The sequence below is a fragment of the Ornithodoros turicata genome, chromosome 1, assembly GCF_037126465.1.
Source record: "Ornithodoros turicata isolate Travis chromosome 1, ASM3712646v1, whole genome shotgun sequence".
NCBI lineage: Eukaryota > Metazoa > Arthropoda > Arachnida > Ixodida > Argasidae > Ornithodoros > Ornithodoros turicata.
In genome coordinates this window covers 39,830,246-40,111,789 of record NC_088201.1, presented here as the reverse complement: position 1 = coordinate 40,111,789, position 281,544 = coordinate 39,830,246, and the positions used below count along the sequence as shown (strand labels likewise).

General features: G+C 44.9%; 7 protein-coding genes and 2 long non-coding RNA genes across 15 annotated transcripts; 3 read left to right on the top strand and 6 right to left on the bottom strand.

Moving 5' to 3' along the window:
• Positions 1–13,146: 13,146 nt before the first annotated feature.
• Positions 13,147–34,690, bottom strand: LOC135378048 (coiled-coil domain-containing protein 102A-like). 4 transcript variants are annotated; one of them, XM_064610888.1, is made up of 12 exons: positions 34,334–34,689; positions 33,083–33,164; positions 32,864–33,025; positions 29,598–29,792; positions 26,979–27,209; positions 25,173–25,281; positions 21,411–21,527; positions 20,902–21,105; positions 20,667–20,837; positions 20,497–20,600; positions 18,400–18,445; positions 13,147–14,096 (listed from the first exon to the last, which is right to left on the bottom strand). In XM_064610888.1, the coding sequence occupies exons 3-12, from the start codon at positions 32,995–32,997 to the stop codon at positions 14,025–14,027; spliced, it is 1,383 nt and encodes a 460-aa protein (XP_064466958.1). In that variant the 5' UTR covers positions 32,998–33,025; positions 33,083–33,164; positions 34,334–34,689; the 3' UTR covers positions 13,147–14,024. The 4 variants fall into 4 exon arrangements, with proteins under 4 accessions (XP_064466958.1, XP_064466959.1, XP_064466960.1 ...); XM_064610889.1 differs by having other exon boundaries at positions 20,902–21,090; XM_064610891.1 differs by having other exon boundaries at positions 14,022–14,096; positions 18,360–18,445; positions 34,334–34,690.
• A 104-nt stretch (positions 34,691–34,794) lies between these two features.
• LOC135398426 (uncharacterized) lies at positions 34,795–36,602 on the top strand. The gene is made up of 3 exons (XR_010424103.1): positions 34,795–34,951; positions 35,513–35,573; positions 35,975–36,602. It is a non-coding gene; the product is annotated as an uncharacterized LOC135398426 (long non-coding RNA).
• Positions 36,603–44,989: 8,387 nt separating this feature from the next.
• Positions 44,990–69,124, bottom strand: LOC135378047 (C-Maf-inducing protein-like). 2 transcript variants are annotated; one of them, XM_064610886.1, is made up of 18 exons: positions 68,355–69,124; positions 67,026–67,205; positions 66,782–66,853; positions 65,233–65,322; positions 64,318–64,425; positions 64,129–64,209; positions 62,364–62,467; positions 61,746–61,847; positions 61,116–61,196; positions 60,961–61,026; positions 60,775–60,801; positions 60,270–60,290; positions 59,355–59,515; positions 58,600–58,892; positions 58,370–58,516; positions 56,691–56,796; positions 54,795–54,865; positions 44,990–50,983 (listed from the first exon to the last, which is right to left on the bottom strand). In XM_064610886.1, the coding sequence occupies exons 1-18, from the start codon at positions 68,751–68,753 to the stop codon at positions 50,930–50,932; spliced, it is 2,163 nt and encodes a 720-aa protein (XP_064466956.1). In that variant the 5' UTR covers positions 68,754–69,124; the 3' UTR covers positions 44,990–50,929. The 2 variants fall into 2 exon arrangements, with proteins under 2 accessions (XP_064466956.1, XP_064466957.1); XM_064610887.1 differs by lacking the exon at positions 60,270–60,290 and having other exon boundaries at positions 68,355–69,123.
• Positions 69,125–72,567: 3,443 nt separating this feature from the next.
• On the bottom strand, positions 72,568–81,831 carry LOC135378046 (programmed cell death protein 5-like). Its single transcript, XM_064610885.1, has 5 exons — positions 81,724–81,831; positions 80,373–80,484; positions 74,708–74,799; positions 73,304–73,375; positions 72,568–72,774 (listed from the first exon to the last, which is right to left on the bottom strand). Exons 1-5 carry the CDS (start codon positions 81,787–81,789, stop codon positions 72,727–72,729), a joined length of 390 nt encoding a protein of 129 aa, XP_064466955.1. The 5' UTR covers positions 81,790–81,831; the 3' UTR covers positions 72,568–72,726.
• A 17,271-nt stretch (positions 81,832–99,102) lies between these two features.
• On the bottom strand, positions 99,103–119,765 carry LOC135378043 (uncharacterized). 2 transcript variants are annotated; one of them, XM_064610882.1, is made up of 8 exons: positions 119,649–119,765; positions 117,798–118,103; positions 114,814–115,020; positions 114,668–114,737; positions 112,734–112,801; positions 111,647–111,741; positions 109,890–110,088; positions 99,103–104,672 (listed from the first exon to the last, which is right to left on the bottom strand). In XM_064610882.1, exons 1-7 carry the CDS (start codon positions 119,673–119,675, stop codon positions 109,908–109,910), a joined length of 954 nt encoding a protein of 317 aa, XP_064466952.1. In that variant the 5' UTR covers positions 119,676–119,765; the 3' UTR covers positions 99,103–104,672; positions 109,890–109,907. The 2 variants fall into 2 exon arrangements, with proteins under 2 accessions (XP_064466952.1, XP_064466953.1); XM_064610883.1 differs by having other exon boundaries at positions 109,890–110,076.
• Positions 119,766–125,278: 5,513 nt separating this feature from the next.
• LOC135386128 (uncharacterized) lies at positions 125,279–125,875 on the bottom strand. The gene has a single exon (XM_064615919.1). The coding sequence runs from the start codon at positions 125,873–125,875 to the stop codon at positions 125,279–125,281; it is 597 nt and encodes a 198-aa protein (XP_064471989.1).
• A 7,799-nt stretch (positions 125,876–133,674) lies between these two features.
• On the top strand, positions 133,675–142,290 carry LOC135378042 (uncharacterized). Of its 2 annotated transcripts, none has more exons than XM_064610880.1 (8): positions 133,675–133,991; positions 134,554–134,706; positions 137,222–137,360; positions 137,542–137,680; positions 137,787–137,902; positions 140,790–141,023; positions 141,739–141,858; positions 142,085–142,290. In XM_064610880.1, the coding sequence occupies exons 1-8, from the start codon at positions 133,779–133,781 to the stop codon at positions 142,189–142,191; spliced, it is 1,221 nt and encodes a 406-aa protein (XP_064466950.1). In that variant the 5' UTR covers positions 133,675–133,778; the 3' UTR covers positions 142,192–142,290. The 2 variants fall into 2 exon arrangements, with proteins under 2 accessions (XP_064466950.1, XP_064466949.1); XM_064610879.1 differs by having other exon boundaries at positions 141,739–141,876.
• On the bottom strand, positions 142,054–268,650 carry LOC135378044 (protein-L-histidine N-pros-methyltransferase-like). The gene is made up of 4 exons (XM_064610884.1): positions 268,587–268,650; positions 265,999–266,116; positions 236,483–236,676; positions 142,054–143,079 (listed from the first exon to the last, which is right to left on the bottom strand). The coding sequence occupies exons 2-4, from the start codon at positions 266,095–266,097 to the stop codon at positions 142,428–142,430; spliced, it is 945 nt and encodes a 314-aa protein (XP_064466954.1). The 5' UTR covers positions 266,098–266,116; positions 268,587–268,650; the 3' UTR covers positions 142,054–142,427.
• Positions 222,755–260,217, top strand: LOC135378045 (uncharacterized). The gene is made up of 3 exons (XR_010418243.1): positions 222,755–222,885; positions 223,607–223,725; positions 259,728–260,217. It is a non-coding gene; the product is annotated as an uncharacterized LOC135378045 (long non-coding RNA).
• Positions 268,651–281,544: the final 12,894 nt, after the last annotated feature.

Here is a 281,544-nt window from a genome sequence, read left to right as displayed (position 1 = left end):
TTCCACAGGATTCGACGCACTGAATAAGGATTGTAAGAGTTTCTGGCAAGATTCCAGGCGTAACCTTTCAGCTTGTTTGTCTTCATCACAATATTTTTCTCGTGTTGACTGAGATAGTGTGTCTCGTTGGTAATAGTTGCTCCCAAGTACTTGTAGAGGTTGCAAGATGCCAGCGTCCTTCCCTGTAGTTTTAACTCTGGTCGATCTGTGACGTTGAAGCCCATCCATTGTGATTTCTCGGGACTAAACTGGAAGCCATCCTCTCTGCAGATGTTCAGCAGCTCCTGCATGTTTCTTTGCGTGCAAGAGATGAGGACGACGTCATCGGCAAATGAGAGGCATGATATTTTTGTTGTTTCCAATTTTCTCTCTGTTGTTATTGTGGAGTAGAGAAGACCAGGACCTGACGTTTCCAGTGTTGTCAACAGGTCGTTCATGTATATATTAAATGAAGTTGGAGAGAGTTGGTTCAGTTTGCTAACAGGTGGCGCCACAATAGCGCCGTCATTGCATGCTTTCTGCTACTGTGAGTTTTGAGATTGCACAGAAGCCACGGATATATTACTTACATGATCGCAATCTTATTTTGTCAGACTGCATATATATGCTTTGTTTTTTAGAAAACGTGACATAAATAATATAAAGAATACAAGTCAACGAGAAACAGCTCGCAATATTTGCAGCAGACGGTTTTTCCTACCAACGAATGAGGGGGCTCTCTACCACAAACGTCACAGTAGAGTAGGTCTGGTCTGCAGTTCGAGCGCTCCGACCTGTCACCGCCGCAGCGACTTTGCAAATTAATTGCGCCGCGGCGAAACAACTTTGGACAGAAATATTTTGTGGGAATGCTTTTCACATACTGCTTTACAAGATGACAGCAGTTTTTGGCCATGTTAGATACCACTTTAATGCTCCTTTAAGAACGCGACTAAATCATCAATCTGGCCGTTGGCTATAGGATAGTAAACTCACACAAAGGTGTGGCGGATGCCATGTTCTAAAAGAATCTCTTCGAATTCCTTTGAAACGCTATGGTCCTTTATCCATCACAATTTCTTCCGGGATACTCTACACGGTTAAACACGGGGAGGGGGGGTGAAGTTTGGGGAAGGTGCGGTCAGCCTGCTCACTGCTCAGGGGTGGTGGATCGGTGTACCAAGGGGAGGGGAAGTGTGAAAGAAGAAGGGAGATGGTGGTACAGGAGAGCGAGTATTGTGCAGTCCCTCTTGCTCTGGCATTCGGGTAGTCCCGCAGAACTACACACCACAAAAAGAAAAGGAAAACATAGTGCAAAACGTTCATTTTATTGAAACAGATCACTGAACGACATTCTGGCTCATTTGCAACTGCCACACATCCGTGTATCACGCAGCTGCATCTATATATTGCTACACAGATACAACAATGAAGACGCGATGGCGGAGTACAAGAATAAGTGGGGTTCCGGTAGCTGGTTTTGCTCAGCGCTCCACTGATGGAAGTTGAATAAAGTACCACGATTTTGCACCTGGCAAGCCGGCGTGCCAAATTAAAGTGCGCATTAAACCCATGCCTGTTGACGTTTAGCATAATTCTGCAGGTTAGTGTCGCCAGGTCCAATTAGCCACAGCAGTTGGCCACGCACTGTAGATTCAAAAAGTGGGTACATGTAGCAAGAGCTTTACCCGCCGTCTTACACACACATTTGGTAAGACTCGCTTCTTTTCTTTGGAACAGTCCACTATATTTCTACAGGTGTTCGTATGTTGTTCGTTGGAAGACGAGTGATGTCGTGCTATGCTCCGTAGGAGCGTGGCCATCATTGAGTTGACACTGCAGCGCGGGATTACCATGCACCATTCCACTGTTCCAATCCTCCTCCTCCTCCAAAGCCCTCGAAGCTGCCTCCGTGACCACCAGTGCTGATCATCTCCACTTTCCATATCTCAGTTTGCCCACCACCATGTACACCGGTATTACTGCCACCGTACATGCCGCCCAGTAAACCTTTAAAGTTCCTGCAAAGAAACAGATTAAGAATGAATATAATACTGATGGTTCATTGAAATTTTGTTCAGTCCGGACAACAAGAAAAAATGTAAGTGCCATTTGTTAGTGAATTAGTCACTTTTCCCTGTGCCCAGACTCGGACTTTTTCAGAGAACATGCCATTCCCCTTATGTAACAACCTCCTGATGTTAGGCCTCTTAATGTCGATGAGTGCTAAGACGCTTTCAAGATGACAACCGCCCCCAGATACGCCAAAGGTTACGAACCCTGTCCCGAAGGCTACGCTCACATCTCGCTTTCAACGACCGTTGCACGCCGAAGTGGTACCCGTCTAGGTAAAACGTCTCACAGAAGAATTTCGAAAGTCATACACTACTTTCAACCCGATAAAGCGCAGACATACCGCTTGCGACACGGTTGTCCGAAATCAGCACCCCGTGGTTTAAACCATATCAAATCTCCAGGTGTTGCAAGGTCATTTATTTTGAGTAAGGAACACGTGCAACATATCGTCCACCTTTAAACAGAATATTGGAACAACATGCTCGAGGGAAATCAAGGAAATATAGGCAGCAGAACTACTGACAGACGATTTCAGACAACCGTGTCGCGAACAGTACATGTGTCAACAAGGAACGCCACTTCGTTTTAGTGAACCTTAGCAAGAGCTCGACGACATTCCGAACAGAGGTTACCGCTCTGGAAGAACCGCCCGGAATATCGTCTGCTTCTGAGTTCTGACCACCACCATCGAAAACGATTTTTTCCCCTTTACGTACCCGAAAAACGTTATTCTTTTTTGTACTCGACCATACACTGTCTACAAGAACGGAACGTCATGCTGTCCATGCGCAGTTCCCTTCTTGTCCAGACATTCCGAATGAATGAGCGAAGGTCATGGTACTTACTTTGAAATTGGTATAGGCAAGGGAATGATGATTTTTCCCTTCTTGATGAACTTCTTGAGAAGGATAAGCTTTTTGAGCTTATGCTTCTTGGCGTCCGCGTGGAGTAGAACGTATGCTAGGACCAGCAAGAGAAGTACTACACATGCCCTCATGTTGCTTTTGTATAGGAGCTGATGGAAGCTCGTGCTTGTCGAACAGTTATATACCGGTCGTGAGATTGTGACCCCTTTTACCTCTGTTTGGTGAGGGGGTAAGCACGAGAGGGAGAGCTCATGTGGGTCACTCTCACCGCGGTTTTCGTCTCCGGTGATGAAGACGTAGATGGCATCCGAACTACGTTTTCGGCGTACAAGGCCACACCCACCGCATGTCTTTGTGCAAATTCGGCATTTTCCGAAACAGTGCCGAATATGTCCCCTCTACTCCAAATATATCGGCAGCACTGGCGTATACAGAGGGGGGTTTGAGGGGTTCAACCCCCCCCCCCCCCGAAGCCGTACCTTTGGTAGTGCTTTTAGGAAAGGGAAATGAGGGTGAAATCCTCCCCTCCGAGGGTGAGTTCCCATAGGACCCGTCCGGAACTATTTTTCTGGGCTACGTTGCTGATGGGCAGCAATGGAAAGTGTTTGAGAGCGGTTCCTTTTCCTGATAGGCAGAAAAGGAAAATCCCGATTTTGCATGAGGAAATATTCGCAGTTGTCATGTGAGATGATTGCTTAATGTATGATATAAAAAAGAGTTTTCAGAATATGTCCTCTATCGGCTTGACCAGAGAGTGCTGTTACTCCATCTGTAAATTGAGCCTGCCATTCTCAAACGTTGCGGTCATAAGCATCAAGTTGTCAAAATGTGTCCTATTGTTGACTGATTAGATGTTTTTACTGAAGATTGGAGGGCGGGACAAATGCTTACGTTTCTTACATGCTTCAGGAGAAGAAATATTTCGAGGAGCAAGACCGTTACGCCGGATGCTTTAGATACATTGCTTCTTATATTCAACGTGATAATCCCTGATAATATTGCTCCGGAAATGGACTCGAAGTAACGTTTGATTACTAACAAATTCAACTGTGCTTTAAAAATAATAGTCTTTGTTTCCTTTGCGTTTATTTTTCAACATCTGTTGTTTGTCCACTTGCACGTTAAAGTCCTCGCTCGACATAGTCACAAGACAATCAGCACTTAAAGACAGGCCAAAAACCAGGAGACATGCTCTTGTATTGTATGACAGGACCCGGAGAGCGTTTTGTTCACGTGCTGCTGCTGCTGCTGATGCCCGCATCGGCATCGAAACGTTCAACTTTAAATTTTGTTCTCGTGCGTTATGTCAAGCCAGTGTATTTTATTAATACAATAACTCAGCAAAGAAACCCAGGGGCGGATCCAGACCCTAGTTTTTTGTTTCGTTTTCTTTGTTGTTTTGTTTGGGGGGGGGGGCGGTTTCTTTGTCGGCCCGCGTAGTGGGGGAGGGGAGAGAGGGAAATCTAAAGTACAAAGTGACATTACATCTCCCCGATCGCCAACCCCCAACTGGATCCGCCACTGCACAAACCAGAGGATAGCAGAGTGGCATCGTCTGCGTACATCCCTGCAAGAATCTACGAATTATTCGTTCCAGTTTAGTGCATCAGTTTGGAAAAACCGGAGAAATATTTCGTATCTGAACCTAAGGCACAATAATGTATGAAGACTGAAGAAACAAACAAGTAGACCTGTACTTTCACCATCGCTTTAGAATGCAGTGGCAATTAATGTGGTTGAGGTCAGGACTCCAAACAAGCAATCCCTCACTCTCGGTGGATGATTGACAACTGGAGAGGTTGAGAGCATCGACACTATTGTTTCGACAAAGGCGACAAGAATAAACGAGAAATGCAGCAGGCTTGATGGGAATCGGAGCTGTCTGCGTCATGGCCGGGATTCTAAGTGGCATTGTTCTCGGAATAGTAAGTTAGAAACCGAGTCTTTCTGATCTGGCACCTAATCCATATCTTTTGGAAGCGACAGAACGTCGTTCGTTCTGGGACGCTCGTCGTATACTCGGCACAGAGTGGAAGGTGAAATACGTGGAAGGGGGGCGACTGTCCCGTTCAGGGCGACACGAAAATGTGGAAAGGATTACTAACGGCACTTATTGAGCAGGAACAACTTCCAAGCATTCCAAGACGCGTCTTGGAGAGCGTAGCTCCCACTTTGCTGTGGTGACCCACGCACGTTTTCCGAAACATTTTGTCAAAATCTCTTCTATATTTCTATTTGTAAGCAGGGTGCAAGTACGGTCTGACTTTTTCGGACTAAATGACTTCCCTGGATACCGGGGGAGGGGAGGGGGGTGATCCGGTGCTATTGATATAATCAGCATGCATTCCTCGCGATTTATAGTCACAAACACCACATGATGTAACATTAAATTTGCTTCGCGTAGTTTGTTGTTGCACTCTGATAATATTTTAATCAGACGTGTGCATAGATTGCTACTAAATCGTGTACGTGATTGGAATTCCCTGAGAAATCGGGTTTAACCCGAAAACGTCAGACCCCAGGTGTAAGTGGTAGCGCAGGTGCTCTTCTTAGCCATTCGGCACATGGTACGGTATCTACCTCCGGACTTTTGACTAAGAATACGAGAGACAGTACAAACTACTGACTTGCACAGAGAGAGAGAGAGAGAGAGAGAAAGGTAGGGAAGAATAAATGAAGACATTGGCTGCTCCAGTACAGCCAGCTGTTACAGGACACCTGGAAGATGTGAAATCACGACGCTAATCACTCTCTTGAGATATCATGAGCCTCGAGTCTCAAAAGATGGCTGCAGCAACCATGTGTTTCAGAACAAAGACGTCAGGGCGCAAAGTGATTGGTAAAGTAGGGGCACGGAACGTGACAAACGCGTGGAATCTGAAGAAAGTAGAATACTGTTGAGGAATTGAAAATAATCAACAACAGTAGGGAGCTGTATAATTCACGCCTTTTCGAGCGATCTGCGCCGCACTTTATTTATTGGGGTATGAGATGCGGTGTTTAACACACCGGAAGGGTACATCACCGAAAGGGTAGAGCCAGGAAGGATTGTGTAACGCACCTTTTTAATTGAAGCTTTCTTTTCCTTTCCAAGCTCTATACTGGAGCTCAATGTTCCTCCTGTTTCGTGACGCACTTGACAATGTCACGTTCATATAAAGTCAAGCCCTGACAGACGAGCCCAAACGACGGACTTTCACAGTGCATTCGGGGGTTTAAAAAAATTTCCCGGGAGGGAAATTCGAGAAAGCGTCTCCTCGCAGGTGACTGACCCCGAACGAAGGTAAGTCAAGTGTAGGGCTGGAGACCTCGTTATGGCACCATGAACTCACAAATCAGTTGTTTGCCACCGACGGTGAGCAAATATTTGAACGCGTAAGTCCCAGGTGTTGGGTGGAGTCCATCTATACGAATAGACCGTCACTTTCGTTTGCAAACCCCGTGAAGCTTTCAAAGGTGACTTTCTAAAACCAAAGGCCCCGCATGGCCGACAGGTATCTACAAGAATGAAAAACGACCCCCAAAATTATTTTCGTGGGAAAGGTCTCTTATTTCCTTCTGTATAGGAAAGCTCACAGATTTGGCTAAGAAAGAGACGAGGGGCTTTGCTCTGTGCCCACATCTCCGAATGAGGACAACGATCCGTACTCTCATGCTAAAGATGAAAACAACTAGAGAGGTAACGAACGCACAATAAAGAATATCAGCTACTGAGTTGCAGCTATATTCAGCAACATATGTATCGGCAATCAACACGACCGACCAATCGGGAGAATGACCAGGAAATCTGTTTTCTTCGACACGCTTTCAGAGTACGCTATCCAAGAATTCGCCGTCTTAAGTATAAGGGCCTGACAGAAAGTTACATCGGTAAGCACAAGTGAGTAATGAGCAGCACAACAACTTCAAGCCCCCCCCCCCCCTCCCCCCAAGCCCTGTGGCTGGAGTACACTTTACCATAAGTATGAAGCTTTCAAAACATGTCAGAACTTGTCGGCGTATAGTCAAATCCAGCTAGCCTGTCCTTCAGTGTTCAGACTAAGAACGGCATCTCAGGTCCTGAAAGTAATTATACATCAAAACGTTTCATACACAATGTTGTCTTCTAGTGGTTACATATGCAAGAGAAAAAAAAATATCCACAATGCCGTTCTTAGGTTGAACACGGCCATAGAAGAACTGCTTACCTCTCTGGGCAATGTAGGAGTTCAGTATTTTGCTTGGGGTTCATCATTATATTTTCACCAAATTACCTATTGCAATGGGGAAGCGTATCGCCTGTCGCGATGCAACACCCAGCCATAGTCACCAGAATAAACTGTTCTCGTTGGTCCGCGTGGATTTTTATCGCATTTTCCGCAACTGCAGCTGTGTAGATATGTTGCAATTCTGTGATTTCAAGAGCAAAATTTGTGCTTTAAAGGAAACTGAAAGCAGGAAGGATTCACTCCTAATGACTGTATATTGAAATGTGCGTAAATTTAATCATAAGCTGTTCAAACCATCACACAAGAAGGCGTTGCCGTCGTAAAGTACGAGCATATAGTTTGATCACGCGGGCTAAGGTGACATTTATGCATGCACAGTGTCAAGACAGTCTGCATACCAAGTGCGCTCAAATTCCACAGGTGTGATACACCATTGGAGTGTGCAAGGGCGCTGCAGAAATTCTGCATACTTGGTACACAGAAAGGATGAAACTACTCAGAGGTGACAGAGTACGCAGAAAGTACGCTGAAACCCTGCAGAAAGGCCACATTCATTTTTGTAAGGGGACTATTCACAACAGAAGAGGGATGACTATCCTGGTCTGGGACGCTTTGCACTGTCCTGATGGCCCATCCTGCTCAAAGAGCCTCTACGGACTAAAAAAACATATTTTGTTTCTTTTTTGTGAATCAAAGACTCTGTACGCAGCATAGATTGAGAAGTTACCCGTCAAGAAGAACTCGTTACGAGTTAAGTTACCGTGTGCAAAATGTAACTAAGTTAATAACGAAGTTCTTCAGCCTGAAATGTAACTCGCAGTTACTGAGTTACTTTAAAAAAGAACGAGTTACTTCCAAGTTACTTCGGACACAAAATAGCATTACGCAGGTGCAACACGCTTAGATGGTTTTCGTTTATGTCCAACAATAGACCTCTCCCTGTTATTAAACAAATGACGTCATAGTGTTCGACAGCGCCACAAATTTGGTAGAATTGAACTACGCTCGAAGCTAGACGTGAACAAGGTCGCGCCCGAAAGCCACGGTCTTGAGGGGATTACGATATGGTCCCTTAAAGGGACGCGACCCTCGGTCCTGCTTTTCTTTCAGTGGGAGGCAGCGAACAAGTGCCCGTTCGTGGAACCCAGCCCCCTCCTTCCGATTTGTTTCAGTTTCAGTCTGTCTACCAATGTCATGATGACGTTTCTCTGGTAGAGGTCTATTTGAACGCTTGGCATCTTACTCCCTGTGGGCGCACAATGGTTGAGCTTCATTTCAATGGCAGCGGTTCTTACTTCCTGAATAAAATACTGTCATTGATTGAATATCACGTTTTATGGCAAAAAATGCCATGAAGGAACCGGAGAGAAAGCAAGAAAATATGTGGACGTGAGTGAAATGAAAGTTAAAAGTAACTTGGAACTTAAGTTACTTTGGCAAAGTTACATGAAAAAGGAACGAGTTCCTCTCAAAGTTACCCCGGCGCAAAAGTACCGAGTTAAGTTAGAAGTTACAAAAAAAAAAAAAAAAAAGAACTTAGTTACAGTAACGAGTTACCTCGAACTCTGGTACGCAGGATATACGAGGGGCGTTCAAGTCAAACCGGGACTTTTCATTTTTCGCAAAAGTGAAATGAACATACAGGCGAGAAATTAGTTTTATTTTTCAACGTAATCTCCAGCTGCACTAATGCACTTGTCCCAGCGTTTCACGAGGGCTTGGATGCCAGCAGCGTAGAAATCCTTACCGACGAGTAGCAGCCATGATCGGACCGCATTCTTGACCTCGTCGTCGTAGCTGAAGTGGCGGCCCCCAAAGAACGCCTTCAGTGGCCCGAAGAGATGGAAATCGCTGGGGGCGAGGTCTGGACTGTAAGGGGGATGTGGCAGCTTCTCCCAGCCAAGTTCCTGTAAGATGCGTGTCGTGAGATGCGCGGTATGCGGGCGTGCATTGTCCTGTAGGAGGAGGACTCCTTTGGTGATGACGCCCGGCTTTCCGAAACTGAAGGTGTTCATTAATGATAGTGTTCAACGTTCCCACAGAAAGGTCCGTCTTTCGAGCCAGTTCGAGACATGTTATCCGTCGGTCCTTGAGGATCAGGCGCTCCATAAGTTGGATGTTCTCAGGAACTCTGACACTGGGCTCTGTGCCGCCCCGGCCGGGATCGTCCTGCACTGATGTACGGCCGTCTCGGAACCGTTTGCACCACTCAAACGCTTTGCTGCGGCTAAGTGCATCGTAGCCATACTGAGCCTGAAGTCTTCTGTGAATTTCAGATGACTTTACGCCTTCATCCACGAGAAACTTCATGACAATTAGCTGTTCGATGTGCGCGCTCACCTCGTTGTCGGCCATCTTGTCTAGCACGTGTCTTCTGTTTTGCACAAACTTTGGACCACTACGTGGTGAACGCGGAGGCCTGTCGCGTGTGAAAATGATGAAAAAGAAATAGCGCAAGCCATTTGTACACTCAGGAGACAGAAAGTCCCGGTTTGACTTGAACGCCCCTCGTAAATGCCGTCCTGCAGTGAACATTACGCGATTTGTCGGAAGAACCTGCACAACATCGTAGTTTCGGGATTCCCCAAGAGTAGGTGACGTCATCGACGCTCTGTCTGTCTCCTCTCTGTCTGTCTCTCAGCGTCTGTCTCCTAGCAACAGCGCGCGTCACCGTTCTCCGCCCCACGATGCAAGACCGCCAGCAGCTGGGGTGAGGAGACGGAGGTCGACCTTTGAGGAGAAATGTTGCTTGGCGCGTGTCGAATTGGGCACCCCACTGACATCATAGGTCTCAAAACTGGAAATTCTATTATATTTCATCGTCACATAGAGGTATAGAGATATTACAGTGTGTGTGAGACACGCGCATTGTGATCGCATAAGTTCGGTAAAATTCTGGTGGTGGCTTGTTAGTACCTAGTGATCTGCATGCCGGTGTGCCGCCATGTTGCTTGGGGGCGGGGATCGTGCGGAGGAGTAGGGTTCTGAAGACACGAGATTGATCGACGTATTCTGCCTCCGCTCTTAGGGATCCATCGAAATAAGTGCGCTTCAAGGGCCCTCTCAAAAGCATTAGTAGCGCATTGGCCACGTGTTCACTCCGTGTGCAGGAAGTCCTACGAAGGCTATGACATTGATCGCCGTATTCAGCCTCCGCCCTTAGGGATCCCTCGACCTAAGTGCATTTCAAAGGACCCTCTCAAAAGCCTTGGCAGCATTGGGCACGCCTTCACTCCACTTGCAGGAAGCGCTACTAAGGCTATGAGCTTGACCGCATTATTCTGCCTCCGTTCTTAGGGATCCCTCGAACTAAGTGCGCTTCATAGGGCCCACTCAAAAGCCCTGGCAGTGCATTGGGCACGCGTTCACTCACCGTGCAGGAAGCGCTACCAAGGCTATGAAATTGACCGCCGTATTCTGCCTCCGCTCTTAGGAATCGCTCGAACTAAGTGTACTTCAAAGGGCCCTCTCAAAAGCTTTACAGTGCATTGGGCACGCGTTCACTCCGCGTGCATGAAGCGGTAGGCTATGAGATCGACCGCCGTATTCTGCCTGCGCTCTTAGGGATCCGTCGGAGTAAGTGCGCTTCAAAGGGCCCTCTCAAAAGCCTCGGCAGTGCATTGGACACACGTTCAGTCCGCGTGCTGGAAGCGCTACTTAGGCTATGAGATTGACCACCGTGTTCTGCCTCCGCACTTAGGGAACGCTCGGACTAAGTACGTTTCAAAGGGACCTCTCAAAAGCCTTGGCAGTGCATTGCGCACGCGTTCACTCCGCGCGTGCAGGAAGCACTACCAAGGCTATTGAGCATAACAACCATATTCAAGCTCCGCTCACAGGGATCCTTCGAGGCTGGAGCGCTTCGAGAGGCTCTCTCAAAAGTCTTGGTAGTGCATTGGGCACGCGTCCACTCCGCGTGCATGAAGCGTTACTAAGGCTATGAGATAGACCGCCGTATTCTGCGTCCGCTCTTAGGGATCCCTCGAACCTGGAGCGCCCCGAGAATCTCCCTCAAAAGCCTTGGCATTGACCGCCGTATTCTGCCTCCCGTCTTAGGGATCCCTCGAACTAAGTGCGCTTCAAAGGGCCCACTCAAAAGCCTTGGCAGTGCATTGGGCACGCGTTCACTGCGAGTGCAGGAAGCGCTACCAAGGCTATGAGATTGATCGCCGTATTCTGCCTCCGCTCTTAGAGATCCGTCGGAGTAAGTGCGCTTGAAATGGCCCTATCAAAAGCCTTGGCAGTGCATTGGGCACGCGTTCATTCGACGTGCAAGAAGCACTACCAAGGCTATGAGATTGACCGCCATATTCTGCTAACGCTCTTAGGGATCTTTCGAACTAAGTGCGCTTCATATAGGGCCCTCTCAAAAGCCTTGGCAGTGCATCAGACACGCGTTCACTCCGCGTGCAGGAAGCACTACGAAGGCTATTGAGAATAACAACCATATTCGGGCTACGCTCTCAGGGATCCTTGGAACTAAGTGCGCTTCAAAGGGCCCTCCCAAAAGCCTTGGCAGTGCATTAGGCACGCGTTCACTCCGCGTGCAGGAAGCACTACCAAGGCTATGAGATTGACCGCCGTATTCTGCCTTTGCTCTTATGGATCCCTCGAACTAAGTGCGCTTCAAGGGGATCTCTTAAAATCCTTAGCAGTGCATAGGGCATGTAGTTAACTCCGCGCGCAGGAAGCGGGCCAAGGTTATTAAGATTGACCGCTGTATCCTGCCTCCGCTATTACGGATCCCTCGAACTAAGTGTGCTTCAAAGGGCCCTTTCAAAAGCCTTGGGCACGCGTTCACTCCACCTACACGAAGCGCTACCAAGGCTATGAGATTGACCGTCGTATTCTGCCTCCACTCTTAGGGATCCCTCGAACTAAGTGTGATTCCAAGGGCTCTCTCAAAAGCTTGGCAGTGCATTGGGCACGCGTTCACTCCACGTGCAGGAAGCGCTACCAAGGCTATGAGATTGACCGTCGTATTCTGCCTCCACTCTTAGGGATCCCTCGAACTAAGTGTGATTCCAAGGGCTCTCTCAAAAGCTTGGCAGTGCATTGGGCACGCGTTCACTCCACGTGCAGGAAGCGCTACCAAGGCTATGAGATTGACCGCTGTATTCTGCCTGCGCTCTTAGGGATCCGTCGTAGTAAGTGCACTTCAAAGGGCACTCTCAAAAGCCTTGGCAGTGCATTGGGTACGCATTCACTCCACGTGCAGGAAGCGCTACAAATATTATGATCTTATACTATCTTATACTATGATCTAGGAACCGCTACGAAGGCTATTGAGAATGACCACCGTATCCTGGCTCCGCTCTGAGGGATCCCTCGAGCCTAGTGCGCTTCGAGGGGCCCTCTCAATGAGGTTGGGAGTGCACGTGCTCGATGAGTGTTCATGAAGCGTTACCAAGGCTATTGAGGATGATCGCCGTATTTTAGTTCCGCTCTCAGGGATCCCTCGAGCCTAGTGTGCATAGAAGGGTCCTCTCAATAACTTTGGCAGTGCATTGAGCATGCGGTCCCCAATGCGCCCCAGCTCCACTCTCAGGCATCCTTCGAGCCTGGTGCTCTCGGAGGGACCCTCTCAATAGACTTGGCAGCGCTTCCAGCACGCCTATAGGGACCGCATGCTCAATGCACTGCCAATGCGATGCATGGCCGTACCGAGAGGGGGACAAGGGGGACATGGCCCCCTGAATTTTCGAAGTTTTCAGCACCACAACACGTGTGGAACGGCGATTCCCCTCGTTGTGCAACGTGTTCACCGGATTTCACATAAAATCAGGAAGATGGCTTCAAACTTTTGTATTCAAGTGCTTCTCTCTTCCTCAAAGGTTCCCTGCCCAGGCATGTAAATCAGCCTATGGATGAGTGTACGAAGCAATACAGGAAGACATTGAGATTTTGCAGAGTTCCCAGGCCTTCTGGTACCAGTGATGAAACCAGTAAGTAGTGCTTTTCTAAAGGGTATCTGCACTCAATTCTCAGAACTCTGTGTTACCACAGCAACAAGCACAGCAGAACATTGTCAAATTTATCAGTACTCAGCAGTTTGGTACAAGTGGTACAAGTTTGGTACAACCCGTGAATGATGTTGAGCTAGTTGAGCTCTCTATATACAGAACATTACGGAGTTGTCTTGTGTATTTACACTGTGTAAAGTGCAGTGCCAGTTCCAGCCACCCTCTTAAAGGGGGGAGAACAAAAGTTTGCCCACTATAGGAAGAACATGTTGCAAATAATCCAATTACAACAACACCATGGTGGGGTACGGTAACAAAACTGCAACAAGTATGTTCATTAGTTCAAAAACATTTGTGATAGGGGAATTCAGAGTTACAATGTGGGCTGAAAAGTCGATTAGGATAGACATTTGGGTGTGACTCCCAAAACAACTTTTTACTTGGGCACAATTATAGTGGTTCCTGGAGTTGGACTAGTTTGTGGCAATTCTCTGCCTATATTTAGTATCGGCCTACACCAAATAAAAGCAACGAAATAATAGTTGGACAAGCTAATTTTTGTCAGGTCCCTGTATTCCATTTCTATGTGTGCGACATGCAAGAAGCAGGATCATTCTACATCACCTGTTCTGACTTCCAGCAAACGTGTCGCCTGTGACTTTCATGAAGTCAAGATGCTAACAGAGGGGATCGAAAATGAAAAACTATTTTACACTGGTTGTCCCAACGCTTCTGTGACAGCCCATGTTAAGACAATTTATAAATAAATCATAGCAATCTTCTGTTGGTAAAGAAGAGAAACTTCAGATGGATTGGTGCTCCCATAGTACTGTGCATCTAGGGAGCACAGGTGCCTCACACAATATTAGACTGGGCAGAGTCTCAAGAAAATGATGCCTGTTTACTCTCAGCTGTCGTCTTCACTGAGAAAGTCAGCAGCCTGCACTGCGTGGCTGTTGAGGTGGTGCAAGCTGTGTAGCTTCAGCGACGTGCTGTTCTTCAGCCTGTTGGAGAGGGTTGACACACTTTCAGTTACCTCATTCTCATCACATGTCTACTATTCAAAAGCATAATGCAATCAATCTCGGTTACAACAACCTACACACACAATCTGAGTTATAAACTGATATATTACATGCAGCCAAAAAGCTTCGGCTTCTTTTTCCTCATACACACACAATGTTACATCAGGCACCTGCTACGTGTGCATACGACACAAAAATTGTAACAAACGTAACAGGTTTACCTAACCTCCTTTAGCATCACGTCATTGAAAGCAATTTGTGATTTATGCTTGTTTCCACACACCATCACAAACTACAACATTCTTAAAGTAATTGATGATTATTTATTGCTATGTACATGAGTTAGAAGCAAAACCTCTGGTTTTAGGACACTGCTACTTATTAAATGGGCGTAAGGCATCTTCTAGCGGCTACTACAGCGTAATAATGTGTTTCGGGAAGGACAAATCCAAGTTATGCACAGTGGTCAGAGAGATTTGGAGCCACTCCTCTTGAAGAACAGTGGCAATCTCCCTACGTGATGCCAGTAAAGAAAGATGATTCCTCACTCACTCCCCTCGAGGGGAAACAAAATTGGCTCAGGAAACTATAAAAGCCACTGCAGATATTCAACCTTGCGGCGCTCAACAAACCATTTCATCACCAGGGCGATTTCATTTTGATTCAGGCAGGGCCTTACCTTTTGGGTCATCAATTTTCTTCACTATTTTCTGTGCGATAGCCCCACCTGTGGCCTGAACATTGGCATCGGTTCGACTTTCCGAAGCGGTGTGGTTCGCGAGATAAAAAATAAAGAGCATAGGTAGTAAGAACGCGAGTTTCCTTCAGATGCATTTTTTTTGCTACTTTGAAGAGCTCTGTTTTGGCCTTTCTACTACGTAATTACCGTGCTATAGGATATAATCTTGCATGGTAGTTCTTGTCTCTGATCAGCTGAACATTTTATTTAAAAAAAAAAAAAAACAGAAAACCGGTGCCCGTTCCACCTTGCGCAGCTTTTGTCGCCCTGTTTGTGCTAGTCATCTTTGCAACAGCGCAGTAAAATACACGCTAAACGAAAGTGTGCGCACAAAAAGGCCATTTTTTATTTTAACCAACAAATTGTGATCCATGATGAATGATTTGGATTTATTTTTATATAACATTTAGCTCTGGTAAGCACTCCCAGGCTGAGTTATGGCAGTTAGAATCTGCCCCACTCCGCCATGTTCGCCGAACTGATGTGCCACATTGTCGCTTACTATTTACACATATATATCAGTGCACCACGCCCGTATAAGCTACCGCTCGAACGACAACGCAAGTCTAACTTTCAAATAAGAATATATTGAATTCAGATATATTCCTTTTGCAAAAGAGAAAGACAAGTAGCAAAACATTCCAATGCTCAATGCAGTATGCTGGCATGTTTATTTTACACATTTAAAAAGTCACTCTGTTTCAGTATGCGCTTCTTGTGTCGTCCGTGCTGTGGAGACAACACAATACACGTGTTTCGTGCTATACATGCTAGCAGCCATGAATGATACACTGCACATTACACTCAACACAGATTCTCAAAGCACGATAACGAGCTCTGGTTCCCACGACCGGCTTTTATAGACTTTGTTCATATTCCAGGGCAAGGTCACTTTTGTTAGTGTACCTTCGTGTTTTTCGGAGACACAGCTGGACAGGCAAACTTATTTATGGTACTGGGACGGCACTAATGAAAGCGACCCTCTGTGGTGCCACCGGTCTACACCACAGTGCGTCCGTGGTGATGAACTATGTAATCGCAGAGTATACAACTTACATTTCACCATTTTGGTGACGAATTGGTGAAAGTAATAACGAAGAAAAGCGTGCCTTTACAGCTACGTCTCCTTGCCCGCAGAACACCGAAAGAAGTATTTACACATCACACACTATAGTATGCCATATTTCTGATAATGTGAAGTAGTGATGTGTCGTTCGTGGACGAACCCTTCAAACTGAACTAGTCATTTGGGTGAACTGAACGAACTAGTTCAACAACAACCAAAACATTAGTTCCGCAATTCAGTTCATTGGGCCTCGACACCCACAACGCATACGCCACATGCTCTGATACGCTTCCAAGTTTGACATATGCGCCATCTAACGAACATTTTGTAAAGCTAACAAAGCACATGCGCGCTGTGGCCTTGAGTGGCTGTGACGCTGCGCTGAAGTGGACTGAACTGGATGAACTAAAGAACTAAACGACGTCGCGAGTCGTTTTGAAGTACTCGCATAGCCTGCCGTTGCCTGTCAGAACTGCTGCTCGTCCACAGCGCATGCGCTTAAGGAAAAGCGTGGGTGGTGCGGCAAGGCAGAGCCTCAAGTGGACTATGTGAAGGAAGAGAACTGGATGAACTAAAGAACTAAACGATGCCGCGGGACGTTTTGAAGCACTCGCAGGGCCTACCGTTGCTCGTCAGAGAAGGTGCTAGTCCACAGCGCATGCGCTTAAGGAAAAGCGCGGGTGGCGCGGGGAGGGAGAGCTTCGAGTGGACTGTGTGAAGGTGTGAAGGAAGAGAACTGGATGAACTAAAGAACTAAACGATGCCGCGGGTCCTTTGGAAGTATTCGCAGCGCCTGTCAGAACTGTTACTCGTCCACAGCGCATGCGCTTAAGGAAAAGTGCGGGGAGGGAGAGCCAGCAGAGCGGCTTTGGACGCCGTATGGATTGAAGTACTGTGGGCAAGTGAACTATATGAACGACGAACGCTGAACAAGAGTAAATCATTTAGAACTGCTTGCGCTGAGATCGCTCTGAGCTCCTTCTCGCAGTTGTGGACTGCTAGTGGCGCCGTTATGTTCTGACTTCTGGCTGACTGCTTGTGACTGGCACGCCCTGGAGTGGGCACGCTATTTTTGCGGCAATACACTGCAAGCTTCCCAATTTTTTCCCCACAACGCTAGACATTGTACTTTTCTTCAAGCTCTCTCATGCATTTGAATGAAATGAGTTGAAACTGCAGTTACTCTATCACACTTCTGTGTTCTCAAGTTTGCAGCAAGCAGACGTAAGTGATCAGAAATACATGGTTGTAACAGTGAACGACGACGGCACCTTGCATATTGATCTGTGCATTACTTTTCTCGTTAAAAATATACGTAGAAAATTAAAGCAAAATAAAAAAGCGACCTAAAACATTACGTTTGCTATGTTGATGTTCTCGAACCTTTGGAAAACTGAATTGCAACATCATTTTGTTGTATCTCTCTTGGTCGAGCCACTTTAAAGTTTGGGACTATATTACTTGATTGTGTTTAATTGCGAACAGGTGAACGAATGAACTATTCTTTTAGACAGTTCAGTGGAGTGAACTGAACTAAATGAATTAGTTCACAAAAGTGAACTGACTTGCCCATCACTAATGTGAAGTGAGTGCTGAAGGGAGCACTCCGTATATGGTAAGGCAGACATAAAATTATGTCAGCCGGTTTTCCGGGTTTGTTATAAAATGTTCCGCTGATCAGAGACAAGAAGTATCATGCAGGATTATATGGAACTGTAATTACATATAGAAAGGTCGAAGCGAGGTCCATTACAGACCCAAAACAGAGCCCTTCAAAGTAGTGAAAAAATGCACCTGAATGGAACTCGCATTCTTACTACTTACTCTCGTTATTTTTTATCTCGTGAACCACACAGTTTTGGAAAGTCGGACCAATGCAATGTTCATGCCACAGCTGGGGTTATCACACAAAAAATAGCGAAGAAAGTCAGAGATCCAAAAGGTAAGGCCCTGTCTGAATCGAAACAAAATCGCCCACCGGGCATTCTGGATGTAGCAGCCCATTATCATTCTGATACACAACACCACCTACTGAGTACAATGTTTGAATCACTAGATGCACCTGCACCTGAAGCCCCCTAAGAATCCCCCTTGCTATGCCCCAACCTTTGTCTGTTGTTTGGGAGGCTTCATGCAAACTTTGACAGCAACTTGGAATACTTTCAGCATAGCCAAAAGTTTCTCTTAAGTAGGGTTCTTGTTGTAACCAGGATTATCTGCCCTGTAACCAGCCCCCCCCCCTTTATCCCCCCCTTTAATTCTCAATGGCCTTGGCAGCACTTCCTGCATGTGCAGTGAGCATGTACTGCATGTGTGCTGCCAAGGCTATTGAGAATAAAGGCACAGAGATAAAGGGCAGACTGAGAGTATAGTGGTAAATGTGCTATGCTCATACTACCTTGGTAGGCAAACGTAAAACATAAGAAAACCATATCACCAGAGTTGAAAGACTGAAGAGGAGATTTTGCCCCTAGTACCTGGATAGTTCCAAGGTTGTCAGAAGGAAGATGACCTTCCCTGGAGCTTGTTTATGATTGAGAAGGAAGAGAAAAAGAATAAGAAAGAAATATGGTTGTTAGTTTGAAGCTTAAGACCATGCCACCTACACAGATCACAACCACCACACACCGAATTAAAGTTTGAGTTTCAAATTGTAAGAAACTTTGCTATTAAGTGTGGTTGAGCCACCAGCAGTTAATTAATGACAAGGATTAGCACAAAATGAGAAAGGATGCAATTAGACATGCGCAAATAGAGCTCCTGACTGGCCTTTCAGAGTCTCGGGAGACGTAGAAAGGGTCCAAATTGTCGAGCAGTCCATATTTTTAGTCAATGGCAAGATCCTACTTTTTTTTTTTTGCTAGAGTCTTATTCAAAACTCTCAAAGTGGATTTAAAAAATGTCCATGTGTGTCCATGTCCATGGAAAAAATGTCCATGTCCTTGGGAATGGGACAATGCATCATGACAAATTTCTGGTAGCGTAGTGTTGTCACTGTAGACATTCACAAGCGTGTTGACGACTGCAAAGATTGTCGTGGAGGTTGGGGTAGCGTCACCAATATCCATATTCCTGTCACTGTCGCTGTCTGAGCCTTTCGCTGGTAAGTCAAGAACTTCACAAATTATGTCATCTGTTAGTTTGGTGCAAAATTCAATGTAGCTGTCAATGTTAGGGTACATATCAGTTACATCAGGGGGATTGTCATGCCAGAGTCGTGAAGGTTGTCACTAAAGGTGGGCCGTCAGTGTTACCATCACCATGCCAGGTAATGCATTGTCTACTGCATTGTCTTTCAAAAACTCAGCATGGCAAAAGCTGCTCGCCGCAGTAGTGTCCTTAACGGCATTGAAATACTGTTGATGTCATGATAATCATAAATAATAATAATATTCAAGTCATACTGATAATCTATTCCTCGAATTGAAACTATATACATATTTTGTGAATTGAAATATATATTACACAAAATAAACTAAGAACCCTCCTTCGCGTACTAAAATGGGATATGTTGTAAACTTGCAAGATTAACCAGGAGTTACAATGTCAATCAGGATCTCCCCTACTGACTAGTTTGGGCAGTTACATTGAACACCTTGTGCCCATTGAACATTTTGTCCAGCTTCTTGACAGATCCCTCGAATGCGGCATAGATAAGGTTAGATGCGTTCTGTACAGGGAGGGTCTTGACGTCCCTGAATGCCCAATCTCCATTTGGTTTTCCAACGACTAGGCAGTTCAGAGCGAGAGTTAGCCAATCATTCTGATGATATACAGACACCGTGGAACCATGGATAGAAACGTATAGAGGGTCCCCCAGTAATGATACAGTAGATCAGGGAATGGAAAACAGGTGTGCCAGGAGCAGACATCCCAGAGATTTTGGAAAAGGTGCCTATAATGGTCATGTATTGAGAGGGGTCGCAGGAAGGCAGAACTGATTATGGAGTGTGTGGTCCATATGCTTTGGACATGGAGACTGGAGGTGTCACCTACAAGACGTCATTTCATATCAACCAACAGACCTAAGAGTTGCATTTAGCTGCCAGAATCATGAGGTCAGTCAGCAGAGGAGTCAGCAGAGGTCAGTGCACAGAGGCAACCAGACGAGTGAGTGAACACAGAAGCAGCTCTTGAAGTACAGAGATATCGATAGTTGTGATCAACTGAGTGTACTTTTGGTCGCCCAGTTCTGCTGTGACCAGTTGCTACAAGCTGCACTGAGTGGTTACCTTCTGTTTAACACACGCACAGTTTACACACTATGCCACAGAAATACTAATACACTTTTACATAGTTGAAAAAACAAAGGTTTCTTTCCTCAACTTTTTGTTTATTGGACAGTAGAATATTTGACAGAAAACACAGCTATATATACACACTGATTGTTATCTATTGAAATGCATTCAAATTTTGCTTTATAAAATTCAAAAGCGGCATTTCTGCTATTTGTATTCACTGACAAAAACGTTAAGCAACTGCCGATGTCTACAAGAAATGCTTAGAGAGAAAATCATTTTCTGTGTCAGAAACAGAAGCAACCACAAACAGCACAAACAGAAGTGGAGGCCTACCTTGTCTGCAGGTGTTCAATTTGAACTTGGAGAGTTTCCACTTGTTCTTGCAGTTCATCGTTAGAGCGCTGCAGCTTGCGAATATTGTTGGTTGAGCTGTCTACCTGGTACGGACATTAAAAAGAAAATACAGCCAATATGCACAATAATCTCTTCAGAAGCAGCCTTACTTCATCTTCAGCAGCTGCTAACTCTCGTTTGAGCTCCTCAATACGACCTCGTAATTTCTTCACTTCAACTTCATACTGCTCAGAACGTCTCAGCTCATGTAGCAACTCTGTGCTTTTTTCTTGTAGCACCTTCTTGAGCTTGCAGTGTGCATGCTTCAAGTCGCACAATTCCTGAGGAAGCAAAATGATGTGTGATAGGGTGTACGCTAAGAAAATGAAGAGTTGCTGGAAGCACCTTGTTTTTTTGTTGAAGCTCAACTTGCAGTGCAGTATGGTCAACATCATTAAGAGACTGCTCTGAGCAATGCTGGAGTTGCTCCTCCAATTCTCTCAGCGAAGCTTTCAAGCTTTTGTTGTCTCGCTCCAAGGCTAGCTTCTCCGTTTCAAGCCGCTCTCGTCGTCCCCATTCTGCAGCATTTTCACCCTGCAACCTCTCCAGCTAGAGAACATTGACAAAACACTATTGCTCACGATGAAGAAATTTGTTTGGAATGTTAGTGTAACAATTCTTTGCAAAATTAGCTTTTAATGTGCCAGCCTGGAACAGAATTTTGCCTAAATCTCCATCAACACACCGTGAGACTGTGCTTTTTAAACTTTTCTACATGTATATCTTTTAATGAGTTTAGTTTAGTTATTTGAGTTTGAAGTTAATTGTACACTAGGCAACTGTGCACAGGACTAATTTACAAAAGTACGTTCCTCCACAGCGTTAGGTTAATTTTACACAATAAGGCAACCCACCTGGGACCGAAGCTCGGTAAGTCTCTGATCCAGGCAGGTGCGACCACTTGCCTCATCTTCGAGGTCCATTCGAATGCAATCCAGTTCATCTTGGTGCTCTGCCCTCACCTGGTTCAGCTAGAAACAGGAAATATTTCACATAACAAATGGAACATAGTACAAACACATAGCATAAAACATAACGGTGATACAGCAAACTATATTTAGTTTATGCCTTATAACTAGACCCCGGATTCCTAGTCAAATGCCTATTTTTTCGTGTGGTTCTAATAGTGCCTTTCCAATACAGGAGCACGAACTGGGTGCTGGGGAGCCTCCTGTATCGATTTGATAGTGCCTATAAATGCCTATTCAGGCGGTGGTGCTAATTTTGGTGTAGATGCCTAAAACTCTGATTAAACATTGAAAAATGCCTATAATGGCCCTAAAGCGGTAGTGAAACTCCGTTGTCCAGGCGAAATTGACATTGGTCACATCGCACGTCCTTTTGAAACCATGAATCACTCGAAAGAAGCAAGCATCTAAAAGGTGCTGGAATGTATGCCGAGAACCTAAAATCGGTTACTCGGTACAGTCGCTAGTCGTTCTTTCTCTCGCTTCCAGCATTGTGTTGTTTCGTGGGTCGTCATTATAAAATATTAGGCACATTTCGTAACGGTTTTGTCGCAATCTAGAACTCGCACCGCTATTGTCTGTTTACATCTAGAAGAGCCCCCGAAGCCTTTTTTTTTTATTTCGTCGTTGTCTCTTTCTTTACAATGAATCTGACACACTGTAAAATGGTGAGGAGGCGGTGTAACGTACGAAGGTAAGTACAGGTCCTGGCCAAGTCCTATAGTTTGGCAACCTGAGGAAGCTGCCTGCCTCGCGATTAGTCAGGGCCATAGGTACGCGAGCAAAAGTGACGCCGCGTCCAGTGTGAGCAGACTTGATCCCCCATATTTGCCTGCCATTGTGAGTCTTGTGGTAATGCCGAAAACAAAATCTAGAAAGCTAAGCTTAAAAAGTTCAAGGACTACGAAATTTGCGCATTAGACCAAAGTCTCTGATGCTCGAAACCCATCTCGCATATCGCCAGTAGGCTGCCCGTGACAAGTCCTTCTGAGTAGTGTCATGGAACCGGTGGCAATGGCTAGAAGCATTGTAACCATAGTAAGATGATAAGTTTTGCATTTCGTGCGGCAAAAAGATTAGAAAACCACTCACAACTCCCATTTACGGTATTGTTCTTGCGGATGGAACTGATTTATTCATATTGTTTTTGCCCTTTCAGAGCTACAGATGAAAAAAATCAACAATTTGTAGTGCCTATAATGCCATTTTTAGTCCCCAAATCAGGATTTTTAGCACCTTTTATAGGCGCCTAAAACAAGGTTTTTTTCGTGCCTAAAAATCTGGGCTCTACTTATAACTTACAGGTTAACTTGTACATATATATACAGGGTGTTGCACGAGAGAGTGACCCCTAATTATTAAAAAGAAATCTACGTGAGATAAAAATTGGAAACCTTCTGCACGACACTTGTGAGGGTTTTTTCTACCCAAACAGGTGGAGTATACCTCATTAATTAGCTTAATTGAACTAAAAAAATTTGCCAAGGGATGATAACGTTTTTTGCATTAATTAGAATGCTCATGGCCACAAGACAATATTTCAGTCACAAATACAGGATCTTTCACAATGTTTCCACAAAAATTTGACACCCGAAAAGTCTTTTTTTTTCACATGTAATGAGAACATGTGGATACTTCCTAGGTTGTTTTTTACTTGTACCCTGCGCGCATTATGATCTTTGTTGTCAATGCGCCATTAAACTCCAATCATCATCATCAACTTGTACCCTGCTGAGCAGTTCAGTTGGCAGATTTAAAAACAATACACTGCTTATGACAAAAATAAACCATTAATGCATGCAACAACAAAGAAAAAAAGAAATCTAGGTGCAGGCATTCTAGAAGCAACAAACTTGATTTTTGTGAATATCAGACTGCCTCGGTTGTAGTTGTGGAGAAGAATGGGCACGAGTGAAAAATCTCTGAGCTCAAGTCAGAGCTGAGTCTCAAGTGTCTGAAACCAAATTCTGCTGCTAGAACAGATTTCATAATTGGATTACCAAGAATAAAGCTTATCTGCTGTGAATGATTAAAACTGCTCATAAGTGTGTAATTGACAATCCTTACAGTGGCCATTTGACAGCAAATTAGAGCCTCGTCGCATCTTTGTGAGGTTCCACATATAGCTTAGAACTGTGAATGCAGAAATATCATGACAGTGATGGGTGTAGGGTTATAGCATTTCATTTCACAACAAGCGGGAACATTAAAAAGTTTTTCATTCCTCTGTTATTCACATTTTGGTGGTTGTTATGGCAAGGTTCTTGTAACAGCTGTAATGTGCTCCATGAAGGAGAAACCTGTTGCGGTATCCCAAAGACTTTTTGCACACTTAGCAGTCTTTATCAGTGATACTGTGTTCGAATGTTTTGCCTCCCTCTAGCAGGAAAGTAGGAAATTTCCCAACATATCAGTTCGGAAATTTCCTACTTTGCAGGAAGAACAAGAATATGTGCATATACTGATCTATGGCTTTCATAGCCCAATATCTGCGCACACCGGATGGAATATTTATTCTGTCCAGTTAGGACAGGTTGTCTTGCATATGCCTAGCAAATTTGAGTGCTTTTTCAGAAAATGATTTTACTTCGTAGCAGACAACATGTGAATGGACACCAATACATAATTGATATAATATATTATTTCCCAAAATTCGAAATAATCAGTGTCATCAAATATATCTGCTTTGAGAAGATGATGCATAATGCCAAAATACTAATCATCATCAATGCTAGTAGAGTCGACCCCCATTTATCCGGACGGTGCTGTTCCCGGCGAAATCGTCCGGATACCGGAGCATCCAGATAAATGAAACGACCGAATAGAAACGTCCTACAGAGCAAGGTTTAATTAAAACACAGAAATCTCGTCAATGACAGCTGTTACATAGTAGTGTAGGCACTCGATTCCTGCAAACCTTTGCTAAGTGCATAGAGTTGAGCCACGCTGTTGCGCTGCTCGAAGAATGTCAGTGCGGTCGCAAAGTGTCAATGTCGGAGCCTTGTTTCTCACTGGCGTCATTGGCACCGACTTGCTGCACATCATCAGAGGCAACAGCAGCAATGACACCGTCATCAGTCATAGCTGCACACGCGTCATCATCTTTATCAACAGAAACCGCAGCATCATCTACGGCAGTCGCAGTGAGCCTCTGCATCAGGGATTGCAGCTCAGCTAGGGGAATGTCTTCATCGGCCAACGGGCCGTAAGCAGCAGGCCCTCGGGTTAGAGTTCTCCCCTCTAGAACCGGAGAGTTGCTCGAGATATTTCCAAATGACTCAACTGGTCAACGTGACCCAACGCACACAAATAGAAAAGGGGGTCATCGTGCATGGTTGTCTCCCCTACGGAGGAATGTAGGTCCCTGACGTGTGACGGGAATAACCCCCAAACAGTGAAAAGGATGACGAAGCGGGGTCAGCGTCTCCTCTTACCCACGGTAGTCCGGATAGCTGAAGCTGGATTACAAGAATTTTCGACTTTCGTTCCCTGGAATTCTTGTCCGAGTCCGGAAGCTGAAGTCCGGATAAACGAGAACAAAATACGTGGAGGAAAATCCGTTCCCGTGCCTTTTGTCCGGATACCGCGGGATCCGGATAAATGAAGACCGGGTAAACGAGGGTCGACTGTATAAAGATCCTCTCTCACCTCCTTCAGTGTATTCTGTCTTGACTGGTGCAGCTCATCATGTTTGGCTTTAAGTTGAGCTAACTCAGCTGCCTGCTTTTCAAGGTTTTTCTGTAGCTGACTCCTTTCTCTGCATTAAAAAAAAAAAAAAAAATCAAGTAAACAATCCCTGATACCAGACACTGACAATGTGATTCAGCACAATATAACTAGGGCCTGACTTTTTAGGGTTATACCGAATTACACTCGATAGTATTTACCCCCCACCCCCACCCCACCCCGATCCAAATAAACAAAAACAGGGTTTAACCCGATATTTCCAGGAAAACTGCTGCGCCAAGGGGATCTGAGGTCATTACAACTAACACAGGACTATGGAAACTGTTGTAAATGCATAAATATGTCCATACAAACTGTCAAAACAGAGACCTTGCTACCTTTTAGATGCATGAACTAAATATTGATACTCTGTGTCTACTGGTGTGTCACGTGTATTATGCCACATAAACCAAATATTTACACCTGATTCAATCCGATTCAACCAGAATTGGGTTGAGTCAGGTTCACTTCAACCCGATTACACCCGATTACACCCGATTACACCCGAATTATTGAAGCGAAATGTAACCCGATATTTACACCCCCGATGTTGCTGAAAAATATAAACCAAAAAAGTCGGGCCCCAAATATAACACGTCTTCCTTAACACTGGATGTAAACACCAATTTGTTCTCCCTCACACAAGCAAATACATGTATGACTATACTGACATGTTCTGGAAAGTCGCATATGATAGAGTGCCTTCGCATACAAAAGGCTCTACATAACACATACAACACTTTACTAATTCGGGTCAAATCGGGTTTAAACCGAAAACGTCCGGCTCTATGTATGTACCATCTAATTTTTCCATTTCAAACATATTCCACAAATCTAGGTGGTACTTTTCAGTGTGCAAATTGAATCTGCACACAGAAAGGCCTTTCTGTGTGCAGATTCAAGCTTTTGCAATTGTATGGATTCAATTCTGGAACTACAGTTGTGTTCATGTTTGCTTTCATCTTTAATATCTGAGAGCGCATCTATTGCACAAAAAGAGGTAAATGACATCTGTTAGGCTTATGCTCTTCAAGTATTATTTTTATGAGGAGATGAAGAAATATCAGGAACTGTCCCTACTGCACTGCAGATGCAGCTCTGAAGTTGAACATGAATATAATAGTGCTGTACAATGATAGCTAGATTTGTTTCACAAGTATCAGGTCAAGGCTTTGATCTGGTAGAGCTGGTCGGACCCTAACCCTGCAGTACATGTTGAAATACATCAAGTTCACTAAAAACATAGCTGTGACAGCCTACATGTTTTCTTAATTTTAATTACTTCCCTTCAGTATTGATGGTTATTATTATTTCTTTGTTTGTTATCCCTTATAATAATTTCAAACTTACATTAAAAATTTGCCGCATCCGATATATGGTCTCTAGGAAACTATCACTAAAACAAAGTATCTTACTTATGCTTGCACAAGCCCCTTCTTTCTTAGCCAGCAGCGGAAGAAAGGTGTTGAGGATCAAGCTACAAAAAACAGCTATTCCTAACGAGAAACCTCCAGCACTAGGTTCAAGAAGAGCGTACATGCAACAGGCCCACTTTCACCCTTTCACTAGTATTCTTTTTAGCTACCCCTTGAAAGACTGTCACGGTACTGCAACTGCACGGTACATGCATTCGTGCAATGACGGATCAGTACAAGGAAAGGAACTCATCGTGCAAAGCAAAGACAAGTTTGGAGTGTTCAAAATATAGTATTCAAAGGATATACTCACAGCCTTTCTGAATGGAGCATTTTAACTGCTTCCTCAAGCCTTAGCTGAAGTAAGGATGCCTTCTGGTCAGTCACATCAGAGCCTTTTTGCCCGTTACTAGCTTCTTGGTCAAGCAACCTCTCAAAATACTCCAAGTCACAGGTTGATGCATTTGAAGGTGCCACTGGTGTAGATGACGGTGCGGACAGTGGTGGAACGTCTTGCTGCGGCAGGCGGTGCTCCTCTGTTATCCTGAATACGACCCACTACAGCTCAGAGGAATTTTAACAGAACCTACATCACAATTCACAGTAAGGTAATGTAAAAGTAATGTAAAGTAAATATAAAGAAGAAAGAACGAGAGCTCGAAGCTCTTATACCCTATTTATTTAAGCACGGCTCAAGAATGCAGAGGCTGTTTGCGTTGCTTTTAAAAATAAAAGCAGCTGCCCTACTATACAAACAGCCTGGGTGACGATCATTAACATTACACAAAATATTTCCATAACATACTCTCTGACAGGACACAAGAGCCAATTAAATCAACAGATATGCTCATGGGTATTGCCAACAAATTAAGTGTGGGAATGAGGCAAACAAGTCCGGAATTTCCCAAAGGGCAGGAGGCAGTTTATTGCTCGGCCATCAGACCCGAGAACTGAGATCAGAATGATCAAAGAATTTCACGCTCGCGCTCTGCGATGCTGGAGGCGCAACCACTTCATCCTCCGCCGAGAGGCGCTACATAAGGAACAAAACAGCAGCTACACAAAGCATGTAAGGTTTTGACCTAGCACTACAAATACTGAACACTTGTGTTTGTATGCAGGAGACATATTCCTTATATTATACCAGACCCAATCCCAAATACCCTCAGACTAACAGTGCCGGCACAAAAACATTCATCCCTGCCTTAACAATTCTTTTGCATGTTCCTCTTCATAAATATTTATTTGTACGCATGCACACCTTTCTCCTTACAACGCAAATCAACTTGCGGACCTAATGCATTCACTACGTAATTTAACTAAAACTAACTAGCCTAAAATGGTCATCATACCCCTTGTGCTGTTACCACAGATTATCAAGCACCCATTAGATTAGAGAGGTCATCTAAACACTGTCCTGGCTCATGACTCTATTTTGCATACACATTTCTTCCTCAGATATGTTTTGCAAAAACATTACTACTTCGTACGCTTTGCTCCTTTGCAGCTCGCATTCATTATGCATTTTGCTAGTAACTGCAGTTTGATTCAGCACTTTTGTACCATTTTATTTACGTTTGGATTGAACCATATGGTCCACTTAAAGGGGTTGCAACAGGTCATCCCAGGTTATCCCAGATAAATGTGAAAGACGGTTATTTGCATGATGTGAACCAGCATTGAAAGTTTCACAGTGAAGAGGGTAATAGAAGCGGGGGAAATGGGCACCGTGAATACCGAAACTTGTGTGGCTCGGACATCACAGCAGCCCTCGCCGCCGCTAGTGAGGCAGCGCACAAGAAGTAACGTGCTTACGGCTGCCAATAGGAATGGACGCAACTCTGAGCTCTGTGACGTCTGCGCTTTGCTCGGGAGTGTGTTCGAGGGCTTGCACAGTAGACTTCCGTTAATACGACTTACGATAATTCGTTTTTTTTTCTTAATTCGATCGAATTCGAAGGTCCTGTCAAATGCCCTTATGTTTCTATTGATAAAAAAGTTCATTATTTCAAACGTGAAAGCAGTCCACATTGTATAATTCGACCGATGCATCCGCGAACCAGGCACCCGTGTCGCACTGCATATAGAAACAGAAAAGTTCGCCCTAAAGCTCAGGTGGCACATGGCAACTGAATAGTACCGATCCGCACCGATAACCATGAGTTTTAGTGCATAGTCTACTAGCGTGCACTATCGTCTTTGCGTACGTAAGGTATAGCATTGGTGGTTCTGCACACGCGCAAAACGTAGAGAGGTTCGCGCATTGCACATAATCATCATGCTATCCCTTACATACGCAAAGGTGATAGCATATGATGCACTAAAACTCAATGCATCTGGTGGTGGTTCAGGCGAGTCGCGGGCGAGGAGGAAACGTCTCCTTTCTCGTTTTTTCTCACAGTTTTTTGTTTGACATTTCACCGGGCTTTCGTTCGGAGTCTGTTGGTGGAACAAGAATCCGATATACAACGTGCGCAAGATGGCGGAAGTGAAACTGAAGATGATTTCGCGTGAAACGTGAAGACTATTTGTTTTCAGATGCACGTTTCAAGCGCAAGGGACAGCAGACGATCGCACAAAAGTGACACTGACCTCGTTCATTTTCCCGCCTATTCTTTAATTCGACCTTCGGATAATTCGATCAAATTTCACGTTCCCGTCAGGGTCAAATTAATGGAAGTTTACTGTATCTCGCTAAGTATGACATGTAGAAGAGCAATTTTTTTTTCCTCAGTATTCTGGCATGCAGTACAATGCGTCCACGATGTAATGAACCACATCTATAAAAGTGTCTCAACCCCTTTAATAATCATCTTAAAAAGAACCATTAATTGACAAAAATCACTAGTGCTGCTGCACTTTATTTTGCATACGTTAAGCAATTACAACCCTGCAGCACAAAAACTTTATGTAGAGAAAGGTTTACACAAACCGTAAGTAGTCAATCTCCCTACGCAGTTTATCCATTTCTGACTCCATCTCTTGCTTGTCGCGACGTAAATTGGCTGCCTCTTTGGAACATGACTCCACCTTTCCTCTAAGCAACCTGGCTTCTTCTCTTGCCTTATTGCGTTCTATACGAACCTTACTCCATTTCTCACGCCAGTTGGCTGTACAGTCCGACCACCTGTATCAAGCAGACCGTCATTATCAAACGATACATGCACATGCAAAAGAATATATCATTCGTTTCTTGTGCTCGTAAGTCACCAACTTGAAAGATGCCATTCCAAATGGCTTTTTGCCCAATATGCACATTTAGACCTTATCCAGAAGAATGGATGCTTGAGAAGCATTACATTAGACACTCACTTTCATGTGGAATATGATATATTATTCACAGCCTTTCTCAATCTTCATCACTTCCTTTGAGTATTGATGGTTATTATAATTTCTTTGTTTGCTATCTCTTATAATGATTTCCAATTTACGTTACTGAACTACTTAATATCAAGACTCCAAACTGCCTGGTTGCAGGCTTAACAAATCTAATTTGGTTATGACAGTTGCGCTGATTGAAACCAAGCTGGAAGCCGTCTGAACCAATCTGAGGAAACGGGTTAGAATATATTCATTCGGTGATATGCTTGGATTATGCTGAACAATTTGTTCATCTTGCAATACCAAGTGCAATGCAAATGGAAGGAGGCTACCACTTCTGACCTATTTTTTTTGGTTGTGGATCCGTTTGAAGTCGAAAAGTAGGTGTGGAAGAAGGGGGACAAAGGAAGAAGGAAACTGGAAAAAGCCGTATGGCTGCCACGTGGGCCTTGGAAAAATCGGAGTTTATCGGATAAATCCGATTTTTTGCAAAAAAACATCGGAGGGAGCTTATCGGAGTTTGTCGGATAAATCCGAAAAGGCTGAGGCCTATTCATAGGTCATCATGATTTTTCTCAGATATAATATGAACCTCTGAAAACCTGCACAGTCCGCAGTGTCCGTCTCCAGAAAAAGAGGTGAGGGGTTGCACGCTTTGACCCCTCCCGCTGGAAACACTTTGCCCCTCCCTTCGGAAAATCATAGATTGAGAAGTTACCCATCAAAAAGAACTCGTTACAAGTTAAGTTACCGTGTGCAAAATGTAACTAAGTTAATAACGAAGTTCTTCTGCCTGAAATGTAACTCGCAGTTACTGAGTTACTTAACAAAAAGAACGAGTTACTTCCAAGTTACTTCGGACGCAAAATAGCATTACGCCGCGCTTGTGAGCAGTTGAGTTAGACCTTGAGTTGCCTGCGGAGGAGTGCAACACGCTTAGATCGTTTTCGTTTATGTCCAACAATAGACATCTCCCTGTTTGTAAACAAATGACGTCATAGTGTTCGACAGCGCCACAAATTTGGTAGAACTGAACTACGCTCGACGCTAGAGGTGAACTAGGTCGCACACGAGAGCCACGGTCTTGAGGGGATTGCGATATGGTCCCTTAAAGGAACGCGGCGCTCGGTCCTGCTTTTCTTTCAATGGGAGGCAGCGAACAAGTGCCCGTTCGTGAACCTAGCCCTCTCCTTCCAATTTGTTTCGGTTTCCGTCTGTCTGCCGATGTCATGATGACGTTTCTCTGGTAGAGGTCTACTCGAACGCTTTGCATCTTACTCCCTGTGGGCGCACAATAGTTCAGCTTCATTTCAATGGCAGCGGTTCTTACTTCCTCAATAAAATACTGTCATTGATTGAATATCACGTTTTATGGCAAAAAATGCCATAAAGGAACCGGAGAGAAAGCAAGAAACTATGTGGACGTGAGTGAAAAGCGAGTTAAAAGTAACTTGGAACTTAACTTAAGTTACTTTGGCAAAGTTACCTGAAAAAGGAACAAGTTCCTCTGAAAGTTACCACGGCGAAAAAGTACCGAGTTAAGTTACAAGTTACCAAAAAAAGGAACTTAGTTACAGTAACGAGTTACTTGTAACGAGTTACCTCGAACTCTGCGGAAAATATCCTGGGAACGCCCATGATCTACATGGAATGCCTAGCAGGACACCCTGCTCAGTGGCAAATGAGGGTCGTGTTTACAAGCAAGAAACATGAACAAAATTTGTCTGCATGATAAACGAGTGCAATGGAGAGTCTTCTGTGTAGTGTTGTCCTGTCTCCGTTGCACTCGTTTATCGTGCATTGTAACTACCAACAAGCCAAGTCTGTTGCTATTTTGAAAATTTGTCGATTTGGTGCACAGTTAACAAACAGACATGTGATGAAACTATGTTAGCAGTTGCACCGATGTCTGCTTATTTTAAAATTTACACGCAACATCTGGTTAAGAGGGCCACCCACCAGTCCTCAGTGGATGCCACACCAGACAGGGCATTGGTCTGTCCTACAGCAGCAAGATTAACTTAAAGGGACAGTGGCATCCTGAAACCCATCTATGAAACCGATACCACGGCATTGGCCGACAATCTACTTGGCTAATTTTTTCGTCAAAAAAGTGCTTAGATATTAAATAAACAAATTTTAAAGATCAGCACTGCTTCCGCAGCTGCAGAGGCTCCAGCGGCGTGACATCACTCCCTAACCGGAGGAGTGAGAGGCCGGCACTCAGAGGGGAAAGGCGCCATCGAGACGCCCGTACGGCCAAGGCATTCCTTTTCTCAAGGTCGTGCTTTGATTGGTGGTGTAGGGAATGACGTTTTTGCCTTTTTCCAGAGGCAATTCCGGCATGCTCTCAACATCCGGCGTTTGCTCTCGTCATGTATTCCATCGAATAACAGTCAAGCTATGCCACTATTTTGCGTGGGATTTTCAATACCGTGGTCAGTGGTACACGAGCAATAAAATGACACTATTCGCTCAGAGATCGAACGGTGTCAGCGTGCTGCGAAAAACTGAGAAGTATCATAGTGTGGACGCGTCGTCTGCTTTTACACGTTTATTCAGAGTTCAGTGCAATAGGTAGAGCATTGGGAAACCGAACAGTATCGTACCACCGCCGCACGTGTGATCTTCCGGTGAATATACATGAGAATTACGGAAAACCACCATCAACTCCGAACATTGGCCCGAGTGTTATCCACACTAGAAAGGTGACAGTGTCGCCCCCTGTAGGTCGATCTCGCAGCGAACAGTTTCGAAATAGACTGGGACGGATGCAACCATCCCTTTAATGAAAGCAACAACAATAACAGCTTTATTTTGAGATGATGAATGAGGAGTTTCAGGACTTTAATGTACAAAAACGGTTCCACTACTTACCAACGCATAGTTTTCTCCATCTGGGCAGCCCTTGCTCGTGCTTCTTCGAGCTCCCGGAGCTGCAGCTCCTCTTTGGCTTCCCATTCAGCATCGTACGGCCGATAACATGCACTGTCGCGCTTGGCGTGTGACATCTCCCTTTCAATTCTGAACTAGGAGGGCCTAAAGGATAAGTACGACATTATATTTCAATGTAGGAGCCTAATATACTATATCTACCTTCATAGGTTACTACCAATCCCTGTCATGGGATTCGGTGGAGTACACAGGGATGTCAACATCTGATATTTGGAACAAACACCTGCAAGGAAAACGTGTATATGACAACTTAAACGGAAATACCAAGATTGATTTTTGTTTGTCTGTCTCCCAGTGCACTCATGTCCTTTGTGCATTATTTCAGTGAAAGTACAGGGGGCTAAGACGTGTGCATAGCTGGAGCTGAGCATGATACACTAAAGGTTTACACTGAATATGTGCATAAGTGTGCAGGGGGAGGAGGGTGGTCAAATTGTCAAGATTTTTGCAAGCCCCATGGTATACACTGAAGCTGCTTTTACAGATATGTATCGTTTTTTTTTTAAATTCTGCTTTAGCATTGAAAACCAACTGTAGCTATCAGCGGTGCACAGACGCGGACAGATGGAGAAAGAACAGCAGGAAGAAGTAGGTGGGGGGGGTTAGTATATGTCCTGTGCCAACTTGAGGAGGAACTGTGCTGATATTAGTCTGCCAGAAAACCCAGAGAAAACCTCAGACAGCACAGCCGGTGCCGCGATTCGAACCCATGTCGCTTCCCAGTCTCGGCGTGGAAAGCGATCATCCTAACCATTGTGCCACAGGAGCTGGGATATGTATCTTTGGTGCTTCAGAAATAAAAATGAAATAGTTGAAGTATACAAGCTTCCTGGCTTTGCCCACCTTGGTCATGGGCTCTGTAATTTTTTGTACATTTCTACAACTGATGCCTATATCACTGCACTTCTTGAGACCCAGAGCCATGTAGTGTTATGGTCAACTAAGCTGGTACAGTGTTGTTTCACGATAGGTAGTGAAGTTTCAAATAGTCCTTAGGATTGCATCGGTAAGAGCACATTCTTTTGTCTATAACTGTGACCAGTTTACCAACTGGGAAAGGTCGAATGCTTTGTGTGTTGTACAAATATGGCAACATACTGAGAGTAGCTTAAATCATCTTGAATATCTGCATAAACTTCACAGGATATGTGCCAGCACTGACAAATAAAACTAAATAGATGTACGTATTGCACGATCAGTCAGTAACGACGTAGTAAACGTCCCTCATGTGAATCGCTGCTGCTAAACTGTGTGACAGCGACGCAAGTCTTAACGTTACATATTCGTTCCCTTTAAAAGTAAATAACGGGAGCGGCAGTACAAAGACAACATTGTAATGACATACAAAACACTTGCCACACCAAATGAGTGTCCAGAACTGCGGTGCAATACCTATGTATCATTGGGGTTACCACCAGTTACCACTGTCACCGGCAATGGTTCAATGAACTTCATGCTGTAACGTTGTTGGTATTGTGACATCTGGCGCTTGATGCAACATTTTGAAACGCTGTAACGCTACCAGGCGAAACCAATGATGATTTATGGCCTTCGACTGAGGATAATACCAACGCTACCCCAGCATTGCAGTGTTACCAGTGCGTCGCTGCAAGACCTTGCCAACCTTGCCTTGCCACTCAAACCTCAATCCAAGATCAAAACAAGGTGGGAGAGGGAAGAAGTGGAAGCAGTGGTAGGTGGGAAGGGTGGAAGCGGCGGAAGCGAAGCGAAACAAAGATGTGAAAGAGAGAGAGATGTGCTACACTCTCGACCACAGTCCTACAGCCAGGCCAGATGACCTATGCGCCGCGCCGCGTTTGGTGCCTTTGCGCGTTTTTTCCACTGATCTCGATTGTAAAAGGCTGGATCGCGGATAGGGAGCGCGAGCGTGAAGAAACCGGCCGCCATCTTACGGTGCTCACAACAGTCGCCGCAGCGATCATGGCAACTTCTTGCAATTACGGTCGTACCAACCGTACTGGCAAGGTTACAGGGCCTAAATTTATACAGGTGAGTCACTCTTTATCGAGGAATAAATAGGCGTTCATTCTGTATATTTAGTTGACCATTATGAAGTGTTTTTTTGCCCAAAACGAGCACTGGATGCAGGTTGCTTGATCGCTCTTCCGACGTTCAATGGAGCACACTTGCATTTTACCCGGCGGCAAATACAGTTTGAGTGCATAATATGCTTGAAAGAACACGTTACACTACACAGGTAGTGTTGTCATCAATATATGTGCGAGCACTCGAGCGCATTTTTGCATGCATTGCTAGCATGGTACATGGTGTTCTCTGCGGAAGCAAGTGCCACATTCATTTCTTTGAATTACCTTCGCGCACAAGTTCGGTATTACGTCATAATGAGACCACGATTGTCACCTTTTTTCATGTATTGGTATTGTTTTGTGCCTTGGTTTGATTTGTGACAAAGAATCCTACGTAACGGTGGTGTGGCGCGACTTGAATAACGCCTTTGTCTGAGCTGTATCGTCAGCTTGTTACGATAGTAATAATTTGTAGCGTGTCGTGCTATTTGAAGCAGTTTTTAAGGGTGGTCTCTCAATACAGGTTTCGTCATGAGGGCTACCCAGTGAATAATCTGTGTAGTGTGATACGGCTGGGTGTACAGGTAAGTATCACGTTCCTCATCCACTGGTTTCTACTTTACAGGAAGGAACAACCTCAGTGCACGCACTGTGGTTAGCCTCTCTCAGTTTTGCATATTTTCTTAGATGTTTACATCAGAAACACACCTTATACTTTAGGCTCCTTCACCCAGCAATATAATAATTATAATTCTTTTTAGAAGAGTTCCCCATATTCTTTTTAGAATAGTTTTTCATCTTTTTAATTTTTAGAAGATACAGGGATTGTAAACCATGTTTTAAACTGATGTTTTAACATTTGTCCAATGCATTTATTAAACAACATATTCATTTTTAACTGGTTGCACCCAAACCAATGTTCTGATGTATTATTTCCTTTGTTGTCGATGCACCATAAAAATTGGAATAATCATCATCAATGCAGGTTACTTCACAGCTGCCTCGACATACTCAAGAAATGGGTGCAGAACCTGCGTAATGCCCACAAACTTTGATTACCACAGCACCTCCAAAAAGTATGTGTCACATGGAATTTTTAACATGGGATTCACAGTATATAATGCCTTGTATTAACTGTTGTAGATCTAAGCCGTCTCTACAGTACACTCTCAGAAATTAAAACCGTGAGAACCGTGATAATTGTTTCAGTTAATAGGCATGCACATATATGCTATAAGAAGAAAATTATTTTGTTGAGAATGCACTTCTCTGGCTACTGGTGTTGTTTACATCTACTGTTGATCACATTCATTTATCACATATTATATTCTTATATATATTATTATATTAACACATATTTGATCACATTAAATTCAAAATTCATCATATATAAGAAAATACCAGGAGGGAAGTTGCTATTCATTGCTCATTCTAACCTAAAATTGAGTGCGGCGCACTATGGCCTTTGTAGCTGATGCACCAATAAAACCCGAATCAAATCAAAATAAAATTGAGTGCTACAAATTTAGAGAGAGTACCTGTCCATTGTCATTCCTAAAATATATATTGTCATTGTAGCAAGGTCATAAAACAATAAATGTAGTCTTTTGTGACCTCCCTGCACGTTCATTGTATCCTGAAACGCATAAGTGCAACAAATAACTTGAATAAACTTGATGTTGTATAAACTTGATATAAAATGTTGAATAATATAATGTATGATATAAAATGTTGAATAAACTTGAACTTGTATATTCTCTTTACTCACCATCAGTGACCTTCTTTACAAAAGCATATCGTGTTAGATTTTTTTTGTTTACGTTTCACAGACGGTGTACATGAGGGCCAAAATGACAAAATCACAACTGTTTCAAGCTCCAAATCGTCCTGCTGCAATTATCCTGTTGCAGACCATACGTGTGTAGTGCAAGAAGGCCCTTGCACATCAAAATGTAAGATGGGAGTCACAGTTAATGCAAAGTGGTTCCTATGAGAGACTTCGATGCTGAACAAAATTGTGCAAACTGCGGAAGGTGCCATAGAAGATATTCAGAAAGCGTGTCTGGTCTCACAACGGTGCTACGGCGCTCTCTTTTAGATGACGATGATACTCATTGGAGTTTCAGATGTGCAGCTGCATTTTTTCGAACGTGCTCCACATAACAAGCATGACAAAGTCAGCACTGGATAGCAGGCCCCGTTCCTAAGCAGCTTTGCTCACGCTGCAGTTGTATTCAGCAAAAGCATGTGAGTACTCGAGAAGGACATTCAGTTTGGCACAACCGCGCCTGCAAATAATCAGAACAAATGAAGGAAGAAACAAACAAACATAGAAGGGCTGTACTTCAAAAAGAGGTAAATCTTGTGTCTCAAGGAGGTGTTACTACTTTTAAGTAACTTAATTGATTAAGCTTACATCACTACCTCATTAACTGTCCTAACGAGCGTGTTCTAATTGCGTAAAGCAATTAAATCACGCTCACAACGTATTTGGGCTGCTTCGGTGTGTCCATATTTGCGAGGCAAAGCACCGCAGTCGTTCACTAAAAGACACTTTCTGCGGCGGTGCTTGATATAAATCATACGAAACCGATACACGGCTAAAACAACGGCTGTGATTCTACAGAACGATCTCTTTCTGCCATGCGAGTATATCCTTTCCCGGACCGTTCTTTATGGAACAATTTTTGTCCAGAACGCAGCACGGGATATTACATACATGGTGGTTGTTAATCTCGCATCGTTTCTTGTTGAAATATTGGCTGGGAAACGTACTGTAGTACAATCCCCAGCGCTGCACTGCTGTGACGGTCTAGTTTCGGAATGCAAAACATAACGTAATTAAGAATCGAACGGCAGGACACCTGTGAAACACTGTTAGGATACATCAGTATACTGGCACCTTACAAAATTGTGTGATGACAAGCAACGATCAACGCCTGCAGCGCTATAAATACTCACAATCTCCGTTGCCTCCCATTGTTTTCTATGGGCGCACACTGCGCTTTAGGGCCTCCCAACATGGCGGCCCGAATGCACGCCTCTCCCCCGCGAGCCCCTCTCCCATGCGCCATCCAGCCTTTATAGATAGAGATCAGTGGTTTTTTCACGTCCGGGTACGTGAGTAATTTCGGTTTTGAGCTCTCGCTCGGTCGCTCGGTCACCTTTGCGTTTGCTTATGTATGGCATCGGAAACGCGGTTTTCGTTTCTGAAAGGATGTCGCTCTACTTTATTGATAAAACAACAACAAACAAAACAAACAAGCAGTCTGGTGTTATTTTGGCAGTGGTTCCACAATATGATGACAGACGAAAGCGAAAGATTGGTTCTGATACGCTCTGTGACTATACAGGGTGTTTCACGAAAAATGAGCCAAAGTTTAAAAAAAAAATGGTTCATCGCACACAAAAAAAGACGGACTGTACCAGTGGTGTGAGGATACTCAAACTTTTTTTTTTGTAATTAATTAAGTGAAATTAATATTAGTCAGTTTTTATTTATAAGGATTAGAGCCAAAATGTCAATGAGAAAGTTGTAGCGGACGATACAACGACACTAAATCCGTTGATTCAACTTTGTACCTCTAACGGATCCTTTTTTTCCCGGCTCCAAAGACTAACTTTCGGGTTTGCAAAAAACCGATGCGGGACCTGTCGCGAGGTCGTGCGAGGATCGCCACTGGCGGAACCGTGCAGACGACGACATCTTGCCACGATCACCTGGCGACGTGAACACCTCGGAATCCTGGTATCCCTCTACATCATCGTTCGGCAGCTTTCGCTTTCGTCCGATCATGCTGTCAGTGTTACAACATCAATCTGCACTTTCATGGAGAGAATTTATATATCATCTGTTTTTCCTTGTCTATACTTTGAGGGGAAAGCACGAGTGACAGAAAAAGAAAATCCCTATACGGGCTGGACGTTTTCCAAGCAGACCTGGGAAATGGTTGAAATGATCTCCATGTCCTCATATGTCGAATAGGGTCACTAAATAGTGTAGTGCTTGCGACATACTTGTCTGGAATCAACAGCTTGCGGTTTATCCGGCCTGGAACCTCCAGGCGTTGGAAGATTGTTTGTTTCGAATAATAAACACGTACTGGGTAGCATGCGGTACATGTCTATTAGTCAGAAGAAACATTCTTGCAACACCTGTAGATTTCAGACAGGATAAACCGCAAGCTGTCGACTCCAGACAAGTATATACAGGGTGTTCCACGAGAGAGTGTCACGGATTTTTTAAAAAATAGCTGTGCATCCTAAAAATCTGGAATCAATTGGGAGAAGCTTATAATCGTTTTTGCCACCTACTCCATTGGTTTTCATTAATGTGCCTTCTTAATTAGGTTAATTTTGTTAATTGAACTCGAAAATTTGCCAGGGGAATGCCACTCTTTTCTTCCTGATTTCGAAAGTACGGGGTTAAAATACACTACTTCAGTCAAAAGTATGCTTCATAACTCAACATTACAAGGGATATTTGACTGCCGAAAAATCGACGGGTGCGGAAGCGCGCTCGCTGTACTTGCGGCCGCGGCAGTGCTGGCCCCGCCCAGTCGCACACACTCTGTACGAGAGGGAAAGCGAGATAGATGGAGATAAAAAAAAAAGAAGACTGCATTGAAACAAGTTCCTCAACCAAGTGCCTGTGTTGACAGCTACAGATAACGTCGGGCCTTGCGATAAGGGCTTCGATTTCAGTAGACCGTTGTATCAGCAAAAAAGATGGTTGTGTCAGGAGACATTTCATTTCCTTTTTCATTTTGAAGCGACAGGGTATTTATGCTAATAAGAACTGCTCGTTTCTTAATATGAGTGAAAGGGATGCAATGCAAAGAGTCGTTACGGACTCCTTCGTCAGCGGAAGATAGAAGCAGATCGCGTAATAAAGGCACAAAAAACGTAGCACAAAATGAAACGCATGCTCTGACAACAGGTATTTGTAAAACATGCTATAACATTTTATTTACACGGTGAGACAATTAGAGCAGATGTTCAAAATGTTTCCCGTCCTCGCCGATGCAGAGCTGACAGAGGTATAGCACACTCTTCGCGGCACTCTGAAGCTCCTTTCGCGAAAGGCATCGACAGAAGCTGGTGATCTTCTCTTGAAGTTCTTCTGGTGACCTCGATTCGCACTGATACACTGAGTCTTTGATCCTGCCCCATAGAAAAAAGTCCAGGGGAGTGATGTCAGGGGACCGCGGGGGCCAGGGCACGGGACCATGGCGACCGATCCATTTTTCGCCGAAGTGACTGCGCAGGAAGTCTGTGGCTTTGGAAGACGAATGCGGTGGAGCCCCGTCATGCTGAAACCACACTCTGGAGCGTTCATTCAGAGGCAGCTCATCCAGAAAGTCTGAAACTGTCTTCATGAGAATCTCCTGTACATATCGTTGTCCAGTCAGGTTCTTCTCCGTGTAGTACACAGGTCCAAGCATGCGGCCATTGAACATTCCTGCCCAAACGTTGAAGGACCACTTCACTTGGTATTTTCCTGCACGTATCCAGTGAGGGTTTTCGGTACTCCAATAGTGGGCATTATGCAGGTTTACCTGCGCGTCTCGTGAAAAATGCGCTTCATCTGTCCATAATACATTTTCAGAGAAAGTGCCCTGTGCATCCTGCATATCCAGGACCCAGTTGCAGAACTCGATGCGCTTCGCAAAATCATCGTCGTGCAGGGCCTGATGCAAACTCAGGTGGTACGGATGATATTTGGCGCGATTAAGTACTCTCCATACTGTTGTTGCAGCCACACCAGTTTCATTGGAAATACGTCGCACACTCTCATGCGGGTCTTGCGAAACAGCTGCAAGGATTGTGCCTTCATGCTGGCTAGGTCGGCGACGCTTTACGGGTGGCGTGAATGAACCACTTTCGCTGAGCGTTTTGTAGACCCGTCGGATTGTTCTAGCGCTTGGCGCATTCTCGCTCGAAAATCGTTCGCTGTAAAATGCAGCAGCAGCGTCGAAATTCATGTTGGTAGCACCAAGTGCCAATATCATGTTTGTCTTCTCGTCAATGGAGTAGCGAATCCCCGACATTACACTCTTTAAAGCGGCACCGAAGTGTGCCTGCACAAAGGAGGTTTTGGAGACAAAGCGAAACCTTCCTAGGAAGCCTAAGAATGAGGCACTAAGACGCACGAGAGTGCAAGGACATTGATACTGGCAATCCTTTCGCCCGAAGCTCACTGATAATTTCAGCTGGAGCAAAAAAAAAAAAAAAAAAACAGGACGAAAAGATAAAAACGTGCTTTTACCGCTTCCCGTTAAACTTGTTGCCCTTTCCTCACTCCCCCTCCCCAGGCGGGGCCAGCACTGCCGCGGCCGCAAGTACAGCGAGCGCGCTTCCGCACCCGTCGATTTTTCGGCAGTCAAATATCCCTTGTAATGTTGAGTTATGAAGCATACTTTTGACTGGAGTAGTGTATTTTAACCCCGTACTTTCGAAATCAGGAAGAAAAAAGTGGCATTCCCCTGGCAAATTTTCGAGTTCAATTAACAAAATTAACCTAATTAAGAAGGCACATTAATGAAAACCACTGGAGTAGGTGGCAAAAACGATTATAAGCTTCTCCCAATTGATTCCAGATTTTTAGGATGTACAGCTATTTTTTAAAAAATCCGTGACACTCTCTCGTGGAACACCCTGTATGTCGCAAGCAGTACCCTATTCAGTGTCTTCAATGGCGAATTACCTCTAGGCAAGGATGGAGTTCACCCTGGATGCTTCGCGAAAGCAGCTGCACTGTGGATTTGGTTTGACAGAGCCTCCCTTCCTGGTCGCAGGGGTGGCAACTCCATGTGAGGTAATCTCAACACCAAAGGAAACGATCCAACCATCAAGGCATGACTTTTCTTGCTCAGTTCTCGATTACTGGAACCCACAAATGCGGAGTTTTTCGGATAAATCGCAATTTCTTCGAATTTCACCAGCGTACGACCACGGCATGGCCGAGCGGGTTAAGGCGTCCCGCTCGTTGGTGGTAGCCAAGGTCGTGCTGAAGACTGGGAAGTGGTGGGTTCGAATCCTACCACTGGCTGTGCTGGAAAACCTCTCAGACCCTGGGTTTTCCGAAGGCTTTCCAGACGAATGTCGGCACAGTTCCCCCTGAAGTCGGCCCAGGACGCATACTATAACCCCCTGTCCCCCACTCCTTCCTGCTGTCCTCTGTCCACATCTGTATGCCGCTCACGCCACAGTTGCTTCGCGGCGCTAAGGCGGAACAAAAAAAAAAAAAAATCACCAGCGTATGTGTTTCGTATCTTTCAGATTTATCCGAAAACCCAGACCCTGAGGTCTGCTGCATTTGCCAAAAAACGTGTGTTCGAAGGAGACAGACAATGTTTGTGACAGAACTGCTATTTGGCAGGACTGGCAGGGCAGGGAGTCTTCTTGGAGCAGGACCCGGAGAGTTGTCGAGTCGGTTTGGATCGGGCTGTAGCAAGCGGAGAGGAGGCGATCTTTGATTCATCCTCGCGGCGCCAGAGTCATCGTTCCTCTGGCTAAGGCGAGGGTCGGGAACCTCTACAATCCCAAAAGGCCACATTTCAACCCCCCTCGTCGACTTTTGTCCAGGGGCACGCAGAAGATATTGGAACCCATTCTAAAATAAGACTAAATTTGCCCGGCGAAATTATTAATCTCTGCTGAACAACAAGCTGAAAATTCCTTTGTAATGAAAGCTTGCATTTTCGATGCCTTGTTCCATATTATTCACAAAGTTATGGTAAGAGAATATGACAAACAGCGTTTGTCAATTTTATAAAGAGCTGCAAAGGCAACACAGCGAGCACGCATTTCCCTGGGGTGCCGCGCACTCGACTGCCAGTCACCTCAGAACCCGGATTTTGCTCGAGCGCATGGTCTGCGCTGGGCCGCAACTGCAGCGCAGCGGGTTCCCGACCCCTGGGCTACGGTGATAAAACATGCGTCGGACATAGAAATCATAAGGAGCGGCGTCTGCAGGGGCGCCGGAACCGGGGGAGCTAAGGCCCCCCCTCATTTACAGATGAGGTAGCACGGCTAGTCAAAGCTGGCAGCTCACCTATACCTTACCTCACTTTATCTGACTTTGGGAATTAGCACGTTGTACATGTACATAATTACGCAGTATGCACCCTTCGCGCACGTAGTCAAAGGGCACTACCACAGGGCGACAAGTTCTTGCGCGAATTTTCGTTTAGTTGCGAGTTACGTTCGAGAAGAGTTGTTGCAGCAGGAACTGGTTCAGTTGGCCATGACAGCTTTGGGATCCCCAAACTTGTTGCTTCCAGATGTTTTGTCAGACGCGTTGGAGGGACAGTCCGGGTGTGCGTCCTCCGGGTAGTTCTCGACCCCCTATGGCGAGACCAGGCATGGGATTTTCGGGTCGTTCGGACAGTCTACGGTAAGCCGATGCCACGTGTTTTCGCCCAGAATCTTTTGGCCCCCAGGGGAATTGTCTTTGCACCCTGACATTTGGAAAGGAAGTAAATTATTGTTTTTTTTTTTGTTTAGCCATAGCCGTTGCGCCAAAATGGGCTCGTGGTTCTGTCGGGAAAATGTGCGCCGGAAAAAAAAAAAAAGGGGGGGGGGGTGCTAGATCCGCCCATGGGTTATGCAGTACTGTACCATGCAGCTTTCAGTTGTCGTTTAGACATCCTATTCTATTCCATTCCCTCAGTGTCCTCTTACTGCGAGTGTACTGCACTGTGGGGATCCCTGGAGCAGAGCCGGGATGCCGGCGTACGGAGTGCATTAATTCTTGGCTGCCTTGGCAGCGCTTCCTGAACGCGTGGTCAACGCACTGCCAAGGGATAGGGCCCCTTAAGCACACTAGGCTCGAGGGACCCCTGAGAGCGAAGCCAGAATATACGGCGGTCATTTTCAATAGGCTTGCCTAGCGCTTCCTGAGAGTGCAGTGAACACGTGCTCAACGCACTGTGAAGGCTATTGAGAGGGCCCCAATCGGCTAGAGGGACCCCTGAGAGCGAAGCCAGAATACGGCGGTCACAGCCTTGGCAGCGCTTCCTGAACGCGCAGTGAACGCGTGGTCACTGCAGTGCCAAGGCTACTGAGAGGTCCCCTTGAAGCGCTCCATGCTAGAGGGATCCCTAGCAGCGGAGCTAGAATACGCAGGTCATTGTTAATAGCCTTGGTAGCGCTTCCTGAACGCGCAACAAGCGCGTGCTCAATGCACTGCCAAGGCTATTGAGAGTGCCCCCTCGAAGTGCACTAGGCTCGAGGGATCCCTTAGAGCAGAACCAGAATACGACAGCAGCACTTCCTGAACGCGCAGCGAGCGCATGTTCAATGCACTGCTGTGCCAAGGCTATTGAAAGCGCCGCGCCCCGGTACTAGGCTAGAGAGATCTCATGAGAGCAGAGCCAGTATGCAGCGGTTTTAATACGCAGACAGAATAGGCTTTTTGTGCATTGTAAGAGACTAGAGAAATTGAGTGCTCTCTGTCCTAAGAGACATAATCTTGCGATAAAACTGTTATTCTGCTAGTCACAAAGTTACCCCAAGTGCAGCATCCTAAATTTGTCACATTCTCGAGGTTGAGACAGAAAAGTGCACCATCACGTGGATGTACCTCTTTTGACCTGAATGTGACTGACCATACACACTCTGAAAAGCCGTATTTTTAAGACACATCCTTCGCATACCCTCAATGGGGTATGATGCACGACAATCAAATTATGACAGCTTAATGCATTAACAATATGTTCACATTTCATTAGTATGGCTGTTTTTCCTCTCTGCTACTCCTACATTCAAATGCGTAGGTAGCAAGTACTAGGCAGCAGAGTCTACTATGGAGGCCTTGACAATATATACAATTTTATAGAGAAAATAATACAGATGAACATATTCCTATTGTCCGGAGTCCATTTTCTGGTGCGCCAATTTTTGGCTAGCGATGCAGGCAAGTGGTAGTATTAGTATCTGTAAAGGCTTCATGTTTTTGTTTCCATTCAATGTGCTAATCAAAGATAAAACTTCTCAATACAACCATGAAATAAGAACTTTAATCCATGTGTGCTTCTTTTGACAAGACATATCACAATATTGTGTAAGCAAACAGAACAATAGCACAATATTGTGTGGAATCATGGCATGCACAATGCCACTAGGGCAGTTTGGTGCATGCTGCACTTGCTTATTACACTATAAACAACAATTTCTGCTTTGCTTGTTGTGCAATCTCATTTGACTATAACCTAGTGACTGTTACGGTAGAACAGCTTCTTTTGGTCTGGCTATTCATGCAAAGTAAACAAGTAGTAAAATGAACAGGAATAAATTAGTATAGTACTTATATGACTAAACTTTGTCTATAAATGCTTTATTCTGATAACATCAGCTTCTGTGACCAACAAAACACAGTGAGTGTCTTGAAAAAAAAAAAAGAAAGAGAGCCTAATGCAAAACTGCAAGGGCAAATAAATGCAAAAAAAGTGCTATGTTCCACACGGCTTCAGTTCAAACAAAAATTTTTCACAACTTCACATCTACACTGCACAGTTTTTACAAACTCATTCAATTACATCATAAATTGCTCAAACAACAAAAATCCCCAAGCAGAACTTGAAAAGGCCATCGACAGATTTTCTATCTGCAGTACATGGTATACAAGCATGGTAAACAGGGCACGCAAGCAAGCTGTTATGAAAAGCGCAAAGAAAAATGGCAAAGACAGTGATATTCACAGCAGAGAATATCACACCAGTGGTTCATGCAGTGAAAGCTTTCCGGTGTACTCACGGCATATTTTGCAAAGAAATTATTTTTGTATCACTGCATGAGGCGTACATTTAGCTGACATTGGGTGTCACTCTTTCAAGAACACTCCCAAATGCAGTTCGTAACAGTGATGAACATGAGATGATATCGACTCTTTTCCTCCAAGAATACACTAGCTAGCTTCCAAGTTGCCGACAGAGCCATTTCACTTTTGAAAACATCAGAAAAAGCAATGCTATACTGAAGCGTGTAATATACAGTTCAAGAAAGTACCTTGCAATATTGGGACGGTGTCATTATATGAGGTTGCGTTTTGGTAGACGATAAAAGCTAGTGGTTAATAATATTGGAGTATAGCATAAGTGCCTTTGACTGATAATCAGTTGACAGCATAGGAAAAAAAAGAAAAGAAAAGAAAAACCTACAGCTTACAAACTACAGGATCTTCAGCTGATACACATTTTGAAATATTTTGCAAAAATTCAGAGACGCATTTGTACTGTGTTGGAAGTCCAACAGGAATTTCAATTCTCCACTTCATGTTTAGCTTGTACACTACAGGTGATGAATTGGGGCAAGGACACTTCACTTCACGGCTGCTGACACTACACTCTCGACAAAGTACTGTCTCATTATGTTTTGTGTCTCACTATTAGGCAGCATGAATCATATATCCACTTGACAACTCTACTGGGGGTGCACGTGTAAAAGCACAGAGGTAAGCCGAGATCATGCAAATATATTGTTCATTCTTATGCCTTTCCCTTAGAGAAATTATGAATACCTATCACAAGGATTCTGTTAAGCATTATCACCTCACCCCCAAAGAAAAAGAGAAAAAGGAACAAATTGAGAGCAGCCCACTTTGCTTTCTGAAATCGATGAAGTGGAGACTTTTGATGAGGGATCTGCATGTAGAGTAATATTTATACACTCACAAGCTATCCAACTCTATGCAACTTGCTTTGCTTTCCAACTATAGCATACCCAGCACTGATATTACCTTGCAAAACAATTTGAAAGAAAGATAAGCTTCAGGTGTGTACCTGCCAATATATTGAACGAAGACTGTGTGAAGTCTCTGAATGAAATATCGGAGGCCCCTAACTCATCCTGTCTTATTCAGATTGCTGGGTTTTTAAACTTGCTTATGTACAGAGTGACTGCTGTTGTCCCAGTTAGTAATACTGCTTTTGACATCACATGCTTTGCACAAAGGACACTGGGAAACCTTAAGAAAGCTACTACAAGTAGTACCAAGGTAGCTTATCGTTTTACACTTTATATGAGATTTGTGTAAGGTATATGACACTTCAGATCAAAATGCATTTCTATGCTGTGTAAAACTGCTTTTATGAAATTCCGTTGTACATTTAAATTACTACAGAAGCATTCATAACAAAGGAGGCGTGCGGGCAGAGTGACCGAGATTCCCTGGTACTGACAGACCACCTTCCTGCATATCCAGAACTGATTTGTACACCATGAGCATCCAATGGAAGGAGGTAAACTGCTTACATATACAGATGTAAGTTAACTAAACGAAAATATAAAAATAAGTCCACATGCTCATGGAGGCTCCTCCTTCCACATTTTCAAGGAACTCCTTGGCCCCATTATAGCTCTCATCATTCTTGAAACAACACCTGCTTTTACTTCATATTACAGTACAGTGTGATTTGTATGGGCCACTAACATTTTGACTGCTTCAGAAAATTGCAACATGACATATTACCAGACTTGGACACATGCAATTAAATGGCCTGTTCCAGTCAAAAGTTGTCAGTTTCATCTGTACATGCTTAACCTTCATTTCATGGCAAATGATGATGCAACACATGCATTTTGAGAGACAAAGTTTCAACACTCTTCATCAATTCACCATTAAACATGATATTGGAAAGCAGGTCCATACACCAATGGTGTGGCATTTTGTTATCTACAACCTGCAACTGACAATGATGCCAGTGTCCATGACACAAAAGTGATGCAGATGCAACAAACGGGGCATTGTTTGACTCCAATTGGCCATTTAAATGCATAATGGTGAGACTTTGATTGTCTTCTCATCCTGCTTCCGCATTAATATCGTGACTACAAAAAGTTGCGATGAAACTTCACGAAGGTAGTGACCAGTCTGCAAAGTTTAGGATGGGCAAGGTGCCATCATGCAGTTTTTACAACACTCAAAATGTGAGTGGCTTGAGTGAATTATGCTGCGCTTTGTGAAAGTGGAAGGTACTTTGACTATTTGTGTCAGATTTCATAACACATAATTTAAATGTAAAGTACGCCATTTACATAGTTTTGTGAAGACAAATGTGATGCTTGTTTCATAGACTAACAGGCACATTAAGTGAAATTTCTGTTAAGTAGAATCATAGTGCAGTTGATAAAACGGTATCCCAAAAATCATGGCTGATGCAATAATTTTGTTATCCTTAGATCCGATAGTGTAGCTTTCACACGTGCAGCAACAGCAGTCATAGATGCATGGTGTGACTTCCTGGAAATCACTGACCACACTCACCATACTGGTGATGCAGCTCAGAAGCACTACAGTGAAAACTGGTTACAACAATTACGAGAAGAGTTGGAATTCTGATAATTATTGTACTTTGGATTTTTCTTCCAGTACACACTTCAGGAAGTACTCAATACTACTAACAAAGTGACGGAATGCAATAAATTACACTCTGGGAAGCTACATTTCACACTTAAGAATGTTTGACTGAGATTCACCCACATTTTGTCCAGCTAGCAGCTTACTTTCCTAAGCAATGACACACGATGCCTATGTAATATCCTGTCAGATACTGCACTGACGGTGGCAGTGGCGCTTTTGTAGCTCATCAATTCTCACTTGAACTATAGAGAACATTAGTAGTATATTTATTTATAGTAGGATATTAATTTATTGTTAGGAAAAACTTTGGTCACTACAGCTTGCGCTTCCACTTTTGCACTCCCCGTCGTACAATGTGGTATGATGTATATAAATGCAATGCAATAATGGTAATGATTGCCTCAACACTTTTGCATTAACTTGTTCAAAAACACAGCCAAAATTGATCGCTGTATCACAACACGGGAGAAATACATGTGCACGTTACATAAAGGTGCGTGAAAGAAACAAGGTAATCATCATACAATTTGATTCACCTTTATAGTCGTGATTGCTCTAACCAGATTCCACTGCAACACAATATTAGTTGATTACCATCATACCTTGCTCTGTTGTATCAGTAAAAGCTATACTAACACACTGCCAACATACAGGGGTACTATAATGAATATCTGGTATGTTTATACCACACATATTCTTTGCAAGGCATCTGTCATCTCGACCTATTAGTGCATTATTTCTAATGAAATGAAACTCAAACTGAAAACAAATCATTTGCATCTAAAGTGATGGGAACATTACAGCCCTTTTTGCTACTAGTTATATCTATTCAATGGAAAACTATACAATACATATGAAAAAGAAGTTATGTTGTGCTGCATATTTACTATAAACTATGCCATTTTGGGAAATTTAGTCAAGCACTAGGTCCAAACACTGTTTTTTTGTAGTACTATTATGTATTACAGAGTTCATTACATGCAGACATCCACTCTTGTGGGTGTGCCTCCATTTTGCTATCGAGTTTTCTGCACTACACCTGATAATGAGGGGGGTCTTGTGCTGCAGCATAGTCCTTGAACAATAAAAGCCTGCATTATGTAAAACATGGTACAATACGCAACCATAGTTTTGTGATAAGAATGCAGGTGCAGTATAAGCATTGGAACTTATGAGAAAGAAATCATTAATTGCAGAAGAATGCACAGGATGTCTCAAGGGTTATAGCCTAATCACAACATAATATTTCTGCGTATATATGTGTGATGTCACCAGTGTCCTTTTTCCTTCCTGATAACAGAGCAGTGAGATGGAGTGATGATTTCTTGGGCATGTTCACAACTTTGATTCCCAGGGAACGGGTGGTCGACATTTAGGAAAACAGCTTAATGTTGCAAAAAATCCGGTTTCTGAGCTCCGGTGGTATCAAAGTAAAAAATGAACAGCCCTCAGAATACACCAAGAAAACTAGGCAACCATGAGTTTGAGTTTCAAGTGGTAGTGGTCATGAAGGAGGGGGAATATAGTCTCCCATGTTTTTCACCCTAGATATGCACCAGATAGATCTACATGCAGCATATACATACTTTGTGGTGCACAGAAGGCAAGTTAAATATGTTAGTACTAGTTAACCTGGTTTGTCAAATATACATGAGATTCCAAGTTGAGATACCTTTGCTTGTGCACCACACTGTTATATATCCAATCAAAATTTGAACTCACTACACTTGCTCATGTGTCTCTCTTTGTAATGTGTCCCAAAAGAGAAGTTACCCCTAGATTAGGTGACTAGCTGGGGCTTGGTATTTTGCACAAGTGTCTCTTGTTGTTAACTATGCCTATATTTGCTTTTCGTTCATACTATGGAATGCACAATAGATTACAGCAGGGGTCCTGCATTTGTACATTGTGGCACACATGTTACTGTTTTGAGATGTAACATCATGATCAAGTGTGACGTCTGTGTCTGACACGTCACTTAGACAGATCACAACAGTCTCAAGATAGGGATGCACATCCATAGTGCAATGGTAGTCAATTGCAGATACAATTTATTTAGCAACATCTTGGTTTTTCTGTTTCCCCAAGCGATAAACTCACAACCCTTTTTCTTTTTTTTTTTTTATAGTGGTGTGCAGGGAGGTGGGGTGTGTTCTCCACCAATGTTAATATGAACAGTTTGCCGTTCTGGAATAAGATAAACGCCTGCATGATACAGCTTGCGAGTGTACAAGACGGATGAACACATGTTCCCTTTACATGCTCCATTAAACACGACTGCTATAGTATCCTGCAACATACATGAGAAGTCCAAGCATCTGCTTGACAACTGTCATTCTCCAATGATCTCATCAAGAGGGGTAGGCGTACAACAATGCTGAAACTAAATGAAAAACAATTGTGCTCACAACATCCTCTGTGCTTTCTTGTTCTCAGCGTGGTGATTTGATGAAGTGCTTTTTCCTGTAGAGCTTCACCAAGTCAATAATAATGCAAGAAACAGCAGCAAATCAAAAGCAAAAAGAGAATGACTGAAAGATACTGTATGGCACCCTTATCCTGAAGTATCAGAACACTTCACCACGCATCTGTGTAGCAGACATCACATTCTTGCAGTGCAGGAAGCTTTTCCTAATGAGGAAAACAAATAAACAACAAAGAAAAGTCAATCAAAACTACATGTGCCTAAAGTAGAGTGTGCATAGAGCCTTGTGTTTTAGGGTTAAACATAGTAGCCCTTCAATTTTTATCGTCGTCAGTTAGAGTGAAACCCGAAAACTCCCGAAAATGAAGTTGCCACAGTGCAAATTCAGCCATGAATGCAGGCACTGCGGAATGCTAAGGACTACACATTCATCAAAGCTGCTTGGCAGTTTGCACCCTGTGTTCATTTGAAAAGCGACAAGTACTCTTTTCCTATTACCCACCTGAAAACCTGCTTTTATACCCGACATCACATGATTTTACGATTTTACCCTATTTTACAACTTCTGCAATAAAACCCAATTTTACCCCCCCCCCCCCCCCAATTTTCAAAAACACATAAAACCAGTAAACACATGTGTCTAAGTGTGCTTGATGGAGTGATGCTATGTTGCACCTCATCTTGCAAAAACTAGGCATGAATCAAAGGCTAAGGAACAAAGTGCGAGAGATCATATTAAGAATACCCCTCGTTCTTAATGATCATCCACAGGAAGTTTATGGCATTTATAAGCACTCAATGTATTTTTTCTCTGAAATAACAAATCTTACATTCTTTTTTCTGCCACACCATAGCAGCTACCGACATTTACTCGCAAACCTTGAACGGTTGACTAGTAAGGGTGCTATCCTTCGGCCACAGAGTTATGCATTATCTAGTGCATAAATTACTGCTACTGATCAAGCAGACTTCTCACAAAAGCGAATTGTGCAGTGTGTGGACAACTGTCACAACCCTGTTGTCCAACCAGAAATAGAAGTGCACTCTACGAACAATCATGCAAATGTGGAAAATCCTGCTAGAAGAATAAATGCTTTGGATTACTTGAAATTGATGATAACTCCAACTAAAGTTAACTCGTCAACTTGAAGTAATCTACACCAGCTCGCTGGCCTTCCACTCCTCTGTTCCACGCTTTGGATTATTTCGTGACATGCACAGCTGATTTGTACCACCTAGAGTAATTTTCCAAGCTCATTACCAGGAAGTGATTGAGACCGCATGACTAGGTAATTCCCCAAGTAGTACATTATTGTTTTCTGTACATTACATACACATCTCAACAGTGAAATATGCACACAACTGTGCCGTCCAGTCTGAACTGACAACTTTTTGCGAGTCAAAATCAATGTCGTCTAAAAGCACCAATGACATTGATTAGGTTTCGAAGGAATCTTGTGAGAGTGCAGAGATATCCTATTCAATACCTACTAGCACCACGTTTAATCAAAGAATGTGCTTTCAGTCAGATACATGTTTGGATGATAACTGTGTTCTGTTCAAGGTAAATTCACCTGCATTTCTACATTCATTCATTTATCATATGCCATGAATGGGAATGTAGGGCTGTGCAAAAGAGTTAGAACCTCTTTATAGTGAAGTTGGTTGGACCAGTAAAAAACTTCACTATATCAGTATCTTCACTACATCATCAGTTCATGGCTGGGGTTTCAACAGATTGGGACCGCAGGTTTACTTCACTATAACCATATCTTCACTATATTCAGGTTCACTATATAGAGGTTCTGCTGTATATACTTTTGGCAATGACCAAATATTCTAGATGAACATATTAGAAGAGTGCAAGTGAGCTGCATGGGTAGCATTACCTTGAGCCTGAGGAGAACACACAACAACCCAGAATGGACCAGACAACATGAGACTGGTCCGTTCTATGTTGTTCTGTGTTCTCTTCGGGCTCGAGGAAATGCTACCCTTTTCTAAATATTCTAGGCTGGGCTGGTAGTGCCAATGATGGAGGGAATGGATGCAAGAGGCTAACATACGAGCATTGCATTATAATAATTATATAACAAAAACAATGCACATTAAAAAAAAACTAAAGCGCCAGTGCCGGGGAGACGAAAAAGGACGGCCACAAGCAGCATTGACTGACAAGCTGTTGGTCAGGTTTGAACAGTTTGAAACAGTTTGTCAGTCAGTGGCTGTGTTCCAGAACTCACCCGGGTCGACCCGAGAGTAGGGAGTAGCTACTCTCCGCATTCCAAAACCTACCCGATGATGTTGCGACCCCCGTTCCAAAAGCGGGTTGCCTACTCGAGAGTAGCTACCCGAGGTCGACTCGCTCTACTCCCTATCAGACGGGCGTAGGTAAGAGTAGTGACGTCAGAGCTGTCGTCTGCATTGAAATCTACGGTCGTCTGCTTTTGCTGCTGCTCGTCTCGGCAGCATCATAGCGGACCCAGGAAAGTTCCAGTGCGAATTTTGCGACCTGATATTTTCTTCGGAGCAACATGAATGGAACCATACATAAAACATCAGATCGTTGTATGTGAAGGTCAAAACCTGTTTCTGTGCGTTTCAGAGCTAGCTGCGGACGATAACAGCACTACCCTTTCTCGGAACGTGCGGTAAATACCCCTAATTCGTGGCGTGAATGCTTTACGAACCCACGCAGATGTCCCCATACCGAAGTCAACAGCGTCACACTAAAGCGAAGCAGCGGACAGCGGTTCTTATGTCACGACGGCCAAATGTCAATGTCGTCTGCTGTCGCCATGTTGAGAATCGTACTCGCGCCCGTTCCACAACCTACCTGAGGGTTACCCTACTCCCATGGTCACGTGGTACAACTCTGTCACGTGACCAACTGCTACTCGAGGGTTAGTTGTGGAACGCACCCAGTGCTGCTTGTGTCCGTACTTCTTCGACTCAACGGCACTAGGATTTTAGTCTTTTTTTAATATGAGGTACCAAACTGCCCAGAACTTAACCCTTTTTAACAATGGTCATTTTGGCATTGCAGTTACAGGCTGCAATAATCGCAGACCGATTTCTGTTGAAGCAGCCTATGCTATTTATTTATTGATTGATTTGAATGTGCCCATCAACGGAAAAGTATTCTTATTGGATGGTGCATATAGGGCATATGTGCCTACGGATATAGACACTGATGTAAGTTTGTTATGATTGGTTGTCAAATTTGATTTTCTCACAAATGCACTGAGAACAGCAGCCAAACTAAACATATAGGCATTACAGGGAATTTAAAATTGTCAAATTCCAGATAAGCAGCTCGATTGTCAACCCTGTACAAGCAACCAAGATGATGAATGAAGAAACTAATGAGGTGAAAACAAGGGAGTCAGACAGGCATATTTTGAACATGGTATGAGGTAAATCAGTTATCTGTTACTACTTGAGAGGTGATTGGATCAGATAACGAACTCAATGACAACAGTAGGAAACAGCTGGGCACTGCTTCAAAGAGAAAAGGCTCTCTAAGGTCTACGTTGCATTGGGTACTCATTGTAACGGTGCAATCCGTATGTGGTAAGAGAGTACCCCAACATGCCCCGTCATAGCTTTCAATTATGTAATGCCCGTGGAAGAACATACCTTGCTGGAAACCTTATTTTATATCGATTACAACCACAATGTCTGTAATGTTCCCAATATAGTCACTGGTTTTCTGGCCTGGTGTTTTCTACAATGCTTATGCAAGTGCTTACACAATAATGCTTTGCAAGTGACTTTGCTGCTACGAATGATTTACTGTTAGAACAAAAAGGGTTACAACAATCGTGCTTAACAAATAGGCTCATATTCAGTATTTAAACTGAATATAAGAACTGTTCAAACAAAAAGATTCTCAACATTTGCATTCAATCTAGAAAGAAAAATTTCGTTTTTCTACACCTTTTAGAACAACTATTTCATACCAAGTAAAATTTGAAATACTGCTCAGTTAAAGTTTGTACAGCACTATATACTCACTTTCAGGCATTCAAATTTTTCCGCAGACAGACCAGTACTATTCAGGTTTAGTTTGCGTAAGCTCTTCATTGCTGAAAAGCAAAGCAAAAAATCAACACATAATGGCACGTGCCTATAAAAAGTGCAGGCTGGTTAAAAGGCCTATAACAATAAGTGAACATAATGAAAACCACTAAATCACTATCCACACACTAAAGTATCAAACAGAGTAGGTTTTTCGTTGAGAACAGCTGCACTTGTATTGAATTACAGTAGAATCTCGATGATACGAATCTCACGGGGTCGGAAAAAATTCGTATCAAACGAATTAAACCAAAATAAAAATTGAGGCAAGAAAATAGACAGTGACTGTTCATTTTCCGTTACTGTCAGTGAAAGAGGTCGGTCGCAACGCTTTTGTGTCTCCGTTTTTGGCCAATGCTGCCCAAACACGCGAGATGATTCAAAAGACGTAACACGTGCTTTCCACCCCCGAGTCGCGCGACAGTGGTCTAAAGCGAGCTTCTCCTAAAGCACGCAGGCGTTAGGTGAAGCCGACTTGCGGAATGGTGACGCGTAATGTTGCCACAAGTTGTCCCGATATGTTCCTTCCACGTGTTCTGGTCGCTGTTTTCCGCCAGAGCGATGTCACACAGCTTCGCGGTTTATTGTTGCGAAGGGGGGGGGGGGGGGGTAAAAAGGTCAAAACAGAGATAAGGTGATAAGGTTCCGGGCCGTGCAATCCTTTGATCTTATCTCCTCCACCACCACCAAAAGGAAAGTCATTGCTTGCATTGCGCTACATGATGTAAGGGAGTTCGTGGTGAGGATCGCCCTCCCTTTTCGAAAGAAGGAGCAGCATGACTCGCGTGCTCTCGCGTCACGGGGGAACGACCTCTGTCGCATCCTCGGCTCATTCGTATCACCCATAAAGGCAAGATAACGCGTTCGTATCATCCGAACTCGAATACATGGGAAGAAAGGCATTCCGGCCGGGACCGGAAAAGAATTCGTATCATCCGTGATCGTATCATCGAGATTCTACTGTACTATATATATTTTTATTTATTGCATATGCATTTCCATAGTGCATGCAATGAATGCTCGAACCAGGCTGGACCTGGTTTCCAGGAGGAGGGCTCTGTTGTTTCAACTCAAGACACATTTCGGCAATGATAGATTGAGTTATTACAACGCAACTGCAATAACGACCCCTCACTAATTTTTTTGCAACAACCCCCCGTGCTTGCGATTCTGGGCAAACCACTGAACTCAATGACTGTATGATGCTTGATGCTGCTATGGGGACTCATATTTCTGGCATGGAAGGATGATGGCATATGTACAACACTGCAATATTGTCACCATGCTGAATCATACCTAAGCTTAGAACTCGTTGAACAACAATGATGCATGTAACGGGGGTATCCCAATATCCCGTAGTCAACAATCCCCATGTTCAAAATCACACATCGGCACAGTCTAATGCTGGCACCGCATAGAACACGGGCGGGTAGTCAACCAACTTGAACTAACCTTAGTCTCACTACAGCACTATATAGGCCTCTCGTGACCATAAACTTACCAATGTCGCTTCGTTTTGTGTTGCTCCAGCGCTGCTAAGCCTACCCGTCGCTAAAATGTGCATTACCTACACTAAAACGACTTCGATGAACATCGAAAACATGCGAAGCTGGCATGTTGCTCATTGATATCCTACTCTGAAACACGGTCATTCTAAGACCTCGCAGATAAAAGTTTTGATTTTGCAATGTGATTTTGGTATTGTGGATTTTAAGATCCGGGATTTTGAACACTGGGATATCGTGGCATACCCGTGTGTCAAAAGGCTGACAAATAGAATGACAGCTGAGTTCAACAAACTGTGCACAGTGCCCCTACTGCCAGTGTACTCACATTCTAGTGATGTAAGGCCATTGTCTGTTACCGGTGTTTCACAAAGGTTGAGAACTTGAAGCATAGGCAGGTGCTCTGATATTAACTTCAGCCCAGAGTCTCCAAACTGTTAAGGTGCAAGGGAATCATAAACTAAAGAGTCCAGATCAAACTACGCTCAGGAACACTTCTGATGAAGTATCATGAATAGTTTCAGTCAACGTGAGTCAGGCGTAGGACATGTTTGCAATGCAGATTTTCACTAATAATAATTAGGGCCTTCCGTTTGAGGGCTAAACCTGGTAAAACCCGTAACGAACCACCATAACGGTGCAAACGCGAGTGGCACGGAACAACGTCGCATACTGGTGATCGGTAAAGCAAGAATGCCTCGCTATTTCAAAGGGATCAAGACCCTTTCTGTTGACTACACAGCCCACAAAAATGCATGGATGATGGCTGACATTTTAGCAAATTGTGTTGGTGGGAACTGCATTCGCGGTGTACGTGATTGGGTTGGGTTGCACACCACAAACAATGTTGACGGAGCAGCATCTGAAGAAATGAATGCAAGCGCGTATAACGTATTATTTTCTGCCCCAAGATGTTTTGATGCCTGCCTGTATATAAATATTTGAAATATTTATTTATTTATTTGAGTGTCTGTCAAAAGGGGACCATACCCCGTCTAGGCAGGATCACAATAAAACGCACACAACGCAACATCATTAAAAAGCCTAGAATAAATATGAATGCGCCTCACATATTTCCGGCATCGCGTGACCGCGAATGTGTGGCAAGGCCTAGCTGCAGCGGCAGCTAGTATACGCCGAACTCTGCTCAAACTCAGCTTTATTTGAACAAATCTTCGGTCCCCTTAAAGTTTGAATTGACGGAATTGTAGTACTGTAATTCGTGGCTTTACATAACAAGACAACTATGATCTCAGATTCAAATTACGGCAGAGCTAAACACAGCTTTGGATGAGAACTTGTTAAAAATGATGTAGAAGCTCCTAGATATAAGTTTTAAGGTTGAAGCAAAAGCAATGTTACACGATATGATGTGATAAACATGATGCATACATGACGTAGAACATGAACACAAAATGTTACAATAAGTGCTATATAGAAATATAAATATGAAACAAAACATAGTGCTTTAAAATACGTACAATGCACAATGCAGGTGAGACTGAGACAAAAGAAATGATCAGATGTTGCTTAAAAATTTTGCTTGTTATGTATTTTGAAACACTGGGTGCTTCACTATTTTTTGCTATTCTGCTTGTATATTTGAAAGCTATTTCTTGTATAAGTAGGACCCAATTTCGCTGAGAAAACTCCATTAAAATTCAATACTATTTAACTTCACCCCACATTTTGACCAGCAATATTGGATTCCTCTCTGCAGCAAAGAGCTCTTGAAACACAAGTTCTTAAGTGTCTTTGTGTGAAGACTGTATGTCGATGCTTTATATGTTGGCCACAGATTGTCTTAGCTTTGTCCTAGAATAGAATGCAAGATAAGGGATGAAATCAAGAGCACTTTGCAGATCATGCCATGGCCAATCACTATAAAGCACCATGCTTCCATATATCCATCCCATCTGGTCTTCAGTACGTATCCTCAAGGCACAATTATAATACCCTAACTGCTAGCATCACAAAATCACATGAGTCAATTTAGCTTGGATGTACCTGAGTAGACCACAGATTGAGATACCGAAGTGATGGCAACTTGATAATATGTTCAGCACAGGCACTGGTCACTTGAGTGAAAGCCAGAGAGAGGCACTCGAGGTTTCCAAATGACCCACCACTCAACAATTTTTCTAAATCAGCATCCTGAAAAAAGAAATACACATAAACATAAACAAACAAAACAAGAGAAAAACTAATGATTCCCAAGAAAAGGTTATTGTGCTCACAGTGGAACGTGAAGGCATGGCCAATGTGCGGGGGCCACCCTTCTGCTGTAGCTTTTGTACAAGGCCCTGACGGTGGCACAAAGCATGATATTCTGGGCATGACACTGCTTCCAGAGCAGCAGCTGCTTGCAGGTGTTTATCCCCTGGCTCTAGAGCCTCCAACTCCAACATAGCACATAACACATGCTGGCAGGAAATGTTCCCGCGAAGTGCTCCCACAGTTAAAGGACCAAGCCAGTCTGATAATGGTGCCAAAAATGCACGTCGCCGGCAGCAGCATCTTACCAAGGTCCCTACAACAAAACTTCAACAATCAATATCATATGCAAATTCTTGTGATATGCTTTACCATGACTGAAGTTTTCGGGAAATATTTTTTTTTAAATTCGGGGGGTAAAAATCGTGTAAATAAACATGTGCACTAAATTCATGCGAATTTGGGTGAAAAAAAACTTCAAGTACGCTAAATTCGGGGACAAATCGGGCTCAGTTACTCAAACTATCTGTAGTGGTTTGGTACAAACGGTAATGTAACTGCATTTGCTGCCAAACAAGTCAGTTAGTGCATTCCTACAGACATCCCAGTGAGGGCAATTTGCCAGGTAAAAATCGGGTTTCACCCTAAAGAGGCAACCTTCAATTCGGGGTGCAAATTCGGGGAAGAATCCGGTAAAACCCTTAAACTTCAGGCTCTACTTATATAGTTCATGTTCAAGTAGCAAAAAGTATTGATGGATGTATAAACCAGAGCTCACCAAGAATGCGGCTCCAAAGTATACCTTCGTCTCTGCATGCAACAGACCCAGGGCTGTACAATTGAAGCCAACCATCTTTACCTTCCCGTGCACCCAAGACCAAACTGTGAACTTCACATTTTGTGTCGGTTCCAATTTTCACCACAATTGGTTCCATTTGTCTGCAACACACAAATATGAACACAATACACAAAGATGTTGCAACAACAATCAGCACAATGATGCAAAATGGTCCGTATTGAGTTGTTCCATGGTTTAAGCAACCAGTGTTGGCATTGATGGTTGCAGGACGCATTGATTTGGTTTCTTTTTTGTGAAGATTCCACAGTGATTGCCGTACATCATGAAATTCTAGTTTTCGTTAGAACACAGAAAGCATGTGTGGCATCGTCTTCGAATCAATGACAATGTTTCAGTTTTGCCCTACAAATGATAACGTTGGAAATGGACTCTGAGAAATAATACCGTATGACGTTTTATAAATATTCATTTATTTATATATATTTATTATATCATTTAGAGAATGAATCTCTGATGAAATGATACCACCAGAATTATTATATTTCTTTTAGGGTACCACAAGGGTCCTAGCATTTACTATATGTATTTACTCTTGTATTAACACACTCATTTTCTGAAAAAAGTAGCACCATAGAGGGGACACATTTATTATGCAAGGAAAAAACTGGATCTCAACACTCAAGGTACATTCAACTACAGTTCTATTCTGAAGCTTTAAAGTTGGCATCCCAAGAACCATGTGTATTAAATGGGCAGGTGCGAAAAGTACCAACATCTTTGTGCCCAAATTTGAGGTTCATTAATTATGCGAGCAAATATAGTAATACATACTATCATAAGCTTTATGAAAGGGAACACGGGAGCGCGTGGCAGATCGCCTCGTCTGTTACTTACCGCGACATCTTGTGGCTCATTCTGTGTGGAAATGGAAAGGGCACTGCTGTACCTTCTGTTGCCATCACCCCCACCACACTACGTTGACAACTGATAATGGCGAGCGACGCTGTTACGGCTTAGTATCACTTGCTGATATGGCAGGGGTGTCGGCACCTGACAAAACTGCAAAACTCTCATCGTATGCTTTCATGTGTCGCCACAGAGCGCTGCCACAAGCGGCAGAGGTTATCTGCCACGCGCTCGCATGTTCCGTTTCATAAAGCTCATGATACTACACGCAATACAATGCCGTACTTGTCAATTTTTATGGTGAAACCTTGCTTAACTTAATTTTACAGCACCATGAATGGAAGGATTTCAAACAAGACACAGCAGCATATCCTGTTTGATATCTGAATTTTCGGTCCTATGCAAACATACCATATGGCCCTAACTGCCATGTTGAGGCCATAGGCTCTATGAGGTCACCTGTGATGGGTTTCACATCAAAGGGAATACTTACGCTGTGAAGTGGGCATATCCCAGAGCACTATGAAAAGAAGAAAGTAGTACATAATCAACATCAATAAGAGGAGAACAAAATCTTTAGCAAATGAGACTTGGGCAATATGCACTGAAGAAAGGAAAATTACTGTCACAAACCTCTGGCTAAAGATGACATTTCATAGCATTATTCGAAACGACTTACTCATCAGGAAATGGTACTGGCTGCAACAGTTGTGCCAACGTCAAAAGCCAGTCATCATAACTTGCGCTACACAGTTGCAAGAAAAGGCAGAGGAGACTGTTGTAGCATCAAGTGCTCTGCAAAACTGTGATTTGAAATGCAACATGAAGATTTACCATATGTCCAGAATCTTGACAAAACAGTCATGCCTTGCTTCCCAGTCTGACTCTGATTGCAGTGCATTTTCTTCTTTAGTACTGCGTGCAATGAAAAACAAGCAAATCTGGTCTGAGAGAAATAATTTCCAAACTACCCCAGACAAACACAATACATGAAGGTGTCAAGTACTCAGTAGCTAGGCAAATAAAAAAATTACTTCTTGTTAGGGGTAAACCAGAATGTTTCTTTTTCATATACCAGGACTTTTACTTGATGCGAGCATAACTGCATAGTTTTAACCCCATAACACGTAACTGTTTTATCTTATAGAACAAAACAATATTCGATGTGCATATATACGCACACATGAAGACAAGAATGCTTCCACAATTTCTTTTCCAGGACGACATCAGGGTAACATCTACAATAATATTGAGCAAAAGAGATGCTCTGTGCCCTCAACATCCTGCAAATGCTTTCAGATCATCTGCCAGATCAAAAGCTTCCTTGTCATAGGGCACTATCTCTGCCAAACCTGATTAATAATTTGCTGCACTATGAACATATCATTAAATAGAAAGGTAGAAGTTCACAAAAAGATTACACATAACATTATCATCATATATGAAAATAAAATAGCAGCACACCTTCTCTTCCCTTCAAATAAGGCAAACACTCCAGCAAGAACTGTAGCTACCAGGTTGGGAAGTACACGTGGATGAGGACATGTGCTGCCTTCTCCATGTACACTGCAACAGAAAGTACACAATTCATGAATGAACTCATTGCAATCTTATGACCTCTGGGGCTGCTTCCATTCGCTCTTTCTTTTTTTTTTTTTTTCATGAAGCTTCTGTACTTATGCCTTGCTAAAAAAAATGAACTTTAGAACTAATAATAATAAGAATTTGTGGCTTTACATCATGAGACAACTATGATCCAACTTTAGAATGCTGCTGAAGACCAAACCAGTTGATCCCATGCGTTTGACATGGCAGATATTTGGAGGAAGTAAAGAATCTTCACTTATTGCAGGAAAAATTTCTGATAACCTGATCATGCTCAAAAACCACTGCACAATCCAATGCTGATCATTCGCTAGCAAATGAATGGTTATTTGAGCAAAAGTACACATAAAAAATAATCAATAATAATTCAGTGCTCCTGAAAATTCATAATCAAAAAAGTGCACAGGCGTGATCAGCTTTTCTCACAGGCACAGAGCACTTAGGAATATAGAGTTCAATCCAACTGGAATACCTTACCTGCGAACAAAATCAGCAATGGCTTCATACCCACTTTTTTGGGTATTTAATGCTTGAACATATTCTTGTACTAAGAGTCTGGTCATAGGATTCTTGCCAAAATCCTGTCAAGAGTAAGACATTTGTTCAAATGTATTTTTTTATGTGATTACTATGTGATTCATGCAAAATACATATTTTTAAATGCACTCTAACTGATATCCTAATGTTTCTCCACACATTACCAATCACGATGACACAATTTTACAATGTTTCGTGTATCATATAATTGCATATTTTGGCCTATTTCTTCCCGATCATCATATAATATGACGGTTGCATAAACGTCATATTTCGGAGCCATCAATTCGAATCACTTTTTAACATTTGCCATTCCCTTTAATTTGCCACTGCTCACGTTATTTCAAAAGGAAGGTCATCAACCCAAAACCTGTGTTCCTGCTACACATCTACTAAGTTGCTTTTAGGCTGATTCGTGCTACGCAATCAGTGGATTCGGCAAGCAGCACTAGCATCCAGAACCAGCTTCTGAAAACAGAACACGCGACAGGTAGTCAGCGAGCACAAGTTGTGCTTGATAAGAATAAGGGAATCAAAGTACTATTGCAGTCTATGAGCGCTGTTCTTGAAGGCAACGAAGAGATGTCTGCACATGGCATAGATGAGCTAGGTAGCTAATTCTTTGGAATAACATCCAGTGACATAGCGCACGTTTTCGCGGTAAATGGCTTTCTGAACTGGAAAAACAGGAAGTTTCAATCGTCCCATGTAAAAATGCATGTAATGCATGGAAATGTAAAATGCAATGACCAACGAGGAATGCCCGGGTGTGCCACGCATTCCCACTGCCAATAAGTAACGTGCATTTTCATTTGTAGAACGTTTTTTTAGACAATCTGGGTATGGATATAGTTACAAGGTACGCAAAAGCTTCTGAAGCAACCTCCCTGGTGATGGTGACGTGATAAAGAAAAAAATGGGGTTGTGAAACCTTCCTGGCATCATTATATTCCTGCATATCTTGTGCATATTTAACATTTCGGGTCGCATACTTGCATGCATATTTTTGAAGATTTTTATGTATAAAGTCCCGGGCCCTAGTGATTACTATAAAATGTACATCCACCTGGACTAGACGGAAAAGGCTGCGAAATACAACTACAAAAACTGCAAATACAGTTTAAATATGGCATATAAGGGGTTAAAAAAGATGCAAATAAAATATTTCAGATCACTGGTTTACTGTCTCAGTACCACAACTGTATATGTAGCAAAAATTAGCTAGTCAAATAGGCAAAACCTGGCATGACAGAGGGGGCATACTAGACCAGACCAATACCAGAAAGGTCATGTGAAGAATCAAGATTGAATGGGAAAAAAAGCATCCTTGACTGCAGGCTCATTTTTTGGCGAGATATCAATAAATATATCACATTAAGAACCACAAAATCGAAGGAAATAGCACACACAAACACAATAATTAAAAGGTAAAACAGCTTTGTTTTCTTTACAAAATCTGCATGTGTCTTGTTGACAAACAGCACGCTCAATGATGGCGGCTTGTTTCTTTCTAATATGATAACAAATTTGCAGCTGAGACAGGTAAAAGATGGGGAAGTTGAAGGTAGGGAAACGAGTCTATGTGAGCACACAGATCTATCATGTTGTGGTCAATCTACATCAAATGTGATATGGAGCACCTGTTCTAGTGCTAGAGACAGATGCTCACTGGGTATGCAAGGAGGCACTTAAAAGGAGGACTTACCATGTTGTGTTTCAAAATTCTTTGCACCACTGGAGTGTACATTTCAAATACCACTCTTGATTGGGGGCATCTTTTACAATGCTAAAGGAGGGAACATAGAGGAGAAGAACAAAAGCGGAAGGTGAATGTAATTTGCCAATCATGTTCAAATAAACAGAAGGGATAGAATTTCTAGGAGGGATAGTATACCTTACAAAAATATTCACACAGTTCAGCCGTTGGCGTTGTTCTCTCCAAGAGGGGTAAAATTATCCTGATGACATCTTCTACAACATCAGGCTGCAACCAGTCTTTGCTCTAACAAAGACACCACATGAACCCATAAGGTTTCTATGTGCAAAATATCAACACAGTGCCACAAACTTTGTCATGAAATGAAAATGCTAAGAGCTGTGAAAAAACAACAACATTGCTGTACCAACCAATATGGGGGCACTTTGAAATATTCCCCCTTTCATTACCACACTATCTTCATTGCTCATAGAAATTTTATGAAGTTCACCAACTCAAAATTAAATTCCTCGTTTGTCAAACAACATATCACAACATCCGGTACATAGCTTGGGATGCGCAGTTTCGGCTTCAGTTGCCTCTAAATGTGAGCATCAAGCTACAACTTTCAGGTGAAAACTTTCAGGTTTGTTGACAGACACAGAGATTCTTTGGCGAGCCCAATAATTCGCCAATTCGCTGAATTGTACATTCACATCTGTGTTGTAAACTGATCTCAAGGAAAGAACGTAAAATATTTTTACATACCGCATCTGGTATGGCTGATATTAAATTAATACCATTAAATGACTTAACATAAATTATTGAAAACTCTTGGGCTATAATGACATATGTTCCTAATATTTGCACATTTGTATCAATGACCTCTGTGCTTCATGTGAAATATGTTTTTGTATGCTTTTGTCACAAGCACAAATTCAACAGAGAAAAATATAAGTGTGTAGCCTCATAGTATTTCAAAATACTATGAGATTCAAACAAGCTTGTCTGCATGCACTTCAGGCCTCCCTCATGCATGCATTAGGCATTTGCACATATCAGATCAAACAGAATTAGGGGTAGGTGTGATAAAAGCAAACATGAAATGCTTACCGTGACAAGGAACTTCGATATAATATCCATGGGCTGTTGGTAGATATTTCTGTCTTGTAGCGGTGTTGATAAAGTAAGGTTAATCAAGCCCTGAGAAAGGAATGAAAAACAAAGACACAGAAATTTGCCACATAAATAACTAACAAATGTAATACATGATGACCAAACCATGTTCGTCTTAGGATTCACCATTTGATGCAGTACCTATATATGCATGACAAATTAATATAATCCCTTTCTTCATCCTGTCATTCGTGTTCAATTATGTCTTATTTGCAGATACCTACTACTGTATGCACAGCGTCTCACCAAAAAAAGAAAAAACATTTGAAAAAGACAATTTGTCAAAAAATATGGAGAATTTATCTTCAGGAAGTCGTGCCACACGCAAGTTATTCAATTTCAAATTTTTTCATTTATCTCTGAAGTTAGCCAAGTACCGTTTTTCTTCAAGAATCACAAATTGTAGATTTTCTCCAGTTAAAAAATACACTCCCTAGTGCAATGGCAACAGCTAGAAAAGGCAGAAACTGTTGCTCAGAGAAATGCAATTGACAGGCCATGCTCAGCTGTTCATTAGGATACTGCAAGAAACTATGTGAAAATGACAAGAATCTTCAGATTTAGTTTCTTTTTCCATGTACTAATAAGGCCAGCAAGGATACAGCTGTACCATTATTGTAGTCTTCATCAGCTGTGTCCTACAGTAACTTGACAGAGAACTAAGCACAGCCCAGCATGTTGCACTTTGTCCAAGTAAAGTTACTACCACTTTTCTTCAGCTGTTACTACTAGAGTGTGTGTTTTGTAGTTGATTGTGATAAATCTGCCCCATATATTCAGACTTTTTCGTTTGACAGCATAGAAGAGACATCCTGCTTATTTATTCAGATCTGAACCTGGCTTGTACAGTTTTGCAGCATTGCATACAAATGGCTCAAAAATCCAAATTTGTACGCATTTTAATTTCTCTGGTTTGTAATAGGTACTTGCACTCTTGGGGCAATATGCACCATATCATGCCCTCAATCCAGAAACAATTTTAACTAAACAAAAGAAACCTGCTAATAGCCTAGATAGGTAATTAACCTACTTGCAGATGGCAAGGACTGGACTGTAAAAGAATATCCATGAGCACCATTATACTAAAAAAAAGTATCCTTATAGAACTCTGCACTTGATAGATTTTGGGTTGTTGTTTCTTCTTCTGCAGTTCTTTGGCTTATTTCACGAATTTTGTTACAGCAACTGCAACAGTGGCTTCATAAAGCTGCAAATTCTTTCAAACCATTTTAATTATTTGGGCATGACTATATAATTACAATAACTGGCATGGTCAATATTGATAATCATAAAAATCGATGAATAACAAATTTGAAAAACAAATGGCAGTGGAAAGTGCAGACAAATCTTGACACTACTTTTCAAAACAACAACTTGCAGCTAAACAGCACATTAGTAAGTAGTACAACTGTGTAACATGTCAATATAAGGGTTTACCTCCTTCTAGCCCCACCCATATAAAAGAATATCGATATTATGAACTCACCCGCAGTTCTTTAAGCACGACCTCTCTTTTCCGAGATGACAGCAGCACCCTTTTATATTTCATGAGCGCCTTCTGTATACAGCAAAATAGCTATGCATCACATTCTCTGACACAGGAATTGTCAGTGTTTAAACATTTACTTAACACAAGGTGTTCACATACAGGAACCACATGCAAAATAGGCTGATGCTAAGTGTGATTTTTATGAAGTTCATAGTGTGTAAGCACATGGAACCCAGCTTACCTTCCAGCAAATCGAGTGAAGCCACTGGTCTCGAACATAGCTATTGGCTGCTTGTAAAAGCAGGGAACCTTCAGGAATGACCACTCGCAGGCAATACTTGTGATTGGGGTCCCATCGTAACAGTGGGTACACATCCTCAACAGAGCCATAACTCACCGGCCTTTCCATAAAGCCCCCTGTCTGCAAAAGAAATAGGTGCAATCTTTTATTTCTAATATTATGCATTCTCTCTGCTTCAGCTCTTGGAGATAATTCATTGTACCAAAAGCTGGCTCCCAATTTTTTGGAATGGAAGCTTCCATTAAAAATTGGAAATTATCAACAACAGTAATAATAATAATAATTTAAAAAACCAATGCAATCCATCTTCTATATGCAAGGCCTTCCACAGCAGAACAAAGAGAACAGTATTAATTTGTTAACGTGCAAACCATGGGAACCGAGCTCTTGCAGCCTACATAAAGCCTGAATGTCACCTTTGGTCGCAAACACACATACACAAAGAAAACATAGTTGGGCAGGACACAAAGATAAGAGAACTGCACTAAAAGAATATATTTTGCTTTGCGACTTTGGCAGCAATATTTGCGCAGCTCTTGGCAAGCACCTTAACATAACTTATGACAAATACTACAATCTTAACACCAGAAAGTTACTAAATGGCTGCCATAATTGTTACTATTGGATGCCATATGCAGTCTGCTCGTGGAAGTGTATCACACAGTACTCAATTAGGACACAAAAGTTTGAGAAGCTCGGAATCAAATTCATCACTACAGCTGAACTGCTGCTGTACTTTGTGTCAAAACAAAACATCTGCCTGACAAGGCAACTCCCAGTACGCTTTCCTATTCAGTATGACTTGGGAGGAAGGAAAAGGTGCAGCTGTGGAAGTACGCCTACTGTTGCATACTGTCAGTTTGTTGTATTCTATGACACACTTGTTTCTAATGAATGCAGGGATATTACAGTGACCAGTAGTATTTGGAGTCAATCTAGTCCCAATCTTTTTTTTTTTTTTTTTTTTTTTGTAGTAGTAGTAGTAGTATTTGGAGTAGGCTATTCACATTCCATGCCACAACTGGTTGGACAGAGTCAAACCTCCTCCCCCGAAACATCGAGAAAGTTACACGGATGCCTATGTTAGTGACGTCAAATCGCCCAGCGTCACTGGAACACTCAGCGTGAAATAGACGTTGGCGATCAGTCATCAGGACGGCATTACGCAACACATCCACAAGCAAGCAGGATACGACATAGATAGGCTGTAAAAAATATGGAAACCAAGGAAGCACACTGGATTGCACTTATTATACGGTAATCACCTACCGTTGTTGACGACATTTCTGATGCCCCGAGTACTATCCTGTGGGTTTCCCAACGTCGCAGAAATTTTGAACTGAGGATTTTGCTAATAACCGTTCGGTTGTGATTGAGTCTACACAACTGGATGTCGCCTTCGTGAATCAGCTGAAACTTAGTCCCATTGTGACAGTTCACTGGCAAAGAAAGAGTGGACGAGGGTGTTTCCGGGCATTCACCGCTGGTACTCGCAACGGCGGTAGGAAGTTCGCTGGCATTCGATGTTGAACAACATCCAACTGTAGTCTGAGCACCACTAACACATACGTGATTGGACCCGTCAGTACTTTCATGATCATTAGTCAATAGATCACGTGCGGCATCACGATCTGTCGAAATGGAGCAGTTGCACGAGTGTTCTTCCATTGGAACTCTACCGAACGCCAGTAAACGCTACTAAACTACGGCGTATGGCAGCAACGTTTTCGTCCCACCTTCTGTATCAGGGCTGTATGCAATGTAATCTTCTTGGGTACCGGAAACTTGTCTCACACATACGAATCGACGACATTATAAAGAGCTGGAAGAGTCATCTTGGCACTCTCACATTCATACTTAAAAACTGACGGAATTCCAACACCAAACTTTCCTTAACACATTGAACCTTGTAGTCTAAACTCCGGGGTAGGAGAGTCATCCAGGTAGCATGCTTCCTTCGTCGTTTCCTGTCAATAAACATTTCTAATGACCGTGCTTACTGCGCGAAGGACGCCATTGCAAAACAGGAAATGCTCATGGTTGCTGATAGGTGGCTGACGCTGCCTAACGGAACTGACGCACTGACTGTTGCCAGTGGCAACGAGTAGAAAACATAAAAACAGCTTCAGAAAAAAAAAAAAGAAGAAAAACACAAAATGATGTGCGGAATGAGATCCGTTTTTGGAACACACAACAGAAAACAGTCCGACCATGCCACTGGCTCTTGCACGAGCAAAGCGTGGGCAAAATCACCCATTGATGAGCTACCTACCCCTCCCTATTTCCCTTAAAACGAATGAGAAGCGTGAAGAAGAATGGATGACTTTGCAACAGGACGTTTTTTCTATGTCATTCACAGCTCAAACGGCCTGTCTTTTACGCTATCGTGATACTGGTACGTGTCCACCTGATGCACGCAGAAAGTCCCGGGTCGGTGCAATTAGTTCAACAAGAACTAGAAGAAAAAGAAAACGTACAATTCAGCAACGCGAAATTCAGCGTCAGCTGTGCGTGTGGTAAAATGAGGCCGGATGAAAGTGTTTAGACATTTATTTAAGCGTGATGAGTATTGACATCCGTGGTCGCTGAATTGGTTGGCGAGGTGGTGTCCTGAACGAGGGGGCTGTTCTGGAACACCAAGTCTATGCATGAGCCATGTCTAGTTGTGGGTTGGCGGATGTCGGTGCACAGCGTAAGGTCCAGTTGTTCGGACATATCACTTAGGAAAGTGATGTTCTTCGCGGGAGGACCTTACATATTCCCAGTTGCGAAATCCCCGATCTCGAAATTCACGTTCTTGGAACAAGGAAAATAGAGGAGAATGCTCGATTGCTTCGTAAGGTGATAATGCCGTGTTTAAAAACACGACAGCACTATTTAACCACTCAAATTCACGAGTTTTCGATGTCTGTCCAAGTTGAGCTCGCGAAGTCTCCGACGACGATGAAGATTGTGCGTGCGATAATGCGCGAGTACATATACGCGATAAAGTAGCGGATGCTGACGCTGTGTGACATACTTTGTTTTTTTTTATCTCACTTTCCATGGAGAGCGGTTGTAAACTGGCGGGATTCTCCTCCTTGCTCCCAGCGCTGAGCGCACATGCGATAAGAGTTTTGTGCAGACATGCGAATGCCGACGCTGCCGACGGGATGTCGTGAAAGTCTCCATTATTAAAAAAAGAGAGAGAGAAAGAAAAAAGAGAGAGAGAAAGAAAAAAAGAAAGTCTCTATAAAAAAAAACGAAAAAAGAAAAAAACCGTCACCATGCTTAAATGTGACAGGCAGTCTTGCTGTACTATCAAAATTGGTTCTTGAAAACAAAAAGCGCCCGCGCTATCAGTAAGCTGATTAATCACTTTAGCGCCGAAATATCAGCGTTGCTCGGAGACCATGTGGCATGACTTTGGAGGCGCGGTCAGACCTGCTGTCGTGACGTGAGGAGCACTGTGTGACATAGCGAGCAGCCATGAGCAAGCCATTCACTCCCACAACGGATTCCTTCACGTGACGTCAACCTCGCTCATCCTTGTACAGGTCCCGACAAAAGTTTACGGAACATTGGAGTGGTGTATATAGTCATCTGAGCGACATGGTTGCTGCAAACAGGAGCGATAGACTTACAAACAGGTGACTGGGTACTCCATGCACCTCTCAGTAAGTGTGTCCACTCCCGTTCGCCGCTATGGTGTCGCTGACATCAAGAAATACGTCGCTCTGGTGTTCCGTAAACTTTTGTCGGGATCTGTACGGGCTCTCTGAAGCAGGGATCAGAACAGTATTATCGGTATATTTTTCGGTTCGGTTCGGGTTCAGCTACTCAGCAGGGCAAAATATTGATTCGAACCTATTTAAACCGGTTCAGGAAAGTGAATTTTGAGCAGATTGTCATGGGTTAAAAGCAAGCACATCCTTACGATTCTCAAACAACACAAATGTTCTTTTGTTGTTGTTGCCGACACAACAGTGGTTTGCAGCAACACTGTGTGTTACAGATGTGCACTTCAGGTGCAATGTTACGGTAGCATACTGTACTCCCCAGTTCACTCATTGTATACACCCTGTTACATCCTGCGCAGGGACTGGCCGTTATTTTCACAGCCCGGAATGAAAACAAAACTTGCGGTTGCTGGATGACAAAAATCACGTACGAGGAAGCCCGTAACTGCCGCAACAATTTTCTGCTATGAATATACCTTAATATACCCTAATACCTACGAATCAGCACCTTAAGAGTCACCCGTACGGGTGACACTTCAGGTGCTGATTCGTAGGATATAAAGGGTGAGGGGAGAAACTGACTGTTTTCCTTGAGTTTTTACTATTGGCTTAAGTTCATTTTGTTTGACAATGTGTGTGTATAAGTGTTAGAGTGTGTGAATAAATCTGCTAGTTGAGTGTAAGCAGAACTGTTGTGCTGTCTGTCATCCTGTCTTTGGCTGCTTGAACTTCTTATGTCAACACTGACTAGCTTTTATCTGTTATGGAAGCCTTTATGGTATCCATTATTATCTCACTAGATACAAAGATCCATACTATTTGCTTCACATCGACTTTCTGCTTAAAAAGTCTTTTCTTTCAGCATTTTCTGCATGGTAACATTATGGTTGTTGCACTGTTATGCATGATTCAGTCTACTGTTATTTCTATCAACTAGCAACTCAAAGGGGATAGTGTATAAATAGCTTCTAAGGTCTACCTACATTGTACCTAAGGCCTACCTAAATAACTTTGATTGCACTGTCACGCAATCTTATCAACACATTTTAGGTGATGTCTTTGTAATCAGCCAAAGTTTATCTTTTTCTTATCTTTGCACCCCAGAATGTTCACCACCTGAGCTAACCCTCTCCACTGAGTATGTCAACAACACATTGCATCAGTTCTCAAGTAGACTCTCTTATGGGCTATGTTGGTTCTACACCACTCTAAACTGTCTTCTTGCATACAAGCACCCATGCTAAAAGGGAGAGAGGAAAGAAAACTATGCCCCTATTGTAATTAAAATAAACATGTCTCTCAGTAGCATTTTACTCCAAATAATGCTCCTGCGATCCTTTTTAATCAAAATCGACATATTTCCAGCAAAAAGCTGGAAATGAGATTCCGTATTTCATCGTAACCGGCAGTGAGCACAGACCCCTAAGGAGGAGCAAGCAGCAACTTTCTGTCAGGGTGGTCAGATGTGGTCACCCTCTCCCAAGCCACCTGCACAAGTATTCTCGGCAGGAGCAATCAAATCAAATCATTCGCACAGTTGATGGCATGCGAAAATGGCAGCCAATCCTGAACAGGCATGTCAGTGTAGGCATGCCCGAATTTTGTCGCACTGACATTGTACACGTTTCTCTGCACGGGAATTTCAAACTGTGTGGATTCCAATGATTTATGATGCTGGTAATAAATTATTCCGCTCAAGGCGGCGAAAAATGAAGCACCGATTCAGCAAATGAGGAAATGCATTAACCGTGGCAACAAAGAAGTCCACAAATTTCGTGCTTCTGTTTGCTGTTTATCAAATGCTTAGCGAGTATGAAGTACAAAGTTGCAAGAGGATGGGCTAGCGGCTCCTTCAGTGGCGTGGATACGGCTGTGGCCTTTACAGAGGCAGTTCTTCCTGCATGTTCTTCCCAGTCTGCTCTTCAGTAGTCATCATCTGAATCGTCCAGGCCTGCTCTACGTCTGTCGAACTGCACAAAGGATAAAAGATGGGGAAAGAAAGAGGAAAAAGGAAAATGGGATATAAGATCTGAGATGTAAACATCTTGTCTAAGGCTAGAAAAAACATGCACATAGGTACTTATGCTCTACAAACAACAAAGCTGTAACTTCAAAATGATATCCAATAAGTAACTGCACTTCTGAAGTGGACTGTTGTTGTAAATTCTTAGCTCTTCAAATGCACATGTGCACACATGCACAGAAATGCTCATATTCTGTGCATCAGGTTGATCTTTTTTTTCCATGGTACTACTGCATTACCACACATTTCTCGGCATGCTGTAACAAAACGAGGAAGACCAGCATGCCGGCAAAAACCCTTACTTCCCGGCATGCCGAGATACGTAACCAGAGGTGCGACTGAAAATCTGGTCCAATCGCAAAGTCCGGCAGGTCGAGAAATGCGCGGTAAATACGGTATGTGCTTCTCCAAAGATGGCTTTGACTGGGAATCGCAAGTATCTGAGCAGAAGTTTAAGGCACAAACTGTTTACATACCTTCACAGTTGTCTTTTTTTGGGTTTGCTCACTCACTCTTTCCAGCATGTTGATCAAGTCTCCTTCTTGCAGCTATGAGTACAAATACATTGCAGTTACTCGTAGATGAAGTCTGGGATGAAAAGGTGCCTTTTCCCCATTTTGGTTCAGTCAGGAGTGTTGGTATACTTTCCCTTGCTCCCCCAAGTAATGAACAACGTCCCTGAAGCTATATAAGCTGTAGTAGGGACATGAAATTGATCACAACAAAAATCAAGGAACTTTAGGTGGACAATAGGTGTAGTGTAACAGAGATTTAAGATTTTTATTTTTTAGACATGCAGGATAGAAGAGTGCAGAACATTGCGAGCTGCTTGCTTTCAATACAAAAAGTTCCTTGATGCAGTGTTAGGAATATTTTTTGTGTCAGTGACGTGATACATGAGCAATATTAGTACTCATTCTGTTTTCTGTCCTGAACATCACCAAGTGTGACACAACCTTCGTAATCCCCCACATCTGATTGGACAACACTATTGGAGAAGTGGTGACAACATAGGCACTGTTACATTATAGTATAATGTTGCTTTGCCACTAGTCCATGGCAGAGTTTTCGTTACTGGAATTGTCAAGGCACCCCTTCAGAAGCAGCAGTTCCACCAACCACAAAAGTAACTCCGTATGTAAAATTAAAAAATTTATGGAGAGACTTCTGACGGCATCATTAAGAACATTTCAGTTTGTAAAGGTTCTTCACTCCTCATAAATTATTTACTTAACTGCCGCAAGGTTGACATACCACTCGGGGCATTTGTAAGCGAAATTGACTCTCCGTAGAGTACTTTTTCATACCGTGTTAGTGCCGCTAAGCAACTCTGGCTATGAGCGGAGTACAGACGACGGGAACAGATGGAGAGAGGACAGCAGGAAGGTGTGGGGGACAGAGGGGGGGGTTAGTATGCATCCTGGGCCGACTGCAGGGGGAACTGTGCCAACATTCGTCTGGAAAGTCCGCCAAAAAAACCCAGGGAACACCCCAGACAGCACAGGCGGTGCGGGGATTCGAACCCGCGTCACCTCCCAGTCTCGGCGTGGAAAGCGATAATCCTAACCACTATGCCACGGGAGCTGGTCTGTAGAGTACTCCCAGATTGTTTACAAAACCTCCTTCATGAGGCTTCCCAGCAGTTTGGCTGCAACGAACTGTGAATAGCTTTTATCCGTTATTGAAACCTTTCATGGTCTCCTTATAATCAGGGAGATTTTCTTTCTTTTCTTCTTTCTTTTCATGACAGCTGAACCAAAAAAAGTAAGTTAATGGAGTCCTAACGTTGGGTTGTTACTAAATTTCAATGCTTGAAATGGCCTTTAGACTTGTGCTTGCCATTGTCAGTCTTACGATAACTGAGGTTCTTTCATGCATACCTTGCCTTGGATCTGACCCATTTGCACCATCCGGAGAAGCATGTTTTCTACAAGTGCTGCCTTCTCAGGTTTAGCAACTGCTATTGTGTTCACTATAAAGAGAAAAAGTGTGCCCAACAATTACATCCATGAGAACTAAATGCTAAACAAAGGGAAAAGTGAACCTTCTTGCATTGCTCTCAAACAGGGCTGGGCACATATTACAATACTTTGTATTATAATAGTATAGTATAGTAGTATTTTCTATACATTTTGTATTTGTATTACGTATTATAATATGCAAAAACGCGTATTACAAATATTATAATACTCCAGTAATACTTCTCGGATTTTGACTTGTTCGTTCACCCCCTATGCGCTATCAGCACGGTGATAATCCGGTCAGGCGGGTCAGGACACCTCATGTTTTAGGTCATCCGCTTTTCGAACACCTACTCCTCTGGGGATTAGTCAGTGAACCCTTTCTGGTCATAAAATTCCCGGGAAAGAAAGGAACAATCAGAAGTGTTTCTAGCTCTGTGTACAAGGTTAATGTACGCACCTGGGCCGACTTCTACCACTGGTAGGGGGGTCAGTTGCCCTCAACTCTGGCTAGTCTTAAAAGGGACAGGTCTTAGACACCTTGTGGCATATTCAATATGCAAATATCTAGGGGGGTTCTTTTTTGGGGCGCATAGTTGGGGGAGGGGAGAGATGAAATTAAATGTATAAATTGATTTTTTGGGGGGGTGGCGATCGTCCAACCGCCCTCCCCTGGATCCACCACTGACTCAACGATTGAATTTTTGAGAAAGTGTTATTAAAGCCAAATAATCAGTAATGCATCTATTGTTTCATACAACAGGCACTGTAAATATGGCACGCAATATGGGCAGGCAATATACACGACTCCGTAAACGTACTGTGTTCCGTAAACTTTTGTTGGGAGCTGTACCACATGTTGAGATAACACCACTATTGCTTTAGCAGGGCATAGATAAAGTATTCTAGCAACAGTTCAACAGTGTTATCATTAACAAGAAACTGTCCAGGCAGACAATAAAATAGAAGGGTGCTACTGATACTACTACCAACACATGACAGTGTAAATGGCAGTCCTAATGCAGTCATTCCCGAATAATTACTACAGCTCTAGTGAACTATGTACATTCACACACAAGCTGGACCATTCTAGTTCCAGGTTCTAGTAAGAACAATGGGAAGAAGAATCTTATCTTATCTTAGAAGAATCTAATCTTTGGGAAGAAGAAACCGGCTTGACAGTGCCCGAATGACTGTATGAAGAGAAAACACTGGTGGCAAGATCACACTTCGGTTTTGTTGCTACTTTTATCTTAGCTGGTTCTGTCATGTCTAGTCTCATTGATGTTGCTTTGACTCTAGGTTGTGCTAAAGATGATGATGACGATTGGGAGTTTAATGGCGCATTGACAACACAGGTCATAATGCGCCAACACTGTGATTAAAATTAGACGGGTTGTGCTAAAGATCGTGCTTCATTTTGCTGAAGACATGCAGTCTGCCTCTTAGCACTGTAGGCACTTGGATGGTGGTCTATTTGCTTCTCTATGTTGGTGTGAGGGTGCTCCTGTTTGCATTTGACTAGTAAAGATAGAGAATCCTTAGGCATCTGGCTAGGGAGTACAGCTTTACACTGCATTATGGTGAGTATTTTTTGTACAATCCATGATAGCTGAAGTCACCTTAACAGCAGTCAAATCACTCCATGACATTGCGCAGTCAAGCTCTTACGCACTTGCAGACTCCCTGTTGGCACAGGGACCAACACAAATCTTGCACTGCACTTCTATTATTGGACAGGCGATGTTCTACTCATACGACAAGGAAATAAAGTGTCAGATGTTTTTGGAAGAGAAATTTGGCCAAGTAGACTGTGAAGCAGTGCCATACATTACAGTATCAGTCTCATACACATGTTCCCGGATGCGATAGTCCCTTTAAACAAGTCGTCGTCTTCATGAGAAAAGGTGGCTTCTTGCCACATCAAAGCGATTCTGTTACACAAATGTACACTCTGCTTGTCTTGCTAAATGCATCGATGGGGAACGAACCAGGAAACAACCCTACACAAGCCTTTGTATTTTTGCACACGAGTTTGTGTGTTTGTACATCATGCATCTGGCAACACTGGTGTGGAGGGTAAGCCTCAAACAGGGCTTTTCACTTGCAGTTTTTCTTCCCAAGTTCACTGCAATATTAGTCATGTGTACATTAGCTTCTGTATTATATCATAAGATGATGGCATAAGATGATACACAATAGGGGGCAAAGTAGATTCTATATATACTTTGATATGAGTAAGGCTTTTGAGAGGGTTGTCTATTCACTACTACTGCTCAAATTGTCATTGTATGGTGTGTCCCCTGCCTATATTGTAAGTGGTTTTCAAGTTATTTATCAAACTGTCGAAATTTAGTAAGAATTTCGAATACTCTTTCTTCACCGTTCTGGTCAAGTTCAGGCGTGCCCAGACTTGTGCGTAAGGTGTTACTTGTAATCACTTACTTTTTTGAGTAATTTTTCGAGTAATCAGTTACTTTTCTGAGTAATAGATTACTCAGTAATTGATTACTTTTCCAGCAGAGATTAGCTTATCTTTCAGATGTTCTGACCCAAGTCAAGCCCCTGGTGCTGTCAGCCTTGGTTGGGCTGTTCTACTGTAGCAAGCAGAGGTCATTGTAATAAGTTCTAGAATTTCAGGGTCTCTCTCCCTAATTTCTTCCTACACCAGTGTGATGGTACCAGAAGCTTTGGAGGTTTAGTGAGTCACGGGGAAATTCCACGCAATGCTCTTCCACAATCGGGTCAACGTCTTCCTGGGCGATAAATACAGGAGATGTACCGATCTCCTTGTCCTATGCGTTTTTGTTTTTCTTGTTATTTCAGCTGTACTGCTGGTGAACTTTTTTCTTTTTCTTTTTTTGAGGGACCAAAGGTTGTTATAATTTGCGTGAATGCAGAGTAATGACCGGAGTAACGCGTTACTTTTCTACTCATTACTCAATTACATTTGAAGTCGAGTAATTGGTAACAGTAATCAATTACTTTTTTCAAGTAACGGGCACAAATCTGGGCGTGCCTCAGGGGAGCGTCCTCGGACTGCTACTGTTTCTTACATTTGTCAATGATATCATCTCTTGCGTAACTCACTCTAACATACTTCTGCATGCTGATGACATAAAATTATATCTGCCCATCCGTACGCTGGAAGATTGCGAAGTACTGCAGGATGTCCTCAATCTTGAGGTTGTGTTATCTGAATGTTCTTGACTTGAACATTGAAAAAACTGAAGTGTTGGCATGTTATGGAAAACATGACATCCTTCAGTTTGATTACTTGCTAAATGGCGTGGCAATATCACGAGTAGTGATGTAACAAACTTTTTGCGAACCTCAGGTTTGCAGTCGAACGCGCTGGTCCACGAGGTTCGCAGACTTGACCTTTCTAATGAACACTGAGGGAAGGTAAAAGGGGTAGGAACACTTTATTACAATTAAAATGAACAAGGCTCAATGTGCAAGCTCTGCACGAAAGCCTTGTTCATCTTAACTGTGATGAAGTGTTCCTACCCGTTTTACCTTCCCTCAGTGTAATTACAGTTAATTGGACTTTGGCGTTGCCTTTTACTTTGTATTGTATTTCTAATGAACAGTTAAAAATGATGTGACTAATATAGCTCTTAAAATGGAAATGTCATTTCAATTGATGTAACTACATACTGCCAACTTGGGAACATCCGAATTAGGGAGATTTCAAAAGCACGCGGGCGTGCGCGGGGGGGGAGAAAGTTGATGTTGGGTGGCTTCTATTTGCATACGTAACACGAGCACACTTCACCCCAGTAGGCTCGTCGGGCACAAGTTTTGCAGCAACAGACTTTGCCCTCTCCAAGAAACTATCTGGGTGTCAAGCTGTGACAAGGCTATGACACTTTCTCAAAAGAACGCGAGGTCACAAAACTATGTCTCTGTTCTCTTTGCGAGGCACGCATGGTCGAAACAGCTAGTGCAAAGGCACCTTTGTTGCCCGAAAACATGGAGGAAATGCACAGAAACTAGAAGTGCTACAACTAGAACCTTGACCAGAACACCTGAACTCTGTAACACAGAGGCTCCGGGAAGCGGCAGCGATGCCGACAGCAATTGAGCTGGTATTGGATTGACGTTTTCGCCTGTGTGCCCAGAGAAAAAGCAGGCGTTTGAGATATAGAGAGGGAAATTGCATTTTCCGGGAGATTTGCTTCTCGGCCGTACAATCGTACAAACCGGTCCGAATCCGGGAGTCCCCCAGATGAATCGGGAGAGTTGGCAGGTATGTAACTAATATAGCTCTTAAAATTGAAATGTCATTTCAATTTTAAGAGCTATATAAGCCACAGCATTTTTAACTGTTCATGAGAAAGGTCAAGTCTGCGAACCTTCGCGAACCTGACTGGAAATTCCAAAGTTTGGCGAACCTCGCGAACCAGCGGTTTCGACTGCGAACCTGATGTTCGGGAAAAGTTCGTTAGATCCCTAATCGAGTAGATATAATAAAATACCTTGGTGTTTATATGGATAGTGGATTAACTTTTCAACGCCATGTTTTTGAAGTTTGCCACGTTGCTTTACGTTCCTTGGGTTTTGTGTGCCGCATTACTAAAAACTTCAGTAACCCATTGTGTTTGGTTAATCTTTACAAAACTTTCGTGAGAAGTAAGCTGGAGATTGCCTCAAGTGTTTGGAATTCTTCAACAGTGACTTCATCAGCATCCATCGAGAGGGTTCAACGGAAACTTGTCACAATTGTGTATGACAGGTATTACTATCGTAAATTTTACTACTTGTATGCTTCAATGATGTCTAGGTTGCGGTTACACCACCTTGACCGTAGAAGGGATATGTCCGATCTGATTTTCTTGTTCAAAGTTGTTCACGGTATTATTGACACACCAATACTATTGGACTGTGTGAATTTTCTTGTTCCCCTAAGGCACACTAGAAGTTCCCTACGCTCTATCCACAAGAAGAAAATATGTCAAATCTTTTGTCACGTATGCCAATCACCTACAATAGATATTCTGTGAGTGACGGTAACATGGACATCTTTTTCTCCTTGAGGGCATTAAAGTGTATTGTGTTTAAGTGACCCAGTGATTTAATTGACTTAGTGACTGTCAAATGACTCAGTGCTTAAGTGAATTCAGTTTTATAATGTCTTAACTTTCGTATGTATCTTGTCTAACCGCAATTTTTTGCCATTTTCCCTCCTTTTGGCGTTTTATATACTGTATTTTAAATTGATGTTGTATCGCCACCGCTTAAGGCCAATGGCTGTTGGTGGGCAGAATAAATAAAATAAATAAATAATTCTTGTTGTTACCAAAGGAAGCTGCTACATACTGCAAGTGCACATCTGCGCCCTACTTTGTACATTTCCAATAGAAAATGCATGTACACCTACTGGATATTTCTTTAAGAACTCCTTATCCATCTTGATGCCTGCTTTCACTGTAGCTAAACAGTGTTTCATTAGGATATTTTGAGTTAATTATCATACACAGCCAAGGGCACATTCAAACAATTCCAACCATCAAAGCAAGTAACGACAACACTCAAACAAAGTTTAAAACAAAGGCAGCCTTCAAGCAAATGAAACCCTCACATCGTGCTCTTGCTTCCTGGCTGAGAGCTTGACTGAGAATCTGATTCTTGAACTCCTCTTCTTTGGCCTTTCGTTCTTCCAAGTCACGGTCAGCATTTGGGGGACCTCGACCCTAATTGTAAAAGAGCAAATGCCCACTTATCACTTCAGCCTACTAAATATGCATCAAGTCACATGCATGCTGTGTTTACAATAAAATGTAGGAGTTAGCCATCGAATGTAATTATGAAGCAGCTCATAATTACCATCTGTCCAATGAGCCACTTGCCACCACTGACTCTCTCAATATATTTGGCATCACTTTTGAGAAGATACCTTAGGAACCTTAGGATACCTTAGGATATGGTGCCATGTTCCAAGCCTTAGGGATAAAGCTCGCCCAAGTCAACATGTGATTGGTGCATCCTAATTCAGTGCCACTCACACTACTGTGAACAATCCTTTATTTGTATACATGCACATGTCCTTCCTTTCCTCATCTATTTTTACGGACCTCTCTTTTCTTCTTGTTAGTACAGCTACGGTCAACCTCAATAATATTACTGGACAAAATTCTGCCTCATTTACGAGCACGATAACAGCCACCCTTGGGGCACTGGGGGAACGTTAAGCGAACAAAATTCTTGCGTTAAACTAACAGAATAATTTTGTTCAATTAAGATTTCCTCATGGCCCCAAGGGTAGCTGTAATTGCGCTCGGGAACGAGACCACATTGTTTTCCAGTGTTATTATTAAGGTTGACCGGAGCTGTACCTGTCATTCACACTCTGTGTACTTACGCTGCAGCCTTCTATGAGGGGGCAGTGGGCATAATTTGCATATGGGTTCAGACTTTCCTGACTGCATTGCAACTGTAGTTACTTCATTTTGTTGCTAATAAATATTATTATTATTATGAATAGGTCCCACGAATCATATTTGTGTTAACACCCATAATTTAAAAGGCGATGTATGTTTCACCAAAAATTCATGGGTATGTGGCCCACAGCTGTATTTTATCTAGACCACAGAAACTCATATATCACCTACAGTTTGAAAATGCCGCGAAATTTCTGGAGTACAAGTGTGCTACCTTATACGGGCAACCCAGTTGATAGTTACTTTCTGTAAAAAATAAACCTGACAATGACCTGCTAACAGATATACGGTTTACTTAACGACTTTGTGTTTGTAGTAGGATTCAGCAACAACAGTAAATTGTTATGTGGTGAACTAAATGCTGTGGGGAAGATGACTCACTGAACTGGAGCACGTTGTTCAGTTGCGAGGAAAGAGGGGGGGGGGGGGGTCTGGCTTTACATTTGTAATATCTCATAACCATGTGCCAGTAAGTTATGCCACTTTACCTACCGAAAATTCCTTTTGTAGTGCTCCCATGCGCCTCTCACGTATCGCAGCTAGCTCTTCGTCGCCCATTTTGTTCGAAAACTAAACACAATGTTACTTACACTGCCTTCATAATTCTACCAAAGGCGGCACCGAGATAGCCCGCCTGATCATGGAGCACCCTTCTCCCGACTTAGGACTCTAACAATTCGGGATTTTAAGATTTGGCAGTTTGCAGCTGAGGCGGAGGAGCCATTCATCTTAGCCAGTCTGGTTTTCCTGAAAATGGTGTTGTTTTAGAGGTAGCGGAACACCGACATCAACATGGCAGTATAGTTTCGGTGGCGTTCCCGCGAAAATAGTACTGATGGACTGAGTACCGGCGTCTACGTTTCGCCTCCGGTGTGACAAGTGGGAAATTTGCCCCCCCCCCTCTTATTCTTGCTCCCCGATAGTTGTCCATTTTGCGCCCTTTAGCCCCCCCCCCCCCCCCCCCCGCCGTAGACGCTGGCCCTGTATATATGCACTGATTTTTCCATATTTGTTCGTTACGAAGTTTTTGTCTTGCTTGCTCTATGTCTTATTTCTTTGATAGTTTTGTTGCCCGCGCGTATTTGAAAACAGCACACAAAGAAAAAGAAATAAACATCAATATGAAGAAGTCTGAGCGTGAGCTACACAAAATCACAACAACAAACACAAAACAAGCTCAAGTCAGTTCTTGTGATTTGTGCAGGGATTTCCCTACACCCCCTGCATTTTTGCAACCCCCCCCTGAAATTTCTCAGGTGACCCCCACCCAGCTCGGCCACCAACACGTTCTGGTAGAGAGTTTGGCACAGCGAATTACATCCTGTACTGTCAAACTTGGGCTGTAGGACCACAGTCATGCAGATGATCGTACCATGCATTTGTCCAAAATCATTTGAAAGTGACTGTTCAGTGCATATGTTGCGCGCATATACGAGCAAAAATGCGTGCGGGGAGGCAAACTCAATGTGGATTATCAATAACCATTTGCGATTTGATTATGCATCTTAATGTTGAAATGCCGTTCATAATGAATCTGTATTCTAATGTACTGTGTTCTAACGTAATAACATGTACAAATAAAACAGGGAAAGTTGTGCAGAGATGTCACAATTGTGTCACGATTCTTTCCGTGTCTAAGAAAAATTAAGTGGAACCTTCACCAAGCATACCCCCCCCCCCCCCCCTGGAAAGCTCGGCACCCCCTGTTTCGTGTCCTTATAGGACGTTTATTGAACTGTATAACTGGTTGACTACATTGCTGCGTACAGAGAGCGAGGTACAGTTGCGTGCACACTATATATATATTTGTGGAGCGTACAGAGGGCGTCTGAGCAGGGGTGTTATATAATGCACCCGTGAGGAGTGATGCCATCTGGCTTATACATCTCTAAACATCCTCCCCTTTGAAAGAAATCGCTTGTCTTCTTTAAATAAATGCAACATAACTGCAAGCTTAGTGAAACAGAAAGTCCTTGAAACGGCGGGGCGGTCTTCGATCTCTTGTAGGCCGGTGCTGATCCTCCTCTTGTATTGTTGGAGGGGTGTTGCAAGCGTTGTCTTCTGTGTCCAGCAGGTCATTGTGGTCCAACAGGGGTTGGTTCGGTCGACTGCATCTTTGAGAGGTGGATATTGGTTCATTGTGCTTCTTCTCGTGGTGAGGGACTTCACGTAGATGTACGCGATTGCGTCTGAGAAGTTGGCCCTCGCTGCGAACTTCGTATGAACGTGGTCCACATTTTCTCGTTATTGTCCCGAGCTTCCATTTGCTCGTGCTTGCCACTGGTTGTACTCTTACAGTCTGTCCTGGTTGTAGCTCACTGAGCTGCTTCGCACTTTTGTTGTAGTAAGTGGCACTTCGTCTTTGTTGTGCTTGCTTTGCTATTTGTGGTGTCCCATATCTCGGCTGCAAGAGGACCTCCGTTGTAGGTAGTGTGGTTCGCGTTCTGCGCCCTAGAAATGCTTGTGCGGGCGACATTTGTGTTCCTTGCTGGGGTGTGTTCCTGTAGTCAAGGAAAGCTAGCTGTGGTTCTCGCCCACTCTCGAGTGCTTTCGTTATTAGTTTCTTCGCCGTTTTCACTGCAGACTCCACCATGCCGTTTAATTGCGGGTAGTGTGGGCTGATCGTGTGATGCCTAAAGTCCCATTCATTCGCGAACTGGGCGAACTGCTGGCTGGCAAATTGGGGTCCATTATCCGTGAACACTTTTAGCGGAATGCCATATCTGCCGAAGTGAGCTTTCAGCTTTCTGATAACTGCGTCACTCGTTGTGGAACGGAGTTCGTCCACTTCCCAGAAGTTGCTGAGGTAGTCGACCGTGACGAGAAAATGACGTCCTGCGCATTCCATTAAGTCCACGCCTATTTTCTCCCAGGGATTTGCCGGAACAGGGTGGGACATCAGCGGTTCCTTTTGTTGTTTTGTCATGTGTGCCTGGCAAATGTCACAAGCTCGTACAAGTTCTTTCAGTTCAGCGCTGATTCCCGGCCAGTATACACATTCTCTTGCTCGCCGGAGACAACTTTCAATGCCCATGTGGGACGCGTGAAGCTTCTGTTTGATCTCTGTTCGTATTTCCTTTGGTACTACCAGCCTTTGTCCTCTGTATAGTAGCCCGTCTTCCACACTCAGCTCTTCGCGAAACGTAAAGTATGGTAACGCTTCCGGTGGGACCTTCGCTTTATCGTCTGGCCATCCCGTTGTTATCATTTCCGCAAGTACTTGGGATGTCGCGTCGCCTGCTGTGGCTTTGCGCACCTTTTCCAGCGTTGCCGGACGTACTGGTCTGTGTGTGATAACATTCACAATGGGCGCTTCCTCATTTTCAGTGTCTTGCTCGAGGTATGCTCGTGAGAGGGTATCTGCAATGACGACCATCTTTCCTGGTTGGTAGACAATGTCTACGTTGTACCTTTGTACCTGAAGCATCATTCCTTGTAGTCGTCGGGGCATTTGTGCGAGCGACTTTTGTTTGATTGCTTGTAGAGGCTTGTGGTCAGTAATGACCGTTGTCTTTCTTCCATAAGTGTATTGGTGAAACCTCTGCAGGGCGAATTTGATTGCGAGCATCTCCTTCTCAATCTGAGCATATCTGGTCTCTGGTTGGCTTAGAGCTCTGCTTGCAAATTCCAATGGATGTCCTTCCTGTAGCAGGACTGCGCCTAGTCCGTCTTTGCTGGCGTCGCATTGTATAGTCAACTCCTTTTTGTTGTCGTAGTATGCAAGCACTGGGGTTTGCGTAACCATGCTCTTGACCTTGTTGAAGGCTGCATCTTGCTCAGCTCCCCATATCCATGGCGTATCTTTCATGGTTAGTCTCCGCAACGGTTCTAGTTCGCTGGACAGACGTGGCATATAGCGCGAAAGATAGTTAGCCATGCCGCAGAATCGTTGCACTCCTTGCACATCTTGGGGTGGTAGCATCCCTGTAATTGCCTTCACCTTGTCTGTGTCTACTGCAAGACCTTCCTTTGTAAGTCTGTGTCCCAAAAAGAGAGTTTCTGCCTTGTTAAGCTCACATTTCCTTTTGTTGAGTTTGATGCCCTCTTGACGGCATCGATTTAGCAGCTTCTCAACCTTATTATTGTGGTCTTCTTGCGCTTGTCCTTGAGTGGAACCTACGCCGTAGACTAGAATGTCGTCGGCCACACAGACTACACCAGGCATGTCCTGTAGTGCCATTTGAAGATGCTTCTGAAATATTTCGCTGCTGACCTTCAACCCGAATGGCAGTCTGAGCCATCTCTTTCTTCCAAATGGCGTTTCGTCGAGTTCGCAGTGCCAGTATCCGTTTCTGAGATCAAACCTGGAGAACACTTTTGCCTCTGCAAGTTCTGGCAAGAGGTCATCAAGCACTGGCAGAGGATGAACCTCTCTTTGCAATGCTTTGTTTAAGGCTTGTGGATCTATGCAGATGCGCATTTCTCCCGACTTCTTTTCTGCAATGACCATTCTGTTCACCCACGAGGTCGGCTCATCTACAGAGGTGATTACACCGTTAGCTTCGAGTTTGTCAAGTAGCTTTTTGACTTCAGCCTTAATGTTCACCGGCACTCTGCTGGTGGTGCATAGTTGTGGTTGTACAGTTGGATCCACGGTCAGATGTACCTTTCCTGACAAATGTCCAAGTTCTTCATTAAACACATCGTTGTGCTTGTCAAAGATAGCTGTCTCCTCATATACTTGTGACACGAGGTCATAGTTAAAAGTGAGAAGACCCATTTTTTCGGACACATCCTTGCCGAGTAGAGGTGTGTAATCTTCTTTTACCACAACAAATTCAACGAGAGAACGAGTCTTTCGTTGCTTTACATTCCTTATCCAGAGTTGGCAGGTCCCGACTGGTGTAACCGTACTCCTATTCCAAGCTCTCAGAGCTGTTGTTGTTGGGCTCAGCTTCCTGCCTTCAACGAACTTCGCAGGAATCACGTTCAAGGTTGCTCCGCTGTCTACCTGGAATTTCACTGCGCTGCCATCTTCAAGTAGCATAGTTGCGAATATTCGTTTCTTGTCATTATTTGTGGATACGTGAAGCACTTCCTCTTCAGAACTAATGGGACTGTCTTCTTGCAAACCGTGAACTTTGCCCGCTTTGCATACTTTTGCAAAATGATTCTTTTTACCGCACTTTGCACAATTTTTAGTCCAAGCTGGGCATTCACTTCTCAGCCGCTTATGTCGTCCCCCACAATAGCGACAGTTCTGCACTTCCTTCTTGTTTTCGTTGCTACCTGTCTGAGTTGGCTTCGTTTTGGAACGCTGTTCTTTGCATCGTATGGCGTTAATGACACTCTCGGTTCGTTTCGCAGGTGAGTTGTCTTGGAATGCCTTCAGTTGCGTTGCCGCTGACTCATGTGCAAGACATATTTTAACTACGTTGTCAAGGGTTGGATCCACGTGCTTTAAAATGTCTGTTCGTAGAGCGTTACTTTCAACCCCGAAGACAACTTGGTCTCGTATCATTTTGTCAGTTTGTGCTTGAAAATTACATGCTTTGGCACGCAGCTTCAAGTCCGTTAAGAACGTATCAAAGGCCTCATCAGTGCCCTGAACTCGGCAGCGAAAGGAGTACCGTGCTTGGATTTCGTTTTCCTTAGGCGCAAAATACTTGTCAAGCTTCTCTATAACCGTGTTCCACACTAAATCTGGCTCTGGTGTTGCCTCGGTTGCCTCTCCGAAGTCAAGCGTGTTATAGACATCAATGAGAGCTGTGCCTCCAAGCGATAAGAATAAGGCAACCTTCTCTGCATCCGGTTTTTTACTGCCTCCTGTTGCTAGTAAGTATAGTTTGAAGCGTTGTTTGAAAGACTTCCATTCTGTGGCGATGTCACCTTTAAAACACATTCCTTGCGGCGTTTCAACTTTGGCCATCGCCATTCCGAAACTATATGACAGGCCTACCTTGCTGGGCGGGCGCGCGAGATCAAAGGCGTCTTCAAAACGTCGTGCTCACGATCGGCACTCAAACTTCTGTTCTGTCGGAAAGCCGCTGTTGGTACACCTTGCTAGATGAGGTGATGCAGATGACATCCCACTTCTGACACCATGTTTCGTGTCCTTATAGGACGTTTATTGAACTGTATAACTGGTTGACTACATTGCTGCGTACAGAGAGCGAGGTACAGTTGCGTGCACACTATATATATATTTGTGGAGCGTACAGAGGGCGTCTGAGCAGGGGTGTTATATGATGCGCCCGTGAGGAGTGATGCCATCTGGCTTATACATCTCTAAACACCCCCCAGCAGTGAATTTCTGGGGAAATCACTGGATTTGTGTAGCTCACGCCAGGGCTTCTTCAACATAGGTTTCATCCACCAGCTTGCCTGCGCTTACGCTACTTTACCAAACGTAACGTAATGGTACAGGTATGCCGAGAAAGGTGTACATGTGGTACAGGACATGGAACAAGGAAAGAACGACTGGCGCAAATAAAAGTACAGTCATTAGAAAAAGAAAATAATCCAGAGAGAGTGAAACCGTTATGGGCCGCCACAGCTATTTTTCGATTTTTGGTTTTTATGGTTTTCTGCATATAGTCATATGAGAATTAGTTTCAGCTCAGAATATCTGGATGCATGCATCTGTGGAATGATGAGATGTTCCCCAAAGTTCGTGTCCTTTGCCCTCTCCGAAAAGTCATGGAAGCAAATGTATGCGTCCCAATGTATTTCCTATGAAACCTGTTTTATGCTTGTTCTCGCTAACCACCGCGCAGATTTTAACGCGGGTGGTTTCACTATAAAGAGGAAGACGAGATGAATTAAATAACGCGTATACATTTCTGATACATGTCGTATGTATTTTACGGCAACGTCACGAATGTGAAAAAAAAAAAAAAACTTTTTCTCGTCGATTTGAACAGGTTTTTATTAAACTTCTATAGCCATTTCGAAAAAAACTTCTCATTTACTCCCTCTCGAAATATTGCAGGAATCGATAGACACCAAATTTATGTCTACCACTTTTCGTTTTTATAAAAAAGCATGAAATATGAGTACACATACACACCGACTGAAAGCCCAGTGAACCATATCACTCTGTGGCGCCATCTGGTGACGCACAGGAAAAACCGCGCGGACCGTATCCATCCGCCGAGCAAGCGGTGCGCATGCGCAGCATAGTGCTGGCTCGCATGGGTGGCGTGGGGGTGTGGATGGTTCCTGCATCCTCTTTCTCTCTTCTCATTACTTTCATGGCCCACTGACTTAGGGCATGGCCTTGGAGACCAGTACAAAAGGTTGCTTAGCTGCTCGTAAAGGGATTATCCTCCGAGCCTGCATAGTCGTGCCTGTGTAATGTAAAGAGAAAGCACACTCAAACCAACAACCCTCAGCTTTTTTCTCTCTCTCTGCGCATGGTGCGCGTATAGAAAAGTGAGACGAGTTTATTAACTTCACGTGAAACGTCAATTTGCCCGATTTTGCCGGTTTGAGTTTGTGCGGACTCAGTCAACTGTTTGAAGTGTCTCATAAGGCTAACGAGAATCTCTCGTATTTCCGGTTAGTGCAAGCCGGAATTTACAGTAACGTTTCTAAGTAACGTAATTCTTTACGGTAACGTTCAACAGGACTGTGCTGTAATGTTCGTAATGCTGAAAAAATGCTAGAAATTCTACCGTTGCCGCCCATAATAAAAATTCGGCGTTTGCTTTTCTTTTCGCTAAGAGTGCACGCCTCAGTCAGTTCCAAACTTCTGAAGTTTTCGGGAGGACCTCGATATTCCCGGTTGCGAAATTCACGATCTCTAGATTCGCGGGGTATAAGAAAAGAGGACGAGAGAACTGGACTTCCATCTTTCATCGTTAAGAAAAGAAAAAGGTCCCTGGTTGTGTGGACGGAAAAAATGGTCCCGCAAGCACCTGCGCTGCCAAAAATACATGGGCGTAGTTGCAGATAGCCGATGGAGCACATCACAGTCGACCAAGTGTTACCATTCGCTCTCCTGATTTGAAATTCCATTCAATGGGCAACATAAAATCGATATAATTCGCTGCTCTAGTTCGCTGGTGATATCGTCCTCTGGATGCTAGTATTTTTCTACAGTTGGCCAGACACGGGTTTTACAGTTGTCCTCCCGTTTTCAACAAATCACGGGCGAGAACGATGTCGTTCGGGATGATGGTTGGCTAGGAGCGTGCTATGAGGTGAAGTTCGTTTTTAAAAGACGTACGTACGTAGATCTGGGACCTACACAATGGCAGGCTCTTGAGCGGCTCCATCGGGCTGGAATAAGAACGGCGCTTGGAATACCTAGCTTCTCTGGAATTACCCAGATTTACCTGGAAGCCAAGGAAAAGCCCGTTAGTATCCATTCCCAGCTTAGGGGGCTCCGGTACTTAGACAAGTTAGCCACGTCCGGAAGTAAGCCTTTTCTCTGCCCTCGTAAGAAGGTCACACACGTCCCTCGGCCACTTGGCCAGCGAATACGGTATACTAGCGCCCTGGCCCACAGTGAGAGATCGCCTCAACATCCTGCTGGATTACCTTCGGCGCCATGGCGGGAGTTTGTACCTGGTATAACGCTCAACGTTCCGGGCATTCATAAAATGAGGAAGTGTAGCCCCTGGTCGCTAGAGTGGCGGCTGAGAACGTGATAAGCGACGTTTACCACTCACATACTCTAGTATTCACTGATGGCTCTATTGATGACCGTACCAAAAGTGCTACTTGTGCGTTCTACATCCCATCAGTGAAGTGGCCTGGCAAGGGAGAACACCGCATTACTCGATATCCTCTACGACTGCTGAACTCCTGGCTCTCCTGCACGCAGCTGCTGCGGTCCTGGTGCGAGGGTTCGCCAGGGCAGTCCTACTCACAGACTCGAGAAGCGTCCTATGGGACGTGATGAACCCCCATGTGTGACAACACCTTAGCGCGAAGCATAAGAAGATCGTGCGCTCAGCATAAACAAACTGGAGGCGATATCGTCTTCCAATGGATCCCGTCCCACGTCGGTATCGGCGGCAACGAAAGGGCGGATCAGCTGGCGTCCTCGGCACACCTGGATTGCAGCAATAGTTTACCAACTCCGGACGACACCGACAGGCAAATGGCCGTTCAGCAGCTTGTTGAACTGCGCCACCCTAGGATACGGGACATCATGCACCATCATCGCCCCCTTCTTCCCATGAAAAACCTTCCTCGAGGCATACAGACCATGCTCCATAGGCTCCGCACTGGATCTGCGTTCACCAACTCTGAACTATTCAAGATCGGCTCTAGGGGTGACGCCTGCTGTGGTCACTATCAACAACCTGAAACAATCGAGCACATCCTGCGAGAATGCCGAGCATACTATTCTGCGCGCGAAGCCCATCTCCCTCACTCCAGCTCTGGCACGCTCGCGGACATCCTCTACCCCGGTGGTTCTACTGCCGAACGTTCCGCTAAAGCAAGAAATTGTGTTCTCTTTCTGCAGAAGGCGGGTCTTGCCCAACGACCCCTCTAACACTTTGCTCTCCCCTACGAACTCATGCACCCTCTACGCATCTCCACCCGTCATCCTCTATCCTCCATCAGTTTTTTTTTGGCTATAGTCGTGACGACGCCCACTTCTGTGTGTCCAACAACAGCGAGCCGATCCTGCCATTACCCCCCCCCCCTCCCCCTCGTTTTTAAGAGTGTACCTATTACCTTACCGCTTTCCGGCCCCGATATGCCGAAACGATGTCGTTTCTGCGCTCGAGTAGTGCGTAGTTCTGTATTCGCCTCATTTGTATACCAAAGTTTGGCGATTTATACCGGGTGTTTCGCGAAGGTCCCACGGCTGAATAATTCGTAAACAGGTGGCGCTATCGAAAAGCTTCCTTTTCAGTGAGCATCCCTCATACACACCGGCCAAGAACTGAGCAGTGAGCGGCTCATTTGGATACGCTCATTAATTAAATAAAGCTCCTAACTTTTTAATTTTCCTGATGCTCTCGGAACCTTCGTTTTACTGACCGGAACCTTGAGCGAAAAATGTTCCGGAAAAAATCCCCGCGTCGACACGTTGTAATTTTGAGAGTAATGAAGTGGTTTTGGTTTACATATTCTTTTTTTTTTTTTTGTGCAGAGCAGCGTACAAATGCGCTCTTTCGCTCAGCTATCCGGCTGCCAATTACGTGTTCATCCGCCTCGTTCACCGCCTGGTGGAATTTCAGGTAATTAGTCGCCCAGTAGTTACATGCTCTTTCCAACAGGATGTCCGCCTGGCCGCGTAATCCGCCCACAAAAATGACATCAGTGCTGCCCACACAGAAATAAAATGAAATCTGTAAAGGATAAAAAAAAGCTGTATTTTGCTATGACGCACTTGTGTTGTACTCCTTAATAAGTATACCTGCAATCACCAAATTAGTGTCCTTTTGCGCAGAAACCTTTGGCATTGTCATTGCGCACAGGACCGAATTGCGAAGTTTTTTACGTTGTTGAAGACGCCACCCTTTTGCATGCAAGGATGCCATTTACCAGTGATGACCACTAACTACTTCTACAGTAGTTTAACTATAACTACTAACTACTTTGTGATTGAGTAGTTTAACTAGTAGTTCAACTACTTTTCAGGGGAGTAGTTAAAACTACTTTTTTAACTACTGCAATGTAGTTTAACTACATCTCTAACTACTTAACGTTGTCCACCAACACCAATCCCTTGTAGTGTTCTTGGACACCTAAATATCAATCACAAGCAATAATAAACTTTGGCTCAAGCCATTGCTACGATCGTCAAATACAAAGCTTGCGGCGGGATTCTTTCTATGCCTACGCGATAAACTAAGTTGCAGAATTATTTCACAGCATATGAGGCTTCACTAGACAAGCATTAAAACTAGAGGTATGCAAATATTCGAAATTTCGAATATTTGCGATATTCGATTCGTATTCGAAGTTTTCCAATATTCGTAAAAGTTCGAATATGTATTCGATTTTTTTTTTCGCATATCAGAGCAGCTTATTCCGAAGCTGTTTCGGGCTGCGCACTGGAATTTGTACGTTGTGGCGACGAACATGAATAGTAGAACAGCTGCAAAGCGACGCGCGGAGCTTCCCAGGTACGCTCGTTTGCGAATGCGTCGCTATACGTTCAGGTAACCGAAACCGAAACTAGTACGGAGTTGTGTGCGGTCGCCATTTTAGAGTCCGCCCCAGCGAAACCCGAGACCGCGGTACGTTTCATACATCGTCAGCACTGTCGCGGCTTTAGTGGATTGCTAGCGAACGCTGAACATTCGTATGAGGCCTACAGTTCGGTGAAATTACGGTTAAATATCGAAATTTTGTTGACGTTGAGCTGAACACCGCTGTTCAGCGTCCAATTGCATGCACAGCCAAAACCTGCGTTTCGAATGCGTCTTTTTCGGTTTCGTTTTGTGGTTGTCAGCGATATATGATAGACTCATGGTCGGGTGCGATGACGGCGATAATCGAGGAATGGGACGTGTTGATATTTCGACATAGTTTCTCCAACTCCGGCGCTCTGCGACCGTATGAAAGCGCCAACTAGGGCGACAGTAACGCTGCAGTCATTTGAAAGTGCGCTAGCTGTTGTTACAGATGATAGCAAGACGCATATATAGCCTTAAGTCCGACCTTCACGGAGCGATTTTGCTCGCGACTCACCCGCGTCGCCGTCGGCGCGACAAAGTTTGAGGCCCGCGCGCATATTTCCGCCGTGAAATGAAAGGAGCGCTGAACACGAACGATATTCGATTCGTATTCGAAAATTTCAATATTCGCAGACCTCTAATTAACAGTGAAGATTTAGTACACATGCACGACACAATTGCTCTGCACCCCCGTTCTCATCAAACAAGTAGCTCAAGGCAAAATTCGGAAGCACAATCGTGCCCTAGAGCTTGCGGCAAAATTGGAAGTAGTTGGCGCCTTCAGTAACCTAACTACTGTAGTTACCTACTTAAAATAGTAGTTTAACTAGTAGTTGCCACTACATTTCTGCAAGTAGTTGATAACTACTTTTAACTACAATGAGATAGTTTAACTAGTAGTTTAACTACATGTAGTTAACTACTGGCCATCACTGCCATTTACCTTACCTTTTGCCGAAGAATGCCCCTTACCTTTGCTCATCCCTTCTACGAGACAGGAAGTAACCTGGCAACGATAATGCGTGCTATGAAAGAAGCCTGCGATTAACGCTAGAGAGGTGCACCTCATGTCTCTGTACTTCGTAGGACACGAAACATAAAGAGTGGCACACATATTCGCCGCCTTTCCCTTTAAGGGTTCCTTCCACCATATTGCAGTTTATTTATTTATTTATAATACTTCTGGCACAAGTGCGAGGAAGGACGGGCAAGTACTTGTCTCGCAGTATCCAGACAAATTAGCTCAAAGCGTACAAGGAGAGCAAACGCTAAGACAACGGACGATTTGGAATGTGATTTATCTTGTCATGCGTTATAGGAATGCGGTATAGGCATTAGCGCCCAGGAACGCCCCTGTACTCTCCTGCTGAATTTTCCCCTAACGTTCCCTATGTTGGGCATCAGCGGCTGTGTGGAAAGTACACTGGGAAAAGGTGTGCAAACATGCGTACCACCTCTTTCGACGACATTTTCCCATGCACAGAAGAGTAAGATATCGAAAAATGTTCCCAAATGCCCCTATTTTCATATTATCCGCAAGTGCTAGAATATGACCATTCTGAAGCTTTGGAAGGCTGGTGATTGCCCATGCCAGGAGTTCATCAACCAAAGAAAATTTTTCCTTGAGTACACTGTCAACAATACTTAGGGTAAGCCAAATGCTTTTCGTTCTAAAGAACGAAGAAGAGCTGAACGCGTACAGAAGAAGAGCTGAACGCAAGTCCCGACGCACGGGTTTATATATACGCACCGATATCGTTGCAGCACGACGCTCGGCTAACCTCATGCAGATGCAACTTAAAGCGCTGGATCGTAAGCGCTAGCAACAGTTTGTGTAAAGGAGCATACCTCAATAGGTAGCTCTCTTGCTTGATGACAATACACTGTCACCCTTCAACAAACCCGCCAGGGTTTGGAGAGTGGCGCGTAGTCTAAGGGAGGGTCTTCCACCCACCAACCCGTTGGGATCGCTCGCTTTGACCCTTCGCAAGTCTGAGGAGGAGTGAAGCATGTAATTCTGTGGAACTGTGGCCGCAGCATCTGCAGCTGCGGGGTCCCCAACTTCACAGGATCTCTAAACGTAGAGAATACATTGGACCTGTGTCGAACGCAGAACTCAATGCGGACTTTTCCTTGGCGGAGCTTACAACTTCGCTTCGTTTCTCGCGTGCGAAGTCGTCCCCTGACGCACATGGTATCACGTATATAGCCCTTCGAAAGCTTAGTGACGAAAGTCTTTATACCTAGCTGCATAAACTATACAACAAGTCATGGGAAACTTTCTTCCTTTCGGCCGGTTAGCCTAACAAGGTGCCTAGGTAAAGTTTTGGAGAGGATGATGTTGCACAAACTGGGGTGGTGGCTCGAGAGACATCACGTCTTCCCTGAAGAAATGGCGGGTTTTCCTCGGTACCGTAGCTCCATAGACTCCATCATCGACCTTGTAACTGACGTTGAAGAAGCAAAGAGCTGCAAGCAGAAAACCGGAGGAGTGTTTCTTGATGTCAAACGAGCTTATGATACGTGTGTATAAGTCCCAAACGTCGCCACACCAGCATTGGACAGCTGTTTCGGCCTTATTGGGCCTTCATCAGCAATGCGTAGGTGGGCGACGTTTGAGCGAGTGGCGTCGGAAGGTCACGTGGAACGTGATGTCCTCCCGTCAGGGTGAGAAACTCACCTCTGAAAGCCCAGTGCGAGGCCCTTAAAGTATTCAGGGAAGAAAATTAGCAACGTCGCCCGCCTACGCATTGCTGATGAAGGCCCATTAAGGCCGAAACAGCTGTCCAATGCTGGTGTGGCGACGTTTGGGACTTATAAACATATGTTCAACGTGCAACCAAAGAGCCTATGCTAATTTTCTTCCCTGAGCTTATGATACGGTCAGTCATGTCTATGTGCTTCACACATTGCTTCGTGTGTCGGTACCCCGCACAGTCTTTACATGTTTGGCTGACTTCCTGCGCCATAGACAAATCTTTGTTCGCACTCGGGATGGCGACACACACAAAACGAAGCTTAACCAGGGCGTCCCCCAAGGAAGCGTTTTAAGCCCAATCCTATTTAACCTGGTTATGGCGGGCCTCCAGCGCTGTGTTCATCACAAGGTAGAGATCTGCATATGTGCTGACGATGTCTGCGTATGGACCACTGGGAAATCCAGGCCCGCGATTCAGCAGCGTCTTCAACATTCGTTGGATGAGATCAGCAGCTACTTCATGAATGCTGCGCATGGACATCTCGACTAAAAAGTCAGTTGTGCTCCCATTAACTCGGAAGTGTATGTGCACCTTTCCACTGTCAATTGGCAATATTACGTCAAGTCAAGTGTCATAAATTCCCGGGGGTCACCTTGGATTACAACTTGTCATGGACAGCCCATATAAGATATCTAGAGACAAAGGCGCAGCGCTGGCTGAACGTCCTTGGGCACTTTGCTGGCGCTACATGGGGGATTGACCAGAAGGGTCTCCTAACCATCCATTCTGCATTGGTCCGTGGAATCCTCCTGTACATTTTACCGGTTCTACACGGGATTTCACGAACATCTGAGCAGCGACTTTGTGGACTGTTGGCCAGAAGCCATGCGTATCTGCCTTGGAATCCCGCGCGCGGCGGAAACCCGAATGGTATTCGCGGTGGCCCAGAGACTCCAGTGGAGGTCTTACGTATCAAAGAAACTGTACGTCACTACTTACGCCTGGTCGCTCTCCATCGTCGTAACCCCTTGATTCCGAAGATTCGTCGACAGAAGCATTTCGACAGCAACATTTCTAAGCGCATCTCTATAGAGTGACGCCCTCGCTTCCTGCCTATGTTCCCAGCCCCATAGTGCGCGTGACGCCTCCGTGGACGTTCCCGACCCCTTCCTTCTCTCTTTCCATTCCATTGCTGGCTGAAAGGCCGGAAGGATCAGACAGCAACCCCAGTTTTGAAACAATTAACAATATACATACATGACTGATGCGGAGCAGATTATCATGAGCCGTCAGTGTTCACGGATGGATTTGCCAGTTCTCAATGCTCGACCGCTGCTTTTACCATTCCGGATCACTCGGTGACTCATGGCTACCGACTATGGCATCGCACATCCTCAACGTCTCCAGAGCTACATGACATCTTATTATTCCTCAGAAATATCCTATCCACTAATCGCCGTAGCTGGGTGATGTACTGCGATTCCAAAGCTGCCCTACAATGTATTGCACATATGGGTCTTCGTGGATCCCTGGCTCCAGTAGTTACAGCCATCCTCCACGAAATGAGCCGTCTACTTACGAGTAGTGGGCACGAAGTCCTGGACATTGCGGCATCCATGGGCATGAAGAAGGGGACAGGGCTGCGGCAGCTGCGAATGGATCCCGATCGACAATATCAAGTGTCCTCTCCAAAGGGGATAGAAGAAGCTACCTTGCCGATATGGTAAAGCCCCTGTCCAATCTACAGTGGTGCCAAGATGTCCCATCAAGGACCTTCATGAGAGAAGTGGATCCCGCTTTATCCCTCAACTTGCCCGATCGGCTGCCTCGCAACTTTTCGTCCATTGGTTCCGTCTCGGTATGGCCTTCACCCCACTCTTTAAACACAGGCTTGGTCGCTTTGACACCATGTTATGCTCCAGTTGTGGCCGTGCTAGCAGACATCAAGCTCGTGATAGTGGACTGTGTCCGCTTCTGGAGTCAACGAGAAAAGTTGCGAAACCGCATGAAGCAACTCACTGCCGCTCCGTTCACTTTGGCGACAGTCCTTGGACCCTGGACTGACATCCTCCAACACCGTCGCACCCTCCAGATTTTCCTGGATTTTCTGCAAGACACCGGTCTCCCTTATGTCCTCTAGTGTGCCTCTTCACATTCTGTGCCTTCCTTCATTTACGGGGGCCTTACTCCGCAGATGCTGATGTGCAGCCATACCGTCTCTCACCCATCGTCCCCTCATTGTCATTTTACATCTCATGCAGTCCCGTCGGCATTGGGGTAGTGCGCCACAACTCAGGTGGCGAATTTCCCCATTCATCGTCATCAGTGTATTTGTTGCTGCTGTTGTTCTGATACCGAGCAATTGAGGTACAGGAGAAACTTCTGTGTTAAATGTTATTATAAATGCTCATGTGCTACTGTATATTTTCAGAGCATCCAGTCTAGACGTAGCGAAATAACTCGAAATTAGATATTATAAATTAATCGAGGAAAATTATTAACTGATTCGAATTCGCTTCGAACACAACAAAAACGGCCATGTAGACAGCCATTTCATATGCTGTTTAGTGACTCATTACTTTAGGGCCCTCGAGTGCTTCAAATCATTTTAATGTTGTTGAATGTTATGTCAACAATATTTATATTAACAAAGAAGATGAGGTCAAGGTCGTTTACCACGCGACGGAATCACGTTCATTCGTAGATCAACCTTTGGAGAATAAACAGCTCATCTGCATCCTTCCTCTCTGTCCTGTCCTATCTTCTAAAAATGTCATATGGTATCCTTCTGATTGCACTACAAGATACGTCGTGGTGATTGTCTCGCCACCGTATACGCTAACATGCATTTGCCAACAGGATAGAAGATTATGTGCAGTAAAACATGCTTGACACAGCAGCAAATTCGAGAAGGACGAAGGACTAGACACCACAACAGCTTCCTCACAGACAGAAATTTACCGACTGGAGCTGTTAAAAAGGACCGAAACAGACTGACAGAAACGAAAAAGAACTTATATCCTTTGCAATAATTTCAACAGGTGCGTGGGCTCGGTCTGCAGGGGGAACATGTCAAGGGCGCGAGCATATATAGCAGATAGAAGCAGATATGGCGCAGGTGGTGGTGATGATGTCGGAGGCAGCAACATCACCACCACAGGCAGAAAGAGAGAACGGCTCGTCATATATTCACCCAATCTTGTCTGCTTCTGCAGATAACTGATTTCCAAGGTAGCAAATCTATCGATCGCGTGCTCACACACATATCTTGCCCCCATTCTTTTTTAGTCAAAGCGTGCTTCATAGATCTACACTGTGAACTGGGCCCGCTTGCACGGACGTCGAGTAAATTCTTCAGTGTCGTCCTCAGTAGCTTTACCAGTGTTTTACAAAATGGCAGCGTTGAGGACATAGCGTGTGCCAGGTACTGAGGACACCACTGAAGAATTTTCTCAAGCAGGCTTAGATCCCCCAATAAGGCGTTGATCTCAGTATTGTGGAAACGAGGGGAGCGGCCACTTTCCCGGCAATGAAGTGCATGGGAGATGCACTTGAGGGTGGTGCTGGAGGGTGGTGCTGTTATTGAAAGAGAGGATATATACTCCCTCAGTCTAGTACTCAAGCTATGATAATTCGTGGCTTTACGTCGCGAGACAACTGATATTTAAGCAACTCCCTGGCCGCCCTACACATACTCGACCACAGGCAGGTGGGATGCAGTACACCATACCTTGGCGGCGTAAACGTATTTGTTTCTATGGAGCCCTGCATCCTTCATTCTTTGCTTGCTCCATTAATCTTGGGGTAGAGCGAAACGAACTTCCTCAGCGGAGAAATAACCACGGGTACTGCATGTCTTTCACCTGCCTTTTAAGAATTATGGGCAATCCTGTGTACATACGGTATATCAAGTGGTCTGTTAGCTGGTCCAGGCCGAGGGTTCTTGACCTCTCCCTTGGCCTTAGTCAAGAGACATCCTGGCACTGCCAATAAGAAGCTCTCAGGGTAGCCTTCTCAAATTTTGCTGCTATGTCAGACATGTTCTACCAATACCGACTACTTCATATGACGACACTAGTCTTAAGTGCAGTAAGTTGATATCTTTCAAAGATGTATACAGTCAATTTTCGAGAATGACAGCATTCAGACACAGGTAACGATACATACGCATTCTCATCTACAAGAGAAGTTTGATGATACTCCAAAAGAGTTCAGCAAACTTTCAACAGTGCGACTTCATTTTCACTTTATAAAAAGGCAACGATTTGGTTAAACATTTAAAGTGCGCAATAGGAGAGTAGAAGAACACGCTAAGATTTATGCACAATGATGCAATATATGCAGAAGGCAAACAAAATTACAGCCATTGGATGACAGTATTTTTTGCATGGAACAACAAGTACATTACCATAGCACCATATAAATTTTGCGAATCATTAAGACAGTTCTTCACAAGTAGTAAAAATACAAACTACATAACAAGCATATAACAAGATCATCATATACAAGTATTAGTAATGCCGAGGTCAAATGTTAGAATGCAGAGCAATGCAGAACATCATACATCGAGATCGAAAGTATCGAGATCAATGCTACGCTGTGACGATACGGCAGGACAGAACAATATTCTGGCGACAATTAGGTGTATCCACACTGTGCAATAAGGGGCAAATGAAGAAAAACATAACAATACGAACAATTACCACAGCGCTCATCTTGCCTCAACACCCAGAGGCTGTCAACACCAGAGTGTAATATACCGTGAAGTTCGCTATAGCGAACTGCAGTCGCGATGCCCCGTACAATCGTGTAGCACAGACTACGCATTCCACCTCAGGTCAGAGGAAGCAATCACCATCTGAGCGGCAAAGAAGTACGCACAGCTGTATGCATTCTCAGTGTATCCTCTGAGAAGGTGAGGTCTGTAGTTGCGTTCAGTCCGATTGCCAGGCATTGCCAGACATATAGCCCTTTTTCTCGCTGCTCAAAGTCGCCAAAGGAAGGCGACATCCATTCATATTACGCTTACCGTTTGCGAACGTCATTTTTATGGGACGAATGCTTCGAACGGCTACAACGTGTTCCTAGACCTCCCGGGGTGCCTTTCTTCGGTTGGATGCGACTCTAGCGAACCAGTATGTATGCTTGCCCGGTCACCAAACACGCACACAGCCATGCAAAGTTCCGCGCAATCGTCTCACGCCCAGATTGCTCCTGTGGTCCTGAGGTGTCATTGAGCATTCCCTCTGGCATTTACGTGCTCCGGTCCGCATCATTCTTAAACGACCCAGTGGTCGTGCATGTGCCTATCACTGATGCCTGTCGCTGAAGCGGGCAATGCCTGCAGTAATTCAAGTACTCTCAATTTATTTCCGTAGTGTGTCTCATTGCTAGTGTGAGGTGCTGATCAGTGGTCTCTGTGCGGGTCACGTGGTAAAGGCAAAAGCCAATCCGTCAGCTTCAGTCATTTATTTCGTGAGTCCTCTTCCTGCTGACATACACTAACGGTATAACAAGCAAGGCAATATGTGACACGCGAAAAGGGTATTACGTTTGTACTATAGAGGTTTGTACTTTGGCCATTTGGTGAGTACATACAATTCCACGTGAAAAACGATTTGATGGGAAAAACGATTCAGTTGCTAATTTGAAAAGAATGTGTGCAAGGTCTAAATGAAAGCACCGCCACTCAGCCCACTATATAGGTGAGTTCAAGTGCAGTGAGTTTTCTCTGCTGAGCTTCATGACATTAATTTTGCCAACCCGAAAGGTATAGAACCGCAGGTGGGCAAAATTAATCCACAGACTGTGACGTCGCTCATGATAAGTTACCTTGCGACGTAAAATATCGAGCTACAGTAAACCATCGCTATAATGAAGTCAACGGGACCGCAAAAAATTTTGATATCAGCCGAAATACCACGAAAACAGTGACAGTAGCTTGGTGCAGGCATGCAGTATTCAAGCAAGCAAACAAACCTTGGCGTTGAACACCTTGGCAGCTTTTATATAGAAAGAGAACACAGTCAGCTTATGCCGTACGCGCTTCCGCCAGCTCGCCCTTCGCACTAGGCAGAGCCGGCTGGCAGGAAATTTCGAGTAATCGGGTTCGAAACGCATGCGTTTCCGCAGCGTGAGACTTCGAATAAACAGATAATTAAAAAAAAGCGAATTCGTTATAAAGAGGGTTTACTGTATTAGTATTATTAAACTTCATGGCTTTTACAATGAGGCATGGTGCCCAGATTGCGGTTTAGTCGCATCAAACTAAAAGTTGGACACATTCTTTCAGTGAACCTTGAAATGCCTCAGTAAAAAAGATATTGAAATTATCAAATACAGCACTGCAATAGAGGCATGTTACGTAGTCCAAATGATGACACATCATTTAAATTGCGTGACTGCCCTGCATAGGCGCGAACAAGAAAGACTGTTCTACGAAGAGTCAGAGTAGTGCAAGTGCCAGTGTCCATTTTGCTTTTGAGAATACCGATTGCCTAATCGCCTTCCGATCACATCCTCTGTATAGGTAATACACGAGACGGACACGGCGTCAGTCACCTGCTCGAAGCTCCACAGCGCGTTCAAACAGGCAGCTGAAAGGACTGCATGCACGAAGCCATCAACAATAGCGCACGTCGTGTGTTTCCCAGAAACCGTTCTAATTGGTTCGCCACGATTTCTATTTTGTATTCTTTATAAATTTTATACGAATTTTCGTGGCGTAACATCTACGCAATTCTTTGGACTTGGATCTGCACTTGGTGGCTTTATAATGTGCGTGCTCCGTTAGAGCACAAAAGCGCGCAAAATGTAGAGTTGGGAACAGATGACTGATGTTTGACAAACACAAGATAAACCAACAACATGAAGGAGTTACTGTTCACATAAGACGAAGAAGAAAACAAAAAGTTTGTGCTTGGGAAACAGTCGAAGGAAAGGTACAGACAGGCAGCTGTGTTATCGATGCGTTACCACCAAACACATTCCTTGAGCTTCGGGAAGTCAGCTAGAGGGTACACAATGTTATACAGCTGCACATTGTGCACTTAAAACGAGCTATCATTTACTGCAACGAATATATGTAATTCATTATTTATTTCCCTCAACAATTGAGAACTTCAACGTTCATAGCAAAGAAAAAGGAATTGCAAGGTTCCAGCTTGCAAGGTCTGCGTGATTCCTCTGGAAGCGCGCACACACCCAAGGAACTTACTAAGAAGACAAATGAGGTGTGCGCACGATGAACTAGTTATACAAAGGTCAGGTATACACTAGACACATAATTTTAGTTTGCTTTCACAAAATTTCGCCATACATCCTTCTAAATATACCATCACAGCGCCTGGAGCACTAGGCTCATACAAATATTTTTGCATCTCATTAACAGCGAACACGACGATAGGGTTGTACTACAGCCTCCATGTCATCATTTTGAACGTACATGATCACATTTCATATTTCCTTGGGCACTTGATGTTTCTAAACTGTTTTATATCAAAAATACTTTTGAATCTACAGCTTAATCTTTCTGTCTAACGCACACTCTAGTGCGCTAAGCACTTAGCAAATTCAACGATGCACCACCAATAAAATTTAGTATTGTGCATTAATACACACCTCGTGTTCTCTATTGCGTTGTTCTCTACCATGCCTATTCTAGTCACATATAACGTAGTACAGCGCGAAAGTGGTACTATTGCACACAAGCAATGAAAAACGCCATGCCCTCAAGTATAATTTTACATTTCGTAAATACAAAACACAGCACGTCACGAATGTGAAAATATGATAATCCTACACGTAGGCATAGTTCGTAATACTCAGCTATGCGCCTTACTTTATAGGATAATACAAACATGTGTCGTAAACTTTAGAAGCTTGCACGGTTGCATATTTGTGCAACCATTATCTCGAGCTACAGTTCGGAACAAAGCACTACTTCCCAAAACGGTAATAATTTTCAGTGCTGATGATTTACCAAGGTTCAATGATTGTTCCCTGTTCACCCGTCGAAGTGCCAAAAGGCCTCGGGATGAATTCACGCCGTACTTTAAAGCAAATGAAGTAAAGCAGGTCTAATTTACTTGTCGCCCGCATGATCAGGCTTTTTTTTTCGCCATGCGGTTATAGGCGGGAAGTTCCCTAGCGTTCCACAGTCTAAGAAACGCCAACAGACCGCAGCGCGGAGTTGAGATGCCGAAGTGCGGTTCACTGACATTCTCTAGTCGGCGAAACTCATGCACTGTTACTGTACTGGAAAGTGTTAAGAAATCCCACGAATAAATTTCACGGCTGTAAACATAATCGATTTTCTAGCAGTCTCCCTCAATTGGCCTGTTCTGATTCTAGTTTTAGCCTTACTTGAACGGAGTTTTTGTACACAAGAAGGAAGTAAACGCTATGAAGAAAGAGTAGCAATAGCCTAGTTGTGTATGAAACTTGTACTTTGATATTGCTGTCAAACGTGAGTAATGGGGTGAAAAACTAGAAATAATGTTTTAACAAGCAAACCTCTGATTTTGGAAATACATAGTATAGTATTGCAGAAATCTAACAATGCAGCAACCTAAGCAAACGCTGTAAAGCGCCGTTCATGCAAGGAAAAGTATCCTCTCTTCTCTTCGGTCTCCTGTCTTCCTATAGGTAGATTATATGGAAACAAACCATGGCTCGAGGAGCGTTAGACAAACTGCATGGGGTGGCCGCATATTCGAGGCCATTTTATACTCGGTACTTCTAGTTAAAAAAAAAAAATTAGTTGTGTAACCTATAAACTATCCACATAGTTAACTGCGTTTTGTAGGCAAAATTGGTTTTTACTATAATAGTTTCGATATCGCTTTTAAGATAGCTGTGGCACATGAAGACATCCACGTGCTTCTCACACTGTTATCGACGATCACTTCGTAACGTGATTTGCCATGCAAGCAACCTTAATATATCAGAATATATATATATAAATATATATACATGTAGGTTTCGAAAGTGAAAAACGAAATGATATGCTGTCCACATAAACTGAACTCCACTACCATGCTGTATCGTTCAGATGACAGGCTGCATCGCCGTATTCAGTTCCAATAATCACAAACGCTGCTGTTAATGAGTAGAAAAACAGCTCCATGGAAACGGTTTTCGGTTAAAATGGGACCATCAGTGTAAAGGTGTGAAAAGGGAAAGGGAAAGTGAAATTCGGCCGTCGGTCATTTGCCGTAGCCATACGGTACGTCAATGTTATCACGTGTAACTCACCACACAGAAATTTCCGAAATGATAGCTTGCTCCTAACCAAAAAGGCAGGGCAGTTCGGACAGCAACTTGCACTAACATTACGAGTGCCAGTCACTGTCAAGTACGAACGGGTTTCGCCAGGTGTACAGTAAAGAACTTCCTGTGCAACATAGTTATGTAACTCACGCATGCACATTACAGTGCACTGAACATGTTGCGATAATACCGTTGCGGTGCATATTACCTGCACTTTGCGGCAAGATGTGTGGAGCATGGTGCAGTATTGCATCTGGCATTTCTTCCACAGGGTGATATCCCGGACTACTAGTCTTGCATTGTGCTGTGCATTGTAAAGGAGGTGGAGGAAGTGCCCTTCTAGCTTCCGTCATTCGACAGGCGCTGTGCACAGCAACGAAGTGCGCTGAAATAAACAAAAGAAACGAACGAAAACTTGAAAGTGGGGACTGGTCAACTTGCAGTCAACGAGCCTCGTGTTTTAAAGTATAGACTCGATTCGACAGAAGAAGTATTCTCTGAGAGATATAAAGAGTGCCGCGATAAATGTGGCTAGGATTGTGGCACACGTAAGCAGAATTTGAAGGTTATCAGGTGCAGGTGAAGGTTATCAGGTATCAGGTGCAGAACTCTCTCCCCGCGGAATGAAAGGTGCGGTTACCTTGACATCAACACAAAAGGAACGGGATTCATCGTTTTTGTCCTTCGTGACTTATGAGCGAAAGGAACCAAAATTTACGCGTTATATCAACAAAGCAATCCCGAGCTGGTTTCACGCAGCAGCTCGATGACAGAAAGGCAATGTGTAACTCCGCTATGTTCTACCATTAGAAAACATATGTCTTTCCCCAAAATTACTTGGAAGGCACACATTTCCTACTTGCACATAATTTCATATTTTCTCCTTCTTCTTTTGTTTTTAATATCAGAAATAGGTTTCATACATGTAGCGTCCTCCCGACAGCAAGATCATCTGACTAAAACGAACGAAAGGGAAGATAACGTTGTGACAAACCAAGAACGAAGCAAGCGTTTCGTTTTGTGAAATAACAACATGCGTGCAGTACCACAGACGTTTATAATGGTTCTGACGGCGACTGACGAGTGCACGTAATTTACACCTTTCAGCGTCTAAAATGGGTGTTTTTGTACACAAAGCACCCATTTTGTTGGTCAGGATCAACTGAAAGGTGTAGAGGGGGGGGGGGGGGTGATGTAGGGGGAAAGTGCGGTCAGCCTGCTCTTAAGTGGCGGCTCGGTGCACCCAGGGGAGGGAAAATAGGGGAGGGTGAAAGAGGGTTAGGAGAGATGATGGTGGCACAAGAGAGGGAGAGGTGTGCTAACCCTCTTGCTCTGGGATTTTGGGTAACTGGAAGGTGTACTAGCAATGCTGGAAAAGGTGTTTGCAAAACACCCATCTGAAACAGTGTTTTAAATAGAATACATCCCCCTGAAATGGTGTTTTTTTTATAGAATCTGCCATTTGAAATGGCGCTTTTTGTAGAATACACCATTTAGAAGGGCGTTTTACAAAATACCTCTCACAAAAAAATTACATTGTGCGTATTAGGGGGCAGTCTATTACAAAATATGTTACAGATGTTGGCATGTTGTTATACGTATTCGGCAAAAGGAATGGATCGTCACGTTATAGGCTGGTGCACCGAAGAAACACAATTTAAGAAAGGCACATCTTTCCAAATTCTCTATAGATTAAGAGAACAGGTGCCCGCTCGTATATATGTGATGAGGACACAGGTCTGAGGAGAAATGAGCTGGCGTGTAAGCGCGAGCACCTCCCAGTCCACCTCAGGGAAATGAGGAAAACAAATGTTGCGCTGCTTGAGGGGGGAGGCTTGCTAAGTGTGTTCATTGTGCTAAGACCCCAACAAGGTGCCGTAGATGGATGCGCGATATCTGCATACGGATCCTCGAATGATGTTGATGTTGGCGAAAAAAAAAATCATAGGGAGAGATGATCCTGGAATGAAGCACTCAGTTGTGTACCTTCTGGTGTGGCGTTTCAGGACTTACATGTAAAGATTCCGAACTATTCGAATATATTCGGTTTGAAGATGCGATCCGAAAGTCGAGTATAGAATTTCATATTCGGTTCGAAATGCGAATCGAATACACAATTATTCGCTTCAGTATTCCAAAAATCCGAATATTCGCACAGCCCCAGAGGAAAAAAAACTACGAGTCTGGCAACAATGGATGACATCTTGTCCTTATGCTATGGTGGCTACCAATATGCTTCTCCAGTGTGAGTGTGCGCTTGGGCGATGTTGCTTTGCTGTCCTATTTTGCCTCATTCTCCGTCGAATTTATTATCGACGTAAACTCTAAAAATGGAGGACTTTTTGGACCTTTTTGGGACTAGATGCTTTGCCACAACAATTAGTTCCTTTCGGGACTACATACACGGAAGTTTTTGCGAAGTTTTGGGACTACCCGCAGTGCTGGGGAGTAAATGATATCCTACTCTCTGCGTCACGTCGGAGATCCGTTTCTGTCACTGTCGCTTCCTCATGGCCTTCCGCGACACTACGCATCCCTTCTTCACCGCATGCGGCTGAACGTTGCGTTTACCCCAGTCATGAGCCGTGGTTGCGTTTAGCCCAGCGCCTCGGCCGTGCGCTGTAGGGCCTTTGTGCCACATGCAGTATGCGCACTTACCTACACCACCTATACTTGTGGACTGTCCCGCCTACCAGGAGGGAAGCGAGCCCTTGTGCGCGGGATGCGTGCAGTGGACCGCCGTCCTTTTACACTCGACAAAATGCTGGACCCCTGATCCAGTCCCGCTCATATGCATCAAGGTGTCCATCACTTTTGGGAGTTGCTGTCATCAACCGGCCTCTCCACCATCTCATCATCGTCTCTTTATGTGTGTGTGTGGGGTGGGGGAGTAAATTTCAGTGTCAGGGGACTAAAATGGGAGTAATTGCGATCTAAGGGACTAGAAGCTGTAATTGCTCTCCAAATTACTCCACTTTTTCTTACTGCGTAAGGTTGTCCTTTTAGGGTATGAAATCTTACTTTTTCTTCATTGTTTGAACGGGGGGGGGGGGGGGGGGGTCGACCTCCACTCCATTCCCGTTTACACGGTACTGTAATGTACTCTAGGTGGCCGACGAAACCATAGAGCCGCAGTAATTTCTGTGCCATACCAACGATAGCTTCGGTAGCTTTTACTATAGGTCTACAGTAACATCTCTATTCAGGTTGCTATGTAGTATTCGTTGTTTTCCTCTTGTGCATTTAACGTGCAGAAATTGTACTATCCTTGCGTTCGTTTACTTCGCAAGCAGAAGAGTGTTGAAGAGTGCTGCCTCCCACATTTCGACAACGCGAAAAGCCGTGTAGTGCCAAGGGCCATGTCGGGCGGATCGTTCTGTGGCTCGTAATAGGAGGCCTTACGTGCGTGCCGCTTTATGTGGCATCTAATACCAATTATTGTAGGCGTTAGGAGATGCACGCAACCGTGTATTCACACGAGCGACATTTCCCAGAATACTCCAGCGGAAGATGCGAAAAGCGTCACAGCTATCTGCTGTCACGTGAGCGCGTGCGTTCAACGTCGTGTCTTCACGTACACTGCTAACCGTGTTGAATATCCTGCGACACAGCCACAAGATATCCCGTAGCAGACGACAAGAAAAGACGCTGACGGTGTCATCTGCTAAGTGTCGTCTGCTATACGTGCGCAGTAGGCCACTCCCGCTATTCCGGCACTGTGTGAATGCTCAATATAACACGGGACGGAACTTCGGCTCTGTGAGCAGTTTTTCCACTTTTTCTTCCACTATAATCTTCTGTGAGGATGTTGCTCGTGTCAATACACGGAAACAGTTGCGCCATTAAGAAGGTAGGTTCACTGCTAATTCAATTCCCATGGAAATCTTGGCTTTATCGTGAACTTAGTTCGGCTTAGCTCTAGGCAAAGTTAGCTATATTCGTAGCACATTCATAGGCCAAATAATTATTCAAATTGCTGTTGAGTTTTGGCAACAAAATCTCCGGAACCAGAAAAGAAAAAGAGCGAGAAATCTAAAGCAATAGTTGTCATGTGTAATGGCAGGAGCAAGGTCCAACGAAAATACGGTGTACCGGTCCGTCCAACTACTAACAGGTTCGCTTTTGAAAGAATACAGTGAAGAATCCCCAACTAAAAGTACAGTGTCTTCTTCCTCACTACACACTCTTAAAACGGTCACTTCTAATAGGCGTAACAAATGTATATGCGTTTTTACCTCTACCATCACCATCACCACCACCACCACCACCACCTCTAAAAGTAAAGGATATACGATAACCTCTAACTAGCGTAACCGAGCATTGACACGGCATTGCACAACGTCGCGTAATACCGGGATCTGGGTTGGCTGTCAAGATCGAAAGTATGCCGAAAATACACTGAAATTAATTCTCAAATCTGCTCTTACGCGGTAATGTTTGTGCACAGATATTCATGAAATAGGATGTGACTATACTTCGTCTCGCGGCAGAAATCTGAGAATACTCCGCTGACACAGTACACATAAAACCGTCATAAGCGTTTCCTGTTTATACCTATTTACGACTAACAGTTTGTTTACGGGTTACATCGAGAGCATTGTGATCGTGTAACTCTTGCGGATGATCATGACGCTGTCTGTACCCCAGTCTGGCCACCAGAAAGTTTCGTCTAGCTCGTTACCGATCCCTATGTAACCTCTACGGCAAGAGTCACGTTTTCAGAGGTAAAGTTAAGGAAAACATAACTCCTGCTGTAGAGGTTACATAGGAATCGGTAACGAGCTTAGAAGAAACTCTCTGGTGGCCAGAGGTTACAGGCAGAGTCATGATCATCCGCAAGAGTTACACGATCACAATGCGCTCGATGTAACCCGTAAACACACTGTTACTCGTATATACTAGGCATAAACAGGTAACGCTTATGACGGTTTTATGCGTACTGTGTCAGCGGTGTACTCTCATATCTCTGCCGCGAGACGAAGTACTCACACCCTATTTCATAAATATCTGTGTACAAACATTTCCGCGTACAGTGCAGAGAAATATCAGATTTGAGAATTCATTTCAGTGCATTTTCGGCATATATACTTTCGATCTTGAGAGCCAACCAGATCCCGGTATTACGCGACGTTGTGCAGTGCCGTGTAAATGCTCGGTTACGCTAGTTAGAGGTTATTCTATACCCTTTACTTTTAGAGTTAAAAACGCATATACTTTTTTTACCTCTATTAGAAGTGACCGTTTTAAGAGTGCACGAACACGTTGAGTCCGCGCCCCTTTCTGGTTATCAACCATGGTAAACAAACTAGTATATCTATAAGTGAAAAATCGGTCTCCTCAACTGATTTTCGACCTCAAACACATACATCATCCTACATACATCGTACATCCTACCTTACAAGGATACACATCCGGGTGCACACAAAAGCGTGCCTATTTTTCTTGTTCGCGTGTATTGGAACTGGAAGTTATTACCTGGAATCGTGAACTGATTATCTTCAACTAATATGACATCAAGTATACTTGAAACAGCACCAACAAAATATCTTGTAGTGTGTAGAATAAGCTCGAAGTCTTCCGGCGTGTCTACACGACAACATACCTCTGGCTGATGTAGGTGTCACCGTCGGCCCATGTAGTGTCTTCTGGGATAGTAATTGTTGTGAGCAGTTGTAACTGGTGAGCAGCAGGGACATTGATGTGTGCGCAGCGATTGACTGTGATGGATATTACCAAAGTTCGAGAAGTGCAAACCGCCATTGCAGTACACCTCTTCATATGGTGGGGGACTGCCAAAGAAACTAGTTCATGTAAGTTGGACTATTTGCTGTAGCGGACGAGTACACTGTTATGCGGTATGTACATTATGTGATATGCGTAGCGAGTTTTACATATCGTATTGCGACAGCTAACCAACGATATTGAGTGCGCATGAAATATTCGACAAACATCACGTGATTTAAAGTGCCACTACGGACAAAAAAGAAAAAGAAAAGAATGAAGATATTTATTTTATGTCGTATAATAAATCACCTCGTTCAGATACTCCGTACGCAAAATGTAAACGTCGTCGGTGCACATTACACGCTTCCACGGGTGGGTGACGGCAACGGGAGCCACGGCGTCTGCCTTCTACGCTCTTAAAAAAAAGTGTGTGTTGTAGCTCCTTTTTGGGGAGTACACTCTTGCCACATATATCACTCGCTTTGGAGTGTCCCTAATGAGTCTCCTCACTCCCTTCATAGCTATGAAAGGAGTGAGGAGACTCCTTAACGAGGGCAATGGAGAGTAATTGTACACTCTAAAGGGAGTGATATATGTGGCAAGGGTGTACTCCCCAAAAAGGAGTTACAACACACCCTTTTTTAAGAGTGTAGCAACAGCGCGCGCACCTTGCGGTCTCCGCCCCACGTTGGAAGACTGCCAGCAGCTGTGGTGAGGAAACCGACCTTCGATGTTGCCAGACGCGTGACATGTTGCGCACCTTATGACGTCATACCGCTCACAACTAGAAGCTAGTCTTATGAATTTAGGGTCCAGATCTTTAGGTATTTGCCTATAAATGCCTAAAAGTGCCTAAACGCGACACTTTCCAGTTTGCCTGCCTTTTGCTTAATCTCATTGGCTTCTTTCAATTGGCTTTTTCAACCTTGCCAGGCCATCTTTGTTCACCTCTTCGCGCTTACAATGTATATTGACACACAAAACCTAAGAATCAATGTGCCAACTAAGCTCCATTTTTCGTGCCTGCCCGTGCAGCAAGGCCCGATTTTGACCTCCGACGACACGGTAGAGCACGGTAGAAGCGTAATGCAAGTGTGCCATATTAGGTCTGTGCGCAATTATATACTTTTCTTTTTTTTTTATTCACGACAGTGGGTTGTTTTCATTCCGGTAGCTGGGGGCACTTTGGTTTTGTCCGGTACTTTGGTTAGCTAGAATATATTCAGATAGAAGAAGGGATCAACACACGCATGCCTTTCTTGGAATTTCCAAACCTCCAAGTCTGGCTGGGACACTGAAAACGTGATTCGTTATCGTGTACTTGCAGGACAATGATATGTTAAAAACGAGTGCTAGCGCTATATAGCCTCGCATATCGTGAAATGCTTTACAATAAATTCAATATATAGGTACTCGGGAGAACGTGCCTATTTCGGTGCTTTTTTGGGGCCTAAATGCCAGCCTATTTCGGGTCTTTTTAGTGCCTAAAAATCTGGGCCCTGCTTATGATACCTTCGCGTCACATAGACGAAAAATATTTTGGGAAAATACAGTTTGAGACACGCGCATAGTGGCACTTTAAGAGCTTGTCATGGAACGGTATGGAACGGAATGGAATATATTGCAATGGCCTACTTGAACAGGACCCAGACGACGTAATAGCACAGGAAGAATCCACCTACGAGGATGCTTCCAATTAAAATGCCGAGGAAAACTGGAACATGATGCACCTAGGAGTAAAAAAAAAACAAAACAAAAAAACAAAGAAAAACAAGAGTGAGCGGAGGAGAAGGTGCTTTTCTGCACAATGTGTACCCATTGCGTTCGACGCTGAAGGACGATACAAGGGAGACACACCACCTGTTCATGTGCTTCAGTTGCGTCGTCCTTCCGCAAGCCTGTTTGAAACATCAATGCGCGAGCATTCGCTGCTTTTATATTGCACCGATAAAATTGCATAAATGCGACCTAGCTCCCACACTGAAAAAACCTGAGCATTAAAAAAAAAAGATACAAAGAACGGACACGACAGTGACGACTCAAGCCGCCTGCGTTTCTTCGGGTAAACACGTTCAGGCTTTTTTCGATATGGACATTCGATGCACTTTCTGCCTCTACGCTCCCGGAGGAGGAGGTCATCTAGGAGGCGTCCTAGCTTCACGCGTTGGCGAGATAGACTGCCCGCAAGGTACTCGTACCCCTATATTTCCGTCTCTCTCGCACGCGCCCGCCACACCCAGAGACTGCGTCAGCCGTCGCAATGACCTTAATAGGTAGAATGTTGCACGTGTAAGCTATATGGATTTAGCCGGTTGGCTGCTATAGGTTTATTACTCACCGAGTTATCGCGTCATGAAATTCGGCATAATTTCGTTGCATCGTAAATTTTGACCTGACTATCAAACCGACTTACAGACTTTTTCGTGTAAAAAATAATAAAAAAGATAATAAAAGAGAGAGAGAGAGAGAAAGAGAAAAACCCGCACGTATATGTACAAGCCACTGGAATGTCGAGATGCAACCCGTTGTTTAGGTGATGATTTGATTTACATGCTTGTTAGTAACACAGGGGAATGCGGGAATGTGGCAGAACGCTGCTAATGCGGTTGTTTGATGAACGTCATTCTGCCAGGAAGCCATGATCTTTACAAAAGAGAGCGCTCGGTTGTCCAAATAGGGATTGAAATCTTCAGCGGAGTGCAAGCTGCAACGGTACACTTACCTCATCAACAGAGTCGTCCCAGTATTTATTGCAAGTAAGGTAGGAGCAAATCCCATTGTTCAGTTCTTCTGAAACAGGAGGAAAATAAGAAACGACAGAAGTGTATCACTGGCTGGTGCAGTGACACAGTGTAGCAACATGTTGCGTTATTACGTCATTATGACAGGTGGTATTACACTATGATGACAATGATACAATTTCGTGTTTCACAACGATGTGAAACACGTCATAGCATAATTCAGTTTGAAGTGTGACTTGGGAGCAGCTCTGCAGATGAATCGTAAACAAAAGCTAGCTGAAAAGTACTAACTATATTTGTCACTCAAGGTTGTGCGTTGGGATGTACGCAAGTCTTCACTGATTTTGAAAAGGAAAGCCTACGAAGGAGTCCCCCGTGTGAACACCTGCTGGACGGCACATTTTTGAAACTCTTCCGTTGTGGCCTAGTGCTGGCGCATGGGGTAAGCACAAAAGAAAATAGCGTGAAACGTCTACAATGTATCGGTGTCGTCTTCGCTCGCTATGTCCATCGGCTCCGGGACAGCGGTTGTAGAGGTGCTCGCGCGGTCGTTCACCGCGCGCCGCGTCAACTTTGCGACGCTCCCGAAACCGTCTCCCTCACTCGTCACCGTACATTGGGGCACCTCGGTGTGTGGCCCAGAGCCTCCTCTTTCCAACGATACGCACAATTTTGCATTTCGGCTGGACCTTGCGCGGACTGAAGCCGACATTTTGAATTCAAAATTTTGCACACTTATTCTAAGGTTTTCACAAAGAAATATTGCCAAAAGTTCACTTATTATTACTTAAGTCAATTTATCTCGACAAGCTCTACAGAAAGACACTCGAATCACCGCGCTACCGCGTCTGGGTCGCGCGAGTTACACTGACCGGAAAGTTCCGCGAGCTCTGGTTTTGAGTATTTAACGTTGCACGCCGCCTCCGCTCGGCCGCGACGCGAACTCGAGGTCGTGTTAGCGAGCAGACTATATACGCTATGAAACGACACCGCGCTTGCGTCTCCAGTCCAATGTTATTAGTTACGGAGTTATTAAGGTGAAACGATTTCGTTACGGCCCAAATTTCTGAAACCCATACGTTTCGGTTTGATTTCAAAGACGTTTCACGTCAAAAAGCGAGACGAAAACGGACGGAAACACCACAGTGATGTCGTAGCAACTCTTTAATGAATAAACATGTTTTTTTCAACAATAAGTGTTTTTTTTTTTTCAGTCTTTGATTCCCCTTTTGTGGTATAGCTTACACCAAGTGGCGCAGTGCCATAGGTGCTGAAAATGCGGCTCATGCTATTTCGAAATTGGCAAGAGGTCATTGCTCGGACTGACAGGGTGACATGCATGTTGGCAACGCATTTAATAGCATTGCGCCGTACGCATTATCTTCAGTACAAAGTCCTTTAATCAGCCGTCAGAAGAATCGCATTTTCTAGTAAATTTGGTATTAATTTAGATTAGGTATATGTAATTAAACAACAACAGAAAAATGGTGACTATGACTTGAGGTAATTCATCGCTGGAGAGCAGTACCCTACTCCATTACATGGGTAACGTTAGATGAGAGATAAGTAAAGCAGGCAATTTAAGGTGAAGAAAGGCAGAGGGAAGGATTTGTACTGGGTAGTGGAATTTTACGGGCTTCCCTGATGAAAGTGACAGAACTGCTGTCTGCACTGGAAAAGACTGGACAGGTGGGTTACCCAATTAATGAACGACTATAAGCGTAGTATGTTGAAGGTGCACAGCTAAACGGTAATTCCAGGGAAAGAATAGATTTCAATGTCCTTTCCGTATCTCACACCATTCTTCTTGGTAAGCACAAATTGTAAAAATATGGCTCGACGCACTCTCAAAGTAGTTCGTCGAAAAAAAAAGAAAAGAAAAAAAGCGCACGTCTAATACATCTAAGGGGCTTACCCTCAATGTCTTGAAAATCTTTTACAGAGAGAGCTGAAAGTAGGCCCATTACACACTGCTGGATAACGATCTGTGGGAAGTTAACATGACTCTCATTACAGAATGCAATATTTAATTTTTTCGTTCATTTTTCCGAGTGTTCTCACCCTGCACTTGTGCTGGAGCGCCTGCATGCGCTTCTCGTCACAGGAGCACCTGGGATCAATGGCAGCGGCGGCACCCTCACAGTTTCGTTTTGTCTTTGACGGTTGTATTTGCTCTTGATAATCTTGCTTCGTGATTACGAGCCTAGGACCAAGTACATCGCAGCGCAAGATGTCGCAGTAGTCTGCCAAACAAACTCCATCTTCAGGCTGGTTGCATGAAATAATGCGAGGCAAACAATCAAGCTTTCACATCTCAGGCTCCGGATGTAAATAACTACAGTGTAAATCACAACATAAGGAGGGTTCGTGGTTTGCGGAGTTTATTTTTCGGCGTATTCGGAGTTTATTTAATTTCCCAAGAATTCAAAGTTTTCTGTCGTTTATTGCTATTGAGTTATTATCAAAAATTCTGAGAAAAAGCGACGGGTGTGAAACGACATACACACAAAAATAATGAGAATCTGCGAAGAAGATAGCCTGAGCTTGAGGATCAAAAACAGACGAAAGACGACACGGACGAAGCTGAATCCGAAGCCTCGTCCGTGTCTTATTTTCTTCGTGTCTGCTGCCCAAGCTCAGGCTGTTTTCTTCGCTGATTCTCATCCATCAGCTTGCATGCGTCTATACCATCTTACCCAATGAGAACCTGCGGCAGAACTGGCAGTCAACAATCGACATCTGTGTCATGACCACTTGGCCACGGGAACATATAAAAATCCGGATATTCTTTGACGTAGTCGCAAGGCAGCTTTCGCTTGCGTCCCATCTTACTATCTGCATTGCAACAACTAGCTGTCCTTTCAAGAAGACAACTCGCATGTCATCTGTGCTTCCTTGTCCACTTTTGAGGACGAGGGGAAGCATGATTAACAGAAAAACGAAAAGGAGGAAAGGAGGAAAAGGAGGCGCTGGGACGTTTTCCAATTAGATCAGTGAAACGGCCCAAGTGACATCAAAATGCCCGCATGTCGAGTAGGGCCACTAAATGAAGTACCCTGTTCATTGACTCCAAAGTCGAGGTTCCCCTAGGCAAGGATGGAGATCACCCGTATTACACGGATGCCTCGCGCATCGTTAAGTGGAAGACTACTGCACAGTGGACTTGGGTCGAGATAGCCACCTTTCCTCGTTGCGGGGGCAAGTAACCCGCGACGCGAGGCAATCTTGACACAAAGGGAGACGTCAACCGATCACCTTTGACCTCAGTGGCATTTCCTGCTGAGCTCTCAGTTACAGGAAACCCCAAAAGCGGCGTTTTCAGGATAATTCCGAATAACGGCGTATGTTTTGCAAACTTTTGCGAATAAATCCGCCAGCCCGGGACCCTAGATATGTGCTAAGCGATGCGATCTCGATCAAATGGTTCTCGCTTCTGTTCTCCTGTTGCGCCGACAGGAACTACACACTAATAATATTTACGCCCATTTAGGTGTTGAAGGGGTGTATTTTGCAATTTACACCTTACAGTCAAAAGCAGAACACCTATCCAGGTGCAAAGATGGTGTACTGTACAGCTTACACCCCACAGTCAAAATAGCAACACCTATCTTGGTGAAAAAATGGTGTACCGGCTGAGACAAAAGTTTGGGAAACGCACGAGCGGCGTCAACCCTCTGCGCAGCGACATCCTGCGAAACAGGGACGTCCACTTGATCAGAGGGGGGCCAGTGGCTGTTATCACTTGCGATAAGGCTGCTTTCCATGCACATTCGAGGCCAATGTCAGCCATCCACCCCTGAGTGAAAGTGCCCATTTCCGGTTTCCATTTCCATTTGACATTGCTCGCACGTTTTTGACCGAACCTGTACACTACTACTCATTCATTTATGAAATTTGTTTGCCCTAGGTCCTTACAGAGTGTAATTAGGGTAACAAGAGCGAACTTCTCGCTTAAAATGGAAATAAATGAAGTATCATTATAACTGTAAAAGTTCATGCTAAGAACGGAAGAAAAGAAAGAAACAGGACTAAAAATAAGAAAAATGCATTCAGTTTTCAGCACTCCTGTAAGCTGTGCATTGCAGTTTCTCAAATTCATTACAATGTTACAAGACTCCATACAGGGCCGCTTGCGCACAGATGAAAGGAGTGAGTCATACAGCTTACTAATAATGTTACTGCGTGTGGAGCTGAAATAAAAAATGTGAAGCAATAGCATACCAGTAGTGACACATTTTGTTATGACAATGGATCGCCCTTTAACGTGCATATTAATACGTATCAATATGAACATATCCCAGCTGACTGCTGCGTTTAACTTTTACCTCATGCAAAGTGATTTTTGATGAGAAAATGACCCATGCTTCCTGTACAAGCTGTGTCTAGTCAGACACTCTCAGTGTGATGTCTATAGACAGAAAGTATCTGTTTAAACTTTGTGTCCATGCCTGAATAGTCAGGAATAAATTAATATATTCAAAATGCATGCCAGCATTTTACTTCTACCAGACGCATGGTTGTGGGTCCTCTGGTGGATGCACGCAGAATGGTAGCCTGCTATGCAACACAGCTTCCTCTGATGGCTCTTGACTGTACCCACCCTTGCAGTTGAAGCACAGATAACCATCGGTCCATGCATCTAAAGGGTGCAATTTCTTACACCCCATTGCTTTTACACCAGGACTGGTGTAAGTTATCAAACACCAACTTTACGCCACAAGGGGTGTAAGAAATATTTCAATTTACACCCTTCTAAAGGGTGTAGATTCTTACACCCCACTGACTTTACACCGAATTTGGCGTGAGTTATCAAATTCCAACTTTACACTCAAAAAGGTGTGATATGTTTTAGTGTGTATTGAGTCACTATTCCAATCACTATTGAGATAGAATAACGGTAAGTGGCTCTGTAGACAAATTATAGCTTACTCTGTCAAAGGGCCTCGCATTCCTATAGGCTCCCCAAGGCGATGACAACAAAATGCATCTGCGCACCCGCGTGCAAACCCTACCTCCTCAGCGATACACCGAAGGACGAGCCTCACCTTTGGTGCGTGGGGGGCATGCGCCTTGTCCCAGTGACTGGTAAGGCTTTCTTCGCAAAAGAAATCTTGGCCACAAACAGGACAGCTCCAGTCAGAGTCCTCAGCTTGTGGCCACCAGAAGACGTCTCTGGTCGGGTGGAAGGGGCACTCGGGGCTCAAGGGAACGCGGTACCGCTGCAATGTGTTGGTGAACCGTCGTCGTATCAGACCTCGTGCAATGCGAGATTGAGCCCGGGAACAGGGCTGCACACGAGGAGACGACGGCCCGTTCCAGCCCACGTGCGACAGCAGGAGCAGGATCACAACCTGGCGGGGATCATGGATGAGGTAAAGTTATTGAAGGCGACTAACCAATATAAAGAGCTGACAACAATTCTTTATTGCGGTGAGGTTAAAATGCTGTATACGAGTTACATCTGGTTAATGGTAAGTGATCTTTTGAGAGTGTGTTGTGCCCAGAAAATGTCTGTGTGTCTAACACAGAGAGCAAGTTGGTTGCGTAGATCCACGAAGGAAACCCAGAAATGAAAACACAAGAGCCGTTTCATCTTGTGTTGCCCTGATTCTTAGAGTTTCCTTCATAGACGTACACGAGTTAATCTAACAAGGTGTCTTGTGTGGAAGAGAATGCAATGTGTCACTTCATTTGCAGCGCATGCATATCTATCGATTGTTCACACACTGCAACCATCAAAAAAGGAGGGAGAGTGAATGTGAAATATTTATTGCAGCAGCGAGTCAATATTCTCAGGCTAAGCCGCGTTTTTCGTTTGTTCGCCAAAAATAAGATAAAACGAAGAGCGCAGACTACTCCAGCTCACTTCACTTATTTCTGAAAATAAAATGACAAATTAAATGGCATAAACTTCGTTTTCAATAACGCAGCGTTTCTTGCATTTACAACTCAAAAGTGACGAAGTTAATGAACTCAAGAAAACCATGAAAGAAAGATGACAGGGTAAACACTAAACTGTTCCGAAGTAATTTCGATATACCCCAATTTCTTCCATTCGCAGGGAAGCTTTGTTGTCTTCAGAGGCTGAATATGTTTTTACTCCAGTAATCAAAAAAAGAATTGCAGCATTCGCACACCATTGAATCCAAATACACGTGGCCATGGTATAAATGATTAGTGTAATACAATGCTTGGATCAATTTCCTTATTCATCATCATCAGTGTATTTGTTGTCGTTGGATGAAGTAGCTTGCGGAGGGGTCACGTAGTGGAAGAGTCGTGATATGATGATGCTGGTTGGAAATCTTCATCTTTAATGCTACACGCCAATCACTATCTCATGACAACATGGTGCAACATAAAATATGGTTTCACTACGAACCGTACTTTCCGTCATCGTTGAATGCGCACTGAGCTCTTCCGACGTATACATTAATGTTAAAAATACTGAGTTACTAACAGATTACTAATTTACTAAATTGCACATCATATGAAACGCACCAATATCGTCACTGCTACAGCACCCACTTAAAGATTGCGATACGCAATAGCAACTCAGAGAAAAATCAAATCTCCCGATATGAACTGAACCCAGACGAGAGTGCTTTAAACAAGCGCGAAATTTATTTCATTTGCGCATGGAATTACACTTCCGATTTCAAAAAGTCAGTGCGCAACTGTACGAAGATTGTTCCTTCATCAACCTAATCAATATTCCGTAAAATCATTCACTTTCAAGCATGCGTCTCAAAGCCTCGAGTGTCGTGACCGAGACATACGCGGGTCAATTAAACGAGTGATATTTGTTGATAAACATGGGCGGCACAACAACTAAGCCTAACGCAACATGACGTCACAATGCACTGTGTAACAGCACTTACTTACGGCGAGCTTACCTCGACACAGAGGTAATTTCGGAACATTTATTTGAACCTCTAAGTCCAGAGAGGTTCAGCTGTCTTGAAAGGAGTAACGTTCGGCGGTAGGCAGAAGCCAAACACGTCGCAACGAGAGCCGCGATCCGCCATCGCGGTTGAAGCAAAGCTACCGGCATGCTCCGCGTCAGAGCCCGCGGTCGATAGGCGGGCTACGACACCGGGCCACGGTTTGGCTAGCACAGCTAATTGCTCTGCTGCACAAGCGTGACTGGGACCGCTCGACTGCAGCATCACTCAAAAGTACCTTTGTCAAGCTGTCTCTTTACGGCTTTTTGTCCGTGCCCCCACACCTGATTGGTGGAAATAAAATGAAATGCAATGAAATGAAATGAAAAGGCTTTCACACCCGAGCCATCGCACGATAACAGTAAGGCACCGGCATGCGACCCCGGCACTGCGCACGAATTGCGAGGCATATTAGTTTGCCTGTCCTAAGGGTTAGTCTCGCAAACGTTACACATTTTGATCGCATCTTAAAAATAGAAGACAGGGTTTGTCCAACACCAAACTTTACAGACTGGTAGCCATTGGTCTGAAGTCCTGTTGGAACTTTTGGGGGGCATTATGGTCCCGTAGAAGAAAAATTAAAAAAACAAGCAAAATCTCACTCTATGCATTTTCTATAGCCTATATCACTCAAAAGCCGCCATTTTCTGCTGTGTGCGCTTCACTTTCATTTCACCACACACAGGTGGCACCAGCATACAGAACAAGAGGATTGGTTCATAACGTCAGAATCGGCATGTCACATCGTTGTAGGCAGCGCTACCTGTGTGAAGTGATGTGAACGTGAAGCAGACACAAGGAAAAATGGCGGTGTTCGTGTGGGATAGGCCATTGAAAATGCATGGGGCGAGATTTTGCTTTATTTTTAATTTTCTTTCTACAGTTTGGAATGGGCCAAATGTAGTCTTCTATTTTTACAGTGCGGTCAAACTGTGTAACGTTTGCTAGAATAACCCTGTACTAAATGGAAGAGACATTAAAAATTGCTTTGCGTTGTTATTCCTTACTCGCCTTACCGATATACCAGATGTATGTGCAAGGCGATTCAGAATATACACATACAATCAGGTGAGGACCAACAGAAGCACTCGTGCGGCCCAACTGCTATTTTTGGGGTGGTATCTGTGTCCCAACCAGCAGTCCATTCATTAGACTTTTTCTCGTTGTCATTGATATTTCTAATTCGAAATTACTTTGCTGTGGCTAGCATCGGATGACAGCTTCGCTGTGCCAGTCGTTACATTGCTGGTCACTTCGGAATCCGTGAAGCCCCGAAGAGAGCGTGACGAACGAGAGCGTGCTGAAAAAGTAATACTTCCTGTTTATTAAAATGAAAATGTGCATAGTTATTTGAGTAAAAGATGAGCACACAGATTTCTGCAGCTTTATTCTTGATATCTGCATAATTATTTTTCCACATAGCCGCCCTGGCAGTAAGAAAATTTCTCCCAACGGAAAAGTAGCTTCTTGATACCGTCACTGCAGAATTTTTCACTTTGTCGACGGACCTCACTTCTGCCTACAATACATCGTCAGGACCAAAGGGATGTCCTCTCGGGTGTTCTTTAAGTTTTAGGAACAGATGAAAATCTGACGGCGCCGGACTGTATGGAGGATGACCAATGACTGCCAAACAAAGACACTGAATCTCTCCACTTGCGTTTGCACTGGTGTGTGGACGGGCGTTGTCCTCCTGAAGGAGAGGCTGCTCCCAATGTGAATAAACTCTTCGAATCCGTGCTTGCGCGCAAGCACGGATTCGAAGGGTTTATTCACCAAGATAGGACCAAGATAGGACCAACATTGGGCCAGCATTGCAAATATTGGTCCAATATTGGGTCAAGATGTTGTGCTGCTTGGGCGGTTTTCTGACGGTCTCCAAGTACTTTTCAGGATTTGTGGTAGTGGCTTTAGGCATGAATTCCAAATGCACTACACGATGAGTATCCCAGAAGACTGTGAGCATGACTTTGCCTTCTAATAGGACAGTCGTTTTTGGGCGCAGGTGATGCTCTGTGACGGAACTCAGTGCTGATGTCTCCACGTTCACCCTCATAAACAGCGTTCATTTTTCGATGGATGAATGTCAGTCGGGGACACATTTTCTGCAGTTAGAAACTCTATATCACAGCACGCTGCTTCAGACTCACTGACAGCGTGTCAATAAGATGTAGAGCGTGTTGGTTTACTTGAAGCATGGTAAGGCAACGCGAAGGACACACGGAAGAAGTGTAACGCTGTCCGTGTCCGTCCATGTCTGCTTCGTGTTGCTTTACCTCGTTTAATGACAGTCCGTCGTTACATACCGTCCTATTTCTGGGTATAATTAGGAGCTCTCTACAGGCACAAGTGCGAAACTTGCGTCAGTGAAGCGGGAAAGTCTAACGAGTAGAATGCATAATGAATAACGAATAAAAAATTAGGAGGCAATACTTTTCAGCATGCCATGCAGTGTACAATATTTGTACACTGCACCAGCGACAAAAAAAGAAAAAAGAAAAGAAAAAGGTGACGGGATTTCAGCAGTATTTCGAAACAAACACTTCATTTAATTCTTCTTGCACTTCATTATAGTATTTCTTTGTCTCCTTTTTTGGTATCTAATACCTAAAGCACCAATCACAGCTTCCCCACTGACCCCAACGATACTGGAGGGCCAGGTGACGAGATTTCAACCAAACATTGCGAGGTCGAAGAAGAAAAGGTTGTGCATGTGTGTCGCAATTTGTTGTGCAAATAAAATAATATATGTGACATACGCAACGACGACGACACTGGCAATGGCCCAGGGCGTGAGTCGTGACGTTGCCCACATACGTGAGGCCGACAACGGCAAGCCCTATCACCACCACCACCAACACCACACTGGCAATAAAATAGTTGGTTATGCACGCGTTACATAAGTCTACAGGATCCTACCTTGTTCGATAGCTATGCCTCCTAAACTTGATCCGACGATGGCTATCATCAAATAAACTGGAACACCTGCCGATGTTCCAGTGGAGAAATGGTTGCGACTTTTCGAAACCAAGGCAGACAATCTGGTTTGGTCAGACACCGACAGGGTGAGACATTTCTGTGACTACGTCGAAGGTGAGGCTTTTCGGTGGCACCTCAGCGAAGTCTTCGAAGTCTGCACAACATGGGAAGAAGTAAAGTCATCCACGACTGTTCGTTTCGGCGCGTCGGCCTCAGATCCGTTCCGCATGTTCATTAGTTGCCGGCAAAGAAATGAACAGTCTGTCAGGGACTACTGCGAGCAAAAGAGGATACTGGGGGAACTAGCAGGCCTCAGCAAGTCCCACGTCATCTCTGGCCTTTCTGACGGCTTACTTCCAGAATTTGAATGCCCGCTCGCAGGATCAAAGTTCAAAGCACCATTGGAATGGCTCAGTGTCGTTCAGGAGCTTCAATCATCCTTGATAAGGAAAGTCATTGTGACCGACAAAGAGTGCACGCCCGCAGCGAAACCTAGCAGCTGGCGAAGAATCCATGTCCACGCACCGCTTTTCGCCGTCGAGAGCTCAGCAACCCGTCATTCCTAAATCCGAGCGAAAACATTATGTCAGAATCGACCTTGGTGGGCAGTTTCATTGGCAAAATGCATGCTCATATCGACCACAGGTTTCCGCTATCACTCAGCCTCAGGGAAACGAGGAAGGCGACCCAAGGTAACCACTTTCAAGGCATTCATCGATGATCCTCCTGTTCACGGATTCCTTGATACGGGAGCAACAATTGCCTGCATCAGCGCAGACGTCTACAGCGAACTGCAGCTTCAACTCATTGAAAATTCTAGTATCCACATTCATCAAGTCACATCGCCATGCCACACCTTGGGTCGCGTCAATATTCATCTTCGTATCGGCAATGTCATGCGAGAACTCGAAGTTCATGTGTTGCGAGGCATGCAAGCCGAGTTACTTCTTGGTCTTGACAACCCTTCTAAGACGCTTTCGTCTATCTGCTTCTTTTGGCTAAGCGTCACTACACAGTAGACTTTTTTACACTTTTTTGGTGTAAATGGCTATCCCATGGAGCACACCTTTTTGGTGTTGCCTTTACACTCCAATGATGGGTGTTTTCAAAAACACCCTTTAGTTAAGTGTATTCCTAATAAAACACTCTTATAATGGGCGTTTAGAAACAAAAACACCCTTAAAAGTGGTGTATTCTATTGAGAACACCTTTTAGGATGGAATTGTTTTCTGGCAAATATTCCCTCTCAAATAGCTAGTGTAATACGAGCTTCCGCGGCACCATGCCGAGACCAGTGGCCGAGACATATCGTTCGACGCTCTTGCTTCTATGGCAAGCACCACCCTGAACACGGCACACTTCCAGTCGTGGTTCCATCCGGAGCGCAATGCTTCACAGGCACGCCTCGTTAGTTTGGTAACACTGTGGGACCAACGAGAGTGCCGAGGTTTGAAGAGACCTGGGCACACTCAGTAGCCTATATTGGCGTATCGGATGGATCATATACTGAAATACAATTTGTTGGGGCACGTTCGTTAAATGTGGTCGTGCGGGAAACGTTTGTAACGGTGACGGGAGTGCGTTTTTGCGATTAAGACCCACGCTTGCAACGAGTCAAAGATATCAGCTAAACCCGACATCCTGACATCCTTCCCTGTCAAATACTGTGTTTTTAACTCGGGCTATCGTCTATAATGTGATTACTTGATGAGCTCTGAAACAAGCATAATTTTTCTCCCACGAATTAAAACACCATTATTAACACTATATTCCCAATTCAAATGGGGTGTAAAAAAAGGTGTATATTGGACATAAACACCTGTTTCCACGCCCCACTTTACACCATGAATGATCGACATTGGATAAAACGTGGTGTATGTCGATATTACACATTTAGTAATGCTTTTCTTGCACCCTTTGCGGAATAGAAAAATGTGAATACTCCATTAGAAGAATACTCCATTTTTGAGCGAATAAAGGTGTAAAATGATTTACTGTGTACATTTGTGGTCTTGTCGTGGTGGATTTCTATGCCGAGTACATAGCGTGGCATGCCCAAGTCTTTGAGTTCAACCCTTTTCGCTAAGGCGCCGGTGGCGTCACCAAGTCCCTGTTGAGTATTTGCGAAAATTATCATGTCGTCAACGTAAGACGCTGAGGATGACCTTTTCGTGTTGCTTGGTCAGACGATATACGCATCGGTCAGATTCGAGCCTTTTGTAACCCAACTCGGATAGGATGGCGTCCAACGTTTTGTACCAGGCTCTGCCTGAGTGCTTCAGTCCGTACAGAGATTTGATCAGTTTGCAGAACGTGCTGTTGTCAGTGGATCCAGCAGGTTGTTCCATGTAGACGAGTTCCTCGAGCTTGCCATGTAGATACGCCGTTTTGACGTCCAGTTGACGCATAAACATTCCTTCTGCGTTGGCTAAGGCAAGCAGAAGACGTAAGCTGGAGAGCTTCACAACCGGAGAAACAAATCTCGAAGTAGTCGATGCCGTGTACTTGAGATGTTCCAACTGCCACAAGTCGTGCTTTGTACTTTTCTATTTGGCCCGTGGGACCTCTTTTTATGTGACAGACCCATTTCGACTTGATGACTTTCACATCGGGTTCTTGGGGTACGAGAGCCCATGTACCCATTTGATGCAGCGAAGTAAGTTCGTGTTCAATGACACTTTCCTATTCTTTCCGTTGTGGGGAGGTGAGCGCTTCAGCTTAGCTTTGAGGCTCTTGGAGCTGCTCCTCGGCGATGTTGCAGTAGCTCTTCTTGAACGGGTCAACTTGAAGTCGTTCTTTGTTACACGTGTGGACCTGCGCAGTTCAACAACTGACAGATTGACTGTGAGCTCTGCTGATGATTCTGAGGTGGAGACGGAATCATCCTCCTCCAGCGTGTTATCACCAATCTGATGTTGATGGCTGCTAAGTGACTCGTTCCATCCAGCGGCAGTTGGTGGCACCCGTGTTCCGTTCACCGTTAGATATGGAATATGTGCGGGAGATGATTCACCACTTGTGAGGGGAAAAAACTGCGATCCATACCGATCCTCTTGAAACTTCACATCATTTCTGAAGAAGAAAAGGTGGTCCTTGGGATCATAGAACCTGAAAGCCTCGCGGTCTTCGCAGTAACCGATGAAGATGGCGGGTCGGCTCTGAGGTTCCAGCTTACCGCGCTTTGGTGCCGGCACCCCCATATGTAAGCGACATCCAAACACTCTGAACTATGATACGCATCGTTTCTGTCCGGTGAAAAGTTCCTCTGGAACCCGCTCGTTAATGGCTTTGCTGCTTGAACGGTTCCGTACGTAAGCGGCTGTGTTGATTGCTTCGGCAGAAAAACATTAGGGAGGGCTGCTTCGATGAGTAGAGTCCTCGCTGTTTCGACCAAAGTCCTGTTCATGCACTCAGTGACGCAGTTTTGAGCTGGAGAAAATGGTACAATCTTCTCGTGAACAATTCCATGTGTTTCGAAATAGTTGTCCAGGCGCTGATTAAGGAATTCCCGTTCGTTGTCCGTCCGAATTCTCTTGACGCGGAGTCCGGGCTGGGTTTCCGCCCTCCTGATAGAGGAGGTGATTGCATCGGTAGCTTCGGCTTTATACTTTACTTCAGAAAATATGGTGTGGTCCTGCGGCTGCAGTCGTCGACGACCATCATCAGATATCTGCTTCCTCCAAGAGAAGGCGTTGGGAACGGTCCGCATAAGTCTATGTGAAGTAGTTCCAGAAGACACTGTCGCGGTCCTTCGGTGCAACGCTTGAAAGGCTGCCTTGGTTGTATGCCTTGCAGGCAATGTGAGCATATACCTGAGTAAGCCGTGCCAAGGCGGGGAATTCCTTTGACAGCTTCACGGGTCAAAGAAAACTTTCGTCTGGTCGAGCGCTATTCACCTCTCAGTAGGAGGTAAGGCCCCTGCGCGCAGACTGTATATTCCGTCTTCCTTTAGCGCCGACATCACGAGGTGTTTCTTCAAGAAAACCCTGCAGCCATCTGCAGAAAATATCACTCATAACCGTTGTCGGTTAGTTTCGACACAGAGATTAGGTTGTCGTGCATATACCCGGGACCTGGAGAACTTCTTCTGCCCTTAACTTCTTGTGTGTTCCATCGGTGGTGTGGAACATCACCGTTCCAATTCCGCTTGACTGGATGCTTCGCCCATCCGCGAGCGTGACGATCCGTCGCTCTTCTTCCAAGTAGTTGTCGAGAATGCTACTGGACCCGGTCATGTGGCTACTCGCACTGGAATCAACAGACCAGGTTTTTCTTAATTCTTCTCGGTCTGTATATGTCGTCCCAAAAGCGAAATCGTGAGATGACCGGCTGCCAGAACAGTCTTCACCCTGTGCTGTCACGTTCTTGGCGAGTCCAGCCTGTGGTGTTCACAGTTTCCTTTCTTGGGGCAGGATCGGCCTTCACGCCTCGGGCGAGGGCAGGGCTGGGCAGGAATACTCAAAATTTGTATTATAATACAAATACATAATACTTGCTGAAAAATGGTATTATAATACTAATACATAATACTTGCTGAAAAATGGTATTATAATACTAATACATAATACTTGCTGAAAAATGGTATTATAATACTAATACATAATACATTTTATTTTCAAGTATTATAATACATAATACTATTACTTCCCTGTATTACTCAAGTAATACTAGTAATACTTTTGTGCCGTGGCAGACAGTTATTAGAAAAGGAATCCCAGACATATTTCTGAAGCCACCGGTCTGGTCAACGCATGTTTATTTCAGTTGATTGCACTTAAGAAGAAACATCTTTTCAAATACGCCATCTTCTAGCGATCGTCTGTTTGGTCTGAGTAGCAGGTTCGCAAACGAAAACAATCGTTCAACCGGCGCGGACGAACATAAATTAGTGTTGAACTTTAAGAAAACACTCTTAACTGATGGGTAGTCGTCCAACATGGACAAGTCTACGCGCTTGTCATCGAGGTACTTGAGGACTTCCAACTTCGCATGGCACAGTGCACAGCTCTCAGGGCATTCTCTCGCGGGACGCAGGTGTGTGTGTGTCTATAATCCCCTTTTTTCTGCCTTACTTTCTGACGCACCGACCCTGGCTCCATTCTGTGATATGACCCCCTAAGGGCTCCGGGTTGTTCACCCAGAGTGGAGAAGTTTCTCAGAAATTTGAGTCAGCCAGCTCCTGTAATCGTCCCTTTGTTGCACGTTGAAGTGTGATCCTCTGTTGGCAGAACTAGGTCGTGTTGAAAATTGATTTCGAGAAACGCTGAGTCGTTGCGTTTTTTTTTATTCCGTGTTAGCGCCGCGAAGCAACTGTGGCTATGAGCGGCGTACAGATGTGTACAGGTAGAGAGAGGACAGTAGGAAGGAGTGGGAGACAGGGGGTTAGTATGCGTCCTGGGCCGACTTCAGGGGGAACTGTGCCGACATTCGTCTGAAAAGTCTTCGGAAAACCCAAGGAAAACCTCAGACAGCACAGTCAGTGGTAGGATTCGAACCGCACGACCTTTCGCACGACCTTGGCTACCACCAACGAGCGGGACGCCTTAACCCACTCGGCCATGCCGCTGGTGCTGAGCCGTTGCGTTCTCACACCAGTGCTAACGCAGGTGATCAGCGATGGTTAGTTTCCCAATCGATCACTCATACTTAGTGCCATAGAAATCTTACGGAGAGAGGCTAGAAGGAAAGCTGGGGAGGAGGATAGGAGGAGAGCAAAGCACTTGAACGGGGCTCTTCCCTCTCTCAATGTGTGCGCTCGGAGGCAGCCATATTGAATCAGCCGAGTAAACGTCGTGTATTTCCAGCCCGTGAAAGCAGCCACGGTTCCAAAAACTGTTGCAACACTTGCTCGGTAGCTCCTCTGCTTCCGTCGGCTACATATTTTGTCAGTGTCCGCCCCTATGCAGGCTTGTAGTCAAGGCTGGTCGAGGCAGCGGCAGCGGCGGAGACGACGTCCCCATGTGGCGTCCGTGTCGTGTCTGTTTCTTCGTGTGTGTGTGTGTGTGTGTTTTCATATATCTTACGGTTTCATGGGTTCTGGCGGTGTGTTACTGTGCCAAAAACATTTTTGACGTTATGTTCGCTGTATGCTTACTGGATTCCTTTGTTTGCATGCGCCGCGACAACAGTAGCTGATTCAATATGGCGCTCCCCTCGCCCGTACGTCCCAGTTTCGGAGGTTTCCTTCTAGCATACTTCTTAAGATTTCTAGCTTAGCGCAGCCCAAAAGACACGAAGACAAGGATACAAGACAGCTTTAATGAGTGTTTACCAACTATCCCGCCTTTATCCTTTAGTGGATCGATCAACCTATAGATCAATTGATTCTTGATTGATTGTTGAGCACCTTTCGTCGTTGTAAATTCGTGCAGGTCAAACGAGGTATTGCCGTGCAGCGCAGGGCAGGCATCCATGCACCAAAACATGTCTGCTTGCTGGCGGAACCGGCGGAACTACGTCACTTCGCTTCCGTCCCCGTCTTTTTGGTTCCGTGACACCGCTTTTGAGAAGGTGTCAGAAATTTTGACTTGAGTTACGAGCACCGGAAGTGCGCTTGGCCGTTTAGTGGATGGAGTCATGACTCTTTTGACTCTGGGGCCGCTACTTAACGCGTCCAGTGACAACATTTGAGGGGTCCTCTTTCTCCTCTTTCCTCTGGTTTTCTCAGTCGGGTCCCTGCCTTGTATGCCGCTTCTTCCGAGGTTTAGTCGGAACCAATACAAGTCGGAACCTATGCGTTGTTCTTCCCGCAGGAGAGCGTATCTCACCTTGTCTAGTGTGATGGGCCATGGCTCAAATGTCGAGGCTCCGGGCGACTCCGTGGTATGCCTTTGGTAGTCCCTGAATTGCAAAGGCTGCGAGTTCCGCATCTTCAAAATTTTCTCCAAGGGACCGAATCTGCTGTCCAAGATATTCCACTCGCTGCATATATTCGGTGGCCGTCTCCCTTTTCTTCCATTTGACGGCGTTCAGTTCCCGTTTTAGGGCTATTTTCTTATCCAGGGACTTGCCTCTGTTAATTGCTCCAATTTTTGCAGGAATGATAGATGACATAGCTAGGCTGAGAACTGGAAAGAGTCTGAACTAGTACGTTGAGCGCCTCGCTGTCATGCTTGTCCCAGATTGCACGTTCACCTGCCGCGTCCGGAGGAGAACCTTCTATCACCGACCAGATTCCTTTTGTCTTGAGGTAGATCGTCATCTTGTACTTCCAGGTAGGATAATTGCCTCAATCCAGTCGCTTCAGGGTAGACAGCGATGAACCGTGGTGTACGTCATCCATCTTCATGGCTTCACCGAGAAACCAAACAAAAATCTCTCAAAGAGGAATCGACGCAACCTGTTCTTAGTCGTTCACTTAATTGACCGTCCAATTTGGCAGTGTATTGGAGCCCTCAGACTCTTCCCAGTATTCTCCTCTCACGTCCACAGAACACAAGGCTTTAGAAGATATCATCCGCAACCACATAGACATCTTCTCGAAGTCTCAAACCGACATAGGCGCAATCACGACCGAACGGCACTGCATCACATTAACAAACCATGACCCTATCCACAGAGCTCCATACCGGACATCGCAAGCGGACCGAATGAAGATCGATAAGCAGGTCGAATCACTGCTGCAGCACGGTTTCATAAGACGAAGAGACATGAGAAGAAAGGATGAGGGGCGAAAGCACATATGCATTGATTACAGGAAGCCCAATGCAGCGACGGTACCTGACTATCAACCCATTCCACGGATAGACTCTTTGATCCCTTTGGGGTACTGGGCTCTTTGGGCTCATCGCGGTACTTCAGCACCCTTGACATCACGTCTGGGCTACTGGCATGTCCCGATGAACCCCGATGATAAGACAGCATTCGTTACACCGACCGGTCATTACGAGTGGGCAGTTATGCCCTTTGGTCTCAAAAGTGCTTGAGCAACATTTCAACGAGCTATTAAGGCCGTCATTGACAAGCACCACCTGAAATGTCGTCAACTACTTCGATGACATCGGTGGTCCATACCACCATTTTTCAGGAACATCTTGAACGTTTGCACGCTTTGCTAACGGCCATGGAAAACGGGAACGTCAAACTGAAACTCAAAAAATGTCATTTTGCCTGTACTACCATCTATTACCTGGGACATACAATCTCAAATCGAACGATGACTCCCAAACGTAGTAACCATCGAAGCAATTTAGAATTTCCCTGCCCCTCAGTGCACCAAGTATCTGCAACGCTTTCTGGGAACCGTCAACGTCTACAGGAATCGTACATTCCCCACTTCAGTGACCTGTCCCCCGCTCACGTCGCTCCTCCAGAAGAACGTCAACTGGGAGTGGTCTACACCGTGTGGGGAAGCATTCGCAACATTGAAACGTCTATTAGCCACCGAACCCGTACTGCGTATATTCGACCCGGACCGTCCGTGTACGCTCTATTGTGATGCTTCCTCCACTGGGACCGGAGCAGTCCTGAAACAAACAGCAGACGACGGAGTAGATCACCCTGTGGCGTACCATTCCCGAAAACTTCTAAAACACGAAAAGAACTACGCAGTTACTGAGTTGGAACGCTGGGCGATCGTTGACGCCGTGGAGAAATGGCACTGCTATCTCCACGACCGGCCCTTCACAGTACTCACTGATCACTCAGCGCTCCAATGGCTGAAATCCATAAAGAATCCCACTGGATGCCTTTTCCGTTGGTCCTTGAAGTTATCCATGTACGACGTCACCCAGTGGCGGATCTAGGGGGTGGGGGGGGGGGGGGGAGACTGCCCCCCGAAAAAAAAAACCCGTCAGTTTATACCTTGGATTTCCCTCTCTCTCCTCCCCCACTACGCGCTCCGACAAAGAAACCGCCCCCCAAGACACCGAGGGTCTAGATCCGCCCCTGACGTCACCTTCAAGAGCCAAAAAGGTTCCAACAACGTCCCAGCAGACACGTTATCGAGATTGCATAAGGTACCTCTTGTTTGGCCTCCTTCCATACCGACTACCTCTCTCCGCACCCCTACCATCACTTGAAGATGGCCGACGGAAAGCGGTCACTAATTCCTTAGTCGATCACGCCAAGAACCAAGGCGATCTATACCACCAAATTGGTTTCAGAAGCCGCGCGCACCACAGAGCGCTCCCCATAATTCGACGCCCGCGCGCGACGATTGCAGTGCACTCTGATAGGTGTACCGTGAAACAGGTGAAATATCTTCCTCTTGTGTGACGTGGCCCAAGTACGGTCTCCAAGCGCTAATCTCAAGGTCAATGTACGCCGGAGGGCGCTGGAATCGTCGCGCGCGGGTGCCGGATTGTGGGCAGCGATCTGCGGTCCGCCCGGCATCTGAAACCAACTTTTAAACCCGGGAAAAAGCGAAACCACAAGCCATAGCAACCTCGAACCACTACAGTTGCGTCTTTTTCGACATGTACTACAACTTCCTCATTGACATCCGAGAGCTAAAACCGATAATTAAAAAGTTAGAAAATCAATCACCGCTAATTAATTAACAAGGGGCGATGAAAAATATCTTTTTGGATAGACCACACAACTGCCAAGCACGTACAGTTGGTTCCATTTGTGTAGGGCACTCCGTTTTTTCTTTAGCCTGGCCCTTTTTCGGTGGGACATCCTGTATAAGCAAGCTTCGCTATTATCATCCGCCCCTGCCCACCAACCTTGGAGAGGGGGGGGGGGGAGTGGTGACACACGCAACGACGACGCTGGCAATAGAGTAGATGGTTATGCACGCGTTACGTGTACTCATTATATAATATACAGGATTTCTTTTTCGTTACAGATTTTTAATAAAAAAGTATGAGAGCAGCACAGATGCCGGTGTTGCGGGATGGTCATACGGCCAGGCGGACATTCTGTTGACGAGAGTATGCAACTTCTTGTTGACTAATTGCCTGAAATTCGTTAACTAAGTTTTTATTTGGAGGTTTTCGGGGAAATGTAATATAGCAGAACTGAAGCCAGTCCTTTTTCAAAGCCACCCTGTTCTTTGAATAATCCTGAAACAAGCAAATACGTTGAAATGTCCATTGCCAAATTTTGCTATGCAAATGAGCCGAAACCGAAAGAAAAACCGAAAACCGAAAGTCTCGAGAGCTGGGAGAACAACGCACGTCGGAGGCTTGTGCTTTGGAGTGGGGCCACTTGCACGTGCTTTGCCACAGCCATGCCACGTGCTTTGGAGCTATTTGGGGTAGACGCGAATCCGCTGGCCAGATAAACCGCTTCGTGGGACCAGATAGGCCGGTGAAGGCGAAGGTTGTGTCCTTCTCGCGCTCCCAATGCGCTTGGTTTCGTTTTCGGCTCATTTGCAGAGCAAAATTTGGCGACGATAAAAAAAAAAAAGAAAAAGAAGAAAGCGTTAGATAATGACTGGCTCCAATTCTACTATCTCACATTTCCCGAAAACTTGCAATGAAAACACTAATCAATGAATTTTAGGTAATTAGTCCTGTAGCAGATACATACTTTCTCCGACAGAATGTCCACCTGGCTGTATAATCGGCCTACAGAACGGCGTCTGTACCGCTCTTATATGTTTTTATAAATCTGTAACGGATGAAAAAACACCCTGTATAATATTAGATAATATAAAATAACATATTAGGAGTACATTATTAGGAGTAGGATTATATGGTTATTTAATCGAAGGTTATATCTCACTTGTTGGATAGAAGTGTTGTATTTTATTGTCAAAAGAATAGTGAGGTTGGAGCCTACAATATGGGTGTCGTATCGGCGTGTTATATAAAGCATGGGACAGTGTATTTCATTCTGACAGCTTCAATAGTATCACTAAATTATTTTGTACTGTTCTCATATGTGTATAAAAAAGAATATAAGTGTGCTTATTCGGCCCTCATTAAAAGGGCCAAATTACCCAGAAGACTTCATATTTCATCAAGGAACGAAAACGGTGGACACGCACGTTAAACGCAAAACTAACGTGCAGCTTTGACGAACAATAAATTGCGTAGCGCCATGTCTGGACAAAGACGGGAGGGGACGGTACAACAGCACGCGCCACGCGCTCGGCACACCAGGCTACGTTCACGTTTTTTCGAGGCAAAACGCCGTGCAAAGCCATTTGGACTCATGAGTAAGAACGCTAAGCAAGTTACAGGGCAAGTTACAGGGCGGCGCAAAATGCGATCCAATTTTCGGGGAACTTTTCTGTCGCGGGCCTTGCACGACAGATTCGTGGAGTACCTCAAGGCTGGAAGGAGGAAAGTACCACCAGTTACAGCTCTCAACGATCTTCTGCCCACGTTCGCTGTTGGTGCTAAATGCGACCGCAGGGCTGTCCAGGTAAGTGAACTTCCGGAAATATTGCCCTAGGATAAAAAAAAAAAAAAAACGACAGCAACGACATTAAAAATAAGTGAACACAAGCAAATTCCGGAGATATTTAGAGGTAGAGTGAGAAGCTAGTGCTCGTGAAAAATGATTCCGGAGCGGGGTTGTTCACATGTAAAATTTTTTCTTTACCATATCAATCTGTTAAGTGACCACGTCACGTGGGCATGGGGTGTCACGTGGTGGTTGGCGCCATAAAGCCACGGACGAACCTACACGGTGGTTTTCGCCATAAAGTCATCGCTTTAAAACAAAAACTTTAACGGAATTAATATTTTTTTTTTCTTCTCTTAGATCTTCGCTCCTGCTATGTTAGTTGACCCAAAAATGATGTAGATCACATAGGACATAAGAGGCGTTACACAGATTTGTGAACTTTCAAACAGGCCAATCAAAACGATGGCTTTCGCCAGCTATCTATCGAGCGGTCGCCCTTCCGCATCTTCGCGATGTTACGGGGATAGCTCCAGTGCACTTCTCACAGAAAGTTGGTATGTGCTGCATATTTCCCCAGGGTAAATTCAAAAGTTGGGCAAGACGCATGTGGCTCTCAGGTGGCGACACACTGATGCTCGGCTCGAAGGTGATCGTGTCTCGAGAGAAGTTTGTGGCTATCGCCTGGTCTTTACATAGTGCCAATCCGGCGCAGCACCTCTGCGCCCACGAGGTGAGCTCCCTGTCATGTGTTTCGGCTGTATCAGTTTTGCCGTTGCTCCATTCCGTTCTTTTTTCTTTTTTTCTGATGCAGCATATTAACGGTACCCCTGCATGTTTATTTAGCAGCAGAAACAGTATTGTCGTCACCAATTTTGGCAGCGTAATCTTTGTGTTGCTATCGACATAATGAAATAGAGTAAAGCGAGAAAAACAAAATAAGAAACAAGAATGTTTCTGAGCTTAGGATAATGCCGCATTTATATAATAGTTATTGGGAAAAGTATACAAAAGAACCGATTCCTTCATGACGTCAGTGTAAACGTTGACCGTGGTCCTGGGCCACCATCAAGATTCATGCAATATTGAGGTTGCGTGTTACTGTAATTGGTGTTCATCAGAAAGCATTTGTAACAATTGAAGTAATGTTCCTACAAGAGGGGGTAAAAGTTCCCTGAGGGTCCTTTAACGTCCGCTGAGATATTGACTTAGGACACCCCGTATTTCACGTCCCTCGAGGGCGACGACATGTATGCGCAGCTTGTACCGTGCCAACGTAGCCCACTGGATAACTAGGTAAGCAATTGGATAACTATTCGGTACGATGACGGCATTTAACGTCCGATAGTTACCACGTGGACTCCAATCTCCCAGGTTTTTCTTGGGACTCGTACGTAAGTCTGAGTCACGAGGATTGCTGGAGGACGCGTCCCAAGGCAAGCGCACAACAAATGTAGTCGTATGATCAGAACATGATGGCCTGCCGGTATGATATATCGGAACACCAGAAGACTGGAAATGAGCAATGCCTGGGACAGAACTGAACTATCCAGGAACTGCGATGGTTAGCCTGAAATTAGAAAATGGGGCTGATAGCTTGATACGCCTGGACGTTGTTGATCAGGTGTTGTCGCACTGCATCAGCTGTCAGATGGAAGTGTCCACGGGGATCTGCTCCGATGATAACGTGGGACACTACTGCATCAAAGAGAACTCATTGGGATGGAATTCATGAAAGCTGCGCGCCAGCACCCCAACAGGGCGAAAAGCCTCGGGAGTATAGGGTGGAGGTGTCGCACCAGATCATGAGCGAAGTGTCGGGAAAGTCTTCGAATCTCAAGGAGATGGACTGTCACTGACGTAGTTGTTCTTTGTTGTCTTGCGCGGAAGCAAGTGCCTTATGCTACCCAGAGTTAGAAACAGCTGACAGTCTTGCAACGCGGGTGAGGAGCACTGAGGTGACCCCAAGAGATGTTTTTGTTTTTCGGTGCGGAGTGTTCTTCAACGACTAAAATGGAATCCTGCGAAAGAACGACGAGCGCAGGTGACCTACAGAGCGAGCGCGAAGGCTCTGTTCCGCACACCTTTGAAAAATTCTTCTCCTCGTGAAAAGATCGCATTGCAGAACGAGAGGGCGTCGTGACGTATGCTGCTCCCCTCACGTGACCAGTGACGTATATACAGCGGCACAGCTCAAGCATGTATAAGCGGCGCGTGAGCTGCGAAGAAAAAACAAGGAAACAAGGCACGGAGCCTCCAATACGTCACGCGAGAATCGTGTCGGCCGTCTGCTTCTGCTTTCTCCGACTGTTTTTTGTAAATTCGATTGCACAGCTATAACGTACCGCAGAGCGAAAATATTTGGCATTGTGACTCCTGGTGGACAGCTTGACAGATGAGGCAGGATTTCGAGCGACGTTAAATGTCACCTCATTGCTCCTTTAAGAGGTTAAGGTGTTAAGAAAGCCGTTTTGACTCCCCTTCACATATTGCGTGCCTATGGAGATTTCGGCGGAGAATGATAGCTGGCAAATCAAAATGCATGTGCAGGCGGCTTATAGTTGGTTAGAACGATCAGAAGACGAACTCCGACAAAATGCCGGAAGTGCCGCACGGCAAGCGATGGAGTAGGAGGACTTACTGACCTGCGGCTACACGAGCGCGACACCATCTAAACGGGAGGCGTCCATCATGTGGACGTCCGGGCGTCGTGCTTCGGGTGGTGCAACGAAGTCCAAGCCGCGAAATCTGCCTTTTTCTGAGTGAAGGAAGAATTTGCGCGCCACACTTTCAGAGCAAAGCTTGGAAGTAGTCCTTGACTGGCTGAGTACAGCTCGCGGAAGCAATAGAGTGCCGATGCAGTGCGGTATCAAGCACCAGTACCGAGGAATCGTCGGAGTTGTCGTAGTGAGTGACTGAGGTTGCGGAAACCCGGCGATGGCCCCAATTTGGCCGGCAGTGGGGTGATGCCAACTGGGATTGCTTTGTGGAATTCAGTTGGAAGCCATGTCAAATTTATGTTTCTGGATATTGACAGCGATGTCGTGAGCGATCTGCCGTAGGTGTTGTAACTGCTCTTCTGCTGTTCAGCCGGCCACAAGTAAGTTGTCAGGATATACCAAAAACGAAAGGTAGGTCCCGGCCGAAAAACCTGGGAAAAAAAGAGTAACGAATAAAAAAAATATCTAGAGAAATGCACGCAGAAATTTGCTCAAGATGGCTAACCAAGCGCACTTGCGATGTTGCAGGTAGCGCTGAAAGTACAGAGCTTATACACATGGGGCCAGAAAAACTTCGGTATGAGTTGGGAGATAGTTTGTCTTGCGTGTGAGCTCTGCACCAGACCAGAATGTCAGAACGTAACGCCAGCCTCTGCCGCCAGACACGGTGGGTATTTCTGCTAGCACACAAACGGTAGACCTCCAGAAAGTGTAGGTCTACATTGAAGAGCATAAACTGTTCATGAATTTCCCCAGTTCGCCGGTAGGGTGAAGGGAAGCTTCAAGCCAAGAACTGACTACATTGGTTTCCCCTCTATCTGTACATAACCATTCACTCCTGCTTCTAGGTGATGGCTCACGATGTAAAGGGGAAAACGAAGGATCGACCAGCGATCTGACCAAATGTCCTCCCCGCTGGCTGACAAAGTCAATGAAGGTCTTGAAGACATCCATATCATCTGTAGGTCATCCGGACTCAGAGGGAAGGTAACTTGTGGTAAAACTAGGGTGTGTCAAAAGACTAGGAAGTGTCTCATTGCTTCCCAAAGTCTACGTTGTATACTTCAGACAGGGTGATCTCTATCAATTTTAGATCTTCGACAAAGGACATTCACAAAAACGAAACCGATGAAAGCAGTGGCCAAGATTCTGGAATTTGCAGTTTAGCAGTTGTGACAAGCCCGTCTCAGAAGCAGGCCAAGACTGAGGGTAAGAACTTTCTCAATTGAATGCTGCATCTGTTTAGTGGAGAGGTACAGGGTTAGCTGCCAATCTGCATGTGCTTTTCTTGAGGCACGAGCTTCACTTTGTGCCGAGCTATATTGAATAGGCTGCAGCCACAGTATCGACATTTCGTTCAAGAGTATGTGAAGACCTTTCGCGAGCTCAAAACTGAGGTTCTACGCCCAGTAGCACCATTGTGCGGAAGCAAGGAAGCAAGTGGGTTAACAAGGATGGTCTGAGTATAGCACGGCGGACGCTACCCGTCCAGGCCATTCGCATCGTATCCCCACTCCAGAGGCAACTGCGCTTGCTGAGGGGCTTATTGGTGCGAAACGGCGCGATACCGTGACAGAAATTTGTATTTTTGATTAGTGCCCACCAACGGAGGAGGCCTACACGAAGGGAATGGCCTGTCTGCTTTCGATGAGCGTAGGCTCGACCTATACCGCATCATCCATTAGGAGCTCAAGCATCGGAAGGTGTCCGCATGATGGGTGCTCCATCATCTGACACCCGATGTCGAGTGGACGCTTTTCCAGAGATGCTACAGCGTTAAGAGACCGAAGGAGAGAAGTTTCTCACTCGTATCCTGACTGGGGATGAGAGTTATGTCCACCGTTACCAGCCCAGAGACAAACCGGTCAAGAGATGACGTCCCTCCACGTCACTGAAACCAAATAAATTTCGGAAAAGAGATGCTTGTTGTTCAGGGATCACCAGGGTCCCGTAACTTGAGCATTACATGGAGAAAGGCACAACAGCCACGAGCGAAACCTATTGTGCTCCTACGTACTCATCTGAAGCCCGTGCCCAAAACACCGAGGGTTGTTAATGACAGAACTTTGTATTTTGTTTCAGCACGACAACGCACGCCCGTAAGTTCTCTAACCATCTCTTGCGTAGCGGGTGCGTTTCGATTCGGCTTACTTCGTTGCCATGACAACCGTGCCTCGCCGTATCCGTAACGCACGAGAATACAACAGTCTGAACTAGGCAACTCCGCTCGTAAGACGGTCGCAAGCATCCACGATCTCTAAATTGGGTGACGCAGATTTTTCCGCTTGTTCGTATGACATATATTGACAAACAAACTGAGTGCAAGGAAAACGGGACACGGACGGAGTAGACGGGACAAAGCACTCACTACCAACTGAGACTTTATTAACAAGGAAACAAGGTTCTTATATGTTCTATTCTCTGAATTGACCTTGGAGTCTACAAGAGCAGCACCAACAACAGCTGCTCAGACAGCGCCAGCAGCAGCCCCTGTTGACTTAGTGGACGGTTACATTGTCAGCAGGCAGCAAAACAAGGTGGTGGGACGCTGTAGCCAAACGATGGCAGCGTAACGTCCTTCGATGTTTCTCGCGGGAAACGCCATCCGGCATATCTTGTGCTGTTGTATGCGGAATTGTGGATAGGAATTGAATGACTGTGTAAAACGTAGCCTATGAGCAGCCTGATAACGACTAGTCGCACAGCATACAACGTATTTTCGCCTCTTAGCGGTTTACACTACTTCATATGATGTCCTACACACAGCTAATATACATGGTGTTTTTTTAACGAATATTTTATAAAAAGCTGCGAGAGCAGCATAGATACAGTTTTCGCAGTTGTGCCATACTGCCAGGCGGACATCCTCTCGATGAGAGTATATAACTAGATGACTAATTACCTACAATTCATTAATTAACTTTTTAATTAGGGGATTTCGGACAAAAGCGAAATAGCAGAATGGGAAAGAATCTCAGTTGAAAGCCATTCTATCTTTTAAAAACCCTGAAATGAACACGAGCGTTGAAATATTCATCACAGAATATTGCCATGGAAATGAGCGGAAACCAAGACCGCGCATCTCAGAAGCGCATGACCTTCGCCGACGGAGGCTTATCTGGGCCGCAAAGCGGTTGACATGGCCAGCAGATCAGAACCTACTCCGATCATCTCCATCGCTCCAAAGCACGTGGCCCTTTGACGTGGAATGAGCGCTGTCCTCGCTGCGCCCCTGACCGACGCGGTTTTGGTGTCGGCTCCTTGCAAGATTTAGGCGATAGATATGCTCACAGTCACTATTATTCTTCATCAGGCGTAGTGGCGCACGAGCAGGTTAAGTTGCAGCTATGTGGCTGTCCTCTACAGGGCCATATACTGTACCCCTATGTCGTCTACTGCATGATCCGAAGTGTCGTGCACGCACTGATCTCGTACGCTTCTGGTCGCCATTGCGTGAGATGAGACGGCCAGGAAATTTGTCAGACTGCAATTACTCAATTATTTCGCGGGCAATGCAAATGTTACGTCACCTTGCTGGCAACACATGTTTTCCATATGCGCGTGTTGCGTGAAAATTCACTGTATGCTGTTTCCCGAAATGTCCAATTGCTGCGAATGAATGGCCATCCCTGGACTCTCGGCAACACCTTCAGCCACCGCGACAATGATTTCAATAAACCAGAGAGATGCAATAGACCGAGAATTGCAAGTAATTCAAATCTTGAGCTCTTGACCCACTAGCATGTTCTACTGCACATGCACTGTATGGAGCGCAGGGCTTTTTGTTTCGAAAGCTCAGCTCAGTTACGAACAACTGAACCTCTGTATGCAATAAGGGGATAAGTCGAAAAATCCCACACCATGAAGAAGGCCTGATCTGATTGTCCGTCCCATTGACACACATGCATTTCCCGTTTCTTACCCTCCTGTAGCGGGCCAATAAATTGCAATACGGTCCTAAATTTTCTTTGGCAGGTATGTACTGGTATGTAGATGTCATTGCAGCAAAAATAGTAAAAAGGAGATAAGTAGACTTATCCCCTTATTGCATACAGATGTTCAATTTAGAGCTCATATACACAAGTGTCACTTGCAGGCGATGCAGGAAGCTGTACAAACCCTTTTGCTGAAAGCGAATCATCGAGGAGCACTCTGTCACCTTTCCTAATTGCTCACATGGCCAATCCCGAAGCATCGCAGCAGCTGACTCAAATTTTGATAGAATTTGGCAAGTACACGGACGTCTACGATGAATTTACTGCGGAGCAGAGCTACACAGAAAACGCAGCGCCTTGTTTGGTTAACAATCAAATCCAACCAGGCCAGTCAGGTACGTTGCCCGCAAAGGTCATTCTTTTCAGCAGCGTTATTTTTCTACGTATGCACTACATTTCATGCTGTATATATGAAAAATAAATAACAATACAGAATGTCCGAGATCGAAGGGCAGCAGGTTCAGTGGATTGTGCCTTCTTACGCCATGAGGTACTTCTGATGCCATCTTTTAAGTCCGTTTTGAGAGGATGAAACTTTGCGAATGTAGAGCCTTTCGGTGACGAGCGAAGTGTCGGGCTTCGTATCATCCTACACTAGGAACCCAGCAGTCCACTGGCCTGGGAAGACCATCGGAGGCGTGTTGCAGCGGCCTATAGCATCGGACGGTACGAAGGTCAGCTTTGCTCGACACCAAGGAATGTTTACCTCCACTCATTTCAAGGCGGTAGAGATCTGCAAATTTCAAATGACGCAAACGCCCACTAAGAAAGAGCAGTTGGTGATAAGGTACCACCAGTGCGACTCTAGCCAATCCTCTCCGATTGCCTGTAAGAGACGTTAATTTAACACCATGCTAGCCAGGCTCGCGGCAACGCACTAGCGCGCACGGTGTGCAATCAGATGGTGTGGTGTCGAATCCCACGGCTGATGCCTTTTCACCACTGCATAATCGAAACGCAGTTTGAGGCTTAAGGGTTGCGTTATTTCTGCTGTGACGAACGTAACGTTCTAGTTCGCAAAGGTACGTTTGTGTATATCCTTCCCTTCAGATGATGCTTCCAGCCAAGAAATCTTCAGTGGAGGGAGCTCTGGTTTTCTAAAATTGCTGCAGGACATCGATGAGCTTCGGATGTTCTTCCCGCTGAGAGGAAATCCTTCGCACGGCAGATGCGAGTACCTGTGTTCACGTATATACAATGTTTCTATACTATTTTCACTCACATTTTACATGCTGAAATCCAATTTTAGGCGAAACTTAACTTGGTCATGGTGATACACTTGTAGGATACCATGTGTCAGAAGGGCATAACACAAGTTGTGCAGTCCATAACACAATTGAACACATCGAGAAACAAAAACGTACAAAAAATATATGCGTCTTTATTTCCACCGCAGGTATAGAGTGCCTGTTGAATGAAGTTTCCAGACTGCGAACACAAGTCAAGGGTTTCGAACAGGACGACAGAAACGGAAGCACCTCTTCTAAACAACCGCAACCATAGTAAAGATAATAAAAATAAAATTTGTAAAGGGTTGTGCGGACAGTAAAAAAAAAAAAAAAGAAAAAAAAAGAAAAAAATAAAGATTGTGGTTACGTTTCATCTCTGACCAACATTCTACTCCAACTCCCACTACAACCTGTGTGGTAAAAGTAAGAATTTATGTAGTACGAGATCATGTCAGGAAAAATTGTAACGCAAAGAAAAATATGCAAGAAAAGTAGTCAGCAAAGGTTCTCTCAGCTGGCTCTACGAAGCACCATAACCACATCATCCAGCCAGTAAAACGCCTGTTCGAGGTCACCTTCACACAAGTACGGTAGACGAGTCCACGCCTCTAGCACAAAACCTGAAGGCACCAGGACGTCGTAATAAAAAGATTGCACTTGTTCTTCGAAGGTCCCTCCACGCACGTGCAGTACTTCCGCGGGCTTGTTGTGCTGCCGACCTAACTCCACATACTGAGACACAGGAAACACAACAGCGAGCACCAGCCGACTACGCCCTGGCTCCATCCGGGAACGTATGTCTTCCAGTAGGGTCAGCGGCTTTTCACACCGGTCGAGAACGTTAAGGCAACTTATTACATCGTAGGGTTCAGGACAGCGACTCTCATCAGTCTTCCACGTGTCGACGTCTAAAACACAGAAGCCTCGTCGAGCGAGAAGCCTCCGCATAACAGGAGACATTTCGGTCACGTCCACTTTGGCGAAGAAAGGTGCAATGACGGCTGTTACGTTGCCGTCTCCAGCCCCAATGTCCAGAAGCGAAGAAAAAAGGGGTGACGGAGACTTTGCTTCAGTGAATGCCGCCATGTCGCTCTCACCTACTGTCAACAGCTGACCGAACTGAGCACGGGAAAATACGAACATGGATCCTCGTCCTAAAAGCCTGTAAAATAGTTTTTTTGTAGGTCAGTATATGCGGCGTTTTGAACAGTATGTGCTAGTACTAGTGCACAAGGAATAGCAAGCCTCCACACACACGCACACATTGCTTCAGAAGTGAGGAAACTCCCGTATAAAATGAAAACAATTTGGCGCGTGCTGATCTAATTTTATATACAAGCTGTGCCGAAGGGTGAAACCTGCTTGGTCATTTCACCAACATGGCGGCCATCTTAGATTTGTTGCGGGACGTTTACATAAGCTTATTGACGAAGCAGTTTACTTGATTGTGGTCAGATGATAGAACATTTTCCGCTTTCGTTCGAGAATATGGCAGCCCACCTCATTACAGAGGCGCTGTCAGAGGATACCTTGATGTGCAGTTTGCCCAAAAGTGGACTGGTCGTAAGGTGTCCAATCGGGTGGCCACCATGTTGTCCCGATTTAACTCCCTTTCCTTTCTATCTGTCGGGTCATGTCGAGGACCCTATTTACTCTGCGAGTATACAGAATGCTGTTAATAATAAAAACAAAATTGTTGATGCTTCTGCCAGATGTTTGGTTAATCAGGAATGGGGGAAAGGGACAAAATGCTGGACAGCATAACGCACACATTCTAGCAGATCTTACGCTCACTTTTCTTGTTTCACATAAAATCACCGTTTAATATGAGAACGAATAAGGTTAATAAAAGGATGGCCAGGAAGCAGCAGACTAGGGACACCAATGTTATCCTGAAGCGCATCACTATTTTTCTGATGAAATTCTCTACCAGTTTGACGTATCACACATCTACCGTGCCATTTAGAAAACTCAAGTTGAATCCCAGATGGCGGCATTCGAGATAGCCTCCATGCTGGTGACATGGCCCAACAGGTTGCCCCACAGCTTGTGTCTACAATTGGATCACCGCCTGCCAGGAGGTTTTCATTTTATACGAATGTTTCTCTACTTTTGAGACAGCTTGTAGTATACATGCTCAGTAGCTTGATGCGGTCAAGGTGATACCACAATCACGTTTCAACTAGTGCAGTAGCTTTTTCAACCGAAGCTCCCCGGTACCTGGGGGTTCCGCGAACACGATACCGTCGAGCTCCAGCCAGTGAAACTGGAGTGTATACTAAGGCATGCCATCGGCTAGGCTTGGCATCCGACCGTGCGCGACGTTGTTGAGGCGGAAAATGAATACCACGAGCTGTGCAGCGACATAACTTTCATGCACGCTGAAATTCGAAAACGAGGAACTTATAAGTTGTGGTAGCTTCCACACTTGTATCAACGAGCAGCCGGTGTGCGCTGGACCTTTTCAACAAACTACATGTGCGGACTGTCCAGTACGGTGTACCTGAAAACCAAGTACAAAAATAGGCTAGATGTGGGAGCTGATATGTGGCTCTGCCTGAGTAACTATACGAATCCATGGACAGACGAACGGCAAGCACGTACTTCGACTGTTGCACGTAAATAAATAATGTGCCATTTGTACATGTTGTTCGTCTGACCTACTGCCTATCAGTGGCAGCGGGTCCCTCGAAGTTGCGCTGGCACGAGCCCAAGTTCCCTCCAATAGCATAAGTTGAGGACCACAGCACTTGAGCAAGTGACCATCAGCACCCGTAACAAATAACAGCTCGTGGTATTTTTCTGTTGGTTGATGGCTTTTCATTGCCGAGCTAATTGCTTACAGATCTTTTTCTACCCTTTCTCAGGTGACATGTAGTTTCTCATCGCCTTTACACAGGAAGTCACAGTCGCGAAACCTTCACAGGGAAAGCGCATTTCCACATTTGCTCCAGTTTACTTCATAAAGCATAGGGAGAGCATCGTAAGAACAAAAATGGACTCGACTCGACTCAACTCAACGAAAATAGACTAGAATTTGTCCTGGCTGTGAAAATATATTGTGTTGGCAATTACATTTTCTTCTGAAAGAACCGCGTTTGCTGCTATCCAATGACATAAATTTAGCTAAATGTGACGCCAGCAACAAAACACCTGGCAGGCGTGTCCTTTGGAAGAGCGTTGAGAGGTAGTTGGTTGTGCCTAGAGTTGGTGGAAACGTGTCAGTATGGCGCCACCACTAGCGGTTCTCGAACGTATTGCCCATTGGAACAGCTTCAACTTAGAAATTACAAAGCAACGAAACATCCCCGAACCCTTAACAGGTGTACGAAAGATGAGAACACGTCTTTCTGTTGAGCCTGACTATACTGCAACGTACGTAGAGACCCCAGGAGATGCAACGACAGCTGTAACGTTTATTTCTGGGCGCCATGTACTTATAAGTACCTGACTCTACCCATAGTTGGAATGTTATTATTTCCAGCCCCGTCTTCGAGGAAGAACAGCGGCTGGATTATAGCGACTTCTGCCTGTTGTGTCCTCCCATATTCAACATCATTCCTTCTAGTGATTTTCGCAGTTCACCTGAAAATAAGAGTAGCCGGCATGCCGTTGACCAGTGGCTTTACTACGCCGACACCAGCACGATAACGACACAGCTAACGCTACCAGTTGGACAATGGAGCAAACTTCCCGATGTTGATCCGGACCTTTACCGCTTTAATTTACTAACGCCCAGTTTCACCAACCTCGATTAACATTTGAACCGAGATCAGCGGTCCCTCAACTTGAATTTAACCCTTAACCCTGCTTAACCAAGGGTAGTTATTGTCACTGAAACATTCATCATGCCACTAACTAACGTTGCTAAAAAAGAATTGAGTGTTTACTTCAAGTTTTAGCGACCCTTGATCTCGGTTCAAAGTTAACCAGCGTTGGTGAAACCGTACCAAAATGTCGTTGGATATGGATAATATCCAATGTCTTACGCAAGCTCAGTTGTCATGTGTGTCAAAAGCGATAAAACCCCAGTGCTAGGACTAAAGAAGGGGACAAAGGACGAGGTGCTGGGAGGTTTTATCGCTTTTAATATGTACCACCAACCAGCCCAAATCTTAACATTGTTTAACTTGATGTCATCTGTGCTCTCTAAAAATGCAGTCGACGTCAACCTTTTCTCTTTTGTTGCTCTTTTTTAGGACGTATGTGCTCCATGTATTTGATAATGTTAATACATATGATAAAGATACTGATGACTATGATCATGAGCGACCTATGTATTTCAGACTCTGCAACATTAACGTAAACAAAATAAGGGAAATGCAAATGGCTCTGATTCTATGCAAGGGCAGGCCGTCAACTGAAGCTATCATATATCATTGAAAACACTGCACGATTTCCCAACGTCGTTTCTATAAGTATTACAAAAGGTGGTTTTGAAACACAGAACTATTCATTTGTCTGATGCATATGGAGCATTTCATGACACATCATTCGCCAGTGCGTTTGAATGCACCGCGGAGCCCAACCGACGGAGAATCCTTATGGCGTTCACAGATGGCGCGACGTTCCCGGGAATCACAAGAAGCGTGGTGCAAGCACTTCAGCGACCTTTCGTGGAAGACGCCGCCTTAAAGAGAGACTCCGATACATTCGAAGTTAGATACATTCTTCCGAAATGAGAAATAAGGTTGGTTTGGCAGTCGGGGACTCGTTAGTTGACAAAATAGCTGGGAAGCTTACAACGAAACCGAAACTTATGAAGGTTCCCTCTCCTACCTCCTGTACCACGCGTGACGTCACCGGTAGTCTCGTGTGGGCCACTAGTTGTTTTTCGGGCACATGCTTTGTAACTTCTTCGTGCCACATGGATGACCAGTCATCCGCTTCCTCGATTTCGTTCTAAAATATTGAAGTTCTATGATGTTCTAGAAACTGAAGTCGGCCCAGGACGCATACTACCCCCCGTCCCCCACTCCTTCCTGCTGTCCTCTCTCCATCTGTCCACATCTGTACAATGCTCATAACCACAGTTGTTTCGCAGTGCTAACACGGAATAAAAAAATACAAGGATATATGCATTTAAACACTCATGTCCCCAAATGATATTAGTCTTTTTAATACCTTATTATTAGCTTAAGTCTTTTGTTTACGCCATGGGTCTTGCGTATTCTTTCCTTCTTGAAGTTCTAACCGGAGTCGGACCATACAGAAAATAAATGAACACGCGAATGAAGTGTAATATCGAGCGGTAAGCTAGAGCTGACCTTACCTTAGCCTGGATAAGTTGGAAGACCTCAAATGTCTTGAATGGCCGAAATCTACAAATTAGGCAGAATGAGAGTGTTTGAATCAATTCAGCCGCGGCCCCAAATGTGTAAGAGTAAGAGTGATTCGAAATCATGCTATCCAACACAGTCGCTCGCATTTGTCTTTCTGTTTGAGTGTGATTAGGCAAAAATTAGGTCTACGTATTTCCATTTTCTGTAATATCAAGCACCACAATGACTAGCTATTAATCCTACTTATATTTTTATTGCTTCTGCCCCGGGCGAGGGAAAATTAACATGGTTTCGACGATTTATGAAAGGGCGAGCTATCCTTTTACGGAAGACGATAAAACTGAGTGAAATAACTAACAAAGATAAGCTTTACCGTTGCAACGTCTGCATGAAGTAAAAATTATCACGCGACATAGCAGGAATTAATTGCAAAATGACTTCTTAATCGACGAGTTTACTTTCTCCGTCTGAAGCAGTCCGAAATTTTACGTTAATTTCTCGACATTCGACCCCTTTCTTACGGGATATGGTAGAGATGGCCATGGTAGTATGGTCATTAATTCTTTGCTAGACATTCTAAAGGAAATTTTTGCTATGTTATGATGCAGCAAGTAATAAAAAGTTATTTTGTCCTAATATTCGCTCGTCTATGCGAATGCGCCTGTGACATTTTTCTTACAATATTATGAAATATTATTATTATCAATTTTCACTTTGAACGCTCTCTTTGTCAACTATTTAAGGTCCGTACACTAGTTTTCAACTATGAGACATCTTCTTGTAAAACACAATTCCGTATTGTTATACATGTATGCACGAATAATCCCGAAATCCGAACGCCCTTTATAGTAATAAAGCAAACAAAAGCAAACCAAAACCGGTTTGTGTCCGAGGTCCTACCACTAGCACTAAATAATTTGTCCAACAAGCTAAAAAAATTACGTGCCAGGCTTCACGATTAGGTTACTCAACGTATGTAAATCAAAAGTAAATTTATATTCAGAGAAGATCAAATGTTTATTGGGTACAAGTTGCTTTGACACGCCGTCTTCCGCGAGGGACGTCAAACACGGTGTGCAGTGTGTTGAGATTTCTGCGCACGTTAAGGAACCATCAGGTGGGCAAAATTAATCCACATACCCGACCACTGTGGCGTTGTTCATGATTATAGTTGTCTCGCAACGTAAAGCCATTATTATATTTATTAACTGATATTATATTATTAATATTATATTATCAAATGTTTAGTGACAAGAGCAGAAAGGTTATTTTTAGCACGATATACCAAAACGGTCATCGAAGTAGCAATGTAGCATCCGTAGCAAAATCCTGCATAATACACAGGGTGCGAAGCGGTAAAAATATCTGCAGGGTGTATGCAGATAATGTAGACCCACATTTACGCACGTAACCAACGCCACCTATAGATACAGAAGGCCTGCTTACTGCCTCCTCTCCCTGTTTCGCTACGTGGACATATGAAGTCACGATTCGTCTGCTACTGCGAATCGCCGTTCTGCGAATTCAAGAACTCGCAAATGATTGCAGCTAACTTGGAACTTGGAGACCCGAATCTGTAGACAAAAGGTGCAACACGCTTTCAAGAAAATCAGTCTTGAGAAAGATATCGGACCGTTTTGCGCTTTATTTTTCCCATTTAGTACGCGGGGACGTTCAATCACTATACTCGCAGACGACGGTGGTTCGTCTCCATGGCTTAACCATGGCTTTCCTTGGCTTTCAGCGGTCGTATACGACCGCTGAAGGCTCGTTCGTGATTGGCTACCGCCATGGAAAACACGATCCTGATTGGCTGACTCTTAGTTGTTACGTCACGTCGACAAGTAAGCAGGCTTTCTCCATCTAGTTGCTGTTGACGTAACCCACTGCCTGCTTACTGTACGAACTTCCGGTGGCGCATGACGACGCATTTGTGCCATGAAAAAAAAAAAAAAAAAAAAAAAAAAAAAAAAACAGATCGTGGTAACCAAAATTTGCGTAACAAAACGTTAGGCACGCAAACTTTGCTCTCCGTGCAGTTCGAATGGGCTATACAGATACAAACATGGCGGTCTCCGCAGAGCTATTGCGCAGGTACCGCTAGGGCAGCTAACGGTGCAGAAATCGAGATAACAATGAAATGAACATCCATGTCGGGCTTTATGCGGTTTCTGCACCGGTGGCATCCTAAGCGGTAGCAGGACACAACTATGCGGAGACCGCCATGTCCCATTCGAAATGCACGGCGAGGAGAGTTTGCGTGGCTATATTTGTATGTTACGCACAGTTTGGCAACCACTATTTTTTTGTTGGCTTTCATCGCATAAATGCGCGTCGTCCGTCACCGGAAGTTCGTACGGTAAGCAGGCAACGAGTTACATGCGTAAATGTGGGGCTACTTTATCTGTACACACTCTGTATATTTTTAGTTTCATCATGTGTGAAAACTTGTATGTAAAAAATGTGCTGCTGAGAAGAATGCGATTTTTCTTCGTTTGTTTTCGGTCTAGTATAGATCTTCGGAACCTTTGCCTTCATAAAAAAATTTGTATGCGCGATTTCTTTCTTTGAATGGACAAACCGAGCTTTCTGGGGATATTCACGAGCGCTGAGGAACTAATCCTGCTGTGACGCGCTCGTCACTTCGAGACATTTGCGTGTAGAGACAGATGCCTCGACATGACAGTGTGCAGGTAAAAACGCCAGTTCCGCAGTTTTCTCCGTATCGCGTTTCCAAATTATTGGATTTTGAATGCTACTGGTGAGCGTTCATCTTTACAGATGCCCATCATTCGAATGTGGCTATCTTCTGTCAGTTACTGATTGACTGACTGATAGTTCAGAGTTTTACGACTTGAGATAGTTGACAGTCAGTCTGTGTATTACTTCGCCAACATGATGGTTCTTTGAGGTTCACGAAAATCTGAGCATTTGGCACATGCACTTGAAGGCGACACACGAGACCGACCCCGGGGACGCATTTCTGGGGCAATGTCCCCACGGTTACGCGAAGCGCCCCCCCCCCCTCCCACACACACACTAGACGCTCTGTAAACAATAAAAGGAAGAAAAAGCTCATATGCAGTTCAGAGATCAAAATTCTCTTCATTCTCTTTTTATTGTCGGAACGTCTCTGCGTGTACCTCTTACGAAATATGTCGTGAGAGCTCAAGTTATCTTTCCTTCGCCAGGCCGATCATGAGGGCATTCACTCATGAAGCCCTGTCCGTCACGAGGCCCATGGTGAGGGTACACAGTCATATGGCCTTGCCCTAACAACAGACTGATCGCGAGGGCACACACACATATGGCAGTGCCCTTCACTTAATCGATCATAAGGGCACTGACTCATGTGACCTTGCCCTTCACAAGATCGATCGTGAAGGCACGCACTCATGTTAACTTGCCCTTCACCAGAACAAACATGGTGGAGCTCACTTATGAGGTCTTGCTCTTCACCAGCTTGATAACGAGGGGACTCACTGATGAAGCCTTGTCCGTGACGAGGCCTATTTTGAGGGTACACAGTCATATCGCCTTGCCCTTCAACAGAGTGATCGCGAGGGCACACACTCATGCGGCATTGCCCTTCACGAAATCGATCATAAGGGCACTGACTCATGTGGCCTTGCACTTCACAAGACCGATCGTGAAGGCACGCACTCATGTTAACTTGCCCTTCACCAGATCGGTCATAGTGGTGCTCACCTATGATGGCTTGCTCTTCATCAGATTGATAACGAGGGAACTCACTTGTCCGTGACGAGGCCTATTCTGAGGGTACACAGTCACATCGCATTGCCCTTCGACAGTCTGATCGCGAGGGCACACACTCATGCGGCATTGCCCTTCACGAAATCGATCACAAGGGCACTGACTCATGTGGCCTTGTCCTTCATAAGACCGATCGTGAAAGCCGCACTCATGTCAATTTGCCCTTCACCAGATCGATCATGGTGGTGCTCACTTATGAGGTCCTGCTCTTCACCAGATTGATAACGAGGGAACTCACTGATGAGGCCTTGTCCGCCACAAGGCCGATTGTGAGGGTACACAGTCACATGGCCTTGCCCTTCAACAGACTGTTCGCGAGAGCGTACACTTATCTTACCTTGCCCTTCACCAGATCGATCATAATATGGTACACACTTATCAGGTCTCGCTCTTCATCAGATTGATAACGAGGGGACTCATTGATGAAGCCTTGTCCGCCACGAGGCCGATTTTTAGGGTACACAGTCATATGGCCTTGCCCTTCAACAAACTGATCGCGAAGGCACACACTCATGCGTCATTGCCCTTCACAAGACCGATCGTGAAGGCACGCACTCATGTTAACTTGCCCTTCAACAGATCGACCATCATGGTACTCACTTACGAGGTATTGCTCTTCACTAGATTGATAATGAGGGAACTCACTCATGAAGCCTTGTCCGTCACGAGGCCGATTGTGAGGGTACACAGTAAGATGGCCTTGCCCTTCAACAGACTGTTCGCGAGGGCACACACTCATCTTACCTTGCCCTTTATCAGATCGATCATGATGGCAGTCACTCACGAAGACATGGCCGCCATGAGGCCGATTGCCAGGGCAATGTGGCCTGTGGCGATGAACCTCCCTACTCTCCAAAGCCAAAAATAAAGTTGTTGTTGTTTGCCAGGGCACACACTCATGTAGCCTTGCTTTTCAGCAGATCGGTCGCGATGGCACACGCTGATGAGGCATTGCCCCACATCAGATCGATCGTGATGGCACATACTCATGAGGCCTTGTCTTTTACGAAATCGATTACGAGGGCACTCAATCATGCGACCTTGCCCTTCACCAGACCGATGGTGAGTGAACTCACTCACATGGCCTTGCCCCTCACCAGATCGGTCGCGAGGGCACATACTTATGAGGCCTTTCTCTTCACCAAATCGCCTGCGAGGGTAGGTTTAAAACTTTACTGATAAAAGGGACCCAGCAACGCTCCATTTAGGGTAGGATGCGTCGTCATGTTAACCATTGTGACGTCATGTCGGTTGGAGACGTGACGTTGGTTGATTTCCTTTCTGGATCAGCAGTTTCCGTAACACCGGGATTCGGTCAATTTGAAGAATCTGAGCCCTGAATATCTAGAAACGGTTTTGCTACGTTTCTTCGAGCCCTCTTGCAGGCAAAAATTGCGCTAATGTCACATATTCGGGATATCCTCGCAGTCGAGATTTAAAGCATTCAGAGAACTGTAAAGAGATTTCAGAAATAAACACGTCAAGGTAGTGATGGCTCGAAGTACCCACTCTGTAAATGCAAAAATGTAGAAAAAGGAAAGAGCCTCAGGACGAGAGCCGCCGATATTTTGAACAGAGACTGCTCTTCTTCGACAACAGTCTTTGTTCGAAATATCCGCGGGGCTCACCTTGAGGCTTATCCCACTCTGTAAATGGAACGCTTACAATATGCGCGGCAACCTATGTGACAACAGTAATGGTTAGTACGTGTATCGACGATGTTTACATTGAAAGATAATAGTAGTAGTATAAAAGTAGTATTAGAAGTATAGTAGTAGTATAGAAGTAGATAGATAATCTATCTGCAGCCATGACGTAAGGTGTACAGTGTGATGTAGGAGCAGCGTAGCTCGCAGCCTTGAACGAGCCACCCGACCGGCAGTCCCATCATGTCCCCCTGCGTCACGGAATGACGTCAACCTCTCTAATCTTTTACGGGCTCTCTGAAGGAGTTGAGGGGTTTCTAGAGCGCAGTCCGGACCAAAGACTGCTCGCGCGCTACAGGTCAACGAGGATGACTGTTTTTGTGTAAGAATGCCCGTCGCAGGAAAAAAACGAAACACATATGGAGGGATCTTTCGCTGTTCCTTTCAGAAGCCGCCTGTACGGCTCCTGTAGTTTCAGTGTCGGCGCACTACTTGTCGCGACGTAGAGTGATGCGGCTAGCTATTGCAGCCAATAGGAACAAGCGTAGAGCGGCGCTGAAACGTACCGTTCTTGCGTTGAACACGACCATAAGTGTTGGAGTTTTAACAAACAAGGGATAAGAGTGATAAAATAATGAGCTCAGCAGGATTTGGATTAACTGAGCGATAGTTGGTGTAACGAGATGAGACCTCGCTGATGTGTTCATGTGCTCGAATACCATCTGGTGGGTTATGTAGATATCCCCATACAGGAAAGACAAACAAGGCAGACAGGTCCCATGACACGATTAAATACCGAAGCTAAAAAATCGGTGGTATATTGCTAACAAGACACGTGTGAGGAGGGGAGATCTGCGCAGAAATTTCGAGAAAAGAAATGCTTCACGGAGTGCCTGCACGTATTTGTTCAGGTTATTTGCTGTATATATCTACTAAAATTTCACCGACGCTACGCTCTTGTCGAATTTGCGGGTACGGATTATCAATGAACTGGCGACTAATAATAATATTAACAAAGTGGACAACAGGCTTTATTCTAGTCCTGGTCTATGTGCACAGCTCTAATAATTTAATCGCACACGACCTTTCTTATCAAAAATAGAGCTCTACCTATGGTGACTGATTGATTCGTAATCCTGAGTTTACGGCGCGACACAACTCTGATTACAGGCAACGCCACAGAAGGTGATCGACGAATAAATTTTGCCCACCTAGGTTCTTTGACGTATAGTTTGAAATCTCAATATACGGCACGCACTGCTGGTGTGCTACACGGAAGAAAACACACCTCAGCAACTTGCAGTTGCTTACGGCCACGTTTGGATGAACGAGCGGACAAGCTCACAGTTTCCCTCCAGACGTGATACGCTTTTCTCGGGTGAACAGAAAAAGCGATAAAAAAAAAAAAAAGAGAGAGAGAGAGAGAAAACACTGTGAGGAGTCGGTGAGAACGCCATAAGGACGGGAGCTAGGGCCGACAGGCTTTTTTTTTTTTTTTGTGCATGTGCTTTCCCTTATGTTGCACGTGGTAGGTTTTGCAAAGGTTATTATTACCTCATTGTTATTACATGAGCTATAATCGGCCCTGATGATCGCCACAAAGCTCATTTTGCGGCAAATACTGACCACGGTAACTCTTAAGAGCGTGTCCAAACTATGGCGATGAATTTTCACCGCGTATTGCGGGAAATAATGATGCCACCTACCGCGCCCAGAAGTGAACAAAAATACAGAGAACACATTCTAAAGCACACGTCGTTTTTTGCGTGCCTCGATGATATGTCATCTGAAAGTGTGCCGCAAACGGTGGAGACAGAGAGCATGTCAGCAAAGAATGTAATTTTGCGGTGATTTGGCGCTGGCATTCAGCATGGTAAAAACGAACACATAGGAAAAAGATGTTTCTGAATATATGAGCATACGACAACTCTGACATGGCTCGTGGAAGACAGTGCCGCCTCCCGTCGCATTATTCATGAGGGAAAGAAAGAAAGGTCTGATGTCCACGTACGTACACCAGCACCAACGCAGAGTATGCGATGCCGTAGGTAGAGCGAAAGAATCCCGGAAAAGCCTGTGAAATTTCAATATAACCACAGAGAGCCTTTAGCTTTCAATATATCACCACCACTGTCGACATCCAGACCTACACTGTGACACGAATACAGGCGCGAGAGAACGATCGTCGTATGAGCATCCGGGGAATAAAATTCAAATTACAACGCGGAATATCACCATCGGGACGCCGAAGACGAAGTATGCGACAGGACGAGCTGTGGCCTATAGTTCTAGGAGCCAGCCAACACTGCCATACAGGCAACGACGTGTAAATGTTTTCAGAGAAGGGCCACTGTTTAAGGCTGCAACTGATGACTGCGCAAGTACTGAGCTACAATTTAGAAATCAGCCCGCGAAACACAGTTCCGTGAGTGGTAAACGTCGCTCATTGCAAGCTCTTCCGAGGTTTTGCAGTCGGTCTCAGTATAAAGCGGTCACACAGTTTTGCCGGACGTAGGAAATATTTTTGTACGCACACGCGATTTCAAGGTCCTTGTAAGAAGTGCCATGACTCGAGGCTGGCATCGAAAAGTGCATGGATAACAAGGCTACTAAAGCTACTTTCCAACCGGTCAAATATGCGGCTCTGACACACACAGCGGGTGTTGTGCACGCAAGTGGTAAAGATATCGAGGAACCGCTTTCTTGCCTTACGTTTTACGACTTTGATAGCACCCTTTGACAGCACAGTCGAGTGTGCACGTAAAAAGCACCAGATGGTATTCAGCAGTGGAGACCTTTACACATCATCACTAACCGCGTATGGTAGCAGCATGAAAGCTCACCCGGTTGTTCATGGGAAATATTTCACGAGAATGTGTCCTTGAATACGTCATTGCAAACTGTCAACCGTATTTTCAGTTCTCGCTCCCGTGCGATCGGACGAAGATTATGGCGATAACATTTTCTCGCGCCATCTCACGAGTTCATTCAACACTACGATGGGACGAGTTGCTCACCGTGTAAAGGGAGCCTACTCTCTGCAACTTCAATTGCGTGCAACCGTTACTAGAACGAAGTTTAAAAAAAAAATTCCATGTTAGCGCCACGAAGCAACTGTGGCTATGAACGGCGTACAGACGTGGACAGATGAAGAGAGGACAGGGGGAAGGAGTAAGGGGACAGGGGGTTTAGTATGCGTCCTGGGCCGACTTGAGGGGGAACTCTGCCCACATTCGTCTGGAAAGTTTGCCAGACAGCACAGCCGGTGCGGGGATCCGAACCCGCGTCATCTCTCAGTCTCAGCGTGAAAAGCGCCACCCTAACCACTATGCCACTGGAGCTGGTCTGGAACGAAGTTGCAGCAAAAGTTGCATCATGTGAATCGACACTAACTTGGCCCACATAGAAGTGTTGTTACAGCAGATCCTGTAAAGCGTGCTTTGCCTGCACGACACCAGCGCTGAAGGAGAAGCCCACACTACAAAATGTAGATCCTGCGCTTGTCCAAATTTCTCCGTAAAACGTCAAAAACTATGTTTTAAACCAGATGATCAGTCTCTAATTTATAATCTAGAATATACAGATTACGTGGCCACATCGTTCAGGTATCCGTGATTCCACAGCACACAGCATGCGAGCCGCGCTAAGGGCTCAGTAATTAACACACACGCTGTTTATATTAAATTTCAAAAGAAAAAAAAAACACTTTGACGCACAGGATTCAAAAGAGCCTATACTTTAAATGTATAATTTTCTAGTAACGTAACTAATGATTTTCTACAAATTTATTGAGACCATATTTGTACCTATGTAGTCATATAGTAGTCAGGGAAGAAACAAACTACGCAAACTTGGTGTTTTCCTACACGAAGGGTGTGTTTAAAGTGAAACGAAATGTAAGGCACTGCAACGAATACAATGAAACTATTTACTGTTTAAACTGATAGCAGAGCAGGTATAGTATGAGTCAAGTCCAAGACGGCTGTAGAACACTCAAAACAATGACACGAAGCTTTCTAAGTTTAATATGTACTTGTACATATTAAGTACATATAAAACTTAGAAAGCTTCAGTGTCATTGGTTTGAGTGCTCCATTGTTTAAAGTACCAGACCGTGATATTCTGTTGTTCTACTTGGTGATTACTAAACAAGGTTCGAGAAAGACGGCAGCTGACGAAAACTCCAGGAGTGCAGGTAGCGGGGCTCGAACCTACACCTCTCTCGAACACACACCGCGTTGGTGAGGCTTATGTGTTGCGTTCGTCTTAATCGTTCGTTCAACCTCTGCATTTGGTCGCTCGACGCGCTTGTGTTTTCTCCTTGTGGCTTCTCAGTTTTCCTCGACGTCGTTGTAGTTACCATCCCCCACATGAGGCGTCGCCGGCCTCGTTCTGCGTGTGGGCGCGCGTGGGAGCCAGAAAAGAGAATAAGAGAGAGTAAGCTATCTGTCCGTCCTTCGCACTGCGAGGCACACAGCTTCCTGAGCCCTGCCAAAAGCAAAACATATTATTTGATCCTCCAACAGCTGCTGTAGTGCTGTGCTTCTTGAGCTTACGATGCGTCGGGGATTGTCAGTTATCTTGTAACCATCTTTGGATCAGCTAACTACGTCATCTTACGCAGTGCACTAAGAAGCGCCTTCCGGCGCTAGCCAGATCATGGTTTAGTCCTACCTGACACATAAAGGTCGTCATTCGGGGCACAAAATGTCCTTCAGTGTCAACGTGGATTCTCGAATTAGCGCACACTAATATGTATTTGCGGAAATATAGTGATTATTCACGAGAAGATCACCGATCTCCACCACTCATTCGTCAGGAAGAAAATTAAGAGAAATGACGCACCTTTGGAAAACTGATTCAGAAGACTGATGGCTACAAATTAACCGAGTCGCGTAGCATCTTCATATTATACAGAATCTGAGATTATTCTGAGCCAGAAAGTGAGGGCATGGGAAGGTGAAAAAACGTGTCCTTAATGTTAGCGCTTACCAAAATTTCGATGCTCGTGGAAAAGAAGTTCTTCCGGAAAGTTAAACGCTGCACTATATCGGTTATGAAAATAATTCCCGCTGCATTCTTGTTTCTCTTCTTTCATGTGATGCCCATGTAATGCCCTTCAGGTAATGCCCTTATGGGGCCTTTAAGGTAAAATAAATCAAATGAAACGAAATAAATGAAATGCAGATTTACACAATGTTGCGCGTCTTCCTGCAGAAGAACAAGTATTACATACCATATCGGAGCCGGACACATTTTAACCCACATTCATACCCAAGGTGTAAGTGGGATTCTGAGGGCTGTGTATTCACCAACACAAAGTGCTTCGAAACAATGGGTGCGGACAATAATATACTACACGAAATGTCTTCTAGCATCCCGAAAAGAACGCAAAAGCATACACACGTGTGGTACAGAAAAAAAACAAAAAATGCACATTTCCAAACGTTTTTTTTTAAATACCAGGGTACATATTTACTGAAACAAAAGCTAAGCTGACGGCGCAGGTACAGTGACGAGCACGCGCGCGGGGATCGACCCCCGGAAACGCGGAGAGAGGGAGCGAAACTATAGAGAGCCAAGACAACGGTATTTCAATGGCGGCGAGCACCGTAGAGAAGCCGCATTCAAGGAGACGGCGAGCGGGAGAATAGTTAGAAAAAATACATAATATACATTTTAAACGGACCACCGCGGCAGCCATTTTGCGATCGATAAATGCAATCGGATAATTCCCTCTCCATCTAAACAGAAGGAAGGACTTCCGCGAAGGAATGTACGTGCTCAAAAGAGAGAGTGTAGCAAAAACTCATTGGCTGATGAATTAAGTACGGCGGGCCCCGCCGCCCAATTAGATGGCGCCTTCAATTGGGGTGGCGTCCAATCAATTCTAAAACAACGGAAAGAGCGAAAGAAGCGGAGGGAAATATTATATTTAGCATCAGTCGGATGCATCGAAGGAAAGGCTACTGTAAACTGCAAACGCGCATGCCGCTGTGAGTAGTCGCGCATGAAGATGGCGTACCCAGGGATGCGTCGATTTAAAAGGGAGGGTATGCGCGGTACGAGTGCGAGAGCGAGCGTTGTCAAAAACAAACAAAAAAAAAGTGGAAAGGGACGGGACCTTCTATTCGTTATAGGTAGGATCCGTAAGGCATAGTGGCTGTCAGATACCTATTAGGCCAATCGATATTGCGAAGACGGCCCAGTGGATTTTGTGTTAAGCAAATTGCGCTAGAGCTTTGTGATATTGCACGAGTTAGAAAAACATCGTATCGCTGGCTCTAGCCTGCTGTAGTCACGTTTTTTTTCCCTCTCTCCCCTTCTTTTCGTCACGTAAGCATGGAAGTGAGAGTAGGAAATTCACGCTTCCGAGGATACATATTTTACGAAAGTTAGAGCTGCGCCAGAAACAGTGTAGGCCAAATTCAGAGCGATTGACTTAAAGTATAGTATAGTGTTAAGCTGGAAGTGGAATCGTCCCCGAGGACATGTCATCCGCCCTTGCATTTTAATTTTGTCAGAAATTAAAATGCGTGGTGGGGACATTAATTGTCCGGCAGGGCCACCCAGCTCAACTTGGTCGTATAGTTTCCTCAGAGGATATTATGGACAAAGTGCCACCAAACAACGGATAATTGACGCTTTGAAAAATAACAACAGATTCTATCGAAACAGAAGCTTTGACTGGTAATGGTGGACACAGTTCTCATCCCAAGTGACGATACGAGTCAAAAAGCCATCTCTTTCGGTCTCGTAACGCTGTAGCGGTTCCTGACAACTCGCAGTTCTGGTGTCGATGGTAGGGGACCCGCCTTGCGGACACTTTCCGACATTTGAGCTCCTCATGGATGATGTATGTCGGGCCTACGCTCATGTGAAGCATGTCGGCTATTTCTGCCACGGTGATGGGTCGGTTGGCACCAAAGCGCCATTGGGTGCGTTAAGTAGACGCCCCGAAGCGCAAATGTTTCAGATTCCACTCACTTAACGCGACACAAGCGCCACTGGCGTCACTCGTGCACCGGAGAGTGTGAGACCCCGTGCCGCGTGTCGTCTGCATCTCAACAATTGTACGAATTGAGATTTTTGTTCTCTCCGTTGGAGAACAATTGCAATAATAATTGCAATTAGTTGTCTTCTTATTCCACGCCTCCTCCTTATACTAACCCTATGTCGTCTTCATGGTCGTCGATTGCGGCGTCGACAGAGCGCACGCATAGAGCACGGTCGTTCCACTGTCCTCTATAACAGGGCACTATAACAGAGGCATAACAGTCGTAGATACCAGCTTTGTATGTCAGTTAACTCAACCACTGCATTTCGTTCGCACGGAAAATATTTCCGTATAATGGTTGATGTATGGCACCAATAGGGAGTTTTAGCGAGTCGTTTGTGCCCGAACCAAAGGACCGAATCTGCCTATTCGAAAAGCGATTGGGAAGCGAACTACAGATACTTCTAGCAAATCGGAAGAATCGTTCATCTCCAAGTGTATTCCAGATGGATTTGAGTAACAACTGGATCATTCGCATCTTCTCTTGTAGTAAACATGACATATCGCAGTGCACTTTCAGGCTCTCCCTTTGCGGAAGGCTGCAGTGGAGGCAAACTACGTCGGTCACCGTGTTGTCAACGCGCTGTCAAGCAGACGCTGGCACAGTTGGGAGACTCCATCTCACGTTGATGAATCACGATGATCTTGGAGGCAGTATTGCTTTCAAAAGGGTTAATCATCCGTGTGCGAGCCTCTCTCGATAGTTAGACCAAACAGGGAACGACACGGGGACTAGCACTTTGCATAGCTTTAATGCGCCTTGCACACAAATTTTCTCACACGGACTTCATGTTCTGACGCAGCAACTGGTCGCTGATGCGTGCGAAACGCTCTTATGAATACGTCGTTACACCCAACAACCTCCCGCAGAGGATATACGCTCGTACATCGTCGGTCCCAGTAAACATCATACAGCCACCCTGCAGCTCCGCTTAGAGCTAGGAGTCAGGCAGATTTTTTTGGCGGCGGCGGCGGCGCCTGACTGAAATGGCCTGCGTCGGCGGTGCGCCACCCGTGCACGTGTGGCGGCGGCGGCGGCGACCGCCGTCACCTGGCGTGGCGGCGTTTGGCGGCGCCTGGATAAGTAAGATGAGCAATATACGCCATATGGAAAGGGGGGGGGGGACTTGAAACATTTTTGGAGAAAACTGTCCTAATTGGGAACGTACTTGGGGTTGTAGGCATTTCAGTGCACTAGCTGCACTGTTGATAGCTGTGCAAACTGTGGAATACAAATGACCCCAATAGATTTCATGACAATATGGCCAAAAGCTTTTAATATGTAACAGGAGGCAGAGTGTTTCAATATTCGGCGCTTTGGGTCAACAGCATAAATAAATAAATAAATAATATAAATAAATCAAATATGCCCCAACCTTGGGGCACGTAGCAACAGGCTATGTATGTTCAACCAATTGGGTATTGCACAAGGCAGGAACCAGGGATTTGCCGTGCAGTCATGGCAAACGTATAATATAGGTCTTTGTCACTACAACCCCAACGTGACCAGCCTTTACAAAGCTTGCACTCAACCCACTCCTGGTCGCTTCGTACTTCTAATGTCACACCAGACAGCAATATTGTTATCCACAACAGTATTTGGGCGCCGTTTATTCCTGGACGTCCTAGGCTTTGTTATGCTCAATGTTCGCTGTGTCTTGCTTTTCTCTGCGATGTACACTACATTTCCAAGATGAAGTGCTTGTTACAATTTGCCGCAAAGCGGCACTGCTAAACGCATTTTTTTCCGCCGAGGGAGACACCACAAGCTACCAGAGTTTGGGAAGTCACGACTACGAAAGAAGGACCTAGAAGTATGTCCCAACTTTAGTGCTTCTTGTGCACACAGACAACAAGTGTAGTCAGACAAAATTTGCTTTTGAGGTCGGGAACCACTTTTCGTTGTCTCGGGGACGATCCGCTCTACGCAGCACCGTGACGCTGTTCTGAATGAAGCAGAAGTGTAGAACGATGTGTGGAACATCGAAAGATGGAGCTGCTTAGGCCAGAAGGGGACCAGAAAAGTTGACTGTTTCAGTGTGCCCCCTTTTCCCTTACGCTTCTTATCCCATTCGAGGAGCATCCAGATGACCAGAATGTACGGCAGTACTGTGAGAGTCTGAGAGATCACCCTCCCTCCCTTACTCTTTAGAGCATTTAGAGCCCCTGGCCGCTGCACTGTCACGTCACTTTTTACATACATACATACATATATCTTTATTCCATCAAAAGATGGGAGGAGACAAGGCTAAAAGCTTCGCAGCTTGAGAGGTGCCTCGACTCCTCTACAGTAGCAGCAACTGCGAGGGCCATAGGGATCTCATATATACCCAAAAAAGAAAGATAACAGGAAAACAAAAAGAAAAAAAAATGAAAAAGTGGTAACACTGCATTGATCAATTAGGCACAGAACACTGGTTACTACAATGAGGCACACAACAACAGAACGACGGCGCTGTAGCATTAGAAAACGAAAAGAAGCGCACTTATCTTCAACTTTACAGCGTAGAGCCCCAGGAGACTCCTTCGCAGGCGCCGACTGAGCTACAATGAGGACTCTAGTTAATATACACTTTTTCGGGGGGGGGGGGGGCAACAGTGTAAGTCAGACAGCTCTTCGTAGAGGAAGATGAAGACCGAGTTTTTTTCTCATTTTTGCAGGACATTCATCGATTTCACAGAGTTTCGAAATCGATGTACCGCTATGTAAAGCCGCGCCAGGTTGCAGTGCCAGCACAGCTCCACAGCGCCACATAGACCTCCCTGGGAATACGCTGCTGCCGTAAGGGAATACGTAGGGAATACGCTGCTGTAAGGCGCGCGCATAGCTGTGACAGTCCCATCGCAAACCTACCGCTCACGGCATCAGCTTGCCTCCTTCAAATTCGTCGATGGTCTGCCTCTGAAACCCGCCACTTCATTGCAGACGCTATTCGATGCAACCCCTTTCTTCGAGCCATCGACCCCGCGATGCAACTTTACCCCACACAACACCTTACCAGGGCCGAGGAAACCCTCCTTCATCGCCTCCGCCTTAACGTCGCCTACACTCCGTCACTCCTGCACAAGATGGGCAGACGCGGCAACGCAAACTGCGATGCCTGCGCCGCCATCGCTGACGTAGCCCACCTCCTGCTAACGTGCCCGACGTTCTCGGCGCCCCGTGCCGCCCTCGCGCGACGCCTCCAAGCCTTGGGCCACCACCCCCTCTCGCTCGCTACACTCCTCGGGCCTGTCCCGCGCCCTGGGCAACGGGATGTTACCAAGGCAGTCTTCGAGTACCGCAAGGCCACCGAAATGATGACCACCCTCTGAAGCCTCACCGCCCGCAGCACATCGTTGCCATCGCGGCTTCTCCCGCACCTGTTTTTTTTTATGGAGTAGCAAGCCAGCACTTGCCTGGCTGACATCTCCTTTTGTGTGAATAAACATATATACCACCCCCTCCCCCCCAGCACAGCTGGCGGCAGCGGCGGCGCCGCAGAAGAGGGTGGCGCGCCAGGCGAAAACGGCGTGGCGCGTAGCTCTGGCTCTGCTACTGTAAACAACAGCCGCCATCTTGCTTCGCGACGTCAATCGGTCGTGCCCGCCGGATACAACTAAACGACTCAGCGCGTGTGGATCATTCGTACGAAAGCGCGCTTCCCACGACTCGTTCACCCATTCGTAATGCGCATGCGCGACACTCGAATCGGTCGTTTGGTTCATGCGAAAACGACCCGCTAAAACTCCCTAATGATTCACTGAATCTGGTTCCTTTACGCGTCTTTCAAATAGTAACACTAGTTTTTGCAGAGGCGGAAGGTTCAGGAGACGGCGATTCCGGGTAACCCCAAAGGTAGTCACCGCGTTAATAAAAACGGTACTAGTTTCCAGAAACTAGCGATTCTAGGAAACCTTTCCAGCAAACTTTAGCAATAACGATTTGGTTTATACTTATAATCCAAGCGTTAAAAATCGAAAGACACACTTTTAAAATCACGAGATACGTGTAACATTGCAATTTACATTTTCGCAATAGATGATGAATACCTTAATGTGAAGGAATCATTCGAGATGATGGAGCCACTTTAGAGAACGCTGCACCTGCATTCGTTGTTCACTTGCGTGCAGATTTGGTCTCCGCGGGACAAGATCCGTAATTTTCCTGCGCTTTTCTTCCCCCGCCGCGGCTTTCCGGACATATGGGACAGCGCAAAATGTCCGCGTGCGAATGAGACACAGGTACACACTGCCGTCACTGTATGGGCCTATCTGATGCGCAGACACTTCGCAACTAAAGGATCGGACGAATTTCCATGTGTGAGCTGTTACAAAGCTAAAAAATCCGAGCGACTGGTGCGGAGGAGACTAGCTTCTTAGCTATACCACGAGATCAAAATATACGACAGGAGCGTTGACAGCTTATCTCGACCCTGCCCATACATCCTGATAAAAGAACATCTATCGGTATTTGATGCTTGACACACTGGACGTTTTTTTGTTTCAGGCTGGGTCTCCTGAAATCGTGCACCGACTGTACACAAATGCACGGCAGCCAGCGAAAAGACGCGTGCAATCCAACAATGTACCACCTAGCCCTACTGCTCTCCATTATTTCTTATGTCCTTTACACGAGCGCGACGTACAGTATATATAACTGCACTGCCGGCCGGCATTCCACAGCATTATGCACTCTGGTGAAATACATTTCACAGAACACATTAAATTTCGCAAGACTGACCACGAAAAAAAAAAAAAAAAAAGAAGTCTACAGTTTAGGCCACGGAAAGAAGCAGAATCACGCGAATTTCACCTTCGACTGCGCAAAGAAACACGAGCCGTGTGTGCTACCTTTGTCTTTCCGTGCCTGCGATTGCAAGAAGACAGCGATTAGAAGGTCGTTTTATGGAGCTATAACACAAAGGCTTCGTCGTCGTCTGACAGAAATGTTTACACCCAAGATTTGCAGACGAATCTTACTCCGTCGCAGACCGCATTCGTGCACAGCGGGCACAAGTTTGCATCCCTCGCTTCGGTATTTTTCCTTTCCATTGTTCGAGTTAGCAGAGCCTTTTTTTAAGCATTTCGTCGCCGGGCGCTGCTCCCCTTTTACGACATTGCTGGCTTATGCCTCCGTGCGAGATCACAGAGAGTCAACTTTATGACGCGAGCACTTACATTTGTGTCAAAATCTGCGCGCTATTTTCCCCGCAGCCATCCCCACAATCCACCTTTATTCAACTGCGCTTTAGTACTTGGTTTTTGATGTCTCCTTCGCAGTGTCACTGCAGCCCTGTAGAGGGCGCGCTTAATGAGGACGCGGGGCGATAATGGCTGCCAAGGATCAAGAAAGACCATTAGGGCTATCCCCCTGCGTTGCACGATTTGCAAGTAGTTGCCGAACGTCGAATGTGTCCCATTATGTGGGCCCGAATTCGCGGCACCCGAAATAAATCATTGCGTCTTCCCCTTGTTCACGCGTGCATGCATACAGCGTTTGTTTGTACGCACAGCAGTAACACCACCTTTACTAGACGACTGTCGATGTTGCGACGGGTGACAGTGAAACGCTGAGCGTATAGTAATAATAATAATATATAAAAAAGAGGGAGAGAGAGAGAGACGAAGTTGGTTTAGGCGTTGAAGAAAGTGATGATGCTTCTCTCCTCTCTTTTTCTCCCCTGCTGCAGCAGTAGGTTTATGTATCCATTTTTGCGCTACAACAGTGGGTATGTTAAGAAAGCCATTTCGCGTAGTCGTCAGAATGAAAATTGTCGAGATGCAAAAAAAATAAAAATAAAATAAAATAGAAATAGAAAAACAGCATTCTATAATGATTGCGGATCCTACCCAAGTAGAGGCTGCCATCAGTGTCCTAATCATCATTCTCATTTGCTAGTGCTACCTCTGTGCTCCGCTGCAACAAACAACAAATATGTTACCTCTGGAGATGCGCACAAATACGAACGATACGACTATAGAAGAAAGGAGAGGGTCTATTCTTCTCATCCAAGATGCAAAATGATAAACAAAAACCCAGTTAGTTAGGATATACTATTGCCTCGGTATTATAGGACAAAATCTCGATCAATTCGCTAACGGTGTTTGCTGACAAGAAAGTGATCAGATGTCACGCGGGAGGAATATTAGCATCGCATCGTAATATACCTTTAAGGTAAATGCCAATACGAGTTACCAGCCTCTCAATTCTCAGAAAACGTGAAAAAGGTTTCCACGTATGTGAACGATCTTCCCAGCGCATGTTTCGAGAAAAAGAAAAACCGCAGTCGCAGGAATGAATGGGACTGAATGATGGTAACACAGCACCGTTTTTAAGCCAAGCTGGACCGAACCAGACATATAATTCATCTAAACTATTCAGGTAAGTAGACGTCAAATGAAGTACTTGACGAACGCACGAGCTCAAACGATATAACAAGAAAGTGCCGTCTGATTTTCACCGCGTCCTGAAAGTACGAGTGCATAGGAGTGGATCTTTAAATTGCTGTTTTGCCCACGCAGTGCTGTAAGCTTGCTCTGATAACGCACTTATGCGTACCAACTTTCAAGACCTTACGACGCTTGTTCTGCCGCAAGAGACGACGCAAGACTTTATTTTTTTTTCATCAACCCGTTCTTACCCGCTCTGCTAACAAGAGTAGCACGCAAATTCCTCACTGCTTGTTTGCACGCGCGACGCACGTTGTTACGAAGAACAGTGGGTCTCAAGTAGGAAAGGAGGGATGCAGTTGCAATATACGAGATGAATAGACTGAGGATTTGCAAAGCAGAACGAGGATTAGTGAAGGGGAGAGTGACCTCGTTGTCGACCGGGCTTCTAAATTGGCAGCGCCCCGAGCGCATGATACAGTGCATCTCCGGTAGTCAGGTTTCAATACGCCAACTTATTTGCATGGAGCAAGTTGGGGAAAACTGCAGCAAACGAGGCTCAAAAAGGAAAACGAGGAAGAGAGAAGGAGAGAGAAAAGGGGGAGGGGAAGCTTGGTGAACCAGGTCGCATTGGTACGTTGGCATCTGCGTGGTGCGGTTAGGCCACCAGAATGATTAAAAGGGGACATTTAGCCAGAAATCATAAGGCTGAAGTACCTCAGGTAGCTAACTATCCGGAATTGAATTGGATGAATGATTGTTGTCAAAATGAATTCTGTAGGGAGAGAGAAGAATGACAAAAGACAATGCATGGCTCTTTGAATTCTACTCACTTTCAGGTGGAAATCATGATAACCATATTTGACGTCACAACAGAACGCCACCAAGATAAATTACCTGAAGAACGGTACATATACGACGCGCCCCAGTGATGCGAAACTTTTGGATGCCACCCTACGTATACTGTGCAGTAGTTATGCAAGTATTTGTCTGAGTAGTTGTAACATGTTTTCGTAAAACTAGTGTCACCTGGTAATCGGATAATTTGTTAGAGCTCTATGGTACTTTACAGATTACGCTACTTTTGAAGTTAGTGTCATTTCGAACGTTCCGTAATCCTCAATATTTGCCTTACTCTGAGAATCATAGGAGCCCAGCTCATGAAGGCGCGCATGACGTCATTTCACTCGGAGCAGCGGCGTATATAGCAGAGCACATACATCGTTTCTTCCTTCCTGGTGGCTCCGAGGACACGCTAAAGGAAGCGAGGTGCTGGGATCGAATCTATACCCAGCAGCTGTGCTGCCTATGGGGTTTCTCGATTTTTTTTTTGACTTTCCAGAGAGATGTGTGCACAGCTCCTCCTGAAGTTGGCCTATACTAACTCTCTCGTCTCCCGCTCATTCTTGGTGCGCTCTCAGTATCTGTGATATCGTCTGTACACCGCACATAGTTACAGCTGGTTCGAGATACTAAAACAATGAGGCACCAAAAAAGGGGAGTTTCAATGGGGCACCACGCAGTGGAAAAGCAGATCGTCGGTGTGAATGCAAAATAGGTTTCTTGTCGTTGCTAGGCGAAGGTACCGAGAACAATAAAGAAAGAAAAGGAAAACTACAGGCTTTTTGTCTGCTGCTGTTAGTGGTTGGAGCATCCCCGATCCCTAGCCTAGTGCTCACAAATCAACCAGACTCTATAGGCTTAACTGCGTTTGCCGATGCGCAGGTGTTTCCTAATGTAAAATCAGGTTTACTCCTCTTCGATGCCCCGTGCCCTCCTCAACTTTTACTTGAGCTTCCAGCGCTATACTCTGTGTATATTTTGCGCCTGGCCGGAGCCTATACAACAGCCCCAGAATCCACAACACATTGTTCCACAGTGCATATCTGAAATGAAATATGCACACTTCCTTTCGGACCCTGCGCTGTTAAACACTTTTGGGCTAAAGCACCTCCTACACAGAGGAGCGAGACTGATACCTTGTATTGAAGTAAGTAGTCATTGCTTTACTGCGCGGCGCGTTCCAAAACTATGTTCACGGGAAAATTACGATATCGTGAAATACAGCGCAGCGTAATGAGATTCCGGTTCCGCTTAAAGAGGATTTCGAGAAACAATCCGCGAAGAACCTTCCACACTGATGAATCTCTTCACGGCGCCTATAGTGACAATGGTCATTCGGTGCCTGCTAGAAACTGTTTCGTACTCCGAGGCAACGCTTCATCAATAAGTGTAGATAAATTATGTGACAACCGCGTCGAGGAGAAACCCGTGAGAACAACTTGGCTGGGGGCTTCAACGGTACAGGTGAGACATTTATGACGGTGGCGCCTCTCGATTTCTTTACGACAGAATTTAACGAGATTCGCAAATACATTTTTCCTCGTGGGAGCGCACATGCCAACGCGTTTTAAAAGGCGTTTGTTTGTTTACGAGCTATAAAAGTGTGAAGCAGCGAAGCAGGCTGGCTGTAATAGCCGCGCGTAATATTTCCATGATATATCGACGGTTGTCATACGTATTTATGCCACGATTGGGGGCTTATTGCAGTATAAAGAGGGAAAACCCGCGATTGCCGTCAGCAAACATAGACTATTTCAACAATAAGTAAATCGTGATGCCACGGGAGAGCACCAAGGCGGAAACGTACGTGGCACCGGCAGTATGAGGCGGTACACAATAACTGTCGCAACGAGCAAGTGGTTACAGTAACAGAGAGAACACAGTAGGGAATTTTAGCGGATCAGACGCACACTACGAAAACGACCCGACCAAAAGGAGCTGTCAAATAAAAGATCAGTAACGGAACGTCAGCCCACTTCAAAGGAACCAGGCGATTCGCTCATAGCGTTTTCGGAACTGCTATCGTGAACACCTTTCGATCCACTAAAACTCGCTGGTGTCCCGACAAATGTTCATAATGCACGAGAAGGACAGCTGCTTGGAAGCGAGTAATTCCGGCTACTGTAAAGCCGAGACAGGAGGCGTGATCCCTGTCACCGGTGCACACGCGCAGCGAAAGGGGAGCCCCTCGCATTCACCACAGGTGCAAGACCGCACTTGCACGATACAAGCTTTCATCGATAATAAAGAGGAAGTCTCACTGACATGGGTGCAGCATGATCGCTTCATAATAACGGCTGACAAGTGGTTATAGAGACGGGTTCTTTGTAAGACGATTTCCCCCCTGCAGGGCGGGCACGGGTTAGACTGGGGATCGAGCGACAAACTGCTTTGCCACCTTTGTGGCTGATGGATCACGGCTGGGCCCACGGGAGCTCACGGAGGAGGAAGGAGGTCTTCATCGTCGACCCTTTTGCACGCCGGGTGAACCACTTACAGCCTACTCATTTTCTCTGATGTGCACCATAAAGAGGATGGAGGAGACGGTCGCTGTCCCACCAACTGCCTTAACAGACAAACTAGGCTTCACCGCGGCTCGGTACACATTTTTGTGGCCTGCGCGGCGGGTCTTCCGCGTACATCGTAAGCTGTGCATTGTAAAGGTCCAGATCAGAGACTATAGTTTTGATTTGCCGCTCTTCATGTTATGGTGGTTTCATGTTCGAAGTCAGCTAGTGTCGTGTGTCACTTTCAAGGGAAGCGAGGAGGGTACGTATTTCGCAACAACCACATTTCTAGGAAGCGTAGCGTCGAACAGATGGGCTCTCTTGGTTGGGCTCTACAAAATTCACGGCGCAAGAGGGACAAAAGACGAGACAAAATACGAGAAAAGACAAAAGAAGAGGGGGTTGTGTCATGTGTCTCGTTTTTTGTTCCTCCTGCGCCATGAATTTCGTAGATTGAACAAATGCAAAATGCAAACCTACAGGATGTCACGTAGTTTGGTGTAACAGCGGAAACGGTGATTAGTCAATGTGCGCACTGCTAGCCAAACATTCACACTGGTTTTCCTCTGACTGCTTCTCAATATGTGCATATGAACGGTATATGGTTCACGTCATTCCAAAACCAAGTCACACGGAACCGTTACCTCTTGCGACAGGAACAAGTCGGGAAGTCCGTGACCACATAATCGACACCATAAACAAGGCTCCCACTTAAACTATTTCTAGAAAAAAAAAAAAAAAAAAAAAAACTGGCGGTGGAATATGTTTGAAGCCAACAAAATAGATGTTATCGCTTCCTTTATGATTTGGAAAGATCAAAAGCTAGGTCATACGTTGGGACTTCATCGGCGAGAGTGTCCAACCCATGCCGCCGTTCCACGCGCATCCCACGTGTCCGTTCATAAGTTGAACACACACAGGCGGTTTTCACGTTATATATTTATAACACAAATACCCATATACACTACGCCTCTCACGCAACGTGGATTACCGAGAAAGGTTTTATAGAGTTGTCCTCCATCCGGGGCGCAAAGAATAATGGAGGGAGCGACAGATAACAAATAACGATGCAGGCAGAATGCACACGCGTCTTTACCTCAGCACGCGCCGACAAAGCTCCCACTTAATTTCTATACCAGGTGGTCTCGCAAAGCGATGTACGGGGAGACGAATGTGACCCGGATTCGAATGCCGGCAGATGTCACCGAAGTCTAGAGTACAATTACAGACTTCCGTGTGCTACTCGTAACGCACCCCCAAGGTTCCTTTATTTGTGTCCGAAGTTGGAGTCATCCCCGAAATCCTCCTCCCCTCATGCGATTCCAACCCTCGGTTTATGACAAAATCAGACCGTAGGTCTTTTCCACAAAGAGCAGAAATTTCCAGAATTCAATGAAAGGGTGAGTCACCGGCGACAACAAGAACGCCAAGCAGGATGCCTTTTTTATTTTGCCTTTTTGGCGACTCCTTTTTTCTTTTTTGGCGTTGTATCTACTTTATTCGCCCGTAGGCAGTAAACAAATAACCAGGACCGCGGGGCGGAGAGGGATTTCGGTGGGACCGTACAGGGAAGCACGCTCATTACAACGTGGTTGGACGACGCGTTTCAAAGGAGAAACATCGCTTATCAACATCAACCGATTTAAAACGAAATGCACAAATCGAAGGAAAACGATATAAGGAACGACCGCGGAAGTGGACCCATATAGAAAACAAAACAAAATCAAACAACAGCTCATACTTTACATTCTAGTATGGATGCCGCCACTTTGGGTAACCAGCCGTTCGATGAGGGGCTATATACTACTTTGCTGATGTAGAGATTTCCTATAAGCCCAGCGAAAACGTGGCTATTCTGTATCACCTCACTTCCGGTTTGCCAAACATTACACAATGGTGGCGTGACATAATGCCACCTCTGCGGAGGTTCACAACGGCTCCACTTAATCCTAACCTGGAAAGAAGAGGGACGGAGGAATGAAGATGAAAAGAAGATCAAGATATCTCGAGTTTCTTGGAATGCTAAAATTATCAACTTCCGTTAGGGAAAGAGGGCTTCCATGTTCGATCACAAACACACGTAACGATCTTTTATGTACTTCCCTAAGCGCACTTCCTCACTTGATGTTATCGAAAGAGACGAACCAGATGTTGGCGTAATACGCGATTTCTAACCCTCCCCGTAAGGAGGTCAACAACCGAATTTGGCTATGGGTTGCGGAAGGCGAAGAGGATCTAATTCGCCCATTACTGACTGACGTCATAAAGGTCGCTTTTGTGGAAATGAATCGCGATTTTCACGATGCAGCGACGGCGAAAGGAAATGGCAATCTCAACGAGACGTCGCCGTCTTCATCGCTACAGTAACCGTGTATTGTCAAGAGCGACATTCTCCCAAATACTCCAACGGAAGATGTTAAAAAGTTTATAGATTTCTGCTGCCACGTAAGTCGAGCGTCTTTTTGGGTGCGCTCACGAGATACTCCGTAGCAGACGACGCGAAAAGATGCAGACGGTGTCATCTGCTAAGTGCGCTCTCTCGATATTCCGGTGCAGTGCGAATGCTCAACATAACACGCGGCGGAACGTTCTCCCCACGAGCATTTTTTGCTTTTTCTTCCACTAGAATATTCTGTGAGGATGTCGCACGTGCTCATTCACGGTAATAGGGAACACAGGAAAATTAGGGAGACCAAACAGAATGTCGGCCCGATTCAACAGAAAGATCAGATTCCATGCGACAGCGACTGCAGCCAAAAGATTTCATCGCAAGCAGAATTCACATCAATGGCGTTTGTTTTCATCTGCCGCTGTATGCACAAAAAAGGTACCTGCATCCAATTGGATATGAAAGTACAGCAGCAAAATACACATTTTCTTTTTAAGAGTAAAAACTGACATGAAAGTTAACGAGTTGCCAGTAAATATTGCCACGACCAGGCGCCAACATCGCCATCTTCTGATTCTATCATTTTTTCTGTCACTCCCTCTCCACATTCTTCTTGCTGTTCTTTCTTTGCCCATCTCTCCCATTGTAGATCCAAGGGGAACGACGCTTCCTTCATTTTCCCCACCGATTCCCTCTGGAAAATGTGTGCGTATATATATCTATATATCGATCTTCGCATACTGTGCGTCCATTTGGATTTCTATGTATGTATTTATCCGAACGGACGCACAGTATGCGAAGATCGATACATTTGGCATTCCCCCCTCCATCCGGCGCAGCTTCATCAGCGTGGTCAGCCGCCGGCGGACGCCACCGACTGTGAACCGACACCCCGCGTCATTTGATACCGTGGACGGTATGCCAACGATGAGTCAAAACAGTTGAAAGAAAAGAAAACGAAATTACACCTTTCATAGTTGAAACAAACGTAAGTGTGTTGGTGTGATCGCTAACCACTCAACTTTGTCGTGCAGTCGCCTCGTCAGACACAACACCTGTGGAAAAAAAGAATTTCGAAGATGAAGGAAGCGAAATCCTGCAGTAAGGGACTGTGCGACACCTAAAGGGGGCGCGCTGCTCCGTCGCGCCAGCGCCGCCAGCGCCGTTCTTGGGAGTATCCGACGTGACACCACCACGCCGCCCGTTCTATGCATTCTCATGTGGAACCGCACGTTTGCGTGGTGGCCGCCGTAATTAGAAGGGCTGATTTTCGAAGTGCGAATAATGTGGATCCTTTCAGGGGCGCGAACGAAGAGAAGGGAAACAAACTGCAGAGAACCAACCACCATATTTACAATGTATCTATAGCAATGCGCAACGCGATACAGCCACTCGCGTCTGTCTGTGTCAAAATACCTGTAAGTGATACATCGAGAAGGTGGTTATTTGATGTCACACAAAGTCCTAGCTTGCTAGCAAAGACGAGGCACATTTCTCTGTCTCAACATCATGTTTTTGACTGAGTCTCGTGTTCCTTTCGTCCTTTTGGCACATTACTGCGCACAGAGCTTCGTCACTGAAATATACACCGTGCGTCCTCTTTACAAATCAACACGTGTGGTCACAATATATTGTCTGAACTTGAGCTGCAGTTTTTCCAACATATTCAGAAACGATAACGCTAAAGAGATCCTCAAATTAAGAAGAAATTATACGGACTCCAAATATGCAGCTCACCATCATGCCATGCGTTTTTTACCTCGGCTACCGCCGTGGGCTTGCCGTTGTGAAATGGTCGGTGCATAAATACTCAACTTTCTGAACAACGTAGAACTTTCGTTCTCACTGTGACGCTCGTCCACCAAATTACCGAGAGCAATATCTCCTCTGGCCATGAAACAGCCCAATCATTATCTCCAAATAAAGTTGCCATTTTGTCGGTGCATCTGACGGTGATACAGTATCCAGCGGCGTTTCACCGTCACGAAAGCGGCAACTGTAAATCATTGATCATTTTGCAGGTCCTCAATCAGTTTCATCGAAACTAGAACAGAAGAAATATAATATATTCGCTCATGTTGCGCACACCTCATGCAATGGCCGAACGCGCGTCACGAACGCTATTCGCTGCGAGTCTAGTGATATTGGAAGCATAGAAATCACCAGAAATGAAACATCTGGTCCGTAATGAAGAGTTCTTTTAGGTTTTGCACAGTTAGCGGTGCAACAGTTCCAGTGCGGCAAAAAAAGGCGCTCGCACTTCACATGTAAACCGACGGCTGTCACGCCAGGTACTTTCTCCGGAGGCCGCATCGCGGCGCCACCAGTTTGTCGCACAGTCCCTATACTGCTTCGAAGACGTAGTCCTTCATGTAGGTGTTGCACATAGGCTATCCCTGTTCTAGTTCACTATTTACGACTTGTAACGTCGATTAACAATTCAGGCTAGACGCCTATCTTCCACGCAAGTGACTTACACGAGATATCATAAATGGTGCCAGTACCCGCGCTTCCATTCAACCCCAAACAAAACAGGAGGAAGAAATTGCAACAATTAGCGTCGTCTTTTTACAAGCGGATCCATTTCGAGTAATTCTTGTACGACAGCAATGTTGTAAACTATAGGCACCGCGTTCGGCGCCTTTACGTCAGCAGGCGGCTTTTTATTTGTTTGGTCGTAAGGGAGAAATACTGACTGGGCTACTCAAATTCCTCCCATTCATTTCTTCTGGCAGATATCCCCACGTAATGAAACGAATGTGAAACAAAATACGCACGAAATTCGGAGAAGAAACAGCAAAGCGAAATACAGGATCCGGTTTCAACCGTGGTAAAAAATAAAAAAATAAAAAGTAATAAATAGAATCCCGCGTATGGAAATAAGTGTCTGCGCAGGCGGTTTTTCGTTTCTATCCCTTTTCGGGAGGCACGCGTGGTAACGCCTATGCAAATGCATTGCCGCAATGCATCCGTGCAGGTAGCGAAGGGAAAGCAAAAATGCGTCGGCCTCCAGATGCACTCTCCCCAGGCCGTATTTACCCCGCAAATAAACAAGGTTCTCGGGGCTGCGGCGGGTTCGGTTACCGGGCCGACGCTCGTTCCCCTTCGATCAATACTATAAGTTTCGCATTCAAATTAAGCTTGTTCGTGTCTATCCAGCTTCTCCACGTGTCGCCCGTTTGATCGGGCCGCTTCTCCATCTCCCCACTTTTCGTCCCTTACTATATATTTATTATTATTATTCTCTGTGCGTGCGTTCGGATATATACGGTAAAAGAAGGAAACATGCATCCCACATTTTACTGCATTTTAAAATGCACCACTCTGACGGTGGAGGCGTCTGGCCGGATTCAACCTGGCAGGATACGGATCGGTGTTAGTCAGTTCAAACTACTATAGAAAATAAAGTGGCTCTAATAACGCTATTCGCGTACGAACAATTATTATTCACTAAGCCGCGTCGGCTTAATCTCGCAGAGTACGTTCACAATTCAAATCAAGGTAGGCAACCGTGAAAAGGCGCGTTACCAACAACGATGGTTATGTACACATAACAAGAAGGAAAAAAGGATATGAGGAACGGCTATGAGGAAAACGTCATTCCGCCTTGCTCAGTAATGAGCGATATAGTCACCCAAAAAAGAATAGCGTCACGCAGTTCGAATAAGAAAATTACAAAATTCGCTGAGTCGGGCTTTACACCAACCTTTGCCCACGCAAGCCGAAACAACCAACCGACCAAACAAACGAGAGATGGTACAAACAGTATGCGAAAAAATTTTACCTATTGTGACCGCATGTTCTCGACTGTCTAATTAAATCAATAGTTCCAGTAAAATAGCTTAAACAGATTAAATTGAAAATTTAAGCTGTTTAAGTAATAAGCTGAAAATTAAACGTCGTCCGTAATATAACATAAATACGAATATTCATAGATTGTTGACGCACACAGCCGACAACACAGGAGAGAAAAGCAACATCTTTAGGAAAAAAAAATGCAAATCTATGCAAATTACGCTTAATTAGCATAATTAAGCGAGTGCGCGTACCGGAAGCGCAGGGAGTGCTCCCTCCTGGAGCGACGGACAGAGACAGACAGGAGGCGCCATGGCAAAGGTTGCCTCTCTTAAAAGTATCGATTGCCTTCCTTCGCACGGACCGTCGCTGGCCACCATTGTTGCCAGCCGCCTACGCTTTAAAACTTGAAAGTAGCAGCGATCAGGAAGAAACCGCCATCTTGGTCCGCGCTTGCCCCTTCGCCATTTTCTTTTGACGCCCGCAGTTCCGCTATTCAAATTTCCTTTTTTCTTTGCTCCAGGTTTCGACGCATTCTTCCCATCCAATGTATCTCTCCGGGATAAAAAGCAAGAAAAAAAAAAAAAAAGGATGAAGAAGATGATTTGGAAGAGGCAAGAATTTGCGCAGTTTCCTTCCTCCTTTTGGACGGTTTCATAAAATTAAAGTGTGCGTGTGTACGTGAGCAGATCCAAGAGAAAGGGAAAAATTAAGAGAAGGAAAGGGATGAAGAGGGGGCGTGCTACATGCAAATTGTTCGCCACCTTCCGATGAGCCAATGGGAAGCGCCGTTGAATTTTCGTGCGTTTTCCATTTTTCGCAAAATTATTTTTGTTTCGCCGACGTGGGCGGAGTTTCTCCTCCTCTGCGCCGGCTGGCTTATTTACAAATACAAGCGTATGGAAAAAAGTATTAAAATCACAGTAAAATGCGAGACCCAAGAAATCGATTCCAACGGAGGAAAAAAGAGAGGGTGGAGAGAGGGAGAGAGAGGGGGGCAAAATCTTCAAAATTCCCTTCTTGTTCTTGATCGCGTCTTTGTAGAACTTGTTTTCCCTATTCTTTCGTTTTGCGAGAAGAAAAAAAAAGTGCCTAGTATGCACGTATAAAGATATAAGACGTCAAGAGTAAGGAGGGAGGCATGACAGCGGGAATGACCTCTGCCTGCAGCTATTGTCATTACAACTGACAAAAGACAAAGCAGGAGATGGCTTCTCTTTCAACCTGTCGAGAGTGAAGCCCGCGAATAGCACATTGGCTCCAATGGAACGAAGGGCAAACGCACTTTGCTTTAGTAGCAACGGGCCAGGCCTGCATTGCGCTGTGGTACGTATATGAGAGATCCGCTAAAACGTTCGTACATGAGTATTTCGTTCCACGGAAAATCGTGTTCAATTCGTAGAACACACATAACTTCCGACATTCTCCTTTTGACGAAGTAGAGTGACATCGTGTAAACTGGATCAACACGGATATGGAAGTGGGTACATCTATATCCGGTATCACGCATCACGGTATGGGATTCGGGGTGAGAAAGAGTAAAATACAACTGGACTGGAAGTGCAACGTGGAACAAGATACAAGAAAACTACGAAACTAAATGTCATGTCAAGGCAGCCTCAAGCATCACGTGATATAAGAACGATCTAAAGATGACGTATTCAGGGTAAGAGAGAGACAGTCACAGATAGAACAACCATCGCTTCAACTACGAAATCAAAACTCACTATATTGGACAGCGGACAGCATGCCTTATAGAGCTGCGGCATATTCAGTAACTTCACGAAGGCGCCTAAGGTTAAGCCATCTCTCGGTCTAAACACGTCCACAACCTAACGTCCCATGTTGCTCGTTTAGCGTCTACTATGTAGGACCTTTTCTTTGGGGTTGCTCGATCCTGCGCAAAATTTGAGGGGTGCTGAGGTGGATACACCAGGCATGGTAGAGCGCGGCACACTTCCCAATCGATATTATATCGGGTGTATGAAATATCAGGTGTATGGAAGCGGCCCTCGAATGCTCATATACAGGGTGTCCCGCGGAACATTTATTTTTTAACTGGCAGACATGACAAACCATGGCTGGCAAATTGAAGGCAGTTACAGTGGGGCACACATGAGGAGAGACTCGAGATTTATTACACTTACTTAAAATTTTACGCTAATGAACTTTCTCGTTAATTAAAATATTTACCTAGATCCCACTCGCACAGAGTAGACACGCCGCCCCGAACGCGGTTACTCGCAATGTTTACGACCACCAGCGTGGCCGATGGCTCGCGCACTTGTGCCGTTGATGATTGTCCCATCAAAACTTCTCGGCCGCGATGTGACTCACGCTCCAGGTTTTTTTCTGAGGAAAAGGGGATGGACGTCCAAGGAAGCAAGGGACGAAGGTGCCACTGTATGCGCATTCCCTTTCGTTTTGTGGCCGCTCGGCTCAGTCGGGCGGTGCGCACGGGCACGCTGCTCATCCTGGTCATTTTCAACAACGGCCAAAACGGCCAGTGGGTTCTAAACGTTTGCGGAAACGGCACATTCATGGCAGCCGACGACTCTGCCATTGAGGTCGTGTCAGGATATAAGTTAAGGAGAAATTTCAGTCCAATTAAATTTCAAATTTCTCCAAAGGGCCCCACGAAACGTGTCGGGTAGACAATGACACTCGAGTTGCGTGGAAGGTGTAATCCAGAACATCCATTTAAGCTGCGCACACGCACATACAGCTACACACCGAGAGAGTGACCGAATGCCCTAAAAGGAGCATGCTGCAACACCACACTAAGGCCCTACTTCGAGTGACTTTTCGCCAGACATTCGGTATCCCTAAGTCTGAGAACAGACCAGGGGTCAGTGATGGGGAGTACATAAAGTACCAAGTACTACTTTAAGTACATTTCTCAGTATTTGTAATGTACTTTAAGCACATTTAAAATTGCGTACCTGGTACTGTACTTTAAATACATTTGTTCGATACTTTTCCATCGAGTACTCAAGTACGCAGCTGGCAACGCAAAAAAAAACGAAAGGACATGTCAGCTAATAACCTTTGTGACTGTTTGGGCCATTCTAGAACAAGAAGGTGCAGTGTTGACCGGTCAGGAAAGGAACGTACAAATAAACATGAAGTGAAACTGAAAAATCAGGTTCAAAGTTTACACGCTATGCACTGTGGTAGGCAGCGCTGTAACTTAAACGCAAATTACTACATCTGTTTCATTTCATAATCATGAACAAGTAATAAACTGGCGATGCCATGCACTTACAAGAACTTACTAAAAATGTCAATGGAAAGCATAATTCCTTTCTGACTTTTTGTCACTACCGAACAGAGTGACGAGGAGCGATACAAACTACAATGTACTTTACGAGTATACTTCAAAGTACTTCGCCCGGTACTCTGTACTTTACTTTAAGTACCATTTGCAATATAATACTCTGTACTATACTTCAAGTACCAATGATGCCGTGTACCTGATACTTTACTCACAATTTTGACGTAATTTCACTGCTAGGGGTGAGGCAACCGTCAAAACGAAAACTCAACGAGAGATAGATAAAGCACACCGCACCTCAATATATGTTCAGGAACGATGTGTAAGCAGCCCACCCTCACACCCGACCTTAGGAGAGCGCGTACAAGGAGTGGGTAACGGTCGCGTAAATCTACTTTTCGTCCCACCCAGGAGAAAGAGTTTGTAAATGGCAGAAAAATCGAAAAACCGGAGGTCAGCAACTTCCACTACGTACATGTACCGCAACATTTAATACATATGAAATTATTTTACGTCTACGGTGGGAAGTAATGCTGTGTATTAAAACATAACTATGTACTAAGTTATACTTTTCTGTACGTGTATTGTGTTGCATAATGCTGCATTTATAAAATGTAGCTCTATCATATCACGCAAACTTTGTGCGGCATATGTATTACAATATACCCTCGAATTTATAATACTGATTGATAATCCCGAAGTGCCACCGTCGCATCTCCAAAGAATTTAACAAATACATGTCCGGCAGAGCTTTTTTTCGCGGCAGATATTCTGAAATATGATTACGGTGGCATCACTATTCGGATACTCATACGGCCTTGTCACATATCACTCGTCTTAAAGGCAGTTTGTACCCACGGACAGTCGCTTTTCTGGGTCACCTCCCAGTCTCGGCGTCGAAGGCGATCATCTTAGCCAACTAAGTCCCGACAAGTGATGTCCAAACTGAAGATAACCGCCTTCCTCGTCGAGACCCGTGGGTGACCCGGGTTCGAATCCCAGCACCGGCTGTGCTGTCGGGAAGTCTTCCTTGGGTTCCCCAAACGCTTTGCGACAAACCTCAGCACAATTCCATTTGTGTGTCTGATTTTGCGAGGACTGCAATTTCAATTTACCATGTGACGTCGTCCAATATACAAACCCCAAAGAGAAACTTGCCGCCGCGTGTGAGCTACAACGTTCAGAAAACACACATACTGAGAGTCAGGGAGCACGGGTATGCGAACCGTGAGATGGGTAAACCAACGTCACCCAACTCAGGGATGCTGTGTTCGAGCATGGCACCAGGTATAGATAACGAAAGCAAAAAACAAAGCCTTATTTCATGAGCGCAGTGCGTCACAGAAGTCGAATTACCGAAGCGACTGAAGTCTAGTTCAGAAATATTGTTCCCAAAGCGCGATGCACCCGCAGTGGAAGCTGCACGTCGCCTGCAAGTGACAAGCTTGGCGACTGCGACGAGCAGAGTAATACGAAGCTTCCACATTTAGCGTTCCCTTGAACGGCGTAACATCCGTTGTCGCTATCTGCAATGCATTACCGTTTAATGACCCTTTTATTCGAGTCCAGCTTGGCTCCTTGGCGTTCCAAAAGTAGCTACAGCCAACAGAGGTTCGTAAAAGCCGTTGCCTCAAGCTAAAGCGTCGCAGCAAAGTATAACAGCTCAATGTGTGAGGGTTTTTCATCACTTATCGATCGCATTGACATCGCCGCTTTGAAGAGGCTAGTGATGGTAAAGCTCTGGAAAGCGACACGCTCACTCGCATTGCTGTCTGGACATCCCATGCCGCGGCTACTGCAGAGAAGCACAGCTCTCTTAGGATAATTAAAGCTACACAGACAGTGAGAGTAGCAGTACAGTGGTAGGCTGAATGGACTTATTTTATTTTTTTATTTATTCATACTGCATGCGCTGCCAATCGGCATGCGTAGCAGGAAGGGCAGATACAACACATAAATATTACATATTATTACATATGATTAAATATTACATATTAATCATAAAGTAATTAAATCGAGATAGCTCACACTTTTATGAACGCAGTGTTATAACAGAAAATGTAAAAATTGCATTTAAAATATTGGTGTTCCATTACGTAAAAAATGCATTCGACTTGCGCTGCTTTTAATTATTGCGACGTAACAACCCCTGTAAAATAATTTTAAGGTAGACAAACAAATAATAGAAAAGTCCCCGAGAGCTTGATGTGGAGGAAACGCCTTGTGATGTTTCTCCAGGTACCTGCTTCGCGTACCACTTTCGTTTTGACTGTCTGTTTCGAACTGCTTAGCGGGAAATTCTCAAAAGGGAAACCTTCGTCAACCCCAAAACAGAAACATTTCACCGCAATATCACGGTGCTTGTTTTGATTTTAAAAATAATAGGGCGAGCTGTGATGGTAAAGGTCCGGGTGTATCACTTACTTCGAATTTAACTCCTGAAAATAAACATTCAAATTTTTCATAAAAAAATAAAAAAACGAATCATTCCTAAAGTGCGCCGTTTTTATAACACGATGTCGCTGCAGTACTCACAACTGACTAAACAAATATACAGCTATAGGGTGATTTACTCAGTCATTATCAGCCAACTACGTCAGAAGCAGTTATATCGTAGGTATTGCAAAGACATACCACGCACGCGCTCTGTGTAGGTGTACCGGGGTGGCCAGCCCGACTTTGTCGCGACTTTACGGCCCCTTTTTTTATTTTCTTTACCATCGTACCTCACACGTCAGCAGATGTCCTTATAAAATGAAACAAGCAATCATTTTCTCTGAAACCAGATTCGTAAAAAAAGAGGCTCGGCTAAAACGAGTTTTGTAAAACGAGATTCGCTCAAACGATACTCACGGCACAGAAGGTATAATTATTCCGTGGGTGAGGCTGCTTCCAAGTTGGAGACTCGGGAAGAAATCGTATTGATGCTCGACAGTCACGTGTTTGCGGCGATCTGCCAGTCGTTTTCTCTTTTTCTCTTTCATTCTTTTTTCCCTTCTGTGCAAGATCAACCGTTCTGTTTTCGTACAACATGCATGGACTAGTGGACAGCTATATGCTTTTATTCGAGCGTGGGACTCAAGATATATATATCCTATACATATATATATCCTCAATATATCCTAGATCAGGAAATCTGAACGGACTCTGTATTTTGCAGCCTCGTGCCTCTTTCGCGAGACTCGGAAGGATACTGTCTTTCGGATATGTCAGAAGGGCACGAAAACCTTGCACCGTGCGCGGTTGTCACCTTGTGCGTGGTATAACTGGAAGACGACTGTTACAAGTCATACGACGTAGTCCCAACTGCTGTCTTGTGACGCGTTGCCACGTTTCGACACATCCTGATACTGAAGGAACTCTACCTTAAATGGTATACTCGATACTTCTCTCGGATGATTTTCGTAACAACACCTTTGTAGGCGCTCGCCCCGAGGTGGAAGAAGTGGAAACTGTGTGGCAGGAGCCCGAGTAGAATAAAGGAGCCTTACATTTAAGGTGTCTTACAACCTTAAATACTTTCTTCAGTATTTTCGACTGAGGACCGAAGATAATTTTCTTCCTGGTCATTATACAGTTCTTTACCTTCCTCCTTCAAAATATTTCTTCTGGATCGGAGCCAACTTCCTGAATCTAGCCCAGTGCGCCCTTGCTCAGGATTCAGGTATCGAGCGTTGACCGTGTTCTTCCGGATTTTCTCTTCATCCCGAATTTGTTTAATCCCACTACTGAGTCTCCTTCCGAATGATGTAGCGCGCAGAGGAACGTCAATTCCTAACCTAGGTCATTGCAAGCACACCTTGTTTCGTTCAGTATATAATCGGGCCAAGCAAACTTTCGACACTGTCAAAGTGTGTGCGTGTGCATGAATGCTTTTTCACTCATCGTCTTGAAACTTCTGTATTCAAAAAGGCATTTCTTGCTTTTACAAGGGTGGGCACAACAACGCCACATTACGCAGCATCGCAGCAGGCAAACAGTGCCCATAATATAGCATAAACACCAATGAACCGAGCATTTCTGAGACACGATACTAATGAAATGATGACGCCGAGACAACATTCAGTCACTGAGCGAAACGATGAGAAATTAAGAACACCAATGTGTTAAACCAACACCACCTGGATAGAGAAAGCCTGCTTACGCGTCGACGTGACGTAACAGCTAATAGTCAGCCAATCAGGGTCGTGTTTTCAACTGCGGCAGCCAATCACGAACCTGCTTTCAGCGGTCGTGGCCATGAAGACGAACCACCGTCGTCTGCGAGTGGTGATTGTACGTCCCCGCGTGCTAAATGGGAAAACTTGGAAATAAAGCCCAAAACGGCCCCAATCTTTCTCAAAACTGATTTTCTGGAAAGCGTGTTGCACTTTTTGTCTAAATATTCAGGTCTGCAGGTGCCAAGTAAGCTGCAATCATTTGCGGGTTCTTGAATTCGCAGAACGGCGAATTGCAGTAGCAGACGAATCCTGACTATATATGTCCACGTAGCGAAGGAGGGAGAGGAGGCAATAAGCAGGCCTTCTGTATCTAGGTGGCGTTGGTTAAACGCACGTTTTGATCATGTGAGCTTGAGTCATTTGTGACGTTGCTCATAGTTATCTGGCGAGGTCAAGCGCCGAATTCGATTATCCGTCCTTGATGCGTGAAACACTCATTCATTAGCATTATTATTATTATTATCTTTATTTTTTTTTGCTGAATTGTAGACGGCAGTAGACAGAAATAGAATTCAGTAGTGTTGTTGTGATATGCCACGTTCTTCCATTTAAAAATACGTGTGGTCCGTCGAAATACTGGAGAGGGCATGATTCCACTTACGTGGAGCCCACTACTCCCGCGAACACTTAGTGCTGGCTGGCCAGCGACCGCTTGCGGTTAGTTAGGTTAGGTTAGGTTCAGTTAGGAACAATCTGGAAGAGTGAAGAAATAAAAGAAGAGTGAGAAAGGTGATGGCTTAGTGTGCGAGACCATAAAACGACGAAAAACTTCGACAACGTATTGTGAGTTTTCTTCACCTGATGAAATGGAAATTTCGGACAGTTATCTGACACGCGTACACGATGTCCGCTTTTACTCTGAACAGAAATATGCAGACGTTAGTCGCAGTTGTAGTAGTAAACATGGCCATGCCGCTACGTATGTGCGGATGGACCTGTCCTGATTTTCGTGTAACGCTGTTGAAACAATTAGTTTCAACACCGGGAAGCGCATTAAGCGTATTTTGTATCGGTCCCTCACTCACCTTGCCCTAGAATTGTACATGAATCAGATGCATTGTTACGTAGTCTTATATAAAAAAAGGCAACTCTACTGTCCTCCTAGGTGACCTTAAGTGTTGTTAATAGTTCTTAAAAGTACCAAGTTGAGTGGTTTCGTGCAATGGGTGAAATCGCCAACTCGACACTGCACAAACCGCAACATAATCCTGCACAACCGGACGCAATTACTGAACTTAAAGGGCCAGGCTGGACGAAAAAAAAAAAAAAATGCAGTCGCATGATTCCATACGAGGCTTCACATCATCGCACAAAATTGTCTTATAAAATTCGGGACCAATTATGTAAAATTGGATATTATTATTACCAGCAGTTTTGGGTTTTTGCTCTCTCAAGCATAAGAGATTCCAGAAAAAAGAAAAAGAAAGAAGAATTTGTTTGTGTTATAGCAATTTTCAAAACAGTCCAGAGCTACCTTTATCTTGGACATTTCAAACATTTCAAAACTGAAACTGTATGTGATTTTGTGGTTCGTGCCGAAACTACAGAGTGAACAAACTTTTGCATACAGCATCTGCACACGTATCACAGTCTAACAACTTTCATCACACCCATACAACGACTTTCATCCTGTACCAACAAGGTAGCTCTATAGACTATCACTTTAAATATACAATTTCTCTTCCAGCACGACAATAACGGTAGATACAAAGCAATATTTTTCAGTTCTTTACGTGCCACAGAGAAATAATACTCCGGTAAAATAGCGTAAACGCAAGCGAACGCTGGTGGACGAAATCCAAAAAGAAAAAGACTGAGCGTGAGCTACAGAACGCACAAAAACATACACAAAACAAGCTCAAACCTAAAAAATCTTTACTTCACACAAAACCACAGATATATATATACAGGGTTATTCTAGCAAACATTACACATTTCGACCGCACTGTAAAAATAGAAGACTAGGTTTGACCCATCCCATTCTTTGCAGCCTGATAGCCATTTATCTGAAGTTTCATTCAAATTTTTTGTAAGCGCTATGGTCATGTAGAAAGAAAATTAAAAATAAAGCAAAATCTCGCCCCATGCATTTTCAATGGCCTATCCCACGCAAACACCGCCATTTTTTCTTGCGTCTGCTTCACATTCACATCACTTCACACAGGTAGCGCTGCCTACAACGATGTGACATGCCGATTCTGATGTTATGCACCAATGCTCATGTTCAAGTCCTGTTCTGTATGCTAGTGCCACCTGTGTGTGGTGGAACGAAAATGAAGCGCACACAGCACAAAATGGTGGCTTTTGAGTGAGATAGGCCATAGAAAATGCATAGAGAGAAATTTTGCTTGATTTTTAATTTTTCTTCTACAGTACCATAATGCTCACAAAAAATTCCAACAAAACTTCAGACAAATGGCCACCAGTCTGCAAAGTTTGGTGTAGGATAAACACCGTCTTCTATTTTTACGATGCGATCAAAATGTGTAACATTTGCTAGACTAGCCCTGTATATATATATATATATATATATATATATATATATGCGGGAATTTGAGGAAGAAAACTGACGCTAAAAGAAAAGCAACGAGAATTCGGCGAAAAAAAGTCAACCTAATGCGGTTTCAACAAGCCTCCTGCGTGCATACTATCACTAATATTCACTAATAATTTACTAACACTCAAGTGTTCTGCCGTTTTAATAGTATTGTCTACTACGGATTAGACACGTGCAATAGGAACCTGGGGTGGTATGTGTAAAGTTCTGTTTGACTGAATTGAAATTTCAAAATAAAAGAAAAATCAGCGCTATACGTAACAAAAACAACAACGTAATTTTGATGATGATAATTGGGGTGTTCCATCGCCAGGCACGACACTCTAATTTATCGCAGTAATTTGGTGAAACTATTATGATGAGGGTCACAGTGAGGACCGAAGTCCTACATTGTCCAAGAAGGGTAGCACAATGCTTTTAGAGCAGAGTGTCGGTGGGATGCATTTGACCATGGACCAAGTAATCGTGTCATTAGTGAGAAGGCCAGAGTCTAGCTGATTTAGAGACTCTATAAGTGTGCTCCTGAAAGTTTGGCAGTGCGGGAAACGCAGGAGGATGCGTTCCAGATTTTCCAAATCACCACAATACGCTACACAGGGTGTTTTTTTTTATTCGTTACAGAATTTTTATTAAAAAACAAAATAGATACCGTTTGTGTAGTTGAGTTATATGGCCAGGCGAACATTCTCTCGAAGAAGGTATACAACTACAAGATCACTAATTACCTAAAATTGATTAATTAACTCTTTAATTAGGGGATTTCGTGCAGAAGCGATGTAGCAGAACGAGAGATATTCCTCGCTGAAAGCCATTCCACGTCGAAAAAAAAAAAAAAATCTTAAACGCGCACGTGTGTTGAAATATCCATCGCTGAATTTCGCTATGCAAATGAGTCGAAACAAGAACTACCCAGTTTTCGAGCCCAGAAATGAAGCTACATTCACCTTATCTGGGTCGGAGAGCGGTCTATCTGGCCAACAGATTAGCTCCTGCACCAATCAGCTCCATCGCTCCAAAGCACGTGGCCCTGCCACGTGGATTGCCTGTCGCTCTTTCTGCGCTCGAAAAGTGCGTAGTTTTTGTTTCGGCTCATTTGCATAGCGAAATTCAGCGATAGATACTTCAACACACGTTGAAGTGTTTTTTAAACATGGAATGTCTTTCAACGAGGAATATCTCCCGTTCTGTTAACTCGCTTTTGCGCGAAATCCCCTAATTAAAGAGTTAATTAATGGCTTTTTGGTAATTAGTGACCTTGTAGTTGCATACTTTGTTCGAGAGAATGTTCGCCTGGTCATATAACTCAACTGCAAAAACGGCATCGATTTTGCTCTGCTAGTTTTTTAAATAAAAATTCTGTAACGAATAAAAGAAAACAACCCTGCATGTAAATCATGCATATATAATATCTAAGTATGTAGCACATAAAACTACAAAACACCCTAGTACAAAGTCAGAAAAGAGGAAATAATAATAATATATAGGAGATAATTCCAGGGACACCATAGCAGACGATTTGAGGAATTGTTTCCTGTCCAACACAGGGGAGGAGTCAGCTGTTCTCTGAAGCAATGTTAGCAGTGATGCACAACTTTCAGCAGAAGAGCGTTTTTGAAAGCTTATTTCCCAAAATGGTCAGTTCAAGGTGCATATAATCACTCTGATGCTCTTTCATGAGAACTGTAGAAGAGTGTTGCTTAAACTCTTGCGATGGTGAAGTTATTATTACGGCACGATAAAAAAGAGCGAGAAAAAATGTAAACAAGGAACCACGCTGGTGTCGCAATATCCCTTCTGCAGAACGTAGCTGATCTTATTCCACAATTTAGTCACATATTTGATGTGTCGTCACGGGTGTTTACCTGAAAAACGTGCTAAAATGTTCGCAATGTTGAAGCGTAGTCGGTCGGACGACGGATCTTATGGACATAATCTATATACCTAAACATCTTATTTAAGTATGAATGCAGCATAAAGACAATAAAAAGCAATAAAATCGATAAAATTAGGGCAGCGAAGCTTACACGGCATCATTAGTGCTATAACATATGTTTTGAACAGCTGTATTTTAAAGGTTCGGGAGGATTTGTCTACAATCGAGGATCTGTAATCCGTTGCGATCAGTTTGGTGTTTTCAGAGGAGGGTCAACAGAAGCACCTATACTTATCATAATAGAGAATATTAAACGTCCATACAAGAGAGGCAATTAGCTCTTGGAATATTTGTGTATCGGGCGAAAGCGAGCGATAGAGAGAAGACTCGCGCGGCAAAGAATTACAAAACATAACTACTCGTATTTACTGACAACATCGCATCGCAAGTTGTAGGAACATTACAGTCGAAATACCAAGGCACCGAGTCGAAGCTCCATTTTCCCCCTTTCCACATCTATCTAGCTCCTGACACACTAAAAATTAATAAAAACCAAGGAAATCTAATCTTATTATATTTCACTGCCTAAAGTATAATATACTCAGAGTATTCGCAAAGCTTACAGGGAGTGACTATATCTACCTTTTTAGCCATTTAAGGAGGTCCCCATGCTTTACGATGATCCATCTAACCCATCCAACAAGTCCATCTGCAAGGAGCGGTCGTGTAATCTTTACGACATAGCTTTTGCGTAGAGCACCTCCACTGGTGCTTTACAAGTCCGGTAATCTCTTTGGGAAGTTGACCCCAACTGTCCTGTGTACTTGCTTACACAGAGCGAATATGCATGTGCTGTTGCACGCTTCGATCTTAGCGTGTTGGAGCATTAACGTAACCACGTGTCACGTCAACGCTGCGAGTCCCTGCAGAAGTCGCTTTGTCGGCTGCATGATAACGCTGTCATCACAGAGTTATAGTTAGTAAATATCACGAATACGTTTGGCAGTATATGCTTCTATGAGGCGCCCACCTTGAATACCATTACCGCGACAGGCCCTCCATCACAAAGGACATGTGGCAGCTCCAGAAGAAAGTCTGTCTAAATATTTTTCCTTCAAAAGACCCATCCCCAACCTTTTCATTCTTTTTTAAATTGAAGCCCAAGAGGCGGTAAGAACAGAAAGGCAGGGAGGGACGGGGGTCCCTTTTGAAAGCACATAGGCCTTACATAACGAGCTCACCGAATGTCTGGCAGCCTATATTGACAAACATGTCGGTAGAGTAGAAGGCCTTTAAGACGTATGAGCGCGGAGAGGCAAGAAGAATAACTTTGGAATGCAGCAGGGAGCTCCGTTAAAAACGATAAGAAAGCCTCCGCTTCTAAAATGCAGCATCATTAGCAGACCACGTCCCCTGTTTTCCTCCCTCGATCCGTAATGGCCGCCGGACTCCGGGAACCCTGATTGATTGATCACGTCGTCTGAGATCGATATGTCTATACACGGTAGCGAGGATGAAAAGCGAAGCCTCCCCTTGTTTATTAGCATGCAAAAGAAACCGTGAGCAGAGAGGGAGGAGGACAGCGGACGCTTGCTTCCGTAATTCTCCCCCCCCCCTCGCATCTTCCCACTTTCCCCACGTCGTCTGCTTGTTTACTGCTTAGTGGGAGAAATCATCCCACAAGGCCTCACAGCGTAGTTCTCCTCATCTTGCACTTTCAGAGACACGATGACATGTCATAACAGGCTGCACCTCAGCGCCGAGTCACCATTTTGACTTCTGGTGACATTTCTTTGTCGTGGTGTGTGTGAGGGTCGATTATGCGGCGCAACTCACCGGCAGGAGAAACCGCGTACAGCGGACATTTTGATACGTCTGCTGATTTCATTTTACAGCACTGTTTTCCAGAGCAAGAGCGCGCACTGTGTGCATGATATCGTATGTTCTACGTGACCAAACAGAAGATCAAGAGAAAAGATGCAAGACGAGCAGACAATATAATTGTAAAAAGAGAGAGAGAAAAAAAAAGTAATACCGAAAAAATGTATTATCTGCATATCAGAGAGGCAGAGATGGAGAGTGCTAGTGGGAGTGCGATTTTTTATTTGACGATTATTTTTCCCAGAAAAATCCACCGGTAGAAGAAAATTACTTGCGAAGTAAACCGGACTCAAAAGTGAAGTGTAAACAAGACTTCCTAGCTTCTGGTGACGGCACAGGGGTCAGCTGACATCAAATAGGACCCCCACCTACAGCGGCAATCTTCGATACTAAAAATAGCGGAACTTTACAAGGAACTGTGCATAGAAACTGCCTTCCAGGGACCAGAAACATGACAAGTAAAATACGAATTGAATAAAAATATCGAGCGAGAGGGGTGACGAAAGATAAAAGAACGAATTTAAAGGAAGAATTATGGAAACATTTTAAGAGAAATAATATCCGAAAAACATGGGCAGTGATTTCCCAGGAGACGCGCCAAGGTTATGTGCACGCACTGTACATGCAAGTGTGTAACGTGAAAGCCTATGAACGCTCCATGTACTTCTCGTGTGTGCATTGGGCTACTCTGTGATCGTACACAATTATTTCTTTCGCCGTTTCGTAACTTGGAGATACCGAGGTGAGAAAACATTCGAATGCGCGTATGTAGGCCGTAAATATTTTTGGGTTGATGTTGCGAGAAACCGGTTAGAAAATGGTCAGCTGACGGGAAAATGCCTGGAAACTTATATATACCCCCCCTGGAGAAAGAGTGGACACGATTTGTGAAGCTTTTCATTGTCAGTCCGGGGAAGAACCAACACCACCTAGAAGCTAAGCCTGATCGCTTAAACGACGTGACGTAACAACTAAGACTCCGCCAATCACGACCGTGGGCGGCCGTAGCCATGGAAACGAGTCGCCATGAGCCGCATGGGAAGCCACTTGTAGCCACAGAAAGCCTATGTTTCAAAGCGTCTGCGGCAACTGTCTGACATCCTGACCTTTCTTGCATGCACGTCTGAAGGAGCGACAGGAAGCATTAAGCAGGCGTTCTGTGTCTAGGTGGTGTTCCAATAACCCCTTTGTTAGTCTACACCCTACAATGTATCGCCCAAGGTAATCTCCGTAACAGCTCACGTCTTGGTCCATACACCGAATTCAATTAGTTCAAAAGTTTACCATCCTACGATATCTTGATCAGCTGCTGATATTCATAAAATATTTTTTTGTGTGTATTCCTCATCACCAGAGCTGTGAAGGAACTAATTACACGCATTTAAGTTACTGTAATTAATTACTTTTAGAGTAATGGAAAACTTACCTAAATACCTTCAAAAATTAGCAACTGTAATTTAATTACATTTTGTCTATAACTTGTACTGAAGGTATAGTTACTCTCCACTGTGGTTTAAAGATCCTCTTGTAAATTTCTGTCTGCGATTAGGTTGTTAATTTTTCTTATAGCTGCTGGTCTTGCGCGGGTTTTAGCGTTCATTTAGAGCACGACATACTCAAACAAGGTCGTAACTGTTCGTGCGAACACTCATCACACCGAATCAGTGATGTACGTTTTCAATCTCTTTTTTAATAAACTCGTTTTATGGTGGTATGTATGCACCACTTTAATTATGAGTGCTATGTCTGTGACATACAGCGACTAACTTGACATCGATGCGAAATGTGCTCTCTTGCTTTTGTTCAGGCGCTCACGTTAGCTGCGCATGTATGTTTCGTTGTCCACATACATATTTGTATGATTTACTTCACTGGGTAAATTATATGGACTTCTGGCATGAACAACGTTATTTTTAAATATGTTATGGGACACGTCGTAATATCTGGCTGCTTTAAACGGACAGCGCCTGAAGTAACTCAAGAGTAACTCAATCTACAATTGACAAGTAACTGTAACGGAATTACATATTGGTTTTGGTAACCTTTCCTGTAGCAAAATTACTTTCTGAGTGATGAAACTGTAACGTAATTACATCTTCTGAGCAACTTCTACAGCTCTGCACATCACTATCAGAACAGTGCGTTTCGTCATATTCTCGTCCTGGACAGCAGCCATGGGTAAGCTACTTGAAAACTGTAACTAAGTTATAGTTTGTTCGTAAAAGTGATAAATGAGCTACAATTGAACCTCTGTATGCAGTAAGGTGATAAGTCGAATTATCCCCTTTTTAGTATTTTGTTGCAATGACATCTATACACCAGTATGTACCTGTCAAACAAAATTTAGGGTATATTGCAGTTTATTGACTCGCTATAGGAGGGTAAGAAACGGGAAATGCATGCGTGTCAATGGGATGGACAGCCAGATCAGGCGCGTTTTCTACACACGTAAACAAATGGTGTAGCTTAAATTTTTCTACGATTCGGAAATGGACTTGGACATCCACTAGAAAAACTTGTTCTTCCTACCTCACGTGACCGTGTCAGCAGTGCTAGCGTTGTAATCGGAAAAACGTGTGCACTAAGCTAATAAGTCATATTATGCTGGCCATATACAGGACATTATTTTCAAGATTGTGCTCGTTTAGCAGCGCGATAAGCACGATCTATGCTGTTCCACTGCACGAAGGTAACTTCGCCAGACCTGGTGTCACCATGAAAGTCCGACTCGAGATGCCTGTTATTAGGCGGTAGTTGTTTTTCGAAGTCACCATCAGTAAGCTTCCATGGCTTTAGTCGGAACACATCCCTTCCCAGATTAAAAAGTCCTTCAACAGGAGCGCAGGAAGAAATGTCGGGATCATCTTCGCGACGAGAAAGTCGTTCAGAGTATGTAAACATACACGGTAAAAATATGGCACTGCCAGAGTGGCTTAATTGCAGTTCCATCTTACAGTACGTTACTTTCACCGAAAGTGGTAACTAGTTACAGTTACAAGTTGCTTGTAACTCAGTTACTATACTCAAGACTGCTGGATACCCTGCGATTGGTTGCGCCTCTTGAAAGTGCATGAAGACGGTGTGGCTAGCAATTTTCGAGGTATATTTCCTCGCACAAACAGTCGCAGCTCGGGATATCATTCTCTCAAGAAGGAACAAGGATGCGCCCTTAACACATTACGAGTACATGAAATCACCACGGGTTTTACCCAGGACATTTTTTGCAATTTTTTGCAATTTTTAGGTATATTCCTCGCACAACAGCTCGGGATATCATTCTCTCAATAAGGGACAAGGATGCGCCCTTGACACATTACGAGTATATGAAATCACCACGGGTTTTACCCATTACATTTTAACGGTACATTGGAGGAGGGGACTACACTGCAGGATTTATGCATACATGGACACCAACTGTACATTAATGATCACTTCAACCTGCGGCAGTAATAGAGTAACGGTGCGAATCACACGGAAAATAGCATTTAATAATGATGACAAAGCGCAGTTTAATGCAGAGTGAAGTAGAAAAATTCCAAATCAAGAAAATGCTTTCCGTAGATACCAAGCGATGCTAAAGTTGCGGTGCTTGTAATACTCACATATACGATTAAGGTGGCTGTTGGCGATGGCTATATCTGTATAGGGAAGATAATGCCGTCCAATTATTTTTGTTGCCCATTGTGAGCTTAAATAAAAACAACTTTCCTTCGCCATGTAAGGTTACAAGAACACATAATCTATGATACTTAGAAATAAAAACAACAAAAATGAATGATTCGGTCATTAAGGATGTTACTGCGCGGAAGTACGAACTATTGGGAAGCACCTTTTTATTTTTTAATAACCCAATAAGCCAATGCAGCGTAACGGCAGAGGCAGTAGCTATATACAGGGTACTACAGTTGAATTTGAAGCAGCATTAAAGGGGCTATTATCGCATCCAATATTTGGGACGAACAACATTGTTGCCCCCAGTTCAGAGTTAATAAAATTAAAATTTTATTTAAATATTCTATTTAGGAGTGTGAATATTGAACATCTATAGAACTCGATATTGCAAGTCTTTTAATAAGGTTCTAAGTTACATGCCGCATCGGGAAGACACATTACTCACTTGTTCAACTGAAGGTAGTATTATTATGGTGGCTGGCTTATGGTACCGCGTTGAGTTGTGAGAAATGAGTTCTGATCTTTGGTGAGGTCTCTTTATTCGTTTCGAACTGTCTATTCGATCTTTGCTTGTCGACTGATTTGTCTATATTTGCATTAACATTATTCTAATTTTGATGCTTAACAATGATATGGAGTATGACAATTTATTTTTGAAGTTTCCGTAAGTGACAGACACTAGCATATGTTAGAATTACGCTGAACTCTACTTTTCCAAATCTTCAGATTCATTATTATTTATGCAACCGCCACAAAAATCAAAACTAATTGTAACCAGATGCTTTCAAGGTCTAAGAAAATCTTTAGAAAACTAGTACTCGTTCATGAGGGGCTATGCATGGTACGGGGCTATTGTCGTGAACAGACTAAAACGACATGCTTCACATGTAAACACAATTTAATCCCCCCCTTTTTTTTTTTCATGCTGACATGCAATAAAGAAATAATCGCGTGTTTCTGCAGCGCCGAAAGGGCCGTTCTTTGGCTGAGCACGATCACACGAAACTGAATGCCTTTTCACGCACAATTAAACGAACATAGGCGTTTCGATTTCATATTCTTGTAGCTAATCTCGGTAACTAATTATCAGAAAGTAACGCAACATGAGTAAAACCTGACGTAAATATGCCAGACTTTGAACAGCTAAATATTCCTAGTTTTATTTCTTTCAAGCGAGACGCAGGCAGCTGTGATACAGGCTATAAACTTGCCCATCTTGGCGGTGTAAACTTTCACAGTCTCATTGGGCGTTTGCTAGTCAAACCATTCCACGGTGTATTCCTGGGTTTACGTCATGAGACAAATATTATAAGCGACGCCACAACTGTCAGTCTGCGGATTAATTTTGCCCACCCGAGGGATCTTTAAAGTGCGCCGAAATCGAAACAACGTCAACAATCAACATGTTCAAACAACACTAATATTCAGTCCAATTGCACCCTTATAGCATATACTAGTTCAACTGCACATAGTAGATATGAGACCATATGCACGATTAATTTAAACAACAACTGAACGCTTTAGAAACTGGGCGCAGAGCAACAACCAATGTCCGCACTAGGGACAGTCGGTGGCTCGGTGAGTACATGTAGGCAAACACGCGTCAAATCATCGGCGCAGCACCTGCAGTACACGATTACTTGGTACACGAAATCATGTATACTTCTACTTCATTAGGTTAACTACCTGGATGACAGCCCTGTTACAACCGTCAGGAACCAGAACACCACATCAATCGCAGCAAAACAAAAGATGAAGAACTGATTGACTCACCACACATCTCAGCCGCAAACTGGAAATGCGCGCAGCCCTCCAAGCAGTCTCACGACTTGTCGCACCGAAACCTGCAACTCTGTAGGCTGTCACGGGGTGGTATACCTCAACCGGAAGCGTGTACCGAAACACGGGTCCCCATTCCATGGTAGAACGACACGAGTGTTCAACAATTGAATGATACGCATAATGGTAGCGGAGAGCGCGGGGCAAAGGATACAAAAAGGTGGAACGCGTGCTCGGCACGAGATGTAGCACGCGCATTCGTATACCGGAAGACGAGGCGAGGTACCGTTCATCCCCCGACTTAACATTATGTAACCGCGCCGTACATAGGTCGCCGACCTTTGCAGCTGTGGGTGAGGCTCAGCTCGCCAGATGGGCATCAGCATTGATCATTTCCCTTCGAAGCAAGTCCCCTTACCTTGCTGGCTTAAGTATACCTAACGGCATTTAGTGGCGAGCTTCAGAGGGACCACGTGCAGTAATGAACGGAACTATTCCATTAATTCATGCTGTCACGTGACGTCGAAAAAAATAGAGGAGGCTATGAGTGTAGAAGTAACGGGAATTGAACAAATGAGCGTGCAAGTTACCACACATTACGCAATGACATTCACCCTACTGAAGTTAATATTGTGTTATAAACAGAAGAAAGTGCTACGGTACATAAGAAAGTGACTCGACTCCTTCCTCTCTTAGCAAAGAAGTAAAAAAAAAAAGACGAATATTTTAGTTAAAAAATTATCCCTGTACTAACAGCACAGGCATAAAACTACGAGTATACCATAGGTGTGGAAGAGTGGAGTTATAACGTGTAATAGTCTTGGCAAAACGCCCTTTGCCTAACAAAAAAAAAAGAAAAAAAAGAAAAGAGGAAAAGTAAATAACTAAAGCAGAATCTTCCCTTATCTTTTGTCTTTATCTCCTGTCTTCTATTTATTTTACAGTAGTCCTTGTGCTCTTGTTCTACGGCTGTACTAAACACAAGAGATAAATTATATACAAAAAAAGTTTTCAAGCCTAAGTCTGGCATTAGTTCTTTTGGAACTTTACTCAAGAATGCTAATATCTGATTAGTGTTATGGCGTGGAAAAAAACACAGCTTTTAGACACAATCTGAAATATTTTACATATTGCATTCCTGACTTCGATTGCTGGAGATGTTTGTTTCTGTAAAAGTAACCAGTGCTCCTAGACTTTTTTTTCTTTCTGCTGAGCCAGGGACAATTTCGTTTCATTTAAAATTTACATTCTTAATTAATTCTTTTCGGAAAGACTTCTCCAAAGAAATGACAAGTACTCTGTATGGTGCTTTCGATGATGCTTTGCACGCGATATTTTTTTCGAAGTCCCTCCGACCAAAAAGGCAAGTGAAAATTCTTATAGTGCAGCTTATATCCTTGCCAAGCGGCCTACCATATTGGATAGGCAGCTCATCAACAGAAGCGTTAGTGACTTGAGAAATGCTCATACATACATCCTCAAGTAATAAAGACGATCGATCACACCGCTCTTAGAACACTACATACAGACAGATCGACGCAGCCATAGCTCACCTGTACAAAGTCTAGTTTGTTTAGCTGCACAGCATGCAGTGAGAACTGCCTTTGCTTATCGTCTGCCTTGTTGAGCTGCAGACCCGGGCGCACAGAAACTCAAGAAGAATTTCCCGGAGCATCGCGGTGTACTCCTGGACTGAACTTTGCCCTGCGACTGCATGCCGGCGACCGATATCAGAAGTACTAAGAACATCCCGAAAAAATACGTGCAAGCAGCTTGGCTTGAAATGTTTAATTGTAATGAAGCCGCCACAGAAAATGGTTACCAATAATCTCCCCTACGTTTGTGGACTGGGCTTCTAACACCCTCAGCCTGGAAGACAATTCAACCTCTACGACAAGGATTAAATGCCGGCCACACTGAAAGGCTAATATATCAGTAAAGGCAGGGTGCGTCGTTCCACCGACGACTCGCCAGGCGGCTAGACCAAACGGCCATGCACCGACCCCGTATCATTTTACACATTGCACTCAACACGATACGCAGAAGCTACATACAGTGCGTTACACCGCCACACTGTTTTCCGCGGCCAACCACCAGTGTCACGAGCTACATGCTCCGGCTCTGGTCGTGTATGGTACGGATCTGTCCACCGCACGGGACATTCTCCATCTCCTACGCCAGCGATCCTAAAACCACTCCGGGTTAGCCTTTCGCCTGACCTTCCCGATCGGTTTTGGGGTATCGAATTGGGAAAACCTGTAGCAATCCAGACAGCAAGAGGCAGAGGTTCCACTGTTTCATTGGGAAGATGCCAGGAGCGGGCTCTCTTTCCGGTTCCCTTGTCCTGTACGATAGTTCGTCCATCTTAGCATATCTTCAACGAAAATTATTAGAGCGCAACGCCCCCGTACGAATCGCGGTAGTGCTGCCGTCTCTGGGCTCGAGCTTATGTTGCTTCAGCCCTTCCCTGACACCCTCTTGGTCAAATTTGGACCTGCGCACATCATCCCGGAGCTGCTGTGTCCGCTGCCTTGCCGTCACCCTTGCCTATCATGGATCCCAGTCATCCGCTATTTCCGTGACGCCACCCTCTCTCCTCTTCGTGGTGTCAAGTGCAAACACGGTTTCGCGTCTGAGAGAGGTCTCCCAGTCTGCGGATGTGGAACAACAATATTAGGTCATCTCTGGCTGACCTAGTGTGCCAGCAGGTTGCAATGCTACCTTGCAAGCGCGCTTTGGTACCTTGACCTCCACCTCACCAACAAAGCGGCATGATGCTCGGCTGGAGCTTCATTGAAATCAATTAATAATTGTCGATTGTCCCAACTGTACTACGCATTGCGCTCACGACGTTTAGGTCGTTGACAACGTGGTTAAAACGGCACGAACCTCAATGATGAAGCAGCGCTACTGGTGAACATCCCGAATTCGTCTTTGTACTATACTGCAATATAAGCTGCAATTGTAGAGAAACTGTCGTAGCCTTGTTCAATCAACTTATTTGTGTCCAAACTACAACTTCTGACACAACAGCATTGGCTGAATCGGCTGAATTACTTGTGAATAAGTTTGAAGCACCGAAGTCACCTTTTCTTTCGTACATCGAGGGATGGGACAATAACTGCCCCACCCCTCAACGGCGCCCATGGATATAACGGCGCGAGGTCTCGATTTAGTGGACAACATCGTCAGGCACTGTCCATGTCCAGTCCGATGGCTGCGTGAGGGTAGAAATGTCCTCCAGAACGACTTCGTGTGGTGACAGCAGCGCGGAGGTGGTATAGGTGATAGCTGGGTCGAAAATAAACGACCTGGACTGATCTATGCGTCGACGTATCTACAAGCCAGTGCTTGTATGCAATATTCACAGTAAGCATGCACCCGTGCAGGAAGTCTGTGAAAGTGTACAGGTTACTTGATGCTGGTCACCAAGGACAACAGCGGGAAACCTCTCCACAGGCCGATGTTGAGAGCACCGGACAGATTCTGGAAAACTAGAGCTTGACACGGGCCAGGCTGGCCCGTGTCTCTTCCGCAGGCCGGGTTCTGGCCTATCAGAGCTTTTGTCCCCGGGCCTCGGGTATGGCCTGGGCTCTACTTCACCAGACTTGCGGGGCTCTTTCCGGATGCAATGAAGGCCTTTCGCTATCACCACCATAGGTTAGCGGCTGAGACGTAAAAGTCGAGTGGGGTCCTCTGACAACATTCAAGTGCTATTCATAATTCTAACCACATCCTCGACATCCATCGACCTGGCGCTGTCCTACACGCTGTCAAGAAGGCACATACGTACGGGCCTCCCGTGCAGTTTTTCGATATTCTGTACCGCCAATGGGATGAAAGCTTGAAGGTCTCCATCGAGTCTCACCATCAATTCGGAATATTGTTAGACGCTGAAGGTTTTCTACGAACAACCAACACCACGAATGTGAAACGAACGGTCCTAGCCTCTAGATTGTTTAGAAGTAAACGGCATTTCGACCAGTGACTTTTTCGGAGCCGCAACACCATCACAAACATTTCGCATCTGCTAGTTCGGGAAGCAGAAGACGCCACAGTGAATACACTTATCCTGTAAGGGCTCCTTAGAAATTAGCGATATGTACAATTAAACTATTTTTATTTTAAGTTTTACTTTAACTTAAACCATTTCAATTTACGAGAACCAGCTCCCGTGGCATAGTGGTTAGGATGATAGCTTTCCACGCGGAGACTGGGAGGTGACACGGGTTCGAATCCTGTCACCGGCTGTGCTGTTTGAGGTTTCCCCTGGGTTTTCCGAAGACTTTTCAGACGAATGTCGTACAGTTCCCCCTGAAGTCGGCCCAGGAGGCATACTAACCCACCTGTCCCCCACTCCTTCTTGCTGTCCTGTCTCCATCTGTCCACGTCTGTACGCCGCTCATAGCCACAGTTGCTTCGCGGCGCTAACACGAAATTAAAAAATAATAAAATTTACGAGTCCAACGTCCACGTGACCCCGTAACTCTAAATACCGTAATTCGAGCCTGCGTGTTCCATATTCAATAAGCTGAAACCAATCTTTCGCTAGAACTGGCGAGAGATTCGTGCGGAGCGCTCGAGACCCAGGAACTGGGATCGGGAACAGTTGGTGTCGGGTCAGTTTACCATAAAGACGCGCAGGTTTGAGCAGCGTGTCAGGCGGCCTGCGTCCCTTGGTGACCAAACGAGCAGATTTTCAGAATATTACCTCCACTGTTCTTTCGCAAACATCTTATACCTGTCTCACCATTCATTAATTTATTTAAATATATTACAATCTTCAGCTTGAGTCGAAGCAGCAGTGGGCAAAAGGAAGTAAAAAAAGTAAAAGAGAGAACCCAGTGATGAATGTATGCTGTATGAAAAACACATAAGAGAAAGGAATATCTGACAATGCACGAAAAGGCTACATTGAGCTCCCGTAGATAGCGAATCTTTTTAAATGTATTTCCCAATCTGCGGGTCATTTAAGTGGTCACATTGGTGTCGGAATAGAAAACGAAAACGAACGACCTAGCTAGCTGTTGGGCGATGGGCCATACCACCATCTGGGAGAGTACGTCCGTGCTTGCATTCCTAAAAAAAAGAAAAAACTGAAAGCAGCACCCGTCTGCTCGCCTCCCATGACATTCCCACCGCAGCTGGACGCGAAAAGGCACCCACACGAAGTATCAACAGCTTTGGGCATTCAATATCCGGCGGGGAATCCCGACCTCGAACGTGTTCACGGAGGTACCCATCATAAAAAAGTCACGAGGTCGGAGGTTTCTTTGGGCACCGCCGGACTTCGGGGTTCTACAGCTGACCAACCCCTCTCTCGCAGAGTTGATCGCCGATTCCTCTCTCCTTTTTTTTTCTTCTCTCGCCGCAGCAAGTGAATCGTACCACGTGACCACGCGGCTGAACCTCTTTTTCTGTTTTTGCTTCTTCTTTACTTTCATAGTGAGCCTGGCATTTTTCGCGCGGCGGCGACCAGCAGCAGTCGTCAGGCGGTGATTTTTGGAGCGCGTGCACATGCCTCGTCTCGTTACCAGGTAAGTCGCTGGCATCAAAATTTCACTCCGTAATCCCAGCAGGGCATTTACCCTTTCCGTATTTTTAAAGATTCACCTCTCTCCCACCGCAGGTCTTTGTGGGTAATTATTTATGCGGGGGACGGCGGGCGTGGGCGGAGCGTAACTTGCGCGCGCACGAATCGATAATGAGCGCAGCGGCATGCCGCAATCAGTCGGCGCCGCCCTAACAGCCACCGTCATCCCCCCATCATTCCCCCCTCACACACATTTCCTTCGTTGTGCCCTAATGAAGCGATGCAGCACACCGGCGCGCCTCCCTACCTTGCATCCACATGACAGAGATGGGCAAATAGGAAGGCACACTGATAAGTTCCTCCGCTTGCTAAGCCCCGCGAATGTGTCCCAGGCTTCGGAGGTCATCACAAGAAACGATACCTGAAGCCCATAATAAAGCAAGGAGAAGGAAACATGGTACATTATTCGCGTACACATTTTCACGACTTTGACATGTCTGGTTTATTACATCATGCACGCAGTGTACTATATAGGCGCCAAAGTACTGAGGAACTAAGAATGGTTTTTCTACGTGTCGCACTTGGCGGGATACAGCGCATTGAACACACGCACGCGTCAAGCTCTGATGTCAGAGGAGCAAGAGCTACGGCTATTCCCATTGGTAGTCGTATGCGCGTGACCCCTCTCGGGCTGCATCACTGGCGGAGACGCCTGCAGTGATGTCAGTGCCCGATGAGTTTCGGGCACTGACATCACTGTAGGCGTTGATCACTGAGGCGTTGATCACTGCGGCAACTACATGTTGTGGACATAGTCCACAACAGTTAACATATCCTCTGCAGCTCCACCAGCGCGAATACAAACATCCGCCATCTTGCTTCGCGGCGTCAATCGGTCGTGGCCGCGGAATGCAACCGGAAACGACCTAGAGCGAGTGGGTCGTCCAGACGAAACTGCGCTCCCCACGACTTGCTCACCCATTCGTATTGCGCATGTGCGACACACGAATCGGTCGTTTCGTTCGAACGAAAACGACTCACTAAAGCTCTCTTTTAACCGGCGTTGCTGGACACAGCAAGCTGTGTGCCACCGCCACCTTGATCCAGACGACACCCTAATTCCTATGTCAGGTATGAAAACGGGAGAATGAGATAAGATATGTTGCAGTGCTGAAGCATAGCTTTCGTGGTGAAAACAAAAGCCAGACACCTGGCGGGAGACGCGGCATGTTTAATTATTAGATGTCTTGAACGACCCAGTCGCGAAAGTTCTGTTGTGCACTAACAGATGTGTACTCGTGTCATATGCATCAAATCAAAGCCATCTTGACCCTCGCAGAGTGACACACCGTACCGAACGCCTCTTTATTTACCTTTTTCCTCTGGTCCAAAAGCATCCTGCAAACGTCAGTGATGACATGTTTGATGACTCATCATTATTTAAATAAAAGTGTTGTTTGATGACTTTGTACCGTTGTTATTCTTTCCAAACTCCACTATATCTTTATTAACTCTCTTAAACATCTTACAGCAAAACACACAAGTTGCGTTCTTTAGGACGGCAGCAGAGAAAGAACACTTCCCAACAACTACAGCAACAAGAACAACAACAAGAACAACAGAGAAGCGCATCCTCGCATAGAAACCGGCATTCAAGACGTCCAGTGCATAAACAATAATGCAAGAAGGAGAGCTGAAGAAAGAAGCTTCGTAGTTAAAGTCGAGTCATCTGTGATTGCGGGTCATTTACCTGAGGTAGGTAACAGAGCAGAAGGTCAAGAAGAGGTGCGAATGAGGTGCGGCCGCATTCTTGACGCTGGACCGGACTTCTTCGTCTAGTGCATCTCTTCAAAACTTCACAAGACAACTCGACCACGTACGTGTATTCTTTGGTCGCTTTAACGTGAGAGTAACCGATTACATGTTGCATCGGAACAACGTGAGCCTGGAGGATGAAGTCACCCTCGAGAGGGTGACATGTCCGGTGATGTTCAACCAGACCGTTTGTGTTTTGCTACCCTTTGCTATCATACGGATGCGTTGCTTTTTACCTTACAATTGGCTCGTACTGCCGAGTTTAACCTCAATGCCCACGGACTGAGATAGATGTCGGATAAATGGAAAACCACCACCATCGATGAACACCGTGCAAAAACATGTTGTGTGTCAACAGAATAGCACCATGTGTGCAGAAAAGAAGAAAACCACAATAGCTTATGTCATGTAGCGCGTCTAGACCATCGGAAAAGGCTATAAACTGTGTCTATGTGAGAGGTATTCTAGGGATATAGCCTATTTGGGTTGCTTCGCACTACATGTATAGAATATACCACAGCGCAAATACGTGATGAATCAGTGATAATAATACGTGGAAAAGCTACTGGATAGAGATGGGAAGTATACGACAGCAACTGTGAAATGTTTCGATGAAAGAACTGAAATATTGTCATACATCAGCAGTACAGCATTGTCTTCCAGAACCCCCGTACACTGTTAGAATAAAAGGCGTATATAAAAGAAGGTATAAATCAGGGCTAAAGTACCACATTTATACCTCATTAGTACAGATACCCCGTTTAAACCATGTGGAAGGTATAGATCACTGAGACTATGCCTACCACGGTAGCTGAGGGCATTATAAGGTATTTTTCTATTACGTTTATACCGTCAGCGTTTTGTATACCTTTACTTTCGCAACGTGTGGGATCACATTTATTTGTGACGTAGACGATATCGTCTCAGTTAAACAGTGAGTGAATTAATAATAATAATTGGGGGTTTATGTCGCGAGACAACTGAGATCATGAGCAACGCGTCGGTCTGTGGACACAGCGGTCGGTCTGTAGATTGCTTTTGCCCACCTGAGGGTTTTTTAACGTACGATGAAAGCTTATCACACGGCACCCAGTATTTAACGTCCATCGCGGAGGACGGCGTGAGTGAGTGAGTGAATTAAAAAAACAGTCGTTAATACAGTAGCATTCTAATCAGGTTGGGTAGTGATAGCTGCAACCTATTATTTTTTTGTTCATGAAATAGCTAAATATACGCGTCCTCACTTCTTAAGTTGCTTCCCGGGCGAAGCAGGGTCCACACTTTGTACACTATGTTGTGACTCACACAGTCTTTGGCTCTCGCTTTACTGTGGCTTTTCGTTTTCTTTCACCGACGGAACTCTTCTTCTTACCGCCATTCCCCCTTTCCTTTTTTTGCTTTCTGCTCTACGTAGGTATACTGGGGTAGCCAGTCAGATTTAGTCGTGACTCACCTCCCAATTTTTTTCTTCTACCCATCACCATCACCACACTTTGCAAAGTCGCGGTGCGTTGTATATCTATCTGTTCTCCAGCAAATGCCCGGAAAGATTTTTCCTAATATTTGTTGGTGTTGTTACTCGGCTCCCAATTTGATGCTAACACATTTCTTGTTACTTCATTTCTTTCCTCTCCGATTCACACCTATGGTTTGCGAGTTTGATCTGAGTTTGTGTGCGAGCGCGTCCAGGTATTTTCTTCTGTGTCACTCTCGTTCCTTTTGTCCTTTTTTTTTTTAATTTGTGGCAAGCTGGGCTAGGGAGCCACCACTCGGATATGACGCTAAATAAATGAAATATTACCGTTTCCCGGAATTATACCACACGGTCTTCAAAATATACCGCCTAGGAGGTATACGTTTGTACCCCGAGGTGCAAATAATATACCTTCAGGTAGGTACAAAAATAGTATACCTGATGAAGGCATAACGTTTATACCTCAAAAGGTATAATTTTTTCTAACAGTGATGTCAATTTTAAGGTAAAGGTAAAATTTTTTCTAACACATATATATATATATTTATTTATTTATAACTTCATCGTCCACTCCCAGCCGCGAACAGCTGTTTCGCTGTACTTGGGGCTCGTCAGCCGGGGGCAGGGAAGTGACACGATCTTGGGTCGGCGCTAAGTGTGTCACGGCGAGACATCAGTGTTCCACGGTGACGGCGCCACCTGGGGAGGCCGCAGTGCAAGCCAGCAAGTACATATACAAAGGAAAAATAGCCGAAGCTCTGTGGCTGAACGTTGAGCATATGTTTATAATTTGATCGTGCACTCCCAGCCATAGCTCGGCGTTTCGTGCCTTCGAAACTCACTATCACAATCATCTGACAAGGCGTGTGTTCGGGCCCTGCTACGGACTCACGTGAAGGTCGACATGGCGTATCGGTGAGCTCGATCATGCCTGATATTAATGCACTCACCGGATAACATCACACTTGTAAGCAGAGCAGGTGTGATGTTATCTGGTGAGTGCGCTAATATCCGGCATGATCGAGCTCACAGACACGCCATGTCGACCTTCACGTGAGTTCGTAGCAGCTGTCCTGTGTCCAGCAGCAGTCCTGCGCCGGGCTGACGAGCTCCAAGTTGAGCGAAACAGCTGTCCTCGGCTGGGAGTGCACGATCAAATTATAAACATATGCTATATATATATATATGTATATATATACAGGGTGTCCCAGAAAACGTGTCATTGAATTATAACAAAAAAACTACGCCACCTAGAATCATGTGGTCAAGAGCATTTGTTCTTATTAGGTTTTTGCCACCTCCTAATGTGAATGTCATGTACTCCAAGTTTAATTATGTAAATATTTGCGAACTCAACTCGGAAATTTGCCAAGTAAAGGTCACTTTTTTACCCCACCAATATGAAGAGAGTGCCGAATTCACTCAAATTCATGATAATTCACAGTGATATTTACGCGCTATCCCATCGGAAAAAATAGCCGAATATCATGCTTTTCGGAGCACCGGACCATAGCGCGCGATGACTTTTTGAGCGCAATCGCTCTCAGTGCGACGAAAGGAGGTTCCGAAGCCAGCCCACAGAGTGATAGTAGAAAAAGTAACAGTTCCTAAAATTGGGAGAGGGAAAACATTATCCCAGCGAAAGTCGGACGTGATAAGCCGTGCCTGTTTTATCTCTTTCTGCGATGTCGGGGAGGGCTGGGTTTCCAACCTCCTTTCGTCGGGCTGACAAAGATTGCGCTGAAAAATTCATCGTGCGCTATTCTGTGCGACCTCCGTAGAGCATGATGTTCGGCTATTTTTTCCGATGGGATAGCTCCTGAATATCGCTGTCAATTATCATTAATTTGACTAAATTAGACACGCTCTTCACATTGGTGGGGTAAAAAAGTGACCTTTACTAGGCAAATTTCCGACTTAAGCTCGCAAAAATTTACATAATTAAACTTACGTTACACGACATTCACATGAGGAGGTGGCAAAAACCCAGTAAGAACAAATGCCATTGACCGCATGACTCTAGGTGGTGTAGTTTTTTTATTATAATTCAATGACACCTTTTCTGGGACACCCTGTATAATGCTGGAAGAAAGGGGTTCGGGCGACCGCGAAATTAAATGGGTACTAACAAAATCTGAGGCCGACAACGAAGATGTAGGAACTAGGAAAAGGGGGAGTTATTAGCCCAGTCCTGACGAAGGCGGAGCTTCCGCCGCAACGTTGACGTCCCCTTAACTTTCACCAGTAAATAAATAACTCCCCATTTCCCTACTTCCTACATCTTCGTTGTCTGCCTCAGGTTTTGTTAGTACCGATATATATATATATATATATGGCGAAACACGTGTCCACTGGTGCTGTCGCATTGTTCCATGAGTGTCTGTTTCTCTGCGTGCAGCCATAGAAGCCATCTTAATTTGTTATTTTGAATTTCAAACACGTCTGGTGTCATTTACTTGTCTCTTTAATGGCTTTTTTCCGCTGATTTTATATATATATATATATATACAAAGGAAAAATAGCCGAAGCTCTGTAGCTGCACGTTGAGCACATGTTTACAATTTGATCGTGCCCTCCCAGCCAAGGACAGCTGTTTCGGTCTACTTGGACCTCGTCAGCCTGGCGCAGGGAAGTGACACGATCTTGGATCGGCGCAACAGTGCGTCTCGGCGAGACGTCAATGTTCCACGGTGACGGCGTCACCTGTGGAGGCCGCAGTGCAAGCCAGCAAGTACATATACAAAGGAAAAATAGCCGAAGCTCTGTAGCTGCACGTTGAGCACATGTATATATATATATTAATAATAATAGTAATTCGGTGTTTACGTCGCGAGACAACTGAGATCGTATATATATACAAAGAGGGTGTTACACCTAAAGTGATAAAAATCCAAACTGGCGACGTACTCGCCAGAGGATTGTGAGACTTTCGGCAATTACCTTCTGGAAACTTTTGCGAACATTGAGTAAGGCTCTGGACAATTTTTAATTGCGGGAAATCTATTTTTTCAATTTATTTTTGTGACACGCTTTAGGTGAAAGTCACAAAGTGTCACAAATATATATTTAAAATTCCACTTGTCTGAAAATTATGAGATCAACGCGACTGAAACTTGATCAAAGTGCTCGTAAGTCATGTCAAAAATTCACGGTTGATAAATACCGTTATCCTATGGATAATTATCGGACATATATATATATACATATATAGCAAACGTTGAGATAAATGGGAGACAGAAGACAAAAGTAGGGGAAGTAACAAAAAAGGGTTTATTGAAACTTAAAAGTTATAAAAGTTAGGGGCGACGTCTACGTTACGGCGGAAGCTCCGCCTTCGTCAGGACGAAAACTGTTTCGTCCTGACGAAATGTTTCGTCCTTTTCGCCCTGACGAAGGCGGAGCGCCCGCCGTAACGTAGACGTCGCCCCTAACTTTTATAACTTTGAAGCTTTAATACTTTTTTTGTTACTTCCCCTACTTTTGTCTTCTGTCACCCACTTATCTCAACGTTCACTATAATTACGTAGCTGTCCGACCCAACTTCAACTTTTCATGATATATATATACAGGGTGTCCACCACAGGGTGTATAGAAGTAATAAAAAATCACTTTTTTCCAGTTTTAAGCAATGGCAATAAGATTGACCCAATGAGAACATCGGATCCCTTGGGGTCACTGGTAACGTTACCGTTTTGAGAACAAAAATTGAGGCAGTTATAGCGCGAGGAAAGGGCCTGGAAATAAGATGCTCTGGTGGTCATTTTTCGACGCTCAAGTAGAAGCGCTCCCGTTTTCATTTTCCTGTGTATGCGGGGTGGGAAAAAGCTGTCGCACCAATCTGTCGCCATGCAATCTGTCCCCCCTGCGACAGTGTTTTCCCTCCCCCGCATACAGAGGAAAGGAAAACGGGAGCGCTGCTACTTGGGTGTCGAAAAACGACCACTAGGTCGCCTTATTTCCAGGCCCTTTCCTCGCGCTATAACTGTCTCGAGTTTTGTGAAAACGGCAATGTTACCAGTGCCTCCAAGGGATTCGATGTTCTCATGGGGTTAATCTTCTATCTTTGATAATTAAAAATTAATTAATGCATCGATACAGAAGCTTGCCTGTGCCCTCTTAAGGTGGGCATTTAGGCGTAGAGTACAGCGCCTTTCGTTAAAACCGGGAAAAAGTGATTTTTCTATTTTTAAAAATTACTTCTATAGTTACTGTGGACACCCTGTATATACAGGGTGTTTGCTCTAACGTGTCCAGAAATTTTATTTAAAGCGAGCGATAAAAGAGAAACGAGCGCTACTTTTCAGCTACTTGACTCAGAAACAGGTGCTACTAGTGAAGCAGTACCTGTTTCTTACTCAAGTAGCAGAAAAGTACCACTTGCTTTTCTTTTATCACTCGTTTTAAATATAATTTCTGGACACGTTAGAGAAAACACCCTGTATATCCTTTAATACTTTGGTTGGTTACAAGTATACACCATACCACTACAGGCGGCCATCACACACTGACTCACTGTCCCTCTCTTCTCGGCTGCCGCGCCCTCCTGGTTCTGGTGACAGCGTTGTTTGCGCTATACACCACACAGGGTGTCCCAGAAAACATGTCATTAAATTATAATAAAAACTACGCCACCTAGAATCACGCGGTCAACGGCATTTGTCCTTACTAGGTTTTTGCCACCTCCTGATGTGAATGTCATCTAACTTAATTTTTATTATGTCAGTTTTTACGAACTCAACTCGGAAATTTGCCTAGTAAATGTCGTTTTTTTACCCCACCTATGTGAAGCGCGTACCAATTCACTCAAGTTCATAATAATGGACACGGATATTGAGAAGCAATCCCAGAGGAAAAAATAGTCGAACATCGTGCGTTTCGGAGCGCTCAGAGCCTAGTGCTCGACCACTTTTTGCGCGCTCTCATACTCAATCCGACGGAAGGAGGTTGCTAAATACCCAGCCCATACAGGGATAGTAGAAAAAGTGTTTTTATTTTCTTGCTTCGGCACCGGATAAGACAGGCAAGGCTTATTACATCCGACTTCCGCTGGGACCATGTGTTCCCTCTCCCCATTTTAAGAACTCCCACTTTTTCTACTGTCCCTGTGTAGGCTGGGTTTAGCAAACTTTCGTCGGACTGAGAGTGAGGGTGCGCAAAAAGTGGTGTAGCGCTAGGCTCTGGGCGCTCCGAAACGCAAGATGTTCGGCTATTTTTCCGATGGGATAATTCCTCAATATCCGTGTCAATTGTCATGAACTTGAGTGAGTTCGGTACGCCCTTCACATAGGTGGGGTAAAAAAGCGACCTTTATTTGGCAAATTTCCAAGTTCAATTCGCAAAATCTGACTTAAGTTAGATGCCATTCACATCAGGAGCAAACCGAGTAAGAAAAAAATGCAGTTGACCCGGTGATTCTAGGTGGCGAAGTTTTTATTATAATTTAATGACACGCGCTTTCTGGGACACCCTCTATATCTAACGTATTAAAAAATCGTATTAAGAAGTCTACTTTTATAAAAATCATGGGGTCAAGGATATTTATCTTGGGGGACCTTTTGCCATGACTTCCGAACATTTTGATGAATTTTTAGTGGTGACAAATTTAGTTTTCTGAATTCAACTCGGAAATTTGTCCAGCCAACCTCGCGTTTTTTTTAGTGTGTGTGTGTATGTTTTTTGTTTGCAGAAACAGAAAGCGCTTTGCGGATTTATCCCATTCCATTGCAAAATACATTCCCTACTAGAATGGTAATAGCTGAAATTAAAAAAAAAATTAAAAAACTGCGAGAACCGTCGTATCGAGGCCCGCAAATTTTCGCCCACGCTCAGATCGACGAGAGAAAGGATACGAGGAGGTCATGTACCCGCCCTTTCACTTTGCCCTTTCCACGCTTTTGCTGATAACGGCAGCATGGTTGCAACGCAGAGTTATCCGAAGCAAGAACGAGAAGGGAACAGGTGACCGTTTTTCTTCCACCACATCTTGCATTAACTTGACGCGGAACCTAGCTCGGCCGACAATTTGCGCGCCTCGAAACGACGGTTTTCACTTTTCCATTGCAGTCTGAAATGTATTTCCCAATGGAATGGGTTAAATCTCACATGCGCTTTCAATTTCCGACAAAAAAGAAATAGAAGAAAACGAAAACGTGGTTGGCTTGGCAAATTTCGGAGTTCTACTCAGAAAATTCAATTTCTCGCGACTTAAAATTGATATAAGTGCTCGGAAGTCATGGCAAAAGTTCCCCCGAGATAGATATCGTTAACTCCATAATTTTCAGAGAAGTAGATTTTTAATACGATTATCTAACACGTTAGGTGCAACACAACGCAACTGGGACACTACCTATTCGGAAATTTTGCCCAATACCAGCAAAAGAGAAGTTATGGTGTGTAAATCACACTAAAAAAGAAGCAGAAAAAAAGAACTCCCAGAAAATACCGTTAAGAAGTCAGTAGTGGCTGCTAAAATGCAGGTAAGATGGTTTGTCAACACCAAAACCCAAGCAGTTGTTGGTGAGGCAGGTTACTGGTGAAACGTCTACACCAGTGCACGGGAGAAACACCTAATGAAAACGAACATGAAAACACACAACGGTCACCAGTGTTCGTGTCCAGGGTGAGTTATAGCCACAACCTCAAAGGCGTTGAGGATATGTGTGTGTAATGTGCTGTCGCTCAAGCTTTGAGTGAACAATGTCTGCCAGCCACGTCAGAATTCCCTCATGCTACTGCTTCGTACTGTTTTTTGAAGCCAGACGACCGTAAATGTGACGTTACAAAAAAAAAAAAAAAAAAGAAAAAGAAAAGGAAAAAAAACGCTAACATCACATCGAGAATCGTTATTCCCATACTTAGGGCATGGTAAACAACATTATTTCATGATTGCGATTGGTGTCACTTTTTGGAGCCATTTTTTCCAATGAGGGCCTGTTCGAGAATACCGCTCTTCCACCGCACGGACATCCTGAAAGGGTGCTGCTGGTACAAATACAACAGTCAACGAAGGAACATTAATGATGCAGCTTGAAATTATACTTTGTCGCATGCTACATATAGAAGCATGCATGGTCCTGTGAAGAGCACGAAAAATGGCTGCCACTTCAATTTTCCCGCGACTTTAAAACTCGGCACATAAAAGTAAGTTGATTACACGCAACATTACAATCGTTCGAACAGGAGCCGCCACAAAGGAGCATCTATTTCATTCTTTAGGCCGTTTGCTTACACGGAGAGCTTACCGAACAAAAAAAAAGTTGAAAGAGAAAAAGAAAGTTTTACCACAGCATCATCATAATAAATTACACAATCTCCCCATTTCCGCCCATCCAGAACTTGTCGTTGCTTCCTCTCCATTCAAGCCAGAAAAAAGTAAAACAGGCAAAAATGGCCACAATATCTGATACACCGAGTGAAAATTCTTACGAACGTGAACGAAAAAGAGAAAATTCGAGGAAATAGTGGTCTTTCAAGCTCTTTTTTCGGTAAGAAAATTAAGAATAAAATTGATAATCTTTGCCGCCACAAGAAAGACTTCGCAAAGAGAAGGGGGAGGGGGGGCTTAAAAAGAGAAATATCCTCCCCCCTTGTTGCTTACGGATGCGCCTCGATGTACAAGATATTTCTCCTGCGACGGCGCATTCTGTGCCTCCTTTCACCGAACCTATACGGAGTGATTAATTATGGCGGGAAGAAGCGCCTTTCAACTGGGCCACAGTCACAGACAGTTTTTTTTTTTTTCGCAGACCGCAGACAATGATAGTCGAGATCGGCTTTTTTCTTCAGAAACGATCTTAACGCCGTCTTGCATAACGTTAAGTCAGTCGCTTCTCCATCACTTATCCAGAGTGAAAAGAACCTACCTATCAAACTTCATCTCCGGCATGAAAAATAAAAAACAAAAATAAAGTAAAAGGCTGCATTTTTGGGCATTCTGCCAAACGAATTTAAATGTGGCAGCTTCATAGGGCCATCGCTGGCGGTACCGTTGCGGGCGCCCGCACTTGTTTCGATGTCCTGGCAACTTTTTCCCTCTCTCTCCATAACTGTTATGGACTGACCTACACAGCTGTCGACGTTGGTGGGTCCACAGAGCTATCGCTTTGAAAGTGTGAAAAACGCACAGAAGGCTGCACATTCTGGAGTTCGGAATTACTACAAAGTCAGTTCTTGTAGTATACGATTTAAGCGAATTACTGTCGTTTTTTTTTTATTCTTGCCCCTTTATTGCCCTTTATAAATGATAGGCCGTCATTATTGCGCACAGATTTTTAACGTGTTCGCATGTTTCAGCTCATTTGGTTATGTTTCACCGAATACTCCTCCTGTAGTGTCATTTACAAGACTCACACAACTGGTTATCATTCTGTAATCATTTTTATATACATATATCTCCACCCATTCTAAAGATGAAAAGGGGTGTCAATTGTTGGAGAACGGGACGAGACGTCGTACGACATATCTGAATTTATCTCCACTTCATTCGGTCGCTTACGGAAGATACACCAAATTACGTTCTCAGAATATGCTAGCACAATTATTCTGGTCCGTGAACAATATATTAATATCGCTATTTCTTGTTCGGTGATTTCGACTAGTGACGTTACTTCAGAGCAATTATGGAAATATCTAAAACAATACAAATATGTGTGTAATGCGTATAGGATTGATTATTATTAGGATTAGACATTTGATATGCAGGTTGAAGAATTTGTGGGGGAACATGCATCGCAAGGGGACAAGATAAAAAATGGCACTAATAATAGTGAAGAGTACGAAGGAAAAGAAACAACGAAAGAAAACTACGACAAAATCTAAGGGGATACGGGTTTATTTCCGCCACACAAATGTAATAACAGAGGCGTTCTCAAATGATACCTGAGCGACAGGATTCGTGTTCGTCACGGTTCCGCTGTCGTCATCTTTATAGCCCAATCTTCGCGTGGCCGACTTACTGTCCAGAGCTATCGTAAAGGAAAAGAAAAGAAAAGGAAAGAAAAGACAGAACGCAGGAAAATGAAAACCTACGCTTCGAGCACAGTGCGTGGTGGAGCTGTTCACGTCCAAACAATATAATACGTATCTCCAGCATTAAAACAAACAAGTGCTTCCGAACGTTGCTTCCTTAACTACAATCCCATGGCGGTTCCACCGAGAGAAATATCTTCTTTACGGTGTGACCGAAAAGCGTGACATCCTAAGGACATAAACCCATGTTGAAGGAGCTTCTTGGCCAAAACTTTTTATCGGGGATCCTTCAAGACTTACATCGCCCTGACCTTGCAGTAACAAACAAACAAACAAACAAACAAAAATACTCGTACATGGCAAAAGGTGCAAAAAGCGCTGCAAAGTGTCACAGGACGCACAGCGAGGGGACACACAGAAACAAGCGCCCCTTCTGTGTGTCCCCTCGCTGTCCGTCCTGTAACACTTTGTAACACTTTATAGCGCATTTTGCACCTTTTGCTATAGAATACCAACTAGCCCAACGTTCGGCGTTATTTAAAAATACATGGCCTAACGAAAATATCCTAATCGTAACTACCTAATACTTTTCTAGCGTGCTTAGATGACCACGCCGTAATTTTGCACTGCCGCCCGTACGGTGCAATATGAATTGCAATTAATCGGATTTGGCCACCTTTCTCCAATCGTCCTTTGTCCAGGTCGAGGCTTAGCCCAATTTTAATTTTTGGCTTCTATTTGCCGAGAGGAACACTGCGTCGACGTCTGCACCTGTCGCCCGTGCCACGCAAAGTGCTGCGAGCATTGTTTCGGATTCTATACAGATAGCTGCTGCAGAGACTCCACTCCGTCGGGTTGACTCAGTAACTCACTCACCGTTGTTTTCGCCCAAATGTTTGGCGATTATCGAAGGTGCTACAGATCTCCTCTGGAGCACGATGGTACGGCAGCAGTTCAAAAGAAAGATCGCTGGAAAGATGCTCGAATCGGCGAGGCGAGCACTGACAATCATAACGTGTTCAAAATCCTGCACATCCCCTGCTTTGGCAATCCTGCATAACGGCGCTTTCCGGCTCTCCTACACTAGCCGTCCTGGCACCCATCGTGAACTAGTCTTCCACTTCCCCTTCACTTCACGCAAGCCGGCAGCCAACCACCCCCGGAACAATCTCAGGGGCGTCTAAACCGCTGTACAACAGGGGACACGCTAGGATTCCTCCTCTTGCTACAGAATGGTCTTCCTGTGCTACTCAGAAAGGTACTTCTCTGGCGATAACCCGTGGAGCTGAACGCTTGTGCTGTACTCTCACCACCTCTGCTATTTCAGCCCATTGCATTAGCATGACTCATCTTCCTGCTCCTCCACACGTCACCATGACGCTGCTGCGCCTACAGGTTGACTACCAAAGCTAGACATACGATACGATAGATAAGTGTGTAGCTTTCTAGATCACGCCTAATATCAGCTGTTATGCGTACGACAGAGCGTGATCTGGACAATCCTGTCCAGCAAGTTGGATGTTGACCATTCATATAGTCTCATAGAGCTGCCCGGCGTGTAGAGTACATCAGCAGGTATATTCGTTTGGTATCGGATGCTGTGAAGTGTACACGACGTACCGGCGCTCTGTTGCGTGCTGACATGCGTCAGCAGCTTCCTTTTCCGCGCCCCATGCTTTGACGGGTTCCAAATTTAAAGGCTGCAACAGAGCATAAACAACAACAACAAAAAAAAAAACTTTAGACTTTATGGACATTTACCAGAAGAGGAAGTGAATCTCCACATGGTTATGCCCAGAACATCATGAACCACGACAGGTTTCTGGGGAGACCGATCTGGTTACCACACTGATGGCACAGGACTGTGCAATGGAATATCATGTTGATCTTGCGACATCGCTTTGTGTACGGTTGAATGTTACCTTCTTATTACTTGATTGGATGGCGGTGATGGCGTGTTTGTTGGGCGAGCTATGTACTGAGGTGACCTCTGAGCACGCTGCACTGCAACAGCAGGCTCGCTGACTTCTGCTAAAGCAGTGGTGTTTGATATGGCTTGGTCCACACCTGAGCACATTGAACGCTTTTTGCTAGGATGCCCCGCAGGGTAGTATGGCACCATCTGTTACACCCGTAAAATGTGTAGCTGTGTGTCAGGAGCCAGCGGTGCCAACGTCAACTAGGCAACGGAAAGCGTTGAATGGATGAAGCGTCTCATCCATTTCTTTGGTTCTTCTAAGCTGTGCTCTCCAGGGCAAGAAATAGACAAGCACTCCGGGAAAGCGCTGGTGCTTGATTCAGCTCAGAGGGATGCTGTTTAGTGGGAATACAATTAGGAGACGTCTGTCCCCCCTTGTGTCAGGTGGCGATACATGGAGTCAAGGGTATTCAGCATCTGTCGCGGCACGGCCAGCAACAATTTTTCCCGCTGACCATACGCATACATATATTGATCACATACCAGCTGATGCGAAGCAAGTGCCACGGAGTAGCAGCCGAGGAAGAACAGTCAACATCACCCTAGCTCTGTGCTGAGGACACCTTGGGTTGCTCCACTTCGAAGGGTTAAGTGAAGTGCCTGAGGACGAGGGCCGCCGATATTTCGAAAAAGAGACTGTTCTTCTCAGTTTTCACCCACTTCGAAGGCTGATCTTTCACTCGCTACAGTGCGCATGAAAATTGACTTACTGTAGGTACCTATTCAAGGATTTAACCCCACTGACCATGGTGTGTAGCGCTTGAGTCACGTGATGGTGGCTGACAGCGGTCTGTCTTTTATTGTGTACACAAACATGACAACTTCGATTAGTTATTTCCAGGAGCCACACACGACAAGTTAATATAGAAAAGAGTAACAATTGGATATCGTTTCTTAATTCAACCGAAGCGCCCCTATGTGTGCTCCGTGTTATCAACACATGCACATCCTGTAATAATCCTAGCAAAAGCGGGAGATGAGCAGTACTATTTTCCGTTTGATGTTAAGGGAAGAAGCGTGAGGACGAGAGCCGCTTATATTTCGAACAGAGACTATTCTTGAATAGTCTTTGAACAGTCTTGAGGAGCAAGAACAGTCCCTGTTCGACATATCTGCGGCTCTCGTCCACAGGTTCTTCCCTTAACATTTCCTTACCGGTAGTGGATTTTCTACACTTCTATTTTCCTCTTGAGTTTGGACAAAGACGTCCGGGCATCCGTTTGCACGACTGCCTATATTCCTACAATGATGCGATCGTGGATACCTTTTCAGAAACGTGAAGGATTCCTCGAACGGATCTTCTACATGTGCTGGTACTACACAAAAGTCGGAAATAACCTGACCTTACCGACATCTTTGGCGTATTTCTATTCTTGCTTCTGTTCGTGTTGGCAACGCAGACTACTAGAAATCGTGGCCATTAAGCGAAGCAAAGCGTTACTATTAGAGAACATACATGGAGTATAAAGGTACACGAAATGAGTTCGCATAGTGAATGATAATATAAATGATGGACAAAGCAACAAAATACAAGTGAGCTGGTGTAAGGGAGTTCATGGTGGCATTTTCTTGAGCTTGAGGACGACGGAACACACGGATACACAGAGAAGTGGATAGGACGAGGCTCATAACCAGCAATGGAAAGCTTTATTTCACCACGAAACTAAGTATAGGAGAAAGGAGGCACACGAGTTGGGGGAAGAAAACAGGAAGAAGATGGGGACGACACAAGCCTTGCAGGTGGATATAACGATTAACAGAGTAACGTAGTAACAAAGTAAAAGTAAAGTAATTTTTTTTTTGTCTTCGCCCATAGCTCAGGCTTTCTTCATCATGGAGCACGGATAGCATTGTTAACGAGACGATGGTTGCTATTTTTGTTCTGCTTTCGTGACGCTAACGAGTCTACGCAGCTGAAACACACACGAAGCGCTCAACGCACGCTGCAAAGTTGTATTTCCTCCAAGCTATTCTGTCGGATTTCTAAATGTTTACGCAAACAGCCCCAAAAGAATCAAAGTTGACTCTTAAGGCATCCTCATTCAGAAATGTAGTCTCCCAATCCACACATAGTGGAACATGCGAGGAATCGGACACTCGCCGCTATCCCCACTGCATGCGACGTCTCACATAACGTCGTGTACAAACCCAATGACTGACGCTAGCCCAAGGGCAACAGCAGCAGCAGCAGAAGCATTTGAAGCTGATTTCGAGGGAAGAGGCACGAAGTGATTGGAGCGCGAGCTGCAATTTAACGAACTAGCGTATGGATGGGTCTGCACAAACACACAATGCAGGGGACCCATGTCCTGAGCATCTATTTACTTGGCGATCCTTTCCCCCGCTTGTACGCTCGCAAAACAACTCCGCGATTTTTTCCTCGAAAGAGGGGAGAATTTGAAAGACGTCTTTCGAGAATAAGCGCGTGCAGTTGAGAAGATGCGTTTCCCCCACTGCATCGAAAAATAGAATGGATGCGAAATAAGCGGGCCAGCCCCACGCAAGGACAACAATAGCGGCTGTCTTTCTTTCCTTCTGTGATTATTCCTAATTTTGTGTATCGCTGGAGAAGAGAACCCAGCGTTATTCCTAAACAATTTCCAGTGCAGGCGCGCCGATCGAAAACCGGGGCTGTAACGAAAAAAGCAGTTTAGAATAAACAACGTCCGAGGGGAAACAGGACGAATTTGTAATGAAAAACAGTTGGTCCTGAAAGGCTGCGCGACGGCTGCGCTTTTTCTCAGCCTTAATTACATTTAAGTGAAAAGATACAATACGAATGACTGCTTCAATAGGACGCCACGATCATTTTATCTGGGGAGGAAAAAACAACAACAAAAAACTGGTACACGGTGTTTTCAAATGTACACTGAAGTTGGCAGTGTCACACTTCTACCCCCTCCTAACCCACTCTTTTTTTAAACTCAGCTTTCATAAACAGCTAGGACAGTCACGCGCATATCAGAACTGCGGAAGAGCATTTTGTTCGAACATTTTGCGAATGCATCGCTCCATGCAAATAAACGACCAACGAAAGTACAATCTTTGTATATTTTACCGGGTGCAACAACAAAAAAAAAAAAAAAAAAGAAAGGACTGCGCGAGTGCTGGGACAGATTCGAATAGAACTCTGTCGCATCGAATTTTGGCGAACAGCGCATTTAGTAATATTATATAACTAAAGCTTGGAAATACGAAATGTCGGCTAGTTGTTACTCAGACTGCCTTAGACTTTCAACTGCCGGGAGTGTCGACCCCAAAGATATGTGCCCATGAAACACAGATCAACATCTGACATGCAGACAATGTGCAAGAACCGGTGGAATAGCTGACCATAAAGGATTTCTATCAGTCTTGGGTAGTGACTCAGTTACTTTTAACTTGTAACTGTAACTAGTTACTTTGGGGGTAACTAGTTACGTTTCCAGAAAAGTTGCTTTTAACTGTAACTAGTTACTATTTCTGTGAATATAACTGCAAAATGTAACTAGTTACTCGAATAAATGTCGTTCCTTTTTTTCCTTCACCCTACCGTACCCTACTTCCCCCTAACAGTGCGTTGCTTCCTTCTGTACCTAATCGGTATGTGCCCCATGCCTTGGGCTCTTCCGTCGCGTACACATGTCGTATTTTTCCCTGTGGAAGAGCCGCTTTATTGACTTATACAGCTTCTGGTTAAGTGCAATAATACATTTATTGCACTTAAGTAAATGTAAATAAATGTATGTTTTTAACAATTGTATCACCCTCTCATGGTCATTTTCACAAAAGTAACTGTAATGTAACTAAGTTACTTTCTCTCAGTCACTGTAACTGTAACTAGTTACTTGACAAAGAAAGTGAATATAACTGTAACTTAGTTACTCGACCAAGAAAGTAACTATTACAGTAACTCAGTTACTTTTTAGAAGTAACTTACCCAAGACTGATTTCTATAGTGTCGTGCCATTGCGTGGCCAAATATGCCGTGCTTCCACGGCCGCACCTTCTCAAAACGTCTCCAACACGAGACATGGCACGCTTCGTCAGGTGAGAAACTTCGGCAAACATCCCGGCAGTCAACACCGCACAACCTTCCCAATGAAGGCATCTGGGGAGGGGGGCTCAGATGTTTCCTGTGGCGGGTTGTTCTGCGGGGCTATTCTATTCCACAGAAACAAGGATTGAAATTCCCTCCCCGTCATGTACCATCATCGCCTCTCCTTGTGCTCGCTTCATCCTCACCTTTCCTCCTCGCACTGGTGCACCCAGCCACTACGCATAGGCACCCGCCTGCACCCTTCCTAAAAGTCAGTCAACCCCCACACTAAACGTTGCACTGCTGATGAAATCCTAATAACGCAGAAACACCTGTCCAGTGTCGATACGGTAATATTTTGAGATATAACAGGACGCAGACATTGAGCCACGGCTTCATTATGCTTATGTACTGAACCGGCTTTGCACTCAGGCTTTCGGGTAATGAGCTATTCAGCCCTGATGGGAGGATCGAGCTTTATGTGACCTTTTGACGCCGCTCCCTCCAAAGTTACTTATCTACCTATGCACTGTTCGCGTTCAGAAAGTTGGAATAATGCCGAAACAGCTGCCTAGGTATTTCTTTTTGTTTTATTACTTTAGAAAATGAAAACTTTGGACACATGTCGCTGCCAGAAACTCAGTTTTTTAAGGTTTTTTTTTTTCTCGATATCGGTGGTAACCTGCACTGTGGAGAATTCTATGGTCGGCACTTCGAATGATTACTATATCAGCACAACCAATTGAAAATTCAAATGCGCGTGCGTTTGTTCGATTCTCAGTCACTGTTACGTCGGTGTTGTGGAGTAGAGTAGCCTGCATTGCAAATTCCCACCTGCAGAAACTTTCTAGGATTTCGTGTTCATTTAAGTTAACCCTCGATTTACGAGTTCCTCCCCCCCCCTCCCCCCCCCCCCCACACACACACAGCTTCTGAGATCCCCTGGCGCGCCAAACGATGTGGCAAAAATTTGAGGATGCATAACACCCCTACCGGCTTCATCCACCGACGATGCAGGATTTGAAATAACAGTAATCATAAATAACTCTCTCCGTCCTGTTCCGGTAGCGCTTTAAACCTATGATCTCGTCCCAACAGGCCCAGTTCTCCTCGTTGCACAGCATCCCGACTACGGCACAACCTTCACACAGTGACCGAAAATGCCCTTCCAACAGCGCGCGCGAGGAAAAAAACACATACACACACACACAGACGAAGAAAGTATGTTTTCGCTGCTGCGCTTTTGCCTTTGTTGCGGAGAGACATGGAGAAAGCCGGGTTTACGAGCGTCGACCTCTGTGATACTCATCGTTCTCGAACTGTGCACCTCGGTAGGGCGCCATAAAGGGGAAGCGCGAGGACAGACGCCGAAAGAAGCAGGAAGGCGACGGACGTCTTTGTATCACTCGCCATTGCGGGGAAACCTACCAAGCAGCGTCTCATAAAAGCGGGGAGACCTCGACCCTGACCTCGTACGGGCACTCCAGACTGCGTTTCGCCAGCCACATTGGATGGGCTGGTCAGGCAGCTGACAGTCGGTGGTTCTCAGCTTCCCGCAAGATGACGCAGTGGAGCCTCTCGGTGCACGTGATCTCGAACTTCCGGCCTAGACTTCCAGCAGATTTGTAAAGTGTTGTACTGTTGCAGCGATTTGTTGAGCGGAACTTAGCGTTCGCCCAGCAATTGAGTATAGACGAAAACGCATGAACGGTCCGTCCGTGTATACATTGGGAGATTGGTGGAAGTAGTGTAGTGGGCCCAATGAACCACCGAATGCGCGGTGTCAGCACGAGTCTACGTTTCACTTCACAGACTCGGAGAACGGAGCTCAGGGCGTGATTATCAACGAATGGGACTTGCGCTTAACTTTTAACCACACAAGTACTACGTTACTAACGAACCAAAGAAGGCACAAAACCACGTCGGCTGCGACCATCGGTGGCTGTGTTTCTCTATCAACAGATGGAGAGAGGACAGCAGGAAGGAGCGGGGGACAGGGGGGTTAGTATGCGTCCTGGGCAGACTTCCGAGGGAACTGTGCCGACATTCGTCTGGAAAGTTTTCAGAAAACCCAGGGAAAACCTCAGACCGCACAGCCAGTGGTAGGATTCGAACCCATCACCACTCAGTCTTCAGCACGACCTTTGCTCCAACGGCCGGGACGCTGAGTAACGAAAATGTATATTCTGGGGAACAACGTAGTGTATCATTTTTCTACGTAGTGCCCGTGCTTTTCAATGGAGGTGCGCCATCGTTTGGGAAGCGCCTGTATTCCAGCAGAGAAGTTTTTGAGCTCGGTGTGTAGCCATTTATGCACCGCTTGCGCGACATCTTCGTCAGAACCAAACTTCCGACCGCCAAGATCCGCCTTGAGACTGCCGAATATGTGACCACAATAACATGTATCACAGTATGTTTCATTGTTTACTGTTTGTCCCCCAGGCATTCAATGTTCAACAATTATACCTTGATGATCCCCCAAAAAAGGGGGCTTCGGTAGCTTTCGCCGCTATACAGCAGTGCGCGGGATACCAGGTCGTGGAGAGTCCAACACATTTGCGTTGGCTCCTGCGAACTTATGCGTGCATTCACGCACTTGTTGCGGCGATATGCAAACACTACCATACTGCGATTTCATGCGACGGTGGATGCCAATCGGGCACCTTCGTTCATAAGTAAACGGATGACAGACCGTTGCTCCTGCCTGGTATACAAACCTGAGGCGGAACAGCCATTTTTAATCAGTTGTCGCGTGCTTGCACGTGCCACGCGGAGGTCGCAAAACACGATATATCGAGTAGAAGACATGCACTACCACCCGCAGCAAGAATATTAAGTCTAAGATAGTCAGGAATCTTCAGGATATTTATTGAATTACCCTGGTACTTTCATGGTTACATCATTGTTACGAAGGCACACGCAGGCACAAACTCTTCCAGACAACGAGACAGTGCAGTTTCTGTTTTGGGTGGTGAACTTATGATCAATGGTATTTTAGACAGTCATTAATCGCAGTGGCAAAAGGGGAGACACCCAGTGTGACTGCGGCGTATTACGTGCGACATTGTGTGGGAAGGTATTGTGGTGTGCTAGTATACGCTCTAACCAGTGACTGGACGATGAAATATCAATTGGACCGCGAGGTACAACTGTATCAAGCCTCTTTGGTTTTTACCGTAGTTTCCCTGCACTGGGTGTAAAGTTCACTTAGGGGATGGCTGACAAGTGCGGCATGTAAGATTTGATCATGATTTAGTCGCAAACCATGTTTTCTCTACATATACATAACATATCCTTGACACAACAACAACAACAACAAATATCAACTTACAGGACTTGCCAAGATTCGACTTCCACATAGGTAAGTCGAAGCAGGATAGGTAGATGGCAGAGGCTAGGTACTTATCTTGTCGGCGCGAATGCGCTTTCTCATAAGCCCAGTTTCTGTAAATGCACACGCACCCATCCAGTGCGAGGCACCAGCCATATGCACGGATTTCCAGCAAGGGCTCACACTCACAGCATTTGTCACAACCAAGCCTCCACATGCTTGTCTTCAAGTACGTCTGCACCACTGACACGACATGTCTTCATGAATATTCAGAAGTCTTAACACTTCATAAAACACTTCATAAACATGCAGCGATAAAATGTGGTGTCCATACACAAGTAGAACTATAAATGACAGCTGTGACGTGTTCATCTAACACACACGTGTCTATCTCTTAAATGGTTAAAAATTGGGCCGTTCTGTATTTCATACTTTAAAAGCGATACACTTTCTGTGCTGTGTCCTTTTATTTGTTTCCCGGCACGGGTTTTTTTTTTTATCGCTTTTAAAGTATCTATCTCTTAGGCACAGAGGATAAGCTCCTCGGTCTCCGCAATCACAACTACATGGGTGATGGAAACGCAAATGAAGGGCATCTCGCGAAATACTGTGGTCTTTGAGGTATAAAAGAGGTGAAGTCCGCGCTACCGAAACAAACCGAGAAAACAACCTTGGTCCTAGAAAATACAGTCAAACATACGCGAACACGACAGGCGTTGAATTCAAATCGGAAGTACGGTTCCCACCACGCCTAGCGGCGGCGGTCTCCTTATACCTATACACGAAGTAAAGACGAAGACGCATGTGAAACACTGCAGAGCCACAACTACTGCCTACCAACGCACCACCAATGTAAAGTAATACGTCTAATGTCTAATCAAAGGAAGGCGTCACGTACGTGAATGAGGAACTGGTTTTCAGGTCCAACACGGTAAGAGAAATCGAAGGTGATCCAATCTGATTCCGTAAGGCAAAAATAGTCTGCTGACCGTGAGCCTCCATTCATCTTTAAAGCGTGGGGGAGACATTGGGTGATACGGCTTTTCATTACGCAGATCGACAAAGATAATTTTGGACTTTGCCGGCCGCGCAAGGACAGCGTAACAACTTCTCGAAAGAAAAAGACAATTGGCAGGCAAACCATTTGTCACTGTCGGGTCAACGTGACAGATAAAATACGCCGAAAACAAGAGCAAGGGAAAGAAGCAGAGAAGGGACAGCAAGCTGCGCAGGAGTGCGTCTGACATGAGGAGAACAGGGGAACCGCTCGAATAATTGGGATCTTCGGTAATTGCTGGAGTGCTGGGCAGGTTTTCTGCCAATCGGAAAACAGTTTTTCGCTTCCTGCATCCTCTGCGTCCTCCCACAGTCCTCCATTACGTTTTAATGTATGATTGGATACGTCTGAAGTAATACTTCGCGAATTGATACGAGACCGTAAAGTGTCAATGTCACGATACACGGGAGAATTGTGAAGGAAAACAAGCTGTGGCAACACAACGTTGGTAAATGGATTCTCTGTTACGGGCACTGTCTAGGGACGTTGATGTTATAAACGATGTTATGGATCTATACGTTGTGCTCCCAAAATATATAAAAAAAGTTTGTGCCAATTCACTCGTATTTGTGAACATTGCAATCAACTTTTTCAGGGAAATGGTGATCTACAACTCGAGCACACAATCCGCCGCCTATTGTACGAAACATGAACCTGAGACTGGACACAGCGCAATATAACTTTGTTGAACAGTAATCTTCGTGCGACCAAAACGTGAGTGATGAGGAATCATAAGTGAGTGTTCTTGGGTTCAGTTTATATTTGTGTATATGCGGTGAGAATCTATGGAGATTCATGGAAATCCCACATATTAAACTGATGGAAAAGAAGTAGAAATAGCCGAGCTTTGAAAGCACGTAGCAAAACATGTTGTTCTTAACACGCATGCTAATTCCTTACAAATGCATTCACAGGCTTCAAGTAATGTTTCAGTGGTCTATGGATGAGACACAATTTGTGAGGAAGGGTGTCAAACATCACATGCCCTTGTAGACTCCCTTGTGTTGAATTCATGCTCGGTTTTCTTGTACTTGATATTGCAAGTACAAAACAAGGGAGGTATTAGCCGGCGTATAGGACTGGCAAAACATGACAACGTGAAACTAAAATCTAAACACCATAAAATGCGACGATCGTCTCTGAGCATAAGAAATACACATAGGTTTACCAGAGCTTGTCTGGAGATTCGCGGTCCCCAGCCAGCCTCCTTGACGGGATAACAGAAGCCTCATTCAGAAGCCCATTCAAAGCATCCAATGAACAAAGAGTTGCCAGTTAACGATACGGCGATATGTCGCAGAGAGAGAGGTGCAAACACACGTACACCGCAAATAAAGAACGACTACGAAACCTACATGGGTTTATGGGCATTGGTCAAGTTAATACGGCGAGAACATGAACGCACAAGTGATTTAGGAAGTCATCTCAGGTTTTCTCACACGTAAGTGAGCACGGACCTGTGTAATTATCACTGCACACTGCATGCACACGTTGGCGTACATTGCAGCGCCTCGAGGAGGATAGCGACACGCATAGGCCCGTCTCCCAAAACCTCCTGGAGTTGTCACGCTCCAACACAATTTTTAAGCCCAATCACTATAGTAGGTACAGCTTGGCCACATGATTCTTGTGCCCTATCTCACACCTTCCTTGAAAGGACTATACGGCATTATTTACATTTCATCGACAATTCGGAGTTCATGTGGAACTCTTTGACCACTCGACCGACCACTATGCAGTATTCTTTAAATACGTGAACCGAACTGCGCGTTCTATACCGCTCCTGGTAACTGAGAAAAATCAATACTTCTTATGTTGCGGAGAAAGCCAACTTTTTCGAGAATGGGGGCCGTATACTGCAGCGTGTGAAGATAAGCTATATTATTAACTTACCAACTGCGCCCCTGTCTCAAGCACAAGTCGCTCTATGTAGCCGTCGAGGCTATCGATTTCTTATAAGTTGCCACACGATTTGAAAGCAACTTTGAATGTTTATCAATCATGTGTGGAACCGCCCAGCAGCTTTGGAGCTTCCCGGTCAATGAGTCTGGCACTGGGGTATCAGACACAGGCGAAGCAACGAAACTCACTGAAAAGTCTTTTATGTCTCTATCGAGGCATATGAGCGGTACGACGAAGACTTCCCCCTAAACTTGTCACTGGGCTTATAATGTGTACCCGGCAGCTACGTTGCACATGAAAATATTTCGTTGCTCTTTACCTTATCGTTGAAGGTTTACCCAACATTTTCGGTTGGGTAAATTGACGAACTGCGGCGCCAATAATACTTATGCGGGTAACTGCCGACAGTTCCAAGATGAGGAAAGTTTTTATATATCGGAATTAGCACAGTGGTACTCAGCCTTACTGAGCCGTGTCTTCCTGTCACATTTTACACCCAGCACGTTTCCATTTCACTTATCCTGGTACGACTGCCTGTAACAGACCATTTTCTGAAGCAGTCGTCTAGTTACAAGTGGACAGCTCTTGATTAAACGAATCATGGTCCCGATTTCCATTGTTCTCAGGTTTGTGGCTAATGGCAGCGTTTTTATGCATTTGCAAGCTTACCAAAATGACAAACTGCTCTTGCTTCGAGAGGCCTATCACCGCAGCAGATTCTTTAAAAACGTATATTGATATGTAATTTCGGTAGGATTATGTAGCCACGCATAAAGTATTGTGACATAGCCACATCGTCATCACATCGTCAGGGCAGCTGAGGAAGAAACAAAAGGAAGTTTACAAGCTTCTTGTAATTGTACTTGAACGGTTACAAGCTATTACACGACTCGGTTACTACCCCCAAGACTGGTTAGCATACCTCATTGTTCGCCTATGCTTATCGCGCAACTGCTGAAGTAAGTGTGTAATTTTTATAGTGAACTCAAAAACTTCAAGTGATGAGGTAATGAATTTCAGGAGACTTCTGAGTTGCGAGGTCTGGAGAAAGTTTCGTGTAAATAACTTTAAAAGAAATTCGAGGCTAAGACAGTTTCAAACCCTCCTGGTGTGGCGACAGCACTAAACAAGTTATTGTAATTGTAGTGGAACGTAAATTCGAAACGTTACACCTACGTATATCACTGAGAAAACAACTTCGTCCGCTGTAGGAACGTCGCAATAAAAACACGAAGAACATACAGAAATGCGATTTGAACAAAGCAAAGCTGTTTGTCAGCGAAACTAAAACGAAAGATAACTAAAAAGAAAAACAAAAGGAGGAACAAAAATCATGACGTAATTGGAGAGCCGGAGAAAAAGAAAAGAGCAAGCGGCTGCCTGTTGAAGCGAGTCGCCATTCCGTACCCGAAAGTCCCCACCATAAATCATGAAGCGAGAAGAGAGAGGAGGCGAAAGGTGAAGGGACTGGTCATTTGGTTCTCTCTGTGGCTGCACGTTTGGGATCCCTTTTTGTTGCTTTTGCTTTTCTCGGGTGGTTTACCGCAGCTCTCTTTCTTGCTTCTTATTTTTCTTCCGGCTGTGTCGGAGCCCCAGGGTGCCAGGACCTTCAAGCGGCAGCGCACACTGACAGATTTTTATTTTACTTATTTCGCCCACCATGTGGGTGCTAAGTTTGATGAGACGAGTAATCTAATGTCGAATCCGGATTCCTCATCACGCATCGATGTGGACCTAGGGAAAATTGAACATCCAATGCCTCATCTATGTAGGAACGTACGAAGCAGGAGCCGTCATACGGTAACATGCTAAAATTAATCGTGTCCCGGCTTTTCTATACCACAGAGCTCTCAGAATAGCTAGAAGCTAAGGTGATGAAAAGGGATATCTCAACAACCGGGCCGCCACGATAAATACGCCGCTCTAATGCACTACATAGATCGTCGACTTGCTTCAATAAGTTCTTAGAAGACGGCTTATACGGTGAACGCCCTTCTTAAAGTAAAAAATAAAATAAAAAATAATAACAGGGATACACTCGATTATAGCAGAGGAGAGAAACACAGCCCTTACGTGAAGTCCGCAGCGAAACACGATATGGAATGGTTTAAAAAAAAAAAATGGTTGCATCTTTGCACATTGTGCCAAACGCGCTCAAAATACGGTAGCTTGATAAGGCCATAGTCAGCGATAAATATTTGGTCACGTGACCACAGTCACGCGGTCCATTAAAGCTACGGACGGACCTACACGGTGGTCGGCTCTGCAAAGCTATCACTTCAATACCGGGAATGCCAAACGTTGGTGTTACTTTAGCGCCAACTCTAGCGGCGAGTTCATGGGTGATATAGCGTCTTGTATCAGTACCGGTTCCACTTCCGAACTTAGACATTGGGAGAGGGCGCTGTCTCCCTCAGATCCTTTGCTTTCCCTTATTTCTTTCTCGCCCATCTCTTCTTCTACCCCCTTTCCTTACGACCTCTATGCTTCATACGATTTGAACTTTTCACACTCTTCAAGAGTAGAGGGTACAACAACAAAAGAAAAGAAAACAGCAGTAGGAAAGGGTCTTGTGCGAAGCCGGGATACCTTCGCAAGACCACGCGAAACATTTGGAGAAATCTGGAATGGTTTCTGCCACGACGTGCTGTGTAGAGTTTAAGAGGCTATCTCCTTGGCAGATCCCGTTGCATTCCCATCGCGCGCTTTTGTTTTCCTCGCACGAAAGGCAAGTATTATGAAATATATATGAAACTCCACTGACGTGAAAATATGAGGTCGCGCTTGTTCTTGCATGCAGGAACTGTAACGTGTCCTTTTGAATTGCTTCGGTTCAGAGAAGCGCTCGGCTAGGAGTTCGTTGCACATCTCGCATTCTAGATATAGTGTTCGCAACTAAAGGTTCGGGGTAAAGGAAATAAACCTGTTGTTAGAAGGCGTCTGTGACTACCGGTGTGTCCTGTCCCGCCGTATGTTACGCCATAAGTAGTTACAATTGGGGTAAGTTCGTGCTCCTCACAACCACCGGGGTGTATGGGAAGAAGATGCACAACTTTTACTGAATCAAACAACATCCAAACCTAAACGTACAGTCTGAATGCATATGGGCATTGTGCAAGATAAATTAATTGTGTTTAAAGTACTAACAAATGATGATCTCAAATGCAGGATTTTCTACGACGTTGACCATTTGACGTCGAAGCTGTGACGTCGGAGCAAATTTTATTTCCTCAAAACGACGCATAACGTTCAAGTTATATAAGTATTGGCGTATACAGGGTGTCCGGTGAGAAAGTGTCATTAAATTTTTAAAAATAGGTTTAACTTCAGAAAATTATGAAACTACTTGGAATACACACACACAGACTTTTGCCATAGATTCAGGCCATTTGCATTCGCGTCACACATTAAGCTAATTTTGCTAATTGAACTCGAAAATTAGCCAAGCAAAGGTAACGTTTTGCTTGATGATTTCAGAAGCCAATGGCCATAGCACACTATTCCAACCGAAATCAGTTTTTTTCAGAAGATTTGTACAAAAATTTGACAGCCGCAAAACCGTCCCCGTGCGAGGTGCGCTTGCTGATATTTACGTTTGCGGAACTTTTCGTTCCATCAAAATCCCCTCCCTCCTATGCGCCCTTATCAACGTGCATACCGCCAGTCCCCAGCCACTGATAGCGTCGGTTACCGCTGTAATGCCCTCGATCGGGTGTGGCTGTTTCCACTTTCTCTCGATAAAGGCAGAGCCAGCATTTACGCAAACGCTAATTTCATATAGCACGCCTTGCCTAGTGACGGTTTTGCGGCTCTCAAATTTTTGTACAAATCTTCTGAAAAAACCTGTGATTTCGGTTGGAATAGTGTGCTATGGCGATTGGCTTCCGAATTCATCAAGAAAAACGTTACCTTTGCTTGGCTAATTTTCGAGTTCAATTGTATCAATTACTGAGTAATCGATTACTCAGAAAAGTAACTGATTACTCGAAAAATTACTAAAGAAAGTAATTGATTACAAGTAACGCAATTACTAGTAACGCGTTACGCACAAGCCTCGGCGCGCTAACCGCATGGAGCGTATTTTACAACCGAAATGGGCCAGCGTTGTCTCTGCCGAACCGCGCGGAACGTGAGCAGAGCTCTTCCAACCGCATGCGACGGATTCTCGGCGCGCGTGGTTGGCATGGTGACGCGTCGGCTGCCCGCTTGTGAACCCGGTAGCGACATATGTACGTGCATACTGGTTGCATTGTAGCTATGCTGATGAAAGCACGCAATGTCATCTGTTTCTACTTTCGTAAAACTTCGAGCTGTCAAGATGTGCGTCCTCTTTTGAGCACCCGCGCGTCCCCGAGGTGCCTCTGGCTTCGCCTGGTTCCAGCTGGTCATGTTCCTCGTTGCTGGTCATGCTGCTAGACGCTTGCTTTGCTTCGCGATATTAAGTAATCACGGTAACATAATCAGACTGAGTATACATGACAGAGGCGATCATGTGCTGGAAGCAGCAGCGATAAAATATGACAGCCAGCTTCAGTCACATTCCAATTTCCGTCACATTCAAATACGTACCCGAGACGTCAAACCGGGACTCAAGTAATCAGTTATTGTAAGCGTATGACACCATGAAGAAAGGCGACACACGAAGCGTATTTTCAAAAAAGTTTATTGACTCACATATGTATTGTTTAAAAACTCGCTAAAATTTTCTTTGTCGATTACGCCATCGACGGAAACGGCGCCAATCCTCACTGCTCTTCGATAAGTATAAATACATTTGCTTAAACACATAAATACACTTACGAGTTCGTCCGCGAGTTTTATCCGGAATAAATCATTCGTCCCGTCATTGTCCTCGTCCATCTTCACGTTCCAAGCGTTCAACATCGTACACCACGAATCGGGTACCCATGTTTTCTGTTTATGTGCCGTGCTCGCCGTACTGTAGGGAGGGCGGTCACGTGCACTTTCCTCTCGCTGCTGACTGGCTGGCCCGATTCCGCTCCGCTCGCCACTGCCGAAATTTCTATCCCGCCAGATATGAGCGTTTCGGCTGTGTGCCTATTGTTCTACCGTTCGGTTGCACGCTCCACTCGAATTCGGCTGGCAAATACACCCCATGCGGTTGGCGCCTTATGCTCGGCGTGAAATTCAGAACCCTCTTGAAGCGCTGTTCCACGTACGGAAAATCGAATCTTGCGTGAAATTTTACGCTGAGCGTGACACGGAACGTGTTGCGCACTGCAATACGCACCATGCGGGTCGGCCTTCTCGCTGCTCAAAATATTACGTCTCAAGAAATTACATCTCAAGAAGTTGTAAAATTTTTCACCGACTGCCTCATCTCAATAGTATGACCAGAGTTGTACACGTTACTCGAAAAAAGTAATTGATTACAGTTACTGTTACTGCTGCACGAAAAGTAATTCTTTACCGTTACAAATTACTTCATCAAAAATGTAATACGTTACCGATTAAAAATGTAACGCGTTACTTTTCCCGTTACTTTTAAATTGTGGGCCAAAGCCAACAAGCCTGCAGTGAATGCAACCATGCTGCTCTTGTTGCAAATTCTAATATGAGACACCAACATACATGATAAGTGAAATTCACAAATACATTTGAAAGCAACATACAAAACACATACACGCGTTTATTACAGATTTATACATACATTTAAAACAACATCGAAACTTCGGCTTCGTTTTGTTACTGTTGTTATGTTCAGCCCCCACAATTTATCAATACAGTCACCTATTTTACTGTTGCTCTAGTAGGTCACGGTTGTAATATTATCATATCATCATATTATCGCGGTTGTATCATATTACTGTGGTAATAACGCGTGTGTATAACACGTGTGGACTACTGACGGCCGTCACAGTGGCCTCTGCGTCATTGCTTCAGTCGAACTGGTGGTGGAACAGAAGAACAGATTGGCTTGCTGAAAAGGGTTGCCATTGTTGACAGAAGGTTAAGGAAGTAATCAATTACTCAGTAATTGATTACCGAAAAATGTAATCGAATTACTTGGAAAATTACTTGATCACAAAATTAATTGATTACGTTAAAAATTGCTGAAAAAGTAATTGATTACTAGTAACGCAATTACTAGTAACGCGTTACGTACAACTCTAGTTAGCGCCCAGTGGCGCATGCGCAGTAGCCAGTCGAACCGAAGACTGTCCCCAATTCCGTCACGAAGAGAACTAACAATAACGCCATAGGAATCAAGAATGCAAGAGTCTCGCTGCTCAAAATATTACGTCTCAAGAAATTACATCTCAAGAAGTTGTAAAATTTCTCACTGAGTGCCTCATCTCAATACTCTGCCAACAACATTGGTGTCTCGCGTTTATGCAGTGCCTCATATTTACGCGACCATGTGGTTCGCTCTGCATATCACGCGCGCGATATTCACTGATCATTTCACGTAGTGAAATTTACGCACCATGTGAGTCGGTCTTAACTCCACGGCGTCCCGCATCCTTGGTGCCGGACGACGTGGAGGACAACACGCGAGACGCGCCGTGGCGTCTTCACTGAGCCTTCACGCTTAACAGCGAAGGCGTAGTGCTTCGGAGCATTCGCGCAAGTATAGGACTCGCAAATGTGCCGCCATTGCTGCGGGAGATGCAGATGCGTTGGCCAAAAATGAGGAACCGTAAGCGGCGTGCTGCAGGGAATGCCAGGAAACTGCGTGCGGCAACGCGTGCCGCCATTATTCTCGACCCAGGGCCCGTTTGCATAAAAGTTGATTACGAGAATCACTCATTCTCAATAGCTTTGGCAGCGCTTCCCGCACGAGCAGCGTGCGCGTGCTCAATGCACAGCAAAGGCTATTGAGATTGAGTCTGAGAGTCGTACTCAACTTTTATGCAAACGGGCCCAGATGCTCTGAAATGCGCATCAAAGAGTACAGTGTCTTTGACAGGAAGTGAACGCTTTTGCAGGCGACACCCGTGTTTCTGCACAAGGCCCATGCCAAACCCATGGTCGGGTTTGCCGTTGCGCCGCACGCAAATCATGTACGGTCACAGCGCAGGCACCGTCTTTCGTCTGCTGCAACGCTGTCGCATTTCGTACGCCTTTGGCGCTGCGCCAAAGAGTACATGTATTTAGTCAACACGTTGACTTACCGGAGAGAGCGCACTCAGATGATATCTTCACCTCCCACTGACCTTGCACTCGGTTCTATAAGGAAGATTACGTGCTGTGCGTATACCCTATATGGTACGCTGCTACACGAGTACATGGTCATGACAGAGTACGATCAACTGTCTTGGGAAATGGACTTTTCTACATTGTCTTAGCTTTGTCTTATCGACAATGGCATGACGTTTCTAGTACTTCCAGACGGGTATAGAAGCATAGCTTCACCCGTAGGCTTCGGTCATTGGGTAGTATCCTTCACAAGCTACTGTACAAGTCATTTTGTTCGCGTCCAAGTATTTTTCGCGTGCCCCCCCCCCCCAAAAAAAATATATATATATACATATCGCGAATTTAAGTTTCCGTTAATATGTCCGTTCATATCGCAGGTGGACCATTCCATGCCAAATGATCGAAACATGAACGACAACTACCGATATTTTTCTTAAAAATTGCGCAGGTAGAGGGCTTCGAAGGAAGAGTAATTTCGAAGGTCTCTGTTCAAAATATATTTTCTTCGCTATTTGAATGTGCTCGAAAGGATGCGCCCAGTGAGAAAAGTGTACCTTATATTTTCGCGATTAATTGGTCCATGCTTAATTCTATAACCTTCTAAAAGTGATTATTGTGTCATTGGAAGATGCGACACTCTACCCTGTACACCTCATGTCAAATAGGTTTCCCCATCACCCTCTAATAGGACGCGCAAAGAACGCGATTTTCACTATGTTTGTCATGTTTTACCGCCTTCATTTTAGAATTCACCGGTAAAGTAAACACGGCTGTATGGTGTTCCAGGTGCACACAAGAAAAGTTTCCTTTTTCTCTGAGTAGTACCTCCCGCGCAAGCGACACTTGAATACGAAAGTGTCGCAAATTTCGCAATTTTCGAACTGAGTTTTCGGAATGTGGCGGTTCAGATAAAAATAGCACCATTGTGATGATTCGATTGTACAGTGTGCATATGTGCTCATAAGAAACTAGAAAACTAGTATTTGACATGCGCGAGAAAATAATTGTTTTCCAGACCCGTGTTGGCACGTAAAGAATACCAAAGTCCACTATGAAAGCGTGGTATAAAGTTGTGAAACGCGCCCCAGGAAAGAACACAGTATGTTGCATTCATTCAAGCAACCTCCAGCGCCGGACTTTCTCGAATTTTATTTCCTCGTAGCTCTTTTGTGGGGTTTTAGTTTGTCAAAGTTCTCTTTACACTGCAATGCTATGTACACTGGAAACAGCAGAACAAATGAGCGTCAGGGGGAAACCATCTAATATCTTCTTGGATATCTGAAACGCTTTCTTCTCAATAGAAAACGAGGTTCGTTTTGTTTTGACGCAACTGTTGTTTCAGAGATCGGTTCGAAGTGGTGGAACTTCACTGTGCCAGGTACAGCAATGCAGTGTTCGTGGCTGTCAGCCAGAATATTCCGTTCACGAGCAACATCCTCCTCCGAAACCCATAATGCCTCAATATTAGTTTTCCCTAGCCCAGTCTCTTGGAGTTAGGATTTGACCCTTCACGATACATGTAGCAGGCTTGCCTTCGCTGCGAGCGGTTTAACGGTCCTGCCAACTCGCCCATGTTGCATGAAAATTCCAACAAACGCCGATACCGAAGTCGTCCTTGTGGTGGCACAAATCACAAAAGTTTTTCATATTTTTGCACACGGTATAGCACATCCGCCTGTGAAGTAACGCACCTTGGAGGAAAAAGATATTTTCTCTCGCATGTCCGATAGTAGTTTTCTAGTTTTTTAAGAGGATATAGTGGAAGCATTCTACACCCGAATCACACAATGGTGCTATATTTATTTGGACCGCCAGCTCGACCCTGGACAGCGACCTTGGACCGCGCTCGAAAATTGCTAAATTTGCGAAACTTTCGTTTTCAAGTGTCGCTAGCGCGGGAGGTACTGCTCAGAGGTGCTGCAAACTTTTCTTGTGAACACCTGGAACACCGCACAGCGTGAGACAGTGTTCATTTTACCGGTGAATTCGAAAATAAAGGCGGTAAAAACAAGACAAACATATTGAAAATCGCGTCCTTTGCCCGTCCTATTAGAGGGTGAGGGGGAAACCAATTTTGCATGAGATGTACAGGGTAGAGTGTCGCATCTTCCAATGACATAAAAATCACATTTAGAAGGTTACAGAGTTAAGAACGATCCCATTAATCGCGAAAATGCCAGGTACACTTTTCTCACTCGGCGTCAGCTTTCGAGCACTTTCAAATATTGAAGAAAATGTATTTTGAACAGAGACATTCGAAACTATTCTCTCCTCGAAGCCACCTGCACAATTAAAAAACAAAAATATCGGTGATGGTCGAGCGGCATGTTTGGATCATATGACGTGGAATGGACCAGGTAATAACACGTTCGACGTGTGGTACTGAAGATAAGCACTGCCTTCGATCTATAGTATACTAGTAGCTTTATAGTACGTCGCTGGAAATATTCTCCACGGAACAGAAGTAACGACATGCAAATGCTCAGTTAATGCAACTTTACTCAGAACTGCATTCACACACAATCCCAGCTCACGAGAGCTAAGAGCGACTGCTAAAGTATTACCGAACACTGTTTCAAGCCTCTATCGCAAATCATTTTTCCATACAATTCTGCCCCCAAACTCGGAACTGGTAGCAGTTGAGTATGATGCAAGAAAATAGAAAACCCAACAGTCATCCACACTCAACTGCTGCTGCAAACTGTCCCAAGTCGTAAAGTGTTTCAGATCAGTGCCAGAGTTTCAAAAAAGGAAACAAACTGCGTTATGCATGTCACGTTGAAGTCAAATGGTGTGTTCGTATGAGTATCCCACAGAAAATGAGCTATACACAAGCTATGAGCTATGTCCAAAATAGAAACAAGTAAACTTCGTCACGCACGCACACAAATACTCTGTTTGACACTGCATCAAAGCGTGAACAAAAAGCAACGAAGCAGCAGAAACTCACTAACTGAAGCATGTGATTGAAATACGCGTTCAACATGGCGGGGGAGCAATCACGGTAGCGTGCATTTCTTTTCTTTCGCCTTGACCATCCACACCGATGTAAGACGTGCGAGGCTCCCTTACATGGCGGGGGTATCCCACAATGTTAGCCGGGACGGATCCAAGAGGGGGGTGAACCGCGTCCCTATATGGACGAACCGAACTTTTTTTATTATTCTCACTAGCATTTCCAAAGGTCAAGCAAAGAACCTCTCCTTTTTTTTTTTTACTCAAGTCCTGGTTTTTGTAAAGGAAGGAAACCTTGAACTTGACAATGAAAACGGAGGCATACTGTGGCGAGGTGTTAGCATATTCCGCGCTGAATGCAGCAACATATAAAGGGAGAGGCAGACACACAAAAGGAACCTTCAACTCCAGCCAAGGATTCCCACGGAATCTGTTCCCAGGTCTCGACGGCTCGAGTGGGGCATTGACGCTTTGCTCGCGACTGAAGCAGCCGCCATTTCATGGTACGGCGGTAAACAGTCGTCGTCTGTAGAGTCACAGACTAGTGACCCAAGTCGTCTGTTCTCAGAATTTTGATGTCGTTTCTGTCTTACGATCCTGCTTAGATTTCACGGTGAAGCTTCTCGTTTCTGCTCGCAGAAATAAACGCAATTTGATTTCCGGCCACTTTTTCGTGCGCTTCTTGTATAGCCTGCTCTGCGGGCCGTAGTGGCGACAAAATTCAGGTATAGTTACCTCAGCGCACCCTACCACCAAGGAAGGGGGTTCACAAAAAATATCGCATTTTCTTATGATTCCACCTTATATATCTATATTTTTTATATACTATGGGTAAAAAAAAAAGAAGAAACGTGCGAAGCCGGTTAAGGAAGGGTGTACAAAGGGACAATTTATTATATTTCATTACATATAGAGGGAGTATTCAGGGACAATTCACCACGTTTAATTATACAAATAAAGGGTGTACTAAAGGAAAATTTTACTACATTTAAATCGAAGGTCAATGTTTCGGTGACGGCGTCGTCTTCGACAGGACCGAACTGTACAACTGGGGGCAATATGGTTTATAACATGAGCAGACTGAGCGAGAGGAGGAAAGAAGGACTGTGCACGTGACAGGGTGGTTGTCTTGATAGTACTCCAGGATATTTATTCTTGGTTATGAGTTGCGCTATCAAGGAAAATCAGTTTCGCTACAATACGAATGAGGATACGGAAGAATGGATGACATACAATAATGTATGCGACCGACAAACTAAACCCTGTGCAATTCCACTAACGCAGGAGTAACCCCTCGCGACGTAAGGCCCCGAATTATTATTATTATTACAGGAGTAACCAAGCAAGGTGTCTCTGTCACACGATCATGTCATCTAACCCAGGTATTCATAGTTCATTATATTAACCTCCTTCCCCATGGTTTCAAAAGCGACACATGCAACGATGATCTCACCCATTTAAAGACGTCTTCGTGAAGAACCAGCCGAAGAAGAGGCGAGCGAACGAATGAATGATCTGGGTTACAAGCCAGCCAGACTTCTGCTCCGAACGCTCGATGAAGTCCTTTGTCTCGTCGTCCAAACCACACTGTACGAACTTCGACCTCAGCACTTCATCTGACACCTTGGAAACGTCCACCTCGTACCACTGCATAATACACAAACGTTGTCACTCAACAACAGTAACAGATGTGGCGAGCAAATGGTCTTTCAGCAACTCTCAACTAGTACATGGACAAATCCAGATGCTTCGCGTTTCGCAGGTGCGGTGTCAGGTGCGGTTGCTTGATGGCGGACGGGACAGACGGCACACTTAACTTATTCCATTCAAAAATGAGCATTACAGCAGTAAAGGAGTAACTCGTAACACATCATTTTTGCCTCTTAGTTGTCTCACTTGGCACCCAGCCTGATCATGCAAGTTCCGTACGAGCTTCATAAAAGCTTCAGCGTGGACACATAGAAAACACGACATACAGTATCAAACTTTAATCGAAATGCGTTGCGTTGCGTTTTCCACGTGCCCACGCATTGCTTAGTATGAAGTTTCTCCAGCCAGCAGCGTGTGTATACATTTTATTGGTCAAAGACATTTCGGTTGTACCGCTCACGAGAGTGCAAACGACTAAGGGACGTGACAACTGCACTAGTAAAAGACATAGCGAGAGAGGATACCAGTGACTCTGTGAAATTGCTTTCAAGAAACTGAAGACTGTTAAAAATTGGCAAGGTTGGTTCATGATTAAAACGAATAAAAACCCTCAGTGCAAGGGAAACAAATAAGACGAAGGACGAAACGACACGAACACGGCACTGAACCGTCAACCAAACGTTTTTGTTGTTTTGCTTTGTTGGATTGTTTGTTTGTCTGTTTTCATTTTCACAAGACATACTACCGGCCTCGATGGATCGGTTGGTAGCGTGTCCACCTACAGATACCAAGGTTTCGGGTTCGAACCCGTCCGAGAACGCCAGAAACTTGGTAGCAGAGTACAAGATGCTTAGACACGTCCTCTTCCGCGAGGGAAGTTAAATACGGTGTGCCGTGTGCAGAGATTTCTGCGCACGTTAATGGACAAAAGTAATCCCCAGACCCGACCACTGCGGCGTTGCTCATGATCATAGTTGTCTCGCGACGCAAAGCCACGAATTATGAATTATTAGGCATATACTCGTGGCAGCGGACTGAGAGAATGTGACACAGCGAGGGGGAGGATTAAAGGCAGTCGCATCTAAAACGGAACTCCGCCGGACGCACGCGGAAGCTAGATGCAGTTTCCATACTTGCGAATTACATACAACTTACTCACAACTTTCTAATTTAAACCGCCAATCCATCTTTCTTAATTTTTCAAGCTCATTAACACTGGCGCTGACTGTTCAACCAATATTACGTGTAAGTAGACCACATCGCAAATAGGAAAATGCAGCGCAATCTTCAAAGGAAAAGTTAACCACGAACTTAGGAAAATTTTGATCCGCTTCTCGAGAAGCACCCCGTTGTAGTACGTGCATACACATATGCTTGGCTATTAATTGTCTGATTTTACCCCACCTTGCCCTGCATTTCACCATAGGTTGTAGCTTTGTATTTCTTCAAGGAAATCTGCATATGTATTTTCTGGCTTCGCGCTGTAGTCTCCACGGGTGTTGCTAACAGCCAGGAATACTGTTGTTACGCCAAGTCACACCCTTTGCGCCGGCCCTGAAAGCGTGTCACATCCCTGCGTTCTGACGAAGAGCCCCAAATACGACGAAACAGCTGTCCGCCGCTGGAGTAGTTGCATGCTAGACACATCAACACATACTTTACGTGAAGTCGTAGAGATTTAGAGTATTTTTCGAGTTATTTTCTGCATCAGAAAAAAAAAAAAGGAAAGAAAGAAACGATAGCTGCACGTGGCTAATAAGTTTAAAACTGAAACGTCACCATACCGGCACTGGACAGCTCTTTCAGCCAGATTGGTACCTCGTCAACAGCGCGTAAGTAAGCAGAATTTGAGGAAGTGACGTAAGAAGGTCACGCGGAGTGTAAAGGTCATGTGAGTGTGAGGATCGCGTGAGAATCTCACAAATTGAAAGCTTCAGTGCAAGACCAGTAAAGTCTAGGAGAAGAAGTTGAAGCTGCATGTAAAACACGAGTTCATAACTCACTCTTCTTACATAACTCAACTTCCCGAAACGTTGCCTACCTACTGCTGATGAGATCCCAATGAAGCAGAAAGAGCTGTCCAGTGTGCTGGTATGACGTTTGAATTGTAAGCATATGGATTACGGTATACAGTCATAGAGATTCGGCTTCATATTTTCGTATGATCTTTATTCACTTTGCAGAGTTTTTCATATATATCCGAGAGGCGTCAAATATTGCCTCATCTTATAAATATGATGCAATGCAGTGAACGTATTGCAATGTTGCAGACGTATGTACTGCAGGATCCTTCCATGTCGCAAATATTTGCCACAAAGCAGTCTGCTCAGATTCGATTTTGTGTTGCACTGCGTCGAACTTCGCAAGATGTCAATGTTCAAGACAAATCGTGTCGTGCAGTGATTGGAGTTTTGACCAAGGAAGGGGCATCACCGGTCAGAACACATGAACGCCTGAAATATGTGTATCATGAATCCGCACCTTCGTACGAGACTCCAAAGATGGGCAGCATTGCATATAAGCACGATAAAGAGTTGTCGGAAGATGGCCTACAGGCATATCGTCTAGTTCAAGTCATCACTTACGAAATGTGCCGCAAACCGGAGTGCATGGTTATAATAGGTGTCCACCGGTTCTTCGGGTTCATGCAGTAACGTGCATTAGTACAGTGGAAACCATATATACATATATCTATATGTGTGTATATACTGCATGCACTTTCGTGTACGTCGAAGGTCTATTCGCGCAGTGGTAAAAAAAAAAGAAAAAAAAAGCTGAGCTGAAGAGGAATCGGACGGAGTGCTAGTGACGAAATGTTAACACGGATAAATGCTGACCAGCAGCAACCGGTAACGGGAGATAGAATTCGCATTTACCACTGGGGTTCTGACTCGAGCAGGGAAGCATGGTGTAGAAACGCCCAGACTCTTTCCCGGACCGAACATTCCAGAGAGCGTCTGCGATGGAAAGGCGTAGCAACAATTGTTTTGGACGAATATGGCGTACTGACTACGTAAAATTTTCAGCTGTGTTTGAGACTTCATGTGTTGTGTCTGTCCTTTCGTGTTCCCTAGTCTCGGGGTTTTACATTATGCACGTAAATTGCGTTTTTTTTTTCTTTTTCTGTCGATGATAAATCACGAACGACGTACGCAACCGATGAACCCCGTTCCTGTTGTATTGCTGTCAAGGTAAAGGCAACTTTCATTTCGCGAGGAGCAATATTTGCACTTTAGTGCCCATTTAAGAGCATACTACAGCTAAGTACTCGTCAGATTGCTATTACGCGACTAAACTGCTCAGAGGCTACTAAAGGAAACTGCCGGGATAAATTAAGCCGTCGAAAAGCTCTGCTGTTCCCTGACAACGCCTTATAGCACACACCAGCTCCCGTGGCATAGTGGTTAGGATGATCGCTTTCCATGCCGAGACTGGGAGGTGACGCGGGTTCGAATCCTGTCACCGGCTGTGCCGTCCGAGATTTTCCCTCGGTTTTCCGAAGACTTTCCAGACGAATGTCGGCACAGTTCCCCTCTGAAGTCGGCCCAGGACGCATACTAACCCCTCTGTTCCCCACTCCTTCCTGCTCTCCTCTCTCCATCTGTCCACGTCTGTACGCCGCTCATAGCCACAGTTGCTTCGCGGCGCTAACACGGAATTAAAAAAAAAAACCTATAGCACACGCACTCCATATTGCACAAGTGACTCTACGGGAATGTGGCCTCTGCAGTAGTTAGTCACCTTCCTTATTGTGAAGACCTAGTCCTCAGTCACTGTTTCCTGCGCCTTCGTTTGAAGAACCACCTATGAGGACACCGATTACAGGATGACGAGCTGAAGAAAGCTATTGAATATTACTTTTTATGGGTGTGACAAGACTTTGTTTCTCTTCAGGAATAAGGTAACTTGCTGAACTTGATGTTGAACAGGACAAACAAGCCGAAGCTCTATGGCGCACCTAATATACGAGTTTATAACTAACATAACCATATCAGCACTTGGACAGCTATTCGAGCCATAATGTGAGTTCGTCAGCAGTGCGCAGGTAGGATATACGTAACGATGTAACATTGTAGTGGACGAGGAAATAGAAGGACAAACACAAGCCTCACAGAGCCTAACAGCCGGCAATCAGAGGGTGTGGGCTCAAATCCCACTGGTGGTGCCATTTCTTCAACTGCCAAATTTCAATTGAAGGAAGTATGAGGAACACACGATGACAGTACAGGAGGTCAGCTGTGTTCCATCTGTCGACGCGTGTTACGCACTGTTGATGAACCAGTGCAACATACATGAGTTACCCTTACCCTATACAGTCTTTCATGTGACGTTGATGTTTAAACGAAGCAGTAATTACAACGATCAAAAACTAAAGAAAAAAAGAACACGTCAACTGAGGCTAGACGTTACAAGCAAACGTCTGCTGCGCGTCGCGCTCCTTGCAAGTGCTATATGCTCAACCCTTCCACGCAAGCCGAACCAGACTCTTCCTCCAGCCATGCAGGTCTTCAGTAACACATGGCGAGAGGAAGCAAGATTACGGTTGCCAACTCTACGTGCCCGAAGTACCCTGGGGCCATTACAGTCGACAGGCGGAAAGCTACATTTCACAGTGGCTGCAGTCAATTTCGTGCAACCACGAAGCCTCATTATGACATCCCCCAACCGACAAACCCCGCGTTCTGCGAAGGCATCCTTCCTAAGTACAGCCGTATACATCCGGTTCCCTGCAGCCACAGCTTGAATCTCCCTGTCGCGCAATGAAGAACGAGACAATAAAGGGGATCCCGCGCTTGCAAATGAGGAACGCAAAACTCCAACGAGCTCTCATAAATTCTCCCATCCCCTTCCTCTCATGTCCACGCAGCAACGGGCCGACTTGGCCGACATATCCTTTCACACGTCTCAGTTGGGAGCGTTCCTCATTTCAACCTTGGGAACTCTCAAGTAATAGCCATCGTGTCTTTCCCGCTTAGTGTGCGTGTAGGCGAATACGTCGCAGGAAAACGAGGCCAACGAAATCTGCGAGCCCCAGGAAACTATAGCGGAAAAAGAAGAAGAAAAAGAAAAAAAAAATGAAAAAGAGGACAGAGCGAATAACGATCCCTCTTCTTTGCTCGAAACATCCAATGAGAAGAAACAACAGGAGATACATCCATGGCGGTCACGTGACAGTGCGACGCGACATTAAACGAGCTGAAACGTGCACCAGACAGTTCAATCCGAGCCCAGATGCCTAGTTCAGAAACAGTCACCGCGCCATGAACCGACACACATAACACAATTTGAAGCGTAATGCTGTCGTAGCTGCACCACCTACTGGACATTCATTCGTTTCGTTAATGCATGTATGTACAGTATGTTGCCTATTTTCGTAAATGTTGCGCAACGTTCTTCTTGGTTTGTGCTATTATCTACTCTGGCAATATCTTGGACGTATAGCTAAAGCAGACTTGTACAAAATACTGCGCAAAAGTATTTAAAATAAGATACTAAATACTCTACGTAAAAAGTATTTAAAATAGATTACAAAATACTCAAAACTGAAAGTAATTTGAGTAGAGTACTAAATACTCTAAGAAGTATTTAAGATACTCTTTAAAGTACTTTAGTATTAGCTGTAAGTGAAACGCGTATTCTGAACGTGGACAAATGAAAGGAATAAACTTCCATCAGCCATGCTGAAGCGTATCTTTCATTTGCAATGTCTTGGTGTCAATGTTTGGTGAACTTTGATGAACCCAAGTAAACTTTGTTGATATGTTCTGAACCAATTCGTAATCCGTCCTGTATGTCCGTTCGGGTCTTGCAAGCTGTGGCACGTGTTTATTGGTTTGGTGACCAAGGAAATAAATGCTGGGATTCTCTTGTACCTAATCCCCTGGTGATTCACCTGGCAATATGAATAGGAACGGCTTTCTGACCAAGTTGGCTATTGACAAGCAAGGTGGGACCAGCCTATTGTACAAGAGGATATGTATGAGGATATATATGACAGATTCGCGAATTCCCGAAAAAAGAAAGAAGAAAAGGGGGTTAAATTCCAGTGAGCTGTAATCCCGGCACGGCGGGAAGTGTGCTGGATATGGCTTGACGAGGAAGGAAAGTATTTTGAGTACTCAGTAGCAAATACCGAAAAAAGTATTTTAAATACATTAAAATTACTTGTCACAAAAAGTATTGAGTAAAGTACCAAAATACCGGAAAAAGTATTTAAAATACTGTATTTTGAGTACGTACTCAAGATACGTACAAGTCTGAGCTAAAGTTTGTCTACAAACAAAGGTGGAGGGCGATTCAAGGTAGCAGCGAACTTGAATGGACATTTTGAATACTAATCAATCGTTTGTAGTACATATAGTCTCAAAATTTCGTTCAATATTTCTGTATATTCGACACTCTACTCTCACGATTTGCAGAATGAAATGGAAGAGAACTGAACGTTTGGATTAATTTTTGCACTCCGTTACATGGTTTAAAACCTTCCACAGAACAGTCCTCCCAGAGTTGAATAAAACACAAGAGAAGAAAACAAGATTGTTGTTGATTGTTATTGTTCAAGAAAACTAGTTATTGGCGCAAGATCAGGTATAAACTTCGGAACCAGGATCACGATTCGTCAACATCAGTCTCAACCGCAATATAAGAATTCCACAACCGCAGACGCTGGAAGAAAGATCTAGCAAAAAAACGAAAAGGCTGAAACACTCTTCCCCACGCTAATCCGAGCAAGAAAACACGTCTCTTTATATATATATATATATATATATATATATATACAAAAACCTAGAGGATACATTGAGTCATCTCACCGACAAGAAATACAAAACAGGCAAAGGACAACCCGGAGTATCCAACGAGCTGAAACATCTGGATTTGATGTCTCATCTCAGGAAATGTTACTTGTTTGTGTCTATGTGGGGCCGGCCGATCTATCGTATGGCACAGTTTTTAAAGCTGACTTAAGTACCATATCAATCCTATCTATCGAAAGTGATGAACAGGTAAAAAAAAAAAGAACGGTCAAACCATACCTCATGGTAGAATAACTCAATGATTGGAAAATGTGCCTTCTAACTGAATATGGAGTGCAAGTGAAACTCTTCAATGTTAACGTTTATGTCTTCAACTCAATGTTATACAGAAAACAAGCAGTTCTACGCAATCTGTTGAAGACAAATGCTCTCTTCACCTTTCTGGACACCACAGGACTTCGATCCTTATTGTGAAGGGGCCCATTATTTCATTCCCCGCATCACCACCAGCAATGGGGTAGACTATCACCCCCGGCGATGAAACTCCCCATTCATCATCCCGTAATAAAGTTGTTGTTTGTTGTTAAAAACAAATGTTCGCATACTATGCACTTCATAGTATTTCTATGATTTTTAATTCTGTGTTAGCGCCGCGAAGAAACTGTGGCTATGGGGCTATGAGCGGCATACAGATGGGGATGGAGAGAGGACAGCAGGAAGGAGAGGGAGACAGAGGGGTTAGTATGCGTCCTGGGCCGACTTCAAGGGGAACTCTGCCGACATTCGGCTGGAAAGTCTGCCGGAAAACTCAGGGAAAACCCCAGACAGCAGCCACTGCGGGGATTCGAACCCGCGTCACCCAGTCACTGTCACCCACCGTCACCCAGTCTCGGCGTGGAAGGCAGTCATCCTAACCACTATGCCAAGGGAGCTGATACACTTCATAGTAGAATCGAAGTTGACACCGACACAGTTTATGGGTGGTACGTATGGCAAAGCAGAAAATGGCCCAATGGGAGTTGTGAAGAAACAATGGCCCGTCAGACATATGTGTTTCAACGGACTACAGAAACAGATGAGCTTCGATTCAGCTGGATTCACCAATGGAATTATCGTGAAAGCAGTCCATAACTTGGATTGTATCTCTTTGGGGAGCTCTGACCGCATCCGTATAGTGAACATGAACTGAGTTCAGTAAAGTGTCAACTGCATATTGAAATATGTGGGTATCTTTCACAACGCACACCAACTCAATGACATAGACGTAAAACAGGAGTGGTACCAGAGAGGAATCCTGAGATACGCCCGTGAGAAGTGCTAAGGCTGCCATTGATAACCACTCTCTGGGACCAGGATTCCAAGTGGCTCCTTAAACAAGTTGAAAAAAAAGAAAAAAGACGCCTAAATCCCAGAGAGTACGATTTTCTCAATCACGATTGATGGCATCGAGTACCTTGGACAGATCTACTGATAAAGCTACAGGTAGTTCCTGTCTTGGCGACTGTAAATGTAATCTGAAGGTCTCCCAGTAAAGTGACAGTCCCCTTATTTTTAGCGAACCGTATTGACTGTTAGAGTAGATGAAATTTCTCCAAAAAGGTAGTGAAAATTTTTAGGACATGCGGTTCCATTATTCCCACAAGGATAGGCAGAATAGATATTGGACGGCAGTTGCCAAGGGAATCGCGCATGCCGCCTTTATAAAGAGGACGTAGTGTGGCCTGTTTAAAAGCAGAATGAATGATACCGTTAATTATGTGTAACATTAAGCGTTTAATGCAATTGAAGTTGTTCTTCAGATCCCTGATCCTGATGCCATCAATGCCAGGGGATTTACTATCTCTACGGCCAGTGATAATGCACCTACCTTTATGGCATATGCTATAAAGGTAGGTAGGCCGAAGAATTACAATTCAAACCATCATTAGAGGACACAGAGGACTTTGCCTCGTTGGCCTCAGACCCAAAGTGAACATTAAAATTTTCAGCCAGCTTCTGAGGCGCCATGCCGGAACTCTTCAGTAACACCTCATATGAATTAACATTCCCGTCTGACCCTCCCCTCGCAATTCGTTCATGAGCTTCAAATGTCTGCTTGACATTTCTTTGGCTTTTAGAAACTGTTCTAAGTAAAACCGTTTCTTTGTAAGCTTTAGGAGCGCGTTCACACTGTTTCTTTGTGCTTTGTGAAGTCTTTTTAAATTCTCATCTGCAGGTCTCCTGCGCAGTCGTTTCCGAAGATTATTTTTTTCTTCAATCTGCGACAAGATTTCGCTGGGGAGCCACCGACACTCTGGATGGCACCTTTTCTGGAAGACAGTCACCCTCGCGGTATCCGTAGAATACCTGAAGGAGTTAAACCATTTTTTCGTATATCTTAGTCAGAGTGTGATACTCCATTGTCTTGCTCCAGTCATTGGAAGATTAACGTATCAACAATCCTGTTATCTAAATACAGCAAAGGATAATGCCTTGAGACACCAGGAGATGTTGCCGGAAATAACTGCACTTAGTAGACTACATCCTTCGGCTCTAATGTTGATGTGATGTATGCATGAGGATGTGAGCCATGTACAGTATGCAAGGTATATTTAAACAGGTAGCGTAACTCCCATAGGCCCCTGTGTCTTCAGAATGACGCCATGATAGAGACGGTCAGCGCCATCCATCCGTTGCGCGGACTACTACGACTGTAAATAAACGACGTCAGAGACGACGTCACTAGTATGAATATTAAGTAGTGCATAATTATCCATGCACGTTTACATTGGCCCGGCCCACTTCGCTTGCCTTGTATTCCCTTTCCCGCCCCCAGTCAACAATACCAGACGAGAACACAGAAAAATAAAGCATATCGGATTTAATTAATCATATCAATTCCAAATACATACAGTTATCACATATTTTGACAACTCCAAACAGAAACGCATCGTGATGACCATAGAGAAATTAGGAAGGCTCACATAAGGCCCATTTCTCACCTTGAGCTATACGTACACCTAGTGATTAGACGTTTGCATTTATTCAGTAAGTGGCCGTTATAGGTCCATTGCAACAAAACACGACATCGTTGGTGCACAGTTGGTTCCTGCTAACACTCACACCATCATGGCCGCTCGTCCCATGACGAAATCTTTTTTTCCGCGGGCCCAGCAACATGGAATCATTGGATTCATCTGTTCACTCGTGTTAATCTTGGTTTACAGCACGGAGATGTGAACGTCGCTTCCTGTTTAACCCAAAGAGTGTACGAACTCCGTATTACAATGCACGAACACACGGTACAGATACAGAGACGCACGGATAAACAGACCCAACTGTGACACATGCGCAAAGGAGCAGGATACGGAAATGTACTGGAGTGGTAGATGATCTCGTATATGTGCACGAGCGGGGCAACAGAAAGCCTTTTCTACAATGAAATTATGAATAACCTATTAGTACACACACAAGCCACGCCCATGTTGTAAAGTTTTTCTGTTTACAACCGTACCTCTACTGTCAACACCCAGGATCGCTCGCGCCTCTTGCTGGTGGCCTTGCCGATGGGTCTGATTTGGTATTTTCTCTTGTTTTCGCTACCAGTTTAGATATACCTTGCTGTATGTTTCTACTCTTGCTGGACCCCATGACAGATTTTCTGTTCAGTAGGTAAGGAAGATTTGATTGGCCCCGAAATGGGAGAGGAAGATCAGTGACGAAACCAGAAAATGTTCTGTTCTCTCTGCTGTTCCATGCTCTGTTCCAGCCCGCCTTCGATCGCGCTTATCATAGTCTGCTAATCTATCGCGGAATGATAGAGCAGTCTCTCCTCGTCTGGAAAGATAAAAATGTGGAAGCGACGTGCTGGAACGACTGAAAGCATTTCAGTTCAGGAAAGGTCCTTTTCCAGCCCCCTCATGTGTCCACGGCGAGGTTCCTCCTATCGTTATTTCGAATGGGACATGTTGTATTGGTCGTACTGGTACAGTCGGAGAGTGGAACATGCTTTAAATATAAAATGAAGGAGAAAGAGCCACACTGGATGACACACTTGAACAAGAAAATAAGTGTTTGGAGAAGGTGACCCCGGGACTCATTTAACGTGTGTCCTCGCATATTCCTTGTGATGGCTAAAATGAGGTTCCCGAATAACCTCAATAGGTATCCTATTATTTCTCATGAATTTGTTACCTCGGAATGACTGTTTCAGGCCATGAAGTTTGAGAAGTCGGGGATAGCAAGCACGCGACACAAGCAGCACGAGTAAAATATGTGCAACACAGAGATGAAGGCTTAGGAGGGGATGCGTCCCCTTGTCATAGTCCCGGGCACTTCCCTTCCTGGGTTCCCCAGCTTCCTTGTCGACACGTGCGCTTGGTGTCCCGTGTTGGAAAATATACACCTTCACTTTTTTCTACACTCCAGCTCAGCTTCAACCTTCACCAGGAACAAAAAAAAAAAAAAAAAAAACGTATTCATTTCACGTCTACGAACTTCGAACGATACTTCGAACTATAAACACGATGACAGTGCGACAACATTGAATGTTCATCTGTGGACAGCAATACCCGAGCAAAATACTGAGGTATATCTTTTAGGAATCAGTCATTTCTGCGCCTATTTCACTTTGGTGCCGAACGTATAGGTGAGAATGCGGTCTCGGTTTGCCTTAGAAGGATACAAAAAAGAAAAAAGAGAGAGAGAGAGAGAGACGTAGGCCGCACTATTGCGCCCGGTCACTCCACGACAATTGAGTTGGTCACCACTTTCGAATGCCGCTGCAAAGCCACCTCTTGTGCGTCTCGCGACGTACCCCGCATCATTATACCCCGCATCATTATCATTATCTGTCTGGGGGATATTGAATACATAGTGTTCGCTGAGTGACTACGTTGCATGTCACTGCTCATTGAGGACCATTACTCTGTTCGAAACTGATCTATGCTTCGGTGGATGCAGAACGAACTTTCTACATGTGCGGAGTAGAGTATCGCCCCTGGCGAAGAAATTCTCCAATCAACACCATAAAATAAAGTTGTTTTTCTTCATGTGTATGTGTATACATCAAATTGAATCAGGTTTGACATAGTTTGTACATGTGGGTCGTACGACCTGTGTCAAACCTGATTCAACCTGATGTCATACCTATAGCACACGTGTGCAGTCCCAGTGTCTGATGATTCGAAGCAAGCACACGTGAAATGAGTACGTTTTTGTTGTTCCGGATGAAGGTTGAAGCTGATCTGTGAGCTGTGTAGAAATATGGGAAATGTGTCTATTTTCCAACATGGGACACCAACTGCACATGGCGACAGGGAAGTTGAGGAACTTAGGAAAGGAATTGGCGGGGACTAAGGGAAGGAGACGCATCACCTCCTAAGCCTTCATCTCTGCGTAGCACATATTTTACTCGTGCTGCCTGTGTCGCGTGCTTACTGTCCCTGACAGTGGTTTATTCAGCATGTGTGTGTGTGTGTGTGGGGGGGGGGTGTTGCAAAAAATTGGGGGTAATAGCAAGGTCCCCACTTTGTAGGGAGTGCACAGGTAAAAAGTTGGGGATGTGGCGCCAAACATTTGGGGGTGTCGAGTGTGCAGGGGGTTCTGGTTAAATCATTGGTCCTCTACTTCTCATACTTTATCGTCCGAAGCAGTCATTATGAGGTAACAGAAATTCACGAAAAATAGCACATCTGTTGGGATTAGCGTCATCAGGAGCTTCATTACTATAGCCATCATAGGGAATGCTCAAGGGCAAACTGTAAATGAACTCAAATGTCCCCTTACAATACATTTATTTTCTTGCTCAAGTGTCTCATCCAGTGTCGCTCTTACTCATTTATTTGATTTTTCAAGCATGTTCCACCCCCATGCCGGTACCGGTACGACCAATACACCAAGACCCATCCGAAATAATGATCGGATCGAGGAAACTCGCGGTGGATACATGCTGGAAAAGGACTTTTCCTGAATCGATATGCTTTCAGTCCTTCGAGCACGTCGCTGGCATATTTTTATCTTTCTGAACGAGAAGAAGATTCTGCTCTATCATTCCGCGATAGATTAACAGACTATGATAACCGCGGACGCGCGACCAAAGGGGTGCCGAGACAGCGCGCTCGTTTTCTCGTTATTTTGGTTTCGTTACTCCAATTTCGAAGCCAATCAAATCTTCCTTACCTACTGAAGAGAAAAATCTGCCTGGGGCTTTAAGACAGTGGTCTCTAACCCGGCCAACAAGTCAAGGTAAGTCTAATGCAATCAGCCGAGTGTTATCCAAGGTGTCTATGTCGAAATCACGGGCTCACGGGCTTGGAGCCCTTTCAAGCTGCATAATGCAGCTTTTTGCTCCAAGTGCCACACTGTATTTCAGTGAAATAAAGCTCTTGATTGATTGATTGATTGATTGACTGATTGATAAAATCACCAGTTATGTATATTGTGTCTCGTAAAGTAAGCTACGAATTTAAATAATAATATAGATGCAAACTTCCTCCATAAGAACAAAATTGCTACTGTTTGTGACATGTAGTGCCAATGTCACCCTTGCAGCACCCTTCCTCGGAGGAATATTGGCAGATGAGAAAGCTATATCAAGGCGAGTGATAAAGAATGTTACGTGTAAACGAAAGTAGGTCAGTGCAGTATACACCTCCAGGTTAATTTCCGTATGATTTCGATCGCATGGCACCCCGTTACAGGAACTAAATATTTTTCAACCAATATTTCAAACTAAAATAAAAAAAAAAGAAATCGAAAGAGGGAGAAATAAAGGGGGGGGGGGGGTGCTATAATTTATAACCGAACGGAAAAGCTGGCCAGTTCAAATTCTCCCGGAGAAATAATGTGACGAAAACACGTCAAGCTCGTCATGCAGCCACCCCCGTCAGATGGCACAACAACGGGAGGTACAACGGGAGGTATAACGGGTGCCTCCCTCCGTTTCCGTCCAACGAAACTGCCACACTGTGAATACAACGAAAAACACTTTCTTCGCTAAATTTACATATTATCAGCATCCTGAGAGACGGGTGTCAGCAGCCACTAACGGATCCCCGCAACACAAAATCTCCACCGCGTCCTCTGCACTACTCCCCCTTGCGTAAAAGAGAAAAGACGTCAGCCGTTATTTCCGGGGTCACTGACACTTCTCCCACCTTTGGCACTTAGCAATCATCTCACCCACACACAAACGGAGCTTCCTTCAAAATATAAAGAGAAAACGACAGTCGCATTACACTTTGCGCATAACAGCCAGGATCAACAGAACGTAGAACGTTTGTCTCACAAAACGATCGTTTTAAAAACGGCGTAAAAAAGGAGAAAAAGAAAATCAGAAAGAAACAGGTCAAACGAACGCACCGGGACAGAAAACGCCGTTAACTGGGGTCGCGACGCCAGCAGATGCGCGCGTGAGCATTTCTGAAATTAATGATGAACGCCGATGGTGCATGGCACGCGCGCAGGGCAGTAAACCCGGAACAGCCGCTTTTTTGTACAACCTCTTTGGCTCGGCCATAAAGCTGTCAATCGCCGCAACTGACGCGGTTGAACGTCAGAAACGGAGGAGCACAAAGTCCGGAGGGAGGGGGAACACACTGGGATCGCAGAATATCGGCGAAAGAGAAACGAGGGGGAGAGAGAGAAAGAGAAGGGGGGGGGGGGGGGGTCGCAAGACATGCACTGCAAGGTCGCGAGTTGCACGTTTATTCCGGCTCTGTTTAAAAAACGAAAAAAGAAGGAAAAAAAACTCTGGTCGTTCAAAATCCGCCTTGAGACTCCTCTAGAGACTGAGGATGTACCAACAAACCATTGATGCTTCACATTTCCAGTTGCTCGCAAATGTGGACTGAAAGTACAGTTCAAAGAAATAAAGTGAGTTTTGCGCGAAGCATACATAGTGCTATTGAGTAGTAGTTGGCAGAACTAGTTGGTATTCAGGTCACAGCGCGTTCACAAGTGTCTCAGAAGCACAGGCAGCCGAGTTACCCCGGATAAATGTAAAAAGAAGTTATTCGCGTCGATGTGAAACCTACATTCCAAGCCTTACAGCAAAGGGTGTAACAGAAGCCCAGAAAAACGGCATCGCTAATATCGAAACTCATCCGGCTCTAATATCACCGCGTCTCCGCCAGAGAGGCAGCGCGAGCGAGGTCACGTGCTTACGACTACCACTGGGAGCCGTAGCTCTCGCTCCTCTGACGTCAGAGCGCGACGCTGAAATATCATTATACCACATACATCGTTATACCACATATACCAAGTGCGACACACAGAAAAATAATTATTTTTTCTCCTGTACTCTGGCGTGCGTGATGTATTGAACCAATCAATTAAAAGGTAATGCAAAGAAACGATCATGACCAGCCGCTTGCTGTTCGAAACCCGCAGCAATCCGCATGCGCGAAAGCCAGAGAAAGTGCAGAGAATCATGCTGTTGTACTTGGTATGCAGTGAGGCATTGTTGTAGGCATAGAAAGCGATAATTATGAGAATTCGTGGCATAACGCCGCGTGACAACTGTGATCGTGAGCGACACCACAGTGGCCGGTTTGTGGATTCATTTTCTCCACCCGAGTAGTGTGGAAAGCGTCAAAGGCAAAAAGAAGGAAAAACTATAACTTGTTTAGTTCAATTGAAATGCAAATACAATAAAACCATGCCAACCAAAATAATCCACGTTGTGGAAACTATTCGTCACATTCGAAAGTTGGCACAAATCGATCGCATCACATCTGTCGTCGATCGGCCTCTGCATAAAGTGCAGGTTCTATCTGGGGGTTTCGGCCGGCTGACGGAAGATGGCTCCCGTAACCAGCCTCCTATACTGACGGAACGGCTCTACCTACACAGATTCACACTGGTCACGTAGAGCGAATAACTGCATTTGGGTAACTGTGTCGTTGAAAGACCTCTACACTTTTAGGCGGTTAAGAAGGCGTTTGTTTCATCCGGCACATAACCAAAAATCCAGACGTCTAGATGCCCAGACAGACATCCAGACGTATAAATGACCCAACAACGAAGTATTTCGATTGCTGTACATTGCTAAATTTCAGCACACAAATGCGTTGAGAATGACGTTCAAAATTGTGTCGCGGTAGTTGTAGTTTCACAGAGAGAAAGGAGAAGGAAAGAGATAAAAAAGGGATAAAAAATAGATTACCAGAATTCATTCTGACTTTCTTTTTTACGTTTTTGATTTTTTTTACTGAATTGCGTGCAACAACATTTCCGAGTCATTTGTAAGTAAATTAATTACGTTGCTGATGCTAATTTGTACACCCGATTCTAGTTGAGTTGAGCACCGAATATTTGTTGAAAAGTCGTTGATTTTTATGATCTCACTCCGGCATGTGATGAACCGAAGGTCTTCATTATCATTAGGCGCCCGAAACCTAGCCGCAATCTCGTTCTGCCCTTTATGCGCTGAACCAGTTATATATGACTGACGAGATGCCCTTTTGCCACACGGTCACGTAATTTGGTAAATTGTGCCCTAGACCGTTTAGCTCCGTTGCACTACATTTTATTCCTCAGTAAGTAAGCATATCACACCTTTTTGACGGCTACATTACACGAACATAAAGCTAACGAGCTAAATGTATGATTACACTATCTGGGGACATCTTAGAGGGAAAACCGATGCAGATTATGGAGAACGAGAAGAAGGTATGCAAGTAAGATACAGATTTTATACATCTTTTACGTATGTTTAGACCACTGTCTACCGAGACGATATTTCGCACTGTAATAGACCAAAAGGCACAAGCACAAAAACACACCGCACCGCCGTTACAGTTGACGCGGGTCACAGATGCTTGGACCAAAGCACAGAGACAAAGTTTGTTATGTAATGCCGCTAGACACTATTCTTTTGCATCTCATTATTATGTATGGTGGACAACGCAGGCGTCCACATTATTTCTCACCCGCGCGCGCGAGAAAAAACGAACAAAAACTTTAAAACATCCCTGGACGAAGCGTGGTCGACAAGTCGCCCTCCCTGGCAATAATGCGAACGACTTTTCCCTTCCGCCTTAAAACTCTTCCATCAGCATTCCTCCGCGGCTCTAAGGAAAGAACAAAAATACACACACACACATATACACGGCGGAGTATCCTCCAAACAGGAGAAACGCTGAGGAGAAAGATCGAAGTGGAGAGGAGGCCAATCCCTTTGCATTCCAATAAACGATGGAAGACAAAAAATGATGCCGAGGGAGAAATCGGAACGGCCATAAAATATGGCGGACCCAGGGAGGCGGTGACGTCAGAGCTGAGAAGAACATTGTGGGATGAAACAGCCTATGTAATATTCCTCTTGTCCGGATGCAGACAAAAGAGGCTGTCGGCCATGACGGCTGCCACACAACTGCCCGGATACCTTCCCTTTTCTTTCTGTTCCCGAAGATAGAGAGAGGTTTCAGAATTTCATTCGCATTTTCGGAGGACAGCCATAACGGGAATGTGACGAAAATGGACACGGAATCTTAATTCTACCGTTGAGCATAAAAGGATTATGCAAGCGAGCTGGTGTAGATTTGACGTGTCTTGCCTTGTCCTGTGTTGTACGTTTATTCGATAGCATTTCAAAGGAGTGAACTACGTACGATATTTGCCAGGCACAGCCCGTATAACGTTGGCTGATACCACCCCTAAGCACCACCTATAGGTACATGCACCGTAGGAATCTGAGCTTGGAAGCTACTTTCCATGTATAGGTGTAAATAGTAGTGTGACCTCTCGGAGTGTTAGGAAGCCTTGCTGGAAACCCATTATACGCACAGTTGAAAACGTAGCGCATATGTGGGCACACTGACAGTCCAGCACTGAATAGGTGACCGATAAAATAATCGATTGACGATGGGGCTGCCGACTGACAACCAGTGAGGTGACGTGTCGGAGCATAGCGTGTCAAGAGTTGCTAGGCAAAGGACTATAGGCACAGATTGCTCGTTAAAAGTCAAGTTTTCCGAACACGTTTGCCCGTATTCAGAGGTGGAAAGATTGAAACCATTATCAAGTCTGAACTGAAGTTGTATCCGTGATAAGTGCAAAATGTTTAAGTTTCCATAAATTTTCCGAACTACTGATAAACGCGAGGTCATCATTAATAAATCATAATTAGTAGGCTAGTACTGACCCTGTTAGTGGGCGGTTACATCCCCCTCCTGTTACAAATGAAATTTCCTGTCGCCCAGTGTGCGTGTGGTTCCCAACGGGACCCAGCCATTTTTGGAGTAGTGCAGTAGGCATCCAACGTCGTTTTCCCGTGCCATGTCGTAGATATTCAGGTGAGGCATTGTGTTTTGGATCACGCTATATACTACAATGATGCCTGCAGCGATGCATGTGGGTGGCCTGAGGCATGGCTTTGCACGGCATTCCACTCTGATGACCTAAAATCCCACAACCGGCTGTGCAACATGCAAATACTCTGAAGACGGCCGCACACTGACGCAATCGATCGAAGTTGCGGACACATATAAAATAGCAACTGAGAATTAAAAGAAAAAAAAACGAAGAAAAAGAAGAAGAAAAAAAGAAGAGAAGAAAAAGAAGAGAAGAAAAAGAAGGAGGAGGAGGAAGGGAAGCGGGTCGGAATGAAATGCAAAGCACGAATTCAACGAAGGTGTAATTAGCGACGTCGATTCAACCCGATTCACGACAGCGAATAAGTAGCAGAAACCAACCAATGCAGACACCCCCCCTCAACGCTACAGAAAGAACGCATTGTTAGAGCTAAATGACGACAAAGCCGTGGAATAAACATTACAGCACAACTATATCGAATACTCATAGCCGGTCGGGTTGAAAGCCGCGTACCCAGCCTCCCATAATCCCGTATCACATCAGCAAAGGTTCCCTGCGTTTCTCTCGCTCAGAACTTGAGCCCACCGTATACGCAATCCCAAGAGGCACCTTTGCTGCTTTCATCCGAGTCAATCTTCGTCTTCCAGAGAGACAGAGTTTTTCCCCTTCACTTTTACGAACGGAAAGGCGACCTCAGCTGCGTATACAAACTCTACATTGCAATCAGCATCTACGCACGACAGCATGTATGCAGATACCTACGGTGTACGTACACTTGAACATTGCATCTTCCGCATCCCACACTCAATCACGCGATTCCTACGCATTTTATCTTCTAGTGGCAGCTGTATGTAAAATCCAGAGAGAATTACTTTTCACACATCTCCCCATTCTCCACTCACAAAGCGTGTCACCGTCAGCCATCTTGGAACGCATACAAACAGGGACACAAACAAGCGTGAGTGGAAGGGAATAAAAGCGGCCAAAAAAATGAAGTACACAAAAACAGTCTCAAAGAGACAAGGAAAAAAAATACCCCCCCCCCTACTCTGCGCTGCAAACGCTTATTTAGTGTGTCTCCCACCTAAAAAGCTTCCAACGCCCGAGCTTTTATCTCAACGCCCCCCCCCCCCCCCTTCGGTATCAGCCCGGAAAGTACGCCATGCCTCACCCGTCGCATCCTCGCTACAAACACAAGCGCCCACGCACGTGGAGACGCTAGCATAAATCGCCGCACCCAAACAGCTCCTTGTCCTGTGTTTTGTCCGTCATGGCACATTATGCTGACAGCTGCTTCACACTGTGCGCAGAACTCCCTGTTCCGATGGTCCTTTTCCCCCACCAGCATCAACAAACAACCCCCAGGCAGCGCGCGCCGCGCTGCACATCTCCATACACGCATGAATAAGTAAACATTGCAGACAGTTCTAAATATGGCGGCCACGAGTAGAAGAACACGTCAAGAGCTGTCAATGTATACGCGCAGACCCCAATCCCATTTTTGGTCTCACAACACAGGAGTCGAAATTCGGTAACAGCGTGGCAATTAGACTAAACACTATTAACGAACGAGTGGGCAACAACAGGTGACTGTGCTCAGTGATAGCAAGAATAGGAGAGCAGCGACACACTGGCAAAACTAATTCTATGGCCCGAGTCCAGCGATAGCAACGCAGCGTTTCCCACCCTCTACTGTCCCATAGTAGCTGAATAACCAGAGGTTGCGTTTTGGTTTATACCATTTCGCTTCCAGGTAGACTACAGATAGCTCCATAATTTAGGACTTGGCAGTAGGCGTTGCTATAAGGTTTCAGAGATCGCTAGTCGAGTTCGCTTCTCCCACTAACAAAGTATCGGAAAAATCCGTAACAAAGGGAATGGCGCCTCCGTTCCTCTGGGAAAGCGACTTTGTGACACAAACGCCCTGGACCAGGGGCGTCCTTATGCCCCCCACAAGAGGGGGCGTGAGCTCATGTTCGAATAACTGGTACATTGACAACTTTATGCACAAAAAAAAAAAAAAAAAAAAAAAGAAAGCCGTAGTTAAGTGACACATGCTAAGTGACATGAGAAGCGACAATGAAGAGCAGAATGACTTGAAATATGGTGGAACAGCCTAGATTTGGTTAATCATTTGGTTAATTAGGCAATGGCCAGTCTTCCTCTACATGAATGCGTACGTACAGACATATTTCGGTTTGGAATTTGTTTCGTGTCAAAGAGGCAATGGACGATAGCAGTGCGTACGCTCATGCGAAGTTCCTCACTTAGAAGATTCGACCTACTTAGAACCAACATGCAACATCTGTAGAAAATCTGCCTTATCAGGGAGTATACCAGAAACCTTACCTGATCAGCAGGCACGAAAGGAAGGGGGGGGGGGACGAAGCCCCTACTGACAAAGCTCAATGGGGCGGGGGGCCACGAAAAAAGAGCACGAGGCCGTGACAAGAGGTTCCCAGTGATGACCAGTGGCCATTTTAGTGCACGACCGTTCGATTTTCTCTTATTTATACACTCAAATAATATAGATTTTATTTCTTGATATGTCTGTGTTGGGCGATATACCTGCCCACGTCCTACTAGATTATAACGACCATGTCATAATCGGCAACCCCTATGAGGAGCCCGTCCGCACGATCCGCTGGGGGCGCTACTCATCGGCCCGCGAGATTATGATTGGACAATGGAAATTTGAATTTTGAACGTGCAGAAGCGGACGTATGGCTACCGTAGCAGACGACAGCAACAGCTCCTATGAAAACGCGTGGAATGATGATGATAATCAACTTTAGAAAGAAGCATCGCCTGTGGGACATCCACCAGTTGTACAGCTCCGGTCAACCTTAATACCACCACTGGGAAAAATGTGGTCTCGTTCTCCAGCGCGATTACAGCAACCCTTGGGGCCATGAGGAAATCTTAATTGAACAAAATTATTCTGTTAGTTTAACGCAAAGATTTTGTACACTTAACGTTTCCCCAGTGCCCCAAGGGTAGCTGTTATCACGCTGGGAAATGAGACCGAATTTTTTCTAGTGTTATAATTAAGGTTGACCGGAGCTGTACAAAAAAATACTAAGGTAAGGCGAAGTACGAAATATTGCAGAAATTGAGGAAGCAATAACCGGACCGATGAGTAGCGCCACCGCTAGCTTCAAAATGCGGCGCTGGGAAGGGGTGCCTATGACATGGTGGTTATAATCTAGTAGGTCGTGTACCTACCACGGTCGCGGCGGCGTGTTGCGCGGGAGGATAGTGCGTCACGGGCCGACTTCTCCATGGTGACATACTTCTGTGCCACGCTTTTCTTCATCCAGTTCTGGGACAGGCTACCAACGGCGATCGAAAAACCCATAGCACATTACTGACCATTCGTCAGCGACATTTTATCTAGTTTGTTGACAGAGAGAGAGAGAAAGAGAGAAACAACAAAAAACAATGTCAATTAGGTTCAGTTGAATACTGTTGTCTGAAATTTTTGAGATCTGAAATGAAGTCACTGCAGGAAAACGACGCACATTTTAGGACTACAAAACAAAAGATAAACGAAACAGACTCGTCTAATCTTTCTGTTACGCAAGTGTAGGACGACGGCCGTAGATTTGTTGGTTATGTTCCTTTTTTTTCTTTAAATGTGTCCAGAATGCCAAATGCAAGATCCGATTCAGGATTATCCCCTTACTGAAGACAGCGCACTGAGTGTAAAATTAATCTAAATGAACTGTACGCTTTGATATGGTGACGAAATGCGTATTTAACATTTAAATATATTCGGAGCAACGATTATTTGCGCGGCAGCATATGCACTTCGCGTCTGAACGTTACCTCGCTCGGATGGCTTTAAATGGTTCAAATTACATCCAAACGAGACTGCCAGTTGGAAAACGAAAGCCTCTTCCTGACGGTGAGAGCGTGATTTTCTCTCAGCTATCGAGTTTGTCCATTCTGATAGCTGGAGGCGAGCATACGACTCGGTGCACCTGTCAGCTGCACACGCCCCCGGACACACCAGCGGGCAGGTGCATATTCCAGTGGAGAAAATCATTTCGCGCCTCCCATCACAGACTGATTTTCAGCAATCGAAAAAGTTTGCTTCGGGGAGAGGGAAGCTCATCAACGCAACAACTTACCCTTACTCCGCACGTCATCAGGTTGCGTCAGATGTTAACGGGCGAATGCAAATATGTGTGTACCTGGTTTTCGCAAATAGAGACGTTGGCGGAATGGCAAATGCAGACGTCTCAGAGGCTGGTGGAAGTAGAAGAGAACAACTTTATTATCTCGTTGTTGTACGTGCGTATATAGGGCGCCGTTATGGGGGAGCTTGGCCGAAGAGGCAGCGCGTGCAATATATTGTCGATAGACGATTAAAAAAAAAAAAAAAAAACATGCTAGTTCCGTGTTGCAGGAACACCTTACTCCCATAACGTTAATGGGCCTTTTTTGCAGGAACAGCAATGAAAATTGGAAAGTGTAAACTGGTGGCGCCAAACATAAAATGCGTGAGTGTAAATGGCAGGCGGAAACGTTTGGTACCGATAATCTCGATGTCAATGCATGTTTGCAGCCGTAGTCATGTTTCGTGGCCTGAAACCTGCCGTTTGCGGTTCCTTTAATTCGAGGAAGCAGCACTTCTGGTCCAGTGACACGTCATTAGCTCCTAGTTCTATGGCAAGTGAAGGACAGACCTGAAATTAATTTGATTTGGTGTTTCCTGTGGCGCAAGGATAACAATGATTGTGATTGTAACGATGATGAGGATTGTAGGGAGGAGAAAGACCAGGAGGGTGACCACTACCAAGTTCACCAACCAAGTATAAGCGTCCCAGAATCTAAGCGCAAACAAAAACGAGAAGTGATCATTGACAAACTCGTGACTTTACGCCGCGAGACAACTATGACTATATGGGCGACGCCACAGTGGTCGGTCCGTGTAGTGTATAAATGTGCGTCCAAATGTCAGCACGGCATTCAACGTCCCGTGTCTATACGCAGTCTGTACCATGCCGGGAAGCTGCTAGCCGGGTTCCAACCTTCTACCTTGGCCATCAGTAGGCGAACAGGTTACCAGCCGACCACATCACCAACCGACCAAAGAAAGAATGGCACAGAGACACGACAGCACAATTAGCACTTGGACCAAACCTCGGCCAAAGGAGTGACCGCAGCAAGACCGACAGGAAACGAAGACTCCACAGGGCCTAACAGTCTCATCCGTGAAGAGTCGTCGCCCATTTGTTAGGAAGGCGAACTGACAGTCCCAAGGGACCGCACGTAACGGCATGTGTTGTTGAAGCAATCGATAGTCCTCTAATCCAGATAGAGGTGGTATGGGCAAGATGGAAGGAGAATTAGTTTATTTAACGAGCCGTCGAAAATAAAGTAAAAGAGGTGCGAAAGTAAAGCTTGAACCCGGACTCCGGGCCTCGGTCACTTCTGCCACGGGTAAAAATCGATGTCCAGTGCTGGACAAAAATTTACGGAACACGCTTCCGGCGCATTCCTCCCTCAGAGTGACACGCCAGCAGCGAATGGTACCGTACGGACTTCCAAACAGGTGACAGGGTTGCCTAGGCACAGGTCTGTAAGTCCGTACGCTCCCATTCGCTGCTAGCGCGTCACTCTGAGGAAGGAAAGCGCCGGAGCGTGTTCCGTAAACTTTTCTCCAGCACTGCACACAGCACTCCAAGGGGGGAAAAAGGAGTAAATTGGGGAGCATTTAGCCCCCTAGATTGGAACTACTCCCCTTTTAGTTCACTAACCCTAAAAGTTACTCATCAGCACTGAAAATAGTCCCTAAACTACCCATAAACTCCTCTGCATTTAGTCCCGAAAAGGACTAATGGTTGTGGCAATGCATCTGGTCCCCCAAAAGGACGAAAATTACTTCTTTCCTTAGAGTGACGTATGTGATTCAACCACTTTCAGGAGCACTGCAATAAAGTGTTATACATTGAGTTTTTAAATTAACGTTAAAAGTCCGAACACAGGTAAAGGAGAGGGGAGAAAATACTTAATAAATACTAAATAAATATAAAAAAGGGGTGATGACCAGTGTCCGGTTCAACGATGCTAACACACGACAACGTTCACAGTCCAGACATCATCAGGTTGCTTAAAACACTGATGACACGAAAACAAAAAAAAAAAAGAAACACGAGCATATCCATTTCTGCCAGATCGAAGGCTTCGACAGCGCTGAACCCAAGTTCACCTGTCGCCAGATACACCTCCTTTACCTCACACAACAGGGGCACAAAGGATAAATGGAGCTCTCTTGCAGAGACGGCAAACAGTAATCGTTTCGCGATCACAACGCGTAGTAGAGGAAGAGGAAAAAAAAAAGTCCAATAAAACGGTGTGGGGCTCCCGGTGCCACGGTATCACTCAGCGAGCGATCTACTTCCGACGACGAGCTGTCAGGAACACCCCACAGGAGCACGTGCCATGCAACCCTTCCCCACTGTGGCACCCCTTCTTCCCACTTGTGGCTTCTTTTCACCCGTTTCCCCCCCGTTTCGTTCTTTTTTTTTTTTTTTACTACTACACAAACTCGAACACGAAGGCCTTCAGATTAGTCACGTGCCACGCAGGGTCGCGCATTTTACGGGTATCAAGCTATTTGAAACGGTATCGCTTCTATGTTGTACACTTCTCCTGTTGCGCGCGTCTTGCCGTCAGCAGTAATATTTGTGGAGGCCGCGGTGATGAGGATTTTTTGTACGTAACTGAGTGCGAATTCCACTGGTCGTTGTATACAGTGCAGAAAAGCTTCCACTGACTTGGGCTTGCATGTTACACTAATCGCTTCGGTGGAACGCGCGTCGCGTTTCATTGGTCGTTCCGTTCGCTCCTCGTTCGTTTCCACACTCGTTTGTTTCCGGCACAGTTGCCTTAGAAGTCGGCCCAAGACGCACATTCCTCAGGGCGTTAGCCGTGACGTTGCCAACCTCTGTGAGGCCGACAACGGCGAGCCCTTTCACCGCCACCCACACTCAACCCATACCAGCGCACTACACTGCGCTACACGTAAAGACCAACAGAATTCGCCATGAATGATGTGACAGCCAGAGGTACAAGGCCTAAACTGAATCTTCACGAAAAGGGCAAAACGTTCGACTCGGCCAACGCGTAATTAAAAGTTATGACATTGAAGTTGGGTATCAACTACCTCCGAGACGAAGCCACTGTATAGATGATTGATTTGTATAATTGATTTGTAACTTGTAATGACACGATGAGCCAGTTTCGTTTATCGCGTTCCTTTGAGGACGTATGACACCTAAGCAGCCGATTATGGGTACAATCATCAGGGTACAATTTTGAAACCGCGTGCGCTGTATATGTCTGCCTGCCCGTTGAGATTCGGGGCCTGCTTGCACGAATGTTGAGGCTATTCCTAAGTGCTGCACTCTGTAGCTTCGGTAGTGCTTCCTGCACACGGTACTGTCCTCTACGCTTAGCACTGGCAAGGCTACCGAGTGTAGCACTGAGGAATAGCATCAACGTTCGTGCAAGCGGGCGCTAGAGAGACTCAAAACTTTTGACTCCGGGTCACGAGCCCGGTCTGCGGCCTTTAATAAGACTTTCTTTGCGATACACAAGACCAAAAAATGAATGAAGGCCAAAAACATTATCCTCGTCTCGCAGTCACCTAGAGGGCGGCATCCTTTCCGGGCGCAAATCCCATCCGCACAGACAAGACAGAGTCGCCCAGCGAACAAGAGAAACAGCCTGCGCACCTCGTCGATTGAGAAGTGTTACATTCTCCAAGAATGGAGTCCTCATCTCCAGCACGGCTGGCGACGACGATATTCCGTAACGTGAAGCAAAGTCGATTCACGATGCCTTTGCCGAATGAGTGAGTTCAGCATTACTGAAGAAAATAAGAAGCTGCTACGCTACTTGGAAGCAGAGCTCGGCGACGTCGATCAGCGCGAAATGCTGGACTTCTAGATGAAGAAAAGGAATACCCACTGCAGTCGATGCTTGCGAAGAAAAGTCCACCTCGTTGCCCTACAAGCACGCGCAGCGAAGGGAACTTCAACGCAGACGGCCACGCACTTCAAGAAAGAAGAGCAAGCTCAATCCATCGTCCTTTCGCGGACATCGTCCGGGCGATGTCCTTTTTCTCCAGAATAATCTTTAAACAGCGAATAAAGAGCATAGTATACAGAGATGTCTGTGCCGGAAGTGTAGTTGAATAGACACTCAGGAGGTTTATGTTATTTGAGATGGTGCGATTTCTTTTGGCATGTGGCAGGTTGAGCAGGAACGGGTTTCGGCAATTCCGATCTCGGTAACGTGCGGGACTCATATTACTGTATAGCGGGAATGGGCTTCGCTTGGCGTGGTCCCGATTTTAAGGGTGATACACGCGCAAGAAAAATATCGGCCCAGAGTAGACGGTTGTAACGTCGAGTCAAGACGCCCGACACAAAGGTGCAGAAATACAAGAAAAAAAAAAAAGTAAGAAGCGGCAAATGGCACAGTGCATTAATTACACACTATAGGGGCGAACTAAAAAGAGAAACACTTCCGCTTGGCAGGTGGCAAACGCTAGAGTGCACCAGTTACATGCAATGGCGAGCAAATGCAAGGAGTGCAAATGTAAAATGCGAGCAGCAACTCACTTTCGAGTTGCACATGCGATAAGTGTAACGGTGGTCACTGCCCGGCAGCTTCAGCTTATAACTTTAGCATATAGTTCTTAGCTTGTGACTTTACAGTTCTAGTGTGTAGTCACTCACTATCCTGGTGCAGCCTATTCACGACAAACAACAAAAAGTTATCAAAGGAGCGCTCTAAGCGAATACCACTTGTTGCCAACGTATTCCATCACGACAGGTGACATCAAGTCGCCCTCCCACAACAGGCCCCTTCACTAAGCGAATATTAAGATACACGTCATGATAGGAAATTAGCCGAGAGTGCAGACCCCGCAGACAACAGCGCACCACTATGCAGTTGCCGCGCGCGAGGAAAGGCTGAGGAGGAAAGCATCGCTCCTGCGTAGGAATGCGCGATCGCAGCCTTTCAATCCATCACCTGAGACAAATGGCGGCGACCCCATTTGCAATAGGACCAATAAAACGCAATAATCCCGAGATGCACCTAGCGCAGAGCCTGACAAACGAGCTGTATCCTTAAGCTATTGTTCTCTTTGCTTGCTCTCGCAGTCTCCAAGGGACGCAGATATAACGGCGTATTATGCGCAAGCACGAGCTTCCCCGTCCCTCTCGTTTCCCTTCTTCTGTCGCAGCGTTTCTCTTCGCCCTTCAAAATATTTGTCCGGGAGGCTGTTCCTGATACGTGGCAGGCAATCAAAATGGAAGGTAGCACATATGCAAGGTGATACTGTTAAAAACGTGTAATCAAAATGTTCTCTGATAATGTGCGCTTGACGCACGACACTAACGGCACGTTCAGTCGCTCAGTCGATGAGCTATATAGTACGTTGCCCGTTAGGGGCCGATTTTGTCGCTGATCACACACGTCATTTACGAACCTGTTAGGTTAGAGGTACATCTTGCAAGTCCGAGACACAAGAGAGAGAGTTCGTTTTCCTTCAGTATGAGCTTGCACCATTACAGACTTATTTTCAATTCATTTCTGCAATCACATTCTATGCAATCGTAATGCAAACTTCCTCAATCCCTAGGAAGAAGACAAATGCTGTAGCGTTCGTCCGGACCTACATAGGCCAACGGCTATACCTACGGCTATCATTCTGCCTGTACTTGCTATGAGTTGGTGATGGAGATGTTTTTGTGTCGTTTAGTATCTTCAAGAGCTCATTCTACTGTTGTATGAATTAATAAATGCTCTTCCAAACAGTATGTTAGCATAACGAAACACCACAGTTTGCAGAGTAAGCCCAAAAGAAGTGCATATCACCATCTGATTAGGTATAGGTTTGATCATAAAGTACAGGGTTCGCCAAAATAAAACTTTCGAGTTTGTAATGGAGATCAAACAAATCAAAACAGTGTCAGGAAGCTAAAATAGATGTTAGAGGACGTATTATGCACCAAAATTTTATATCGATACTGCACTTGGCCCGTTTCTCTGCGGATAAATCGTGGAAATGAAAAAAATCGCCGCTGCCTTAACATTTCCACCGTCAGTTGGCGACACGGTCGAACGCTGCGTTGCAGACGACATCGAAACCATATTAACGCGATATGAGAAGTTCAGTTCCACTTGTTTACTTGGTTTCGATATACAGGGTGTTCAAAATTAAGCTTTCACGAGCGCTACGCAAGCACAGCGATGACAGGAAACCGGATGATAACTTTACGCTACTTGTGTAAGAAACAGGTGCTGCTAATTATGTAGCACCTTCTTTTCTTACTCAAGGAACAGAAAAAGTAGCAGCGTCTAAGTAGCGCCTATTTATAAAGTGCTAGTGAAAGCTTAATTTTGAACACCCTGTAGTCTGCAGCGCTGCGTTCGATCGCCATCTGACGGAAGGAGCTGAAACACAGGTATAGCCGATTGGAAACACAGGTATAGCCGGTTTTTTAATTTCCACGATTTATCCGCAGAGAAACGGGCCAAGTGGCAGTATCGATATAAAATTTTGGTGCATAATACGTCGTCTAACATCTACTTTGGCTTTCCGACACAGTTTGTATTTGTTTTATCTCCTTTACAACAACCAAAGCTTATCTTGGCGAACCCTGTATATTGTGGAAGAAACGATATTTCCCATACATTCAAGTAGGTATCGCCTCCAATTCAATTTCGTTATTGTGATCGAGCATGGGGGCTACCATGTTTAAGCGGTCACGTGTGTAGTCAAGAAAGGGTCAACCTTCAATTCGCTCAATGGTGACTTTATGTTCTAGTGTAGCCACCATGATGCCCTCAAAGTAGTCCAGCAGTGTCGCGCATGAATGTACAGCGCGCATGAATATACAGCGAACTCCGAAAACTATTGAAGAACGTAATGCAACTCCAGAAACAATGCGTTCCAATAGCAGTGACAATCATTCATACTAAGCCCCAAAAGAACGATCAGCATCCATAAAGCAGGCGCTTCTTCTTCTTCTTCTTTTTTTTTTGTTGTTGTATAACTTTGTTACTGAACGGACGGAAATCCTGACTGTATATGGTTTCACGTTCGCCGTCCATGACAAACACAAGCGCAAACTGACGCCCACATTTGGCAAATGCTTGCATGTTCTAAAAAAAAAAAAAAAGAAAAGCAGCACAGCGCCAGCAGAATGACACCTTTCTAAAAATTCATCGGCATTGTACTCACTGCGCTTCTGTCAAGTGTCTGTAGCTCTTGGTCCCTCAGCATACGCTCGTACAACGAACGAGCTAACGGGGAATAGAGCAGAGGTCGTGGATGAGACATCGTGCCATGCGGCGAGCCTCTGAAACAAAACGAAGAGTCGAAGCAAATGGATAATCGCAACAAGAACCGGATAATTATTTGACGGTTCAGACTTGAAGCGACACTCCCAACTCAAACAAAAACTAAGAAGCCGCTGACGAATGATGTTTTATGATGCTCAGAACAGCCATGCGAAACTGCTTAAAATCCGCAGCCGACGGCGTATAACCGAATTTTATAGTTAGAAGTGTCGGTGCCGTGACGTCATAGTCAACAATCCAGTGCTTGTTCCGCGAAGCACCGAAGCAACTTATTCGGGACAAAACTTGCTGATACGTTTGGACCAACCCCAAAGCAGTCCTTAATCGTTTTTCGGTCGCATACCCATAAGATAACCACAAGCTGCACTTGCTCATGGCTGAAACCGGATGTACGCATGTGCTTCGTGGTACTTGCTTACTCCCCCCCCCCCCCCCCAAAAAAAAAGAAGAAATGAAAAAAAAAAGAGATAGAGATAAAGAGAAAGAACACGACGCGGCACTGCTGAATGAAATTCTGCATACAGCGTCTTCCCGTATCTCGCAGTCGAACATCTCAGAACCAGACCGTCGGCAAGGGACGCATACTAACACACCCTTCCCCTCTCCTTCCTGCTGTCCTCTCTCCATGTGTCCACGTCTGTACGAAGCTCATAGCCACAGTTGCTTTGCGGCGCTAACACGGAATAAATAAATAAATAATTCAATAAAAACCAGACAACGCCCCCTTAATCACTGTCCGAAATTAAATGATACACGGGGTTTTCTGCGTACCAACACTGCCTGCCGTGTGGTAGTCCACACTCTGCACACACATGCGCCAGTCTACCAAGGCCACACAGTAATGTAATACATTTCGAAACTCAAACAGGCGCAGTGTAGAATTGTGTTCGCTTTGAAAAAAAAAAAAAAAGAAAGAAAGAAAGAGAAAAAAAAAAACTTAAAGAAAAAGAAATGGTGGCCTTGGAGAGGCCTCATAAAAGGACCATAGGCTTCAACTGTCAAATGAATTAATTTAGTTATACTTATCAAAAGTCACATCACAGAATATGTTTGGCTATTTTATGAAATAGATTTTGTGTTATAATCCAAAGAAAAAATTTGATACAGTACAGCCATGTTGTGAAACAGAAAACATTCTTGGAAGTCGTTCACGCAGAAATTTCAAAACTGGACAATTGCATATCTAGCATCCCAAATCTCGTTTAGCATCATCAACAGCTTGCTAAAGAAGAGAAGCCTCTTGAACCAAGTCCATAGGTCTTACCATAATGACGCAAAGAGATATAAGGGAACGCCATGCCTTACGGAGGCGCTATGTAAAGACAAAGCTTAGTATAATGGACAGTCAATGTGCGGGGCCGAATTACAAAGCAGAGAACGAACATTCCCGAAAACACCACACAAAGGGGCTCCACTCCCAGGGGTAATTGCCCAATAAAATATTCAGGTCCTGGTCTCCGCTGACCAACCATAATTGGTCTGAGAGGTATTTCGCGTTCCCGTACCCGGCATCACAAGCTTCATCTATCAGGGTTTTAGACCCTTGCGTGAAAAAAACGATGAAAGAAAGGAAGAAGCTCCGAGGGGTAGGATGTGTAGTTGTCCAAGATCTTACCTCATACAAGCAGGTATGTGTGTGATATTCGCAATCACTGATACTTTGAAGTTGTGTTGTTCAGTGTTCAGTCCTCCAAGGCAGAGAACGATTTTCTTTTTCTTTTCGTCAGCGGATCTATATATTTATTTTTCTTTCCGAGGGAAGGGGGAGAGGCAGGTCATGGAACTCAACAGGTGGAAAAGGTCGTCGCCGACAACCCTTTGTGGCTGCGGCTCCAATTCGACCATGACCAAACACCGTTCACATGGTGCACGCGACCGCAGAAAACATTTTCTATTTGTTGAATGGCTAATTTTGCAAGGCTTGCTATACAAGCTCTCTTTCTGCAATGCAAATGTAATGAACCAAAAAGTCTAGAACGAAATGCCACCAATGAAATAGCAAATAAATCAAGCGCACTACATAAGTCACGCTCTTGTTTCGGTTTCGTTTTTGAGCGCAGCTGGTGCTCGCCGAACCTGTCTGCTTCCCATCGCCATCAGTATGACGTGCCCTCTCTCTCTCTTTCGTCTTTCTCCACCTGCTGTCGCGGCGCAAATGCTCCTTTGGTGTTAAATATCTTTGTAGTAAGGTAATGACTTCTTCAATTTCTTAGTCGGAACATGTTATTTTGCTGTTGTGTGATACATGGCACCACCTAACGTTTCGCGGCGCTTTAGAAAGCATACGAAAGCTGTTCGAGCTTCACACGACATATGTAAACATGCCGGTGTTCTGCACCGTTCTTGAGATAGGTTACATATTATGCGTAAGAAGTTTCAGTATTGTGAAACATGGTCATAATCACAGCATCTCCATACAAGAGCTTCTATTTTTAATGTAAAGTAGAAGCAGAAAAAAAGAAACACTACCTGGGTCAGAAAATCGTCGTCGTGGGAATCGCAAAGCTTTCAGCTTGGGAACGCCAGCGCTGCCCTGCGGCACTACGCTCAACTATTTCTAAGCGAAAATTCTCGGCGGTAGCTTCTCCCGCGCGTGGATGAGTACATTGTTACGACGTGTGTCGTGTGTTATAATTTGTTGAGAATTAACTGTCGGTGACGTTAGTACAGTCGATAATTGACAATAGGGTCGTAAACTCTGGCGCCTTGCCAATAATCGAGTTAGATGTTCGTCGAATGCCATAGTGTGCGAAGCTCGAATTTTAAATTATTCTTTCATCAAATTTCCTTGGAACGAAAAATCGGTCGAGGGTATAGTCACGACGGTGTGACGGTAGTGTTTTTTTTAAATTATTGTTGTCAGTGTGATTTTTCAGTCGTACTGTAACGAGGGTTTACTGTCCGCATACTGATTTGTGTAGCACTGCTGGACTGGGCTTACCGTTGTTCTCTAACATGAGCTGTGATTCTGTATGTTCGTCATATCCGTATGTAGGACGTCCCATGTGGTACATACGGAAGTTGAAGCTTCTGTTTTGCTGTGTGGGTACGTCAGAACTTTGTACACCCAAGCGCTGTTTCCTTTCTCTTATGCTACATGTTCCCCTCTAGAAGCAGTGGTAGGGTCGCGCAACGTTAGTACATAAATGACTATCGAACCGTAGATGTACCACGACTTTTTGAAAGTTCAGAAGCCTTAATAACTGCATTTTTTTGGGAAAAGATTCATCCTCCGCTATGAAGTAGAATTCTTTGGTAAAAGCCTTCGCATATTATTATTTCCTTTTTGGTGGGCAGGATAAGAACTCCACGCTTTATCCGAAGTGTAGCATTGTGTGATGTTTCTAATATGTGCATACAACAACATTGTTTTGGTTGTTATATGGACATCAGAATGGCGATGTATAGTAGACTCCAAATCAGGAACACACACACACAAAAGCCACTCCGAACTTTTATTGACAAACTTGAGATGATGATTCGAGGTTTTACGTCGCGAGCCAACTGTGATCATGAGCGTCGCCACAGTGATTGATCTGTGGATTAATTTTGCCCACCTGAGGATTCTTGAACGTACGCCGAATACAGGACGAAGCTATTGGGTTCATGCGAAATATGCAGGTATAGAACTGTTTTTTTTTTGGGAAAACAGTGAAATTTTTCTCCGTGGCAGGTATGGTACATGCTCTGTCACTTGATTGTTTTATCCTATTGGACAAGAGATAGACTGCGATCACGATGTCAAATGCTGTAGTCAGGGTACAAGGATCTTCGCTCGGCCAAATATGCTCAGCAAACTTGGCAAGAAATCGCGTTTCTTTTCATTACATGTGTAGTAGTGTATAACTCGCTGACAGTACGAAATATGGTTTACTTAATGAGCTGAGCAGGCACGAAAAAAAGTGGAAGGAAACATTATTTGTTTCTCGGAGAAACACGGAACATAGCTACTCTATAATAACGCATATCGCATTGCAATTGCACGTGGAATAGCCATTACTGGCTTTTACTGTTCCTGCAACACGTAATTTTTACTCACTCGAAGAATTACGGTACGCCCTTGGACACACGCACGTTCTCTACAAAAGAGTTACGTTGATGACGAATTTACATTGGCGGAGGAGCTGAGTGTACCCGTCTTAGTGTCTAGAGCACAGAGAACATGCTATGAATGAAGGCTGCGTCACTGGCGTGACCGATGTTGGTAGTGCACCGCACTTTTACTACGACAGGAAACGATCCATGTTCGAGTCGTAGTACCGGGTGTGCTATTTTGCGGTGTTCTGTGTGCGGTTCCTCGCACGGGTTTTAAACGAGCCAGAGAAAATGCCGATTGAAGGCCTTCCGTGATATGCTCTCCGCTTACATCAAGTGGGGACGCTGCCTTTCCTGAACATGCAGTTTCAACGCTGACATCGTACCGAATGTCATGACCGGCCGTTAGTAATAAGGGCCCGGAATTTTAGGAATTTGCCTATAGATGCCTATATAAACGCCTAAATGTGTCATTTTCGGGGTTGCCTGTGTTTTTGTCGACTCTACTGAATTCTAGCCTTTTTTTTTAGTATTGTTAGATGCCATAACAGCCTTTTTTTAGAGATGCAAGTGCGAGTGCGCCTTTCAGACTCGTGCTGAATGTTGCATTTTGCTTTTCGTTTCTGCGTGGTTGCGCCTTTTATTCCTTTTTTGCGTTTGGTTTCCTCCAGTACCTTAGTTTGCTAGAAGGGGGTTCATGTATATTTGATTAAAAGATTTGGCATTTCTTGACATTTCAAAATCTGTGAGGGCGGAGAACTAAAGGTATTATACAGCGTGGCTCTAGGGCGCCTCAGCATTCGTGTGCCAGAAGTCAATGCTTCTACGGCACCGTAGCCTTTAAACGAGCAAGTTTTCCTGGATGGAGCATTCTGAAACACCAACAAAGCCAAGGTGCGACCAAATTAACGTGTCTATTTTTGCATTTTATTGCCTATTTTGGTGTTTTTGGGGGCCTAAACGCCTGCCTATTCCTATTGTTTTTACTGCCTAAATTTCTGGGCCATAGTAATAACCGCTGCTTAAACGGTGAGCATTCATACCAGGCTATTGATGGACCAGGATTCGAATGCTGTAACCGTGTTAATGCTTCATTCTAACAATAAGATTTTTTCATTCTTCTTCTTTTTTAAGTTCTAGTTTAAGGTTCAAGTTCAGCCAGATAAAATAGAGAAAAGAGAAGATGGCAGAGAAGTTACAATGGGCACCCCAAGACCAGGATCGCAAGATGGCTGTTACACACCTGGGAAGCCAGGCGTATGCGCTAGAAACGGCCCTTGTGAAGGTGAAGCGTTCCTAATATATCCTCGCTACTCGAACATCGGTGGCCATAATGCGAGGGAGCTCAGGCCTTGTTGGTCTCTACGCACGTCTGAAATCTCCCTCAACTCGCTTTTCCACGAAAGACTCTGGGAAAAATTGTGTGTCGAACTAAGGGAGCAGTTTTTCCTCTTCTTCTTCTTTTTTTTTCGCAGCCATGCAGCTGTTTTTCTTCTTTTTGCGGCGATAAATCGATATGGATTGTCTCGAACGCGAACGGTCTTTTTAGATGTACGTACGCATCTTTGAGTAAAAAAAAATGACAAAGAGGGAGTTGTCTTGCCCGGGGAAGCGAGCGATGGTACATGCAAATTTCATCACTCCCTCCCCGTCCAACAGACGCCCCTCGGGGTAAAAGGAAGTAGCCGCCGCCGTGGAGCATTAACCTCCCTCAACTATCGTTGGAAGCGCCTCGTCTGCCGTTTGGACTAGCCGTACTGCCGTTAACACTAATGAATGGCAACCAGCGTCGACGGAGCTTCCGTGCTTTATGCGCGTCACGACGCGCCCAGAGCGCTCTGATTGGCCTTCCGTGCCGCGCCCTCCTCCTCCCTACGCCAATTTGATGCTCCAATGGGTTAATACCACACAAGGTGTTTAAATGGCACCTGATGACATGCTGGTGGGAAAGGCGGTTCCTGGCCTCTGAGCGACATTGTCGTAGAAGCGAGGCTTGGTTAACGAGCCATAATGCTGCTGCAAAAGGCGACTCGTCATCGACGTCATACCTTTCCGTTTGAAGGCTGATTACTGGGGCTCTAGGAAGACAAGGATCCAGAGTGGGGCTTCGCAGAGCATGGGGGCATAACCGTTGTTCCCAGATATGCATACCGTCTTCTATCGGAAATGTTTTGCTTTTACGCGGCCTCGATGCACGAGTTGGTAGCCTGTCCCCCTACTGGTCCCAATGTTGCGGGTTCGATCCCGGCCGAGGACCCAAGCAATTTGGTGGCAGAGTACAAGTTGCTTAGACGTACCGTCTTTCGCGAGTAACTTAGAAGAATTTTCACTCAGGCGGTATGTTTCCCGGTTATGCCTCCTCCATAAAATCGACCAACCAACGAACCCTAAAAATTTACACCACTGCCCGTCTCTCCGTGGTCAGTTAGTAACCCCTACTGACTACGTTTCACCACGTTGCGATCATCCTTTAAAACTCGAGCGCCTGAGGTGCTGTTCTTCCGCCTTTTTATTCCTTTTCCCGTGTCACATTAGAGACTGCAATGACCTCCCAGAAACAACAGTCTCAACGGCTGATGCTGCCAAGTTCAAGGAAGCCCTATGGAAGTATTGTTTTTCTTGGATGGTTGCTGATTGTGTTCCGTTCAGTGTTCTGTTGCGATTTTGTTTTTCTCTATTTTTGTAAGTGATTGCTCTGCGAAATTACAGTGTGTTCTCTGTTTCCCACTCCGTTATGTAATACTATCATAATCAAGGAGTTTGGGGTGAAACAATGATGTGATGAAAAGTGATGATAATCTGAGCACTAAAACTTCTCAACACATACGTGCATTAGAACCACACGCTCTTTCCGATGGAGGAAACCTGTAACATGACGAAGTGTATGTGAACGGCCAAGGCAACGGTTTTAACGAAGGGATGTGTTCAGTTCTGTGTTCCTTTTTATCTCGAACTGTAGCTATAGTGTGATCCTGTAAAGCGTGCTTTCACTGCGCTACTCTTGCACATTACAGGGAAGTTTACCGCACGTCGTTTGACTACCTAGGTTGGATTCCTCCCCCCCCCCCGCCCCACGCACATACGGAGATTTACAAATGTTCGTACTCGTCTAAGGGATTAATAGCCCGGATGAATAAATAGAACGGACGAACGTTTGCATGTGTGAATTGTCACTTAAGCCGTTTCGGGTGCGATTTATACAGGGTGTTTCCCCTGACGTGATAAAAAGCGTCTTAAAAATCGACTTGTCTCAACATTATGGGGTCAACGCTATTTATCTCGGGGGAAGATTTTTGCCATGACTTCTGATCACTTTTAAGTCGTGACCAAATGAATTTTCCCAATTGAACTCCGAAATTTGCCAAGTCGACCTCGCGTATTTTTTTACAGGAACGGAAAGCGCATTCCGGGTTTACCCCATTCTATTGCAAAATGCATTCCCTGCAACAATGGTAATAGCCGGAAAAAAATGCGAAAGCCGTCTTTTCGAGGCACGCAAATTGCCGGCCGTGCTCAGATCTCCGAGCGATGCGAGGAGGCCATGTACCTGCCCATTCACCTTCCCTTTTCCAAGCTTCTGCTCATAACGGCCAGGTTGCATCGCAAACTTATATGGAAGAACAGCGAGGAGGGGTAGGTGATCGTTTATCTTCCGCGGCATCTTGCATTAACTTGACAGAGAACTGAGCTCGGCCGACAATTTGCGCGCCTCGGAACGACGCTTTTCGCAATTTTTTTCAATCTATTACCAAAATAGTAAGGAATGTATTGCAATGCAATGGGATAAATCCGACGTGCGCTTTGTGTTTGTAATATATATATATATATATATATATATTCAAATCCGGTAATCTTCAAACAAGTATATTTTTTAATACGATTTTTTTTATCACGTTAGGTGAAACACCCTGTATATGCGCTGTGATTATCTTTCCACACCGTCTCAAACTTTGCTCGGGCTTCGTACGTGCGATATGGCATGGAAACGCGGGAGACTGTCGAGCGTGGTTTCAGTGAAACTTGGTAGTCAGGAATGGTTGTGGTAATTTGCTACTATGCGCTAATATTCTCTGCAAAGCTACCTTCTTGAAAAGCCATACATGAAAGGCCGTCATTATTTCATTTCATTCATTGAAACCTTAAGGGCCCTGGATGGGGCGTTATATACGGTAATAACAGCGCAAGCGTGTGATTTTACGTTCTATTTAGTTAGTAGCAAGAGACCAGCCGCAATGCCGCTGCAAGGGGAAGTAATGTCCTGGGGGGGGCACACTCCGAGATTTGCGCCCCCCTCCCGCAAAAACTATTTCAGGAGGGAGGAAGGCCAACGTGCAGTAGTAGGAGCAGCAGCACTTGACAGTGACAGGCAGACGCGAATTTGTTGTTCTGCAATGCTAGAGTGGAGAGTGCAATCGTCCAGGCGCCGCCGAGACGCCTTCTGGTTGCGACGATGGTTGTATTCCGAAACAATAGCGGTGACCGCGGCGCGAATGCCATGCAATAGCAAAACATTCTGAGAAGGTGGTATACAGGCGAAAACTACACATTGTAGGCTGTCATGTGGATCGAGTACGAAAATTTTTACTTCATGTGCCACATTCGCACGTTAGTTTAGAACAGCGTGCATTTTATGATCCACTGTCATCGGTTTGGGAGACGCCAAACGCCGTGAACTCCCAGCCACCCGGCCGTAATTTTTGCGCCCCCTCGGCGGACGTCTGAGAGGGAGCAGTTGCCTCCCCCCCGTAGACGCCGGCCCTGAGCGGGTTAAGGCGTCCCGCTCGTTGGGGGTAGCCAAGGTCGTGCTGAAGACTGGGAGGTGGTGGGTTCGAATCCCACCACCGGCTGTGCTGTCTGAGGTTTTCCCTGGGTTTTCCGAAGATGTTCCAGACGAATGCCGGCCCAGTTCCCCCTGAAGCCGGCCCAGGACGCATACTAACCCGTCCCCTTTCCCCCACTCCTTCCTGCTGTCCTCTCTTCATCTGTCCACGTCTGTACGCCACTCGTAGTCACAGTTGTTTCGCGGCGCTAACACGGAGCTAAAAAAAAGTTAGTGGCAAGAGAAGAAGTTTGTACACTCGTTAATAAATTCTCTTAATTTCTGATTACAGGTAGTGCCATTTGGTAAATTATTCTACAGGGTGATCATGAATTGATGGGGCGAATACAGGAATCTGTTTGTATGGACTGATGGGGCCAACACTAGCATGTGCTAATGACACCCAAAATTCCATCCCTAAGCTTACGTATATAGTAATTTCAATAGACAATAAACTTCAATACTTTACATGAGTGAGTATGACGGGATGAGAGCCGTGGTGGAGGAATACAGTGTAATGATCGCCGTGATGGAGATGAGCACATTATCTTATGAAAGAAAATCAGACTAACTATTTTCCATCTTTCTCCTAGGTCGTGCAGGTTGAGTGCGCTTTTACTTTGTGATATGCTATAGAATATAGGGTGAATAGCCGTTGGAGATAAAACATGCGACCTTATTTTGCACGGATTCAAGTCTATCCGTTAAATTCTTGTGATGTGGGTTCCATATAATGCTTGCATACTCTAGTTGACGTCATCCATTAAACGTCATCCTTAATGAAATGTCTCTCTATTTTATTTATTTATTTGTAATACTTCCGGCGATTGACTCGCCGTGGGAGGAGGGACATACAAATGCAAGAATAAGAACTGTGTGCGTATCCCAGCACCAATATAAACATAACAGAGTACAACAACAACAACAATAAAATAAAAAAGCAAGAAGGAAAACGCCATGCCAACAAACATCAATCTTTACTAATATATATATATATATATATACTTTATTTATTTATTTATTGGGGGTTTACGTCGCGAGACAACTGAGATCATGAGCGACGCCACAGCGGTCGGTCTGTGGATTGCTTTTGCCCGCCTGAGGATTCTTTAACGTGCTATGAAAGCTCATCACACGGCACCCCGTATTTTACGTCCCTCGCGGAAGATGGCATGTCTAAGCAACTTGTACCCTGCCACCAAGTTGCTGGCGTCCTCGGCCGGGTTCAAACCCGCGACCTGGGGATCAGAAGGCGAACACGCTACCGACTGAACCACCGAGGCCGGTTTATATATATATACTAAAATATATATAGGAAACACGATCATGGGTCACGATAACGCCCAGTAATACATGAGACAAAAGAAGGGAAGGTGTCGCAATCAGTGGCCGTCTGGTGCAACTTATTGCTCAAGTTCTTCACTGTCTGTCACTTCCAGACTCGTTCCGTAGCTCGGTGGATCGTGTTAGTCAACCAATACTTTTTTCCTCTCTTCACCACACAGCGGTTTCCTCCACTGATAGGCAATAGATCACGTTAAGTCTTGCGCTGCTTAATTTGGCTAGTTACAGCACAGATATGCCTATACGGAAATATTTAATCCCGTTTTATTAATACAACCTCCCTGTCGCCTTGCCACATGTCAATTGAGCAAAGGCAAAATCGACTACGATGCGCTGTTTCTGTCCGTCGAAAGACGCTCGTAACAAGTCTCTGGTGCGATGAGAAGACGGACCGGTTTGCACATCGCGCGGCCTATCACCAGGAAAAGAGGATCCGCTTTTTGCAACAGCAGAAGGACTGCAATACATAAACGGCTTTGTAACGACGCCCCTGGGGGTCAGCCAGGAGAGGTGGGACGGCGGCTTCCCAAACAGGCAACCGACAAATGGCAGCCACTGTTGATTGTTTTACGATGTCTGGTCAGTGAGGCTCTGCTACTAAATGAGACTCGCTCCGCAAAAGGGCTTCAGTCGTCTTCCTGTTGCGCCCCCTACCAGTGACCCTGTTGATGCGGTAAGGACCACAGCGGCGAAAGTTGACCGATAAATAGATGACAACTGTGGTGCAAGTGATTTTGAAAATGTAAATTGAAGAGTCTGGACTCAGTATGGTAGTGGAGGAGTTTAATTTAAAAAATTAGTACGACAGACAAAAATTGGACTTGAACCTTCTTTGAGTGTGTTGGCCAAATATTGTTCAGCCTCTCATGTACATGGGAAGAGTTTTTACTTCGAATCGAAATTAATATTTTAGAACGTCAGTTAGACGAAGATGCGGATACGTAACGCGGAACCATGATATTACATCTGCACCGACTAGTCTTTCACAGGATGGACGTTTGACTTGGAGAATGCTTTCGCTGGAAAGAGAAAGAGAGAGAGAAAAAAAGATACAAGGGGGAGTTTATCCGGCAGTTCTCTATCTAAGCTACCGACACTTAAAAAGAAAATTATCGAAATCGGTTTTTCCCCGAAAAAGTAGAAAGACGACAGAAAAAGTTCAGACTCAGGATGTGACGCGCAAACAAGAAATCTTGAAAAGCAAACGAAGCTATGATAGAAAATAAAGCGAAAGGGAACTGGCTGCCTTCTATCTCTATCTACCCAGAGCAGTGGACCATAGCCTACAAGGGAGATTCGGAGATGTGTTAGTTCACTGGGTGGATGGAGAGGGCGGTCTTCCCACCTCCTTTCCATTATTTTTCTGCTCGGATCCATCGCTCATGAGTTTAAATGTTCCTCTTCCCTGTCCATCTCGAACGGTAAAACAAACAAAATCAATATTTATCGGCAACAAAACAAGCAGCCTTATGGAGAAACCGAGCATTTTAAAAGGCGGATTATGAATTCCGTGTAAGCTTTCAAGTGGAGGGGCGTCTCGGTTGGCATCATAGTGAAACCCTGATGGACTTCTGTGTGCTTGCTCGTTTGGAAAAAAATATCGATTCGGTTTTAAGCACCACACTCTTTCCGTCGTAAAACTGCAACCTATGAGGAGGAGACTCAAAGAGAAGTGCAGGAAGGATCCCTCAAGCAGTCGGTCCGCTAAAAGACGCACTAACGCTAAAGCTGATGGAACGAACGCATTTCGGTTCATAGAGCGAGCTGCATATATTGACCTCGCTTCCACTTTTGAAGCGCTTTTATGGCAACCACGGATGGCGCTTTTGAACGACTTCCACGCGCCCGCCATGAGCTGGCATTGAAATTTCGGTAAGAAATTTGCTACCATACTAATAGCGAATTCGGGTGGTCATTTCGTAGCAAAACGGCCGAGCGCTCGGAAATTGCTAGGTCGGCGACCGAGCTGGATCACGTGACCGTTGCCACCCGAACATGATTGCTAGGAATCTAGCGGTTTTAGGTACTTGGATCACGCTAGAGGCCTCGCGGTCTCAAGTCTTAAAGTTCTGTCGTCTGCTAAACCACGTGATTTCAACATGCGGCCAAATGAGGGCACTCGCCACCGTTGCAGTGCGGATGTGATGACACCGGATACAGCTGAGCAATCTGCTGCTCGATCGTTTTGAGACCGGGCAAAAGTGCTAGCTAGCAAATTCCGAGCGCTCGGAAAGCGCCACGCGAACATGTGAGATTTGCTTCATTTTGACCAAGCGAACATGACTGCTCGAGATCTGGCAAAAAAAGTTGCTCCGAAATGACAACCCGAATTCGCCATAATAACCGCCTGAGCGTATAGGCACACGAAGGCAGCACAAACCTGCTCAATCTTGTATTCTCAGGAGCATATGGGACACTCATAGATAGGCTCGATGGATTTCGCAGAGCGATATACCAGTTCCCGTGGCATAGTGGTTAGGATGATTGCTTTCCACGACGACACTGGGAGGTGACACGGGTTCGAATCCTGTCACCGGCTGTGGGGTCTGAGGTTTTCCCTGGGTTTTCCGGAGACTTTCGAGACGAATGTCGGCTCAGTTCCCCCTGAAGTCGGCCCGGGACGCATACTAACCCCCCTGTCCCCCACTCCTTCCTGCTGTCCTCTCTCCTTCTGTCCACGTCTGTACCCCGCTCATAGCCACAGTTGCTTCGCGGCGCTAACACGGAATTTAAAAAAAAAATCGTAGGGCGATATATTATGTCAGCCTTCGAGTTTTAGTTGATCGAAAGCACGCAACCAAAACGATACGATGAAAGATCAAACCGAAGCTCAGAAATGTGGGCCCACGTGCACGAACTTAAATCCATTCATGCCATCCTCAGTAGCTTTACCAGGGCTGTACGAAAAAGAAGCGTTGAGGACACCACTGAGGAATGTCCTCAGCGTTCGTGCAAGCTGGCCGTGATGTCAGCCACTTCAGTGCGCGATTCGCTTATCGCGTTTTCAGAATCGCTCTCATGAGCGTTACGATCTACCAAAAACTCGGTATTGCTTTCAGATACGATATGACTGAGCTGGGGGGGGATACTAGAGCTTGACATTGTGACACCCTGATGAATAGCTGCTATCGCTGGTTCTTCACAGCTCTTATCGTTAATCATAACTAGGGTTCCGCGTTTTCGGCATTTATATGTTTCGTCAAATGCCGATATTTTCGGCATTGTAAAACGTTTGCACCAAAAATAGATGCCGAAAAATCGGCAGCCATAATCGTTAGGGAGAAGAACTATGGGGCGAGAGCCAGCTTGGTAGGAGGACCTTGAGAACGCAAATAATTTCCTTTCCTTTGTTGGAGGGTTCTACGTGTACTTGAACCCTCTTGACCCACTGATCAAGGTGCTGCAGAGGAAGGTTTTTCCCTGTACTGAGGCTAGCACCTCTGCAGGGTGGTATTCCCCGCATTCCACCTGGAAACGAGGTGAAGGAAAAACAAAAAAGTGATGCTCTGGAGGAAGAAAAGTGCAATCGGGTATTTTCGCCTTGTAGCACCATATGCAAGAGTATAATTCGGAGTTATTCAGAAGAAGCGGAATGTCCCTAAAAATATTCGGCGGGTGGTTTTTCGGCATTTTCGGCAAATGTCGAAAACGCGGAACCCTAATCATAACTGATTAACTGATTAATGGAAATGGTAGTGTGTATTACACGCATAACTGATTGAGTGCAGTTCCCATTCCCAGTTTATATTGCGAAATCTTTAGGAACTTTTCGTCTTCATCTTTCTTCGTATTTCTTCTTTGTCTCGTCGACAGGCTTCGCTTCTGTCCCCGTACGGAGGGTTGTATCGCTTTTAGGTTAAAAAACTGCGTCTCTCCTAATGAAACACCAAAGTACGTGTTGAGTAAAGCGCCTGTTCTGATCTTATGCTGCTTTCCTGCAGGCTTCCATTTGCTTTCCTTCCCCGTGAAGCTCAACTCCTTATTTCATCCGGGAGTTCACGGGAACACGCGTCGCTCGCACGATGAGGAGGAAGTCGTTCAGCTCTCAATAGCCAAGTGCAGATTCAATTACGCCCTTTGGTTCCGCCCCTAGCTCATTCCGCTCGCAAAGTAAGTAACGAAATGCATATTACATCCCAAGAAGCGAACGCCCCCGCTGCCGTCATCCTTGGGAAAAAAATTTAAATTTTGCATCCATTTTATAACATCTTGACGCAAAATCGATATCGGAGGTCTTGGGCGCCACGCAGGCAGCGTTAGTTTTAAGGAGAAGACGCAAGAAAGTGAAGCGAGTGGCGCATGCGTGTTTCGTAATCACTAATATATTCACGGGGGCGTGAATCTGCATATGTTGATGAAGACGGCGGTGGCGGCAATTACGACAACTCTGGCGCTGCGCGCGCAGAGAATGACGGGAAGGAGCGCACTTAGCAACGCGTTCAATATGAGAGTTTCCATGGTAACGTTGAAATTGCACAGGATCAGCGGGACCAATGGGAGGAACAGTTTCCATAATTCGGAAACACCTCTTCCTCCCTACCTCACCTTCTTGGGACTCAAAGATTACGTCCTACGGAGGCATTTGCCTTCATAACTCATGATGCCGAGAAATGACTGCATTCTTGGACCTCCTTCGTTTCCTTGCCGTTCTACGCTACTGTTAGGGGCCATTCTCATTTATGGACAGCGTGTTCCGAGTCTGCAAACAAATGAGACTTCGGCACGTTATAGTTGGAGAGAAGCCATAAAAAAGCAACAGCTCGGAATCCCGGAATAAAGTTGAAAATGGGAGGCCCCGCACCGGTAAGCCAGGCAGAAATAAATGCGTTGATTTCTTATGCGTACTCCGTCAGATGAAGTAGGGTTGCCCCAGTTGCAATATTCGAATAGCACTTCATGGAGGACCATCAGCAGCATGTTCGGGTAGATGCAGCGTTCGCTCGTTGGTGGTAAGCCCCAACGTCACGCTAAAGGCTGGGAGGTAACGCGGGTCCGGATCCCCACCACGGCTGTGCTGTCTGAGGGTTTCCATGTGCTTTTTCTGCTGACTTTCGAATCCCTCTGAAGTCGGCCCATGACGTATACTAACCCCCCTGTCTCCCACTCCATCCTCCGACTTCTCTCCATCTGTCCATGTCTGTACGCTGATCGTAGCAACATCAACCTCGCGGTCTTAACGCGGAATTTAAAAATACAAAGAATCATTAGGGAAACACGATGGAAATTGAT

What these genes read in the sequence shown, in the direction of transcription:
- LOC135378046 (XM_064610885.1), bottom strand. Translation starts at nt 81,789, where the DNA reads ATGGGCGACGAAGAGCTAGCTGCGATACGTGAGAGGCGCATGGGAGCA. An exon ending in CACTACAAAAGGAATTTTCG is followed by an intron (nt 80,485 to 81,723) that starts GTAGGTAAAGTG and finishes TTTTACAATTAG; the next exon opens with GGTCGAGGTCCCCCAAATGC. An exon ending in AAAAAAAGACAACTGTGAAG is followed by an intron (nt 72,775 to 73,303) that starts GTATGTAAACAG and finishes TCCTTTGTGCAG; the next exon opens with TTCGACAGACGTAGAGCAGG.
- LOC135378043 (XM_064610882.1), bottom strand. Translation starts at nt 119,675, where the DNA reads ATGTTCCGAAATTACCTCTGTGTCGAG. An exon ending in ATGCCCCCCACGCACCAAAG is followed by an intron (nt 115,021 to 117,797) that starts GTGAGGCTCGTC and finishes TCATGCAACCAG; the next exon opens with CCTGAAGATGGAGTTTGTTT. An exon ending in AGATTTTCAAGACATTGAGG is followed by an intron (nt 112,802 to 114,667) that starts GTAAGCCCCTTA and finishes CTCCTGTTTCAG; the next exon opens with AAGAACTGAACAATGGGATT.
- LOC135378048 (XM_064610888.1), bottom strand. Translation starts at nt 32,997, where the DNA reads ATGTCACACGCCAAGCGCGACAGTGCATGTTATCGGCCGTACGATGCT. An exon ending in ATGCTCCATTCAGAAAGGCT is followed by an intron (nt 25,282 to 26,978) that starts GTGAGTATATCC and finishes TTTTTAATGCAG; the next exon opens with AGAAAGGAGTCAGCTACAGA. An exon ending in AGCTTCAACAAAAAAACAAG is followed by an intron (nt 20,838 to 20,901) that starts GTGCTTCCAGCA and finishes TTGCTTCCTCAG; the next exon opens with GAATTGTGCGACTTGAAGCA.
- LOC135378047 (XM_064610886.1), bottom strand. Translation starts at nt 68,753, where the DNA reads ATGGAAGAACACTCGTGCAACTGCTCCATTTCGACAGATCGTGATGCC. An exon ending in ATTGCTGATTTTGTTCGCAG is followed by an intron (nt 61,848 to 62,363) that starts GTAAGGTATTCC and finishes TTTCTGTTGCAG; the next exon opens with TGTACATGGAGAAGGCAGCA. An exon ending in AAAAATTTGAATGCCTGAAA is followed by an intron (nt 50,984 to 54,794) that starts GTGAGTATATAG and finishes TTTCCTCATTAG; the next exon opens with GAAAAGCTTCCTGCACTGCA.
- LOC135378044 (XM_064610884.1), bottom strand. Translation starts at nt 266,097, where the DNA reads ATGTCTCATCCACGACCTCTGCTCTATTCCCCGTTAGCTCGTTCGTTG. An exon ending in AGACACTTGACAGAAGCGCA is followed by an intron (nt 236,677 to 265,998) that starts GTGAGTACAATG and finishes TGTATTATGCAG; the next exon opens with TGGTACGAGGTGGACGTTTC. An exon ending in ACGAAGACGTCTTTAAATGG is followed by an intron (nt 143,080 to 236,482) that starts GTGAGATCATCG and finishes ACTATTTTACAG; the next exon opens with GCTTTTAGGACGAGGATCCA.
- LOC135386128 (XM_064615919.1), bottom strand. Translation starts at nt 125,875, where the DNA reads ATGGGGGTGCCGGCACCAAAGCGCGGTAAGCTGGAACCTCAGAGCCGA.
- LOC135378042 (XM_064610879.1), top strand. Translation starts at nt 133,779, where the DNA reads ATGAGTAAGAACGCTAAGCAAGTTACAGGGCAAGTTACAGGGCGGCGC. An exon ending in GCGACCGCAGGGCTGTCCAG is followed by an intron (nt 133,992 to 134,553) that starts GTAAGTGAACTT and finishes ATATTTCCCCAG; the next exon opens with GGTAAATTCAAAAGTTGGGC. An exon ending in AGCACCTCTGCGCCCACGAG is followed by an intron (nt 134,707 to 137,221) that starts GTGAGCTCCCTG and finishes GCGATGTTGCAG; the next exon opens with GTAGCGCTGAAAGTACAGAG.